Source organism: Sciurus carolinensis, chromosome 10 (assembly GCF_902686445.1).
Source record: "Sciurus carolinensis chromosome 10, mSciCar1.2, whole genome shotgun sequence".
Classification (NCBI taxonomy): Eukaryota; Metazoa; Chordata; class Mammalia; order Rodentia; family Sciuridae; genus Sciurus; species Sciurus carolinensis.
The window spans coordinates 136,006,398-136,289,548 of NC_062222.1; the positions used below are offsets into that span (position 1 = coordinate 136,006,398).

General features: G+C 53.2%; 2 protein-coding genes and 1 long non-coding RNA gene across 3 annotated transcripts; 1 reads left to right on the forward strand and 2 right to left on the reverse strand.

Annotated features, from left to right (window-relative positions):
* Positions 1-11,473: 11,473 nt before the first annotated feature.
* LOC124994546 (uncharacterized) lies at positions 11,474-12,952 on the forward strand. The gene is made up of 3 exons (XR_007110519.1): positions 11,474-11,605; positions 12,206-12,424; positions 12,550-12,952. It is a non-coding gene; the product is annotated as an uncharacterized LOC124994546 (long non-coding RNA).
* A 39,025-nt stretch (positions 12,953-51,977) lies between these two features.
* Positions 51,978-96,686, reverse strand: C10H4orf50 (chromosome 10 C4orf50 homolog). The gene is made up of 13 exons (XM_047566602.1): positions 96,453-96,686; positions 92,250-92,643; positions 87,967-88,105; positions 84,965-85,531; positions 76,465-76,579; positions 75,474-75,580; positions 70,937-73,300; positions 66,904-67,077; positions 64,847-64,903; positions 63,421-63,603; positions 57,312-57,360; positions 55,725-55,840; positions 51,978-52,826 (listed from the first exon to the last, which is right to left on the reverse strand). Exons 2-13 carry the CDS (start codon positions 92,531-92,533, stop codon positions 52,611-52,613), a joined length of 4,371 nt encoding a protein of 1,456 aa, XP_047422558.1. The 5' UTR covers positions 92,534-92,643; positions 96,453-96,686; the 3' UTR covers positions 51,978-52,610.
* A 1,722-nt stretch (positions 96,687-98,408) lies between these two features.
* On the reverse strand, positions 98,409-228,149 carry Jakmip1 (janus kinase and microtubule interacting protein 1). Its single transcript, XM_047566598.1, is given in 23 exon segments — positions 98,409-98,730; positions 99,846-99,890; positions 102,845-102,910; positions 107,872-108,075; positions 110,727-110,804; positions 111,944-112,012; positions 117,706-117,771; positions 118,342-118,395; positions 119,074-119,175; positions 121,847-121,945; positions 123,638-123,700; positions 126,487-126,570; positions 128,100-128,228; positions 130,082-130,210; positions 141,468-141,527; positions 143,037-143,177; positions 143,922-144,068; positions 146,758-146,877; positions 147,642-147,724; positions 147,727-147,850; positions 168,852-169,346; positions 175,489-175,754; positions 227,994-228,149. Coding segments are annotated over 22 exon segments (2,517 nt in total). The 5' UTR covers positions 175,618-175,754; positions 227,994-228,149; the 3' UTR covers positions 98,409-98,700.
* Positions 228,150-283,151: the final 55,002 nt, after the last annotated feature.

Sequence of the window (283,151 nt, forward strand, 5' to 3'; positions counted from 1 at the left end):
ATTATCCTCAGCTTGAAAGGCCCTCTAACACCGTCACAAAGCCGGCTCACAGACAGAAATACTCCCAAGATGAGAAACTTCCTCCTGTCAACTCTGAGAGCACATTTTTTTCCCACTGAGGAGTAAAAGTGAATATGAGTCGAACACCGGAGAAACCCGCAGTGGCATCTTGGAATTTAATTAGCAGAGGGGATGGGAGATTTTGCAAGGGGCTGTGGGGCCATAGTCTGAAGGTTCTCTCCCTGGTGCCTGTCAGAACCACCGGGGAGCTCTGTGAAGGAGCCCTGCCTGGCCCCGGCAAGGCGACCTGATGCAGGTGTCCTGGGTGGAGGCCTGGGCCTTTTAGAAAGCTTGCAGTGCAGTCCACAGTGCAATCGTGGTCAAGAACCACCAGCACAGGTCTTCACGGCCTACCAGTGGCCTGGAAGGCGGGTGGCAGATCTCTTGGGACACTCCCTCCTCCCCGCCCCTGAACAGCATGATCTCAACACAGAAGGAAAGGTCGATGGTCTGAAAGACGTCAGAATTGTCTGGCACCCTATTCTCAGAAGTCGACTGAGTTCTCAAAAAGTTCCACTTTCCAGTCCTGGAATCTCAGCCTGGAGTCAAATGGGAGCTGTGATCTCTTAAAAGAAACTCAGCAGCCCAAGGGAGAAAAGACCCCCTCAAGTTGATAAAGTCTGTTCAATAAATTGCTGAGTAAAACAACAAAAAAATGGAACTATTCTTTGAGAGGATTTGGGTTCCCCACACTCTGCAGTGATGGGTAACTAGACTCCAAAATAGAATCATTCATGAAATTTCCATCAACTCTGCTGTGTTTTCATACTGAGGAACTAGGTAGGGGAGGTTGTGGAGGGTGGATCCAAACCTCAGTCACAAAAGTCTAGCCAAGAACAGGTGAGTTTCCAAGGTACCTTGGGGTTCAGGGCTTCCCCAGGGAGAAACAAGCTCATGGATTTGACCCACAAGGAGAGAATTCCTGGCATTAATGTGTTGCTAGGTGGAGCCACACAGACTGTGACCTGCTAAAAAATGAATTGCATTGTGGCATTCCAACCCAGAGGAGCTCGCCTTGTGGCACAGCTGGGAATCCTTCATAAAGACTTCAGAGCCAGGTTTGCCCTCTGAATCAAGACGGGTTCAGGGGAACCCCACTGGCTTCTGTTTCCTCCCTGGTAGAAAGAGGAAAGGCGGGCATTGATCCTAAAGTCTAAGGCCCTCTCCAGTCCCAATGGAGGGCATTTCTGGATCTGTTATCTCAATTCCTGCTCTGCGGGGGAAGGGCAAGGGAGTGACCACCCAAGCACATGACCTGGCATCGTCCACAGAGTGATCTGCCCACACTGCCTCGGCTCCCGGCTGCCATCGCACCTTCAGCATACCTATTTTAAGCATACTGCCTAGTGGTTCATAGGGAAATGTTACCATGCCAACTGGCTGGCTGTTGCTAATCATAATCTATGAATGTGCAGTACAACCATCTGACAAGCGAGTCTTTTCTTCCTGAGCCTGGGGACATTTTCCAAATTGTCCTAAGACAGATCATCACCATGCTCATAATGGCAGAGAGTAGGTGCATAATAAGTTTGCGCTGAGTTGATGACCTGAACAAAATATAACACTTAGGTCTGACCAGTGCCTTCCCCCCAGTGTATCCACTGTTTCCACAGCAAGTGCAGAAGCAGCTATTTTGTTACCCCTATTTGCCAGATGAGGAAACCGAGGAGGGGAACTTACTTTCCCTGGTCTCCAAGTTAGTAAGTTGCAGAACTCAGATGGAGCCTAGTTCCTCTGATTTAAACCCCAATCCTCTTCTCCTAGACCAGGTGGTGTCTGTCACCTCTGGAGCATGTGGAAAGTCAATAGCACCTCTCCTGTATGATGAAATGCTTTTCCATCTACCTTTCCATTTCATTCAAAGCTGAGAGGTGGGGTTCTGCCAGGGTCCCCCTTGTGCAGTGGGATGGACCATTCACTTCATGGAAGCCTCTCTGGAGGACTTCTGGAAAGGACAGAGGTAACGGTGACAACATGAATGGGCAGGAAGACCAGTGGTAGGGGATGGCTGGGGACTCCGGACGAGCATGCCATCTGGGGCTGGAGAAGAAGCAGGCAGGGCCGGGAACGGAGGATACCCCATCCTCCAGCAACAAGCCCCGAGGGCAAGCTGCGCCCTGCAGAAAGCCAGCTCGGGGGCGCTTACCAAGTGCTTAGCGACTGGCTGACCAGGTGACCAATGTGAATTCTCACTGCAGTAGGTGGGGACTTGGAGCAATCTGCCTTCACTTATTAGTCCAGAGTCTACTGCTGGGCCTGGCAGCCGGTGCTGGTTGATTGAATGAAGGAATGAACCTGATAAGGGACAACCCATAACCCCAAGAACCTGTGAGTCCTGGAGGGAGCCGGGCGGAGTGGGGGGCACTAGAAGACAGAGTTTTCCTAATTTCTTTTTTAATATTTGGAAAACATGACATTCTTTTAACCTAGGGGGCAGATTTCTGCTTGGGAAGGGAAGAAAAGGAAACTTTATTCCCTTTATTGAGCATATACTAAGCGCTCTTATTTCTTCTGGTGCTGGTGAGGACAGTAATATGGCCCCCATTTACCAAGAGAGGACTTTGCAGATCAGACAGCAGGCTAACCTGCCCAGGGTGGGCTTTGAAATCAGGCTTACAAATTCTGAAGCCAGGTTGTTTCCATGATGTCATGCATCTTGCCAGGAAAGAGATCTGAAGCCCTTGGACAGGGTCCCACTGTTAGAAAGTAGCATTTGTGAAGCACCTGCTGGGTGCCAGCCTCCACCACTAAGTCACCCGACTTGACCTGCAATCTTGTTAATGCCACTTGATCTCTCCCCCCCTCCTCCCCCTCCTCCGCTCTCCCTGTACTAGGGGTCATACCCAGAGCCTCCTGCACGCTAGGCAGGTGCGCCACATCCCAGCCCGACTCAGGCTCAGTGGACATGTGCCCCGCTTCATCTTCACCATAAGGCTGAAGAGGAGGCTGCATTTCTCTTCTGTCCTCCACAGTGGAAACCAAGGCTCAGAATGGTTAGGGGCTTTGCCCCAGGTCACTGGACCAGTGGCAGCAGAGCTGAGGGTCCAGCCCCAGCAGGGCGTAGCTGGTCCAGGACCACTCCTGGAGAGTGCAATTTTGGGACTGCTCACCTGGGGGACAGGCCAGGCCACTGTCCCTCTCTGTGCCTCTGGATCCTCACCCACAATATGAAGGTGACAAAAGACCCAGTGTCACCAAGTGACAGCAGTGGAGACCTGCAGCTCATGGTGACTTGAGAAATCAGTGGGTCCCTGAGGCCCACTGGGTCAGGTGCCTGCCAGAGGGGGGTTGCTGACCTCAAGCAACTGTGACCGTGACCAGGAAGGAGGGTCCAAAGTTATAGGGCCACCAATGAGCCAAGATAGTCAGACACCAGATTACATAAGGACTTTCCTGGTCTTTAAGTCACTTGCCAATCATTGGAAACGCGGCAGAGGTATCTGTAAACCAAGCCAGCAGCAGTCTTCTCGACAGCCTCCAGGCAGAGGCCAGCCAGCTGTCCCTTGATGGTGAGCGTGGACAGAGGGTGGTGCGTCCCTAGGGCAGGACGCCACTCAGCCTTGAGCAGGAAGGCTTCGCCATGCGCCGACCCAGACACGTCCTGCACGCACAGTAGCCAGTCACCAAAGAACACATTCTGTGGGATCCCAGTTGCGGGAGGTCCCTGGAGACAGAGGTGACAGTGGTGTTGCTGGGGCCCGGGGAGGGGACGGGGAGCTAGTGTTAATGGAGACAGCGCTTCAGCTTGGGAAGCTCCAGAGATGGTGGGGGTGACGGGGCACAGTGAGTGTGCTCAGTGCCCGACCCAGATGGTTCACCAAGATGGCGATCTCATGCCACCTTCATCTCACCCAACCAATCAACCAACCGGCAAAGCAAAAGGTGCAAACCAAGTAAGATGCACTGTGTACCTGCTGTGCCGAGAAGCTGCAGGGTCAGTCACTCGCCCCTCACTGACCACCGCCCCCACGACACCACACTGACCCCGACCCCCAGGCCGCCTCCTGACTTGGACTCCTGCCTCACAGCAGCAGGGCCAGGAAATAAGTGGCTTGGGCTTCACCAGGCAGCTTCTGGGTGGTGCTTAGAGTTCACCTGTCCCCATCACCACTCCTGCTTCCCAGCATCCAGGTAAGCTGGCCCCACAGTCCTGAAGCTCACTGGAGAGAGAGGACAGCCTCGGTCGAGCTGCACTACTGGGCCAGGATGCCCTTCAACTGCTGGGCGGAGGTGCTGGATCCAGGATGCTGTGCTTGGGGTCCTTTGGGTGCGGTGGTTATTTGGGGGTGACAGGTAAGCATAAGTTGCTTAGAGTGACACATGTAGAGAGAAAGAGCTCGCCCTTCTTCCTGGAGCAGGGAGACGGCTTGGGGCCTCCCCCCCAGTCAGCACCTGCTACACAGTGGGCACCAGCAAACAGGGCGGATGTGGACATGCTGCTGGGAAGAGCTGCAGGCCAGCATGTCAGAGCGGCAAGGGGACCTGGAAGGCCTGTGGCCACACCATTGTCCAGAGGAGGAGCTGAGGCCCCTGGAGGCCCAGGGATGGCCTGAAAGTCACCAGCGTTCGAAGCAGAGTCGGGTTTTGGGGCTCCCCAATAGATTTCTTTCTCTCCAGATGAGGGGCACCTGACCATTGGGCTCCAGTCTCCTTTGAGAATCTGTTGAGACCCAGGACCCTGTCCCTCCAAGTCTCCTGCACAGGTTAGGTCGTCCAGCTCAGCCAAGCCTCTGCAGGAGCATCACAGTGTCAAAGTGAGCACTGAGGTCACTTTGAAACCATCCCCTGCAGGTCCTCTCACCCACTCTGGGAGGAACCATGCAGAGCTACAGATGCACCAAGTCCTTAAGGCCAACAGGAGGAGATGGAGTCGCAGCTCACCAACGCAATGATGCCCCGGCACGGGGGAAGCTGCTGCGGTGTTTGGGCGCCTTTGAGCCACAGCTGTCTTGTAGGCAGGGGACCCTCAAACAGGTGAAGAAATGCTCTTTCCAGGAAAGTTAGTAGTCAGCACCAGGTGACACAGCTTAGGAGTGGCAGAGCCAGCAGGTCCTCGGGACTCCAGACCCCAGGTTCCCGCCGATGCTGACACAGCCTTCCTGTGGTCCATTGGGGCCTTTGGCTCCTGGCTGGTGTCAGGTAGAGATGTTCCCATCAGCGAGCTGAGCTAGGAAGATGGAGGTCTGGCTTGTAACGTGGCTTTCCGGGGGGGGTCATAGATCCATCGGTCACTTGGGAGGTAATATTCCCCGGGGTGATGTGGTGGCTCTGTGTGGTCTTCCTTCCTGCAACAACGAAAGCAGGGGTGAGTCCTCAGAGGGGCCAAACCTACCAGTGTGACTTCCACATGCTGCTGTCCACCTGCATCAGCCTTGGGGGTGCTGGGAGGCACCTCCGCTCTGCGCGGTGGGCACCTGTGACACAACCCACCTGCTGTACTCTAGGAAAGAATGTGTTTGCGATTCACAGGGGCAGCCTCTTCTCTGGGGCTTGTGAACCTTGATGTAATATGGACATTCTCTGTGGCCAGGCCTTTGTGCACCCCATGCAGATGGGGCTTCTAATTTTTTCTGAGCCTTTTAAAGAGGTCAGTGGCTATCAGAAGGTCAGAGCAACTGACCCAAAGGAAGAGAGAAATTGGGGTTCTCATGGATGTGTTCACTCCTCCATCCCCAGACCCTATTATATGCCAGGCTGGGTGCCTCTGGGGCTCAGTGTGTGCCCTCCCAAGGTGCCAGTGCACAGGAGAAGACAGGGCAGTATAGGAACCACAGGATGAGTGCAGGTCCTGCTGTAGCTATGAAGGACAGATTGAGATGGCCATGGGGGGCAGCAGGAAGGAACAGGGGAGGTGGGAGAGCCGGAAGAGATTTCCAGGCCCCTGCACTGAGGCCCTGCTGGGAGAGGGAGACGCCAGAGCCAGGAGGACAGAGGCACAAGGGGCTCTTCAGTTGTGTGGAGGAGCTGGAGGATGTTGGGAGTGTCCCAGGTCAGAGCCAGGACAGGGCGAGGACCCAGTCATGGCATGGAAGGATGAGAGGGAGGTAGAAAGGAAAGGTGTCAGGGGTGGGGAGTGCCTGGAGATAGTGACATCTGGGCAGGGTTGGGGACCAATAGGAGTTTCCTGGACAGAGAACAGAGCTTGGGTAGGAGTCAGCGGCATGAGATGGCTCGGGCCAGAGGGGCTCAGCAGAGGGAGTCAGGTGGGCAGAGAGGGGTCCAGTGAGCTCTGTGCCAGGAGGAACCTGCATGGACGCTGCCAGATTCCCAAGTGCATCTGGGCAAGGTGGCAGCTTACTGAGGGGTTCCAGGAAAGTTCAAACCTATCAGAGCACGGAATCCCTCCGTGGTTCTGCAGTCGCCCCGGCTGATTTCACTGGGGCAGGACTTGCTGGGGGTCTTCAGGGCTGGATAATCATGGTCACAGAGCTTGTGGCCGCGTCCACCACGGACACTGGTGAGGAGTTCCAATCTTGGAACGAAGTTGCTCTCGCTGCACGTTTATCTGTGCAGGTATTTTTGAGTCTGCTTTCCTAAATGTATTTATATCTGTCTGTGTACCATATCACATGCATTTTTGGGAGGGAATAAGCAACTTAAACAAAATCCTCAAACCTTATAGGGCCACTGATACCACACGTCCCCATGCATCCAAATCACTCAGGGACCTCTGTAAATGCTCAGATCCCTACGCTCAATTCCGGCCTTCGGGGTTCTATGTCCATGAGCGATTTTGAAGCCTGTGATTCCAGTGAGTACCATTCTCCTGCAGTCAGCCAGGGGCTTCCCATTCATTCCGCTCCTGCACTAAGTACCCGGCATCTGGGTATTGCTGCATTGAGTGATGCTGCAGTCTGAGGACTAAGCAGGAAAGTAATGTTGCTGTCACTAGAAGCAGCTGAGTGACACCAAACACAAAGCAATCATCATTCCTTGCCTGGGTCCCACACATGGTTCATACACAAATTCTTGCACTGACCAAGAAATTAATGCAACAACAGCTCCAGAATTAATGAACAGGGTCCCCTCCACAACCCAAGTGTCCCAAAGTATCCTTGTCAGAATAATTCCTGACAAAGTTATGCTTAGAAAAATTACAGTACACAAAAACATATCCTGAGAAATGGTCAGCAGAAAAAGAAAAAACAGAAAAATCACTTTAAGGGGTTACATGGAATAGGAATTCTATAAAGGACTTTAAAATAATGCTTACAACACCCACTTATATGTTCTGTAAGAAAAGAACAGAGTCACCAATATAAGATCTCTATAAGTAGGTTAAGCAGCAAACTAGACATGGGTGAAGAGAGACTTAGTGAACCCAAGGCAGTGATGAGGAAATCACCCAAAATTCAGCACAGACAGATAAAAAGGTTGGGGGAAGGGGTTGCTGAGATTGAGTGGATAGTAATGGGCTCTCTGAGGAGGTGACCTTAGAGTTAAGACCCAAAGACAAGGGAGATCGTCATGGAAAGAAGTGAGGCTGAGGGTCCTAGGCCTAAGAGGCAGACAAGCTCGGCAGGGCAGGTGGGCGTGTTTGAGGAACACAAAGCAGACCCTGTGTGGCTGTGGAGGTTCTGTGGAGAAGAGGAGCCAGGAGACCAGCCCAGAAGTGGGGCTAAGGGGAGCCATGCCCCAGCTGTGCAGAGCGGCCATTGCACACTCACTCCCTCACTCACGGGTTCCCTGGCAGTGCCACTGTGCCAGGCCCTGTGCTCAAGGCAATGGGGAGTGCTGAGATGGATAAAGCTCGGCACCTGGTCCTCAAGGGCCTCCCTGCGTGAGCCAATGGACCAGTAACCAGCTTTAACACAAGGGAACAGACTGCCAGCCAGGAAGAGACAGAGTGGGGTGTGGGGTCAGAGAAGGAGCCCCTGGGAGACCTGACGGAGGCATGGGAGGCACTTCTTGAGGGAGTCAGAGAGCTCTCTGCACTGTAGGGGGGTGGCAGAGAGGACACCAGGGCAGAAGGAGGCTCTAACCCAGGCGCTTCAAGGCCCCCACCAACCCCACGACGTGAGGTACGGCAGCTGGGCAACTGAGACCAGGCTGCAGCCTCACCTGGCAGTCCACTGGAGGAAGGAGCCAGTGAGCAGGCGGCGGGGACCCAAGCAGGGACGCGACCACATGACGGGGAGGGGAGAAGCCCTGGGGCATCAGAAAACGAGGCCAAAAATGGGGACAGAAGCCCATGCCCTACTTAGTTCCAGACCCTTGAAGAGGAGAGCTCCTCCAGGAGAGCAGCACAGACGTGCTGTCCTCGACACTGTGCTCGGGGCCAGGCAGCTCGGGGGACAGGGGAAGGTCGCCCTTGGGGACTGCTTCATCACCACCTTTCCTCCCCCTCCGATCTGTAGGTCCCAGTGGAGTGACTTGACCCAGGACAAGAGGGAGAACCCCTGCTCGTGCGGAGCTGGGGCTCCGGCCCTCTCTCCTGCACTGCCATCCCACCAGTGGCCAACCGCCATCTCTTCCCGGACCTCAGGGACAGCCTCCTAACCAGGCTCCCGACGGCTGGCCCCACCCCCGTGCACACAGCCACCAGTTACTAGAAGGAGGATGACATATTCCTCTGCCTCAAACCTCGTCTCTCTCCACTCTGAGGACGCACCCAGACGCCAGCAAGCCTGTGACATCTGCCCAGGCTGCCTCTCCCAGCTGCTCTCTGGAATTCAGGCCGGTCCACAAACTGCGGCAGACACAGGGGCTCTCGGAGACCCAGCACAGCCGCCAACCTGCCAGCATGATGCCAGGTGCCCGGGTGGATGGGCACGCATGCCGGCCACCAAGGGCAGCACTCCTGGCAAGGGCGGCAGTCTCCCGGGCTGTCTCCAGCGTCGTTCTCTTCTCGGCGTCCGGGATCTGGGAGCTTCCATTTCCATGACTCTGCACCAGGGGCAGTTCCGGGCCAGAAATAGCTGTGCTTTCCAAGTGGCCCGCATCCAGGTGTGAGATCCAGTTCATCAGTCAAGCCTGCAGCAGCTCCAAGTGGCTCGTAGACACTGCTGAGTGCTCAGGATCAAGGAGCAGGCTGTGCGTGTGCTCCCTGGAGCTCGCGGCCCTGAGGACCGAGGACAGCCAGGCTCCACAGGTGACCAGAACCGCCAGGGGAGCCTGGAGGTGCAGGCTGAGGAGGGTTCTGTGGGAGCCCCAGGAGGCACCTGCCCCAGGCGGACCCGAAGAGAGTGAGCCCAGCGCTCTAGGAGGGAGGACCGGCGGGGGCAAGCAGGACGGGCCACGAGTTACAGGATGAGGTACACGAGTGCCTGCCCCGTGTGGGCCACCGCCTCAGCCCTGGACAGGGGTAGCCACACGGAATCCTCGTGGCTCCCTAGGAAGCATATTTATCAAGTTCCCATGTACAGACAAGGATGCTGAGATGCACAGGGAAATGTCCCCAAGGTCCCACTGGAGGAGGTGGTGGCATGGGATTTTACAGAGACCTGCCAGACCCATGCCCAGAGGAAGAGGGTGAAAACAGCCCGTGCCGGCGGGAACTGCCCGTGAGAGCCCGAGAGCGGGACGCGTCCTGAGCAGGGACAGGCAGGACGCGGACCGACCTAGTGACTCATCGACTGCACCCTGCTCCAGCGTGCTCTCGGGGGTAGTCAGCACTTTCAGCAGGTAAAGGGAATCAAGTGTAACCTTCATGATTTTTTTTTTTCAAACAAAAGCTTTCAAAATTTAAGAATCCACTCCGTTTGCTCCATCTGGTCACTAATTTTTATGTTTCAAATGCTGTCTGTGCTTGTGATCCATGCTGTGCTCTAAACACGTTTGGTGTGAATCTCAGAGTTTTAATTAGCGTGCTGGCTGCTCCTACAGAGTCACGCAGAATACATCCACGTACTTAGATGAGGAAACAGACGCCCCCCGGAAAGCAAGCGACCCCACTGGGATTGCCCAGTGCAATCATGGCTGAGTGTGGAACAGCTTCCTGGTTCTCCCACCTTCAGCATGATAGTGTCCCTATTTTTCCAGATGTTTCCACAAAACCAGTGGGTTCTTCCCCTCTGTGTCTACCAAACATTTGAAGTTTTCTGGCCCTTCTCAAAGTGAGGTCTCTCCCCTCTGGAGGTTCCATGAAGATGGCTGCTGACCTGCCCTTGGATATCTCTGAGGGGCAGGGAGCACCCTGCCAGGGAGGCCTGTTCCATTGGCAGCTGTCATGGTTGGGAAATTGATCCATGAATTGAGACTTGTAGGAACGTGTGTGGCCCCCAGAACAAATGTTTCACATGCCAATTGGGGTTCATTTATGGAGAGGGTTTTTCTGCAGACATGCTGAGCTTGGTCCACATGATTCCCTGGCTGCCCTGTGACTCCCCAGGATTAGGAGAGAATGCACAGAAAGACCAGCTTTGCTATGTCCTCTACCCAAAGCAGCGTGACCTGCTTATCTGTCACGGGTTAAAATATAAAGAGGTGACTTGCTGCTTTCAGGCCCTGGCAGGACCCAGAAGAGGAAACTGCACAGACCACAGGTAAATGTGCAGCTGGCTCTCAGACAAAAGCAGACCTGAGTTTTCATATTTGCTGATTCCTATGGTGTAAACACTCTCACTATGGGTGAGTGCCAGCCACTGTCACAATGTCACGGAGAAGCTGGGGTCTTGCAAGCCAGGCGGGGCCAGCTCAGTGCGCCCGTGGGTGGGGCTTGGGTAAGAGTGTGCATGTGAGAGAGTGAAGGAGTTCATGAATGAGAGCTGGATACTAATTTTACAAAAGTGATATGAGAAAACCAGAATGAGCAAAAAAATATTTTTATAACTACAGTAGATACAATGTTATGAAGAAAACCATCTGGGATAGATACAAGAAGCATTTTTAGCTATGACTCCAAATTACCTTCAAGGGAATGCGTGTGTCCTTATGGTGGAGGCCTGACGGGCGGAGCAAGGCATTCGCAGGAGCACGGGCGCGTGCACGCGGGTGTGTGCGAGCGCCGCAGCAGTGTGCTCCCGGCACCCGGCTTTGTTTTAATCAGATGTGGAAACATCGCCGTCAAGGGACACCGCTGCCCTGGAAGGAGAGCTTACTTCTCGCGGCTGCCCGGGGAGAGGCAGCGAAGGCCCTGCGGGCAGGCGGCAGGCAGGGGCCAGCGGAGGCTGCCCAGGGCCTCCACAGCTTCTGCGGGAAGGGGTGGGAAGGGCGGGCCAGGTGAGCAAGGCTGGGTTGGACAGTCCGAGGGATGCCGGGCTCCAGGGCTGCCTCCCGCTGTCTGTGCCTGGTTCTGGGGTGACAGAAGTGCTGGTTTGGTGTGTCCGGCTCAGACAAGGGGTGGCCGGGTGCCGGCTCTGATGGTCTAGTTTGCACCTGACAGGAAGTGCTTCCCCTGTCTAGGGGTCAGACAGCCCGCCAAGGGTGGCTGTCCCTGGCCAATGGCCCAAGAAGGCAAAGCATCGTAAAATGCAGAAAATAAGTGATTCCTGCCGCCAGCTTCGGGCAAGTTACAAGACGCCTTCTTCCTGTTTTCCGTCAGCGGACGAGGATAACCCCCCACGGGTCTGGTGTGAAGAAGTGGATGCTCGGGCCGGAGCAGATGGTGAGCTGGCGCCTGAGGCCCCAGAGTTCCTTGGGCACAAGGTGGTCCCCCGTGGTGTGCACGATCCCTGGGAATCGAGCAGGTGCCGGCAGTGGGTGGCATGCCAGGTGGAGTGTGGGAAGAGTGCACGCGGGGCAGCTAGCCGGGTCCGCTTCCAGCGTCTGTCACATGGAAACGGAAACATGCGCCCTAATCTGTGCTTCAAGATTCCTGAGGCCGTCTGCACCCTCCTCCCAATGTCCTGGCCTAATTGATGGACCTGTTCTGAGTCGGGGGCCCTGGATCTCATTACACTGGGGCTCCTGGGAGCATCGATCTGATTCAGAAATAAGGCAATAAATCGTCCCCGCACGTCAGGAGCAGACCCACAAGTCGCCAAGGGAGGGGCCGGCCGCCGGGCTTTCTCAGCGCGCTGTTTCCAGTTTCATTTCCATCAAAAGCGAAAGTGTCTGAATCAGCAATAGGTATCGATGGCTCTGAAAATGTTTATTTCTTTAAAACAGCGATCCCATTCCCGAGACTCAATCTCCCAGAACTAGTCTTCCATTGGGGGAGGCAAAGATTTACGTCCAAAGATAATCAGCAAGTTATTTATTCTAGGGAAAAAAGGGGACGGAAGCCGCCCGGATGATCAACAGCAGGCATCAGGAAAGTTTCCTGTTGTGTGACCACAAAAATGAAGCTGATGGAGACTGTCCACTGGGAAGGCCACGCCAAGCAGCAGATGAAGAGGCAGGACCTGAAATAGTGTATCGATGATCACAAATGTCGTCAGGAAACTTACCCGTAGGAATAAACAGAAAAAGACACGGGCCAAGGGTAACAGTGCCTTTGTTTTTAAGGACTTGGATGCTTTCATATTAACTGCTTTTCTGCTTCCTGTTTTTTCTCTGCCAAGCACACAGCACGCAAACTCACTTTCCATAATGTGAATTTTCCTATAGCTGTAAGTGGACGGTGGCGCCCTCCTGGAAACGCAGAAGAGGGTGTAAGGATCGCATTCCCCTTTTCACCGTTAGACACGCCGGGTTCGGCCACCTCCTGTGCGGATCTCCCACCAAATCACTCACCAGCTATGGATGCCATCCGGGGTCCCTGTCCCCACGGGTAAATTCTCCTCCGTTTCCAGTTTCGGTTCAGCCTCAACTGTCCACCTGATCAACACCTTGATCCAATAGGCAGCTCAGAAGGAGCACCTGAGTTCTACACCGACAACGTCACCTCTAGTCACAGAACGGGCACCACCTGCTTCCCCCCAGCCTCTCCAGGTCACTACTGCAAGAGCCCGTCCTGAGACGTCCCTTTCCACCACTCACGGTCCCTCGGTCACCTCAGGCTCGCGTCCACCCTGTCCCCACACCCGAGGGTCCAGTCGTGTCCGGCCCTCACCATCTCCAACATGGTTCCTCATGCCATCATGGACACCTCTGCTTGGACATGACATCATGTCCACAGGTATTCCCAACCCACTTTTCCCTCATTGCCTCCTACTCCAGAAGTTGGAAAGGTGGTTATTGATTCTCAGTTGGGAATGGCCAGGGGACATGTTTATGGACAGATCCTGCCAACAAGATACAAGGCAATGCCTGCTAGAGTCATCTAGAAAAAAACACTGACTTCTCCTTTCCTCTTGGAAGATAAATGTGAAGCCTGGGGCTGCAGCAGTCACCTTGTGACCTTGAGGCAATAGCCCCTAAGAAGAAATGCCAACAAGTCAAAGACAGTAGACCTGAAGGGTGGAAAGCAGCTCAGTGGTTGATGGCATCACTGAGATGCTAGACCAGACCTAAGCCAAGTATCTCGGCTCCTTGACAGAGAGGTCATAAGCGTGTGTTTGTTCCAGTGTACGGTATCCTGCTTCTTGCAGCCAGCTGTCTCCTGCTTGACTCCCTCTTCCTCACACGGGGAAATGTGTGTGAAGTGGTGAGTTCAGTGCCCAGAACAATTGCCAAGCTCAGGCCATGATAGTTTCCTCTCCTCTTCTCTCTGCATCTTCTGTCGGGAATACACTGTACATAGAACTTGTATTTTACTTTGCATATAATTAGCTCCTGTGAAAGAAACCAAACTGAGTTCACCTGGGCCAAGCGGGACTTCCTGGCAGGACCATCTCCTGTACCTGAGCGGAAGGGCGAGCAGCCACCCAGGGTGAGCCGGCCTGGCCCATCTTCCTGCCCGTGGCCAGCCATGACGCTTCCCCCTCTCATTCTGCACTGGCCTCCTCTCTGCCGTGGGCGGACACACTAACAGGCCTGCAATCATTCTGGAGTCCTGAGCTTAGGATTTAAGGTTCTGAGAAGAGTTCCTATTGGCCTGACATGGACCGGTGTCTGACTGCCAACCAGTCACCTGTGGGGGCGGAGCTGTACCACCTGGCAACTCGGGGATCCACCCACTGCAAAGAAGGGGGAGCCAGGCCCACAGCAAGACCCTGTGTGGCTCCCTCAAGTCATCACCCTCTGCCTCCCGGCACAGAGGAGAACTAGGTCTCCTTCGGGCGGGGACCGGCGGCAGGGCAAGTCTGCAGCTCGTAAAAACTGAAGGTCTTCCCCAAATGCAGAACCTGAGATCAGGAGGTGGGTGCCGGTGAGGAAGCAGGAGAGCTGGGCAGTGAGCCCAGAAGCAGAAGCCAGGGTCCAGGGGGGTCCTGGGGTCCCTCCTGTACCCGTGGCTCATGACCCCAAGAGCACCGCGGAGAAGTGTGCAGAGGCTTGGTGGACTTCCTGCCTCGTGGACAGGAGCCGCGGCCTGGGGCGACCCAGGAGCCTGGGCCTGCTGGCAGGCAGCCGCGAGCCCAGATGCCCCGTCTCCTGGCAGGCTCAGGCTTCGAAGGCGTGGACTGCAGCTCAAGAAGTTCAGCTTTTCTTGGAAGATGGAAGGGCCCCTGTTAGTCCAACCCAAGTAAAGATTCTGCCTAACAGAAGTGGATCTGGCATTCCGGACCACCCGCATCCTGCCTATACCACCAAACCCCCACGTTCCCAGTGTGATTCTCTAATCCTGTGATGACCCCGTGTTACACGTAAAGAAACTGAGGCTCAGAGACACGGGATAACTTGCCCACAGTCATCCAGCTGGAAGCAACAGAATCACATTCGAATCCAGATCTGCCTTGCTCCTCAGCCGGGTGGCCACAAGGACACCAGGACTTCCCCAGAGACCCTCCCAGAGACCCTCAGCAGCGAGGGCCGGAGGAATGAAGTCCGGTCCCCGGGAGCCACGGAGAGGGGCCTCCTTCGCCCAGCCCTGCTCAGCCCGCCTGGGGCTGCAAAGCTTCTTGCCATCTAAAATAAACTTGTGTTTGGGACGCACAGCGTGCAGGAAGGCATAACTGAAAAATGAAGGGACCTTCCGATAACGACCTGGGCTCGGCAGTGCCGGGTGTGAGGGCTTCGCCCGTGTTTCCGCCGAAGCGAGCGCATTGCATTCCTGAGTCTTGAGAGCACCACCCAGAAGGCATCTGATTATCCAGCACTGCAGCGCTTCGGCTGCGCCCAGCCCAGGTCTTGGCTTGCTCAGGTCGCGGGGAGCTGCCCAGCCTGGGCTCCCATAAATCACCGCAGGCCCGAGGCCCAAGCGTCAGGCGGCTAGCGCCATCCGCCCGGCGCAGGGAGACACGGTGGCCATTCATCAGAGCAGGGCGGACCGTCACAAGTGAGGTCAAGAAAAACGACTCTGGGTTCCCAGCGGTGAGGTGTGGAGGGGAAGGGCCATGTTGGGAAGAAGAAGAAGAAAAAAAAACCCCACATTGTCACTTCTGTTGTCAGGATGAAGCCCAGAAACGAGACCCCAAAACAACCATGAGAGAGGAAGGAGGAGAGGTCCCCTGGCAGGACCGCCTCCACGGTCGCCCAGCGGAGCTCGGGCGGTGCCAGCTCTGGGCTCGCTGTGTGCTCTTCCCAGGGTGCTTTAGGGGAAGGAGATGTCCAAAGGCGGCTCAGCTGGCGCTTGCAGATCAGCTTTTCCCGATTGGTCCCCAGGGCACTTGGGAAGCACACGCCTCTCCCGGCCGGCTGCCTGCAATTGATCCCCTTTGCAAGCGGGTCCTGGGGGACGCTGGCCCCAGAATTGGGCTGATGCTTCTCAGCTGGAGACATGTCAAACCCCCAGTTTGAGGAGCTTCCAAAAGTGTCAGTCCTCGACCTCCAGAAGAAGCGAATGGAGTCTGGCTGGGCCGCAGGGCTGCCTCTCACGGCTCCCAGGGCTCCTGGGTGCAGCCAGGGTGAGACCCTCTCTGCGTGGAGGGAAACACCCTGCGAAGCTCAGGCCCTGCTCAGGGCTCGGTGCTTCTCGGAGAACTCCTGGCTCTCCTGCTGGGACGGCCATGCCTCCCTCCCGCTTTCCAGAGGAAGACTTGCATGAGTGGCGGGGGCGGGTGTCCCAGCACTCCTCTCTTGTTCCCTCCGCAGTGCCACTTCCAGAGCCAAATGTGCTGCCCTGACTCAGGGCCTGTCTGCAGTTCAGAGGAAGTGGAGGATGCGGGGTCAGTGGTCCCATGCCAGTTTCCATGGACACCAGGGTGCAGGAAGTTTCTGGAAATCTGGATGGACTGACTCGGGGTGAGTATCGCTTCTCCGGTGACACACGGAACTTCCAACACTGCTCAGAAGCAGTGGACTGAGCAGGCACAGGAGTGGGCACCCTTCTTAAAGGAGACACACCTGCCTCCAGCAGCTGCAGGTCCCTGTAGGAGGCCAGCTGGAGGCGAGTCCCAGGCACGGAGGCCAGGACAGCAAGGGCAGCCTCTGTCTGCAGGGCCTCCTGCTGAACCAAACCACCGTGACCTGAGGGTCATGTCATTAACCCTGGTTGGCACCTAACCGGCTCTGGAAGGACCACACCAGGTGCAATGCTGCTGGGTGGAGTGCACAGAGACAGAGACGCGCCTCACAGAGCAGCCTGACGGGTCAGCTCCAAGCAGGGAAAGTGTACCGCTATTACTCACTGCACAGCAGTTGGGAGCTCGGGTCTGGAGCCCACGTGCCAGGTACAGATTCCCCCACCCCACTCACTGGCTGTGTGATCTTGGGTAAATTAATAAACCCCTCTGTTTTCACTGTATGGCTAGAGTATGGTGACAAGACCTGCTTCACAGCGTGGGCTGCGATGATTGAATTGACGTGGGCAGAGTGCTCTCGGCATCCTGGGATCCTGGGGTATTCTGAGCACACGCTATGCATTAGCTGTGAATATGATTCCAGCTGAGGGAATATCTTCCATCCAAGATGGCAGAGCAACAGAGAACAACTTTGTCCTTATCAGCAATCACCGACTGCAAAGACCGCTCTCAGCCCCACCGTGACAAAATGCAGGCCCACGCAGAATGGCTGGGCCCCAGCCAGCCCTGCCTGGGGAAGAGCAGGAGTGGCTGACGGTCCTCCTGGGCCTGAGGACCGAGGTCACAGCAGGACCTCTGAGGGATGTGCCCTGCCCGTTTGGGTGACCTGAGACCTTGAGACCTGAGCAAGCAGCTGGGGCAGTTCGGAAAGAGCTGGGCCACACGCCAGGAGCAGCTCACTCCCTGTCAGTGCGGGGCCTTCCTCCCAGAGCGGGGATACAGGAGAGGAGAGATGTGCCGCAGGGATGCCCCTGGCCTGCTGTGGCACAGGTGGTGTCTCCCCTCCCGTCCCCAGGCGGACCCTAGGCCTTCCGTGTGACTTAGTGCTGCGTGTGAGTGAGCTCCTGCCAGGAACTCAGGGAGGAGCTGGCTGAGCCGGGGGAGCCTGCGGCCCTGGGCGGAGGCATCTGAGAGGCTCCAGTTGCTGTCCTCTGCCCAGCCACCGCGACCAGGGCAGGGGTTTAGGCGAGGGGGATCGGAGTGTCCAAGACCAGCCTCGGGTAGGTGGATGGCTGTGTGGAGCTGGGGCAGGAGGAGGGCACGGGGAAGGGGCGAGGCTTGGACTCTGCGCTGCAGAGAGCGGTGGGGAAAGCAGGAGAGGCGTCCCTGCACCCCGGAGTGTCGGGAAAGCGCTGCTTTCCTGAAGAAAGAGCCGCTGACAGGCAGGGCCTGGGTCCATTCTCCCCCAGGCCCCGACTGCCAGCCCTCGAGAACAAGGTGGACGGGCACAGGAGCATGGTTCTGAGGGTGCAGCAGGGGCTCAGTCCCCCGTAGACACCAGTGGCAGCCGTGGGTGTCTCTGGTCCCACTTGACCCCTCCTGGGAAGGTCCCCACCGGAACTGCACTGCTGAGCGACAGCAGCCAGCTCTACCCGCGTGCCAGCTCCTGGCAGCACAGGGAAGTGAGAAGAGGCCAGAGGAAACGCAAACCCGGACGACAGGGGGTGGCTACGCCCCCCAGAGCCACACACTCCCTGGCCCTCCAGGGCCACGGCTCCCCGGCTCCTTGCTCTGTGCCTCTGACAGACCTGGGAGGAGGAGCAGAGCCTCAGCTCCCCACGCCTCTCTCCCGGCTGCCCTAAATTTTAATTAGCAATAATTGTCATAAACATTTTTATGGCACTTCAGCAATTACAAACCACTTTCCACACATTATCTCCCTGGGAGCCACAGAACGGTGGAGGGACGCGCGACCCACTTTCCTGAAGGTGGACGGGATTTTCCTGCTTCAGAAGAAGGGAACCTGGTGTCCCCAGGTGCCCCGGGTGCTGGTCCTCGACACAGGCGCTACTTTTCCTTAGGGAAAGTCCCCAGCAGCACAGAGAAGCCTGAAGATCCTGCCTGGAGGGCCAAGGTGATGACCTCTGGGGGGCTCCCAGGGACTGTCCCCTTTACTGTGTGTACCTGTCTTTCTGCAGGGGTTAGATTTTTAGAAGGAGCACACATTAATTTGGTAGCTTAGATTTTCATAACTGCCAGGAAAGGGAAGCGTCGGGACCAATGGGATTCTGCTTACATGAGATGCCCAGAGCAGGCAGATCCACGCAGAAGGGAAGCGGGCGAGGTCGGGCGGGCCTTGAGGGCGCAGGGCTCCTGGGGGAGGAGTGTTCAGAAATGAACAGCGCCAGGCGCTCAGCACTGTGAACATACCAAAGGCCACCGCCGGGCACACTCAGAAGTGGCTGCACTGGTGGCCTCCGTTTTTAAAAGAGTAGATGACCCAGCAGGGCCCTTGCACCCTGGGCTTGTGCCACCCCATCTCCGAGCCAGATGGAAGCTAGTATGGCGGTTGGAACAGTTTATAAATGCAGAGGCTGCCCTGCCCGCTGCTCCCCGCGGCCCCAAGACACCCAGTCCCTGGTGGAGGAGGAGCCAAGTGCCCTGCAGCTCAGGCACGAGGGCACTCGCGCTCACACGTGCCTGCTTTCATCCCCCGGGCACTGCGGGACCACGCCAGGGGAGGGGCAGGCAGGTGGCAAGCAGTGGACACCAAGAACAACAGCAAAGCAGGCCAGGACTTGGCAGGGAGCACCTGGGAGCCCAGTCATGGCAGCCAGAGGTCATCAGAAGGCAGCCACACACCGGCACGCAGAAACAGGTCCTGTGGCAAGAGATCTGACTGCCACCCGTGCCCGGGGCCACCACTGGTATCCTCACACTCCAGGGCAGTATCCCCAGACCCTGCCCCTCCACCAGCCATCACTGCCCACTGCCCACTCCTTGTCGACCACGCTCAGCTCCTCCCGGTCTTTCTGTCCCTGCCCTTTGTCCACTCCACCTGTCTTCCCTGTTCAGCTGAGACCCAGCTTCCTCCAGGACACCGTCCTCAACTGCACGCCCCTCCCCATCCCAGCCTCCACCAGGCCAGGTGCCTCCCCAGGGCTCCCTGCTTGTGGACACTGCCATGCATCCCTGAGTGGACAGGAGACTTGGCCCACTCCTCTCTGGGCCTCAACTGCAACTCCCCAGAGGCATCTGCTACTATGGAGCTGAAATTACTGCGTGGAACTTGCAATATTAAGAAATTTAACGTTTATAGCTTCCTATAAACTGTAAGTGTTCATAATACACACGATGATTTAATTTAATTTAGGTAGAGCTCATTAGGTAAAAAATAAAAACCTTTCAGAGAATTCCCCCAAAACAACGTTCATCTTGTCTTTATTGAGTGCCCACCCCAGGCAGGGCCTGGGGTACACTCCGCGAGGTGCGTCCTGCTGCTGCATCCAGCAGAGTGGAGCGAAGGCCAGGGAGCTGGCCGGCTCCCCTCCCTCTCCCGGGCACAGGCCTCTGGCAGCGACTGAGTCCAGTCTCAGGCCAGCGCTGGGAGGCGGAGAAGCACCTTTGTTTGCTCCGGTGGCCTCTGGAAGGCAGCGCAGGTCGCATGTGGATGTGTCCAGGGCTCTCTGAGGGCTTGAGGAAGCAGCGTGGGCTCCAGCTCTTCTGACAGCACCCACAACCTGCCTGCTGCGTGGGGACAAGGCATCTCCTGGGCCAGCAGCCATCCTTCCCATGGAGGATGCCTGTGTCACTCAGTGTCACAAAACCTCGTAGAAGTGCCTCTAGCTGTATGGCAAATGCTTTTTTCTTTCTTTCTTTCTTTCTTTCTTTCTTTTTTTTTTTTCGGTACCTGGGATTGAACTCAGGGGCCCTAAACCTCTGAGTCACAGAGGTTTTATTTAGAGACAGGGTTTCACTGAGTCGCTTAGGGCTTCACTAAGGTGCTGAGGCTGGCTTTGAAGCTTTGAACTTGCCTTCCTCCTGCCTCAGCCTCCCAAGCTGCTGGGATTACAGGCATGCACCACCGTGCCTGGCTGGGAATTTTTTTTAAAACTTTCTTGTTTCCCCCCACTATACAAGTTTTATGTGCCTCTTAAAGATATTATGGAAATAGATAAAAACAAAAAATAAGTCGATCTTCCCAGTGTGTGTGTTTTCAACAGATTGCAAGGTTCCGCGGGCTTTCTGACTCAGCGTTGTTGGATTTTCCCTCAGCACTGTCTTCCCAGCAGCCTTGTAGAGAGGGCACAGCAAGCCACTCATCATTCAATAACCACCTCCTGATGTGGTCCTTGTCACACAGTAGGCGCTCAGTATAGATGTGCTGGATGCGTGCTAAATGGCCAGTCCTTCCCTGAGTGGGCATATCATTTACTTAAGGCAATTGAACATTTCCCTCTTCCTAATCACTTGCTATTATAAATCACACCATGATAAATTGTGCAATTTGTCATGTCTGTGTCAATGACCAACCGGAACCTCCACAGGAGTTATTTCCTACTTAGAGGGTGTGGACATTTTCTGGCTTCTGACTCATCCGCTAGCAGGTGTTTTTTTGAAAGCAGTATCTACACTACTTTGAGGGCTGGAAGTTATGAAAATACTCCTTTATCCTGAACTCAACACAAGCAGGCAGAATCTGCATTTTGCTTTGCTAAAGCGAGTGCAATCTCCTCCAGGTATAACATTATGTGTTTTTGACTTACACCCCGTGTGAAATGTGAGCTTTGAGAAACAGGAGAACCGGCTCTGTGGTGATTCCCATTTCAGATAAAGGAGACTTGTTTTGGAAGCAAAAGGACCAAAGGAGCCAGGGCACTGGCCTGGGGTCCCAGCTGCTCAGGAGGCTGAGGCAGGAGGATCACAAGATCAGCCTGGGCAACTTAGTGAGCCCCTGCCTCAAAACCAAATTCAAAGAAGGGGATGCAGTTCAGTGGTACTGTGCATGCCTAGCGGGCACAAGACCCTGGGTTCACTCCCCAGTATCATCAAAAATAGGTGATAGGATGGATAGATAGATGGATAGAGAGAGAGAGAGAGAGAGAGAGAGAGAGAGAGAGAGAGAGAGAGAGAGAGAGAAAGAGAGAGAAAGAAAGAAAGAAAGAAAGAAAGAAAGAAAGAAAGAAAGAAAGAAAGAAAGAAAGAAAAGGAAATCTACATCTCACTTCCGTCAGCAGAACATGCAAGTAGGACGTTCTGGGACCCGGCCCACAGGTGAAGGAAGCAAGCATGGAAGGAGTGAGTCCATGGCAACAAGCTGTGGGTGGCCCAGAAGCCCCCAGGAGCCCAGCCCAAAGGTGCTCCCAGAATCCTCCTGTATGCCCCACACAGATGGGAGAGGGTGAGCAGACGTGCGGGCACTCAACCCCGTTGCCTTACTCTGCTATTATCTAAGCAGGGAAACCGTGTGGAAGATGCTGCATCATTAAGAGCTGCGGTGACAGTGGCCAGCTGTAACTATGAGCCACCCCACCCTGGGCAATCTTCCCGGGCTCTCCCAGAGAGGGGCCAATACAATGGCTTTGACATAATAGGTTGACACCCTCATGAAGATTTACGGCCTTTAAATTTTGCTCCGGTGTCTGCAGGACTCTGGTGACACTTCAGCCACAATGACAACCAGATAGTGATTTGGAAAATGCTAGATCTTGGACAGAGTTGCCCTGGACACTGGGGGGCACAGAACTGAGAATCAGGGGACCAGAATGAGGTGTCATGTCACAACTGTACCACTGACGTGCCCCAGGACCTCATTCACAGCCTTGGCCAAAGGTCCCTCCTCTGCTCTTCAAGGACGGCACCTTTCATTTCTTTGGAAAGTAGTGACTGACCATAAGAGACATCACCACTGTTTTTAAATTTCAGCTGCTCATTAAAACTCTGGGGCTTGGGCTGGGGAGATAGCTCAGTTGGTAGAGTGCCCTGGGTTCAATCCCCAGCACGCAAAAAAGAAAAAAAAAGAAAAAAAGAGAAACCTCTGGGGCTCAGCCCTCACTCCTCGTTCTTTTCCTGTTACCATCTTTCTATGGCTCCAGATGGACTCTGGCTCCCAGTACTGGCTTGAATTGGTCCCCATTTTAACAATTTTAATCACGTGGTGCATCTGAGCAGCCTCTCCCCAGAGTTCCCTGATGGGAACCCCCTGACAGGAACAAGGCTGTAGCCACTTCTCCCCTGATTCCGCCCCCTCTGCACACACTTTTTCAATCTGAATTGTTAACTTCCTCATTAGTCATTGGTCCAATTAGTCCGTGGGCTTCCCCTGTTTAAGGGTGGTTCCCCTGCTATGAGCGCTCTTCTCTCTCTCGCCCTTAAGGGCGGACACTGTTCATCTCTTACTAAAATCTCTTGTGTGGGTTCCCGCGTCCGGGCGTGTTTCCGGGTGCTTCCATTGGCGCCGTGACTCGGATGGACTCTTCTACCACCACTTAGGCGAGCGGAATCCCATCTGTCTCCCCGGACCCCCGGACACTGCTCTTCCCTTCCATTCGCCCCACGCTCTCCTCCACACCCAGACACTGGGCTTCAGAGTGGTGAGTTTTCCCCTTGGCCGACTAAACACTCCTCTGCTGACCGTTGGTCATCCAGCGCCCTCGAGGCGGTTGAGTAGGGGTCCCCAGCCACCACTTTTACAGTTACGGCTGCCCCCTGAGCTGACCTTATCTGATGGGTGGGTCCCTGATCCTTATGGTGGAGATTCCCTCTCTGGGTTGAGGCTCCTCTTCACTTTCCCTCTCGAAAATTCTGCTGTCAGGTCCTCAACCCCCTCGGCTTTTGCCCGGCACACACTGACAGGGGTGACCACTCCCATCAGTGTGCTGCCTCCTTGTCTCCAGCCAACTAGTCTGTGACCTTGGGACGCCTTGGACACTGACTCGGCTGTTCATCAGCCTCCACCATGGGATCTGGGTCTTCCGTTCCGGCAGTTTCACCCTTGGGATGTCTGCTAGAAAGTCTTGAATCCCTTCACCTGATCCCTGACCCAGAGCCACCAAAACTTATTTGCTTGTGTAATGCTATTTGGCCACAGTATCCTTTGGATAATCAATCTAGATGGCCAATTAATGGCACTTTGGATACTAATGTTTTACCGGACTTGTACAACTTCTGTGAGAGAGGGGGCAAGTGGAAAGAAATTCTTTATCTTCAAGATTTTTCTTTCTTGTGCATTAAATCTGGTCTTTGCTCTTCCCGTAAGCCTGAGCACCTCCTTTTTCTCCCCCTCCTAATCCCTCCTCCTCCTCTGACTGTGACCTAGCTGGCGACCCACCCCCATACCCGTCTCCTGCGGCAGAGGCCCCTCTGGCCCCGGCTCCTCCATCTCCTTTGCCCCATTCTGTTTTTGCTTATGCCCCCCCTCAGCCCCACTCAGCCCAGTCCTCCTGTCACACGATCCTGGGCACATGCTCTAGCCCCCTTACAGGAGGTGGCTGGTGTGGAGGGAGTGATCAGAGTCCCTGTTCCTTTCTCACTGTCTGATCTTTCCCAGAGAAGCAGCTAGGCTCCTTCACCTCCAACTCCGCGAACTTTATCAAGGAATTTCAATATCTCACTCAGTCTTACGATCTTACTTGGCATGACATTTACATGACCATGTCCAACACCTTGACCCCTGAGGAGCATAGAAGAGGCTGGGAACGGGCATGCAATTATGTAGATGAGGGTCACCAGTCGACCCCGACCCACCCCACTGGGGCTGAAGCAGCACCAGATAGGGAGCCCCAGTGGGACTATAACACGGGGATGGGGCGTCCACAGCGGGACGAGTTCCAAACCTGCGTCCTTGCAGGTCTCCAAAAGGCTGCCATTAAGCCCATTAACTGATAAACTTTGCGAAGTAACACAGGACAAAACTGAAAACCCATCCGCATTTCTGAGTCGCCTCCCAGAGGCTCAAGTATACCAATCAGGACCCTGAAACTCCAGAGGGACAACAGCTACTCATGACTTTTTTCCTCAAAGTTATTCGGACATAAAGGCTAAATTGAGGCAGCTGGAGGGGGGCCCCTTACCCCACAGCCAGAGGTTCTAGTGGTGGCATTCAGGGTGTATAATGGAAGGGAAGCAAAAAAACAAACTAAAATACCTAATGCTGGTCAAAGCCTTTCAGCCAGCTAGACCTGCCCAGCCGGCCACTACTAGGGACACCCTTGCTCCCAGAAGCCCTCCAGGCCCGTGCCTCAAGTGCAGAAAGAGGGCCACTGGGCACAAGCCTGCCCCAACCCCCCGCAACCCCCAGGTCCTTGTCCAAAATGCCACCAACTGGAACACTGGGCAGTGAAATCCCTGGTGCTCACAGAAGTGCCAGGTCACCCTCGCCCCCTCCCCCAGTGACTTACTGGGATTGGGAATGGATGACTGAAGGGACTTCTATACTCAACGACCGTCTCCACTCAGGAGCCCTGGATGACCCTTACGGTGGCAGGCAGGCAGCTCCCTTTCCTATAGATACTGGAGCCACCTTCTCAGTGCTGCAGGGGTTTTGGGGACCCACTTCTCCTGCCAGATCCTCTATTGTCAGGGTAGAGGGAAACCATACCACCCCCTAAAACCCCTTCAATAAGTTACCATATTGGACAAATCTGCTCTACTCATTCCTTTTTAACAATTCTTATGTGTCCCATTTCCCTCCGGGGATGGGACTTCCTAACCAAATTGGGTGCCTCTATTTCCTTCTCACCCACCATGCACCTCCACCGAGACTCCTCTGCTGTTCCTGTCCTCATGACTTGCAGGAATATACAACCCAACCTGAGTCTTCATATCCCCTTCCTCCCTCCCTTGTGGACCCCAAGGTCTGGGACACCCACACCCCTCTGTAGCCACATGCTCACCTGTACTCATTCGTCTGAAGGATCCAACATCCTACCCAGCCCAGGACCAATATCGCCTTCCCCAAAGGAGCCTCTTAGGGCTTCACCCAGTCATCCAGGATTTAAGGCAGAAAGGCTCCCTGTGCCCCTCCAACTCACCTCCGACTCACCTTACAACACTCCTGTCCTGGCTGTTAGGAAGCCTAACGGATCTTACCACTTGGTGCCAGATCTCCACGTCATCAGCTCGGCGGCTGTTCCCATCTTGCCCATTGTGCCCCATCCCTACACCTTGCTTTCCTCCATCCCCTCCTCCACCATATGCTTTCTGTGTGGGAGTTGAAGGATGCCTTTTTCACTGTCCCGCTTCATCCTGACTCAAAGGATCTCTTTGCCTTCACCTGGACTTGACCCTCTCACTCAAGTTTCTTCTCAGCTGACCTGGTCAGTTCTCCCACAGGGATTTTTGGGATATTCCTCACCTCTTTGGCCAAACACCGTCTCATGATCTTGCCTCTTGTACTTCCGTTTCCTCCTCCCTTTTACAGTATGTTGATGAGCTTCTTCTATGTAGACCCTCTCTAGAGGACTCCCAAGGAGACACTGTTAAGCTTCTAAATTTTCTGGCTGACAGAGGGTACAGGGCCTCTTCAGCAAAGGCACGCTTTCCCATCCGCAGGTTATTTGCTTAGGAGTCAGCCTCTCAGCTGGATTTAAGGCCATCAATGTAGAGAGAAAAGCATCGCTGCAGGACATGCCCACTCCATCCACCAAGGAAGAAGTCCTTTCCTTTCTAGGGTTAGAATATGTATGATCCTGGTGGCCCCCTTGTATGAGGCTTCAAAGGGCGCTCCCACTGCACCTCTCCTCAACCTGGTGGAAGCCCCTTTCCAGACCCTAAGGAAAGCCCTTCTTCAAGCCCCAGCCCTACACCTCCCTGACATCACCAGACTATACTACCTGTTTTTCTCTGAGAAAAGCGGGCTCACTCTGGGGGTCTAAGGACACATGTTCAGTCCTATCTTTGTCCAGTGGCATATCTATCAAAAAGACTATGCCCCACCGTAAGAGGCTGGGCACCATGTCTTAGGGTATTGGCTGCAGCATTTGTCTTAACCTAGGAATCAAAAAAGCTTTCCTCTGGGGCTCCCACTGAAGTGCTCTCGCCTCATCATCTGTCCGAGCTTCTTACTTATAAGGTCTGCAAACTCTACCGCCCTGTCGGGTGTTAGCCTTGCAAACTGCTCTTATTGAGGACTCTTCCATTTGCTTTAAGACATGCACTCCTTTAAATCCAGCCACCCTCTTACCCCTGCCTTCCGACATACATGCTTCAGCAACCCACAGCTGCCTTGAGACCCTGGAGGAGTTACTCCCCTGCCCCTCCAATGTTCAGGAGGGGGCCTTACACAGCCCTACTTTCATATGGTTCACTGATGGGAGCTCTTTCCTCCATGAAGGGATTCAATGGGCTGGATATGCCATTGTCTCCCTGGAAAAGTTTATAGAGCTGGGACCACCACCTAACACCACCACCAACCAACCGGCAGAAATAGTCGCCCTCACCCGCACATTCACCCGCACAAAGGGAGAATCCCTCACCATCTACACTGACTCCAAATATGCTTTTCACATTATCTTCTCCCATGCTGCCATTTGGAAGGAGAGGGGCCTTCTTACCACAAAAGGGAACTCCATCACCAATTCTAGCTGCATCCTAGAATGAATAAACCAAACTCTTGAAAATATCTTAACCAAACTCTCTTTAGAACTTCACCTTGATTGAGTTAAACTCCTGCATCTTGCTCTTCTGCGTCTTTGCTCGCTCCCAAAGAAACCTGCCAATATCTCCCCTTTTGAGCTGATGCACAGTCACCCCGTCCTTCCCCCGGGGTGGCCCCTTCCATCCCCTCTTCCTTCTCACATATTCATTCCTCTTCTAAACCACATTCGGGCATTCCTGTGGGGCCACGCCGACTCCTCCTTGCCCAGGCCTTTGTCTGGCTTCCTGGCTCAACCCCTTCAAATAGGAGACCAAGTTCTCATCTCTCCTCCTCAGGAGGCCACAGCCCCTCTACCTCCCAAATGGCAGGGACCCCATACGGTGATCCTGGCTACGCCAACGGCTGTCAAGGTGCGAGGTTTACCAGGATGGCTACGCATTTCTCAGGTTAAGCTCTGCTCTCAATCCACAAACTCCTCTCCAACTTCTAAACCTCAGGTTTCTTCCAACCAGTACTCGGCACCCCAATGGGACCTCTCTGCCTCAGGCTGAAGGCCATCAAGTCCTCTGCCCTTCTTCCTGTTTGAGGCTGAGGACCAGAACACCAAGGCACCAGGCACCACACCTGGCCACGAGGACTGACTGCTAGCTATGCTCTTGCCTTTCCAGCCTTTCACCCTGTCTGCCATTTTCCTAACTATTGGAATTTTTCCCAAACAGATCTGTCCAGCTTGTGTTACAGGACCATCAGGACCTCATAAAGGATGAATCAGAGCCTGGCTATAAGTGCACCCCCTAAGGGAACTATCCAGTCCCCAACCCCTGCCTACTGCAATGACATCACCCTCCCCTGAATCAGTTCTATGCCCATGTCCAGCAGAAAGCAGTCACTGAAGATGGATCTTCGCCCATATGCCCAAAAGGGATCTTCTTAAAAAAACAAAAAGGGGGAATGAAAGGAACAAGACTGTAGCCATTTCTCCCCTGATTCTGCCCCAACACACACACACACACACACACACACACACACACACACACACACACACACACACACACACACACTATTTTTCAATCTGGATTTTTAACTTCCCCGTTTGTCATTGGTCCAATTATCCCATGGGTTTCCCCTACTTAAGGGTAGTTCCCCTGCTATTAGCACTCTTTCTCTTTCTCTCCCCCTTAAGGGCAGACACTCTGTTCGTCTGCCTATTAAATTCTCTTGTGTGAGTTCCCGCGTCCAGAGTGGTGTGTGGGGTGCTTTCACCCCTCACTTAGGCAGGTCTGACCGCCACCCACAGGCTCCCTCCAGGACCCGCCCCCCCAGAGCACATACCTGAGCAGTCTGTGGTGGCAATGCTCTGCAGGGTCCATCTCCCCAGGGAGCCAGTGGCCCCAGGTCAGATTCGTCCCTGCTGTCCCTGATGCCTGGGCACTAAGGCAGGAGAGAGGTGGGGAGGGCAGAGGACAGGAAAGAAAGAAGGGAGACATCCCCAGCCAGGGGCACATCAGTGCCTTGTGCACACCTGAGCAAGTGAGAAAACGCCCCAAGACTTGGACTAAGCCGAAGCCAGCCCTGGATGACGCCCTGCACTCCAGCTCCAGGACGCTTGGCCAACACGTTCCCACACCGCAGGGCAAAAGAAGAGAACCACAGGACGCACAACCACCATGCACAGTGCAGAGGACGCCACACAAGGTCCCCAGGGGATCCAGACCACGAGAAGACAAGGAGCTAGGGCTCCTCATCCTGTAAATATCTCCAGCTCCGAAGGTCCCTGGCTCTGGTTTGCAAGAACTTTCTCAGTCACTCTCTCTTTGCAGAAAATACAATCATTGATCGTCACACATGGTGCCCAACTCACGACAGTCTGACCTGCTCTTCTCTGAGCTTGTGATGGTGTGGAATTCATTGGAAACTGAGCTCACATCGTGGCTGTGGACCCTCACCTGGGCTAGTGACCGCCGTGCCATCCTTTCTCACAGTGCCGGGCAGCAGCCACGAGGCAGCTGTCAGTCAGTCCGGGACCAAGGGAAAACCCTGGGCCTGCAGTGTGCCCTCTGCTGAGCCAGGATGAGTGGTGGGGTGACAAGCCAATGCATTTCAACTTCCGACATTTTCTTCATCGGGATGGGACGCCCTAGTCAGATGAGAAGCATCTGTATTCTCATTTCACAGAAGAGAAAAACAGACAAAGGGCTCTTTCCCCCTGAAGAGAGACTGTTGTGAGAAAGATGAGAAACTGCTACTGTTGGAGGTTTCAACACATCTTCCTCAGATTTTACAGGTTAAGCATATAAAAATTACCAAAGACCATGAAATCTGAAGAACACAATTAACAAGTGTGATGTGACGGACATAAGTAGACGTCTCAATCCAGTCATAACCAAATGCACGCCATTTCCAAACACCCGAAGAACATGTGCCAAAAGTATCCAGTCTTGACAACAGAGCAAATGCCCACAGTAAAAAGGTTGAGGTCACATAGACCACACTCTCTGCTTACACTGCAATTAAAACACAACAGAATCCATGCATTAGGAATTTTAAGAATGTGCTTCCACATAACTCCTGCATGGACAGCGAGTCAGTAGGGCTGAGGGAGTCATGGAGCCTCTGCCTCCACCCACTCTGTTCAGGACCTGCTCCAACAAGAGAACAAATGACAAAGCGCCAAGTGTCCGCCGGTGGTAACAGGAGGGCCGTTCCAGTGGGGCAGGTGGCCCAGGGACTGGAAGGACAAGACTTCCCAGCGTGGGATAAGAAAGACAGCAGGGTGGTTCTGGAATCAGGTTACTGGGTCCCCCAAACAAGCCTTTTCTACGTTCTCCCTGAGCCTCGGTTTCCTCAAATCAGACAGCTGGGCTGATCCGCCTGGGTTCTGAAGATGTTGTGTTCTCCTCAGCCTACTCTGAATCCGCCCCCAGTTTCGATTCTGCTTAGCAGCACACTGATCGAGCAAGTTCCCCTCTCACTGCAAAGCCCGCCAGCCCTCCATCACATCACATCCTTTCCTTCAAGACGAGCCGGCCTGCCTTCCCCTCTGCTTCCCCCTCGTCTTCCCAGGCTGGCGGCTGAGCCAGATGGCTCCTTCGTCGAGTGGCACGCCTTCCTCTGTCTGCTGGCATTTATCTGCTTTGATTTATGAAAGAAGCGACAAATCAATCGCCACCCACCCCTCAGCCAGCGTCTCACTGTGCCCTCTTCACCAACTTCCCGCTCTCTCTGATCCTTTCCCCACCTGGTCCAAAAATGGTCTTCCTGAGCCCGGAGCAGGCGTCCTCCTGCTTGGGGCTCCCCTACAAGTTCACGATGGGCAGCAGCCAGGTGAGAACCTGCATGCCCACTGTGTCCCTTCCCTGGAAGTCTGAGGGCTGGCCTTTCCATCTGAGGGAGACTGGAGAACTCTACTCTGCTCTTTCATCTTCCTCCTCCCCTCCCTGCACAGCTGTAGAACTTGGCCAACATCTGGTGGTGAAACCAGCCAGGTGTGTGGAGTCCCTCCAGTCTCCAGCAGTGGCCATCTCTGCACCAGGTGAGTTAGTCTGCATTCCATTGCTATGACAAAATACCTGAGGCCAACTTAAAAAGAGGACAAGTCTATGGCTCACAGTGTTAGAGGTTTCCTCTGGTCACTTGGCCCCATTGCTTTGGGCCTGTGGCAGCACAGTATGCCATGGAGGGAGCGCATGGCATAGGAGGCCTGTTCAGCTCATGGTGGCATGGGAGCAACTGAACAGGAAAGGGCCAGGGTCCCAATGTCCACTTCAAGGGCATACCTCCGAGACCCAACTCCTTCTCACTAGGCCCTACCTCCTGAAGGTTCCACAGTCTCCTGATAGTGCCACCAGCTGGGGCCAAGCCTTCAACACATGGCCTGTGGAGAACATTCCAGATCCAAACCTATAGCACCTGACCTGGACTGTCAGCCTTGCAACTTGCCCCTGCCTGGCAGAAGACCCCAGGGGACAGGCCCTCCATGACGCTCCACTCCTGAAGCATCAGTCCTTGCCAGGGACTGGAAGGAAAGACTTCCCAGCATGGGATAAGAAAGGCAGCAGGTGGGTCAGTCCTTGCCACTCCCATCCTGCTCTGGATTCAACCGGATAATTTCTGTATTTCATATAAGGCAGCCTTTCCTGTCCTTAGCAGAAGAGGGCTTCTGCTGCTAGCAGTTCCATCTGACCCAGAACTGCATCCTACTTGCTAACCCAAACCCTCAAGCTTCAAAAGTTCAGAGGCAGGGGCAGGGAGTGTGTGGGTGAGAAGCCTGTGGCCAGGCCACATAATGGTGAGCACCTGAGGTCGTCGGCAGGACAGGACTGGCCAGCTGTTCCACTCCCCAGCACTGCAGGCTTCTCCGCACTCCCTCAGCTCTGCTCCTCCATCCGGGAGAACCTTGTCCGACAGACTTCTCGCGGGTGAACGTCAGCAGGCCGCAGTCCTGCACAGGTAGGGTTCTGCAGCTCATCAGCACATGGTTTACTGCTGCGTGTTTTCCGATTACTCTGCCATCTCACTGACGAAGCTCCCACGCGACCTTCTAGTCCTTGGAGGGCAGCCAGAATCCCACCATCTCCATCCCTTCCATGGCTTGACCTGAACATTCCTAGTGACAGTAAAGTCCTCGCTTCACCAGGTGCTAATTTTGCTGTGAGGCTAATGTTTCTGGGGGCTAAAGAACCTGGCAAGTAACTGGGGACTCAGTGTCAGTCCCTCCAGCGGAGGACTCTCTGCCAAGCTGGATGCCAGGACCCCTCCCACTTGTGTGTGCAAAAGATGGAGTCTGGTTCTCCATGCCTGGGGCTGGCCTTGTCACCTGCCTACACCAATAGAAAAAGGCAGAAGTCACAGTGGGACCTCTGCTGCACCTGGAGACCCAGGTGCTCCCGCGCTCTCCTGGATGCCCCCGTGGGGTTCACGTGCACTAGCCTCAGTGAGTCTCCCGGAGGCTGAGAGGCCAGGTGGAGAAGAGCACAACCTGGCTGAGCAGACCTGCCAACTGAGGGCTAGCAGACACCAGGCCCTCCTACCTCCCCAGCCCCCGCCAGACCATCTAACGAGCGACCCTGGTGAGACCAGCAGATAACCGTCCTGCAGAGTCGATCCACAAGGCTAGCCCATGTGTAGGCACACATAAAATGGTGGGGTGTAAGCAGTAGGATTTGGGGTGCTTTATCACCTAATGATATTTAACTAACCCACTCTCCTTCTTGCAACTGACACGATGTTTTGGTGGTGGCGGTAGAGGAGGAGAGTCACATTAACTGGGTGCTTGAAAGCCTGAACAAGTGAAATACTCTTACCATTCTTACAACAACGCTACAGGAGCTATTATTGTTCTTTTGCTACTGAGGAAAGATAGATATTTTGCCAAGAGATAGATAATTTGCCAAAGGTCACAGAGCTTGCAGGTGGCTGAGTCTAACTGGAACTTGGGTTCAGTTTGACATGGCTGCAGCCATCTTGAATGACCCCAGAGTTGCCCTGGTCAGGTTTCCCCGCATGGCTCCCCAGAAAACTAGAAATGGACAAACCAGAAGGGCGGTTCGTGAAGCTTTACCACTGGGGCCTGGCACCATGACTGTGCCTGCCTCTTGGATATTAGTTTAAGATAAACCAGGTGCTGGTTTGCATGAAGCCACCTTTGTCCTGACCAATATGTACTTCTGTCCCAAACAGTGGGGATCTACTGGATCTTGCTGCTGCCCAGAACCACAATTCTGTCAGCAGGTCCCCAGCAACCTGCACTCACTGCAGCCTGGGGCCGGAGGGCCTCTGCTCTGGGTCTCAGGAGGCCTCAGGGCAAGACTGGCACTGTTCCTGCACCCAGGCTGCTCTGCCCAACTCTCCTCTCCCACCGCACGGCCCTCCCCCTGCCCTGCCCCCATCGCCAGCCCTGGGCACCTGCAGGGAACGCGGGTGGGGAGCGCTGGCCCTATTGGTGCTCCTCTGTGCAGTCACCCTTCCTCACACCCGTCATGTGCCCAGTGTCCTTCTGGAAATGCAGGGTGCCCGTTTCCAGGGCACAGAGACCAGCCTCTGCCCTGGGTGTCTGGGTCACACTGGACACTGTGAGTCATCTCCCACAGCCTGGCTGGCCCCCAGCATCACCCCATGCTAGAGGTGAGGAGGACAGAAGCTCATTCAGGTCACCCAGGGGTCGGAACCAAGGTCAGCCTGACTTTCCCTGATTTCCCACAGGACCCCTCCCCACACTACCTACTCCCAGGGCGTGTGGCCCCTAAGTTCTCCAAACTAAGCTCCCATTTCCCTTCTTTGTCCTTCTTGGGTCTTGGGTCCAGTCCCAGGACCTCCTGGATGCTCGGTGTCGTCAGCCTTTCAGCCTGACTGTGGGTACATTGACAGGAGGCAGGCCATTTGCCAGGTCCTGGGGACAGGCCTGGCCCTTGGGAGCTTTAGGAGAGGTGGCAGCTGTTTGAGGTAATCGGGGGCAGGGATGGGTCAAGGGGACTGCAAGGGCCTTTCTGCACACAGAGCCCTGGGAGGCAGCAGCAATTGATGCCAGAGAAATCAATAGGTGCCAGTCTGGTTTCCGGAGAGCTGAGAGCAGAAGCAGGAGCAGAGTGGTCCTGGTTCAGGCTGGGAGCGCGGAGGTCAGACAGGGCTGGAGGGGCTGGGACGCTGGCTCTGCAAGGGACCCCGTGCTCCAGTCTCAGTCAGCTTCAGCCTTTGTGACATGGGAGACGGTACTGATTTTGTGGTGTCATTTAGAAGTTCCATGTGGCACCATGTGTGAAAGACCTTGGAAAATGCCCAGGGCAGTTAGATAGCCAGCCGGGCTTCAATGATGACAGTTTATGAATAGCCCGATAGCAACATCAAGTAGTGAGAGCGCACCGCACGCCAGGCCTGCTCCCAGCCTCTCCGCGGTGAGCTCGGCCATTCCCACAGCGCACAGGGAGGGGCTGCCCTCCCCGCTCACTTATGGGGAGATGCTGGCACAAGGGGCCGAAGCATCTTGCCCACCACTCAGAAGCAGCTTGAGCAACTGGCCCAGGGGTCCACTGTGGTGGCCAGCACACCATCCCGCCCCCCAGAGACCCTGCCAGCCGCACAGTTGGTGTGAAATACAGCTGGATGTCATTGGATCCCGTCTGGTCTCTACTTTTGTAAAACCTTGGTTATTTCAGGATGGGATCAAAATGTCTGAAATTAGCATCTCAGTGGTGGAATCCGTGTGTTTTTGCTACCTTATGGATTGTCTTTTCTAGATCTCTGTACATAGACATGGAGAGAGAGTGCGAGAGCGTCTTTGGACGTGTCTCTGTCTGCCAGGCATGGCCAGGCACCGGGCGTGGAGTAGACTTGTTTTCCAGGCAGATCTGGAAAGCCTCCAGCCCGACCCAGGGGTACACGACAAACGATCTGCTTCCTTCCTCCCAATACCAGCAGCGCTTTCTCCGCTGTGGAGTTTCCCCGGATGCAGGCTCAGCAGGGTTCCTACGCTGGTCACATCTGTTCCCAACTACTCTGAACACAGCAGAACCAAGTGAGAGCCAGGTGATGGCGTCTCCACATCCACCGTGACGGTGAATCTGTGGTTCTCCGAGGCGGCGTTTGGCATCCCCGTGTTTAGTCCTGGGATTCCTCTGGAGAGGGCCTCTCTGCGTGGGGTCCCAGCGCCAGCAGAAGAAACCTGGCACAGTTGGAGATGTCCTTTCCAGGCCATCCGATGGGGAGTAGGAGGGTCAGAGGAACACTGGCCTCTGCCACTTGCCCCGGCTGGGTGCACCTCTGAGCCTCAGTTCCCTGATCTGAGAAGCAGGAACCCTTTCCCTGACCCTCCTCCTCACACGGGCACACGTCAGGAGACGCCGGACAGACGGCAAAGTCCATCCAGAAACAAGTACGGAAAATGCCTTTGAGCATCTCAGCCCAGCAGCCTGGAAGACACGCACGACACGGGCCAGCAAAGGCCAGGAGACCAAACTGACCACACCTTCTCAACCTGGAAGTCACGGGGTTAGGAGCACTTCCCTGTGAGGTGCACGACGGGAGGTTCACCTTATGCCCTCACCTGGCGAGTGCCTTCTGAGAGGGAGGATAAACACCCACAGCTGTCCAAACATGGAGACAGAGTCCAACAGCACCAGGTCAGACCATGGGGGTCACGGCCCACCTACAATCAGGGAGGGCAACAGAACAGCTGGCCTCCAGCTGGCCTCCACAAGCCCTCTGCCAAATGTCTCTGACCTGTTGTGGTAGCCATTGGGACAAAGTCCTGGACAGAACGTCAGAAGAGCCAAGCTCGGGTCACCTGGAGCACAGCACTGACTTTCACATCTTCACCTGCCCTGGACAGTTGCAGTGGACACACTAAGTTCCCTTCTGCTCCCGAAGACTGGCTCTCGGCCTCTCCTGGGTTTCCCTGGAGCAATCCTCCCAACCCTCCACTGTGATCTGAGGCCCCTCTTTACCCACTGCGGGCAACAGCTGTTCCATGGCCATCTCTCTCCACCTGCCTCCAAGAGATCTGCCCCTGTCCTCCGTTCCCTGGCATCTCGGACACACTGGGCAAGGCAGACGTGTGCGGAACTAGGTGAGGCGGAAGGGCAGGAGCATCAGGATGGAAACCGTGACCCCGAGTCCCTGGGCACGTTCTCATGTGGATGGCGAGCCGGAGCACAACAGTCATACCTTGGAGAAGCTCACTCTCCCCGGTCAGAACTGGGACGGAGGTCAGAGATGAGCAAGACGCACCCCATTCTTGAAGGGCACTCAGCCTGGGGGGGAGGACAGGTGACAGGGACACAGAGCAAGTGGCTGGGACAGGGCTCACTGGCACCATGGGACATGGAAGCCAGTAGGTGCAGAGGCATGGGGTGGGGTCTAGGGAGACTCCGCGGTGTGGGGACGGAGGGGAGAGGACTAACACTGCCCACGAGCCTGCACTAGCACCCTCCTTACAGAAAGTACTCTCCAGGCAAGGAGCGGTGGCACGAGACACAGAGACACCTGCCCCGGTCTCGTGGCTGGTAAGAGGCGTGGCTGGTTTTCGCCCCAGACACGTCCAGCTCCATAGCTCCTGATTCCTAAAGTGAAATCCATGAGAGACCAGCAGCTGCAGCACCTGACGCTGCATGTGGAGGTGCCCTGGGCAATGAAGCCGGAGTCCCAGGGTCCTCGGAGTCCCCAGCCCCCACTGCACAAAGCAAGCAGAAGCAGGGAGTGGCGTTTCCCTTAGCAGGCAGCTCTCCAATTAGACAGCCCGCATGACGTGACAGCTCCATCAATCTTCTTCCAGGGGCTATTCGTGACGCAGCTTGGCACCGATCCTCAGGGACTGAGTGGCTGCTAGTACTCAGGTTCCAGCTGAGGCCAAATCTCAGGGGACTCGCTTCATTTTCTTCCAGGTCTTCTGCATTTGATGAGCGGGTCTAAGATCGGCTCCAGGAGGCAGGGATGGGGAGTAGGAGGGTCATGATGTGTGTGGGGAACATTCGTGGATTCAGGGACTCAGAGCGTGCCTAGTGAGCAACAGGAATCGTGGGGCATTCTGAATCAAGGAGGAGCCTGGGAGACTTGATCTGGTCCAATGCCTTCTGCTTGGAGAGGAGGAGACAAGCCCAGAGAGGGCTGCTGCCTGCCCAAGGACACACAGCTGGGGCACGTTCGGGTCTCCTCCTTCCTCATACCCACAGCCTCTTTGTTCTCATCTCAAGGGCTTCTCTTAATCCCTCAGGAGAGAGCTGATTTTTTTTGAGCTGGCCCTGGGCAGGGCCCTGAGGGACCCCAGCCAGTGTGTCTCCACCTGTACTTTCATCTACTCTTGGCCCTGTTTCCATCCACTCTTTGGGCCAGGAGGTTGACCTGTAAGGATGACCAGAAGTCTGGCCCTAAGGAGTCTGATTTTCCCGGGGTTCAGCCAGAGGGAAGACACACAATGGGGAGCCCAGGGGGGGATCCAGAAAGTTCCAGAGTTTATCCTCCACCCAGCAGGAGAAGGTGGGCATGGCCAAGCCCTCCACAGCAGGCCCAGTTCTCACCAGCATCCAGAGCGCTGCACCCCATGCACTTCGGTGAGAGCCGTCAGCGTCAACATGGAGTCACTATCGTCAAACCCGCAGCAACGACAACCATGAGCAAAGCAAGGGGGAGCTGGCGGATGGGCCCTGCCTGTGCCTGCTGGCAGAACCAGCCCGGAGGACTCTGCCAGAGAAGGCCCTTCACAAGGGACGTGGCTGGGGACGTGGCCCCTCCAGTGGCAGTTCAGCCTGGAGGCCACTGGGTTACCCTTGCCCTTCACCCTGAGGCCGAGAGCTGCTGTGCCAAAACAAGTCCCCGTCTGTGGGGAACGCGGGCTCGCCTCCGCCCTTGAGCACGCGGACAGCCAGGCCCCTGCTACTCCCCTTCCCGGTACAGCACAAATCTGTGGAGGAGGCCTCCAACTTGGGTGGCAGTGGCTTCCCGCTCTTGCCCCATGGCCCCCTTCTCCACCCTCCAGGAGCAAACACCTCTCCTGTGCCCTGGTGTCGCTCCCTCCTGCTGGGCTACGGTGGGTGACAGCAAGCGCAGCCTCCTCTGAGAACCGGACTTCGTCTTCCCTTGTCCTCTTGCAGATGTGGGCAGACTTCCTGCCCTGCCCTGCTCGCCCTGGAGTGGAGGTCTGTGGTCAGTGGGGGGCCAGGGACGGGGTCATTCACGGCAGGAAGAGACCCCAGCGACGGCGAGGTGTTGCGCTTCGAGGTGAAAGGACGCAGCCTCCACAGGCGGGTGAAGGCTGGTGGCAGCGTGTGCTGGGCAGGCAAGCGGCCTGGCTCCCTCCCAGCGCCACAAAGCAGAAAGCATGGGCGCCCACAGTGACCGAGCAGATCGAGCAGCTGGAAGCCGCCCAGGTAGAGCGCAAGCTCCAGGGAGAACAGAGGCCGTCAGGTTGGAAGCCCTGCAGCATCGCCCTAGTGCCAGGCAGGGCGTCCCACGGCCCGGGGCCTCCCACACAGCCACCGTGATCCCACCGTCCCTGTAGTGGAGCCCCGGCGCTTCCCTCCTGCCTGTCACTCCTGCGGAAGCCCCACCCCCGGCCTTGTCCAGGCTCTAACTGACCCCTCCTCAACCCCGGGGGCACAGCCTGGGCACAGCAGCTGGGCCTGCTCTCCGGGAGCCTGCGAATAGCAGGGCTGCTTTATTTGACTTCAGTTTTTAAAAGCTCAGCTTGGAGAGTGTGAGCTGTCAGCCCAGCACCAGGACCCGTGTCAGTCAGCTGGCCTTGGCTGTGTTCAACAGGAGGCAAGTCCCTGTGAAAGATCTCTTCCGGGCACCCCTCATTTCCTTAGAGGGCTCCCTGTGCACCCACGGGGCCTGTCCACACCTCTGCAGCCACCTTGCTCTGGATTCTCTAGCTCGCCTGTCTCCCTCTCCATGAGTCCGTGACAACCTGGGAGGCAGGGGTGCCCTTCAGCTCTGTGAGCCCCACAAGAAGCACGGAGCAAGTGGGCAGCAAGTCCTGAGGACTGAGGGGGTGTGCAGGTGCCACACAGCAGGCCAGCTTGGAAAGCTCAGGAAAATTAACTGAGTCGCTGAAGAGGAGCGGAGGGTGCTCTTTCCAGAAGCAGCACAGCTGGCAAATGAAGGAGAAGTGACAGAACAGAGTAGCCCAAGCCTGTAACCACCGATGGATCCCCCAACCCAGGTACCAGCAGCAAATGCCAGCCTCACAGAAGACACAGCCAGAGGCGCCTCTCCTGACCGAGGAAATTCACGCTCCTTTAAAATAGCCTTGAACAACACCACCCAGTCTGGATCTTGGCAAACCTCTGCAGTCAGTGGCTAATGCATTGGTAACAGACAATGCCACAGGGGCACAGCCAGCGAGGCCTGCCATGGAGGACAGAACCATAACCCGGGTTCTTCCAGGAACATGAAACAAGGGGAAACTTAGAGACCGAAACACATAAAATGCACGCCATAGATGATCATTGACAGGAGGAAGGAAGAAGGAAGGAAGCGTGGTGACTTGGTACAGCTGAAGAGCATCTGGCCTTGAGGAGCAAAGACACCCCTGCACCCGCGACCACACGGACCACCCAGGAAGAAGCAAGCTGAGGGCAAGGGTCCCCAGAGGACAGATCCCATAGGATCCACTCAGATGGGGTCCCTGCAGAGTCACACCATAGAGACAGAAAGAACGGAGGGTACCAGGGCTAGGGAGGGGACCAGGAGCGTTTTCGTGGGCCAGAGACTCAGTTTGGGAAGGTGACACATTCCCAAGACAGATGGGTGGTGTTGACAGACCCCAGCCCTGTGAGCGAGCTTGGTGGCTAACACGGTGGGTTCTACCCTACAGACACACCACCAACCACAGTGAGAAGGCCTTCCCTAGACCCTGAGTCAAACAGACTGCATTGCAAAATAATAATCGTGAAATCGATGAAGCATTTAGACATTTGAACAGATTGGCTATTTGATAAAATTAAAGAGTCATCATTTGACAAGTGACAATGGAATGATCTGGAATATTTATGAATTAAAAGACACAGTGTCTGGTTTCACTCCACCACCACGTGGGTGAAGGGGTGGCATGCAGGCAGAGACTGCTTCAGAGTCCCGGCTGGTGAAGATGCTCCAGCTGGGGTTCCTCCTGTAGCTCTGCAGCTGTGACCATGTCCCCAGTGCTTGGCATCTCCCAGGACAAAATGTGTTCCATGGGGAGGTTCAGCCCTCCAGCCCCTGGCTGGGGGAGTGTCCCACATCTCCCCTGACTTGGGCCCCTGGGGGCTTGGCTGCTTTCTGGAACTGCCTCCAGAGTTCTGGGCATTGTAAACTGAGATGCCAGCAGAACACTCAGCCCTAAGATCTACTTCAAGGTGTCTGCAGGACAGCTGGTCTCCCCATGGGAAAGGAGATGCCAGAGAGGCTGGTGGCCAAAGAGGCTCAGCACAGAGGGGTGGGAGGGATGGTCTGGCAAGAGGGGCTCACTCTGACAGCATGGAAAAGCCCTGAGGGTCTACCTAGGTGCAGGTGGGTGAGGGCTCCTCACCCAGAGGCTCAGACTCCTGGAACCACCAGGGGAGAGAGTGGGGAGGGGTCCCCAGGGGCTCTAGGGGAGGCGAGGAGCTGATAAAGAGAGAGGCCGGGTAGAGGCACCATGTGGGGAAAGTACAATTGAGTGCCAGGTGGAGGGACAGACCATCTTGCCCCTTTGTTCTTCAGAAACTTCTGGTTGCTTCTGCTTACACTTCCACCAGCACGCTGGTGCCTCGTTCTGTTCTGCTCTGCACTGTGTGCTGCCTTACCTCCTCAGGACCGGGCCTTACGAGCCTGTGACTGAACAGTGGACACTCCAGGAGCAGGGCTGCTGTCGCCACACCCAGATTCCTTCCCCTCTTTCATAGTAACAGGACAACACAGTAAAACCACCAGCAGGGACGGAGGGCAGGTGGTTACCAAGTCAGGGAACTGGAAGTGGAACCAAGGCTCAGAGAGCAGGCCACCTTAGCTGCTGGAGCTCACTAGAGACAGATCCAGGATGGGGCTTCCCGTCTGTCTCACTCCAAGTGTCAGAGACCCTGCAAACCAGCACAGGAATCACCTTCGTGGTCTGAGAAATGTGACTGAATTGGAGGAAAGGTGTCACAACCTGAGATGAACACGTGGTCCTCATGTCAGTGGCTCAGATGAAATGCCCGCATCCAAAGAAGACAGGTGGTATGCAGCCAACGCCTCCACCAACAGCAGAGGGACTTCCAAGACCACAGGGAGTCCCTTCTCCCTGCCCATGCCCCTTGCTTCCCCTACCCTCACTCACTCCCCACCTGCCTCTCCAACTGCCCCCACCCAGCAGTCCCTGGACCCTCTGCTCTTTCAGCAGCTGAAGGCTGGTGGCCAGGTGCCAAGTGGCAGGGGGCTGCTCTCCTCTGCTCTCCACACCATTTCCTTCCTTCCCTTCCATTCCCAAAGCAAAAATAAAAAGGAATGCTACTTTCTCACTCAGAGGAACTTGTGCTAGTGACAACCAGATATGATAAAAGATGTGCTTGGAAGCATCACTAAAATAAAATTAGCAACTAGTGCACACATTCATTGACTCCCTAGTGGGTACCAGGCACTGGGGATACAGCTGCCAATAAACCAGTGTTGGGGACAGAAAGACATGACCAGTCCCTGAAGGGAGAGGGGGACGGGACTGGCTGATGGAGTGGATCTGAAGATATGTATGGAGATGGAGGCAAGGTGGGAGGAGGCAACAGGTACCAAGCTCCTCCTCAGCTTTCTTTGCTGTACAGAATTCCTGCAGATGCCTGGGAAGCCAGTCAGGCTGCACCTGGGACTCCTGGGAAGGCTGGATGTGGGCTCTGCAGGAATGGTGGGCAGGGCCCCAGGGGTGGGGGACTGGCTGGAGCTACATGATATGCACTGGTTGGATGTGGCAGGGCCTCTTTAAAACTAAAAGCCCTAAATTGATTTTTTTCCCCTTTCAATTCCTGATAAAAGTTCATTTAAAAATCTTAGCTTCCATGATGAAATGGAAACTGAGGAACTGGCCCCAAAGCCTGGGCAGACTCCTAAAAGGGCAGGAAAACTGGACTTGGAACCCATTCTCCTCTAGCATCACCTGGAAGGTCTACACAGATCCCACTGTACATCTTTTCTCTTATAAAAGTCGTTCATCCTTCCAGAGCCCCCTGTTCTTAGAAATCAGGTGGTGTGTTCCTGGTGCCTTCAAGAATTCCCATACTGGAGCACCCAGATATCATCCCTCAAGTAAGATGAGTTGCTTCTGAGACCTCTCCTGAAGTATGGGGCAGGCAATGCCAGTGAGCCAGATGGTGGAATAGAGGAGACTGCTTTCCTAGCTTCTCTGTGCCATTAAGCCAAGAAAGCAGACAGGCAGCTTCTCTGCAAGTGAGGGACTGGAAACCTTCAGGGACACTATAAGTCCACAGGGTAGAAACTCTACTGCCTCAGGTCCACATTGTTGGATGGGTAGACAAATAGGCAACATGAAAAAGCAAGGAAACAAAGTGCCCCAAACAAACCAAGATACTCCAATAACAGAATCCTTAAACACCACAGTGGAAGAAAAGTCAGAGAAGGAGTTTAGAATGTACATAGTTAAACTGATCTATGAGATAAAGAACAACATAAGGAGTGAAATCCGAAAGAATATATAGGAAGTAAAAGATCATTTCAATAAAGAGAGATTCTGAAAAAAACAAGCAGAAATCCTTGAAATAAAAGAATCAATAAACCAAATTAAAAATTCAATGAAAAGCATCATCAACAGACTAGACCACTCGGAAGACAGAGTTTCAGGCAATGAAGACAAAATGCATAATCTTGAAAACAAAGATAACCATAAAGAAAAGATGTTAAGAGGCCATGAACAGAACTTGTAAGAAATATGGGATAACCTGAAAAGACCAAATTTAAAATTTATTGGGATAGATGAAGGCTCAGAGATATAAACCAAAGAAGAAATGCACAATCTTTTCAATGAAATCATATCAGAAAATTTCCCAAACATAAAGAATGAAATGGAAAATCACATACAGGAGGCTTTTGGGACCCCAAATATACAAAATTCCAACAGACCCACACCAAGGCACATTATTATGAAAATACCTAACATACAGATTAAGCATAGGAATTTAAAAACTGCCAGAGAAAAACAACAGGTAACATTTAGAGGGAAACCAATATGGATTTCAGTTGATCTCTCAATCCAGACCCTCAAAACTAGGAGGTCTTTGAATTCTATATACCAAGCTCTGAAAGAAAATGAATGCCAACCAAGAATACTACACATAGCAAAATTAAACTTCAGATATGAAGATGAAATGAAACCTTCCATGATAAACAAAAGTTAAAAGAATTCACAATTAGAAAGACTGCAGTACAGAACATATTCAATAAGATATTTCATGAAAAATAAAATTGAAACAGCAAAGGGAAGAACTACACTAAAGGAATACTTAATCAAAGAAGAAGCTAATTCAAATTAAAAACCAGAAATAAGTCAAAATGATAGGAAATAAAAATCATATCTCAATAATAACATTGAATGTAAATGGCCTAAATTCATCAATCAAAAGACATAAATGCATTGTACTGTCATGTACAACAAATTAGAACAAATTAAAAAATTTAAAAAAAAATAAGACCCAACAATATGCTGTCTCCAGGAGACTCACCTCATAGGGCAAAGACATCTATAGGTAAAAGGATGGGAAAAAATGTATCATTCACATGGATCACATAAACAAGAGGAGTTTCCATCCTCATATCAGATAAAGTGAACTTCAAGTCAAAGTAAATCATAAGGGACAAAGAAGGACATTTCATACTGCTTAAGGGAATCATACATCAATAATTCATAAAAATATTTATGCCCCAAACAACGGAGCATCTATATACATCAAACAAACTCTTCTTAATTTCAAGAATCAAACAGACCACAAAACAATAATACTGGGTGACTTTAACACATATCTCACTCACCGCTGGATAGATCCTTCAAACAAAAACTAAAAAAGAAGTTATAGAACTAAAAAATACAATTAATAATTTAGACTTAACAGACATATGTAGAATATTTCATTCATCAAATACTGAATACACTTTCTTCTCAGCAGAACATGGATCCTTCTTTAAAATAGACCATATCTTGGGCCACAAAGCAACTCTTAGCAAATACAAAAAACTACAGGTAATACCTAAATCCTATCAGATCATAATGGAATGAAATTAGAAATCAATGAAAAAATAAAAAATAGAAGAAACACTAACACCTGGAGCCTAAATAATATTGTGTGGTGAATGGATAGCAGAAGAAATCAGGGATGAAATAAAAAATACTTAGAGGTAAATAAGAATAGTGATACAACATATCAAAATCTCTGGGTCACTCTGAAGGCAGAGCTAAGAGGAAAATTCATTGCAATGAGCTCATTCATTAAAAGAATAGAAAGTCAACAAATAAATAACCTAACATTACACATATCATCTCAAAGCCCTAGAAAAAGAAGAACAAATCAACAGAAGACAGGAAATAATTAAAAACAGAGCAGAGATCAATAAAATTGAAACAAAAGAAATAATCCAAAAAAATCAATAAAACAAAAGGTTGGTTCTTTGAAAAAATCAACAAAATTGATAAACCCTGAGCCACATTAACAAAAAGAAAACTCAAATTACTAAAATTTGCAATGAAAAGGGAAATATCACAATGTACACTACTGAAATACAGATGATAATCAGAACCTATTTTGAAAACTTATACTCTAATAAAATAGAAAATCTTGAAAACATTGACAAATTTCTAGAGGCATATGACCTAACCAAATTGAATCAGGAGGATAAAGAATATTTTAATAGATCAATTTCAAGCAATAAAATAGAAGATGCCATCAAAAGCCTACCAACCAAGAAAAGTTCTAGATGGATTCTCAACTGAGTTCTGTCAGACCTTCTTTAAAGATGAACTAATACCATACTCCTCAAATTATTCCATGAAATAGAAAAGGAGGGAACCCTTCCAAACTCATTCTATGAGGCTAATCTCACTCTAATACCCAAACCAGGCAAAGACATGTCAAGGAAAGAAAACTTCAAACCCATATCCCTGATGAACATAGATGCAAAAATTCTTAATAAAATACTGGCAAATAATATACAAAATCAAATACCAAAACATATTTAAAAGTTAGTGCACCATGATCAAGTGTGGTTCATCCTAGGGATGCAAGGTAGGTTCAACATATGGAAATTAATAAACATAATTCACCACATCAATAGACTTAAACACACAATCGCATAATTATCTTAATAGATGCAGAAAAAGCATTTGACAAAATACAGCATCCATTCATGTTCAAAACACTAGAAAAACTAGGGATAGTAGGAATGTACCTCAACATTGTAAACCCAAGGCCAACATCATTCTAAATCGAGAAAAATTGAAAGCATCCCCTCTAAAAAATGGAACAAGACAGGGATGCCCTCTTTCACCACTTCAATTCAACATGGTCCTGGAAACCCTAGCCAGATGAAAGAATCTGACAGATGAAAGAAATTAAAGGGATAAAAATAGGAAAAGAAGAACTCAAACTATTCCTATTTGCTGATGACATGATTCTATATTTAGAAGACCAAAAAATCTCTACCAGAAAACTTCTAGGACTCAAAAATGAATTCAGCAAAGTAGCAGGATATAAAATTTACACCCATAAATCAATTGCATTCCTATACATCAGTGATAAATCAACTGAAAGAGAAATTAGGAAAACCGTCCCATTCATGATAGTCTCAAAAAAATATTTGGGAATCAATCTAACAAAAAAGGTGAAAGACCTCCATAATAAAACTACAGATCTGTAAAGAAAGAAAATGAAGACCTTAGGAGATGGAAAGATCTCCCATGCTCTTGGATAGACAGAATTAATCTTGTCAAAATGGCTACAGTACCAAAAACACTATACAGATTTAATGCAATTACTATTAAAGTTCTGATGAACTTTAATTGTTCATAGAAAAAGGAAAAGTGGTCATGAAATTCATTTGGAAAAATAAGAGGCCCAGAATAGCCAAAGCAATCCTCAGCAAGAAAACTGAAGCAGGAGGCATCACAATACCAGAGCTTAAACTATACTACAGAAGCTATAAGAACAAAAATGTCATGGTATTGGCACCAAAACAGACATGAAGGCCAATGGTACAGAATAGAAGACACAGAGACAAATCCACATACTAGACAAAGGTGCCAAAAACGTTTGTTGGAAAAAAGATAGCCTCTTCAACAAATGGTGCTGGGAAAACTGGAAATCCATATGTAATAAAATGAAATTAGACCCTTATTTCTCACCCTGCACAAAATTCAAAGTGGATCAAGGACCTAGGCATTAGACCAGAGACCCTGCACTTAATGGAAGAAAATGTAGCCCCAAATCTTCATCAGGTTGGCTTAGGACTTGACTTCCTTAACAAGAAATAACTCAAAAAACAATACCAAAACATAAATAACCTTAGTAAATGGGCTAAGGAACTGAGCAGACTCTTCAGAGAAGAAGATATATACATTTGATCAACAAATATATGAAAAGGTATTCAACATCTCTAGCAATTAGAGAAATGCAAATCAAAACTACTCTAATATTTCATCTTATGCCAATCAGAGTGGCAATTATCAAGAATACGAGCAAAAATAAGTTGTTGGTGAAGATATGGGGAAAAAAGCACACTCATACATTTCTGCTGGGACGGCAAATTGGGGCAGTCACTCGGGAAAGCAGTATGGAGATTCCTCAGAAAACTTGGAATGGACCCACCAATCCACCCAGCTATCCCACTCCTCAGTTTATATCCAAAGGACTTAAAATCAGAATACTACAGTGACGCAGCCACATTAATGTTTATAGAAGCTCAATTCACAATAGCTAAACTATGGAACTAATCTTGGTGCCCTTCAATAGATGAATGGGGAGGGATGGGGATATAGGGATGGGAAAGATGGTGGAATGAAATCGATTTTATCACCTTAGGTACATCTATGATTGCACAAATGCTGTGACTCTGCATCGTGTACAACCAGAGAAATAAAAAATTGTGCTCCGTTTGTGTACAGTGAGTTGAAATGCATTCTGCTGTCATGTGTAACTAATAGAATTTTAAAAAATTACTACCCTGAGATTTCTTCTCACTCCAGTCAGAATGGCAATTATCAATATTACAAGTAATGATAAATGTTGGTGAGGATGTGGGCAAAAAGGTACACTCATACGTTGCTGGTGGGACTGCAAATTGGTGCAAACTTTGTGGAAAGCAGTGTGGAGATTCCTCAGAAAACCTGGGATGGAAACTACCATTTGACCAGTTATCCCACTCCTTGGCATATACCCAAAGGACTTAAAATCAGTACACTACAGTGACACAGCCACATCAGTTTATAGCAGTTCAAAACACAATAGCTGAGCTATCAAACCAACCCAGGTGCCCTTCAACAGATGAATGGATAAAGAAAATGGAATATTGCTCAGCCATATAGAAGAATGAAATGATGGCATTTGCTAGTAAATGGATGGAACTGGAGACTATCATGCTAAGTAAAATAAGCCAATCCCCCAAAACCAAAGGCCAAATGTTCTCTCTGATATGCAGATTCTGAGTCACAATAGGTGGATGTAGGGGGGAGGAGTTGAGGTTCACTGGATTGGTGGGGGGCCAGTGGGGGAAGGTAGGGAGGATGGGAATGGGAAAGGTAGTAGAATGAATCAGACATAACTTTCCAATGTTCATATATGATACACGGTCAGTCACAAGAATGGAAAGCTAGACTCCACGTATGTATCATATGCCAAAATGCACTCTATTGTCATGTATAACTAAAAAGAACAAATTTTAAAAAGTAAAAAAAAAAAAAAAAGGCCAGTTGCGCCCCTGAGCCCAAGAAGATGATTTGAGACAGTAACTCTCCTCTGTCATCGTGGGGCCTGTTTTCTCCTGACTTCTGTCTCCCAGGGCTTCTTGGCTGCCCACTTCCACCCGGCTGCAGGTGCCTGGTCCTCAGCTTGGGGCCTCAGGACTCCCACACCACTCCCCTTCCATAAGGGAACTCTGGAGGAAAATACTTCAAACTTCCTACGAGATCAAAGACAGATGACTAGAAGATCCTCCTTTCTGGATGTCTCCATCCCAACCGTGGGAAACACAGGAGAGGGCAAGATGTCCAGGTGGCTAGACCACTGTTCTGGACTGGGCTCCTGCTCAGCCCAATGGACCAGCCTAAAACCAAAATGGAGTTGCCTGTGCTAAGTCTGCACATTAACAAACCAAGATTGAGCGGCTATGTGTCCTTCGGGGATACCAGGGAGTCAGAGACGGGTTTCCCACGGGTCAGTTTGTCCCCTCTGCTCCAAAGCCTACAAAGCCCAACCACCTGAGGTTGGCGGGTCGGTTGTTTTCTATGGCTCCAGTTCACCTTATGAGTAAGAAACCGGAGCCACAGATCAGCCTTTGCCTTTGCTTCTGTCGGTGAAGCCAGCCTCCCTGCTCGGCTCAGTGACGCGCTCGCTCGGTCTGTTCGACAACGTTACGCGCTGACTCTAGAAGTGCTAGCAAGGCTGGTAAGACCTTCAGCCTGATGCCATCTGCCTTCCGACAGCGTAAAGGAGAAAGTCCGGAGACAGTGTGTGGACGCTCCAGGCCTCCCACAGGGCTCCCAGGCCTTCTGGCTGTGCCCTCTTGCTGCGGGAAGGACTCTGCCTGAGTCTTGGTTCTGTGGGAAGTGCCGCGTCCTGTGGAGGCCTGCCAGGGAGAGCAAGGGGGACGTGAGGTGCCAGGGCCCCGAGAGCCCAGCTCCCCGCGGCTCCCTATCACCCCGCTGGCTTCCAGAGGCTAAGTGACTCTCATGACCTTGCAGCTGGGCCCTGGAGGGTGTGGGGAAGCACTTGGCTGAGGGAGGACCATGGAGCAGGGCGGGATAGCTCCAGGCAGCAAAGCAGGGAGCGGCCTCAGCTCCACTCCTCCTCCCCAGCCAGGGGCCGAGGTCGCGGGCTCTGGGAGCCCAGGCTGCCTGTGCTGGAGTTCCCAGGTTTAAAGGCCTCAGACACACAGCGCAGCAGCCCACCCCACAGAGCAGGAGCCTTCCTGACGCGCAGGGCCCCAGGAGGACGTGGACAGTCATCAGGGTCTGCCGCTGGGGGCGCCCCTCTGCCCAGCCCAGCCTCCCTCTGTGTCACCTGCTCGCTCCAGTGCGTCCTTCCCGCCCAGTCACAGGTCACGTGCACAGACATGCTGGCAGCCCTCCCGGGGCTCTTTTTAGTGGTCACAGGTAGCAGCCCCCTCCTCCCGGCCACGCCAGGAGGCAGGCAGCCATTCCACAGATTGGAACCCTGGACCCCAGGCGGGGCTGGAGGACGAGAGCTGGAGTCGAAAGTCAGGAGGGGTGTGCGTGGTCCCTGGGCCACCAGCCTCCCAGCTTAGAGGGGAGGAGAGGGAGACGGATCCTCACCTGAGCGCGGCACACACCAGGCTGCGGCTGAGATGTCGTGACGAGCAGCCTCCCTGTGCAGGAGTAGGCCAAGCCTCAAGGGGCTCGGGTGTGCCTGCAGGCTCTGTCTTCAGGCCGCACGCTGCCCCCACAGTCTCCAGGGCTGTCTGCCCATGTGCCCTCTGCCCAGGTCCTGCCTGGATTCCTTCCCCGAAAGGAAACGGGAGCCGAGGCTCCCACAGCTGAGAACCATGCCCCCCACAGAGGGGATGCTCAGAGCCAAGGCCCCCCCACTGGCCCTCAGCCCAGCTCTGTCACCATATCACCCTCATAGCGCAGCCCCAGGGCCACCTCCTCTGCTCTCAGGCCTCCCTTAGTGCTTTGTCCACCATTCCCGGTGACCAGGTCACAGCCCCCGACAGGCCTGCCTGCCCACACATTCCCTGCCTCCTAGGCTGGGAGCACCTGCAGGTGGACCCGGGCAGCCCTCCGTGGGGTCCGGGAGTCGAGCACCCACTTACTATGTGAGCATGGTCAGCGCACTGTGGGGTCAACAGAGCCCAAAGCAAGGACCGCGGCGGGGTGCTGAAGGAGGGGTGCCCCGCAAGAGCCATCTCAGCACAGAGCCGCAGCCTCGCACGCAGGCCCCCAGGCCCGCGCCAAGGCTGCGTGTGTGAGGACCTGTGCCGCACTCTCCGTCCACCCTGGCCCGGGCCCCTGGCTGCTGGTCCTCGTAGCCACTTTGCTGCGTCAGATAACTTGTGTGACCCCCCTGGTCTTGCCATTAAGAATGCCCTGGCCCCCGGCCCCCACGCGGGTCCTGTGTGCTGCTTTGCCAGTCCCAGAAACACTGTCCCGCCTGCGGCGACTGTGGAGACAGACAGCCAGCCTTTGCCTTCTCCACTCCTCCCGCGAGGGCGGCCTGGAGGCCCACTGGGTCCACGAGGCGCTGACAGCATGGAGGGCCACAAGCTCCCACGCTCGAGGGTCCCAGCTCACCCTGCATCTGCCTGGGCTGCCCTGCCCTCGAGGCGTCCCCCCACCCGGCAGATCCCTGCTGCTCTCCGGGCTCCACGCAGGGACACTTCCTTCAGGAAGCCCTCAGACTTCTCATGGATCAGCTGCCCACTCAGGGCCCTCGTCCCCTACACTCTGCCTGCTCATGCCACTTGGCCATGGTGTGACCAGAAGCCTGGAGGACAGGGATCTGGGGTTTGAGCCCTGAGACCAACTCCAACCTCACCTGCCCCAGTAGGTGCTCCTGGAAACATCCACTGAGCCTAAGGCTCTGCACCCCAGCACAGTGAGTTGGGTAGCAAAGAGCAGACCACGCGACAGGGCCAAAGCCTGGTCTGCAGCCAGCACCCCCATCCAATGGCCTGGGAACAGGCGGCCCCGTGTGGCGTGGGGGAGGCCACGCTTGCCTCGCTGGCTCCCGGGAAGTCCTCCATTGCTGCTTGCTGACGGCAGATGATAAAGTGTTTCGTGCTGCAGTGGCAGGGCTGGCCATCTGGCCGGACTTCAGAGGCCTCGGGGTCACTCGCAGTGGCATTCTGGCACGTGGGGTGACCTGAGATGCACTCCTGTGGCCCAGTTCCTATTTCTCTCTGTCGCCCAAGCAGCTCCTGCCCCAGCCCCGGGTCCCCTGACCACATCTGGCCCACTGAGGTGGTGGCCAACATGTGCCCTCCAAGGGTGGGTCTAGAGACCGCGAGGAGAAGGCAGGAGTCTGCCTCCTACCGTGGCAAACGTGCCTAGGAGCCAGAGCACAGTCAGGGCCCAGCTGGAGACGCCGGGTGCCGCCCAGGTGGACATTGGCAGCAGGGCGGTGGAGTTGCTAGCGTGGAATCATCGGGTCGGGCTGCAAAGGTGGTCATCCTCCCTGGGTGGACTTTCCTGGGTGGTCTCTCTGCCAAGGCCCAGAATGTGAGCAGGGGCAGGAGGAGCAGCAAGTGACATGACACCCTGACATCTGAGCCCAGGGGCGTGTCCCAGAGGCCAGAAATGGCCACACTGCATCTGCTGGCTCACAGGGGCCCCGCTGGCCTCCCTCACCCCAACAGCTCCAGGCTGCCCTCCCCAGCAGTCTGCATGCTCCAAGTTAGGGAGGCTCTGGGATAAAGGGGGACATAGGAGCAGAAGAGGGGTCACCAAGCAGTGGTACTGACCCTCTGACCTGCTCGCAGGGGCCACGCTGTTGGAAATGACTGACATGGCAAATGTGAGCACAGATGTATCAGCTAAAGGTAAATTTCAAAACTTTCTAAAAATGACCACAGCAGTGCTTTCTCATCTGGGGGCCCCATCAGAGGCTGCAAGGAGGTCCAGGGAGTCCCTGAAGACTGAGAGGAACAGCATCTTCTTTATCTCTTTTCCCAGCACCTAGGCCAGGACCAGCACTCGCTTTGCAGTTACCACGATGCTTAGTGGACAAACGGATGGCAGACCCGCTAGCAAATGCCAATGCGTGGATGGCCCCAGCGACCCAACCCCCCTTGCAGCAGATGCAACACTGTAGCAACCGGATGTGCACCTGTCAATCATGCCCCAACCTTCCTGGGAATGAAATCTGGTGGCCAGAGCTGCACCATGGCTAGTTGCACAAGCTGTAAAGGGCGGTGGGAACCCCCTGTGCTTTCCATTTTAGTAGTTTAAGTGGGTTTAAGCAGAGTCTGTGAGCCCTGCCTCTTCTGGGAGCCTCAGTTCCCGTCCTTGTCCTTCCTCGTCCTGACATGAAGGCACGTCCTCCAGGAGGGAACAGTTGGGCAGGGAGCTCTAGCCTTTCCCTCAAGCCCTCCCTGGCCCCTTCCCACCCTGGCCTCTGTCTGGGCAGCCTGCCCGCGGCATGCTGGTGCTCTTCCCCAGTTCTGGTCCCACCCGGTCCAGGGAGGGACACTGGGTGCTGGAGGGCACCCTGCAGCTGGGCGTGCTCGGGGCTGCTTGCACCCTCCTCCCACAGCTGTGCTTCATCAGGCGCCCTTCCTCTCTGCGCCTAGGTGTCACACACCCCATGAGGCCAGAGACGCTGCTCGGCCTTTGGCTGGTGTCCAGTTTGTCCTCGTCCAGCCAAGCAGCGCTGCCCTACCCTGGACCCATGGCTCCTGGCAGTGTAGCCGTGGACTACAGAGTGGCTGATGTGCCCGCGTGAGTCTCTGGTGGCCCTGCACGGACAGGGACCAACACAGTCTTTCACTCCCACCACACTGCCCAGCATGTGGTTGCTATCAACAAATTTGGAACGAATGGCTGACTAGAAATTTCTGATTGTCTTTAATGTTTTTAATGTAAAATATACAATTACTCAAATTAGGGTTTCGTCGAGTAGACAAAAATCTTTTAAAACACGGACGGCACAAAACACAGGGAGGATCCCTGGGGCAGAAAGACAGAGCTACTCTCCATGGCTGAAGCCCAGGAGCTCCCGGCCAGTGCTGGGCCTTGGCCTGGGCACCTCGGCCTTGGCACCTCGGCCTCTCAGCAGGCGACCCTCCTGGAGACCACTGTGCGCACTGGAGGACGCTCCGTAGCACCTACCCTTGTCCCCCTGGCTGCGGCCTACCAGCTGCCATTGCCAAGTGTCTCCAGACATGGCCACACTTTGCCATGAGGATAAAACTGCCGGCTGAGAAGCAGGGACTGGTGCGTGGTGGGTCGTGGGTGGAGGTGGCTGGGGCTTCTGCTGCCGCCTGGCACCTGCAAAGCCAGACTCCTCACGTTAGCGAGGCACCGTCCGGCTTTTCTCCCAAGGCTCATGGGGACACAAATCCCTACGCCAAAGGCAAAACCACTTGCCACTAAATGAGAGCTCTGATTGCCACCGATTTCTTAAAGCACTCTCGGAAGGTTCTGCTTCAAATATTCATGGAGTCCCTGGAATGGCCCCGGAGAATGAGTGGCTCTATGACATTCATAACTCCAGCGGTGATTTATTGAACTGGGAACTGCTGCAAATGCTTTGTCTGAGCTCTCGGTGGAAAGCCAGGATCCGCGCGGGGCTCAGGAGCTCGGAGGGCGGCAGGAGGCTGTGGGCTTGGGGGACGGGAGGGGGCTCTCCACCTGGTTCCATAGTGACCACTGCTGGCCCCCGTCCAGGATCCAGGATGGGCTCCAAGGGCAGGGGCAGCTGGAGGCAAGAGCACAGTGAAATGGTCTCTGCGCTTGGTGTTTATGACAGTCCCTCAGACCCTGCATTTCATCCAAGGAAGAGGTGACAGACGACAAGCCCTCACTGAGCACTTCTGCACCTGCTCGAGGTCCCTCCTCATCAGCTCACCTTCTATCATCCTCAGTCATAGGCTGTCACACATGCCATCCAGCAGGTACCCAGCAGTGCAACTGCTGGTGGCCCTCCTGAGTGGACATCCACTATAAGCTTCCTGTTCCCAGGGACGAGAGGAAACGGGCAGTCCACGTGCTGCAGGCAGCTCCTCCAGGGCCCCCAAACCTGCCACCACAGTTGCTCCCACGGAACGCTCCCAACAGGCTATCACCAGGCCCCGTGCCCCGTGGAAATGGGCCCAGTTTAGACCTGGAGCTCCCTGTCTTAGAGCGTGGGACTGAGTGCCTGCCTCCACCCAGGCCCTCTCAGGAGAACTCCCTCTGGCCTCCGCCAGCCGCTATGGCAGCTGGTGGCCTGGCCAGGCAGCAAGTGCCCCTGGCGCCTTCCCCTTCCGTCCAGGTGTGGGACGTGTCTGCACCTCCCCGGCCAGGCCCTAGGACGGAGCAAAGCCCTGGGCCGCAGCCAGCAGGGAGCAGGGCAGCTTGCTTGCTCGGCGCCACCTGCCTCATTGACAGCAGAGGAGGCCGGCAGCAGAGGAGCGGTGGGCTCTGCCTCGCCAGGTGCACCCACCGTGGGCACAAGCCTGCTGCAGCACCGGAGGGAAGGTGGCACACGGGCAAGACGGGGCACCCAGGAGGGCGGGGGCCGCGCCTGGGGGAGCCAGGAGGCTGAGCGAGCAGGAAGGAGGAGCAGGTCCACCCGCCCTTCGGCAGGAGCCGACCCAGCGATGCCCACAGGAGCCCACGCGCTCTAGGAGTCTGCGCTGCACCTGGTCGTGGTGACGGTGGCTTACATCACTGATACTGCCACCTTTGTAGGGAAGGAGGAGCACAGTGCTTCCTGCAGCTCCGTTGGCTGTGCCCGGGGCCGTGACCGAGCTCTTGGGGCTTGCCAGGCAGCACGGTCACTCACTACATGCTGCTTCGTTTGAGCTACACCAAAGATAAAGGTAAAAACACAAGGAAGGCTTATTACCCGACACGCAGAGGAAGAAGAGGCCCAGAGAGGCTAAGTGGTTTGCCCAAGGCTACACAGCTAAGGAAGCTGAGCCAAGACTCAAACCCAGACCACATGGCTCTGAAGCTGTGTTATTCCCCACTGCCGTCTGAAGCTGGATATGGCGACAGGTCCCGAGGGTGAAGGGACCAGGCTGTGTGGCCTACAGAGGAAGGCATGTCCTCACTGGCTGCTGGCCTTCCAGCCTGTGGCTGCATTTGCCTGTGTTCTTAGCTCTCCCACCTCTGCTTCTTTTCCCATAAGCTCAGCTACGTAATAACATGACTGTGACCTGTGACAAATTTAGCTGCTGCCCTTCAAAACTCCACGACCTGCTTTTCCTTGTAGGCCACCAATCCCCTGGGCCATCAGTAAGTCGTTTCTTCTCACCCGGGAGGCCCTTCCCCAGCCCAGCCCGACCTGTGGCCCACAGTCTGTTCCCAGCTGTGACAATTGAACACAGCCCAACACATGTCCCTGGGGACAGGCGAGGTGCCCAGGACCTTCCAGAGAAAGAGCCAGCCTGCACCTGCCAGGACTGCCCCTCATGGGTGACCGGAGGCCTCTGAGGACCAGGTGCCCTGCAAACTTGGGAAGGAAACCCTGAAAGTGGCCCTGTCATCTTACTCCCAAGAAACTGAGGTCCCCGTGCCCTGGACAGGGTTCCAGCACGCGGTGTCCATCCAGGGCTGTGGTGCTGAAGAGGGTCCCAGAACAGCGGAGGGGGCCCTGGAGGCCCGAGGCCGTGCCCGCTCCGGCGCGCTGTCCCTCCGCCTTGAGCGTCTAGCTGTGGGTTCTGCCCCGTGTCAGTGGGAATGAGCTCTTTCCCACCCTGAGCTCCAGGGTAGCCTTGAGCCAGGCACCTGGTGGCCGCTCACCTCCTCTGTGCCTCCCGGTCAGGGAATTTTGGACGGAGCCTGCCCTAAGTGGACTAGAAACCTAGACACGATGTAACAACTCATGGCTTCCAGATGAGCTGGGAGCCACCCAGGCTGTGAGGATGTGAGGCGCTGTTCAGAGCCAGCGGGGCTCAGGGCCACCCTCCCCTCGGGCTGCCGCAGAGCAGATGAGGCTGACTGAGGCTCCCAGCAGAACTCGGGGCCCTCCCGGCTTTCGTGCCCAGGAACGTGAGTGAAGGGGACGTGGGCCAGAGACCCGGGACTGGGGCGCATCTTGGAATCGGTCTGGTGTGAGGAGCTGAGTGCCGGGCGCGCCCGGTCAAGCGGAGGGAAGTCCCCGTGGGTGCGACACTGTCAGGTGGACCTGGGCGGGCTCCAGGCGCCCACGCGTGTGTCCAGCACACGTCAGGCAGTAACAAGGCCAGCCAGGAGCAGCGCACACCTGTGATCCCAGTGGCTCTGGAGCCTGAGGCAGGAGGACCCCAAGTTCTAGACCGGCCTCAGCAAGTCAGCGAGGCCGTCTCTAAATAAAATATAAAAAGGTGCTGGGGAGGTGGCTCAGTGGTCGAGTACCCCTGGTTCAATTCCCAGTACCCACCCTCCTCAAAGAAAAGCCTAAGGCGTAGAGCACATGATTTGATCCAAGCCAAACATTTGAACATAGACAATAGAAAGAGGCTGGGACGGGAAGCCAGGGGCCCTTGGGTGTGGCTTAGGTTCTATTTCCTGACCTGGCCGTGGCTTTATAGAACGTAACACTGGATGATTGATAATCGCACTTTGATAACTGCACGATACTTTCAACAAAAAACAAAATTACAACAGTAGGTGACCGTTGCCCTCTTACCTTTTGAGAATCCAGCGGAGTAGTCTGTGCTGGCCACTCGGGAACAGGCCAGGACTCTGAGCACAAGGAGCTTCGGAGGACACCGTCTATTTCAGAACTCAGCAGATGTTCCCGAACTGGAAGGGAATATTCTCGGTCAAGCCTCAGCCGAGGGATCTGCTCCAAAATCCACAGTCTCTTCCTTCCTTCTCTCCCTGACCCTGGCCATTCCAGGTCCCCACTGCCCTCAACAGAGGCCCCACAAAAGCCCTTGGACTCCAAGTGCCACGACCCCACGAGACTGCCCTGGTCGGGTGCCGCCTACCTCCCCTGCTGGCTGCAGCCTCCACTGCAGCGCCCACCTTGCCAACTACCCGCAGGCAGGCATGGCAGCCCTCCCGACACCGTGCATGGAAACGTATCCATCTGTCTAGAGCATTTCCTTCCTCGAGAGATGAGGAAGCTGAGCCCAGAGGATGGGGTGGGGGCGCAGGGAAAGTTCGAGTTAGAGGCTGAGCTGGGACCAGCAAGAACCAGTACCTCTCCAACTATGAACATGGGTACCAACCCAGGAGGCTGGGAAAGAAAGCCAAGGCACAGAGGGCAGCCCTCTGCCATTGACTTGGCCTGAGAAGGGGCCTTCCTCTTTTTAAATTTTTTCTTCCTCTTATGTGCCTACACTCTGCTATGTAGGGCACCAAAGGGGAAGATCGGAGTATCCTCCTTTTGAAGATAGGAGTCTGCAACTCAGAGAGGTTAATTAACTCAACCAAGATCACACAGCTGGCAAGAATGGAATCCAGTAATATGAACCACTACACGAACAGATCTCAAGTGAGTTTAGACTTCAAGGTAACAAACACCATCTGCACTCACCTGCTAGAACACAACCCTAAACAAATCTGTAAGCTCCACCTCGCTCCATACTACTGATGAGCCCTGCCCCATCCCCACGTTGTTAGCAAGCACCACTTAAGGCTCAGGGAAATTTTGTCTGTTCAGGAAACTTTTAATTTCTTTTAAATAGAAAAAAACAACAGAAAGTCACTCATGCTGAGCAGCCACTGTTGATACTGCAGTTGACCCGCCAGCCAGGCTGCCAATCACAAGCGGGCGTGTGCCGTACCCCTGTGATTACAGAAGGCTCTGGTTCCCCATCGCTTCGGTGTAGAATATCGAAGCCCCCACGCCCAGCCCCGCCCATCAGCACCTGTAGTGACGGAGGTGAGCTCACCGAGGATGTGGAGTTAAGCATGCTGGGGCACCTCCTTTTGTCCCCGCGGATGAACCCACGTGGGTTCACGGCTCCTCGAGCTTCTCACACACACAATTGTGCCCTTGGATGAATTCCCGGGGCCAAGGAGAGAAGCCACACTCAAGATGGAAGCCCAGGGTGAGGCTTTGAGCCTCTTCCAATGTTTCCTCTGTGTTCTTAAGTTGTGTGAAGAGGTGGGGCGACGCGTCCCAGGAAGAGGGAGAGCGTGGGCCTCACCCTTTTAACAGTGTGAACTTGACAGTGGACAGGCCCTCGCCCACTCGTCAGACGGTCCTGCCGGCTGGGATTTTTTCTGAACACACAGACTTTTTCTCACTGAAAAGTGCACTGACCTCTGGCAGCTGCCATCTCCTGGGAGCCAACATGCAGGCCGTGGCTTGTCTGGAAGAAAAGACACCCGAGTGGTGATTCTGGCACAGGACAGAAAGCCCTGCTCAGGAGCCCGAAGCCAGGACTCACAGGCGACTCCCCGACCCTACACAGCGTCCATGGTGGCATGAGCTCTGCCAGGGTGCTGGAGGAAGTGGTGGGGACCTCCCTCCCTGCCCCTAGGACGTGCTCACAAGGACACAATTCCATCTACTTCATTTTTTAAATCTCTAAATGGAGCTGGTAACAAATGCGTTTAAGAATCTGCTGTTAAAATAACTTTTTCAAACATGAGGAAGCCTCGGACTTCAATATCTCCACCTGCTCCACACAGCCACAGTGTCCCCGGGTCTGCAAGAGGCAGGAACCATGGTCACTCAGCGGGTCGGCCCAGTCAGTGCAAGGAAAGCAACTGCAGGATCCTCGGGGGTTCCGGACCAGCAGCCAGACCTGCTTCCGTCTCCGCTCCAACACCTCGAGAGCCCCTGCTGGAGCCCGCGCTCTCTGGTGAACTGTGTGAGCGTCAAGCCCTGATCTGCCACGGTCCCTCCAGAGAGCTCAGGCTGTGAGGGGTCCTCCATCGTCCCAGCCTCCACTCTCCTCTTCCAGATGAGGTTCCAGTTCTGAGGCCACGGGTAGGTCTCCCTGACTGTACCCAGAAGGAACAAGGTGTTTCCAGGAGGCGGAGGGAGCAGGGCCTGGTCGCCCGCACCTTGGCCGGGTCCAGGTGGTCCCATGGAGAGCACAGCCAGGGTCCCGGCCTCCCCAGGACAGCAAAACTTTGGTTTGGCTTGAAGGTCACTGGGTGCCTGTGACAGGTGCTGGGCTGGGCGTTTGACGTGGGTCTCACTCAAACCTCAGAAGCCCTGGTGAGGACAGTGACCTCTACCTGCCTAAGAGGACAGGGGCTCACAGAGCTGAGGGAAGCACAAGGTCCAGGGAGGGCAGTTCTGCAGGATCAGGGCGTGTTTGCTCTGCTGGAGGGAAGACAGCAAGCCACACACCCAGGAGCACCGGGGGCAGCTCGTCAGGGCCTCTGCTGGAGCCTTCTGTCTGTCCTGCCAGCTCCAAGCCGGAGTCTGGGCAAGGTCGTGTAGGCAGGAGAAGGGACAGCTGCCACGTCAGCCAGCGCCTCTCCCAGGTGAGCCCTGCAGCTCTTCTCACCTCCTTTGGCACCCAGGCTGCCACCTCCCAGGTCACCGAGGGGACAACACAAGCAGGGTGGCATATTTGGCATGTGAATGCCCACAACTTGAGTCTAAGTGAAAGCCAGGAAAATGGATTCCCTGGGGCTGGGCTGCGGGGAGGAGGGAGAGGAAAGGACCCGAGGAGCTGCCCCGAGTGCTGCCCACTCAGGGTGGATGTGGAGGATGGCCAGGGACGGAAGAGCAGAGGAAACCTGCTGTCCCCTTGCCCCGCCTCCAGCTGAAGCCAGGGAGGTGGCAAGACCCCAGTGTTCGCAGGCCAGGGCTTGGAGGGGGAGCTGGCCAGCCGACCTCTTGGAATCAACCCCAGAAGAGCCCGAGCTGGAGAGGAGCCACGGAGCTGGAGGAAGCAGGCTGGGTGACGAGCAGCCTGGGATGCTGCTGACCAGAGACGCAGAGGGACAGCCGTCAGCAGAGGCCAGCACAGGTGGGCGGCCGCCACCCTGCGGTCATGTCTGGAAGGAGGGGCACGGGTGCCGGACCAGCTGAGGCTTGGGTTCCACCCCGCCCAAACCAGGGCAGGAGAAGGAAGGGGAGAGAAAGACTGCAGCCGTGGAGGCGGCCGCGCTCCAGGCCACACATCTCCGACAGCCCACCACCCCGCCAGGTGCGCTTGACACCGGGTTATTGTGAGCCTCCATCCCAACGGCAGGGGCCAGAGAACATGAGCCACCCAGGACTCTGAACATCCCAGGGCTCAGCCCCTCCTGGGATGCTTCTGGAAGGCCCCACCTCAGAGGTCCACATGGCCTCCAGACTTGGACCTGGGGGCAAGAGACACCCCTCTGCTCTGCACACCCCACTCCAGGCCCATTAGTGCCTCCCCAGGGGCAGGCAGCCCTCCCGGGCTCTCAGCCGAGCCCAAAGGCCTCCGTCGGGAACCCCATCTGTGTTCTCTGAAACAACTGTTCTGGCCCATAAAACAAGGTGCTCTGGAACCACTTCCTGTGCCTCTGTCCAGCCTGGATCCCTGGTGGTTGGAGCCAGGCACTGCGCCTGCCGGCCTGCTCCCCTGAGGGCCGTCAGCCTCGCCACACCCTCTGCTAGGTCTTCCCAAAGCCACTCCCACCGCCAAAGCCTCGAGCAGCTCCCCCTTAACTGAAGAACCAAGAGCAGATGTCCCTGCGCTGGCCAGGGCCATGGCCTCCCTCCTGTACAACCTCCCTCCTGTGCAACCTCCTTGCTTCCGGCCTCCACTGCAGGCCTCCTCTGAGGACCCTTCTGCAGCCAACCCGCAGTCAGTTCTGGCTTCTTAAACACATCGCAGTCCTTTTCTTTTTTAACTGCCTTATACCTGGACAGATGCGGCACACTGAAGACTGACCTTCCAGCCCCAGAAGGACTGCCCTCCAGCCCCAGACCTGCTGCCCAACTCCCCCAGTCCCACCCAGCAGCATCACCCCGCCCGCCCCGGGCAGCCATGAGCCCTGCGGACTCCCGCGGCCACGTTGCAGCCCCGCTCCGCCGCTGACCACGCGAAGGCCGAGCTAGGCAGCTGCCTGGGGGGCACGTCTTTGAGCAAGGCCGGTGCCCACTTGAGCCTTTTGAGAGGAATGACAATAGTGATGTCCTGGTGTGGCCAGCATGACAGCTAAGTGTCCTCTGCCAGGGTCACAGAGCTAGAGGTTCACGAACCCCAGGCCCCGGCCTCAGGGCAGCCTCTGCCAGCTGCCCATACAAGGACCAGCTGTGCTCTGTGGAGACCCATGCAAGACTTCAGGACAGTCACAGCAAGCAGGCTAGATGATCCCATTTTACAGATGAGAAAGCGAAGGCTCAAAGAAGTCAAGGCACACTCGTGAGCGGGCGCCCATCTGAACCCTGGCGTGTTTCCTTCCCAACGCTCGTCATGAGGTGCTGTTGCTCCTGCCCCATCTGTGTAGGTGTTGGCCTGCCTGGTCCCCACTTCTCCCCAGTGCCCCAGCACCGGGCCTGGCTCAGAGCAGTAGGCGCTTCGTAAGTGTGTGGCATGACACCCCAGAGCCAGGCTTTGGGTTTCCAGACCACGTGGGGGTGTCCACTGAGGGACAAGTCAGGAGAGCACCTGATGGATCAGGAAGGACCAGAACCTCCTTAGGCGAGGGACTGAGGCCGAGCTCAGTCAAGACTAGACAGGAAGCTGTGGCCAGAGCACCGGCATCATGGACATTGACAGTGGCCCCTCGAAGTCCACGCCCAGGCTGAGAGAAGGTGTGTCCAGGCCCAGGAATGAGCACATCAGGCCAGTGACACCAGGAACTCTCCCTGTCCTCATTCCAGGCTCCCACGTGACCTTCTGACTGTCAACAGTTATTGACTAGCAAATGAATAAACTAATTAATATCTTTGACTTTCTAGATAACTGGGTAGAGGAAGAGAATACGCAGACGCTTTTCATCCATGCGTATCGCCTGCAAAATACTTCAGCCGGCAATGAATACTGGCACGTCACAAAGAAATACAATAACCAAAAAATACTCGCCCTTCTGCTACAGTGGTGCCTCTCCTAGATAACGCACTAATGTCCTGATTCACTCCTCAGGACCTGCCGCTCAGTCCTGTCAGTCGGCCTGTCCATCTCCAGTGAACAGGGCCAGCCAGACTGAGGAGCGGCTTGTGGGAACAGGGCCATTGCTGCTACCAGCCCGCCTGGGGTCAGTCAGCGGGCTCCCCGGTGGCACCTGCTGCCCTCCACGCTTCCTGGAACTGTGCTTCAGTCCTATCTCCCTCAACACGGTTACTAGGCACCTACCGAGAACCAGGGACCACATCAGGCACTCCAAGATGGCACGCTCTGTCCTCATGCCTACTCCAGCCCTGAAGAGCTTGAAGCCCTCAGGCAGAGAAGAGCACTAGACACGGAGTCCAGGGCTCTGCACTCAAGCTCTGGCTCGGAACCAAGTCACCGAGGCCCTGGGCAGGCCTCGTGGCCTCGGGGTCGCCCTCTCCTGGCGGTGCAGTGGTTTAGCCCGGGGGACATCTAAAGACTGAAGGCTGAGAGGGTGAGGGAGGGATGGAGGAGAGGGCGCTGCTGGGTCAGGCTGGAGCGCGGGAGGAGCCTCTGCCGGCCCAGCAGCCAGGAGGCCCCACCCGCAGGGCTGGGGCAGGAGCAGCCAGGAGGCAGCTCCCGCTGTTTACTCAGGAGCTGCGTCCGCCCTCGCACCATCCGGAGCAGAACCTGTCTGAGGGGGTGTAGCTGGCTTGTCCCCAGGAACGGGGCCGTGCGTGTGCGTGGGCAGACCTGGCAGAGCACCCCTGGGCACCCGAGAGGCTGCTGTTCAGAGCCAGGCAGAGCCCTGGAAGTGCCTCCTGGGGGCTGCGTCAGTGAGGACTGGCGCCCCAGCCCCGCCAGTGACCTGCAGTGACTCCTGAACTTCCGGCCTCAGGCTTCTCTTCTGCTGACCTTCAGGACAGGAGCCCCTCCTTCATTTACCTCAGTATCTCACCACTCAGAAAACCCCCTGGGCAGCTTCTCTGTGCCAGGCACTAGAGAGACAGAGTGCTACAGAGTGACTCTCCCCCAACAGGGAGGAGCCAAGGAACTCTTCAGACAGCATGGGGACAATCCCCTACAAGTGCCACGTCACGCAAGTCACATGCAAGCCCCTCTGGAGGGGCTGGACGTGGCTAACTGTGGTCCTGAAGATTCAGGGCCGCTGCCTGGGCAAGGACACACGGGCTGTCCTTGCGGGACAGACAGGAGGCTGCTGATGGCCACGTTCCCTGCTGGGGCCGCAGAGCAAAGGCCCAAAGTCACCAGCAAAGCAGCCGGGTGGCGTGACATCACGGTGCTGGTGCTGAGCTACCATCCCTGCTTGTGTCTGTCCCCTGCACAGTGTCCTGGGTACTTCAAGGGTAAAGGACTGCCAGACGCACCTGACCACCATCCTGGAGCCCAGGCACTGACCCGGAGGAACAGCCAGGCCCAGGGAGGAAGGCAGAGGACGGGGATGGACAGGACTGGATGGGGCTGGACAGGGCTGGACAGGGATGGACGGAGCTGGATAGGGATGGATGGGGATGGATGGAGCTGGATAGGGATGGATGGGGATGAACAGGGATAAACAGGGATGGACAGGGATGGACAGGGCTAGAGGGGGATGGACAGGGCAGGACAGGCTGGAGAGGGAGGGACAGGACTGGACGGGGCTGGACAGGGCTGGACAGGGATGGACAGGGCTGGATAGGGATGGATGGGGATGAACAGGGATAAATAGGGATGGACAGGGATGGACAGGGATGGACAGGGATGGGCAGGGATGGGCAGGGCTGGATGGGGAGGGACACGGATGGACAGGGATGGATGGGGATGGACAGGGATGGACAGGGCTGAATGACACTGAACAGGACTGGACAGGGATGGACAGGGCTGGACGGGGAGGACAGGCCAGGACAGAGCCAGACAGGGAGAGGGCTGGATGGGGAGGGACAGGGCAGGACAGGGCTGGACGGGGCTGGATAGGGATGGATGGGGATGGATGGGGATGAACAGGGATAAACAGGGATGGACAGGGATGGATGGGGAGGACAGGGCTGGGCGGGGAAAGACAGGGCTGGACGGGGATGGATGGGGCTGGACAGGGATGGACAGGGCTGGATGGGGATGGGCAGGGCTGGATGGGGAGGGACAGGGCAGGACAGGGTTGGACAGGGTAGGACAGGGCTGGACGGGGATGGACAGGGCTGGATGGGGATAGACAGGATGGACAGGATGGACAGGGATGGATGGGGATGGACGGAGCTGGACAGGGATGGACAGGGATGGACAGGGCTAGGCGGGGAGGACAGGGCAGGACAGAGCCAGACAGGGAGGGAGAGGGCTGGACGGGGAGGGACAGGGCAGGACAGGGCTGGACGGGGAAGGACAGGGCTGTCTGTGGGAATGTACCTCCGGAAGTCCAGGGGTCAGGAAGGCAGCGGCGTACTCGGACAGCGCCTCGTCATGGACCATGTTCTGGGCCATCTCGGAGAGCAGGAGGTCGGTGGGCCCGTGTCTGCCCAGCTCCCGCAGCAGCCGGGTGATGAGGCGGTTCCTCTCTCGGCACTTATGGACCAGGGAGGCCAGCTTGGCCTGGAAGGAGGGAAGTGTGGGCAGAGCTCCCGCAGGGCTGCATAGACAAGCAGGGGCCCAGGTGGGCAGCGACCTGCTTTCATGGCCAGCTCTGCCTGGGCCCAGGGCAGTACCCCCTGCCGCACTTCCTCCACCCAGAAGCCGGCCCCAGGGCTCCCTGCTGCCCTCTGGTGGGGCCCAGGCTCAGGGGTGAAGAGCACGGACCTGGGCCCTATCGCTGAGGCCAGGGTCCTCTCCACAGCTGGACGTGCCCATCTGTGCCACAGGGCTGCTCAGGGCCCCAGACCTGCAGACACGGCACCCACTGAGCACATGTTCCTTAAGCACAAGGACCGTGGAGCTCGTTAAATCAGTGGCGTGTGACAAATGATGAACCCGAGGAGGGTGTGGCGGACTTGGTGTGACCGTTGCAGAGTACTTTCCACAAGTTCTCAACAGAAATCCTTGAGATTTCCATCTCACAGATGTGCCCGTGAAGCTCAGGTGGGACCTGGACTTCTGGGAGGGACATGACTCAGGGACCGTGGGGACTGCATTTCTGATTTAACAGTTGAAGAAATGGATGCCCACAGGGCAGTGGGCAGCAGGGGTCCTGGTGTCACCATGTTGCCCTGACGCCCAGGGCTCCTCCCTGTCCACCTGCCCAGAGATCTGAAGGGAAGAACAGACCCTTCCACCCCTTCCCACACCCAGGCCCAGACCCGAGGTGCCACCTTAGCCAGCTTCCACACCCAGCTAGCAGAGAACAGCCTCCAGGCCACAGAGCCGATTTTAGGAATTTGTCTCAAACGTCAATGTCAGGATGGGTGGGGACCCGCCAAGGAAAATGCACGTCAGTTTCACGTGCGACAAGCAGAGAGGCAGGAGGAAGAGAGACGGGGAAGCCGAGCACCGGGCCAGGACTTGAACAGCGAAGCCACCAGCAGAGGCGATTTGAACTGAGGCCCATGGCGTGTTCTCCCCCACGCCACCGCCTCAGCCTGGAGGGCAGGTCACAGTGTGCGGCACCTTCTGGGTCATGCCACCAGGCGGGACTCAAGCACGTGGGTAACTTGAGGTCCCCCGAAGGTGGCATGTGAGGAAATAGACTGGAAAACACTTTGAAACGCTACTTCCAAATGGCGACGTGGGCGACTTTGTCTGCTTGGCCCTTCGTTCTAGCACTTTTGGCCATGGAGATGGACGGTGCTCGTGATAGGGAGGCACGAGACGCTGTGGGAAGAGACGGATCGCGAGCGCTTACCTTCAGGGGGGCCGCCGCCACCCGGGCTTCACGCTGCTTTCTCTGGAGTTCTTCAAGCTGCAACAGAAGCGCTCTCGGTAACTCCGTGCCCCACTCCTGGCCACCCCGGTCTCCCAGGTGAGTGGGCTTGGACTGGCCCTTTGCTACCCCACCTTCTCTCCCTGCATGGGGCCTTTTCCGTCCCCGCTCGGCAGGAGCAGGACGGGGGCTGTGGCACTGCAGAAGACGCCCTGCTGGGCTGTGGCCGGGGCACACAGCCTGAGGCTGCTTCCATGGGTGGACGCCTGCAGCCGCAGAGATTTCCAGCCTGGCGTGCTCGGCCCGGCTCCAAATCCCAGCTCGGCCACTCACAGCGACCCTGTGCAAGTCCCTTTGCCTCTGTTTTCTCACCAACTGGGGGATGTCACTGTCCACCCATAGTGAGGACTGCAGTGAGGCCCTGTGGACCTGGCATCCCATGGGCACTCAGTGGGTGTCAGCTCTCACTGCCATTTAGGGCCAGCAAGGATGGACACAGACCCTCTGATACTGCTCCTGGAGAGGGGGAGTCAGGGCCCTTTCCTGAAACCTGTGCTGGCCTGGGGTGCTTGGCTCACAGCACAGCAGAAGTGACACCGGCTGGCCTTCCAGAGGATCAGAGTGTCCACTTTCAACTCTTTTCAGGGAAAGGCACAAGGAAAGACCCAAAACAGAGGGGAGAGGGGACAGGTAGTGCTGCCCTCCAGTCACCCTGCAGAAGTGCCAGGCACATGCGTATGGCGCCACCTTGGAACTTCCAGCCCAGCCCAGTGTCCAGAAAGTGACCACCAAGTGACCTCCACTCATGCCCAGGCGAGTTCCATCTGAAACCCTGACCCATGCTACGTGAGGAAGTGGGTGTGCCTGAACTCTTTCCATCGTGAAGCCTGAAAAGCCATAAACACAAGCCCTCCTTCCTGGTCCCCACCTCTCCTGGCCTCTAAGAGTCCTTCAGCCCTCCACACCCGTGGACATCAGAATGTGTGTGCGTGTGTGTGCACGTGTGTGCCTACGGAGTCACTGCGCTTGTTTGTCATTTGATGGAAATCCTGGTGCAGTTTCCACAGGAGCACTACAAACCAGCCTCCTCCCTTTCCAGTCACGCGTATTCCTTCGTCGCTTCCTTGTTTATGGGAATTTATACTGCTTCCGTTTCTTTGCTTTATAAACAAACTTTCATGGATGTTTCTACAAACCTGTTTGGGGATACCTTTTGGAATATAATCAAAAAGCAGAATTCCAGCTTCAAGCAGTTTGTCTTATATTTAAAAGGCACGGAGTGATATTTGAAGGCTGCAATGGGACCTTCTCCCTGCCTTGGTTTAGGAGACAGATGAATCTGTTGCTTCGGAATGTGTGTGGGGGCGTTTGCAATTAAAAAGTGAGATGAAAGTAAGAGGAGCCATGGATATGGAGAAACTACTTTTCCAATCACATGTCCAATCACTCATCCATTCTAGTGGTTTTCTTAGGGACTCCTTAGGGTTTTCTATGTGAAAGATTATGCATAATTTTTATGTATCGATGCATATTAATTAAAATTTGAGATAATCAGAATTGCATACAATTGTAAGCAATGATAGAGATACCGGTACATTTTGTCCAGTTTCCTCTGCAGGGAACATCTTGGAGGACTATGGTATAACATCCATGAGGGACTGTGGTTGATGCCACCCCTGATCTTACTCAGATTCCTCCCATTCCACTTGGGTCTATGAAATTTCACCCCACAGAGGTCGCATGTGGCCACCCGCCCGCATCCCAGCAGCTGCGACAGTGTAGGAATCCTCTTGGTGCCTTTCAGAACACACCCACCCCATTCCTGCAGACCAAGGACTTGGCTTCATTTTATGTAGCCTTTTAAAACTGGTTAAAAACCATATTTGTGTGTGGTTTTAAATTTTATTTAACAGAGGCTGCTGGTTTTTCCTGGTGTTTCCTTCCTTCCACAATCTCTATTTAAATACCTAATAAATATCACCCAGCCCTGGGAGCAGAGCGTCCCCCACCGGCAGGGAAGGAGGAGCTGACCCACCTACCTTGCCCGTGAGCTCCTCCTGCAGGCGCAAGGCCTCCACCTGAGCCACCTGCAGCTCCCGGTGCGCCCACCCCTGGTCCCTGAGCTGGCACTGCAGGGTCTGCACCTGGTGATGGAGCCGCCGGACACACAGCCTGGGGTCCTCCTCGGATGCGTCGGCCTCTGTGTCCTGGAGCTGTGGAAACACAGATCTGGAGGACCGGCTTAGGTTCTCATCCAAGTCCCCATCCCCTTCCTTTTATTTGGTCTATGTATACTTTTCTCACAGTAAAAATAAATAAAATTCAGCAACTAAGGGGACAAAGATGACCCTGAATCCCACTATCCACAGAATGGTGGGCACCGATGCTGCCTTTTCCATGGCCTCTCCTGTTCCTCCCTGCAAGGCTCACACTGGGTGTCCTGAGGGTATCCGGAAGGTTCAGGGAATCCCAGAACAACAGCCTACAATATTATTCTCAAAAACATGCAAAATGCAATTTATTGAACCAGAGTCTGGTTTAATGGCTGTCCGTCACCATTATCCTCAGAGAGAGTACAGTGGATGAAATTCCACATCTAAGTCAAATGATCACTTTCTCCATGTCTTTATGTAAAGCAGAAAATGCTGGCTTTCCCATGAGCGCCGTCTTAGGTCATTACAAAATTGCTTCTCGCCCTTCTTGGAGAGAGCGCAAGGAGGGTGTTTCCCTCTGGCTGCCAAGGGAACCTCTGGAGGACGTGGCCCTGCAGGAAGTGGGCTAAATGAGGGACACTACTGCCCCCAAATGGTCCCGGAGTCTAAGTCCTGATTATTAGAATAACTCACACACACATGCAGACACATGAGCTTACATGTGTGCACACCACCCGCAGATTTTCCCTCCAGGAAAGCTAATAAGCAACACGCACCCTGACTCTCTCCTAATACCCGGCCACAAACACATGCTGCTGTCCACATGGGGTGGCATTCTGTGGCCATGCTGGGCACAGGATCATTCTAGCATTGAACAGGCCTCTGGATTCTTCCCTAGAATCATAGCGGGGAGCTTCCAGACCAAAGGGTGGGAGCATCACTAAGCTCAGGGTCCACTGCTCTAAGGCGGTTCAGGAAGGAGCAGCGTGGCTAACAGTAACCAGGAGCAAGAAACGCCCTCTCTTGGTTTAGAGCAGTCCACGGGATTCAGAGCAGCCACTTGGGAAGGTTAAGGCCCATGAAGCTCACGTCTTCCACCATCTCTGACCTGGTGGGAGCAGGTAGGAGGGTCCTGAGCTATTCTGTTAGTGAAAGGGAGAGGAGAGGGGTGGAGGGCCAGTGGGTAGGCTAATGGGGCCTCTCCTTGTGAACTAGGACCACCAGAGCAGAACGTGATGTTTTTTAATTAACGGAAATTCACGCTGCGTGGGCCTGAGATTCACAGGCTGGGCTCTGTCAAGAACAGATGGGTGCTTTGAATGCTTCCATCAAACTCAGCTCCAAGACTTCAAAACAACTTGGCCTTTTGGGAAGTGGGTGCTCCCTGTCGCCTCCCGTCTCTGGAAGTGACTTAGACAAAGTCTTTGTCCCTCCCGTCTCTGGAAGTGACTTAGACAAAGTCTTTGTCCCTCAGGTCCTGGGAAAGCATCCACAGCATCTTCTCAAGAGAACGAAGGTCAGGGCCCGCCTGCCTGTCACCAGCCTGCTCCACAGGGCAGACATGTGAGCTATGCTCTGACTGCACACTGCACTTGCCTTGGGGACAGTGGTGACATGTCCCTCAAGGAGCTCCAGCAGGGGGGGAAACTGACACAGACACAGGCGGCCAGAGGCTGCAGGAGCCTGCGGGGGGCTGAGCACCGAGCCCGTGGCTGGGGCAGTACCAGCCTGCAGCCTTTGCCCCCTTCCCACGGTGTCAAAGCTCCCACCATGACCTCCAAGAGGATGCGGTGAACACAGAGAGGGACAGGGGTGGGCACACGTCAGCTCCAGCACCCTCTGCCCTGAGCCCACCTGGGGGCTGCCAGGACATGAGCCCTCAGGATGCTAGGAGGGAGCTGCAGTGCAGAGGGGCAGGTGAGGGGTCAGAGAAGCTGGCCGTGGCGCTGGGCGTGTGGCAGGCGGGGCTGGCGCTCCGAGAGCCTGGGCCGGGCATTGCTCAGGGGAGCAGCTGACTTTTGCACCTGGTGTGAGAGGCAGCCACGGGAGGGTTCTAGGCCCCAGAGCGGCATGGCCGGGCTTGGGACTGAGGGAGAGAGAAAGGGGACTTTCTGCACCCCCTGCCTCTGTCCATCCCCAAGCCCTCGGCTTCTGCTCCCAGTTACCACCTTGGGTCATGGAGCCCACGCTCCTCCTCCACTGTCCCTGCACCCCGCCGACCCCTCCTCGCAGCAGGCAGCGGGCCTTTCTACAGCCTGCCCTGGGTCCTGTTGTTCTGCTCAAAATCCTGCTGTACTTAGAAAGGCTAGAAGGAGCCTAGGAGCCTCCTGTCTTCCCTCACAGCACAGTCTCTCCAACTTCGCCTCCTAGCGGCCTCTCCGGGTCACTGTGGCCCAGCGGCACCAGCTCCGTCCTGCTTAGCGAGCCTGGCTCCCCACTGCCACAGACCTGGCCACTTGCCTGGAATCTCCTCCTCACCCTTCCTCCCTAACTTTGGAAGTTCTAGCTCCACCGTCACCTCCTCAGTTTCCAGTTGGCCCCAGGTCAGAAGAGCTGGTATTGGAAAACTAAGATCGGGGGAGGGGGAGAATACCCAAAAACAGTTCTGTGCAGGTGACAGAAGGTGACCGAGCAGGGCTGCATCCTTGGGAGAAAGGAAGCACAACAGGGCAAGCTCCAAGGTCCCTGGGCTCTCTCTCTGAAATGTTTTCAAACTATGGTTACGGAAAATGATGCCCTAAGAGAGTGGTGGCATTGCTGGGTGGGGGACCAGGGTCTGAGCCCAGGCATGCTGAGACAGCTGGGGACTGTGGGACAAACGGAGAAGACGCCCTGAGAGAAGAAGCCCAGACACTCCAGGAACGCCTCTGGGCGCCTCGGCTGAGTCAGGCTGTGTGGTACCGTGCGGGACTGAACGGCTTGCCGAGGAGAGCCACCAGGAGGCTGCTGCCAGAGAGAGCTCTGAGGTCACAGGCCACCACCATGATGGCAGCACTCTGGCCAAAGCCAGGTGAGCAGCCGCAGCGAAGTCTGCACACTCGGCCGACGCCACTGAAAGGCCCTGCCCTAGAGAGACAGCCACACCGTGGGGGTCACAGCAAGCCCTGGGGCTGCACCAGGCCTGCCTGAGAATAAGATGTCCTGCCCTCAGGGGACAGCCTGCCAGTCCTTCGGTGGCCAGCCAAAACAGAACCCCTCACCCTCTCGAAAGGATGACGGCCATCAGCAACCTCCACAGCACCTCGCAAGTCCAGCAAAAAGTTCTTTTAGTTACTAGACAGGCAAAGAAGCAGGTAAATATGGTAAACTGTTCACCAAGAAGGCAAACCACCAATAAAAGGAGTTGAAAAAACGGTGATCTGAACTTTCAACACAAGAAGCAAGAAAAAGAGCAGCAAATTAAACAAAGAGAAAAGGAAGACCCAAGAAGTCAGGGAAATAAAATATAAGCCAATAATAAAGAAAATCTATAAAACCTAAAAGCTGATTCTCTGAAATGGGATAAAATGGCAAGTGGGGGACAAGGGAATCGGGGGGAGATGGGAGCAGAAGAAAGGGAGCCGGAGGGTGGAGAGAGGAGAGGCTGAGCGGACCTGGGCTCAGCACTGGCTGTCCCACAGGCATGGCCAGCACCGGTGGGGGTTCTTCCTGGGAGTCCTGAGGGCTGAGCTCCTCTGGGCCCACGTGGAGGGGCAGGCTGCACCGAGATCTGGAACCAGGCCTCCTGGGTGAGTCCCAGCTCCAGCCTCACCCGCTGTGTGGCTTTGGGCAAGCCCCTTCACTCTTCTGTGCCTACATTTAGTCACCTGGTAGTTGGGGCTGTGATGGCCCCTCCCATAGGGCTGATGGAGGAACACCTGGGTCTGCAGGGTGGGCCCTGGAGCCAGCCAGCACACAGGAGGCCAGCGGGTCCACTTACCTGGGGGCCACTGCGTGGGGACCTCGGAGCGTGCCCTTGGTGGGAACACCATGGCCTTTTCTCCTCTGTCTCCAGTTGTGCTGCTGCTCCTCCTGCTCCGCCCGTTCCTCGCAGGTCACTGGGGACTTGAGCATTTCTCCAGACCAGGGATGGAGTGGTGGAACCAGCGCCACATCTGGAATCCTGCAGGTCTAAGGCAGGTCCTGTCTGCCTCCCAGGGACGCCCACTGCCTCCACCGAGGGTGCCCCGCAGGCACTTGTGGCCAGCTGCCCAGAGAGTGGAGTCGCCTGCACCTCTTTGTCCATGGTACACACCTTGATTGCGGTCGCCATGGTGCTTTCCTGGGGTTGCTGACCCCCTCCCAGTGAACACCCCCTGTCCCCGCTGGTCTGCAAGGTAACTTCCTGCTCCAGGACTCGGACCCTGTGTAGAAGGTGCTCATTCTCCCCCTTTAACGCCCGGATCATGTCTTCTATCCCCAGAACCACATCCCTTATCAGCTCCTTATAGCTGATCGCAAGCTCCGAAATCAGCGCCTTGAGCTCCCTGTTTTCCAGAGTGACGTGCTCCATCATGCCTTGGGACTTCCTGGTGCTCTCAGACTTGGCCTTCTGAAGTCGCAGGTCCCTTTTCAGCTGTTCATTTTCTTCTTCGAGCTCTGAAATCTTGACATAACTCTCCCCATTGCACTCTTCCAGGTGGGAAATGGCCTGCAGGGACTGGTCCAGCTCCCTCCTGAGGCCGGCCAGGTCTCCCTCCAGGGTGCGGTTGGCCTGCTGGAGCTGGCTCACCTGGGTTGCTTGCTGCGCTCTCTCTGCCTCCAGATTGCATGCTTCATGATGGCGTCCCTCTTGGTCTTCCCGAGGAGCAGCCCTGTCACATAAGACCTGGTCTCTCTCTTTCTTCAGGGAGGAAAGGAGCTGATGGAACGTGGCCCTGGCCCTCTCCAGGGCACGCTGGGATGTGGAGAGCGGGTTCCCGAGTAGCACTGCAGGGTCCAGACTGGCTCCCTCACAATCAGGCGCCATCCCTGCAAGAGTTCTGCAGGTGTCTAGGGCCACAGTCTGTTCCTGGCAGGTGCCCTCTCTGCTCTCCTCACCTCCACTCTGCCTCCCTTGAGCAAAGTTCCAGTTCGCTCCTGCCAAGAGGGACACCTCCCGCGGGTGACCCCTGCTGCCAAGTGTCAGGGTGTTCAGTTGCAGGAAGCAAGCCTCCACATCCCGCTCAAATGCGTCTATTTGGAGAGAACATCTATCCTGTCCTTTGCCCGGAGCCGGAGGGGGCCCAGTGTCTTCAATGGATACAGCTCGTCCGGGAGGCTGCAGCGAACCATGCTCTCCCGCTAAGAAAAGTGTCCGCTTGCCCTGGCACTGCTTGGAGTCCAGCTCCTGGGGGACACCCCTGTTCCCCAGACCGGATGCCCCCTGATGCAGCCCCTCCTCCTTCTCCTCTTGGCCTCCGACCCCAGGACTTTCCTCTGGGAGAGGCAGAGCACCTCCACACCACGGTGGGCTGTCCTCCTTGCCTGGAACCCGCCTCTCGAGGGCTCTGCTCTGCCCTGCAGGAAGCTCGCTGCCAGCTGGCCGTGACTCGCTTGTCCCATGAGCCCTGGAGCTGGTGGCTGGGGGTGTGGCTCCCTCCTTTGATGACAGCCCCTCCGGGAGGCTCCCACCACATCCTTCTACACTCTGCCTCCTGCTCAGGGACTCAGGCTCCTCCATGGAGTCCTCCCCCTGCAAAAGAGGCTCGGGACACGCCTGCCAGAGCCAGGGGCAGTGGGTGGTGGCCTGTGTCTCCAGAGCCATGCTCTTGCCCTTCACACCCCCTGGAGATTGGACCCCGCTCCCCAGGCCCAGGTCCCCGCAGCTTTGCTGACCCAGCTGGCATTTGCCACCAAGCTCTCCCTCAATCCTGCCTGAAGTCCTCGGCTCCCTGTCCCCTGCTCCCCCAGCTGGGGCCCCTCCTTCCTTGTTCCAAGTGTCTTTTCCATGTTCGGACCCTTTCATGGGAAATGGGTGGTCTGAAGTGCGTGGAGACCCCTGGCAGGGGGAGGCGACCAGGCTCCTTGTCTGGGGACAGTGCCAGCCGGGACGTCCAGTGCCCAGCGTCTCCTGGAGCTCTTCTCGGGGAGCCTCCTGCAGCAGCAGTGGCAGCAGGGGCCCAGGGGCCCCAGCCAGCACCCGGAGCGGAAGCGTGCAGGTCTGCACCTGGAGAAAGGGCTCCTGGGCTCGGGGGACTGCGAGACCCTCTGAAATCCAGGCCAGGTCCAGGGGGACGAGTGACCCGTCCGTGTGCCGCGCTGGGGAGGAACCACACACCAGGAGAAGAGTCTGTCCACCCGAGCTGGGCTCGGCCAGAGGAGGCTGCGGATGGAAAGAGGGATCAGGACCAATACTAGGACACTGTCATGCTCTCTGTGCCACCTCCCTACCACCCGCTCTGGCTCTTCCCCACACAGCCTGCCGCCACCCCGGGGGCTCACACGAGCCCTGCCCACTGCCCGAATCTCCTCCTCACTGCCCCCCACAGCTCAACTGGAGTGTCCTTCCCCATCCAGCCCGAGTGCCGGCTGCTCTCCCTGAGCCCTGGCCTGCCTTCCTTCCCCCCTCTCGCCGCATCACGTCACATGCATGGGTTCGTATTATGTCACGCCCCTGGAGCCCTGAATGTCCAGCGTGGTAGCCTGAGTGCCACCAGCCAGCAGAGGCTCTCAGCAGGTTGGCACTCAGTTCTGCAGGGGCACCTGACACGCTCCACGCCTCAGGAGCCCTCCTGGCTGGCAGCTGGGTGGCACGGATGTGGCACAGCACCATGGAGGTCCCAGTGCCCAGCTCTCCTTGCCTCACCCCAGTGCTGGGCAGATCGGAGGGGTTTGCTGGGCAGCCTCGAATATCTTCACGTCCACTCCACAGGGCGCCACGCAGAGAGGACGGCCGAGCTCCCTGCACCCCTGAATGGGTGGGAGGGAGGCTGGGAGCCCAGGCTGAATGCCAGCCAGGCTGCTGGGAGTCCTGTGGGGGCTCCCGGTCCCCTGTACCCGTGGGGACCTGGCAGGCTGCCACAGTCTCCCAGTGGGGCCTCCAGGATTGCAGGGAGAGGCTGGCAGGTCTAAGGCCCAGGCGAGAAGGGCAGAGGGAGCGTCTGAGAGGACAGAGGAGAGAGGGGTCCAGCCCTGCGCCAGCTGGACAGCACCTTCACACAGGGGTCGTGAGGGCCAGCAGGCTGCCCTGCCACAGCCCTGCTCTCTGGTGCCACTGCTGACCTCTGGCTGCAGTCCATCCAACAGGATGCCAGGGCACTGGCTGCCCCAGGGAGAAAAGTCCTCTCCCCAGCACGTGCGGACCCAGTTCCGAATCCTGCCTAGATCTGGGGCAAATTTCTTAGCCCGAGGCTTCTCAGAGTTAATGGATATTGCCTGGGCTGTAAGGAAAGGGGCCAGGAGGAATCAGACAAGAGTCACGGAACGAGGGAGGTCAGAGGCGGCTCGTGGAAAGTTACTGCAAGATGAGCTGGGCCTACCCAATCCAGGGTCAGCAGAGGACATGGGGGGGGGGCAAAAGGGCACAGGGCAGAGTCCAGTGATCCTGCCCCTCTGCAGCAGGTGGTCTTGGAGCCTGTTTCCCACGGGTACTGTGGGGACCTGGGGCTGGGCCATCGCAGAGGGGCTTCTGGGAGCCAGTAAGTGCCAGGGCATCTCCTGGGCGGGGCAGAGTGGCAGCTGAAGTCAGCAAGGCTTCCCTGCACAAGCAGGCCAGAGTCCACGCGCCTGCCTGCCCCACAGCCTTGGCCGCAGCCCCGACTCTGTAAGGTGGAGTAAGAGTGCCTGCCTGTCGGGCCAGCCCCCTGCTGTCCATCCCCTGAGGGGCAGCTGAGGGGCTGGCGACACGGCCGGTCAGCTCACAGCTCTTCCCTCACTCAGGCTGTGAAGCTGCTTGTCACACAGAGGCTCAGAAAGGGGCGTGAATGAATGAGGATGCGAGCGAGGCTGGCCTCTGTTTGGAACTGGGGAGCCACGTCAGACTGGGCCACGGCCTGTCCCAGCTCGGCCTGGTTCTGTTCTGCTCTGTTCTTCTCTCCTTGCAGTGTCGGGATGGAATCCTAGGCAAGCTCTTTGCCACCAAGCCATCCCAGCCTGAAGGCTCAGCTCTCTAGTGACAGGCAGATGAGCTGAGGGGGCGGTGATGGGCCGCGGCCTCAGGGCAGGTGAGGTGTGGGCAAAGGGACTGGAGCTCTGGCTGGGCTCCAGGGCTGGTCGCCCTGGGCGGCAGAGCCTCCCCTCTAGGATGGGGCGGGAGGTTTTGACAAGGCACAGCTCGCTGTGTGGCCACCCAAGCCCAGGTACACAGGGGCTCCCCTTCCTCCCATTCCCTAGCCAGGTCCCAGGACGAAGCATTCCATCCCCTCAAGTCTCCCTCTCAACCATTTCCAGAATGTTCTTTCCTTTCACACCCAGAGCTTCCTCACCCACCTCCGCTGCTGAGGTGGCCACGCTACAGTGCCCGACTGCCCTGCGCACATCAAAGCCTCTGGCCTCACCTGTTCTCGCTCAGACCCTGTGTGGTCCTCTGAGAGCTCGCCCGTGCTCTCCGGGCCTGGTCCAGCTCCACTGCAGATGCGGGTGTGGGGTCCCTCCAAGAGCTGACCTGGGAGCAACATGACCAGGGCTAGAAAGACTCCCAGCAGCTTCCCCTGTGACCACACCACAGCACTCCTCCCGGAAGGCTTGAGCACAGGATGGCTCCCCTCCCCTCTGCAGGGGAGCAGGCTGAGGCCCAGAGAGGACAGCGGCCGCTTCAGGCCACCCCTCGGGCCACAGATGGTGCTCACACCCTTCCAACCCTGGTGTCCTCATCTATCAGGCGGGCAAGAGCTACCACCTCCCCAGCCCTGCACGGTGGGCACCAGGGGAAGGGTCAGGCAGGCCAGGTGTGACCTGGGTCCACTTGGCAGCTCTGTGCCCCAGCTAAAGGGGTGAGCAGCTGGGGTGATGCCATCCTGAGCCCACTTGGCCTTGAGGGGCTCTGACCGAACCACAAGCCAGGCCTCGCAGGGGGAGCCTGGAAGCCGCGCTGGGCCAGCATAAGACACGGCTTCTTGAGGGACAGCTTAGGGACAAGGGCTTCCAGACCTCGCAGCTCCCAGCCCCTCAGGCATGCCTCACTGCTTACACACAGGAGCTGCCCCGTGACGGAGGGGCACGGCTCCCCGTCACCACAGGGGCTCGTGTGAAGACAAGTCCCTGCGGCCACTCTGCTGACCTGGCAGAGCCTCTAGCTGCCGACCTTCCAGGGTTGAGAGCACGAGTCCAAATGTCTAGCTGAGGAGAAGTCGGAGGCGCCTCGCAGGAATTACCCTCTGGTCCAGCCTTCCCAGCTGGCCACACTGAGCAAGTGGCACTGCCTCTCTGAGCCTCAGCTTCCTGGCAGTAGAGGGGACCACCCCGCCCCTGCATCTGAGCATTAAGTGAGCTAACTGCACTGGGCGTCACACAGGCGCCCCGTCCTCCACACGGGCAGCACCCACAAACCTGCGGAGGCCCGTGGTCCACGGGCACTGTCGTGCTGGCCTTGGCTTCTGCAGGGATCCAGCGCCTCCTCCCTGGGCGGGGATGGCGAGTCCTCCTGAACCCTGCCCAGGCCATCCTGGAGGGAGGCAAAGCATGGAGGGCTCATAAGTGCCCTGGCTGAGGGTGCTCATGGGCCCCTCCAGTCCCGGGTGCCAGGCCCGCCGGCCACACTGCTCCAATCAGCACTTGGCTCCTTTCTGTAGATACGGAGGGACTGCATTCTGTCCTCAGAGGAGTCTGTCTGCCCAGGCAAGATGCCTCTGGGTTCCATGAAGGGACCCAAGGGTCTCACCCTCCTTCCTCCGCAATTCTGGCCATGTCCCACCAAGGGAGGTTAGAGATTCTGGACGATCCTGTTCTTCAACCATCAGGTCTAAGAGACCAAGCCATCACCGTGACCATCCAGGGCATCAGTCTGGACCGTCCCCGCAGCCTGGCACACAGCAAGTACATACAGAACTTGCAGAAAGGCAGGCACGTCAGACCTCTAGTGCATGTTTGAAGCCCATATTTGGAGGTTCTGACAGGTACCAGGTGCTGCTCAAGGCTGGGGGAACAGAAGGGAACAAATGTCCCGTCCCCTCCTCACCTGTCCCCAGATGGAACCCTGCAGGGTCCTCCCGCTGTACTTGGGCTTCCTTCCACGTCTCTCACAGCCACCAGGAGACCCTTCCATGCCCCCTCTGACCTGCAATCTTAGACTGCTCTATGCTGATAGACAGCACTGGAGGCCACCAGCAGGCTGTCCAGCTCCGTTGGTCACCCCGTGTCTCGTGGGTTCGCCTGACCTCTGCATCCTGGCCCCTTCTCAGAGCACCCTGGTCTGCCCCAGCCAGGCCTCACTTTCCCTGGCTCTGCCTCTCTGCCTGGCATGGCCGGCCTGCCGCCTCCCGGGCAACCTTCCCCTGCACCCAGCCGCAGCTCCTGCCTTCCCGCCCACTCGGCTTCCGAGCACTGGAACTGACATGGACCCTGGGTCCACTGCCCTCCAGCTTCCTCCCGGCACTGCGAGAGAAGCCCCTGCCTGGCCTCACCACCCTCTCCACCCCAACCTCCAGCAGAGGCTGAGGGTTGGAGGTCAGGGTTGGGCTGCGGCGGGACGGGGTGGGGCCGAGGGGCCGTGGCAAGTCCATCACTCTGGATCCTGCCCCTCATCTGCAAATTGGTTTGGGGACAGGTCTGCCTGGGCACACCCATGTCACATGAGATAGCAGTAATGAAAGGACACAGTGGAAAGAGGTGCCACATCTCCTAAACTGCTGGTCAGACCCGGAACAAGGCTTTCTCTAGCCTCCCTCTGGCCTCCCTCAGCCCTCCCCAAAATGAAGTCCCCGTGACCCTCCTCATGGCCTCCTCCTTGCCCCAGGTTTGTGACCTCTTATTCTCTGGGTCACGGGTTGTGTCAGGGCCATTTCTGCTCACAAACAAGGGACCTTAACCCTGGCTACATCGTGGAATGCCCCAAGAACTTGCAACAGGAACCAACCGGAACCTCGACCCCAACCCTGGACATCAGTGCTGGAAGCCCAACTCACGGGCACAGGCCTGTGTCCTAACAGGCTGGCCACCACTGTTCCTGTGCTCACATCCCGCCACCTGCCTCTGTTTCTATCCACTTGGCTTCCACTTGATCAGATTTGAATGCTCTTGTGCAGAGCTTAAAACCATCATTAAGAGAGAGCAGGAAAGAAAGTGGACAAGGAGCAGAAGAGAAAGGGAAGGGGGTGGAGAAAGAAGAGACAGAAATTCAAAGTGAGAAGGAGGAGAGAGGCTGGAGGAAGGAGGGAGTCAGGACAAGGAAGAGGCCGGGAGGCTGTCAGAGACCACAGGTCCATGTCAAGAAGGTGCACATGGTTACCACTGCGCTCATTGCCAATCCTGCTAGGCCTCCAGGCTGGTTTCAGTGCAGTTCAACAAATGCTCACTGATCACCAGTTACCTGGCAGGCCGTGTTCTGGAGCTGGGCACACAGACAAGGATAAATGCACACACATCCCTGCCTTGAGGGTCCATCCAGAGGGACATCCCAGAAGACACTGTTCTGAGGTGTGTGACCCACTGTCCAGCTTACGCCCTTAACTTCATGAATGATGAACTCAACACTCAGAGAGAGAGCGCAACTTGCCCAAGGTCACGCAGCAAGGCAGCGGGAGGAGGAAAGCCAGACTTGCCGCTGGACGCTCCTCTCCTGCGCTGTGCTGCTCAGGCTGTTGGTCCTCCTGCTTCCAACACTTGAGGAAACATTGCCTGTAACTTTCTCTGACTTTAGCCTGAATGTGAAAGTTTGAGATAAGCAAAAAGAAGAAACCAAGGAGCACAAAGATACCGGACACGAACGTTAGTATGTTAGAATGTACCTTTCCAGACGTCTATGTGGAGGTGTTTTCCTGTGCACAGACGACTTCAAATTCTATTTATTGAAAATGTAAATTTTGCTTTTTGCATTTTTCATCAAAAGTCCTGGAAGGATGGTGTTTTCCACGAATTCTGTGGTGTGGTTCTGGAGGGTTGCCTGAGAGTCTCTGCTGTCCGGCACGCCTGACATTACCAGCAGCTCCTTGTGGACCTTAGGTTGTTCCCACTTTTTGCCACCTATAAGCAGCGCTGGGATGGACATTGCTGTGGCCAGCTCCTCATGCCCTCTGCGCTTTTCAGACAGGTCTGCAGGTCAACAGTGCCAGCCTCGGGCACAGGCATCTGTGTGGTGTGGAGTGCTACTTGATGGACGGCCTTCCCAAAGGCTCTGCCCATCTGTGCCCCCAGTGGCTCAGCTCCTATGCAGCAGCAGGCACTTTTAACATTGGGCAAATATATAGAAGAAAATGGGATCTTGAGGTTTTGCTTATTTGCATTTATTTTAAAAGCTGTGAGAATTTTTATGTCCGCTGTCCATTAGATCTCCTTTTATATGACTTGTACACGGTGACTTTTGCTGTTTGTTCTGCAGAGCTGATGCTGTCTCTTGCTTGCTGCCTGAGTGAGTGGCAGGTTCCTCATGCTCAGTCCTGATCAGATGCCAGCAGCTGCCTGCCACTCCCCAAACCGTGAAAAGACGGTGTGGCTGCCACCAGGGGTCACTCTATACACAGCACAGAGGCAGAGAGACGAGACGGAGCACAGGAAAGTGCAATCTCAGCCCTGGGATGACAGCAGATGCCTGGTATTTTTAAGAGGCTGATTTTGCAGCTCTGCAGAGCCTCTCTGTGACCCTCAGGCCGGGTCACAGCCGTGCTGTCCTCAACTGCAGCAGCCTAGAAGCCTGAATGCTCATGCTGGCACCTGCATCTGTCTCCCCATAGTTTTGGAGAACAGGGTCCCTGCTTGGCTCAGCTCCCAGCTCTTGAGCCCACATTGTGCTGGGGACATGACAGTGTCACCAAGGAAAACCCTAAATAGACCCTCCAGCTCCACTTGCATTAGCTGACTTAAAAATTGCTAATGTGGGAGGTCATACAGCTGGGCAATTCATTGTCTCCCACTGGCTTGCGGTAGAGGACACCTCAGCCACCTCGGCCACCTTGGCCAGCTCTGCTATCTGAAGGAGAAATGTAGGCCTGAAATGCTGATAAAAGGAACCCAAGTTACCCTCAGGGGGACTTCTGTGCCCCTTATGCAGACCTGATCCCAGAACTCAGGGAGTTAAGGACGATTCCCCCAACCATAAACCTGTGAGAACAGGCTCCAGTTAGAACCAGTCATCATGGGCCAAAGAGAGGTCACGGCAGTGGGGACTTGAAAGTCTGGTGTCATGCTGCTGTCAGTCAAGAGGCAAGAGGAGGACCTCAGCAGGACTCTCCGGAAACTTCCCTGGGACCCCCATAAAGCTGGAGTGTGGAGGGGTGTGCCGTCCCTCTCCTCTCTGAGAGGACCCACCCTCTCCCTTGAGAGCGCCCCTTTCCCCTTCCATCCCTTCCAATAAGCCCCTGCCTGCTACTCTGACTGACATGTCTGAGATCTTTCTGGCATGACCACGAGAACTGTGGGAAAGGACTGCTGGGACATCTCAGCTCCGTGGCCAGCCCTGGTGACAGTGGTGAGGGATGCAGTGCCGTGGGCGTGGGCAGCTCGGCACGGCAAACCAGAACCACCAGGTGGGTCGTGCCACTGTGGGCGCTGGAGGAGGGTGCGCTCTGACGTGGGGTCGGGGGTCTTCCTGGAGGAGGGGACATGCAGGGGAGAGAGGAGTAGCAGTGGCTGAGCTGCTGAGGCGGGCGGGCCTCTGGCTCAGGTGGCCCCATTGCTCTTGGGCCTGTGGCAAGACCGTGTGCCACAGCAGAGGGACATGGTGAAAGAAGCCACCCACTTCCTGGTGGTCAGGAAGGAGAGAGAGAAGGGAGAGGTGAGGCCAGGCTTCAGTGTGCCCCTCAAGGCAGGCCCAGCGACCCACTTCCCCCAAAGCCCCACCACCTCCCAACAGCACCACAGCTACCAGGTCTTCAACACACTGCCTTCAGGGACACTATCCAAGCCGCCATGGCCCTCACCAGACACCAACCCTGCAGGCCCTTGATCTGGGATGTCCCCACCTACAGAGCTGGGACAGCAAGTGTCTGCTGTGGGTGTCGCTCTGTCCATGGCCACCTATTGCACCTGATGGACTGAGCCACACCACGTGGCTCTGGGTGGTCAGGGACGGCTTATGCCCCACCTCCTCGTCAGTATAGTGGGAAAGGCTGACCACAGGGTCAGCTCTGAAACACTCTCGTCTTGTGAGGGCCGCTCCCATCTGCCCGTGTGAGCCCCAGAAGCCTCTGCTCCCACCAGCAGGAGCAGCAGCACACAAGCTTCTCCACCTGGCTGGGCCTCAGGATGGTTCATCCAGAGGGGGCACGCTGTGGGCTGAACCGTGTCCCCAAGTCTAACCTCCGGAACTTCAGAATGTGGCCTTATCTAGCAACAGGGTCCTTAAGATGTCACCACGGGGATGGCATCCTGTTGGAGTAGGGTGGCCCTGATCCGATGAGGGGAAATGTGGACACAGATAGACGTAGAAGGACGGCATGAAGATGCAGGGCAGCCCATGAGCCAAGGAGAGGGCCCAGAGCACATTCTCCTCACACCGCAGAGGAACCAACCGGAGGACACCCTGGCCTTGCACTTGCCCCTCCAGAGCTGGGGAGCATGTGTCCCTGGGAAAGGCTCCCAGTGAGCAGGACATTGTGACATAACACAGGGATCCAGCCCTGAAGTCCAGTCTGACCATGAAGAGGGCATCAGGAACACCTGCCTGGCAGGGCACTGGGGATGAAGTGAGGGCAGCAGGCGCCCTCCCTGTCCAACATCCCGACACAGGCCTTCTGCCGCTGAGGGCCCCGTCCCAGCCCTGCACACCGACCCTGGCAGTCAGGCTCTCAGTCCCTCAGTGACCCTTCCCGGACAGCCACAGAGGCTTCTCTGTCCCCTCCGTCCATGCACGGGCTGCTGTAATGTGGGTGCTACTGACCGCAGGCCTGTGCTCCCCAGGGCCTTGTCACCTGCACCTCCAGCATCTTCCAGCAGATCCACAGGCAGATCATTCACATCTACTCTCCCATCCAGGGGCCGCCCTGGGGAAGGCAGGCGAGAAGCCAAGAACCAACCACAAGGTGAGCTGTCAGGTGATCCCACCAACGCTCGCAGGTGAGCGCCGGCCGGGAGGAGGCTGGCTGAGCGTGGGGTGGATGGTGGATGCCGACAGGCCGGGCTTGCTGGGCATGGGCTAAGAGCTTTCCCTGGCCCTCCTCAGTGCATCCTGAGAACACGCCAGGGAGCGATGTCAGTCTTCACAGCATCAGACACATTTCACTAGGGAACTCAGGCCAGGAAGCTGGAAACCAGCCCAAGGAATCACGGTTGCGCTAAAATCCCCCACTGCCCCTGCCCCTCCTCCTGGGTTCCCACCTGCAGCTCACCCTCAGGGGCATCTCGCCCGCAGCAGTGCGGGGCTCCTGTGCGAGGGTTCACAGGCTCCTACCCAGCAGCCGCCCCTCTGCTGCCCGGCTGGCGAGAGGCAGGCTTCTGCAACGCAGGCACAGGCCTGGCGGGGTGCACCTCAGGGCAGCTTGGGGGATCTTCAGGACACTTGGGACCTCGCACCCTAGACTCCAGCACAGCCTTGAGAGTGTGAGCCCCACGTGAAATGCAGCCCCTCGGGGCATCAGGACCTTCCAAAGAGAAAGCGTGAAACTTCGAGAAGATCACGTCGGCAAGGGGCTCATGAGCCGATGGCACAGTTCTGAATCAGCCTAGCCACTGAAGCTCTCCAAACTCTTTGAGGACAAGCTCTGGCAGAGGCTGGGGTCACGCTCTGGGCTGGCCCTGCCCCCTGCGGACCCTGAGGCTTAGTTGCTGGAGCCTGCAACCACATCACTTACCCGGCCTGGGTCTATTTCTCCATCTCTGTAGAGCAGTACAGTCCCTGGTCCACGCTCTGTTCTCAGGATTAAAGGAAAGATCCCCAAATGGACAAAGCGTGAACAAGTACCTGCTAAATATTCAGGTACCCACTCTGTCTCCACATGAACTATTGTGAAGACATAGCAAGTCACAGGGTGCACGACGGATGCCGAGGTGGGGGAGTAAGGACGTGTGCCAATACCTAAGTTAACGTCTCATGTTTGGGAAAATTACAGGATTCTAAACGACAATTTCCATCTCGGCATGATTTATTTTGCAAACAGCAAGGTCCAACGTTAAAGGCACACTGTTTCCTTCCATCCAGTGAGCCTCCCAGGAAGAATGAGCAGGACAGATGTGCACGCAGGACAAGAGGAAGATGAAGTGCTGCCGAGGCGGAGTCAACCGCAGACAAAGCCACGAGGAAGCCAACTAGGCGAGGAACATGCCACCACCCAGAAGAAAACACAGGGCTCTTCGGGTTCCGTGAAAAGACACATTCGGTTTTTAAATGAGCAACGCTCCTAGAGCTAAGGTCACGCACAGATTTTTTCCTTAAGTGCCCACTGACTCACCAGAGAAGGGGGCCAGACTCGGGAGGGTGCAGAGCCAACTTCCTGTCCAGGGAGGTGGGCTGGTACAGGAGAAGCCGAGCACTGTGAACTCGGTCCACTTTGGGTCAAGTTCCAGTTCTATCCCTTAAGCTCACGGCAACAGGCGCTATAGATGTGCTTCTCTGGGCCTCGGCTTCCTCAGTCATGGAACAAGGGTGCCAAGAGTCCCTGTCCCAGTCCTCATGAGCAGGAAGGAGTCAAGGCCTGGGGAGTGCCCAGTGGGGTGCCACGCAGCCAACAGAAAGACACCAGAGGTATGCGTTCGTTCTCCTGTCGTCACTCACAGGAATAAACGTGTCCAGCCTGCCCTCCTGAGCCTAAGAAGCTTGCCCAAGGTCACAGTTAGTCATCAGGAGAACAGTAAAGGGACCCTCCTTCACGGTCCCGAGGCCTCCCGTGTGCTGCTGCTGGGGCCTGAGGACAGAGACCAGCAAACTGGACCCTGCCCTCGAGGAGCTCACAGTCTAGGAAGGGGAGAGGAAGACATGCAGAGCTGCCACCAGGAGCCATTGTGGCCGTGAGGCTGGAACAAAGGGGAAGAAGGGCAGATTGACTTGGGGGCAGGACTGGATCAGGAAAGCCTGAGAGCACACTGGGTGACAGAGCTGCACAGAGCTCCTCGAGCTCAGGGCCCCACACAGCAGGGACCCCTTGAATGTTGGAGTAAGTGGATGGACAGGGGGACCAGGAGGGGAGCAGCGTGGCAGGCTGACTGCCTGGCGAGGAGCTGGATGAGGGGCAGACGGACAGGAAGGCGGCCAGGAGAACGTGGAAATGACGGCGCACAGGTGCACATGCAGGTGGATGCTGCTGTGGCCCGAGTTGGTTCCAGAAGTCGGGTGTTGAGACCTGGTTACCATGTCGATGGTGTTGGGAGGTGACTGGGTCATGGAGGCCCCAGAGAGCCCCCCACGTGAGGATATGTGAGAACATGTCATCCATGAACTGGGAACCTGACGCTGAACCTGCGGCACCTTGCCCTTGCACCCCCCGGCCTCCGGGACCGAGCAGCAGCTGTTCTGTGTAGCATCGACCAGCCACCCACCCCCGGGGCCCTGTCACAGGAGCTGAATGGGCTGACAACGCGTAAACAGCGGACGGGCTGGGAGCGGGTGGGTGGCTGTGTGGCTAGGTGGATGGACAGACAGGCGGCAGACAGGACAGTTGGAAGACCATGAGGGATGAAAGGCCCAGGGGTAGGGTGGGCGGACGGCGGATAGATGGACAAGTGGGCACCTAGGTGGGTGGCTGGCAGGTGGGGAGTGAGCAAGCGTGCTGAGGGATGGTGGGTGAGGTCCTGTGGGCGGAGGCCGGTGAGCACATTGGTAGAGTGAAGGCTGGATGGACGGACTCACAGGGTCCTTTGGACAGGTGTGTACGGAGGGTACTGTGAATGAATGGGTCAATGCTGGACTGGATGGGAAAGTGAGAAAATGGAACAATCAGTCCAGCCCTGGATTGTGCCCACTTACCAGGCTACAGCCACCAGCTCCCAGCTCCTCTCGCAGGCTCTGATTCTGCTGGGCCAGCTCCTCCAGCTGGCCTTGCAGGCCAATCTCAGACAGCTGCAGCCCGTAGATGCAGCAGCGAAGCTCCTCCAGCTGCCGGCGGAGCCAGCGCTCCCTGGACCGCTGCTCGCGCAGCCGGCGCTCCGCCTCCTCCCGCTCCCGCTCGCTGCGCTCGGCCCTTTCCTGCAGGGCGCGCAGCTCCGCAGCTGCCTTCCGGGCTTTGAGTGGATCTATGGGGACCTGCAGCCCGGGTTTGTCTGGGACCAGCGCAGGGGCTGCAGTGCCCCGCTGAGCCAGTAGGAGGCCCGAGGCGCGACAGAGGCGCTGCACGTCCCGCTCCAGCCGCTGCACCTGGGCCCGCAGGGTGCGCTCCTGATCGCGCACCAGACCCAGCTGGCACTGCTGGATCCGCCGGCAGCGCTCCAGGGCCTCCGCCTGCAGTCCCAGCGCCTCATCCCTGCGCCGCAGCTGCCCCCTCAGTCGTTGCAGCTGCTGCCGCTGCCGCCAGACCACGCTCTCCTCTTGCCGGACCTACAAGTTGGCGGTGGTGAGGCGTCAGGACGCCCCAAGAACGCCATGTCTCACCCTGATCCTATCTTACCTAACGTTTCCATATTTTGTGCATGATGAAAGGTTTATTTTTTTTGCATCAAAATATTATCTCGATTACTGGATTTTTTGACCACCCGCACACCACCCTAGTTTGGGTCCTGCACCCCAGTGAGCTCCTCAAATCTTTCCAAGGGAATCACAGTGGGCTGGAGGAGCAGGTGTCTGGGGAGGGAGGCTATACCTGTCCACCTGGAGCTGGTCCAGGCCTGACACCACACAGCATCTGGCAAACAGCTGCTGCCAGAGTCCCTGGCTGTCCGCACTTCCACCACAGAGCCACCCAGAGCTCCCCATCTCCCAGCACCCAAACTGTCAGTGCCTGGCCCAGCCAGGGTCAGCTGGCCCTGAACCACCAGGCCACAGCAACTTCCTTATTGCAAACGCTCTCCTGGTGGTAGGGACTGTCACTAGCCCCTGAGACACTCAGAGTGACTTGCTTAGTATCACACACCACCAAAGCCTCCCCCCGACTCAAGGTCTGCTCCCTCTCCTTTCCACCCCCTGCCTGTTCTGGCACCTTGCTGGGCCCCCAGCACTACGAGTTGGACTGGGGTACAGCTGCCCCCCACACTGCAAGTCTTCCCCTGGTTTCAAGAATGAATACAAGCAAACAGGTGGAAAAGCCGCAGGCTAAGCTGAGGGACACACCGGGAAGAGAATCCCTGTGGGCAGCTCGGGTGCTTTGCCTGATGGCTTATCTGGCAGGGGTGAGAGGCTAGATAAGAACGAGTCCCTGAGGTTGGGTTGCCTGGTGCTGGTGGACTGGGCTCCACGGCCTGAGTGGGTGAGCCTCTGAAGCTTCAGAATGACCACAGGTCACTACAGAAATGAGGCCTCTTTCTATGCAAATGGTTCCTGGGAATTGCCCTGAACTTCTGTCTCTCATCTGGACATGTGGTTTCATGACAGGCCTGTCCTGGGCACATGCATATCACATAAGACAACAGTAAATAGGGGACACTGTGGTAAAGGGCTTAGTGTCCTCCCAAAAAACCACAGGTTCCGGGGCTGGGGAGATAGCTCAGTCGGTAGAGTGCTTGCCTTGCAAGCACAAGGCCCTGGGTTCGATCCCCAGCACCCAAAAAAAAAAAAAAAAACCCACAAGTTCCTCCAGTGCCTCTAAGGCCTGCCCTCCCTAAAGCACACGGCCTGTTTACCTTGCAGCCTCTGTCCCCCATCACACCATGGACATTCTGACTGCAGGGCTGTGCCTGAGTTCCTAGTGTCCCGGGGCTACAGCTCCAAGAACCTATCCCAGTACTTTCCAGAGAAAGATCACACCCCCTAAGGTCTGTATGAACCCAAACTATGCAAAACGACACCCCCTCTTACTCACGTGCCCACCCATATTCCTAGTCTAGCCCTTTGAAAATGCTGGCTGTGTCTGCAGGGTGGCTTTGCTGTTCCACGAATGGGTTGCAGCCTGTGATTTGAAAATCCCTGGGCTGCATTCTAAACCACAGTTGACTGAAGCCGGATGCCTGGGGACCTTGGGGACACAGGCAGTGCCGCCAGTCCTGCTGCTTCCGCCTCCCTAGAGGTCAGAAAAGGCAGAGCTGTAAGTGCAGGTAGTGAGGTGAGAGCCCAGTGCTGTTGACAGGTACACCGAGCCCACACGACAACCTCAGGGGGCTGGTGCTCCCTTACTCCCACTTTGGAGGAGGGGAGCTGAGGCCAGAGCAGCTGCTTGTCCACGGTCACACAGCGAGGCCAGTGGTAGAGCTGCGTTGGCTCTGGCATCTGCCAGCAGAGCCCACCCTCTCTGCCACTGCTGCCCCTCCAGGGAGCTCTCTGTGTCCCCCACCCTGCCTCTCACTCATGCTGTCAGAATGACGTTCCCTGCCTCTGCCCTCCCAACCCAGGGCCCCGACAGCCTGCCCCCACACTGCCACGCTGCAGCGGCCCTCTGTCTGTCTGCGGCTCCTCTCCCTGACACACCTCTGCCTCCGGTGTCGAGGGCTCCTTCCACACCTGTCGCCCTGCCCCGCGAGGCCCAGGGCGCGAGGCCCAGGGCACGAGGCCGGTTCTCCATCGCTCCCCTGGCCTCACCCCACCCCCGCTTCTGCCGGCTCCCAGCGGCCAGTCCTGGGGTTACTGGTCTTCCTCACCACTGCGAGGAAGCTCCCTGGGGCCAGGGCCTGCCGCAGCTGCAGCCATCTCCTGTCCCAGGATGAGCCAGCCCATGCAGCAGGCAGGCGGGCCAGCCAGGGGTCCCACTCCATAGATGGGAAGCTGGGTGACCCCCTGATCTCGCCAGGCCTGCCCCCGACGTGTTCCTCAGCTGCAGCGGCCCCAGCATTCCCTGGGCTTTGCTGGGACAAGGACAAGCACCAGGAAGTGGAAGGGGAACTCACCTGGGGGGCCAGCTCCCCCTGCGGCGCCCGCAGCTGCCCCCAGGCCCACAGTGAGGCGCTTCTTTCCTGGACCACGCGGGCACGCAGCCGGTCCACCTCCCGGAGCAGTGTCCTCTCCGACAGCTCCAGCTCCCGGATCCTGCAGCACCGGAAGCAGGAGGCCGGCGCTCAGGGTGGGCAACTCTGCCTAAGGGCTCCACAGACACCCGGGCCACCGCTGTTTTCTTGTCATTTGGTCTATTTGATGTTCCGACAAAAGTACACATTTAAAACTTTCATACATACCTTGCTAAAGAGTAGCTGGATCCTTGAAAGACATCATCTGAATGGTAGAATACCATGCATTAGGAATCGTACCCCCGACTCCAGGAACCCCGTATTGGGGTGACACCAAAAGGGACTGGCAGGAGTCATTTATGCTAAAAGCTTTATCTGGGTGGCTTCAATTAGTCCTCCAACATTAACCACCTGAAGGTGATAGTTACCCTGACTTCACACATGAGGAAACTGAGGCTCAGAGAGATCAGGTAACTTGTCCAAGGTCACACAGCGTTGTAGAGTCTCGGCTGTCTACTGAATCCATGCTTTCAGCTACATTCTTAGGAGTCTTTCTAGGGAAATGATTGACATTCATAAAAAGCTTCTGGAATAAAAGAAAATTCACTCTGTATAATGTACACTTCTAAGTGAGAAGTGGGACGCAGCTTAACGACGGGAGCAGCGGAGCCCCACAGAGGCTTTGTGTCACCAGCCAGCAGTGGCTGGCAAGGGCACCATGACCCCAGGTCTGTAGAGATGCGCGCAAGATGGAATCCGAAGAGAAAGCGGAGGGCCTGCTCCTGTTGAAGGCGCTGCAGAGACTGGGGGTCTCCAAGGTGCCAGCCTTGCCTCTATGATGGCAAGTTCCACGTACATGAGGAGGGGGCACTTGCCTCTGCCAACAAGCCCTGTGCATCCTGGCTCCGTTCCCAAGTCCAGACTGCCGACCTCAGCCAGGAAAGACTCTGTTCCCCTGGGGGAAGATCGGCCCTGCCTCCTGGTTCTGTCATTTAGCAGCCCCGAACTGAGCTTGTTCACTATGGCCCTAAGATCTTCATCTGTAAAATAGGGGTGAGTATATCTTGCTCACATGGTTGTTGTGAAGGTTTAATACAATGATGCATTATTAATAATAAGTCCCCTCTCCTATTCCAGTACTTGGGCCTCAAAGAGGACCTCAAAAGTGACAAAAGGAAGTGTTCCCCATGGCCTCTGAGGAGAGCAGGACCCTGCTGATCCCTTAGCTTCACAACCAGCTTCTCACCTCCAGAACTGGAAGACGATCAAGGTGTGCTCTTTTAAGCCACCAAGTTTATGGGCATCAGTTACAGCAGCCACCGGACACTCATGAGGAAATGAACAATAGCATGTTTTCGCTGGTTAAACTGACAAGTTTTTGAAAGCATTAGCAGACAGTGCTGTAAAAAACTAGAAGGTTCCATCACACAGCAGCCGTGGGTACCATCCTGACGGGCTCCCCATCTGGGCATGGGAACAATGGAGGGCCTCATTCCCAGGGCCATCCTGAGGACTGACCAGGCTCATCCTGCTGGATAGGCACAGGCCGTGGCCGACATCAAGCCAGAGTTCAGTAAGGTCCTCGCTATCCTTCATCCTGGGTCACCTCTGCCACAATGCTCATGCTGGGACGACAGGAGGGGGATTTCCTTCTCAAAATTCCAACCACGCTGCCGCATTACTATGAACACTTTAAGATCTGGACTATTCCATGGAAATGAACCCACTGCATGCTGCCCGCCATTTGCCGTACCCTAGTGAGACCACACCCCTAAGGAGTTTGGCCTGCAACCTGCGTTCAGAGTTGTGCTTCAGGATCCGGGTGACTGGGTGACAAGCGCCTCCCATCAGCCCCGGCTTTCCCATCTGGGAAGGAGAGGGCACCTCCATGCATCTGGGGCCAAGGAACTGAGAGGGGCCTGGAAGGAGAGCGAGGGCCATGGGCTCCCGGTCCTCCTCGCCCCTGTCGCAGTCCTGGCCTCTGCACCTGCTGCCCCTCTCTGGCAAGGTGGGCACCCTGTCATCAGAGACCAGAGACCCCAAGCCCCCTCCCCTGTGGGCCGGTCAGGGACACCCCTTCCAGATGGCCTCACCCAGGCCCAGCTGCGAGGTCCCTCCTCTCCTGCTCCACAGTGTCTCCAGGCTGCCACGCTCTTCCCCTCACGTGGAGGGGCCACGTCCATCCTCCTCAGGCCACTCACCTCCGAGACGTGAATGTGGCACATGGGGGCTACACTGCTAGGGCCTCGCCCAGCACCCTGACTCCCGAGGGCTCAGCCCAGGACCAGGGTTACGAGTGATGTTATGGCCTCCCCAAAATCCATCTGCCGAAGCCCTAACCCCAGGACCTCAGAACACCACAGCACTTGGGGACAGGGCCTGGACCACCATGAGAGAGTTAAAAGGAAGCTGTTCCAGTGAAGGCTTCTGATCCCACCCAATCCTACCTGTCCTTGTAACATGAGACACAGACACGAAGGAGACGCCCACGGGGGAGGACGGACACCTGCAAGCCCAGGAGAGAGGCTGCAGGAGGAACCAGCCCTTGACCTTGCACTGCAGGCTTCCAGGAATGTGAGGGAATCATTTTCTGAGCTGCCATCCTGCAGGGCTTTGTTACAGCAGCCCAAACAAAGCAACCCCACCCAGCGCCTGCCTGGCTCCTTCAGGCACATGTGTACTTTCATGAAATTCTTTGTGTGAAGATGTTTTTGTTTTGTTTGTTTGTTGAAGCTCTGGGAATTGAGCCTAGGGGTGCTCTACCATTGAGCTATACGCCCAGATGTTTCTTATTGTTTATTTTGAGATGGAGTTTTGATAAGTTGCTGAGGCTAGCCTCAAACTTGCAATCCTCCTGCCTCAGCCTCCCCAGTAGCTGGGATTACAGTTTACATGAAAGGTTTTATCCAGAAGAAAAACAGTAAATTACATGTAAATATGCAATTCATGACTTGAAACAAAGGCAAATAACAACATAACTAGGCTGCTGGAATGTCAGGGACCCAGCCACAACCGCACTGCATTGCCAATCTGGACTGCCCTCAGAGAAAGCGTGGCCTCTTTCTGCTGGCCAGGGCGTCAAGAGGTCCTCTGGAGGGCTTGGTGCGGCTCAGCACAGAGCACCGGCCTAGCATGTGAGTCTTGGCTTCCATCCCCAGCATGGAAGGGAGGGAGGAGAGAGGGAGAGGAGGGGAGTGAGACTGGAATTACTGAGTCTCCAAGGAGGCGTCCGTGACCCACTGAGATGCAGACGGTGCTGGGGAGCAGTCGTAACTGCAGAGCGACGTGCCCTTGGTCTGCACCCTGGTAAAATGAGGGAAATGCACATGTGCAGGGAAAAGTGGCACAAAATCCCTGCTCCCGCCACCTGGCCCACTCCAGTCGGGCCCCTAACTATGGCCCCTCCATAAATATGGGGGTTGTAGCCCAAGACGGGACTTCTCACTCTCCAGACAGCCCACATTCTCCTTGAATGTGTGTCTGCTTCCTAAATAAACCTCCACCCATGCCTTTGGCTGGTGCCTGCTGAAATTCATCACATATGCCAAGAGCACTCTGGTCCTGAGCTGAATTCCCCCTCTCCTGGGAACTCCTGGGACTCTTCTTCAGAGACGGTCTTTTCCCATGACAGAAGGAAGGAATGAATGATCCAAAGCATGGGGTCTGGAGAAAGACCTGGCTTCAAATGTCCATACTCAGGGCCATGGAAGACCCTTTAAGGAAACGGCCCCCACCAAGGAGCTCAGCAAGAGAAAAATCCACACGGAGCTCCTGGGGCAGAGAGGGAGAGCCAGAAGGCCAGACACAGGCCAGGCAGCCCAGGTTAGCAGCTCGGAGCCACGTCTGCCCGGGCTGGGAGCCATGACCAGCACCCAGGAGTGAGTCAGGCTGCCAGCAGCCGTAGGGGCCACAGAGGGAGCAAGGAACCTGAGAAGGCGCAGAGAACCTGAGTTACGGCCACAGCTGGAGCAGAAGAGAGGAAAAGGTCCCCTGGCCTCTCCCTTCCTCACTCCCTCATGGAGCCTCCCATTGGCTAGATTGGGATGAAGCATGGAGGTGGGGAGCTCCGAGAATGCAGAGCAGAGGACAAGACAGTGGGTGCCCACACAGGCAGGGCGTCACCCGGGAAGCCCGTTCCTCGGGTGGAGAGATGATGTGATGCACCACGGTAACACAATCATGAGGCCGGGGACTTGTCACACACACAGCTCACAACACACACCCACCTGCTCCTCAGCCTGGACTCCGACATCGTGTGTACGTCCATGGCTGCCAAGAGCTTCTGCTCTGAGGATTCCAGCTGCTTCCTGAGCACCTCTGTGTCCACCTCTGGACCCTCGGCCGCGTCTTCTGGAAGGCACCCCCGTGCCTCGTCACTCTCCAGGTCTCGGCATATCCAGCACGTGTCAATCCTCACATCGACGTGCGTTACATCCAACCCATCGTCGCTGGGAGCTCTGATGACATAGCTGAAGCTTTTTTCAGTCCGTCCCTGAGCCGTGGGCTCCATCCCATAAACACTTCATGGGTCAAGATTTAATAATATTGAGTTTGCAACGTGGACTTTCTGGAGAGTTCAAGGTGGCTCAGTGACTTTGGAAACATCCTTAGGGAACTGTCCTTTGAGGAGGGCAAGAACAGGTGGATTATTCATGAGTGAGTGACGGGCCTCCCTCGGCCAGCTCATCCAACATGCATGAACCTCTCGCTTTACAAGTCCCCAGCCAGACTCACCAAAGCAACCAAGAGCCTCGGAAAAAACACCTGGGATGAACTGCTTAACAACCAGCACAAAGAAGGAAAATAAGATGTCCTCGTGGGGCCGTCAGAATGTCCCAGATCTCAAAAGGAAGCGAGGACCGAGTCTTCACCCCAGCATGGAGGAAGCCCCACCTCCCGTGGAGCCCTACTTAGGGAGGGCCTGGAACCTGCTAGGCAGAAGGGACAGGCATTGACGCTGCCGTGGGAGTCCTCCCATGCCCCACCCCGGTGGCCTGTGAGGTGGCCATCAACGTGACCCTTTTCCAGGTGGTAGAAGAGGAGGGTGGAGGAGTTTGTCCAGGCCCCACAGAGGCAGGAACATGGCAGAATCAGGATTCAGATCCAGGTCTGACTCCCAAGCTGCAGAGTGTACATTCTGACCCGGGAGCTACAGCAGGTGTGGGTGCAACGGGACCCCAGGGCAGAAGAGAGGGCCCTGGGGAGCCCAGAGGTGGGAGAGGGAGCGAGGCTGAGAGATGCAGGAGGAACGCTGAGCTGCCACGGGTGGAAAGGGTGGAAGAGCCCCCAGGGAACCATCCTCAGGCCACGGCCTCTCAGAAATGGAGTGGCTGGTGTGACTGGCCAAGGGGCCCTCAAGGGTAGCTTGGGGTCATATGAAGGTAGGCGCTCAGGGACTCTGGCGTCTCTGAGGCACTGGCAGGTGACCGAGGTAGGTGAAACTAGGGAGGTGGCCTGCCTCGCCTTACAGTGAGGACCCAGCCCTCGGGTTTGCAGAGGGCAAGAATCGGGGCAGCCAGTCCTTCGGGAGAACACCAGGAGGCCGAGCCATACAAGGACAGTGAGACCTTAATTCTCCTAGTAAAGGTAGGGAGGGCCCGCTCCCCGCTTTCCTTGAGCATTTACTTTAGAAAACGCGCAGGGTTTTTCTTCATCTCTTGGCAACACAGCCGACCCTCACTGTCTTCAGGGCTTGGAGGGGCTCCCTGGCACCCACCGGGAAATCCCAGTTTTCCTTTGTGCACACTGTTAGGCTTTTAATGCCAGGTGACCTTTCTGTGATTCTTTTTGGCCTTGGGTAAGTTCTGGCATCCCACAATGCCCACAAATACCAAGGCCCTGGATGCTCAAGGCCCTTTACGCAACAGCGTGGGATTCCCATAGAACCCACGCACGTCCCACAGATGGGTGCAACTCCCCCAGAAGACAGAACTGGGATCCAGCTGTTCCGCTGCGTGGCCAGGGAGTGCTGGCAACAGCAAGGCCTGCTCCTGCAGCAGAGGCGGCATTCTTCCAAGTGACTTTCATCTGCCATTGGTTGAATTCACAGAGGAAGAGCCCCCGGATCCTGAGGGCTGCATGCCTCTGTGAACCCTTCTGGAAGCCATGCAGAAGGGAAGCCATGCAACTTCATGGCCCAAGAATGTCTTTCTTGAGGACCCAGAGCCACCTACGTGGAACTGAACACCAAGAAGAGCACCCCTCTGGTCCTTGGAAGGTAGGTGCTTACCTGGGGCCTGGCTCCCAGTCACCAAACCACTCCCCTCATGAGACAGAGGTTTGATTTGTTCCTTTTGTATGAAGTAGACCAGTGAGCACAGAGGGTCACCCTGGTTACCAGGGGAACGTGGGAAAAGTCCCCTGCAGCAGGGTGCCGTCAGCCTGACTCGAGGACTAGTGACAGGTCATCGTGGGGCCCTGCGACAGGGCGCGCTTCCTGCCTCCTGCCCCTAGGGCCGCCTGGGATCACATGGCCCCCGGCTTCAGGCTCATTCACCCATGGAGTCGTTTTCTTTCCCTCCCTGGCAGCATCTGAGCTGCGAGGAGCTTTTTTCTTTATTTTATTTCCTCAGAAGAGACCACGTGTGGGTGGCCATGAGGGATTGCACAGGCGTGAAGCAGGCAGAAGGGGTGGGTGGGTGCCAACCTGGAGGGCAGAGGGAGCCCGAGAGCCTGGTGCTGGGCCAGCCTACTTGGCCTAGAGCCGGGCACCACCCTGGACAAATTACTTAATGTCTCCTAAAAAGGGGGATGAATACTACCTACGTAGGTAGTAGGTGGTAGTGTGGCCTCTGTGTCCAGGGGAAGAACGGGCCAGCCCCTGGTGAGGCACGTTCGGCAGTGCCCTGCACACCCCGGAGGCCATGCTGGCTGGGCACTAGCAGGGATACCCTGTCCTGGCTTGCCATACCATGCAGCCTCGCCACCTCTCAGCACAGGATCCTGGCACCTGACTCAGTCCCTTGGAACCAGAAATTGACCTTAGTCCCCCTTGCTCCTGGGACTGGCCCCAGGGACCCTGGCTGTGAGGAGCCCCTGCAGCAGGAGCATCGCAGAGGCTGAAGGCAACCCAAGCAGCTGAAAGACGGGAGGCCTGCAGCAGCCCCTCCAGAGGACGGGGAAGGGCAGCTGGAGCCCCAGACCTCTGCCCGAGAGAGCACTCTGGGCTCTGATCTTGGATGACTAACCAAGACTTTTGGGGGAGAAAAAGTGGGCTGGGGGAGAGAAATGAAATGTGGCTTACACCCCACACCCCCAGGGCTGCTGGGGTGCAGGCCTGAGCCCACTGCTCCTGTCTTCTCTGAGGGCAGGTCCTGGAGGGTGGGGGCGGGGAGCAGATGGACTTGGAGCAGCTGTAAGGAAGGGGTCCTCACCCTTGGGAGCCTTGGTGAGGGTCCCCACAGCTGAGAATGATCCCAGGGAGGGCGGAGGCTGTGGCTGAGACCTAACACGGCAGCCCTGGAGAGGTAGGGAGGGAAGAAGGCTCCACCCTCCACAGAGCAGGCCACTGGGGCATGGGTTAGGGTCTGCAGAGAGTCCCCAAGAATTCTTAGATATCCTGAAGGAAGAAGTCCCCAAACTGGTTGGTTTGGGGTTTCCCATCCAATGTGCCAGATGCCTAGCAAGTTCCAGTTAAATGTGAGAAATAAGCAAAAATCAGGGGCTGTTTGTACTGGGAGTGTCAGGTGGGACTTCTCCTGGGGACAAGCTGGTTAGGGAAGCTTCAGGAAAAGCAGGAGCCATGTGCCTTGGCACTGGGGAGGGAGGAGTGTGGGGAGCAGGGGTGCAACTCCCCAGGGTACCAACCCTGCCTTGCACTGGTTCCCCCAACCCCAGTCTGAGGCCTCACAAGAACTTGGGGTGCGCTGGCTCATGGGTGGGGTGGGAATTGCCCAGAGCTCCCCACCTCCTGTACCTCACCCAGCCACTCAGCATCTGCACTGTAGCAAACCGATGTGGACCAGCTGGAACCCAGAGCGAAGGGGCAACCAGAGACACGTGCAGCCTCGGGATGTTTCCCACCTTAGAACCAGAGGCCCTGGGTCCCGCACACTGGCCCAGCATGTCAATCTCACAGCCAATCTCCTGGCCTGAGGCTGGGCCTCACTCCCGGCCTCCACAGGCTGCCAGAAGCCAGAATGCAGCTCTGACCACTGCGGTGTCTCTGTCCCAGGTCCCCAGTGTGGCCTGGCCAACAGAGGTTGGAGGTATGAGGGTGGGAGGCGGAAACCCGCTCTCTGCCTGCAGTGGATCTAGGGCAGGGTGGAGGGAAAGGGAGGGCCCGCCTTTCTGCCTCCTGGAGGAGGAGGTGACCTGGGCTTGACTGTGGCTCTGCTCCAGGGAAACCTGTCAGTGTTACTAGGCAACAGCAGCCGCCCCCAGGCCGCAGCCCAGAACCCCAGGGCTGTGGAGCAGGCAGAAGTGCGCACCTGGTGGCCAGCTGTGCGAGGCTCCTGGAGTACTGTGGCTCCTGTTCCCAGGCTGGACCTGTCCCGGGCAGGGACCTGGGAAGTTATGCCTGGGACTGTGACAAGAAATGCTGGTTTCTTCTAGGGACGTTGGACTCCCAAGCAGGGCAGCCCCCACCCTGCCTGTGTGAACCTCATTCTCTGTCCTGAGCTGGCTCCCTGGAGAATGGGCCCTGGCCCCTGTGGCTGTAGACTCCCTGGAGTGCCAGTCCAGCCAAATGTCCAGGATCCGAGGGGTCCATCGAGTCTCGCAGGTTTGTCTGTCTAGATGTGGCTACAGATGACCTTGTGAGGCATGGCATGGGGACTGCCACCCTGCTCTTCAGAGCTGTGAGGACATGGCAACGTCCGCAGCAAGGAAGTGGGGGTCGGGAGTGACCAGATGGCTCAGACTTCAAAGCTACATCCACTCTGCCTCCTGCTGTCTGAGTGGGACAGCTGAGCAGGCACAGACACTGCTCAGGGACAGGAGGACACAAGGACCACCCAGCACAGTCCTGCAGGGGTGCTGGTCAGACACTGGACTGCAGGAACAGAGAGCCTGGGCACCTACAGGACCACTGGCACCACCTTCAGCTGGTCCCCAGCAGTCAGCGCAGGGACCTTCCTGTGCCTGCTCACTGGAGAAGGGAGGCCTCTGGTTCTCACTCATGCAGACCCCACGTTCCCATCCTGGCCTCCGTGGCACAGATGGCCATTTTCAAGCCAACACACCAGTGCCTTGGCACCTGGTTTCCCAGCGAAGGTGAGTCACACAGATGCTCCGAGGTTCAGTCTTCAACAGAGAGTGGGTGCTTCTCTTCTGGGGTGCTTGCCTCCAGCCCCTGAACCCTTGGATTTGGTGTGAAGGGGCTCCCCTTCCCTGTCTGGCTGGGCCCCCTTAGGTGCGGAGCACGGGTCCTTCCTTCTCCATCCTCAGATCTGGGCTCCTAAGAGCTCCCGAGAACTTCAGCACTTCCGTAGGTCCCCCTGCCAGGGGCACTGCAGGTGCTGAAACTTGTCATTTCCATTTTCTCCAAAGGTTCTTCTCTCTGGAATTCACGGGATGCTGCCGTTGGAGCGTAGCCGGCATCCGGCCTGCCTGCAGAGGAGACATCCTCTTTCCACCCACACGCCTCTCACGACCTCATCTAAATGCAGGTGTCTTGCCTCCGCAAGTTTGGGGAGGACAGCCATGTGAGCAGGCGCGTTCTGAGGTGCCCCCCCCGCCTAAGACAGCACTCAAGGCACTTCTCCGGCGTGACTTCCACCAGTAGGCTCGACAAGGCTGCTGCGGTCCACTCTGCAGGGAGGCAGCACCAGCCGACACGACACCTCTCCCCGCTCAGTTCAGGTTTCAGAGGCTCAGGAGCAGGGGGGCTCGGGTCCCCGTTGGGGTGAAGAGAGTGCCCTGGCCCCAGACCTGGGAAGGAGCCTTGTTTCCTCAGGGTGGCTGAAGCGACTCCATCTGCCAGCATTTCTTCCTCCACTGTCCCATGGCCTGGTGGGTGGCTGTGTCCACTCCCAGTCCTCACTCCACTGGTCCTGGCGAGAGCCGTTCTTTGGAACTTTTGCCAAGCTACACGGCGAGAGTGCCAAAGCCTGCAGCTCTCCTTGGAAATCTGCAGTCCCTGAGGTCCACTTCTCCGTGGTGGGCGAGGCTCCGTTCTCTCTTGCTGCCAGCTGCTACATCCAGTTGTGTACAGAACCAGAGGGCTCTCCTGGCCAGGCCGGGCCTATTGTTGCAATTAAGAGACATTTTCAAGCTGCTCCAGGAGACAGACTCTGTGAGGAACACAGCACAATTCATGGAGATTTATGTACACTGGGCAGAGGGGGCATCTGGTTCCAGCTGGGCACCTTCACCACAGCTGGGGGAGGCATACAGTGTGGGGACAGGGACTCAAGTTGGTCCCCAGACAATGCAGTGGCTCTCCAGCCCCTCAGTTTCTGCTAATTGCACTTGGTTTCCTGGCTTCCAGGTCTCTGCCTCTCAGGCTCCTGAAGGTGCCATGGTTGGGACCCAGCTGTGACTCTGAGCTTGACATGGTCCCCCTTGTCCCACAGAGTCCTTACAGCCTAGGCTAACTGGGACCCAGCCACATGTTGAGAGGCCTCGCCTTAAAGCTGTTTTCAAGCACATGTGAATTCTGTTTTCAGTCTCTGGGCTTTTAATAGCTTGTCTGCTATTGAATTTTGGTTTGAGTGGGGTTGGGGCTATCGTAGGGACTCAGTTTATTCCACAAACTCTTTTTATATCCTGTAAGATAAAAAAATAATTTGAAGTGACACAAGAATGTAGGATTCAAATGGATGATGGTCCCTGGCTCACCTGCCCTCCCCCACCCCACTGTCCTGAGTCCCCCAGGGACATTCCCTGATAATCCAGGGGTGGAGGAAGCAGGATTTGGATCACCTGTCCTCCAACCCCCATCCCCACCTGTGCCCCCTTGTCAGGGACGTAGGCAAGCTGTCTCAACCGGAGAGCATTCCTTTGATCACTCACATTGAATGAAGGGCCAGCGTGGGTCACCCCTGTCACAGCCCCTGGGGTACCAGGTACCACACCTAAGCCCCTGTGGACAGTGGTCAGCATCAGGGATGTCCCTGAGGATGGCAGGCAGGGCCAGCCATCAGAGCTCAGCCCAGGTGTCCAGGCCTGAGTGGGCCTGGAGCTTGGGGCCCTGGAGCTTGGGGCCCTTAGCCTGGGCTGAATTTAGGACAGTACCAGGAGCCCTGGCAGACCCCAGGGCCAAAATGGACACTCAGCATAGGAGATGTAGAAGGGGCCAGATATTAAAGGAGGGAGTCAGGGTGACAGCCAGGTGCCCAAGGATCAGGGCAGGACTAGTTGCTGGGATGGCTTCTTGTTTGTGGTTCTTGTGCACAGACAGACATCAATACCAGGCATAAGGGGCAAGGGGCTGCAGGAGGAAGAAGCAGGGCTCCCTGGGCACTGGGCAGGTAGGTACAGTCTGGCCTCTTGTATATCAACAGCCTGCACCTGCAGATGCCTGGCCCTGCAAGCCCACTGGCTCTGCACTCTATGGAAGAACTACAGGTCCACAAGGCAACAGAGAGCACCAGAACCTGAGGCCAGACTGGAAAGGGCCTCGGAGTAAAACAAAGACCCCTCTGCAGATGAAACTCCACCCCAGGTTTTCCTGGTCCCAGCACACTTTCCTAATCTCCCTCCATGGCCAGACTGCAGGAACCCTGGGATCACCGGGACCCCAGGAGCCCAGTGGCTGAGGAACCCAGCATGAGGCCCCTTCCAGGAGCTTCCTCTCTCCAGCACTGTTCCAGCCAGAGTTGGGAGGATCCTTCTCTGTCAGAAAATCATCACTTTATGAGTGGAAAGGAAAGCATACCAACCCGAGTTCCTGGCTCACTGAAGTCATCAAGGCCACAGAATGAATGCTAGTGAGAAAAACAAAAACAGGAACAAAAACTATAACATAAGACCAAAAGAAAATGAGGAAAAGAAAAGAAGAGAAAAGAGATGTAAGATATGTGGCATGGATTGCAATGACAGCATCTTACAAGATCTGTGACAGAAGGCTTGGGTTCAGAGGCAGGAGCTGGAGGTAATCAGCCTCAGGAGCGATTTCACCTGGGATGCCCAGCCTCCAGGTGCCCTGCCGGGGGCTTTACCCTGCACACTCCCTGAATGTTCTGCCAACCCAGGGGAGAGCCACAACACGGTCCAGGGCTTTTTGGTGCTGAAACTGGCTGGGTAGGACAGTTTAACCCTCCAGAGGTCATGGTTGGTGACTCCCACAAGCAGATGGGGCCTTATTGAGCAGGGATGAGGTCACACCCTGGGTCATCCAGTCCATACTGCAGACAAGCAAACCCCCCACACCATCCCTGCCAGGGTTATTTCTTCCAAGTGATACACTGTTTAAAATTCTTTGTACCCTTTGATCAGTTGACTTTAAAAATAAAAATAAATAGCAGAAGGTGGCCATATAGGAACAAAAAAATGATACAATTTTCAAGTCAGACTGAAAAAAATTTCTGAATCTCTTCATGACTTGTTTTGCTCAAATGGGATCATTAATCATTAGAAGAGGTCTACCTGAACGTCACCACCAGGGGTTTTTGAAAATGGTTGTTTCCCCCTAAAATCAAGGTAATAGTTCCCTTTTTTATTTACTAAAAACGGTAAAAATCCAAACAGTCACCAACTTCTTTAGAATCCCTGGAAGTGAGAGCTGAGGGGCCATCAGACCACCCAGTCCTCTTGTCCTACATAGGGAAACTGAGGCTTAGGGCAGGAAAGGGCCACCTAGTGGGATGTGGCAGAGAGTCTCTGGCCACTGAAGATGGTGGCTGGAGCTTCCTCCACCAGGACAGCCAGGTAGTGCCCATGAGGAGACGCTGGTGACCAGCAGACACCCTGGAATGCTCCTGGTCCCAGGCCTGACCAGAAGTCCTTCCTGGCTGACCCCTCCTGCCCCTTGCACCAGCCTCTGCAAGTCCCTTCTGGGACAAAAGGGGACAGACCAGTGCACAAACATCTGCTCTGAGGAAAGAGTAAACAGGAACGGGAAGGTGATTCAAGTGTTCCCCTGTGTTCTCCCCACGGGGGTGCAGCTGATGACATGTCAGTCACCAAGCAAATGTGGTTGTGTTTCAAGTCTCTTCTCTATTCTCTATGGCTCTGCAACTATTTGACCAAAGTCCTCCAGTCCCCGAGAGATGGGAAGGCAGGTGGGGGTGCTGGTCCCTGCCTGGCTGGGCCCCGGGGCTCAGAGCTCTCACTTCTTCTGTCTAATGTCATCCTCGCTACCACCATGGGAGACAGGGTAGCCTTCCCGGCAGCAGATCAGACTCTGGGCCTGGAGCAGAGGACGCATTCCCCCGGATCTCACCTGCGCCAAGCCAGAGCAGAGCCCAGATGCACGGCCTGCAAAGCCAGCCCACCCCAAGAAATCTTCAGTGGCCCTGAAGAGATCCTCTTGGGAGGTTGGACAGGAGCGGGCACCTGGTGATGGGGGCTCTAGGAATCAGCAGTGTCAGGATTCCCAGAAGGGCTGCAGGGCACGGGGCAGGGAGCCCAGCCCCATCCCTGCTCGACTCCCTGCCACCCCCTTGAGGACTCTGCTGGCTGTGCTTCTGGCAGCAGGGCGTCTGACTCAGATGGAGTCTTGAGCAGTCCTATCTTCCTTGTGCACTGTGCTAGGGAGGGTTGCCATCCCTCTTCTGGACAGCCCTGACATCTGCCATCCAGTGACCGCTAGTTACTAGGTCCTGGTTTGTTCCTGGGGGGGCTCACAAGACAGGCCCTGGCACTTAGGCCCAGAAATGCCCTTTTTCCTCTTCCTTCCTGGACTATCTCCACATCACCCTTTAAGAGTGGGATGCCTCCTCAGACACCAGCCTCACTGACTCCCCTGCCCCTGGCCAGACTGAGCCGAAGCTCCGCGCCTTGTCCCGGCACCCTGTCACGGTAGGCACGCCATCAAGGCCTTCCTCTGCTCTCATGCATGGCTTTTCCTTTACTTGTCCCCCAGCAAGGGAAGGGGCCCTACTCCCTGTCTTGGTACGTGTCCTCAAGTGATCCGTGGTCACCAGATGGGAACATGGGAAGTGGTGAATGGTCCCACAGAGCAGCTTTGCCTGTGTGGTCCTGCACAAGTCCTGTGTGTCCATCAGGATCAATGGTGTGAGTTGGGAGCAGGTGGGGTGGTCACAACATCTGGGAAGACCCCAGCTGCTCCATCTTAGCTAGAACCAAAGACCAATCTACTTCAACCTTGGTTTCCTTACCCATAAGACAGCCCCAAGGACACAGGGGCCAATGGGGCTGAGTGGGAAATACCCACCAGGTCAGCAAAAGACCAGTCTCTTCCTTTCTGGAGGGAAGAGGCTATGTCTTCTAGGAACCCATGCCTGGGTTTTGGTCTATGGAAGTTGTTTAACATGAGTGACTCCAGGAAGATGGCCCATGTCTGTGGTGGGGGACAGGACAGCCTTGTCACAGTCTAACCTGGTTTATCCCAGACAAAAGAGGGATGTTTGCTAGTGCTCCTGCATACTTCCCAGTGAGTGACAGCAGAGGGATTTTATGGAACATGGGCATGCGCGCACGTACACACACACACACACACACACACACACACACACACACACACCAGCTGCAGGGATTTTGACAGCACTGGGAAGAGAGTCTTTTCCTCTTTGCCTCTTTTCCAGAGGGCCCTTGAGGGAGACGTGGATTTTCTCTGGAAGCATTGCTTTGGGCGGAGTGGAGAAGGGAATGCTGGAGGCCACACCCATTCTTTGGACATTATGAAACCACAGGAAAACCAAAGGTTCCCAGTAGCATCTTGGGCAGAGCCCAGGATGCATGAGCTCTGGGCACCTACCTTTTCTTCAAGCTCCTTCAAGTGCCGCTTCTGAAGCTCAAGTTTGTCCTCCAAGTCCCGGATTCTCTGAAACACATCGATCAGGATAAGTGTCATAAAATGTAGGTTTTCCCAGTTCAAAACCTTACCCTTCACATTTCATGGCAGCCCAGCGTAGAGGATGAAGAGGCAGCAGGCACCTGTGGCTACGCATCAGCACCCTGCCACCCTGCTGGGAGATCACCCAGCACCTCATGAGGCCCTGCCCCCCTCTACTCAGTCCCCCCAAAGGAATGCTGCCGACTTCAGTCACTAAAGATGGATGTGTGAAATAGAGTTACATAGTGTGCACTCTCAAGACAGATCTTTTAAATTTAAAAAATACAAATGTCAAGATTGAACCAAACCAGGCAGGGACCCCAGGCAGGCTAATAAAGATCATGGATTGGCTGTAACTCCAAATCACAGATCTATCCAACATTTGCTCAGCAGGAGCCTGGTGAGGGAGGAGGACTATGGAGAGAGCACCCCTGGGCACCTGCCAACCCCTCGGAACCCCACTTGGTACTAGGTACCAGGATGACCACCGTCCAGTCTGCTGGAACTTTCTCACTTCAGCACTGAGTTGCAGGAAGTCGTCCATCCCAGGCAGCCGTGACAGGGGTTACTCCACTCAGTCCTGCACCTGCTGAGCCCCTGCAGGCTGTCTAACCTCCCAGGTGGCATGTCAATCATCCCCTACCCTGGGGTCTGGTGAACACAACCTTCTCCAGTTTGTCGAGTGTTCAGGGAGTTTCACCATCTCAAGTGGACACCCCCACCAGCGGCCCAGCTGGCTGCAGCCCTCATCAGCCCTGGATGTAGACAGAGACCTCATTCACTGAGAGAGGCCTGTGGCGGGGGGCAATCTAGGTCAGCAAGGAATGTGGCCTCCAGAGACCCAGAGAAGTCCTCTGCAGGAGAGCTCCTGTTCCCCACCTGTGTCAGCGTCAGTGGGAAGGTCTGCTAGTGCAGGTTGCTGGGCCCCAGGGGTGCGTTTGCATCAAATGCCAGGTGACACGGACCCTGCCAGGTCAGGGACCTACTTGGAGAACACAGCTATGGGCACGTTCACTGCTCTGCAAGTGTGGCTCACTATGTGCCAGAAGGCAGAGACCCCAGCTTTGAAGAGCTCAGAGACCAGCTAGGGCTCAGAAAGCAGCAGCTCATGAACAGAGACTGTTCAGCAGAAAAGCACCCACGTCCTGAGGGTGGAGGCAGGCAGGTGCTCTCTTACTTGAGTGCCAGGGGAAGCCCTTGCTGCTCAGGTCACGCTTGAGAGATGGAGGAGGGTGAAGGATGGAGCTGAGGGCCGAGAACTCAGAGGAGGCATCAAACCTAGCTGGGCTGCAACAGGCGACTGCCAGTTGTACAAGAGGAGATGGGAAGTCCAGGTGGAGGAGATAGCTTGTACTGGGAGGCCAGGGGCCTGGGTGAGGGGTGTGGGTATCCTAGGATGTCCCAGTGAGGTGCCGTGGAGGTGAGAGTGTCATGAGGAGCCAGGTGGGGTGTAGACAGGGAAATGCTGCCATTTTTATTTCAGAAAGATCACTGGGGCAGCCAAGCAGAGTGGGCTGGCCTGGAGGAGACTGAAATCTTCTCCCAGATGCAGGAGCTGGGAAGCGGTGCTCGATTATCTGTGCACAGAGGGCAGCAGCGTTGCCTGTGTCCATGATTGGGAGCAGAGCCTGGTGCTGCGAAGTACTCGGTTCCTGATTAAGAATGGCACTCTTCTGATTCTTTAACCCAAAAGATGGTGTGTGACCTCAGTCTGGTGACAAGAGTCCCCTGACAAGTCTCACACAGTGTGGCAGGGTCAGAAGAGCATCTTGGAAGCAAGCAGGGAGTTCAGCTCAACCTGGTTTGGGTTCTGGGTTCTGACTTACAGGCTGAGGGACTCTGGTGAGTTCCCCAACTCCCCCGAGCCTGGGCCCCTTTTCTGTAACATCTGCAGTGATCTCCTGACCCTAGGGTGAAGTGAGGCCTGTGCAAAGTGCTAGCAGCCTAGAGCGTTTACTGAGCCCTTCACCACCTGGGCAGACCTCTCCAGGCCCTGGAGTAGGACTGTGGTGGGGCAGACTGCCCACCGCTGAGTCCAGCACCTGAAACTGCACTGGGCACGTGGGCACTGGAAAAGTCAAAACCAAACAGCAAGATAGCAAGCAGGGGAATCCCAGAGCAAGGCAGAGGTGCTGCTGCAGAGTCAGGCCCGGGGCCCCGAGCGCCAAGTTAAGCGGCCCAGACTTCTGAGGGTCTTTGGGGAGGATGGTGATGAGGTGGTCCTGGTGTTAGGGGAGCCTCTGGGACAGAGGCAAGGGGAGGGTGCTGCAATTGGGTACGGTCCCAGCAGGTGGCTCTGCCTGCCAACAGGGGCTAAGAGAGTTGCAGAAGACCCCAGAGGGGCAGGGCAAAGTGAGGTCACTGCGGATTCACCTCATCCTTGTTCAGGAAGAACAAGGTGGAGTGCAGACTCCTCCCCTTCAGGAAAGCAGCATCTGCTAAGGGGGTGCCTTTTGCTTCCTCTTTTCCCCTAGTTAACCGGGCTTGGAAATGCAAGTATCGGCAGGGGCCAGGCAGGTGACAGCACTATACTCTGTGGGCCAGGTGTGAAGTCCCTGGCCAGTTGTGAAGGGCCTGTCCTGTCCAGAGCAGGTAGCCAGACCTGGGTCCATGCCAGAAGTGGCCAGTGCTGGCCCAGCCCTGACTGTGTGGTGCCGGGCGCCTGTGCTGTGCTGCTGCCCGTGTGTCACACCCTGGGGAGTGGCGCTGAACCACGTGTGGTGCCTATGATGTCACGTCTGCCCCCAGCCCTGTGCCAGGCACTGAGTGGCATCAACACGGACTCCACGAGGGAGTGGATGTTCCAGTGGGGACACAGTGAACAGAGCAGGCAGTGAGCAGTGACGGGGGAGTGAGCGGGGCAGCTGGCTGCACACAGGAGGCAGCCTCCGGAGGAGAGGCAACCAAGCCACTGTCTCAGGCCACGCTGCCAGGGGACACAAGAACCCAAGCCTGCCTGTCTGCCCCAGGCACCATGCCCTAGACCACAGTCCCACAGGTGACCCTAAGCCACCATTTTTCACACTCTGGAGGAAAAATTGAAAATCACCATATGTCAGATCTGAAATTCTTGCCCCTAGTCCCCTTTTCCCTTCAAACAAAATAAATGGATTTTGCAATACTATTTGTTGAAAAGTTCAGATTTTTTGAAACTCTAGCAAATTACAGCAGAACAGACACTTGCAAGAACGAATAATAAGCCCTGAGGGGTGGAGACCAGGGCACTGGACCCACACTGGTCAGGAGGGGAAGCCACTGCTTCCTGCTGTTTTGACTAGCTAAGGGCCAAGGGCACTGCACACCGTGGTTTTAATGATGCTATGGCCACTGTCATCTCAGGCTGGTGGTTCCTCTTAAAGCTCTGTCCACACAGGGTGTGTTGCTCTGGACACTTGTAGCTGTCAGCACCCAGGAAGTATTCACCAGGCACAGCGAGCCTCCCTCACCCCTGAGCCTGTGCACACGCTGCTCCCTCTGCCAGGCGCCTGACCAGCCTGCCTCCTCCCTGCATCTCAGACTTCAGGCTGCCCAGCACCCTCCAGATCTATTCATGGCTTGCTCCCTCCCCCTTGCTGGAATCTCAGCTTCCCCTCAGGAAGGCAGAGACTGCTCACCTTCCATGCCCACTGACCAGAACAGAGCCTGGCAAGTGGAGGGTGCATCATACACTTTCACCAGTGTCTTGTGTCCCTGGCTGCTGTAAGGAGAACCCCCTCTGCTCAGGAACCCTACCTGGATGGTCCAAATCCAGGGACTCCTGGAAGGGAAGTGCCCAGCACACAGTACCAGCACACAGGTGCACACCAAATTCCACGCACCTTTGAGGAAGGCATTAAGATGCTCACTAGGGACTCTGTGTCCTGCTCCTGGTACACATGATGACTGGGGTGGTGGTGGCTGCTGAGCATCACAGCAACACCAGTCACCTGAAGGCTGCCCTGGGGGAGCCTGGCCAAGCATCTCTAACTCAGTGGACAGCACGTCTCATCCGGAGTCAAGCTGCTGAGAGCCACCCCTAGTGCAGCTGGGGAGCTCCGTCCAAGTCCAGAGGCCTCTGCTGGCAGAATTCCCTCTTCCTTGGTGTCCAGCTTTCCTGCCACCCTGCAGACTTTGACTTCCCAGCCTCCAAGATGACCTGAGCCAATTCCTTAAAATAAATCAATCCTTCATCTCTTTCTCCTCTCCTCTCCCCTCCTTCTTCTCCCTCTCCCTCTCTCCTTCTCCTTCTCTCTCTCCCCTCCTCTCTTCTTCCTTCTCCTCCTCCTCCCTCTCCTCTCCTGTGACATCTGTCCCCATGGGTAATCTAGATATTTCCTTATTGGTAGGATCCCTGACTAGTTATGTGACCTTCAGTCACATGAGACTCGCCCGAGCCTGCTTTCTTATCTGGAAAATGGGCATTCTGTTGCCCCTCCTCCAGGGACACCATGAGGGAAAGGACCCATAGTGCAGGATCCAGGTGCCACTTGTCATTCAGGATTGCTGCCACCTGCTCCCTCCATCCGGCAGCAGGTGAAACCCAGAGAGCACGGCAAAGCCTCAGAGTATGTGAGGTCTTCAGGGCTACAACTGACTCTCAGCCTCCAGGTCCAACTCTCAAATCAGCCATCCTCACAAAATACAGCAGAAAGACACACGGGCTGGTCAGCACCTCCTGGGGATGGGCACCCAACTCTGCCGCAGAGTGCAGACGCTGCAGAGTCGGGGAGGAGAACCGGCTGTGGCGTGCATGCGTGTTTACCACGCACAATCCCATGCATGCCATTTTCCTGGTCACCAGGGAGGGTCACACCTGCCAGGCTGTGGGGGTGGCCATGAGAACACAGGCCTCACGTCACAGAACCCTGCCTTACAGCCGGTTCTCGGGTGAGGTGCCGGGGAGGCTGGACGCCCCTCAGGGTGCCGGTGTGGTGAGGGAGATGGGCGTGCAGGGGGTGGGGCATCCCTACCTGCTGGGCTTGCCGCAGGAGCTCCGTGCGCTCCCGCAGGACCTGGCTGTCAAACTCGCGGCTCTGCCTCAGGATCTGCCGGCGCACCTTCTCCACTGCGGCCTGCAGGTCCTCGCGCTGGCCGGCGCTCAGTGCCTCGCTGGCCCTCCGCCCAGGCTCCTGCTGCAGGGCGTTGTACAGTGTGGCCTCTAGGTCCTGGATTTTCTGCATGGCCCAAATCACACAGAGAACTGAAGGTCACAGAGTGGGGGACCATGATGGCCAGGGGCTGCTTCTGATGGAGGCCGAGTGGGGAGGGGGCCTGGGCAGGGAAGGGCATGCAGGGCCGGGGAGCAGCAAGCCTTCAGCCAGGCAGTTGGTCCCCTGGCCCACATACACCACTGAGTTACTCTGCACTCAAGCTGCTGCTCCTCTGTACACAAGGGGACAAGGGCAAGAAGAAACAACCAAAGAAATAACCCTGCAAGTGTGTGATTCGGAGGGAGTGTGATTCAGCGGGCTTTGATTTCTTCCTTGGCTTCCAACAGACTCTCCTCACCTTGGGGACACACCTCCCCTTTCTAACGGGTGCAGTGGGACAAGGGGTCTTCATCGCAGCCATCTGGTTTTCAACTGTGTTAGGAATGCAACTCTAACCCAAAGAGACAATGAAGATGTCCTCAGACCCCACCCCAGGAGAGTGAGAGGCCATTCATTGGCAAAGCGAATGGGACACTAGCAGTCGGCTGAGGACCCTCAGGGCTGAGGAAAGCCCAGGTTCTAACCCATAGGGGAAGCCTTACATTATCAGCTTCACAGCTGGACACCTAGACAGTTGCCTTGCCAGGACATTTAGGGACAGAAAGAAAAATGCCTCTTTTGGGTCTCCCTAAAGCCCCAACCCACTCCACCAAGGACCAGCAGCTTCTCATCCAAAGACACTGCAGGTGGTACAGATACATCATCTGTCACCATGGAGACCGCCATGGCAAGGCCAACCTGTGGCCCCAAAGGCCTGCCACCAGCTACCACTCTGCAAGTACCCACCCCAGATGCAGCCGGCTAACTTCCTGGGGGTCTCAGACCCTTGGGCAGTGACTGATTTTAACCACAGGCCTTATCCTTTTCCTCAGAAATCAGAAAGACAATGGCAGAGCTGAGTGGTCCCACGTGGGCTCCATGGCGTGGGTTCTTGCCTGTGTCTGCGGCTGAGTCCTCCCCAAGAGACCACTATGCTGTCAGCCTCTCTAAAACAGAGGCCCTGCCACCGGCCTGCCCCACCTCATTCCACCCTCAAAGGCAGGAAGGCCATGGAAGACAGGGGTGCATCTGCCTCCTGCGGTCCTCGCTCCAGCCCAAGTGCACGGAGTCCCACTTCCCTGACTGTTAGAGCGCATCAGGCCACATCAGGTTTGGGCGCACCTTGCCCGCTTCAGGCTTCAGGATAACTTCAGGCATGAATTTAGTATCTGCAGGACAGTAGGGTCAGCATATGGAGGGGAGTTCTCTGCACAACAGTGCCCCAGCGTCCCCAGAGCCTTCCTGCAAGTGGCACTTAGACAAAGGAAGAGTGGACACCAAGGTGTTCTGAAGCCTGTTTTGGGAAATATCAGTTCTGCATTCTGCATGAGCCTTCTTGAAAATCAAGTCCTTGGCAAGCTGCTTGCTTCTCTTCCTTCCTCTTGGAGTCTGGATCCATCTTCAGCATATGAAGGCTGGAGAAGTCCTTCATAGTGTCCAGGCTGGTTCTCCTGCCCAGCTTTAGGGCAGTCCGCGTTCCCACGCCATCTCCTGGGCAGCTCCTCAAGGCTGTTGGAGGTTTGGGGGTGGGGCAGTGCAGCAGGACAGAAATGGCATGTCCTCCCAGGGTGCTTATGATAGGACCAAGACAGGACAGAGTCAAGGAAGGTCAAAACAATTGAAGAGAGAGGCCAAGGGGCAGCCTACAGCCAGGAACGTTTCCTTTGCTCATAGCTGTCCCTGCCTTTACATCACTGGCTCCGAAACAGGAACAGAGAGGCTGAATCCATCCAGGCTGCAGAGCTCCTACTGGGGTCCTGGGGAGTCATGCCTCAGCCTCCAGAGGAAGGGCCAGGGTCACAGTGAGATGGACACGTTCACTGTCAGAGTTGTCCATCCACCTCCACTAAGCCCAGTCTGCCTGGAGCCGCTCACCGGAACGAGGCTGGCAAGCTGTTTTCTGGTGTGCATGTCCCCACTTTGTAAAACGATGCTAACTACAAATGGTCTGGGCAGAGATTTGCTTGTGTACAACACAGTGCTCCCTGAAGCAGTCTGATGCCACTCCTCTCCACTGTGGGGACATCCTGGAGAGGTCCACTCAGCACCCCCATCCCCACAGAAGATTCCCTCAGTGCCAGGGACATGTGTGTGGCTTTGGCAGTGAGGATATAGGAACTGGAACTTGATCACCAGGAAGCCCAGAACCCACTGGCCACCTCTGTTATGCTGTCATCTGGCCTCCATTCATTGCTCTGCCCCCACTTCCTTTGGGACCTTCTATTTTTCCTATTTACAGGAAAACTCACTTTGGGATTGTAAGCATAAATAAATATTTAATTATAAACAAACACATAAAAACATTTCTTCTTGTTTATATCAAATGATTACTAGAATTTAATAAGCTTGTCTAAAGAAACCATGAGCTAACTGAATATTTTTTGAAAATTGTGATGGATTTGGAAAATCAACCATCTGCAGGTCCTTCTAGTCACAATGTGAAGATGGTGATATTGCCCCTTCCCATGGCCCCAGCAAGGGCCCTAACTGTGGAAATAGCTCCAGCCCCCCAGGAGTAAGCAGCCTCTAATGTGGAGTCCAAAAGGCCAAAGTGTCAAACCCACTTCCGGTCCTACCAGGTAAGCCTGGTCGAGGGCTTGCTTCCTGTAGTCCAGTTCCTCCTCCAGGTAGCCCTTCTGCCTGCTGAACAGGTCCTAAAAAGAAGGAGGTGCCTGTCAGGAGGAGATCAGAGCCAGAGTCCATGATGGTGCAGCTCTGCAGAGCTGTCTCTCCCCTTCCTGGAAAGCAGCAGTCATGGAACTGGCTCCCTTCTTGGGTGCCTGGCTTCAACGGAGGGACACTACCTCCCACCTGGTACCCATGCCTGGATTTCAGGAGACTTTCCAGACTCCTCTCCCCATGGCCCAGTGGCTCCTGAAGACTGACCAGCAGCTCCTCCTTCCCTTCCGGGCTGCATCCTCATCTCCTGGAGAGTCTCACTGCCCTGCACTTGTCCCCCACCCTCTGGGTTCCTTCTACTCCCCACAGGAGGGACCTGTCCAGAATGGAGAGCTCTCTCTATTACTGAGTTGAGGGTCTCCAGGCTGGAGGTCATCAACTGCAGCCACTTCATTTTATAGGTGAGGAAACAGGGCCAGAGAGTTGTCACAGTTCATTGGTGGCAGGAGTTGGACTAAAAATCCAGGCCTCTGGCACATGCCCAGGGTTCTTCCTTACCACGTGCTGCTTCCAGTATGATTCAGGCTATGTCCCTCCTTCAACTCCCATTTCTTCTTGGAAAAATAAAATTGGTCTTGGACAACTCAAGGTCCATGTCTCCTGAGAAACCTTCTCTGATCTCCCCATCTGGGGTAGTCATTCCCCCATTCACCACTGCCCCTTGGAAGACCCTGTCCCTGTCACTTGTCAGCTACCCCAGGTGTCAAGCACTGTGCAAAGCTGGCTATGTACCTGGTGTCCCTCATCATTCAACTCAGCCAGCTGCGGAGTGGAACCATGAGAAAACCAAGTCCAGGTCCCCAAGCTCTCAAGGTCAGCAAAGATTCAAGTCACCTGTCTCCACTGCCACTGGGCCAAGTACCTGGGGTCAGAGCTGTCTCCAAGTCCCTTAGGTTGCTCATGTGAGCTTGTGAGCATAGGACCCCATGGGCCTATGAGCTCAGGACTTAGCAGAGGTGCCAAAATAACGTTTCAAGTAGACAGTCATGAATGAGAGAGGAAATGGGTGGACATGACTCAGGTCTGCCATAGGGTGGAAGCCACATTTAGAAATGCATGCAGAGCCCTCCTGAGAACAGCTCATCGACCCTCCCCCAGCTGGTCGGACCTTTACCTTCTCCTTCTCCAGGTCCAGCATCTTCTGGGTCAGGGCTGCCTCTGTTCCCTCTATCTGCTTCAGCCACTAGAAAACAGCAGGGACAGGAGGGGCACAGCCCAGTGAGAACCGGAACCCCTTGGGGGTCTGGGGTTTTGCGGTCCGTACGGATGTTTCTGCACCATAGAAAGGTGTTTGCTCAGGGATGCATCTGGTCAGGGGTACCCACGCACGCCTGTATGTGTGGAAGGGATGCTGTGTGCACATGACCAGGCCCACGTGTAAGGTGGCAGTAGGTGTGCAGGTGACCTGCATGTGGCATGGCAGCGTGGACTCAACACATGGGTGGGCAGGCGCATGGAAGGCTGTGAGTGTGTATTCAGACCTGCAGATGAGCAAGTAAGCTTCATGCAGCTGTGTCACAGAAGCAGAATATGACCTCTCCTAACCTCTCATGACTGCCCCTGAGGTAGGCAGCATTACCCGTCTTGCAAGTCAAGATGTGGAAGCTGTTAAGTACCTTGTCCAAGGTCACACAGGTAGGAAACCTGGATTGTTAACTCACCCTGCAGAACTCTTAGGCCACTGCTCTCCTCCCTCAGCACCAAGCACTGTGGCATGTGGGCTGGGTGGAGGGGGAGCGTGCACACAGGGGCTGTGCAAGGGCAGGAAAGCGGGCAAGTTCTAGGTTGAGTCTCTGACATGCCTGGGAATGTGGGTTGGGCACCTAAATGGCAGGTAAGGGGTGGGAGATCTGTCTAGCTTCCCTCTCAGGTCTAGGCTAAAGGTGAGCTTGCAGCAGGTATAGGTATGGGTGTGTCTCTCTGGGGAACCCACCTAGGAGGGAGAAGTCACTGTCACCAGGTGACTGACTTGTGAGCAGGACTGTGGGATGTCCCAGGCATAGAGGGGTATCCAAGGCTGGTGGCAGGTATGAAGGAGTGCCTTTGAGCCTGTGGGTCCTGGTGACTGTGTCCCTTTCCTGACTCTGAGGGTTCCCTTAGCTTCCTTGGGAAATTTCTCCAGTTGCTCGTCAGCAGACCCCTGGCCCTGAACTCTTGCCACCCTGGCAGAAGCCCTGCCCTTGGCTTTCCTGGCTCTGCAGTCTCCTGCACTTGCTCACTCTGAAGAGTCTCCATCCAGCTCTGAGCCACTGCCCGTGCCCCAACTACTGGCTCTCCTCCCCGTGGCTCCCAGCCTGGCCTCACAGGGCCCTGGAGGGGAGCCCCAGGGCACCTCTCTTCTGTGTCTTGGACCCATCCGTTGCTCTCCTTGCCCAGGGCCCCCTCCTGGCATGAGGCTCATGTTCCACCACCCTCACACACCTAAACCCTTCCTGAGCTCTGGCCAGCATGTCCGAACCTCCCTGGGCCTGCATGGGGCCCTCCCAGATGTTCCCTTGCTCCTGAAAACCCTGACAGGACCCAGCACGGTGGGTCCCCACAGGGCTCACGCCTTTACTGAGCAGTCTCCTCCCCCACTCAAAGCCCCCTAGTCACCCCAAACTGCACTTAGCTCTTGAAGAAGCCAAGCCTTCCCTCCCGCCAGAGCCTTTCACGTGGCCCCACTGTGTAACTCCCCTCTCTCCCAGGGCCGGCCTCAGCCTGAGGCCTTTGCCAAGCTAACATCTACCTAGCCTTCTGCCCCAGGTTGGTTTCACCCCCTGCAGGAAGCCCCCGTTTCCTAAGTCTTGCAGAGGGTCATCTTGTGCATGCTTTATCTGAGCTCACCTGAAAGACACTGTGGTCAGCTTCCCTGCCCCATGGACCCCCATCTGACCCCCGTTGCATTTCCTTGCCCAGCATAGGGCCTGGCATGCAGCAGGTGCCTAATGAACATCTACTGAGTGAAGGAGGGGGTGGGCGGGCCGCGCAGAGGGAAGGAAATGGGAAAGCCACAATAGGATCTCCCCTAACAACGCCAGTGCTGGTCCCCGAGCAGTCCCCCAGTCAGCAGCAGCAGGGGCCAACAAAGCAGTTCCTTAAGCCCTGCCGAGAGCAGCAGCTTCCTGGGAATAGGTGGGCTTACTTAAAATCCTAACGCACGTGATCGGAAATGACTACCACCGAAAGGGGAACATCCCCGGTTTGCGGCATTACCGCGAGCAGCTCACACACTACTTTGTAGAGCCTAGTGTCGGGCAGTGGTTATGTCAGATATAGAGGTATTGGGGCCTATTTTGCATATAAAGGAAAACCTTTACATGGTCATTTTCAGTCACCAGGACAGTACCGGGAGGCAGAGAAAGCTGGCCATGAATTCTTGGCCCGTGGAGGTTCGGAATACATCAGAGATCCGTCAGGCATTGTCAGGCATCGCTGGCACCTCAGAGACTCCAGGCCATGGCCCTCTGCTCCAACCCAGGGGAGCTCTCTCAAGGAGGGGAGGTGCTGCAAGAAGCTCAGTGTCCTCCTCCAGCAGTCACAGGTCCAAAGGCAGCCCCTGGGGCTCCTCAGGTGCAAGGCCAGGCCCCACTGCAGCTGGTAGGCTGGTCTCCTCCCGTCTACACTTCATTCTCTAGCCCTTACGTTAGGGAGGAAACAGGTTTTTCATTATTTCCATCTTTCTGAGTCCTGTGTCTACTTCTTGATTAGTTTTGAACTTGAGGGAGAAGAGGTAGACCTGGGGATGACCCACAAGCCCGCAAATGTCTTATGCCTGAGCCTCTCTGTGGGGCACATGCCACAGGCCGAGGTGAGCGAGCTATGGTCGGGGGCCACGTACCTGGCCGGCCAGAGCGGGATCTGATGGGGCCAGGATCAGTGGCTCGCTGGCCTGCATCCTAAAGCCTGAGCCTGGTTGGAGGAGGGCACACACCCAGGGAGGATACTGCCTGCTGTGACAGCATCACGGCAACATCCCATGAGGCTCCTGACCAATTTGGGCTGCCCTGCACTTACTCGCTAAGAGATGGGCTCTGTGCCTCCGAGAGAAAACTGGAATGGACTTTGGTTTGTTCAGGTCCCAGCACTGCACTGGGTAACATTTTTTTTAAAAAACAAGGTGTATCGGAGGGAAGGGGCTTGCCTGGCACTTGTGACCAGGTCTTGTCTGGCAGTGATGTTGCAGAGACCTACCTCCTCTATGACCTTCTCTGCAGTTTTAGCTCTAGGGTGACCAACTTGTCCCCGTTTGCCCCAGCTGTCCCTGTTTTAACACTGAAATTCCCAGGTCCAGTACACACCTCAGTCCCAAGCAACATGGACTGCTGGTCACCCAGCTGTCTTGTTGGTCTTCTCAGGGGTTCTGTGGACCCAGATCCCACCCTGTCCACGGTCTCTTTATCTCCTTGAACATTCCCCCAAGCAGAGAGAAAATACACAGTAACTCCCAAACCAATTTGACCTTTAGTAACAGAAAAATGGGTAGGCTATTGTCCGCAGGATCCTGAACTGACAGTGAAGTTTGGTCTCTAAGGACTATCCCGAATGGGAGCTGGACAGCTCTGAAATAGACTCCGAGTTGGGGGTCCCATAAACATCAGCCACAGGCCTGCATTTTGCCACACCTCAAGGGGTCTGTGAGGAGCTGGCAAGTCAGGGCAGCCAGCACCACTGTGGCATTTAGGGCACCAAACATGGCACTAGGGTGACTAGCTTGGAGAGTTTCTGGTGGCCAGGACAGCAGCTAGCTAGGGGCAGGAGGAGGCAGGCAGGGTGCAAGCTGGGAGTTGGTAAGGGATGGTCAGGGTCAAAGCCAGATGCCAGAAGGTCCACAACCTCAGCTGTAAACAGGAGATGCTAATGTGGGAACAAGAGATGAGGACACCAAAATCTAGGTTGAGGCCTAGAATGCCTGATGCCTCAGAGTATGGGTGGGGCCTTTGGAAAGACTCAGGTGGGGGACACAGCGCCCCAGAAGGCCCTGAACCTCTGCAGCCTTGGGCCTCAGGGAGCTGCGGGTTAGAGAGACAGCAGCCCACCAATGCCCGCCACCCCTGCCCCATCATGAACCAGCCACCCTGAGTCACAGAGGTTCCCTACCCTGTCCACCAGTCCACTGGTACTGCTCAGGTGCCTCCAGGAACCAAGCTCGGTGCCAGGGTTAGCCACACTGGGTTCTTAAGTAGTGGTGTCCTGGATCCTGACATGAACTTGCAGGGCACCAGGACTCTCATGCTGTCTCCAGGAGATTGCAGCTGGCAAGCAGCAGGACCAGGATCCAAGCCAGGCCTTACAGAGGCAGATCTGGCAGAGGGCACCTCCACCCCGTCAGGGCCATCACGACACTCGGGCCTGGAAGGGCCTTCTCAGTAAATCTGCCATGTGCTTCACCAGCACTTTACATGACACTTTATGTAGCCCTGCTACAGAAAGCTAGACAACCACATTTGGTTTTGCCTGCAAGGGTGTGTACTGAATGTGCCCAACTCAGTACCAGGAACCTGCCTCTCGTCAGCTTACCCAGTTAGCCATGAACCATCCCCAACCCTGTACCCTGAAGGGAGCAAGCTCAGCCAAGTGGACAGATCAGAGCCAAAGAAAGCCTGGTTCCATGCCTGCACCACCCTTCCCAACCATGTGACCATGGGCAAGGTACTGCCATTAGTCTGTCACCAACATTTAGTCCCCTTTACTTGTGTGTGTGTGTATGTTGTGGGGCGGGGGATGGAAAGACACCTGGGGAAGAAAACCATATTTTAAATGCTCTTCCAAAGATTCTGGAAGGAGTATGGATTAAGATCAGTTAGACCTCATCAAAAATGCTACTCAAAAGTAGCTTTTTAAAGCTTAACTTGTGTGCTTTGGAAGGAAAAGATCTACAGACAGGACTACATAAAGAGTAGTGTACACTGAAAACACTCTAAACCAGTGTAGAAGGTGAACAAATCAGGAATGCATTTTTTAAAATAAACGGTCAAAAAGTTAATATCTTTAATATGTAAAGCACACAGGAAAGTCAGTAAGAGAAACAATTACAACAAATACTTGTTTGTTGAATGAATGAATGAATGAATGAATGAATGAATGGACGAATGAGCGAACAAACCCAGTGGAAAATCTTCAAACAAAATGAAATTACAATTCACAAGGAAGAACAAAATAGATAATACACATCAAAAAATTCACTATCACTAGCACCCAAATAAATGACAAGGAAATGATGATGTCGTAACGTTTCTACCCACGAAATTGAGATTTCTTTTCTACGGTAAAATGCCAAGCTGAGCATGAAATTGACCAGAGGGTAATTGGTACCTCTCTCTGGAAGCCACCCAGATATTGTCAGAGTCCTTCCATTGGCCTTGGGATTTCACTTCTAGAGTCTGTCCTGGGGACAGTTCTCAAATGCACAGAAGTCAATGTGTAAAGGTGTCCACCAGTGCATGATGGCAAGTAGGGGCAAAGTGGACGACCCAGCACCTGACGGCGGAGGATGGTCGAGGACTCTGCCGAGTGACCATACCACAGAATGAGGCAGAGCCATGGAAATGCATGTTCGTGAGCCATCTGGAATGGCCTGAAAGCAGGATGAAGAGCTGGGTGTTAAGTAAGACCTCAACAAAGCTAAGAAAACGGAAGTGGGAAAAAGCCAGGAGGGAACATATGCATCACCCACCGCTTCCTTGACAGGGTGTCAGTCTCTCCTGCGGTCTGACCTGTTCTACCATGAGCATGTGATGTATGACTTTCCATCAGAACGTGAAGAGGCATGCATGTGCACATGCAGAGCAGACTGACCGACACGCATGCTCCCAACAAGCGAGACACCAATGTACAGTTTCTTGTATGGTGCTGGTGCTGGGACAGGTGTGAGCACAGAAATGCCGCTGGGTCTACCTTTTCACACAGGGCAAGCACAGTTCCAGCCTGGATTATTGCAACCTGTTCTTCATTTCTCAAATTCTAAAACAGAAAAATGGGCAAGGGCATTTTACACTGGATCCCAATCCACGGGTGGACAGTCAACACCAGGCTCCACTCTGAGCCGTACCCCGAGGGTCAACCCCACTCACTAACGGGGCCAGCAATTCAAGGCAGATGGCTCCAGTCCCTCTGGATTTCACAGTGAACGGTCCCCACACAGATGGACAAGAGTCCTCTGCCTTGGGCTGCCTCTGAGATTTAAGACTTTGAGAATCAGGGCCTCATTCAAGCCAATCATTAGGGAGGTAAAGTATCCCTTTCTGACTTCAGCAACCTCTAATGAGCCCAGCCCACCTTCTCTCTGGATACTGGTCCTTAGGCTTTGTGTCCCCTTGTTACTCACAGGCTGTATGGGTGACCTCGTTTGACATTCCACTTCTGACAGATTGAGACCCAACCACCCACACAGGAACATGGCCATACAAAAGCCTTACATTGTACTTATAAGATCTCTTAAATTAGAGAGAAATTAAAACAAAACAAAAGCCACACAGAATACGCCCAGATCAAAACAAGAACATGAACCGGAAATGGATCGCTCATAGTTACCCCATTATCGCCAAGGATATCTAGTTTCTTCATAAGTTCAGAAACATTCACATCCTGGAAAAGATTTCCAACGTTCATTTTTTTGGTGAGCTACAGAGACCATCCACACCAATTCCCAGAGCCATGCCCTGCATCTGGATGGACCGCGCCCGTCCTCTCCTGGTGCCTACAGCAGGGCAAGTCGTGCCCCTAGTTATTCCTTTGGGGAGAGAGGAGAGACAGTACAGCTGCTGCTTACTGGCTGAGTTTTACACCAGTGTAAACAACACTTTCTAAAAGGAGTGTGTGGGTCAGAAGGCCGCTGCCCACGGGCAGGCCATCATAACCACCACGGCGGCCACCTGCAAGGCACCTCCTCCATGTCAGGCACTGTGCTGAGTTAGTTCCTTATCTAACTTCATGATCACTCTGGCTTGATGTATGAGCACTGCCATTTGGATTTCATGGCCCAGGGACTGAGGCTCAGAGAGGTTCCAGGCTAGAGCCAGGCAGTGGCAGGCTAGGGTTTGCAGGAAGCCCACATCCTAAGGCTCTGCTCCTTTCATTGTGGAGGAACAGGGTAACACCTAGTGACCCTTTTAAAATGACTTCACTGTGCCTTTCAACACAAGGTGGATGCCAAGGGCTATCTCGTTACACTCAATTCTGCCCTTGGCCCGAGAACACAATCCCCCTTCGCCAGTCTGGCACTCAGCGAGCCAGCTCGCTGGAGGACCCCCCCCAACACGCTACCTTAACTCCTTCCTGGTGACAGAACAGCTGGAGGGCGCTGCTGTTGTTCTCGGGGAAGGTGGTGATTTGGAGGTTAAAGGCTGGCGACCTCCGCTCTCTCTCCTGGGGAAAAGATTTGGTTTAAAGACAGAACTCAATTGGATTATTTACCACTTGCTATTTTCCCATGTTATCAGCAAAAACCAGCGTGCTCCAGTTGGCAAAGGTGTGACTACGCAGCGCACACTCAGACCGCCTGGTCCTCGTCCCTGAGTGCGACATCTTCGCCTTCCTAGGCGGGAGACCGGCTCTGCACACTGGCTTACCTCTTACCGACTCAGCTAGGAAAAAATGGTTAGCAGGGTCTCAAGTCTTCCAGTTGCAAGACTGAAACCCAGTAAGTCACAGTTACAAAATTTGATAAAAGCAACTGCACCAAATTTCAATGGACAACAAAAGCCACCAGCTGTGGTGTGTCACTCTGTGCCAGGCACCTCAGTGTGCTGACTGATCCCCATGCAACCTCGAGAGGCAGGCACCAGTGTTCTCATTTTGCAGACAGAGATGGAGGCTCGGGGCTGTCGAGTCCCAGGTCCCTTGCTAGTGCACAACAGAGTCAGGCCCAGCCCTGCCTTCACTTTCTTTCCAGTGTAATCTGTTGGCTCTGCTCACAATCCTTTTTGACCCACACTGACACAACCAATGATCTTCATTCTGCCTAGCCTTAGATTTACCGTCAAATCTCAATTATGAAGGAAGCATTTACCCAGAAGAGGGCTTTATACACCAAGTGATAAGTTTTCACAAAGGCCAGGACAAGCCCAGCTGCTTATAGAGACAAAGCACACCAGCAGGACAGGACCCTGGTCTCGACTGTGTTTCCTACACAGAGCTGGCTTTAGACCTCCAGCACTGGCCAATTCATCATGAGAAGGTTGAAAAGACCCCTTCGAATTATACCTGAAGTCAAACTGCTTTTGTTTGACTGGAATTACAGAACAATAATCATAACTTGCTTTGGAGCAATTCAGCAGAATCTAGCTACAGAACCAATGGACCCCTTTAAAAATTCAACTTGCACTAAATTTCAATGGAGAACAAAAGCCACCAGCTGTGGTGTGTCCCTCTGTGCCAGGCACCTCATTGTGCCCTCTGATCCCAGTGTAACCTTGTAAGGCAGGCATTGTCTAAATAACCAAGCACAAGTTCAGACAGCAGGTGTCTGCATGCTGGAGGTGGCTATTAATTCAGTGAATTTCCAGGAAGCTCAACCCAGCTAGCCTAAGTCTGGAACAGTCTTAGGAGCCAAGAACAAAATTTGCCACAGTCTATTTCCTCAGACACTGTTCTACCAGCAATGCTTATTTAAATGGAGTCTCCATGGGAAAGTGATACAAGATCACATTTGATATGATGAACTCAAGTCAGAAAGCGATTCCCAGTGGCTCTGAACTCTGGCAGAGACACTGAAAATTCTAGTAAACCAAGCAGTGCTTATGGGATTCTTTTAAGAAAGGCTCCTAACAAGGACTTGTGCAGTTTTCTAACAGTGGCAGAGGCATTAATGATGACCTCACATAACTTCCAGTTTCTGTCACTTGAATAAAATACTCAGGTCTAGAGAGAGTTGAGTAGCAGTAGCACTTGGTGCTGAGGGACACTCACTCCGGGCCTTGCCAACACAAGGTCCGGCTGGTCAGTTCTAAGGTGAACAGAATTTGACTCAAGCAGGAGGATAAAACAAAACCAGAGAAGCCACAGACACCGCGAGGCACTCAGTTCCACCGAGGTTTCACACATGCAAGGGTCAGCTGAGGGAGCAGAGCCGCATCACCACGAGAGCTCAGAGAAACTGTCACAAACTTAAGTGATGTTTAAGATGCCGATGACTTTTAAACAGAAACAAAAAGGAGTTATGAAGTACCGTGAGAGCAAGGCAATACAGTAACACACCCGAGGCAAGAGTTCTCTTGGAAGCAATGAAACCATCGATATTCTGTTACTGAGTCCCACTCGGTGCACTGGGGCGTTCCTGGAGGAACACAACTTCTACACGTGAGCAGCATTCAATCTCCCTCCAGTAGTTCTGAGTTGCGTTTGGAGTTACGAATAATAATTTCTTTAGTCCAAATTTCTGTGGTGCCTGGGTCTGTATTTACTGAATAAAAATTTGAGCAACGTAACTCCTTTCTTAACCGCCTCTGCAGACACATCCTTCTACACTGCCTCTACTTACCTTGTGTTTAGCTTGCAAATAGAAAATGGGCCCAAACTGGCTTTAAACACACTAGAGAGTCAACAGCTGGCTGGGTCAGACTCTGCTATTTCAAAAGGTGAGATTTGCTGCATGCAAGATCATTTAAAAAGGTGTGTTATTAATTGCAACAGTGCTTCTGTCCAGGTTTGCACAATGCAGACCCAGTGACTATGCATGCAGGAGAGAAGTAGTTATGGAAATGAAACACAAATAAAAAAGGCAAAATATTGCAAAAACAAATTATTTTATTAAGTGCAAAACAAGCCGTAGGCAATAAATATATTAGCTCTGTACAGGTCCACAGACTTCGGCGAGCACCCTCTCCAGAACACGTTAAGGCAGTGAAATTATTCTGAACATACAGATTGAAAAAAAAAAAAAAGAAAGAAAGAAAGAAAGAAGGAAAGAAGGAGAAAAACGCTAACACGTCCCTCCACACATGCTTGGGAACGGCAGGGAGCTTTACATGAATTTCAGTTTGGGTTCAAAGAGAATGTCTGCTCCGTTTGAGAGCTTACAACAGAGAGAGTCTCTTACTTCGAGCTCTAGCACTCTGAACTCTAACAGCTCGTTCTGGTCCTTCGCGTCTTGCATTTCACTCTTCAGCTGGTTCTCCTCCATTTCCAGCCTGTAAATCTAGAGCAAAGACACCTGTGCATTAACGGGCGGCACCAGGTCCCCTGATTGTGGGCCGCCTCAATGGTGGTCTGAGGGAGACAGGGAACCAGCCACAGGGCGGCTTTGCAGCAAGTGAAAGTGCTGCAGCCCTCTGCTGAGGAGGCTGGGATGAGGAAGACGCACTGGGCTGGGTGCGCCCGCCAGCACCGAGCTTGGCCCAGCCGACTAGAAGCTGCTTACGTAATTGCTGGACAAATGAAGGATGAGGAAGCTGAGGCAAAGATCCTCCCCAGAGGTCAAGGTGCAGGAAGCAAGAGTGCCACACCTGGGTTCCTGCTCCAGGTCTTTCCAACCCAAGCCCCAGGATCAGCCCACCTGGACAGCCCTGCAGACTGCAGCAGGGCAACTCCTGTCTCTTTCCCTGCCAAGCCTTTCTAAGAAGCCTGCATGGCAGTAGTCAACCCCAGAGCACAGCAGTCTGGAAAGCGAGACAGCCAGAGGCTGTGCACCCCTGATTGCCATTTCCTCCCTCCTCTCTGTATGAGGGAAGGCTCTCTTCTGGGGCAGTCCCACCCCCAGGGGACAAGTGGAACCCATGTGAGTTCTCTGCAGCTCCCAGAACTTAGTAAGCAAAATCAAGGATTCTGAACTTTCCTGACACATGGGATTGCCTCCCATGACAAAGACAGTCCCATCCCAAAAGCCTTCAGAAATTGAGGTGGTGAGCTAGCAAATGCTACACAGCAGGTGGGCATTAGGGCGCGACTGTCCTGGCCTCCCATGGGCAAGGCCGGCTCACCCCATCCTGTACTCAGATGTCAGGGCAAAGCCCACCTAGGGCCTGATGGCACTCAAGTGGAGCATCCAGGAGAGGAAATCTATCGACACACAGAGAAGACCAGTGGGTACAGGGGCTGGAGGGCTGCAACGGCAGTGACCGCAAGTGGGCAGGAGTCCTCATGGGGACAACGCTGTTCTAAACTGTACTGGGAAAATGTAGCCCAACTCATAATTTACTTTTTAAAATGAAGGGGGAAAAAGCCAGGCCCAGTGGCTGCGCCTGCCATCTCCATGATTCAGGAGGCTGAGGTAGGAGGATTCCAAGTTCAAGGCCACTCTCAGCAACTTAGCAAGGCCCTAAGCAACTTAGTGAGAACCTGTCTCAAAATAAAAAATAAATGGCTGCAAATGTGACTTGGGCTCAAGTGCCCCTGGGCTCAATCCCTGGTGCCTAAATATTAGATTAAATTATGTTAAATAAAGGGAAAGCTATAGTCTTAATCCCAAAGCATTTGGTCTGCTTCCCATGCAGACTCCCTTGGAGCTCTGGGAAGGCCTATGGTCAGAGAGGGCAGGTCAGAGGCTCAGTTCCCAGTATGGGTCAGCCTAGCTGGGCTCAGGTGGTCTGAGGGCCTGCTCACTGACCAGTGCCTAAGATGCCCTTCAGGCAGGATGGGGCAGGTCTCTGGAATCCCAGAGCAATGACAGAGGTAGCCTGGGTGTCCAATGTTGGGAACTCAGGCCAGCCCTTCCCACTTCTGCACAGGACCCTGTGAGTGGCATCTCTGACAGCTCTGTAGGCCCACACCAAAAGACAGAGCAGAGGCCTCTCCTCATGAGAGGTACCCTGGTTCCTTGAATATACTGAGGGCATGGGATGGGCCTCATGCAGGCTGGCCTCAGCCTGTGAGTCTGAAGCAGGTCACATACCTTTTCCAGCAAGTCTTGGTTTGTTCTGATGAGCAGCTGCTTCTCCTCCACCCACGTGGAATCCTGCAGGAAAGCAATGAACGAGTCACTGCCACGGGTGCGATGGTGGCTAATAAAACTCACAGTGAGAAAGGTCACCTTCTAAGAAAACCACACCTTCGTGACCACATCCTCCTAACTCTTAGACCCAAGAAAGAGAAGCGGCAGGGAGTGAGCCCTGCCCTCCCCACATTCGGCTCCCCATAGGCACGTGTCCACCCTGCCAGGTAGAGACGCTGCTCCACCCCTGGAGGCCAGCCCCTGCCCACGGACTTGCCACTCACATGGTCCTTCCATCACTAGCCCAGTCGGTGCCCACATGGGTGGGCCATGAGCACACAGCATGGAGTCAGGCCTGACTTACGGAATCCCCAGTCAGGCACAGAGCTGGTACTTAGCAGCATCGGGGGGCCAGAGGAGTGAGTAAGGGAAGGTGAGGGAAGCCTTCCCCAGTGCCGCTTGGCAGCCAGTGGTGGGGGTTGGACTGGCAAGATCCCTCCCAGCAGCCAGGCCCACCAGTTTTAGTATTCTAGGAAGCTAAGAAGCCAAGGCCCAACCCAGGGTCTGATCCCACGCACAAGGAATGTCCAGAAGAGGTCCTGGCTCCTCCTGGCTTCCTTGTACCTGACGTTCATCACCCTGCACCACCACTGGCCCTCAGGTAGGCGCAGGGTTGTGAGCTGTTCCCTTTGCCTTCTTATCCACGGCAGATGGTGGATAAAGATGGTGGAAGCTTCCCCTCCCATCTCTCTGCATACATTCTTTTGCAATGTGACTTGCAGCTCCTCCCAACGAGAGGAGGGCCTATTTCTCCAATCTTGAAGTTGGGCTTGGCTGTGACATGCCATGGCTGCTGGGATATTAGCAGATGTGTTGTAAGCAGAGACATGGAAAGTGCTTGTGTAGGAGGTCAAAAAACCAGGTTTCCTCCTTGAGGCCACAGCTGGTACAATGGCAAGAAGAGAATGAGGCCATCTCAGGCCTTCTAGCCCCAGGCAATCCACCTGACAACTGCAGCATCAAGACTGAACCTAGGCAAGAACAACAGAACCAACAGCCAGCTCAGTCCAGCCCAAATTATCAATCCACAGAACTGAAGTGAAAAAATCACACTTGCTGTCTTAAGTAAGTTTTGGGGTGGTTTATTCCACAGCAGTAGTGAACTGATACATTCTCCCATTCATCAAGTGCAGGGCGTGGTGTAGCGCAAGAGCTCTGATGAACACTTGCTGCTTGAATGATGGTTTGTTTTCCCTCCAGACTGCCCTTTCCCTCAGCAGGCACTGACACACAGAACTGACCACAAACACAGGATCCAACACCACGGGGTGGGAGGCCAAGTCAACCAGAACTTGTTACCATCTGGGCACTGGGTTCATTGCCTTGCTCAGCAAAGAACTGAAGAACAGACACAGAGATAGCAAGCAAGCAGCAGGCTCACTGCAAAGCCACGGAGACAGGCTTCTCCAGAGAGGACGGGCCCCAGAGCCAGGAGTCCAGTGCGGGAGTTTTGACCTGTCCTTTTAAGGTTCTGGAATTTCCTCCTCTCCTTACCTCCTCCCTGCCCACGCTCCTCACCATTACTGATTGGTGCCCCTCTGTCCACACGTCTGCTTTAGTTTTCTATTGGATCCCCACTTAGGGGCACAAGGAGGGGAGGGTCTGTCTGACTGGGTCCCTGCTGTGTCCACGGGCACGTTCATCAGGCAGAAGTTGGCCTCATAGGAGACCTCTCCACGCTCCTCTGTTCTGGCCCTGCCCTTCCTCCTCCCTCGCCACCTTGCCTGGCTGCCTCCGCCTTCCACACCTCCCTCATTGTGATCAGGCAAGTTACACCACATGAGCTCAGACTGGTGGAGGGAAACTGGAGTCCATGGAAAGTCAGAGAGGAATTTGAGAACACCTCATTCCCTCCAACCTGGTTCCCTACTCTGGCTACTTCTGAATCTCCCTACTTCCTCTTACCCAGTGTGCTAAGTAGTCTCTCCTTGCCAAGTGGAAGGGAGTTCTTCAAAGAGCAGTCACAAGATGGTGGCCTCTATTACCAAATCCCTGAGGAGCCATGTGAAGCAGATGACTCTGTACATCGTGGGGCAAGGTTGCAGCGGGGTGGGCAGGGGCAGGATGCCAGCAGGAAGTCAGTCTGTTCACATTAAGCCACCCAGAAGCTCTGGTTGTCTACAAGCATGACAGTACCTCCTGACAGCATGGCCACCACACTGGGCTCTGGACCTGTGGCAGCTGACTCAGAGAGGCAGGGTTTCCGTGCTGAGCCTTTCAGGGTCTCCCTGCCCCAGGCCCAGGCACTGCCTTTCTGTGTCCTGCTGTCGACCAGGACATGCCTAACCCGCCTCATCCTAATGGAATGCGAGAACGGGCTCTGAGAGGTGACTCTGATCTGAGCAGCACCAGTGCCAGGGTCTTCTGTGATGCCTCACAGCAGGGACTCGTTGCTGGGAGACCTGTGGGGGGTGGGGTCGCAATAGATCAGTGGGTCTCAGGGCAGGCGCTGCACTTCACTCTCACCATCAAATCTTTGGATCCCCACTCTGGTTTCAGAATTAACTCCTATTTTTGCAAATTTGGCAAATAAACAAAGGGAAGGCCAAGCCAGACTTTCATAAAAGGTGCTTTCATTTCTTTTTCCTTTTTTTGATTCGGCAGTACACTCTGGTTGGCTTCTGCTGGTGATTTCTGTCTCATCTTACAGGAGCCCTACAGACACTGCCTCCGCACACAGGCAGCCTCAAGGACACCACCACAGGGACAGAAACACCAAGAGTCACAGGCACATGACCAAGTCCGCTCACCTGTCCCTTCTCAACCAGTAACTTCTCCAAGTCTTCAATTTTGGCCTGACACCTCAGCAGATCAGCCTGCAGCTGCTCCCGAGTCTGGAACAAAAGAGACTAGGAAGTGAGCAGGTCTCCTCACATGGGTGACAGAGGAGCTGCAATCCAGACAGAGCTCTGGGGACAGGCTTGGTTCCACGGTGCATACTCAAACATGGCCTGGAGGCACTGGGCTTGGCTGCCAATTGCCAACATACCACAGTGAGGAACTGAAGGTCCTGAGATCTGCCAGTTCTACATTCTCTTGGCTCACAGACAAGGAGATGGAAGCCAGGCACACCAGGGCCCAGTCCCAGCTCTCTGCCCAAGGCCAGCATATGCCCTTCCAGCAGCCACCAGCCACCCAGGGCTTTCCTTCTTGCTCAGTTGCCTACTTGGGTCCTTCACCACCGACAGAAAGGGCTAGAAACCAAAATGCTTGCAGGGCCAGGCAGGCACATAAATACAGGAAGCTGACTGGGGCACTGAGGAATGATGGGACTGTGGCAAACTGGAGGCAGGTGACCTTCCCCTACCCCAGAGACTGCCACTCAGCTGCAGTCAATGCCACCTGTGGACTGGGAGCCTGGTCTTTCAAGAGATGTTGGGAATCTGGAGTTCTCTGTGACATCTTCACACTTTCAAATGTGGGGAAGTAGAGACATTAAAAAAGAAAACACGAACAATTCGGCCCAAATAAAGTCCAGCAGTCCCCTGCTCTGACCAAGGGGAGGAAGACTGAGCCTCACTGTGGCACAAGAGGCTCCCCTCCTCGGCGGCCTCACTGCTCCCATCCCTCCCTGCAGGGTCACTGCTCCCTCCCCAGAGGCCCTGGCCCCACTCTGAGGTGGCTGCTCCTACCACAGCTGCCATCCAACAAGAGGCCTGCCAGATCACACCCAATTTCAGCAGGTCCCCACGACACCCCACATGTACCTGCCTGGACTCCCAGCAGGTGCTCAGAGCGCGCTGAGCCTGAGAGGTTTGCTGGCGACCATCTGGGCACCTCTGCATTTTTGGAGCCTCAGCCTCCTCATTCAGAAGGTGGGATAGATTCCTCCCACCTCATGGGCCACTGAGGGAACAAAGGTCCTGGTATGGGCTCTCCAGGTGTTCCCCTTATTCAAAAGGGCAAACAAATCTTGATCTATGGGACTCCAAGGTGGGAGAAGGACCAAGGGGAAGAAGTTTCTGGAAGGTGAGTTCAGTCCAGCACAAGGGACTTGCCCCCTGGATGGAGGTGGAGGATGGGCCCTTGTGCCTGTGTGTTAGGGAGCTCTCCACAGTGCTCCTCAGGGGTGTGCTGGGGTCCTTGGTCTGCAGGGAGAAGAGTCTGAAGCCTACAGGACTGGTCAAGGCTGTGGCCTCATCTCTGGTCTTAAAAAGCACTCTACTGTGAATGGAAGAGTTGACTTGCAGACAGGAGCGTGTCTGGCCACTCAAGGCTCCTGAGCTTGTGCTGCCTCGCTGAGGAACACTGCCGCTATGAGACCTTGCCATGAATTCCCCATCGTCCCCAGAATCTCCTCCATGGAAGGGATATGCAGGACCCAGCCCTGCCCAGCCTGACCGCCTGAGGCCACCACACTTACCCGGGCTTCCCGCTCAGCGTCCAGCGTGCCTCCCACCTGCTCCTGAAGCAGGGCGTAGGCCCGCTGCAGGGCCTGGTACTCCCGGGTCAGCTGGCAGAACCGTAGGTCAGCTTCTTCTCTGGTCGTGGTCTTAACACAATGGAGAAGAAAAATTACTCAACACGTGACATCGTGTAGCTTTGAGCACCATAGTTGACTCATGAAATCCCACTCCAGATCTCACAGCTTCTGCCCAGGGGTGCTCGGAGCTGGTCACTGCCAGGAAGCAATGAGGGCCCCATTGTGGAAGGTCGCTGCTTCACCATCAGCCTCTCCAAGAGCTCCCTGGCCCTGGGAACCCCTGAGCGGTGTGCAAGCAGGTCAGAAGGGTGCCACACACAGAGCTGGCCACTCATTCCTGGAGGGTGCCTCCTCTGCTCCACCCCTCCTGGGATCCCTCCTAGGGAGACAGCCATGAGCACACAAACGTGCAGACAACCAGGCAGCATCGGAGTGCCCTTCACAGTTGTGCAGAACTGGAAAACACACCGGGCCACAATCAGGGTGCGCTAAACACAAAGCATGCATCTACATGCAAAGCCCCGCAGGGCCACAGAGAGGGTGACATATTTCAATGCTGAAAGAGGTCTGTCGCTATCACTGACCGGACAGAGCCAGTCATAAAGCCCTGGTCTGGTGGCTTCTATTTAAGTTAATGGGACAGGATGTAGAAAGGAAACTCATGTTGGGACAAAGGCACATGACCTAAACAAAGTCACCCAGACACCCACGCAGGACACACCCACGAACCACAGTGTCTCTGGCACAGTCAGCCCCACCCCCAAAACGCAGCTGGCACTTGCGGCTAAGGATGATGAGCGAATGGGGAGGACCATGTCTTCCTCCCAGCAAGAGAAAGGGCATCACTTGGAGAAGTGACAAGTATCTTCTGAAGTTTTGGTTCGAAGTGGCAGCGCAAAGAGGAGGGTTCCCTGAAAACAGATGTGCCAGTACACACAGCTCACAGCAAGTTCTCCTGTGGTCAAATGGACCCATGGCAGAAGTGAGCCTGGAAGTCCTAATAGAAGGGACTTCACAGGAAAGGCCACCAGGAGGAGCAAGGAGCCCGTGGGAGACAGCTGCCCGGAGTCTGCGTTTGGGTGCCAGGAGGGGCAGTGGGCAGCCCCAGTGGGAGCAACTTTGAAAACCCAGGGAAGCCACTACGAGACAGGTGGCAGCCACCTGCCCCAGTTGAGGGCATCGCTCCAGTGACAAGCTGCCCAGGGGTGTCTGCTCAGACCCTTCTCCCCAGGCCCCTGCCTGGGCTTGGGACAAAAGCCAACAGAAGTTGTAGGGAAGAGAGATGGAAGGGAGAGGGAGGGAGTGCAGCCAGGCTGGCACAGCCCGACAGAGGAGGGAAGCCCACGCTGAAGGGAGTCTGGGGTAAAAGAGCCATTGGATGCCACTACTCTTGCCACTGAAGACCCAGGAAGCCATGGGGTCTGCCAAGACCGCGCAGTCTCCTGAGGGGCTCAGCTGGAGGGGAGGGAAGGCTCTGCATGGAGGCTGTGGACCTGTGTGTGCACAGGTGGGGGACACTGCGGCTCCACTTCCCCTTTATGCCCTGGGTTTCTCCCACCATGATGCTTTCTCTTTTGTCCCAAAGGCTAGTCATTACTTCCCGAGGTGGGTGTGGGTGCGTGTGTGGTGGGGGGACAGGACCTGACAGCACTTCTCACTGCAAGGGGGAACACGACAGGGCGACACAGTCGGGCATAGCTGGGCCCTGGCAGCTGGAGTCCTTGGTGAGATCAGCGCTGGGGAAATGAAGGGCTGCCCCACGGCCACTCATGGCGGTATCCTCCTGGGGGGCAGAGGGACCTCCTTCCCTTGGTCCCGTGGCTTTGATAATGCACAGTGAACGGTAGCCTGGGGCTTAAGCTCCAGGCGAGTGAGCAGTGAGCATCAAGGTGGGAAGTCTGCACGTGCTGCTGCCTGCTTACGTCTTCCAAGTCCTCCTCGGGTGTGGCTGGGGTCCTGTCCGTCCTGTCTGTGTTGTAGGAGGTCTCTGACAATGTTTCTGAGTCCACGGACTCCTCATCAAATCCAAAAAATGTCTCCACAACATGCTTCTGCAAGAGGCAATTTGCAAAAAGTTAGCAGGAACAGAAGGAGGGTCACCCCCAATCCCACTCTCATGCCGTGCATCTGGCCACTAGGGTACCCCTAGGTGTGGCTGATGGGCTTCATAACTGATAAGGTGGGAAAGAGGGTTGCCAGGCTGTTGCAGTGCTGACCAAAACCTCTCCGAGCCCCAGTCCCTTCTCTATTGCGTGGAAGAGAACCCACTCCCTGGGTCCCATGGGTGCCTGGCTCCAGGACACTTGACAGCACCATGCAACACCGTGCTGTGGTGCTCGGCTGGGTGTGGGCCAAGGGAGAGTCTGGTCCAAGAGTCAAGCATCTGAGCAGGAATGACAACACCACAGCAGCAGGCACGGTGGGGGAGCAGGGCCTGGCCAGCTCTCCCCAGGCTGTGCTGAGAGACCATTCCCTTAACTGTTCGTTACAGACAACTCAGAAGGTTTACAGTCAGGACAGCGTGATGGCCCTCACGCACTGTCACGCAGACTCAGGCGGCGCCAAGGCTCTGTGTGCCACCTCTGGTTTACCCTGCCCACTCCCCCTTCCCTGCTCCCAAGAGCACAGGACACGGAGCCTGGTTCACCCATTCAGCAGGATGAGCAGCTGCCATGGGTCAGACATGTCAGGCCAGGGGGATTCCTGTCCATAATCAGGCAGGGTCCCTGCCTCCAGGAGCTTCCGTCCAGAGATATCAACCAGTCATCCCCTGATCCATGCCTTGTAAGGGACACTGCTTTCTACTCCCAAATAGCCTGGGAAGGACTTCCATTTGTTTTTGTGATCAACAAATGTTTTTCAAGAAACTAAAAAAGGAACTGTAACTGTGTCCCGGAGACCGACATCCCCGGAGCCAGGGTGCTCCCGCCTGCAGGCTTTGGCCAACGCTGCAGCACATCTGCACACTGGGGAAGCGGCCGAAGCTCCACAACTGAGGCCCTGGGGACTGGTTCAGACGGCAGGGCAGGAGACAGGAGGGCTGCCCCGCCACCGGCATGGCAGGGTGTCTGAAACAGCTCCGCAGGAGGGTCCAGCACACACACCCAGAACACCCCACCCTTGGTATGGGTCCTTCTGCCCACTGCCTCCACCTCACACCCACTTCCTGGTTTGCTCTGCGGCGTATGCCTGCCCTGGACTCCAGACCTGGAGAGGGTGCAGGCCGTGTAGGTGACCCTCGTGGCTCCCCACGCCTGCTCCCCATACCTTTACCTGTGTCCAGCAGCGGCAGCAGCATCTTCTGGCTGCTCAGGCTCCAAGCTCAGAGGGCCTCAGCTCTCCCCACACCCCCACATCCATCTGCTCTTGGGGAGAAGCCCGTGGCCTGCCTTCCACTGGCATCCCGCCTCTCGCTCCCTCTACCAGCCAGCACCTCCATCTTGGCCCAAGCCTCTGCCAGCTCCCATGGAAACATTAAAACCCCTCCGGTGGTCTCCCTGCTCCTTTCTGCCCCTGTCCCTCAACCTAGCAGGCAGAGTGACTATCATGAAACAAAGGTGTCACATGGGTCTTGTGCTTAGAAACCCCTTTTGGTGCTCCATCATTCCTGAATGAGGTCAGGGTTCCTGTTATGGTACAGGTGGCCTGCATGATTGGTCTTGTCCTCTCTCCTCCATTGTTCTACCCAACCATACTCCCAGCACTCTCCTGCACCTTACATAGGCCTACCACAGGGCCTTTGCATGGCCAAGGCAGTCTTTCCCCAGAATCCGTATGCTTCTCTCTCTCCCTCTCTCCTGTTGGCTCTTTGGCACAAGTACAACTATATCAAAAAGGCCTTCCTGGGTTGGGGCTGTGGCTCAGTGGTAGAGCACTCACCTCGCATGTGTGAGGCACCGGGTTCGATTCTCAGCACCTCATATAACTAAATAAAGGTTCATTAACAACAAAACAAAATTTTTTAAAAAAAGGCCTCCCTGACCACCAGGTCCACATCCCTACCAACCACCGCACCCCAGCCTCCTACCTCCTGCCTCTATTTCCCCTACGTCTGTTACCGCCTGCCATAAGATTTATTTTGCCTACCTGTACATTTCTTTGCTTCCCCTCTGGCATGGAGGCTGCATGAAGCAGGGATTAGGGCCCTTTCGTCCCCTCGACAGCCAGGGCCCCTCACAGGGAACAGTGCTTGTTCAGTGAGTATGCTCAGCCCGTCTCTGTTAATGCACTCAAAGCCAAATGGTTTGTGTATCCTCAAATGGTTCTCGGTTTGCACGTGACACTCTCCCCACTCTTCAGGCAGCCAGCACCAGCCGGGCAGCCACCGGTGCCGCATCCCAAGTGACCAGACAGGTAGAAAGGAAGCCTGTCAGGCTCCACCAACTCCAACTGGCATTCCTCTCCAAGGAAGGTGCAGACCACCACGTATTCAAACCTCCCCTCCAGATACAAACCCCCGCCCGACTGCAGCATCGGAAGCTCCCCGGACCTTCTAGACAGAGGCGGCAGTGATGTCCAGTGGGGCAAGGGCACCTACGCAGCACTCGAAGCTCCTCTGCACACACAGCAGCCCCAAGCTCCTGGTTCCATGCTTCTCCTGGGGCCACTGGCTGACTCATTTCTTGTAAACAAGGCTAACTGCCAGGCCTCCGGGGACCGGGCTGTTCGTTGGGCTGACAGGTGGCAGTTGTGCAGGGAGGGACCCAGGCAGCATGAAGCCACACACCTCCACGGGACTAGGACACAGTGCCAGCTGTGACCATCCACTGTGGCACTGTGGCCAGCTGTGGGCTCTCCCCAGGATGATCTGCTTTTATAAACCTGTGGGCTGCTAGTTAAGTACTCCCTTACCAAGGCCCATTAATGGTATTAACCACCAAGACCCTGTGCCGACCTGGGCTCAGGTAGAGCTGCCCTAGCCAATGGCCCAAGTGGGGATCCCTAGATAACTATGCCCCAGAGATCAAGTCTCAACGAACTGCCACCCTGAGGGAAACAGGCAGCCATCCACGGAAAGGAAACCCAGCGCTCATGGCCAGTCCCTGTGGCCCTGTGACAGTGGAGATGAGCCTGGGACACTGCAGTCCACATGGTTTCCATAGCAATGAGAAGCAAGGCTGGGGCATGCCAGGCTGGGGTGGTCTGTCTTCCTCCCTACGTGATCAGGTGGTGGGTAGCCTGGAAGCACCAAGTCTATTTGTGCCATTCTCAACACAGAGAAAAAGACCCTCGTGTGCAAGTGAACCCAGTGGCCATCATCTCTGAAGACCGTGCAACTCATTTTACGATGGTTTTTCCAAATATACAGGAAATAATGCAATGCCTGCTTCCTGAGAGGCCCAGGAGACCCCCCAAAACACGGCCTCCTCACATGCCTGGTAGAGTGAGCTTTTAAAAAAGGCCAAAGCAGGGAGTGGTGGTCACCCCTATAATCACAGCAATTCAGTAGGCTGAGGCAGGAGGATCGCAAGTTCAAAGCTGGCCTTAGCAACTCAGTGTGATCCTAAGCAACTCAGTGAGACCCTGTCTCTAAATAAAATATAAAAAGAACTGGGGATGTGGCTCAGCAGTTAAGCACCCTGCATTTGATCCCTGGTACCAAATAAACAAACAAATATTTTAAAGGCCAAGAGTGAAAGAGATTGTCACGTTTTCTGCATCTGGATTATTCTAAAAGCCCCTGAGCACTCCTCAGATCCTTCAGGGACAGACCCCACTGCTTGCTCACTCTGAAGGTACATGCCATATCCAAAGGGCTCACCCTTACCCTTCCCTTCTCCTTACAACCAACGGCACGCCTGGCTGACTTCTTTCCACAAACTAATTCAGGCTTTAAGTGTAGCTATGGCCAAAGCAAACCCTTCTTCTCCCTGGACACCTAACACCCAGGTGCTCACACTCAGCAGGTGGAATGGGACAGGGATGAAGTGAGATGCCCACAACGGACAGCCCCTCCACAGGATCCGGCCCCTCCCAGCCCCTCTCCCTGTCTCCTCTTAGATCTCTCACAGAACCGCCTGGAACCCCTGGGGGTTTGGGTCATAGCTGGGGACTGTCACGGAAGCTCCCCTCTCTGCCTGCAGCCAGCTGCTTACCTTCATGCTTATAGGTCATCTCCTGGCAGCCAGAGAAGTACAGGCACACCAGGGCACAGAGGCAGAGGAAGAAGGAGAAGTACAGCACAAACAGGACGTACTCCATGGTGGCCAGAGGCTGCAGGGCACGCCGTGGGATTGGCTCAGCCAAAGGCCACACTGTCAGCATCCGCCTGCAGGCCCTTCAGCCCAAGGAAAGGCGTGATCCTCCCCAGAGCCCTCTCCTCTCCTCACATGCCTGTCATGTTTCTCCAAGGCTTCTGCAGAATCCGAGGACAAGAACGCCCAGAAGGAGCGCCCTGGGTAAAAAGGATGTCTGAGCTGGTGCAGGGCCCAGAGCCCTTGGGGGACTTGCCTCACAGAGCCCTGAGCTGTCATCAGGAGCACTGCACAGTCCCCAGGTACAGCAGCAATGGCAACACACCTCCACAGGGCGAGGACACAGTGCCAGAGAGCCTTCTCCCTCAGACTAGAGCCCCACACGCAGCGGTGCCTCTTCCTTGCGTGCTTGGGAGAGAAGTCTGAGCAGCCACCATCCCACATGTACCCCAGATGTGCACCTATCCCCCCGCTTCCCTGCAGTCACCTCCACGGCATTCATTTTTCCATCTGGATAGACTAAAGCAAACCACTGTCAGGGAAACTGGACCCTTGAACCAGAAAGAAGTCCTCGGGCGCCCTGTCCAGGGACGCCCAGAACTGTCCTGCACTTCTTGGAGAAGAAAGCCTCACTGGACATGATGTCAAAGGCAAAGACACTCATGTTGGAAAAGTGGAGAGCATTATATAAGAAAGTCAAACTCCTACACTGACAGACACCAAAGCGCAGGAAGGCAACGCTGAATTCACAAGGGACACACGGCTGAGTTCGCAGAGCTACCTCAACCCCGGTATTACACGATGCTCCGCTCCTTTTAAAACATGCCTACGGATCACGTTCCTCATCAGCGCTGACCAGCCCTGTGCCTCACCTTCCCAGGGAGGTGCCCTCCAGCCAGGGTTGGGCCTGGGTCAGTGACGGGCCTGTGACCAATGCCAGCCCTGGGACCTCTGCTGGAACCGGGAGAGACACCCTCCTACTGCAGGGGTTGCCCGGCAGGTATGAGGCAAGCCTGATGCTACTGGAGCCATTTGGGTCTCTACATGGACACAGCCTTTGAGGAAGAAGCCAGTCCAGAGAAAAGCAGAGGTGACAGAGAGGTGGGGCACATGGACTCAGCCAAGCCTGAAGCAGCCCCACCCAGATGTATCAGCAACCTCAGTTTCTTTCTTTAAGTGACTTCATTTTTAACACTAGAAACAACAACAAATAAACACACTGGCTATTGGGAAAGAGAGACTTAATCCTAGCAAGCAAGTCTTCTAAAAAACTGTCATGTAGTTCTGGGGCAAACTTAAAGGCTAATTTTCACACCTGGATCCTCAAGAGAAGTCAAGGACAGTCTTTGTCCTGCACGCTCACTGGCTGCCTGAGCCTCAGGGATTCTTAGTCTGCAGAAACCATGAGGTACATAGAGTTGATCTGGTTCCTGAACCTACTCAGGCTCCCTACTTAGGCTGCTAAAAGGCTCCATGCCTGTCACCTGACGGTTCTACAGTACCCAAGTCAGAGAGTCCCCAGAGAATGGCTAGAGAGACAGGGGACAGGAGGATTGAGAACCACCCTTCGGCCTCACTGCTTAGCCAGCTAGGTGTAGCCTCAGGCCCTGAGTCCACTCAGAGGAGGTAGGAAGTCCAAGGACACCCTCTGCTTTTTCCCAGTACGAGTTCCCCTGGAGACCCAGACATCAGAGGGTGCTGGCTCCAGTCCTGCTCCTACAGCTGCTAGGCAGACCATGTGGGCCCCCACCACTCCCTCCCTCAGCCCCAGCATCCTCAGAGCCCCAGGGAAGCAGACACAGAGAGGGACAGTGACAAGATGTGGCAGCATACACGGGGCAGAAGGAGCAGAGAGCTGAGAAAGCTCAGAGCAGCGGCAGCTAGCCCAGCTGGACACGGGACTGTGAGGCCCAGTCTCGAAGGAGCCAGGGACAGCGAGCAGGGGAGGTGAACAGCACCGGCCTGTGCAGAGGTAGAGATGAGGTGGTATGGAGAGGGCAGGAACTGGCCCAGGTATGCAGGGGGCCTGCGGCCCAGGGAAAAGGAGAGGGAGCCTGCAGGGTCTGACTGGCGCCTGTCCCTTATTCTCACAGCTCTGGAGGTGGTGGGGAGATTCTGGGAGCAGGGTTGCCACCAGGGAGCTCTTGCAGTGGTCACAGAAAGGGGACATAGTCTGAACCAGGCCCTGAGAAAGCAAGTGACCTGGACAGATATGACTGCAATCTGGAGCCTTTGCTCCAATCTTCTCCCCACAGGGCCTGGGGTCCCCTCCTGACACCAGGCAGAGGACAGAAGCCTGCAGGCCCAGCTTCCACCACAGCTCCTTGCAGAAGTTGAGACTCACCACCCTGCTCTCCCCAGCCCTGGGCTTCCTGCCCTGTTTCAGTGAATGACCTAGAACCAGCAGAATCTCCCATCTTCCAGAGTCTTCAGATGGGGTCTGAAGGACACATAGTCTTTGGCTACTCTAGACAAGGTGCCTTTGGCAGCTCTGTGGCCAGGTCAGGCTTCTGAGCTCTGCTCCCCCGAGGCTGGCTCTACTCTTCTCTTGCTGCCTAGTAACCTACAAGCTTCCACGGGGACCAGAACAGTGCAGACCATGTGGGCACTGGTGCTAAGTACTGGGTGTGGCATAGGACACAGCCCCTGCTCCTCACAGGTGTCCTAATGTCCTGTCTCCAGGACCCACTCAGGCCCACCTTGCCCCCCGGGCTTTACCAAAGGGCCTCCCAGCAGGGAGGACACAGAACAGTCCCAGAGAGGCTTCACACTTCTGATGGGAGTTCAGACACCCGCCTGGTGGGTTGGCAGGAAGTCTTGCCATCCGCTTCCTCTCTTTGCTAAGAAATGCATGGGCTGAGACCTGATGATTGTTGTGAAGCAGGGACCCCATGTCAAGGATGCAACTGAGCCACAAGAACAAGCCCTTCCAGCTGAGGGTCACAGTGTGGACAGGGGGATGTAGAACACCTGAGAGTCACCACTCTGACCCTCAGGAACACAGTGCTGTGCTGGCAGCTGCAAGTACCTGGATACACAGGTGTGACAAGCCCCCATGAGCTCATCAGCTGCCCACAGAGCGGGGAGGGACCATCAGGAATAAGGCCAGTTGCAAACACTTTCACATGGGGAAGAAAGATACATGCCCACTATGGCCAACGCCAGGCACCCTGCACAGGCAGAGGTGCCCGCAGCCTGCTTCCATCCTCCCATCTGCAAGGCAGCAGACTGGCCTCAGGCATCACTGGACCTCATGGACATGGCTATTTCAGGGACACAGGTTCTGAGAGTCTGAACACCTAACCAATGCCACATTGCCCATGGCTGCAACTGCCCTGCCCCCCGCTGCTCAGAGCCATCTGAGACCCCAACCTGGCTTTCGCCTGAGGCCTGTGAGCCACCAGCACCCCTGTTAAGCACCTGTCAGATGCTGGGGGCTCAACTAAGCTGTGGCTTCTGTGCCTGTGGCATAGCTCACTGTCTGGGTGGGGACCCTGCTGTCAGGCCTCCTGTAGAGCAAGCCCCTCCCCACACCTAGGACCTCCTCCCACAACCCTGACTGGGGCTAATGTGAGCTGCATTCAAGCAGCAAGCTCCTGGGCAGACAGTCATAGTCCTGACCTGGGGGACTTCCAAGCCTGGTGAGACTCTGAGAGAGTCAGGGTCCTCAGGGATGCAAAGGCCTCCAGGAAGATGAGGGCTGGCATCCAGGACTCTCCTTTGGCCCCATCACCCCCAAACCAGGGCACGGGCATGACACTGGAGGAGGTCTGTGCAGGGGTTAGTTGCAGAGTCCAGGGAGGTTCACAAAGCTTCTTCTGAAAGAGCCTCAGAGGGCAGGAATGGTACTCTCAGCCCTCTGGAAATCTCTGTAGTAGTCTGAAGTGAAATCCCTGGCAAAGGGGGAAAGTACTTGGCAGCATAAAGGACAGAAAGCAAGGGAGCCACTGACAAGGGAAACCTACTGAATGCCTGCAGCCTGTAGGAGAAGGAGGGCAGCCCGGGGGGATTACTAAGCGTGCTCAGGACCCGAGAGATGGGAAGGTCCATTCCATCAGCCCCTCCCAGGCTAGGAGTGAGCAGGAGCACAGGGAATGCCCTGCACTGAATCTTGAAGAGAAGCAACGGTGTTGGTAGGCCCAGGCGCAAGCAAGACCCTGAGCCAGCTTGGAAAACTTTCCATGCAGATTCCCAAATGCAGCCTTCTAGGAACATGATACTCTCCATTAACATGGCCGCATATTCCCATCCTTCTGGACACCCCAGCATCCAAAGACAAATGCCTTTTCCAGTAAAGGCAATGCACTTATTCAGCCAACAACTACTTAGGGCCACCTGCTCTATGTCATACAGTGAACAAGACATGGAGGGCAGGAAAGGCAGCCCCTGCCCCTGCCTGCCGGGCACATGGGTGTAGCAAAGCACGCTTCGCTTCTAACCCTCTGTAAATTTATCTTCCCATCAGAGCATTCTGAAATCAGGAAAAGGGGGAAAAGAAACCTTTTATATTCCAGGCATTCTGATTTAGGTTGAGTACCCCTCATCTGAAATGCTAGGAACCAAAAGTGTTTCAAATTTCAGTTTTTGAGATTTTAGAATATTTGTATATTCCAGAAATCTACACTGGGCACTGTGCGCAGCAGGGGGCGCACTGCCCCACTCAAAGTTGCGTTTCTCACCATCAAACCTACATTCCACCCACGAGGAATCTATCCAAGAGAACAATTCAGACTACAAATGACAGCTTTCTGCACAAAAGGGCTTTGCTTTGGTGACATATATAGAATCAGAAAGTCTAACACTAGGGTAAAGGGTAGCTAAATAATTTGCATAGTCCCTTAGTAAAATGTTCAGCAGTCAGAGAATACAACACAACAGGCCCAGAGGCTGGCTGTGGGCACAACAGCTACCGCAGCTATCCTAACCCAAGGTCCTGGACTCAAGCATACCCCAGCAGCTGATGGAGACAAATGCTCGGCTCATCTACTCAAAGGATCACGTAGCCATAGAAGTTCATGTGCACGATGGCCATGAGTAATGTGGATAAGTACTTATAGGACAATGTTATAACTCAAAATCCAGGGAATGAAAGAGTGTTCCATGCCAGGTGTGGTGGCACACACCTGTAATCCCAGCAGCTCAGGAGGCTGAGGCAGGACGATCACGAGTTCAAAGCTAGCCTCAGCAACTTAGCGAGGCCCTAAACAACTCAGTGAGACCCTGTGTCTAAATAAAATATAAAAAAGGGCTGGGGATGTGGCTCAGTGGTTAAGTGTCCCTTGGTTCAATCCACGGTACCAAAAAAAGAAAAAAAGAAAGAGCATTCCACAGCCACAGCTGGGGGAACACACTGAATGACAACGGCCTACAAGGGGCATGTCACTGTTCACCTCCCAGGGTTCTGTAGCACACTTAAGTTATTTCCACTGTAAAATACACATTTGAAGATAACAAGTTCTACCCAAAGCACTACCCACTGCTGAGCGTCTAAGGCCAGCATGTAGAGACTGCACCTTGGCCAGCTTGGTTTGGTGGTGGACGTTTAGACCTTGGAGTCCCAGACTTGCATTTGAATCCAGCCTTCTCAACCTACCATTTCTCTTTGAGTTGTTTCCACATTTAATATCTGTATGTCTCCTGAAACTATGAAATGGGAATACCACACCAGCCTCACACAGCAAGCCTTCAACAAACTCTGCCTACCTTCTGCCTGCAGCACTAATCTTCATGCACCTTATTGGCAGCCAGGGGGCAGCAGTGGGTCAGACTGGGCTCAGATATTTTATTTGGCCTATAGCACAGTAGACTTATACCAACATTTAAAATCCTGAGATTTTACATAAAGCAAAGGGTTATGGATTGTGTCCCTCCTAAAAAGGATATTTTGAGGGACTAGCCCTGGCACTGCAGAATGGAAACAGGGTCACTGCAGTTGTAATTATGAAATTAACATCAGACCACGTTGATTTAATAGGAAGGTGGGCTCCTAATCCACTGACATCCTCATAACCGCTGCCACGTGAAGACATGGAGACCCATATGGAGACAGTCACATGGGGACAAGGGCAGAGTTAGGGTGGCACAGCTGCCGGCCAAGGGAGCCAAAGGCTGCCAGGAAACCACCAGCAAGTTGGGAGAGGCACTGAATGGGAAGGACTCCTGTGGACTTTAGAGGGAGGAAGTGTGGTCCTCCTCACACCTGGATGAGACCTCTGCCCTCTAGGACAAAACATTTCTGTCATTCTGAGACATCCATTTTGTGACAGTTTGTTAAGACAGCCCCAGGATACTAACGTATAACACTTCTCTTCAAAGACTGGAAGGCCCGACCTGCCTGGCCCATCTTCTTATAGCAACCAGTATTCTGGGCCCAGTTAGGCACAGTCCCTACCACCTGGACTCCAAGGCCTCAGGTTCTTGCCATCACTGTCACATCTGCACAGCTGTTGGCCTAACAGACGAGAGAATGTCTCTACAACCATATCTCTATCAAAGACAAAGCAGGCAGTGCTCCTGGTTCAGTGAAAGGGAGAGGAGGCCCATGTTTTTGTGGTGACAGGTTCACAGGTTCAAGTGTAATTGATGCTTTTTTATTTATTATTATTATTATTATTATTTTTTGGACTCACTCCAGACTCACAACCCAGCTTGGCCTGTTGGCCTTTGAAGTTTCACAAGCCTTGCTCAGTGCTCCCTTTACCAGGGCACTTGGACACTATCACTATGAGAAGGCAGAACCATATTTTGAAAGTAAAATACTTCATTGTTCCAAACCCCACAAAGCTCCTGCTCTCTGATCACTGAGAAGGGAGTAGTTGGTGTGAACCCAGTCTGAGAGTCCTTTAAATCCTTCAAAAGGTATTTATGCTTTTAATTTTGGGTGAATATATCCTGCGGCCTAAATGCAGAATTGCATCAGTAAGTTTTCCATGAATAAATTATCATAACTGGGTCACAGTACACAACCATAATTTATGCTGCTTTGAAAAGTGGTGATAACGAACTTCCCATCGCCCAACACACAGGCCCCTCTAGGAATGTCTGGCATCCCTCCCTTTCCACGGCCCGCCTGCACTGCGGGTCTGCAAAGGGCAGTGGAAGCCTCGAGGCTCACCTTGGGTGGCTTCAGGCTTTTCCCTCGGTGCCTCTTGGAACGCAGCAGCCGTTCTCTTTCCTGGAAGAAAACACTACTGTCAGCTTTTCCAGTCAGCCCCACATTGTCACACCCAGCAATGCCACCAGCTCTCCAGGGGTGGGAGGGACACTGCCACGCCTACTATCTCCCCAAGTCAGGATGTTCCATGTTCTAAGCACCTAAGTCATAGCTGCTTCTTGGAAATGAGCTATGGGGATAAGTTGTTCACTCAGGTCCTTATGTGGAAAATGCCCGGATTTGCTAGCCCTGTCCTACCATGCCTCTTCTTCTTTGGGGTCTGCAGCTATAAAGTGTAAAGCAGTGTGCTGCCCAGGGGTGCGCTGGCCTTGGCAAGATCTACCTGCAACAGCAGCAGGCATAAGAAACCTATGAACTTGGACAGAAGTGGGGTCAAATTCCCCAGAGCCTGCTCCTGGCCAGGAGACAGCTTGATTTCCCTCTTCTGTGTTTCTTCTCTGCTACCCAGGCTAGACCCTGCCCTGTGGCATTGCTCTAGAAAAGAACAAAAGACTGGGGTTATCTGGTGGCTGCTGTCAGTAGGAATGGTTCCCATGAGGCGGGAGTGGCAGTAGCACTGTGCCCCACATAAAACCCGGATTCTCTCCTAATCACATCTTCCTTCTCCCTCCAACGGAACAAATCTGGTGCTTAGTTTCAGCTTTATGGTCCACACTTCTGATCTGGCATTATTTTTATTTTCCCTAGTTTTGATTTGGTTTCTTTCTTTTTTTTTCTGTTGAGTGCTTTCTCGTCCTAAGCTGTATCAACTCTTTTGTGTAACGAAGGGAAGATGGCTGGATACTTGGATAGGGTGTATGGAATGAAGAAAAAACTGAAAGAAGCAGGAAGAGGGGTGGACACAGAGAGTGTGACATTGGCCAAAGCCTTCTCTAGAATTCTGATGACCTTCTATCCTGTAAGTGGACCCATCGCACCTCCTGGGCAAGCAGTATATACTGCTCGGATCCAGCTAACACTCACTGCAGGTGGGCCCCAAGGAATGCCGTGCAGAATTCTCTGGATAGAACACCCCACCTACCTAAGGCAGTCCCACTCCTGACCCCTTTCACAGATCTGCACCCCAACCGTCATGAAACACATAGCCTTAACAAGCCCTTCAAATTCTGATCTGATCACAAGGTTCAGGTTTGCAGGCTCAAACTCACAGTCTGCTAAGCTAAAACAATAAAAATTTTAAAAATTAATAATAATTAGACTTCTCAAGGATGGATCATGCGCACTCTGTAAAGGCCAGAAGACTCATTCCTAAAACTGATGCTGCTTCTTAACAACAGCAAACCAGGGAGACTGTTGAAGAATGAGAGTAGCCATGGAAACCACTCCCAGGTAGCAGCAATCTCATTTCATGGAGACCAGCGCTGTTTCCTGGCAGAACACAGCAGGAATGTGCACATCACAGGGAATACAGTGGGTGCCCAAAGCTGTACTGCCTTATGGGCCCTGATTCCCCAATGCCCACCCCCAATGCTTGTGTCACATGGTGCCACTCACACAGAGGGAGCTTACCAGTGAGAGGTCGTCAATGACATGCTGCTGCTCTAGCACCTGCAGCCTCAGGAACTCGATCTCCTGCTCGTCCCTGGTCAGGCTGAGGTCGTTCAGGGACGTGTGGCGCTTCAGGGAGGCCTGGGCCGACAGCTTTTCTCTCTGTGGTCAGTGAAGAGAGCACTGCAGGGTCACCACACAGAACTGAAGTGTGGGCGCAGGGCACAGGGACAGAAGGACAAATGGGAGGACAGGGGATGAGAGCCACAGGCCCAACCAAGCCTGCAACATGGCCGATAAAGCTCATAGGTGGGAGGCGGGGCAGCGGGGCAGGCAGGGCACTCGGGCAGGGGTGCAGAGGATGGTCTGAAGGGGCTTTGAAAGCTAGAAGGGCAGGTGGGGCAGAGGCAGCCTCCACGCACGCTCACACCTGTCCTCTACCACACAGCAATACAGGCGCTGGTTCTTGGGCCTCATGCTCAGCTGTGACGTTCAGACTATTTGTACAAACCTTAGAGCATCTTATAACTTGCCTTGACCACAAAGACCTGCCATCCCATGAACAGGGTGCCACTCTGAGCCCCCTGTTCTATGGGCCCTTTGTGTGCTGTCATGCACCCTATGGGTGATCCTGCAATGTGAACTTTTTCCTTCCCGTTTTACGGATAAAGAAACTGAGGCTCAGAGAAAACTGAGATGTCTCTTAAGGACACAGTTGTCTGACCCCTCGAGGCACAGATGTCCCAGCAGTGCCCATTCTAGAGACGTGGAGAGAACAGGCTGACACTGTCCATGAGGCCTCCTGGGAGCAGGGCAGGGGTAGCCCTGGAGAACGTGGACCATGAAGCCCAGGGTTGGACAACCCAGGTCAGAATCCCAGGATGGTCCCGCATGGCTTGGACTTACCATTTCCACGTTTTCCCTTGTGAGGTTCTTGATCTTCTCCTCCATCCTCTGGATGCTCTGCAGCAGGTCTTCATTCTTCTTGTTCATCCGCTTGTTCTTCTCCACCAGCGGCTTCAGCTGCACCTCGGTCTCACGGGAGCGTTTCAGCTATGGTGGGGACAGACACAGAGATCAGGCAGCTTGAAGGCTCAGTGGGTCACCAAACTCCCACCACAGAGGTGAGCGGAGATTCAACAGCACCCTGGGAGCTTCCACCATGAGGACCTGGACAGAGCAAACACCAGAAAGAGGCTCCAAATGCAGCATCTCATCTTGGTGACCTGGGGTGAGGCAAGAGGAGAGGACGAAGCCTGACAGGGTGGCCCACAGATAGGGCTCAGGGTGCCCACTGGCAGGGGTCCGGGTTGTGTCCTCCCTTCCATAGTTCTTCCCCGGGCATGACTCCCAGAGGTCAGAGGTTGCATGTAGAAAGTACCATACAGCTACCTAGCTGCTCCTGGCTACCCTTCCCCAGGCACAAAGCTAACTACAGTTCAGCACCCTTCTGCCAACAGATACACCCTGGGACCTAGCGTGCCAGGTTCAGTGCTGGGGTTTGGAGATCGGCACAGCCATCTAGCCCTGGAGGGGCTCCACAGACCTCTGGGCAGATAATCCCTGTGACAAATAGACTCTCCTTTGACCTCGGGGAGCCCCTCAGGGGCCCATTTTGGCCATTTGTTCTCCATCCCAGTAGCTTTGAAGCAGGAGAGTTCTATGATCAGGTTTATTGTCTGGAACAATCCAAGGCTCTGACGGTAGTGTGCAGGGTGGGCCAGTGAGACAATGTGGTCGGGGGACAGGGAGGAGGAGCCAGGACATGGGCTGCTGCACAGTTAGAAGCACCGCCCCTTTGTCCCTGCTAACACATGCATGTTCTTAGCCTCAGTTCCTCATCTATAACACGGGAATAATGGCAGTCACCTGCCTCAGATTTGAAGTGAGACTCAAACATACAGTGAAAGTCAGAACAAGTTAAATGCTGTCAGGATCACACTCGGAGGCAGCCAGCGTGTTACCAAGTCCTCGCCACGCGCCTGAAACACCAGGGACCTTCCCACTCTCCCTCCTTGAACCCTTGGGACCCAGGAGCTGCTAACCCACCCCACACTATGGATGAGAGCCTGACAATGGACAGAAGGGCGACATGGTCACAGAAGGTGCTAGAACTGAGGCTCAAGCATGAGGGACTGACTCGAGACACCTGCTGACAGTCACCGGCTGTAGGAGGTAAAGCAACCCATCTATTCAGAGGCTATCTGTTCAGAGGCTCTGGACAGTGCATCTTTCACATGGCACTGGCTGTAACAGCAAAGAGTGGAAACAGACTCAGGAGCCCAAGGGGGACAGCTAGGAGCCTAGCACATCCCACCCAGACATGCGGGCAGCTGCAGGACAGGCAGATGCTGGATGATAGAATTCTGTGAGGAGCAAGCTGCAGAGCAGCACTGGGCACCCACAGAACCAAGCGGGAGTGGCTTGGTGGGGGTGAAGTGCTTGAGAAAGCATGAAAACCACACCAGAGCCACCAGCAATGGAGCTCTCCCCAGCTCAAGGCCAAAGTGCTAGAGGACGGTCAATTCCCACAGCAAACACCTCCGCGCCAGCTGCTGGAGCCCACGACATTTCCTAAGCCACTCAGCCAGCACAAGCGCCTCAGTAGTTTTTCACCTTATGAATAGTTAAGTGAAAAGCAGAAACAAATTATACATGCAGTCTGATTAAAGCCATATAAAACATGCCTTTAAAAATACTAAGGGAAAATTAATTGATTTTGATACTGTTAAAACTGTGAAGTGATACTTAATAGGTTTTATGTTTTTTTCAAATATTCTGGACACACTTCCCTTCATAAAAATTAAACATAAAACTTATGAGGTGTTTGTCAAAAAGCGTATGTACTGACACTTCACATAAAAATTCGTTCAGCAGTTTATCCAGTGAATGTAAAGATTTATGAAATTGCTGTTATTATTGGAAATTTTCTCTTCAACCAGAAGTCCACATTATTTTTTAAAATAGAAGTATATAAACGTTTATGCAAAAGAAAGTAAAAAGATAAAAATAAAATTTTCTATGATCACATCACCCCTACCCCCAAAAAAAAACTTTCTATAGCAGGATGGTAACGACTTACTTTTGTTTTGTAAAATGCTTTTAACATTTAATTGACTGGGAACAAATTTCCCTGTCAGTTAAATATGGTCTACCTCCTCAGTCTTGATGACTACAGAGAAGTCACGGGATAACACTCCAAAGTGGCCAGGCATGGTGGTGCATGCCTATAATCCCAGTGGGCAGGAGGATCGCAAGTTCAAAGCCAGCCTCAGCAAAGCAAGGTGCTAAGAAACTCAGTGAGACCCTGTCTCTAAATAAAATACAAAAAGGGCTGAGGATGTGACTCAGTGATTAAGCAACCCTGGTTTCAATTCCTGGTACCAAAAAAAAAAAAAAAAAAAGCCCTGCAGTCCCCCTGTCCAGTGCCTCAGTGTTGAACAGCTGTGCCCGTGCTGTGGCTGTTTCGTTGCTACTGTAACAGGGCTGCAAGGAACACCCTCTCTACTTGCCTCTCTGAATTTCTCCAACTGTTTTTTAGGGGTAAATTCCTTCAGAAACAACAGGTAGTAACAGATTTCTTCAATGAGTGTGTGTTAGATAGATTTTTAATCAAAAAGAAATGAGAAGGAAAGTAAAGAAAACCAAGAGGTCTCTGCATTAACTTTCTGTTTAAGGCGGGTTTCATGGCCTTGGGGCCCCTTCCTCGCAAGACACCATCTGTCTCTGCGCAGCAGATTACCAGTTCATTCCTCTCATCTGCCAAGAGGGTATTTCTGTCTTCCAGCTTCCGTATGACTGAATTCAGTTCAGCAATTTTTAGTTGAAATCGCCTCACATCTCGCTCATCCATATGTTGATCCTAAAAAAGTGAAGACACAAGCGGACTCTGAGGAGGCTTACAGGGAGCCAAGTGCTGCCCAGGGCGCTCGGCAGTGAGGTCCTTGTTGGACCAGCTGAGGGCCATGCAGCAGGATGGTGACGCCCCACCTGCCACACACCTGGGGAAGACTTCACCTCCAAGGTGACAGAGATTTTAATCCTTCAGTGACCCCAGGGATCCCTCAAAGCCCTGTCTCCCTGCAACTCTCACAAAGGCCTGTCCCATGCCACCTGTGGTTTCCAGAACAGGCCGTACAGTCCAGTACAGTCCTCGAGGGCAGAGGCTGAAATGCCAGTCCGCTGTAGTGCTGAGTATGCAGCACTCCTAGCAGAGCCCCGTGAATGAAGCATTTGTTACTTTCACTGGCTCGCAGGACTCTGACTTTGCCATTCCATGTGCTATCTGGGTCCCTTCCTGGCCCCACAGCAGATCCTGCTGTGAGGTCTCCGTGTTTTTCTCTGCAACTGAGCCCTGAGGCCACAGTGGGCCAAGGTATCCAGCCTTCACCTGGACCTCCTAAATGCCCAGCACTGGCCTGGCACATGGTACAGGTCAGTGAGCATGGGAAGGAAGAAGCTCCAGCAGGAGGAAAGAGTGTGCACATGGGCAGAGGGCAGAAAGAAGGGAGGATGGGAGGGTGGGCAGCCCAAGGAAGACAGGCAAGCCGATGGGTCGCCGGGCAGCAGAGGAAGGGGTGGTGCTGCTCGGTCATTAGGTTCAGGGTTTGCAGGGGCGCACCTCACCTGGCCCCCCATGAGTTCCGCCATGTCCCCGATGCCAGGAGGGAGCTCCCTCTTTGGACTGCTGTGGTGGCGCTCAGCCTCTTGACCTGGACCAGCTGCTCATCCAAAGCCTCTTTCTGCAGAAGCAACCTCTGCGCCTGCCCAGCCTGCACACCCAGCTCCTTCTCCAGGGCCAGAATCACCCGGTCTTTGCCTTTGATCTCATCCATCTGGAAGAGAAAGCGAGGGCAGTTAGGCACGGATGGGGCTCTTCGCCAGGGAACCCACTCCTGTGCTGCTGCCTGAGGCCTAGGGAGGTAAAGCAGTGCTGTGGGCAGGGTCGACTGAACTGGGCACACTCAGGACCAGAGAGGCCCACGTCTGTGGCCTGGGTCCAGCTCCCCTTATTCCCGAGGACAGAGCAGACAGAGCTGAGTCCCAGGACCATGCAGTCACCTGGCACTTGCCACTGGAGCTCAGCTGTGCACACACATCTCCCCCACTTCAGCCCACAAAACACGTAAACTCTGCCCAGCAGATCCGGCCCCACCACGTCCTCTGCAGCAAGCTGCTGTGCAGGGCAGGTGCTCTGGCTCGGGCCAGTCTCCAGTCCAGTCTCCACCCTCTAACCCCCAACCCACCACCAAAATAGCTCCAGCCAAGGTGGCCAAGGTGGCCAAGGCATTCCTGGCCCTCAGCCCACTACAAGTTTCATCCTCCTAGCCTCAACTTGAGCAGCACTTGCTTGACAGGGTCACCCTCTCCCTGCTTCATGAACTTCTCCTTCCTCTCCCCCCCTCCACCACAGCTCCTTAGTTTCCTCACAGACACGTCTTGCTCTGGCTGCCCCTGACCTAGAGCTCTTGAGTGGCGGGCTGCTTCTCCCCAAGTTCCTCTTGTGGACAGCCACATCCTCTCCAGTGGCACCAACTCCTGCCATATGCAGCTGACACTTACATGGACACCTGCTCCTGACTCGCCCCTAAGCCCCAACATCACAAAACCTCTGGGTGGCATGGCCTCTCTGCTTGGTCCTTCAGAAGAGGCAGGAAGGAGCATACTCTCTGGCCTTTGTGGGTGCGTGGTCCTGCCAGAACGTTGGTATTGGACTTCTAGGGCTCCAGAACTATCAGAGAATACATATGTTGTAAAGTCATCTGGTTTATGGTAATTTGTTATAGTGGCCCCAGGAAACCAAGACAGGCATTAAAAGGGACAATTTTCCAAGCACTGGAGTTTCCTTAATTGACAAAAATCACAATGGCCTGAGCTGAGTAATTATTCTGTTGTCACGGCATTTAGGAATCAGCTCTGTGTAGATGCATACACAAAGAAGCTCTGAAAGAACGGGGATGGCTTAGCAAGGAGAGTATCAACCACACCCCTGGGAAAGTTCCTGTGCCATGTCTGAGGCACTGTCCATCCAACTTACCTTGGTGACTGCCAGGTGAGGGAGCCAGTGGGTAACAATGTGACATGGACACTGCCCTGCTGTTGACAAACACTGAAAGTCACTGGACACAAACCCAGTCGGTCTGGTGAGAAGAGCACTGTGCTCCTGGTCCTCCCAGCCGCTGTATCAGATACTGAATAGGTGAGTGACCCACGCTACTGTGGGCTGATTATGATCCCCAAGCACAGTCTACATCCTAACCTGGGACCTGTGAACAGGACCTTTGGAAAGGTCCATATAGATGGGATTCGGTTAGGGATTTTGAGATAAGGAGATGCTTCCGCATAAGCCAGTTGGGCCCTAAATCCAATGGCCAGGGTCTTAATAACAAGAGAAGATAGATGAAGGCAACACGTGAAGACGGAGGCAGAGATTGGAGTGGTGCAGCCCACACTGGGACACCTGGAGCCACCAGAAGCTGAGGGAGGCAGAAGGACCCTCCCTAGAGCTTCAGGAGGAAGCACAGTCCCACCAACACTTGATTTAGGACCTTCAGCCTTCCGAAGGGTAAGAACATGCGTTTCTATTGTTTTAAGGCTCTAAACATGTGCTTATTTGTTGAGGCAGCAGCAGAAGCTAAGACCAATGCTGCACTTCCTCAGCACTTCCAATGCGTGAAAGAAGGCAACGAGCCTGCCACGTTTCCTTCCAAACCTCACACCTCCATTCAGCTGCAGACCACCACAGCAAGAGCACTGCGTAAGAGGTGAGCTCACAGCTCACCCCAGTAACTGGGTGCCTGGAGGCAGGCTGGCCACCTCTCACTCCATCAGTCCCTAGAAAGACTGGGAGTCTGGTGGAAGGAGGACTGTAGACATCACCCTGTTGGACTGCTGGGGAGCTTTAGGTCAACCGTGGAAAGGACGACACACAGTGACAACATACTGGAATACAAGCTTGCCAACAACATCAACCTGACATTGACTCATTGACCTCTTTTAGCTCTACTTCAGAAACGAATCTCTCATTTAAAAAGGAAGCCACTAAAAACTGAAAAAAACACACTTGCGATGATAACAGGAGGGAAGCGGTGCCCCGGTCCTAGACTGGAAGGCTGTCCAGCCAAGAGCTGCAGTCCTGCCAGCCCCTGGCAGCCTTCGCTGGAAAACCTCAGGCTGCCTCCATCTGCCCGGGCAGACCCCTGCAGGGCTCAGCAGCAGGTGCTGGTCGGGTTCTCCTCGAGCAGCAAGGAACATGCTGCTGCTCCCCTGGCCATGGACCATCAGCACCCACCTGCTCTGCCCACATCCAACTCCCGAGCAGGAGGGCACTGCCTCCCTGCCAGGAGCCCCCAAAGACACTACAGACCAGAAGCCAACCCGGCGCAATCGGAATTTAGTGGAAGGAGTTCATTAATTTAAACCACTCACAAGTGTTTTCTTTAATTCAATGATATCCAGCTAAGCATTTTTAATGGGCACTGGGAAGCCCTCAGTGACAAACAGACCCGATCCCATGCCCTGGGCTTCTACTCTGCAGTAGGAAGAGGAAACATAAGAAGTAAATGCTGTAGTAGAATGAGTGCCAAGAGAAAAATTAAAGTGAGGGGAACCAGTAGTGGCAGTGGGGGGTGACCCAAGCTAACAGCCTGACCAGCAGGACTCCAGTCTGGTCCCTCAGTATGGGCTTCCCAGATGACACGGCTTTGCCTGGGGCCCAGGCGTTCAGCCCACCACCGCCTCACGCGGGCTCCCCTCAAAATGCAGCACCACTGCAAGCAGGGCATCTCCAGGACCCCAAAGCTCTGGCCTTGGAGAGCACCACTTTCCCCATAATCCGGCGGTGACAGCAGAGGGCCATCCCAAGCACAATGAAAAGGATTCAAGGAAATATTCTCAACCAGTGGAGCTGGCATCCAAGAACAGACGGGTTTTGCAGAGGACATTCTGAAGCCAACGTGTTCTAGACTATGTATTTCCACGGTCCGAGTCTGAGGGAGGTCCCAGAGACTGGCCAACCTCACACGAAGAGCCCGGAGCTCTACCCTGCCTCCCCTGTGTGCTCTTCAGTGCTGCCCGCCTCAGGGCCTGCAGAAGTGCTGACCCTGGCTCCGGAGCCCTCCTCGGCATGCAGGACACTCCTCTGGGTCCTTGCACACATGGTTTCTCCTTTCCCTGTCCTAGTCTCATCCTGCGGGTTAGAAGACAGGTGGGCCTGGAACACTCCAAGTTCCCAGGGCAGTCCACCCATGTGGCCCACCCCCTGCCAGACATCGGGTTGGGAGAGATACCTGACCCAGTGAGAGACAACATCCTAGCACCTTCCTGCACGTTCTTACAAGTGAAGAACTAAGCTTAAAGTGGTAGTCTTTCCCCAGCACAACACGAGAGCCCCTGGCCTAGAGGTGGCACCACGTGAGACAGCAGAGCCCCAACACCCGGATCTCGGGTGACGGCACGCATGTCCCTGTAGCTGCAGTTGAAGCCAATCCTACAACTTCACAGTAGCAGAAGCAACAGACTCTCAAGGCTGAAGCTGGTTTGTGGTAGAATTTCTGTCCCCTGAACAAAAGAGCCCTCAGTGCCAGAGAATGGCACTGAGGACAAACTTGCCGCCACTTCTCTCTCACAGGCGAGTGTGAGTGAAGTACTACGCATGTACTTCCGAGACATTTGCAGTCCTCAGGACCCTGAAAGCAGACACCAGTTACCCCACTGGACACACAAAACAGAGCAGAAAGGGGGAATGTGCTCAAGTCCAAGCTGTCAGCAGAACCAGGACTCAAATCCAAGTGCCTCTCCAACCCTCCCTTCCCTCTGCCCTTCAAAACAGGATTTGGTCACTCTGGGCAGCTGGGCCCACCAGGACGTGCATCTCAGTGGAAACTGCAGACTGGCCAGTTGCCAATGAGCCATGACCATAAGTGATTTTTTGACTCCTGTTCACAGCAAAGCTGGGGGCGTCAAAGAGTGGGGAAGAGGCTGCCACCCCAACATCCATTTTTGCTCTCCTCCCTGGCACTATAGTGAGGTAAGCAGTGTCCCCCAAAGCCATGCCTACCTGGAAAGTCAGGATATGACTTCACTGGAAGCAGGGTATTTGCTGATGTAATGAAGATGCACATTAAGGTGAGATTGTGCCAAATTAGGGCCCTCTGCACACTGGCGTCTGCATAGGAGAGGACAAGATGGGGCTCTCAGGAGGAGGCCACGTGAGACAGACCGGAGAGACGCAGCCACATCCAAGGAACACCAAGTATGGCCAGTCTCCACCAGGAGCTGGGAGAGGCAGGGAGGAGCCTTTCCAGAGCTGCTGGGGGGAACAGAGCTCTGCGGATGCCTGGGTTTCGGACCTGCAGCTTCTGTCATCATACACCAGCAAGTCTGTGTGGTACTGTGACAGCAGCCTGCACAAAACTAACAGAGCACCACACCAGGCTTACTAGATGTTGGGCACTTAGTGAAGGCCACTGCTGGTTCCCTGTGGCCAGGTGGAGCTGAGAGGAAGTGCGGGCCAAAGAGGTCAAAGTATGTGCAACCTCTAAAGCGAAAGTGTCCTCAAAGGAAGACCACAACGTCTTCACCTGCCCTCCTACCACCAGCCTGGAACGAAGAGGTGATGGCCAGCACTCCATGGGGATGAAGGTCCATGAGGATCGGGCCATACTCCAGGGTTTCTTCTAAGGAAACCCTGAAACTCGTGTGTCCCTCACAACTCTCTGGAGCCCCAGAGAACCCTTTGCCTGCAGATCTCCAGACACTGTAAATGAGAGGGAAAAAAACCCTCCACCCTTCAAGCTCCTGTGACCTGAGGGAGTCTCCCTTAAAGCAGCCCGAGTGCTTCCAGCTGGGCTGAGGACCAGGTGCCAGGCCATCACTGCGCCCTGCAGTCCAGGAACAGCTTCCCTCCTGCCCCTTCCTATGGGGCATGCTCAGTGTGCAGGTGGAAGTCAGGGCCTCACCTATCTATAGGAGGCGGGTGGCAAGTGACCTTCCCAACATGCTGTCATGGCAACAGACCTGCCTGAGTGACACTGACCAGATGCAGGACAACAGGTGAACGGACAGTGTTCCTGCTGCTCCTTCTATGCAGACCAGGCCCTAAGTTAGTTGTGTGGCCCTAAAATAGAAATAGCCTTTACGACACTGACTCCTTGGTACTTTGTAAATTCAGTTCGAGCAGTCGCTTGTGTAAACACAGGCAGTTCTTTCCCACTTTCTTTCTTTTAAATATACACTGACCCTGTGGTGAAGGAATATATTTTCATGTCTCCTACTACAGAAACTTGCTGCTAGCTGCTTTAGCTAACACCTGTGGTCTTTCTCCTAACTCTGTGACAGATGTGTGATTATCCCCATTTTATAGATAGGGCATCAGAAGCTCAGAGATGGTAAGCAACTTCCTTGGGATCACACAGCAACAAGAGGGGAGTCTGGATAATCACATCCAGGACGGAATTCTACACCACTCCTTGTCTGTTCAGCCAGGGCTCCAGGGTCCCACCACCCAGGTGGGGGTTCTACCCTCCCCCACTTCTGCTGCCCTCGCTGACCTGGGCAGCCCCAGACCTCCTCATCTTCACCCCACACTGAGGCCTTTACTCAGGATGTGTGACATTCATTCGCCTTCTGGACCTTGAGTTCCCTGAGTTCACCCCTCCTCCCATCAAAGTTGGTCCAGCAGGCACTTGGCAGTGTATGGCAGGCACTTTCCATTTACAAGTTAAGAAACCAACCACTATGGTTTCAACAAAAGCACACAGTGGAATCCCAAGAACCCCTGCAGCCCCAGGTCTTGCTCACAGTGGCTCACCAGAGGGAACGCCTGGAAAACTAAAATGACAACCTCTTTCCTGTCCTTTCGGAGAACCTGAGACTTTCCTCTGCCCTGGTTCCTCGCGCTGGAACTAGGCACGGCAAGGAGCAGAAAGGAGCCAGCCCTCCTCCAGCTGTGGCTCATGAGGAACCCCGGGAAACAGCCCCACCCTGCAGGAGGGCCCACAGGCCACCAGCCCCTCCTCCCTGAGACCTTGATGCCCAGGGCCCAGTGGGCTCTCTGCCTGTCACACCATTCCCCAACAGCAGCACCTTTTAACAAAGCTTCACCCCCCTATTATGAACAATGATGCCCATTTTTAGAAAATGAAAAGTACATCAGAGAAGAGAGGGGAGGAGGAAAAGGCCCACGCCCCCAGCAGCCCGCGGGGCCTTCTCCCTCCAGCCCGCTGCTCTGAAAGGCAGTCCTGAGAACTTGACAGGCTACTGTTCCACTTCTGACCTGATTACATGCTCACCTCCCCAAGCCTATGGTTGTCACAATACCAGTGCTGACGCAGGAAGCAGAGGCCACGAGGGTGCATTCTGCACCACGTGATCTCTGCACGCCTCCTCGGCAGGGTCCTGATGAGGAAAGAGCATCACGGGCAGGAGCGTGCCTGCTGCGGGTCCCAGCCCCAGCAGCTAGTGCGCCACACTGCCAGGCTCTGAGTTCTTGGAGGACGAGACGGACCAGTCTCTGCCCTCATGGAACTTAAATCCTAAGAGAAACAAGAGGGGCAGATAAACATTTCAGATGAGAAGAGCTGCGCCGGCTTGGTGGCTGGCAGGGTCGGATGGGACACCAGGCAGAGCTCCCAGCAGAGGGGCCCCTGGGTGCTTGGGCAGACCTTCTTGCAGAAGGGACACTGGCATGGGGGCTTCTCAGCAAGGAAGGGCCAGCCATGTCACATGTGAGGGAAGAGCTCTCTGATGGGAGCGCAGGGAGGCGCCCCGGGAAGGCCTCCGTCTTACCCTTGGGAATCCTCCTGCCCTGCTGTTCTCTTCGTGGCTGCCTGTGCAGATGAGTGCCCTGCTGCGTACGTGCGAGGTGGCTTCACAGCTGACAGGCACTGCTCTTCCTTTCCCGGGAGCTAGGTACTCCCATTGTGTGACTAGTGACAAAATGAGCTGTTTTCTGATAAACCTGGAGGGAACTGTGGCGTTGTTTTGGGAAGCTTCCACTTACACCTGCCTCCGTGTTTCCTGTCCCGTGGCCTCTGGTGGAGAGAGGGCAGGAGCGCTGAGCTCACCGCTACAACCCCAGGCTCTCCTAGAGCTCACTCCGTACCGTCTGCAATGAGTTTCTAAAGGTGACAGCGCCTGAGACAGCACAGAATCCTCAAACTCTAACCCAGAAAGTGAGCCCAGAACACCTTCACCCTCGAAAACCCCAGAAGGACGCAGGCAGCCGCACACAGCACTGCCCCATTTCCACCTACAGGCGCAGTGGGTGCTCGTTTCCATCGCTGGGCAAGGGCACTGGGGCAGTCTGAGTTTGCACTGCAAAGCCAGACTGCCCCTTGGGAAGCTGGAGGGAAGCACACGAGTTCCTTTGATCAAGGTTGCTTGAGAGCAGGAAGGCGAGCATTTGTCTTCTGAATATTTCATGGCTTGTGAAAGCTCTCTGTGGAGCCAGAGAAATAATCAAATGCAATGCGCTTCACAGCTGCCTGCAACTGGCAGCACAGAAAAGCAGAGACTAGGACTGGATCAGAGATGGCTCAAGTGCTAGGAGTTGGGTTGTGACTATAATTTGGTGCCCACACAGGGTGGGCTCTGACCTGCCAGTGCAGATGGATGCCTGGTGCTCAATGCCCTTGCTCCTGTGCGCTGTCCCCATACTCAGCTTGGGAGGTTTGGGCAGGCCCGCCTTTCCCATGTTCCTTATCAGGGTCAGTTGGCACAGTTTCCTTGGCACCCTTGGCACACTCTGCCTAGAAACTGACATCACTAGGTTTTGAGCTAGATAAAGTTCTGTCCCCACAGCGCCCCTCGTTCCCACTGTCTGGCAGTGATGCCAACTCAGAGGAGGGCAGGGTTGGGCAGTGGAGAAAAGGACCAGGCCCCATGCTTCCTTTGAGTCCCTCCATGCAGCAGTGTCCACAGCAAGACACCTGTGGTCTTTCATTTGCCAATCAATTCCGATATTTGCTTCCTTCAATGGCTCCACTCAAGCAAAAGGACAGAGTGAGGACAGTCTGTCCATCCTGCTTATTAGGGAATGCCACCCCTGGGTTCTACAAGGAGCCCTGGGTTCCCCTGCCTGCTCCTGGCCTTCTGCTCCACCCCATCCTCCTCAACATGGCTCAGTTCCCTGGTGCTCAGCCACCCAGCGCCTGAATTTGAGGGCCTCGTGTCCCCACCCTCCTTCTTCTCCTGGACCAGGAGGAGGCAGGACTCAGGGACCTGTGTCCGTTCTGATGTTCAGATGTTCCATCAAATAAGGTGCCATCATGGTTAGAAGTCACAAAGTCATTCTGGCTTCTTTCAGACAGTGGTATTTTCTAGCCTTGTCTGTCAGCAATAAAGGTGACCATTTGCATCTCCCTCTGCTCCCACTTCAATGGGTTGAAAATCAGCACATAAGATAACAAACAGGGTGCTTGGTACTAGGTCCTCAAGAATCCTAATGACGTTGGTAAATAGCATCTTATGCTTGGTCGAGGAGTTGACAGAAATGCAAGCGTAGAAGACGATGGATCTTGGCGTGTACAGGCAGCCCTCCCTCTGCAGAGCACCACTGTGACTGACAGTCACACATAGCGGAACAAAGTCCTCACACTACATGGCTCTGCTGTGACAGATCTGATGTGTTCACACAGGAACACGCAAAACGAGGGCACAGTACTGACACACGTAAGTCCCACTTCACAGGGTGCCATTTCAAGCCAGGACCGCCTGTGTCTACACAGAAAATATAGAACGTTCCCAACACCCAAGAAGGCCCCTGCCTTCCCTGTCCACCCATCCCCAGCTCGTCCACACCCTGCTTCCAGCACCAGGGCTGGTTTGACCACACAAATGGAATCTGTTGTGGTTTAGAAATGAGGTGTCCCCCAAGGCTCATGTGTGAGACAGTGCAAAGAAAGTTTAGGGGTGAAAAGATTTATGAGAGTTTTAGCCTAATGAGGGCATTAATCCCCTGATAGGGATAACTGCTTATGCAACTGCTTATACGACTGGGCAAACTTACTAAAAGTGGATTTGTAGGTGTATAATCAAGTTGCATAACCACTGGGTGGTGACTGTATTGGGGAGGGTGTGGCTGGAGGAGGTGGGTCACTGGGTCATGCCTTTTGGGGTATATATTTTGTCCTGGTTGAAAGAAATCTCTGCTTCCTGGTTTTCCTGTCTTGATCTGCCTTCCTCCTCCATGCCCTTCCATGCCCTTCCACCATGTTCTGCCTCACCTGGGGCCCAGAGCAAGAGTCAACTCTATGGACTGAGACCTCTGAAAATGTGAGATGCAAATACACTCTCTCCTCCAAAATTTGTTCTGGGGTCTTTTGGTTTTGGCGGCAGAAAACCTGACTAAAACAGAATCATATAGTGGTAGTTTTTAAGGCTGATTTTTTTCTGGCGTCATGTCCAGGAGATTCATTCATTCTCTTACGTACCAGAAATTCCTTCCTTCATGTTGCTGTCCGGCATTCCAGGGACGAACACACATCACTCATCCTATTGCTAAGCTTACTGTTCCACAGCGCATGGTCCATCCTTGTGCTTCAGGGAAAGTGGGTCTCTAGAGTTACAGTGTGCCGTCGTATCCAGTCAGACACGTGGAAGCATATGGATGAGCAGCAGGACACATCCACATTTAGCTGGTTTAGTCCATTATGTTTAATGTGACAACTGAGAGGATTCAATTCTACCATTCTACCATCTCGTTCCACTTCCAAGTTTCTTTTACTATAAACAAATGGTCTTGCGTGCCTGATTTTATTCCCCTATGAGCTTTGCACAGTGCCTCTTTGCATAGTCTTTCAGCCCTCGACTTGTCACAGTCTCCCTGAAGCGGTGGCACACCCCTCAGGTAAGATGCAAGGACCTCCCAAGAGTGCACCTGCCACTACCCGCCAACACCATTTCCGTCCTGTGTGCTACTGTTCTACACATTTTACTTCTGCATTGCCATACACTCCAAAGTACAAGGTTATAGTTTTGCTTTTGACAGCCACTTATGTTTGAAAGACATTAAGAAAAATAGGTTGTTATGTACAACTCATTTACTCATTGCTGATGCTCTTCACTCCTCTCCTGCAGAACTAAACTCTATTTGGTACTGTTCTCCTTTTCCTTAAGAACTTCATTAATATTTTTGGTGATTTGGGCTCTGGTGACAAATCAACTTAACTAATTGAAAATGTGCTATTTACTCTTATTTTTCAGACACTGTTGTGGCTGGAAGTGGAATTTGAGTTGATGGACTTCTTTGTTCAGCATTTTAATACATGAGAAATGACATAAGAGAGTCTAATTGACTGCCCATATGTTACAGTTTGGATCTGGAGGTTCCCTGAAGCCATGTGCTGAACGGCCTGGTCACCAGAGCCTGTGGCACTGCTGGGAAATGGTGGAACCTTCAGGAGGCAGGGTCTACTGGGAGGGAAGTCAGGTCACTGGGGTGTGCCCTGAGGGGGATTACTGGACCTCACCCTTCACCTCTCTCTCCCTCTGCTTCCTGGCCACCAGGAGGTAAACAGGCCTCTTCCACCATGTGCTCCTCTGTGATGTACTATGACACCACAGGCCCAAAACAGCAGGGCCAAATGACCACAGGTTGAAAAACTTTTCCTCCTTGTAAGTTTATTTATCCTGGGTATTTTGTCACTGTGAAAGAAATCTGACTACTACAACACCCTTCTTGTTTCTGGGTCCCATCAACCTTTCTAACTTAGCAGACCTGGGAGCTGTGGAGAGGTATCTCCTGTGCTTTTTTCCTCCCAAAAATATGGGTGATCTTTTAATACAAACACAGAATTTGCAATTAAACCTTCGTCAATGTGATTTAAATTTCCCAGATTACTAATTTTGTTATTTTAAACACCTAAAGTACAATTTATATATCATAAAATCCAAACACAAATCCACTTTTAATAAGTTGCCAATGGTATAACCTTTCATTAGAATCTGTTTTAGGGTGTTCCCATGACTCCAGTAAGATCCTTCATTCCCATTTCAAAACCTGGCCCACCACCCATCTCTCTACCTCTGCGAACTTGACTATTCTGGACATTTCATACAAATAGACCAGCAACACATGGTCCCGGGCATCCAGTCTCTCTTGTTTAGCATGATGCTTCCAAGATTCTTCCATGCTGTAGCATGTACTAATGTTTCACCCCTTTTTATTGCTGAGTAGCATTCCACTATGTATATACACCACGTCTCATCAATTTGGCAACTGATGGACATTGGCTTGTTTCCATTTTTTGACTTCTATGAATAATACTGCTCTGAACACTTACATACAGGCCTTTAAACAGGCATATGTTTTCATTCTCTTGGTAGACACCTAGGAGTGGGTCTGTTGAGTCAGTAGGGGAATTTATTTTTAAGAAACTGCCATTTCCAAAGGGCTACTCCATTTAACCATCAGCAGCGGATCCCACTGATCCCCATGCTAGTCAATATCTGCTGTGATCTGGTTTTTTAAAAATTATTATAGTCATTTGGTTGATATGAAAGCATACTTAGTTATAACTTTTCTTTGAGCTTCCCTGACATTCAATGAGTTTGAGAATCTTTTCATTGTTTTATTAGTTATTTAAATATCTTTTTGCAGCACCCATTCAAGTTTTTGTCTATTTTTCTACCAAGTTACTTTTCATGTTGTTTTACAGTAGATGTATAATCTGAACAAATGTCTTTGTGGTATCGTTTGAAAAATATCTTCTTCCAGTCTGTAGTTTGTCTTGCCTCTAACTAGTATCCTCTGATGAGCAGAAATTCATTCATGTCCAAGATGCAGTTTTCTGCGCAAAGACTACTACTGTGAGCGGTGTATGTGTATGATCAGCACATCTACATCTGCTTAGGGAACACGCGCCTTCCCAAACCATGAAATAGTCTCCTGGCTGCTTCCCTGTGGTTTCACTTTCTTCTTTATGTCTATGGCCACTTTGAATTAATCTTTGAGGCTGGAATGACATGAGCATCAATATCCTGAATTTATTTCTTCTCTCCTTACAGATCATTTCGTTTCAACAATATTTACTAGAAAATCATCCTTTCCTTACTGCACTAGTAACCAAGTGACTGCTTATGAGCAGATCTGTTTCTGGACCCTTCTGTTCCTTTGGCCTGTCCATCCTTCTGTCTCTGTTGATTGCTACAGGTTTTGGAGCAAGCTTTGAGTAGGTCTTAATGAGACCTCAAATTTGTCCCTCTTCCAGACTGTGATTCCAAGATGGAAGATGGCGGACGAAAGGGAGGCTGCATTCTGTGCTGCTCCATAACTCGGGATTCAAGCAGAGGAAATACGTTTCTCTGAGAGGCAGTCGTCACTGCCCACCGATCCCCTGCTGTTTACCACATTCGTCCACCGCAATCACCAGCCGTCTGCCAGCATGCCGCCAGCCTGTAGAGTGCAGATCACTCACTGACTGCTGCCTATCATCTGCCGTTTGCCCATATGCCTGGCTCTTGCCTGCCCATCACCTGGCTTTCACTACCATCACCTAATGTCCTACCTGCCAATGGTACACCGTTAGCTTGCAGACCACCCACAGACCACCAGCGTATCGCCTGCTGCCACTGTTGCTTGGAAGTCCATTGTCACAGTACCAAGGTTTGGTTACTGTGGCTGCCCCCACTTGGGGACAACAACCAGCACCTGCGGGTTGCCACCACAATCTCAGGGCATGGCCACCTCAGTCTGGGGACTCAGGCCAGCGCCTGGAGATATATCAGGGTACCTGCAGGTCTGATTGCACCTAAGGTCTTTCTGCTCCATGTGGTAGTGGCTTGCATGTGGCTGCCTCTTTGAAGGGTTGCTCCTTCGTGTGAGTGCACCCCTGGTGGACTCTCTGCAAGTTGAACGGGCACTGAGGTCTTGGGACTGCAGCAAGCTGGATCTGGAGAAGCTGAAGCGCAGGTCCATCAGATTTCAGCTGGGTTTGCATGGCCAGTCTGGGTTTGGCAAGCCTGTGGAAGCCAGAGACTAGGGACAGTTCCCTGGGGGGAGCAGAGGTTAAAGAAACTGGAGAAAACTGGGCTCTCTGCAGCTCAGTGAGTCCTGAAGTGCATGGAGACAAAGGGACCAGCTACAACGGGTGGGGAGACTTTAAGAGGGTGTGAGGGCATCTTGCTATCTGCTCATTACCCAACCAGTCCAGCACCAGATAGACTAGAGCTATCATCAAACTTCAGACAGCCCCACCTATCGGTGGAGAAGGGAAGCCAACAGAAGCAATCATTCAATTTTCTATTGAGACGCTCCTTTTTTCCTTTTTTTTTTTTTTTTTTGCCTTTTCTCACACCTCTACCATTTTTAAATCCAAATATTTTTCATGCATCAATTTGTTGAGGAATGGGATGTCTGAATAATATGACAGTTTTGTTGCATATTCTTATATTTTTACTTTTTAAAAAAAATTATACATATTTTTTCTCTCACTTATCTGTCTCCTGGATTCTCTTTCTCATTTCTCTCATGCTAACAGCCAACCTCTATTAACTCCTCCCTCATTCTTAATATAAAGTTTTACCTCTATCTTTTCTCCTCCTCCCTCATAAACACCACATCTTATACTACTTCTGTTCCCTCATTGTCCATCATTTGAAAAGGTAAACCCTTTTAGCAAACTTACTATTTATATGGTAGACAATAATTGAACACTTCATTTCTGTCTATTGTGACAAAACTGTAAAGGCCTTAATAGGAGCAATTTAGTTAAAGGTGGTATATCGTTTGCCTTGAGGGCTGTCAATATTGGTCTCCCCCTTAAAGGTGAGGAACAGGAAGACTTCAGGGACACTAAAAGACTACAGGGTAGAATCTGTATTGCCTCAGCTCCATACCACTAGATGAGAAGACACACAAACAGCATGAGAAAACAAGGGAACAGAGTTTCTCAAACAAACCAAGATGTTCCAACAATAGAATCTACAGAAAACATAGTAGAAGAAATGTTAGAGAAGGAGTATAGAAAATACATGGCTAGACTGATCTTCAAAATGAAGGATGGTATTAGAGAGAAGATATAGGAAGCAAAAGATCACTTCAATAAAGAGGCAGATATTATAAAAAGGAATCAAGCAGAAATCCTTGAAATGAAGAAAACAATAAACCAAATTAAAAATTCAATGGAAAGTATTACTAACAAACTAGAACATTTAGAAGACAGAACTTCAGACAATGAAGACAAAACATATACTTTTGAAAATAAAGGTGACCACCCAGAGAACATGGTAAGAAAGCATAAAGAGAACTTCCAAGAAATATGGGATAACATAAAAAGACCAAATTTAAGATTTGTCGGAATAGACAAAGGCGTGGAGACACGAACCAAAGGAATGCACAACTTTTTCAATGAAATAATAACAGAAAACTTCCCAAATCTAAAGAATGAAATGGAAAATCAACTACAAGAAGCTTACAGGACCCCAAATGTACAAAATTACAGCAGACCCACACCAAGGCACATTATAAAGAAAATGACTAACATACAGAATAAGGATAGAATTTTAAAGGCTGCGAGAGAAAAAAAAAAAATCAAATTACATATGGGGGAAACCAATTCGGATCTCAGCTGATATCTCAACCCAGACCCTCAATGCCAGGAAGTCCTGGAATAACATATATCAAGCTCTGAAAGAAAATGGATGCCAACTGAGAATTTTAAGTCCAGAAAAATTAAGCTTCAGATTTGAAGATGAAACAAAAACCTTCCATGATAAACAAAAGTTTAAAAAAATTCACAACTAGAAACTCTGCACTACAGAATATTCTCAGCAAAATATTCCATGAAAAGGAAGTGAAAATCAGCAAAGGGAGGAAATACACTAAAGAAAAGGTAAATCAAAGGAGAAACCAAGTCAAGTTAAAAACCAAAAATAAACCAAAATGACTAGGAATACAAATCATAAATCAATAATAACTCTGAATGTTACTGGCCTAAACTCAGCAATGAAAATACATAGACTGGCAGATGGGATTTAAAAAAAACAACCAGCAATATGCTGTCTTCAAGTGACTCACCTCCAAGGAAAAGACATCCACAGACTGAAGGTGAAAGAGTGGGAAAAACATATCACTCACATGAACTGCGTAAACAAACAGGGGTTTCTATCCTCATATCAAGGTGGACTTCAAATCAAAGTTAGTCAGAAGGGACAAAGAAAGACATTTTATACTGCTTAAATGAATCATACACCAACAAGACATAACAATCGTAAATATCTATGCCCCAAACAATGAAGCATCTAGGTACATCAAACAAACCCTCCTCAATTTCAAGAATCAGATAGACCACAACACAATACTGGGTGACTTTAACACACTTCTCTCACCACTGGCTAGATCTTCCAAACAAAAACTCAACAAAGAAACTATAGAATTAAATAATACAATCAATGATTTAGACTTAATGGGCATATATAGAGTATTTCATCCATCAAGCAAATACACTTCCTTCTCAGCAGCATGTGAATCCTTCTCTAAAATAGACCATGTTATGCCACAAAGCAACTCTCAGCAAATACAAAAAACCCAGAAATACTACCATGCATTCTATCAGATCATAACCAAATGAAACTAGAAATCAAAAATAAAATATAGAAGCTACTCTAACACCTAACCCAAGAAATAAATGGGTTAAGGAACTGAATAGACACTTCACAGAAGAAATACAATCAACAAAAATATGAAAAAATATTCATCATCTCTTGCAATCAAAGAAATGCAAATCAAAACTGCTCTAAGATTTCATCTCACTCCAGTCAGATGGCAATTATCAAGAATATAAGTAATAACAAGTGTTGGTGACGATGTGGAGAGAAAGGTACACTCGTACCTTGCTGGTGGGACTGCAGATTGGTGTAACCACTGTGGAAAGCAGTATGGAAATTCCTCAGAAAACTTGGAATGGACCCACCATTTGACTCAGCTATCCCACTGCTCAGTTTATACCCAAAGGACTTAAAATTAGCATACCACAGTGATGCAGCCACATCAATGTTTATAGCAGCTCACTTCACAAAAGCAAAACTATGGGACCAACCTAGATGCCCTTCAACAGATGAATGGATAAAGAAAATGTGGTACATACACACAATGGAATATTACTCAGGCTTAAAGAAGAATGAAATTATGGCATTTGCAGGTAAATGAATGGAATTGGAGAATATCATGCTAAGTAAAATAATCCAATTCCAAAAACCAAAAGCCAAAGGTATTCTCTGATAAGCAGATGCTGATCCATAGTGGGAAGCTGTGTAGGAAAGAATGAAGGAACTTTGGATTGTACAGAGGGGAGTGAAGGGGGAGGTGGGGTGGTGGGGGTGGGAAGGACAGTATAATGAGACAGACATTATTATCCCATATACATGTATGAAAAAAATTTTTTAAATATTTTCACTGTCACAAAAAAGATAATGAAAAAAGTTTTCAATACCACATATTACTTTACTAAGATTGTGCTGAAATGTTCACATTTTTCCTGTTCCCAAATGAAACTGATGTGTACTTACTAAAAAAATTAAAAAATAAATAAAAAACTGTGATTCCAGATCCTTTAAATGTCATATTTAGAATGTGTCTGTCAATGTCTTCCAAAAAAAGTCTTCTGGAATTTTGGTACCCACTGGATTGAACCTACAAATCAACTGTGGAGAACTGATGTCTATACTAAGTACTTTAATCAATGAAATTGGCATATCCATTTATTTTGGTTTCCTTTAATTTTTCTCATCAATATTTTGTATTTTTTTAAAAGACCAGATTTTTATTGAATTTATGCAATTACCCCTATTGCCATAGTCATAAAAATACTCAGGAATAGTTTTAAAATTATGGAGGAGTAGGAAGAAAACATAAATGTGTCTATTTTTGTTTACAAAATAGACTTTACCAAGTTGGTATAAACTATAGATAGCTTTTTAAATTTTTTTATTTTTAATTTTGTTCTAATTAGTTGTACATAACAGAATGTACAGAATGCATTCATACATTCTGATAGATCATACATAAATAGAGTGTGATTTCTCATTTTTCTGATTGTATATATTGTAGGATCACATCAGTCATGCAGTCATATATGTACATGAGGTAATAATGTCTGTTTCACTCTACTATCTTTCCTTTCCCCATACCCCTACCCCTCCTATCACTCCCCTCTTCCTAATATAAAGTAACTCTATTCTTTCCTATCCCTGCCCCCTTATTGTGAATTAGCTTCCATATATCAGAGAAAACATTCAGCCTTTGGTTTTGGGGTTTGGCTTATTTCACTTAGCAAGATATTCTCTAATTCCATCCATTTACTCATGCCAGAATTTCATTCTTTAAAGCTGAATATTTAGTATTTTCAGGGAAGAAATCTCATACAACTCTCATTAGATTAATTCCTAGGTATTTAATTTTTTGGTGCTCTATATTAAATGCTGCATTTTAATTTTCATTTTCCACTTGTTCATTGCTGGTATATAGAAATGAAATTTATTTTGGTGCATTGTCCCTGTATCTGGGGACTCTGATAAAGTCACTTATCAATACTAGTAGTTTGTATTTTCCTATCATGGTCTAAATGTGTCCCACCAAGATTCATATGTTGAAACGTCATTGCCTGTGTGATGGTACTAAGAGGAGGGGCTTTCGGAAGGGATGAGGTTGACGACTTTACACAGAGGTGTAGGGGAGCTGTCTGCCTCTTTTGCCCTGCAGTCCCTTCTGCTGTGTGAGGACACAGCATCCAGGGCACCATCATGGGAGCAGGGATTGGACCCTCATCAGACACAGGACCTGCTGATGTCTTGATCTGGGACGTCCCAATCTCTAGAACTGTGAGAAATACAGGACTGTTATTCATTAATTACCCAGTCTCTGGATTTTGTTATAGCAGTAGAACCAGACTAAGATGGGCCTCCTGGTTTTCTATAGCACAAAACATCAGAAACTCAAATAATGAATTTTCCCTTTTTTCAATCTTTAAAACTTTTATTTTTTTTATGGTCTTTGCATTTGACATCCTAGCTGATACAATGTTGAACAGAACACTGATGATAATGATCATTCTGTTTTGGTCTTGAACATGGGTGGGCAACGTTAATATTTCATAATTATGTATGTGACTGGTAGGTTTTCGGTAGAACAATTCATCAGGATAGAGAAATTCCATTGTACTCCTGATTTGCTGAGTTTTATACCATGAACCTGAATTTTGTCACATGCTTTTTCTCATCTATTAAAATGCTTACTTATATGCGTCTTTCCATTCTTAATTGCATTACTATGTGAATCATATTCATTGATTTTAGAATATTAAGTCAATTTTTATATTCCTAGAATAAATCAAACTTGGTCATGATTTACTAGTCTTTCTAATATTGCTGGACTTAATTTAACATATTATTATTATATCTATGTTCATAAGAGATAACCCCAAATTTTTTCTTTTGCTGTACTGTCATTGGTTTTGAAATCAGAGTCCTGCTAACCTCTTAGGAGAGGTGGAGCCTGTTAATGTCTATTTTCAGGAAGACTCTATCCTATGATTAGCTGGAATTCTTTTACTTCTTCTTTAAATACTTGGAAAATTTTGCCTGTGAGGTCACCTGGGTCTGGGCTTTCTTTGTATGAAAAGACTATGAGTCAGCAATTTAATTTCCTTACCAGGTCTAGGACCACTCAGATGATCTGCCTTCCATGTCCTGGGTGTCAGGGAAGCTGTGTGTGCTCAATGATGGGCCATTCCATCTGCAGTCCACCGAGAGACGTTGGGGTGTGCTCTCCTGGTGTTTCAGGGACTGTAGGAGCTGTGGTGTTCACCTTCACCTTTTTATACTAGTGAATTATAGTCACTCTTTCCTTTCACTGGTATTGCAAAGGGTTTATCAATTTATACATTTTAATTAACTTATGAGTTTTATATTGATTCTATTTCAGTGATTCTTGCTTTCTGATTTCCTTCATCCTGCTTTCTGGGAGTTTCATTGGCTGTTCTTTCAATTCCTTCTTGAGACAGAAGCTTAGATGCTTGATTTTCAGCATTCCTTCTTTTTATCTAAAATGTGTTCATCTCTCTGGGCTGATTTAAAGTCAACCTACAAATATTGAAATGCAGACCATTTTGATTAAAGTGGGCCATGTTCCCTTGAAAAGAACCGTGCTCAACAGTTGGCTGGAATGTGGTTTTATGTCAGCTTGGTTAATCGTACTGCTTAACTTCCACATATCATTATCCATTTTCTTGTCTGCATGTTCCATGGCTCACTGACAGAAATCTGTTAATCTCTAGCTAAACTGTGGATTTGTCCATTTTGCCTTTGAGTTTTGACAACATTTTTCTTTTCTACTTTTTGAAGTTTTCTTAACTGACCGTTTTTTAAAATGTATTTTTTAGTTGTAGGTGGACATAATACCTTAATTTTTTAATTTTTATGTGGTGCTGAGAATCAAACCCAGGGCTTCACACGTGCTAGGCAAGCACCTTACCACTGAGTCACACCCCAGCCCCCTTTCATTGACCCTTAATGACTAAGAACTGTCCCTGGTAGCAGCCTTGGAAGAGCAGTAGCTGTGGCTCTGCACCATCCATCCCATGGCCATGGTCTCAACAGGGCCACAGGGTGAGCAAGAACATGAGCAAGCTGAGGCACTGCCACCACCACAGGAGCCTCAGTTTTGCACAGGACACTATCTGAGGTGTGTGGCTCTGCTAGATCTCCAGAACAAATGGACCCTCAAGTTCACCAAGAAAAGGGAGGCAGCACATTCACGCCAAGGTGAGAGGAAATGGGCAACATCCTGCCCCCTGGAAGAAAGCATGATTACCCTCTGTGCACAACTACCCTTGCCAAAAGAGAGGGGGAGGACTGTCCCTACTTATCTTTAGGATCACCTTTTGCCCTGAAGTCTCTGGCATCAACACAGTCCGAATGACTCTATCCTGGTCAGTGTTGCCGTGGTGCATGGGTCCCCTCCTGCTCAGTGTAGCCCTGGGTCCTCCTGAAGATGCAACCCTGTAAATGTGGTCCTTTGCCCAGTCTAAGAACCCCCTGACTTAGCAACTCAGGCTCGTGCACCCCACAGGGTCAGTGAGGTGTGCTGAGGGGCAGGCTGGCCATGCCTGCCTCAGGCCCTAAGGCATGCTGCCTTCCACCATGCTGTCTTCCATGTTAACACAGCTTACCTACAGCCAGGCTCACTGGCCTCTCACATCACCTCAGAGCTCTGAGAATATTCTATGGAGCAAACTGGCCTGGGCAGGGGGCTCCTCTGGTTTCCACTTTCATGCCAACCCTGAGAGGTGGAAAAAGTCCTGCTCATCTCAGTCCCCAGTGGAACTTTGGCCTGGAGAAAAGACCCTCCCTCTTCCAGAAAGACTGCCCTGAGGAAAGGGACTTTCAGCTCACCCAGGAAGGGCTCCATCCCCACCCCTTGTGGATTTTCCTTCTTCTAGACATCATAGCTTCACCGTTCTCTGATTTCTTTAAAAACCGGATAGTTTGCGATGTGTTCTTCCCTGTTGCTGCAACAGCTAGCTGGCCGACAGACTTACCTCGGAGACCCGCAGGTGTGGACCCGCTGGAGTTCATTAAAGAAACTGAACAAATCCCCGCACCTTGACCCACTCACAACCCTTTCTTACCACAACTCTACACTGATGAGAAAACCGGCACTGGGGCTTGGTGACCTTCCAAGGACCGCGCACCAAGTGAGAGGTGGACGCTCCAAAGCCTCCTTATTGGCCCGGGACCCCAGAGCCTTAACAAAGTCCGAGGGCCGTGGGTCCTCCAAACCCCACGGCAACTGCGCACCAGCAGGAAGCTGCGGGTGGGCGTGGGTGCGGCGCCACGTACCAGCCTGCGGATGTCGCGCTCACACTCGCGCTTGATGCGGTGCACCTCGTCCTGGTGCGCCTGGTAGGCGGCGCGCAGGTCTGCCGCCTTGGTCTTGTCTGCCTGCATGCAGTTGCTGAGCGCCTCCTCTGCCTGCTTGCGCGCGGCCTTGAGCTCCAGGATCTCCTGCTGTAGGCGCTGGCGCTCGCCGTCGAAGGTCCTGCGCGCCTCCTCACGAGCCTCAGCCAGCAGCGCCGTCTTGACCTTGTCAGCCGCACCATCACGCAGCACATTCAGTGTGGCCTGCAGCCGCTGCAGCTCGCCCTCCTTGATCTTGGCGGTGCGGGCCGCCTCCTGCTCGTGCTGCCGGATGAGCACCTCGCGCAGGGCCTGCAGCTCCTTGGTCTTCTCCTCGTGCAGCTTGGCCTTGAGCTCAGAGATGTAAGCCGTGTGCCGCCGCTGCTCCTGCTCACGCTCCAGCTTGGCCTCCTGCAGCCGCTCGCGCAGCTTGCCCACCTGCAGCCAGAACAGAGATTCGGCAGGGGCAGGGGCAGGGGCAGGCCACAGCCTCCCTCGCCCTGGAGACCCTCCCAAGGGCCGCCTCCAGTGCCCCCTGGGCCACCTTAACCGGCCCGACCCTCCCTCTCAGCCCCACCAGGATCTTTCCTACTAGGTGACTTTGGAGATTTTCCTTGGAGAGAGGAAAACACCTGAGGGTGTTGGAAGGGAGGACCAAGAGGGGAACCCCCTTCATTCCAGTATGTATGAGGAAGGACACAGACAGCTCTCCTCAAGGCTGAGCAGACTCCAAACCAAAACACCATTTCCAGCGCCCCTGTCAGGGACTCTGAGTCAAAGAAGACAGGGCAGAGGTGGTGGGGAGGGAAGGGCAACGCCAAGCTCCTCGGGTGGAGTGCTCTGGCTCAGGCCTCTCCAGGGGACACCTGGCTTGGGAGCCTGGACTCTGGATTGCTGACCACCAGCCCCACCTGAATCTCTCCATCCACTTAACAATTTGAAACACTGGCAAAATGTGCCCAGGGAGTGTTTTAAGCAAATGCATCACTGGAGCTTTTCATTTGAAATATCACCCAAGACCCCCATTCCACAGGAGCCCTTCAGTAAAATCAGTTCATGTCCCAGGTAAGGGCAGGCTCCCAGAACTGTACCCAGCTGCCTCTGGTGAACTGGCCATTCCAGAGAAAGGGGCAACATTTCCCCCAGACCACACCTCATTTACAGCAGCAGGTGGCAAAATTAATTGTAAGTTTTGGGTATCAATAAACCCTTTCTTGTAACAGCAGGAAAAGCAGCACATAAAAACATTCAGGAAAACATGAGCCCTTTATGTCTCCTTCCATCAAACACTCCAGGCAACCAGTGGCCCCCTGACCCAGCTCACTCAAGAGCTGGAATCAACCTTCCTGATGGACTCAATGTCAGGGGCCAAGACTTGAAATATTTACACGATCTCCCCAAGTCAGGAACAAAATGCTTCTGTCATTTTTCCTTCTAGGAGGCCACATAGTCTCCTCATCTCCCTGGTTAGTGTTGACAGTGCTTTGGGGTCAGAAGGATGAGACCCCATTAGATCTGGATCTGCTTTGATGGCAGATTACTTAACCTCTGTGATGTTTAACTTTCTATGTCAACCAGACTGGGCACAGCACCAGTCATTTGGTCAATTATCAGTCTAGCTGTTGTTGTGAAAGTATTTTTTAAATGAGATTAACATCTACACTAGTAGGTTCTGAGTAAAGCAGATAGCCCTCCATAATCTTGGTGGGCCACATCCAACCAGTTGAAGATTTTTGGGAGAAAAGTCTGATGATTCCTCTGGAAGAAGGAATTCTGCCTCCAGACCATTTCAGACTCTCAAGACTGCAAGATCAGTCCTTGCTGGAGATTCCAGCCTGCTGGCCTGCCCTACACACTTCAAATTTGCCAGTTCCCACCACTGCAAAAAACAATTCCTTTAAAAACATCTCTCGTTCTATATATTATGTGTTTATGCATGTATATACACATATACTTCTTTATTTAAAATAACAGAACACATGTGTGTATGTGTGTTCTGTTTCTCTGAAGAACCTCCCAGAGCTTTGGCTCTGTGAAGAGCAACGTCAGCAGCTGCCTCAGAGGATGCTGACAGCAGGAAGGTGGAGAGTTGCTGGGTGGATAAATGAACGTTGTTATTGTGGTCCAGAGTTTGCACATCAGGTGTGAGCAAGCCCCAGGGTGAGTCACAGGTAGAAAGGGTGAGGGAAGTGAACTGAGTAAGCACAGGTGTGGGCAGGGCAGCCTGGGAGGGTTGCTTCCTGGGCAGGAGCAGGAAGTGGCAGCTAGGATGAGCCAGGTGTTCAGGTGCACAGAGCAAGATGGAATCACACAGCCTCATTACTGAAAGCCTTCCAGATCCCACAGGGTGCAGGTTAACTCTGCTGGAACTCTGTGTGTGGCATGCTGAACAACTAAGAGATGGATAGCGAATGGGGAAAGCTGGGCTTCTCACTATTGGAGTGAGGGGCTCCAGACAAGAAAGGAGCTGGTGTGATACATGTGGCCATGGGCTAGTGTTGGGACATCAGTAAGAACTCAGGTTTAAGGTCATGTAGTCATCGGTGCCACATGGAGATGTATTTATAGATAATGTGTACGTCCACATAACACACACCTCTCCTAGCTCTCAGATGAGAGGGTCTAGAAGAGGGGTGCCCCCATGGCTGCGAGCACACCAATGCCCAGATCCTGTTGTCTAACACCATTCTCCCATAAGAAGAGCCAGGGCTCCTGGGAGAAATGGCAGATTCAGGATGGAGGCAGAAGTAGGTAAGATGAACACCAGAAAAGAAGAACTAAAAACATAAACAAAAATAACAACCCTCCACAACAGAGGGGGCATCACAGGCACCAACTACACAGCTCCCTGTGGCCAAAGCTAGAACAGCCTGAGCCACAGAACAAAGATGCTGTTGGGTTACATCCAAATACAGCCTAAGTCTCCATGAGTGCAGGCTGACATACTAAAATAACTAACCACAAAAGAAAAATATGAAATGGAATAAACAAAAAAAGAAATCTTCAGGAGTTCCAAAGTACTTAAAACTCAAGTGCAAATCCTCCCTAGCCCATAGGACTAACCCTTGTGCTCCTCTGATTCACCCCCTATCCTTGGCCCTAACCACTCAGCTCTGACCACACCACTGCCCACTGCAGCCCGGACATGCAGACACCTTAGGATACACCTGACCGCATCACTGCTTCTTCTGCCAGCCCCCTACTCAGCAGCCCCTCTCCTGAGCCCTTCGCTGACGACCTTCCAGCAGACCACTCCAGGGCCCCCTGTGTAGCCCTGCTCCTGCTGCTGCTTCTCATGGGCACTTTCCACCACTGAGTTAACATTTCACGAATCTCCTGGTGTTTCTTCCTGCACAAGCCTCAGGAGAGGGACCTGGACAACTGACAGTTGCTTCTCAGACAAAGACAGGTACATAGCAGGTGCCTGATAACTGGTTGGGGACTAAGCTAAGGAAAGAATGGAAGTTTGAACCACTGGCAGAGGTCACAAAGAGGCTGTTATTACAGCCTCCCTCACAGCCTCCACATCAGCCAGAAGTCATGGGCCCCTGCCCCAGGTGTGTCCCAGTTTATTCACAAGCTGTTCCCTCAACTGGGGACCCTCTCCCTTCACCTTCCCTCCAAACTCAGCAGGGCAGGAAAGCTTCTTCAGTCCCAGGGCCAGCGCCTTCCTGGACTCCAGAGCCCAACACAATCTACCCTGTCACCATTCAGGATGCACCCAAATGCCAAGACTCCTCCCCACCACTGAGGCCAGCAGCCTTTGAGGACAGGATGAGGTCCAACTCACTTCTTCTCGCTTTAGATCAGTGCCTGGCCCAGCACAAATCCAGACCAATGTGGGCCAGTCACTGTGAGAATGAAGCAATGCCCAGCTGGTGAGGAGCTGTGGTCCTGCACACTGGTCCTCTCTTCATGCCACCCCAGATAGTGGGCATCTCTATGTCAGGAACGCTGCCCCACTGACCTGGTCCCCAACTGGCACTCATGAGGCTCACTCAGGACTGTGTGAACACCTTTTGTTCCTGCCTCCAAAATGGCCACTGTGAAGCCTCCCAGGCCTTTCACCCCACAGGTTTTCTAAGAACTCTGGTGCAGTGTGCCCATGCTGTCCTGCACTAGCTCCCCAGCATCCTGCACCACCCTGCTTGAGGGCCCGGGCTGTTCTACAGTCCCTGCCAAAGGCATGTCACCCAGCCCAGGCACACAGCATGCACATGGGGCCACAGATGAACAGATACACTTACCACACTCCCTTGCCCAGTGGTGTTTAATGAGTCCTTTGTTAAAACGACACTATACATGTGATGCTGTTTTATTATTAGATCATATGAAAATAACACTTAAATGCAATTGTAAAATTTACACTTATGCTTTTGGAAACAGCCAGGGAGTGCATTGCCAAATTCTTCAAGAACAGAAATTCTCCAACTGACCGGATTGGTAAAGCCCTACAGAGGAGCCACAAAGGGGACTGAATAGAGAACATGGGCAGGCAGTGTGTGTTCATGTGGGAATTTCCATGCGTCCCAGAGATAGGAGGCAGCCTGGTCATGGGGGGACTCCCACAGGCCTGGCCTCTACCCACCAGCACCACCTACAGCTGTGCTGATCTGGCATAGAGGCTGAATTGAACCACCACCCCCTAAATTCCCAAGCTGAAGTCCTGACACCCAGGACTTCAGGTGACTATTTGAAATAGAGCCTTTAAAGATGTAATCAAGTTAAAATGAGGCCATCAGAAAGGGTTCTAATCCAATCTAACTTGTGTTCTCATATGAAAAGGAGATAAGGATACTAGCACACAGAGGAAAACCACGTGAGCACACAAGAGGATGACATCACGGCCAAGAAGGAAGGACTGGGAGGGGCCAGCCCCAGGACACCGACCTCAGACTTCCAGCCTCCTGCAGTGATATCGTAAGTCCCTGTTTATTAAGTGCCCACTGTGGTACCTTGTCCCAGCTGGCTAGCAAGGTAGGCTCAGGCAGTACACCTGAGCATGTCACCTCTCCTTTTGAGCCCCAGCTTTCTCACCTACAGTAGGGAAGTCACACCTCACCGTGAGGCCAGGACATCTCCCAGGTACGGGATGCCATCTACATGGCAGGCACACACGTTAGAACCTGGCTGCCAAGTGAGAGCAGGTGGCAGACAACCTCAGGTCCTGTATTGACTATCACATTCTTCCTCAAATGACCTAGGGAGGAAGACACATTAAGGCCCCCCATTTAGCAGATAGGAAAACTGAGGCAGGGGCAGTTATGTGGCTTCACAGTTAGATGGCAGAGGTGGCGTGGAGCATCTGACTTGGGTTGCAGCTTCCCTCTTAACCACAGTTTCTGCTGCTGCTTCTAGACCACACATGCCAGCCCCTGCAGCCTGGGCACTCAGCTCTCAGTCCTGGAGGAACCAGCAAGTGAACTCCTCCTGACTGGCAGGGTGTGCACAGGTCGGCATCACCAGCAAACATAGCTGGCAGAGGCTGCTGCCAGAACTTCTGCGACCAGGAACAGGAGGAGTCGCATCTGTCCCTACGCCCTAGAAGCCCGGCCTTCCTTACTTCCTCCCGAGGTTGACCCAAGTTTCTGCTCTCTGTCAGTCATTCTGACTTGGGGTTGAAACCAGGGCCAAGGCCAGGAATGGACCCCACTCCACACTCGGCAGCTGCCTGATCCTCAGCGCTCCTTAAGACAGGCACCAACTGCAGTTCCCCAGGCAGCCAACTGCTGTGCTCCAGGAACTTTGGCAGGGATTTGGTTTAACCTTCCACAACTCAAGCCACCTAGGCACAGGCCCAGGTCTCCACCCTTTCCTGTGCTCACAGAGCCCCTGGCTGGCTCTGCCCTCAGACCCACCCACGTCAGAGCCATGCCAACAAAAAGGACCAGAACAGTGCCTGGACACCAGACACTAAGGGGGCTTTTTACTGCTTCTGGGACCTTTATGACAACCTTAAACTGGACAGTAATTATCATGCTGTATGCAAGCTGAGGATGCAGAGATTTGGAAACCTTAAGTCACTTGCCCAAGACTCTGAAGCCAGCAGGGGCCTTGCTGAGGGTGGAGCCCAGGTCTGGGAGGTTAGAGAGCTGGGCCCTTGCCTCATGGGATGTGGCAGGCTGCACGTATGGCTGTGTTCTAACTGTCCTCTGCGGTCTGCCATCACCTAGCCAGGCACTGTCCTGAGTGGCTCCAAGGCTCGGACCTGCCCCAGGAGTACAAAACAACTCGTGGTCCAGAGCAGGCCCCTTCCAAGCTCTTCACGTAGTACTAAGTCCTGACAGCAACCCATCAGGGACTGTTATCACCCCTGTCTTACATGCGGGGAAAACCAAAACACGGGGTCCACAGAGCCTGACTGGTCCAGCCAGCACATGGGGGACCAGAACGTGCACCTGGCACTCTCCTTGTCTCTGCTGGTATTATTCTGCAGAGGGGCAAGATGAGGCCTGGAGAGGAGAAGCGCCCACTTTGCTCCAGTCTGGGAACATGCCCTCCCCACATGTCCCTGGCAATACTGTCCTTTCAGTGTCCATGCCCATCCTTCCATGGAGACCAAAAGCCCCGTGCCTCTCACCTTGCTCTTTTCTTGCTGGAACTCGATCTGAATGTTGGTCAGCTTGGCCCGCAGCTCCTCGTTGGCCATCTGCACTGCATCCGTCTCCATCTCGGGCTTCTCGCCCTTGCTCCGGCCTTTTTTGGACATGCTTCCTCTTGGGTTGAAACTCTGAGAACCTAAGCTTCACGCCCGCCCACCTGCAGGCACAGCGACCAGTGCCCCCGTGCTAGCCAGTTGTGCAGGGTTCAGCTCATCCTCCACGTAAACCACCATCACTTGAGATCCTAGGGGCAAGGTGGGGGAAGCAAGTTAGCATATGGGGTGGGGCTGGTATGCGACATGTACCACCCGTGGGCCCAGCACCTGCCCCAGCTGGAGGATGTCCTCCATTCATGGGTCTGACCCAGTGCTCCTCACATGGACTGTGCCAGAATCACCTGGAAGCTGTTAAGGGCAGAATGAGAATCCAACTTGCATCTCCAGCAAGCCCCCACATGACATTGCCAGGTGCCCACATCTTGCATAAGTCCACTCCAGCATTGCCCTCATAGGACAAAAGGACTCCATCTTCACAACCCGTAGACCATGGTCTGCAGACCTCAGTAAGCATGCATCACCAGGGGATTCATTTTCAAAGGTAGGTCCCGGGCTGCACCCCAGAACGTGAAGCACAGGGAGTGGGAGGGCCCGGGGAATCTGCATTACCCAGCCACACTCTAAATAATCGTTGAGCAGGGTCAGAGGACCAAACTTTGAGAAATGGGTTTAGACCTCATAAGGTTAGTGGTTTTTCCCCTACCAGACAGAGGGTATCACCAGTAGCACAGACGAGGAAACTGGGGCACACACAGGCTGAGGGCTGGCCGTGTCACACAGCTAATAAGAGAGGAAACGGTGGTATGCTGATCTAGGCCCGCAGCTGGAAGTAGGGAAGCAAGGGCTAGACCCTGACTCCCCGGCCCCAAGTCTGCACTAATGCGCAACCACACTGAGGTTCAGCAGGGCGTGGCAGCTCCACCTCCCCTCACCGTGCCCTCCTGCTGCTTTCCACAACAAAACAGTGTTTACTTATTTCCTTTTCCCCTAGGATGTAAGCTCCTAGTACACAAGACCTGGTTTGTTTTGTTCCTTGCTGAATCTTATGTGCTGGAAGAGTCCAGCATGTAAGAGGCCCTCCATAAAGACTTGTGGAATGAGCGAATAAATGGCTGAGCAACAGCAGGGAACAATAACGAGGCAATGATTGTATGCCAGATCCAGGACAGGATCCTGTCCTAAAGTCCTTGGAACACCTGATGAGGCAGGTTCGTTATTAGGCACTTAGAGATGAGGACATTAAAGCTGAGAAGTAAAGTCAGCTGTGTGCAGACACACAGCTAGTGAGCAGTGGCGCTGGGAGTAGATGGCTGGGGAAAGAAAGGATGCAGAGCGAGAACAAGGGAGCACTCCAGGAAGAAATCCCAATCTTGGGGGCTAAGGAGAGATAACCACAAGGAAGGCAGGCAAGGAGGATCACAAACAAGTAGACTGTAGACAGAGAAAAAGAGCCGGGGAAGCTAATAGGCAGCTCCTGAGAGGTTAAGATGAAGACCAGAAACTGGTCATTGCATTCAGCAACAATGGAGTCAGTGACCTCAGTTTGTGGGTGGGAGTGGGGGACAAAAAGCACAGGACAGGGATTCCAGAAGGAGGTGGGCTGGGGCCCAATCAATGCCAGTACATTGGGCAAGCTACAGATACCCAGCACTGGAAGAAGCAGCCCCTGCTTAAGCAGAGCCTGAGCTAGCAGCCCTGGGCACCAGGGTGCCATGCAGAAAAGAAAGCCTGAAAGGCCATGAAGGAGGCCACCTGAGTCAAGGAGGCTCCTCTGGAAAGGGGAATGCACTTCTCAGTGCACCAGGAGGACTACCCAGGAGTAATCAGCATCCCCATTGATCATTCCAGAAGGATGCATTCTGTCCTCAAAAAGCATGACCTCCATCAACTTTGAGCGCAATTGGAGCTTACTACATAGCTCATTCCTTGGCCCCCTGACCCACCTGCCTTCATAACCACAGTGGTTCTAGAAACCAGCTTCTGTTGCTCAAGTGCACCACCTGCCCTTGCCTTGATGAGCAGGAAGCACTCAACAGAGGAAACAGGCACCTTTTTATTCCATCCTGGAATGTGCCAAAGGAACTGACCAGGGACAGTCTCTGCCATGACACCTGGCTGTCCATCCCAACAGCACAAGGCTCAGTCCTGAGGAGTCAGTAAGTTACATCAAAGTCCTGAGAGCAGACTCCAGACATTAACCTAGGGTTAATGTCACAAGAGTAAGAAGGGCAGGATACAAAGCAGAATATGATTTATGATTCCAATTTTCTGTAATACATATATTTTTTTTCATTCTTTTTACATGGTTTCATTTTTTTTTACTGAGTACCTGTAAGGTGTCAGGCCCTACCCCCTAGGGAAACAGTGGTGGCTACTACCCTGCAAAAGATTAAGAGGTGATTACATGTGATGTTTGTTTTCTTCTTTATGCTCTTCTAGATAAATCCAAATTTCTATTTCTACTACTTCTTTCAAAAGAAAGCAATGTAAGTTTTTTGTTGTTTTTTTTTTTTAAGGAAGGTATTATGATTTGGATATGAAGTGTCCCCCAAAAGTCCCTATGTTAATGCAGGAATGTCCAAAAGGGAAATGATTAGATTGTGAGATCTGTAATCTAGTCAGTGGATTAATCTATTTGACCAATTAATAATTGGAATGACTGGGTGGTAAGTGTAGGTAGGTGGGGTGTAGCTGGAGGAAGTAGATGACTAGGGGCATGCCCTTGGGGCCTATATCTTGTCCCTGGCTCCTCCTTTGCTCTCTCTGCTTCCCACCTGCCATGAGCTGAGCAGTTTTTTACCATCACACCCTTCCACCATGATGATCTGCTTCACTTTGGGCCCAGAGCAATGGAATCAGCTAATCAGACTGAACCTCTGAAACCATGAGCCAAAATAAATCCTTCCTCCCCCAAGTTGTTCTTGTCAGGTATTTTGGTCACAGCAATGAAAAGCTAGCACAGAAGGCAAGCAAGTTTCAGGAAAACACCTGCACTTAGCTGGGAAGGACACAAGAAGAACACTGGGGACAAAGCAAGTGGGCTGCGTGCCCATGGCAGTGCAGCTGACAGCCCTGTGTGGGGCTGCTGGCTTCATGGGCCCCACCAGGCGTGGCTCCAAGTCCCAGAGCCCGACTCTCTCAGGGTGGCCTGGAAGGAAGAGGGGGAACAGCAGCAGACAGGCCACTCTGTGCCTGTTGCCCTGCTGGCCCCACACAACGGTCAGCCATGGGAGGGCAGGACCTCGACTTCTACCTTGGTCCACCAAGGCCTAAAGTTCCAGCTCAACAGGACTTGGGCCACCCTTGCCCAGCTCAAAGTCCCAGTTCAATGTTCCCAAGACAAATAAACTAGGAGCTGCCACCAAGCCTAGAGCTCTCAACAGCATGTCCTCCACGTGTACCAGCACAGGCTCCAGGGAGTGTTGAAATGAAAGGGGGCCGGAGGGGAGGTTGCCCAGAATTGGGGGCCATCCTGGGCCCCAGGCCACCAGCCCAAGCCAGAGGCACACCATGGCACAACCAGTACCACTGAGCATCCCTATCATCAGGCCCACAAATGCTGGCCACGCAAAGGCCTCACCTGCAGGAGAACACAGGCCACTCTTCTTCCAAGGGTACACACTGTACCACCGCCTTCCATTTGAGAGCTCATGGCCCACTGTCGGCAACAAGCTCATTGGAGGCTCAGAAAAGCAAAGTGGAGATGAACTGCTCAAGGGCATACAGGAGGAAGAGTCGCAGCCAAGGAGGATTCACCCCAGAGGCGACCCCGAGCACCTAGCCTCTTGCTGGCCTGGGGAACGCCACAGAACACTGGAGTAGGTCCCAGGTACCACAGAACTCACAATCAGGCCACACAGGCCAACCCTCCCCTCTCTCCCCATGCATCCTCCATGCTCACCTGAGGTCATCCAGCCCCTATCCAAAGTGACTCTGGAGCCCCCTTCGCACTCCCCTCAGGCAGCCCCACTTCAGAAAGCTTCCCTATCTCAAGCCAAAAGGGAAACCAGCAAGAAAGAGCCTCCTCAGAACTTTTGCCCTGAGCTCCTTCAGACACTCAGAAGCCCCCAGAATGAGTCCCCTCCTTCCCACCCAGAGGATTCCAGCCACACCTATCCCCTGCCACACCCCCTCTTCTCTGGGTATCATGGCATAAACAGAAAACGTCTAATGAGCACGCGGTATGTACCAGGCATATGATAACCCCTTCAGAGGACAATCTCATTCAATCCTCGAGACATTCTCCTCTGAGGTGACAAGCAAGTCCTCTACCGTGCAGGTGAACAAACTGAGGTTCCCAGTGTCTTTACCGTGACCATGCAGAAAAGAGCCAGGCTTTGGAGTCAGGAAGATATGGTCACCTGTGACCTCTGTAAGTGCTCTGAGTTCTCTGGGCCTCGGTCGGCTCACCTGAGGAACAGGCATCTTTCACTATTGCACAGTGCCCAGACCATCAGTGTTCCATAAGCAGTAGCTCTCCAGGGTGACAGGGCAAGCAAAGTTTTGCTGCAAATGTGTTTTTCCAAGTGTGTAGATGTAAAGCATGTTGTTTCCCAAAGCTGGGGCACCAAGCCTATGTGCAGCCATGGAGCTCAGAGGGGACAAGGAAGACAGAGGGAGGCAAAGGAGATCTTCACTGGTGCTGGTCCAAGCTGTGGCCTGGAGAATCTGCCTTCCCAACGGGAACCTAGCAGGTTGTAAACATGCTTCTTCAAGTGAATGGACACATGCCAGACAAAACCCAGCTCAGGTGAGCTAACACAGGAGCTGCGTGCCTTCCTGTGCTTCTTGCCAGTACTCACTCCCCACATGCACCCCCCCCCCAAGCTCACCTTCTACCTGTCAAATCCTCTCTGGAGTCCTTCCTATCCTCCCTCAGACTTACCACCTCAAGGTAGATGGTCCCCTTTTCCTCCTTCCCCCAGCCACCCACTCAGGCCATAAGAGGATGCCTCCCAAGGCAAAAGTCAGCCACATCCCACCCCTGCAAAGAAAATAATAACAATATAAACAACCATGGCAATAGCAAACCACATGCTATGTGGCCCCAGTGCCCAAGGATAATGCCAGACCCTACAGGGGGGATGCCTTGAAAATCCCCAAGCCCCTTGCCCTGGTGCCTACTCAACTGTCTGCTCACTCTGCAGAGCTCTTTTCTGCCATCTTGTCCACTGGAGTCTCCAGTAACAACCAGAGGGCCCAGCCCAGAGCAGGCACTCAGTCACATCCAGAGCCCTCTAGGATGTCTAGGAACTAAGAAAACATGATATATCCCACTTCCACATGCACCCCAATGGGCAAAATCCTTCAAGGGACACAGGTTTCCTTAGCCCTTGGTACACAAACCAGTACCCCACCCACTGCACAAAGCCAAGTACAACTAGATAAGAGCTGGCCTGTGTGTGGACAGATGACCACACCTGGTGGTGGGCTTGGTTCAATGCCCATGCCAGCTGGACACCCTTAATATTTCAATATGGCCTCAGCAAAATGGTAATACTGAGCATCAAAGGCCTTGGCCTTACTCTTGGATATACAAAGCTGTCCAAAGGCCACCCTGAGGTGGTAAGTCTGAGGGAGGACAGGAAGGACTCCAGAGAGGATTTGACAGGTAGAAGGTGAGCTTGGGGGGGTGCATGTGGGGAGTGAGTACTGGCAAGAAGCACAGGAAGGCACGCAGCTCCTGTGTTAGCTCACCTGAGCTGGGTTTTGTCTGGCATGTGTCCATTCACTTGAAGAAGCATGTTTACAACCTGCTGGGTTCCCGTTGGGAAGGCAGATTCCCCAGGCCACTCGGGGACCAGGGACAACTTGCCCGGCTGTAGATATCCTTCCATCATTTGTTTCGCTCAAGCCTGCTACAGCCTCCCACATGACAGGCACCATGCTGGGCACAGGGACTAGGATATGGAGCAGACTCTGCCTGCCTGATGCTGGTGGCCTCTCTTGCTTAATGCTCCTTCCGGGAGACTCCTGTCATCTGCTCTTTCAGTATTGCCACATATAAATCAGGATGGAATCATTTCTGTGGCAACTTAAATATGGCCACACAGGCTCCAATGAATTTTCAATGGCCACCACTTTTGTCCCTAGGAAGGTATATGAGGTCAATGCACTTTATCCTTTTGCTGGCAGCCATCACCTGCCATCCTCACCTAGCATTGTCACCCCAGCCACAGAATCAGCACGTTCATCTCTAAAGCTCAGGAACACGTAGAGGGACACAGGTGACACAGCAGCAGAAATAACAACAACAAAAATACAAGGTGAAAGTACAGTGTGAAGAGACAGGAGACATCAGACTCAGGTTCAAACACAAAGACAGTGGAACTATCAGACTGGGGCTTTAAAACAGCTGTGACTGACACGCCAAGGGCCCCAGTTGAGGAAACAGACAACATGTAAGAGCAGGCAGTCAACATGAGGAAAGATGGAAATTCTAAGAAGGAATAAAGACATGCTAGAAATCAAAAACACCGTCACAGAAATGAAGATGCCCTTGACAGGCCCACTAGTAGACTGAACACAGATGAAGAGAGTGAGCTTAAAGGCATGTGAACAGAGTATTTCCACTGAAAAGCAAAGGGAAAAATGACTGGAAAAAATAGGGGACAGAATATTCCAGGACTGCAGGATGACTACAAAAGACGTGGCCTATATACAATGAGAATACCAGGAGGAGAAGAAAGAAGCAGGGAAGTATCTGAAGCAATGATATCTGAGAATTTCCCCAAGTTAATGCCAGACTCCAAACCACAGAGCCACAAGGTAGAGAGCCCCAAGCAGGATAAATTAAAACAACAACAAAATAACACCAAACCATACTACATATCATATTTCTGCATTTTACAGAAAACTAAAGATAAAGAAAAAAATTCCCAAAGAAACCAAAGAGGAAAAAACACGTTACCCATAGAGAAGTAGAGAAGCAAGAATAAGAATTTCATCAGATTTCTCAAAGACTCCATGCAAGCAAGAAAGAGAGTGAGATATTTAAAGTATTTAGAGGAAAAGAAAAAAAAAAAAAAAAAAAAGTATCAATGTAGAATTCTGTACCCTGTGAAATTATCCTTCAAAAGTGAGGAAAAAATAAAAACTTTCTCAGACAGCAAAAATTGAAAGAGTTTGTTACACAGACCTGCCCTGAAAAAAGTTTTTAAAAGTTTTTCAAAAAGAAAAATGGCATAGGTCAAAGCTCAGATCTAAGTAGAAGAAAAAAACAAAAACTATAAAACTTCAAAAGACTCAGATCTGCATAAAGGAAGGAAGAACTTTAGAGAAGGGATAACTGAAGGTAAAATGAATTTTTTTTATTTTTCTTACTGTTAATTAATTTCACAGATAACAGTTTGTTGAAAGCAATAGTGTGTCTGATGATCACAGGATGGATAAGGGAAACAGACACACAACAAAAAGGAGGCCAGGCAGGACACTTTGTTCACATGAAGTGTTATGTTAATATCTGAAAGTGGACTTGGACTAGTTGTAAATGCAAACTGCAAACTGTAGGGTAACCACTAAAAAATTTAGACATTCAACTAACATCTTCGAAAGGAGAGAAAATTGAAATATATTAAAACCACAGGAAGCAGGAAGAGTGGAAGACAAACACCATGACAAAGAACAGGGCAACCAATAGAAAACAGTAACCAGCACAGCAGTGCTTAATCCAACCACAGAGATTACCACTTTAAATGTGGATGATCTACACGCAGAGACTGTCAGAGTGAATCAAAAGATAAGACCCAACTATTTGTTGCCTACAGAAAGCACTGAATTTTAAGACTGTCATGCACAAAGCCAGCCAAGTTCTGCACATTCATAGTTAATTAAGGGAAATGAAAACATGAATTAATTCCCAGCCACTGCTAATCTCTCAGTGTTGACACAATCTCTACACTACAACCAAAAAAGCAAACCGTACCACCTTTTGAATTAAAGAAAGATCATTGTAATAAATTCAATGAGTTATAAAAATTATGCTCAAGGAGCACATTCTGAAATAATGCAGCCCAAGAGAACACAAAGAAATTATAATAATGTATCTAAATGAAAATCACAAAGACAAAGCCCTAGCGGGGAGAATTCTGCAGTTAGCTAAGCAGAAGGTCTCTTCCCCGTGCCTCTGCATGTTTCATGAGCGGCCGCCACTCCTGCTCACTGGCATTGCCACACCTCCCTCCATCATGAGGACAGTGAACCACTCTCTGCCACAATTCTCTGTGAGGCTTAAAGGACACAGGAACATAAACATTCCATCTCCATATGAAAAGCTGTTATGGTTTAGATATGAGGCATCGCAGGAAAGCTTAGAGGTGAGATGATGGGGTATGGGAGCCTGAAGCCAATCCGTGCGTGAGTGCTCTCCCAGGGATCAAATGGGCGGTGACAGCGGGCAGGCAGGGTGTGGCTGCAGGAGGTGAACCACTGCGGGTGTGACTCTGGGGTATCTATTTTGTGAGCTGCTTCCTGGCGCTATGTCCCCAGCTGCTTTCCTCTGGCCATACCCTTCTGCTGTGATGCTTGCCTCACTCAGGCACAGAGCAAAGGAGCTGGCCATCTATGGACTGAGAACTCCAAAACTGTGAGCCTTACCTGACTCTTTCTGTCACAGCGATGAAAGCGCTCACAAAAACAAAAGCTTACAGCGAATACCTGTACTCTGAGGGGGAGGGCAGGAGGGAAGGAAGGGAGGAAATAAGACCAATGTTAAACCCAATTCCTTAAAAAACAAAAGGATCTCAAAAAAACCAATCCTTCCCTGCGTGATGGAAGCAGATTCGTTGCCCTCTGAAACTCTGTTCCTTCCCTGGGTTGATTTTCCAGACACAATTTCCAATGCCCATTAGTAAGTGGTATGTGCTGGGCAGAGGGAATCTACTTTACCAAGTTTCTTGCAGAGATCAAAGCTGTGGGACCATTATTTCCCATCAATACTGCATTCTTTAGCCCCTGCACCTCTACAAGTGTGTTCCCTGAGGGGTGTGCTCCCCAAATCTCCTGTAAGTTTCCCTATATTTCTCAGATTCCCTTGCAGAGGATGGGGTCATGTGACTCAACCTGACCAATGATATACGTGAGCAGTTGTGACTTGTGTCACTTCTGGGTCGCTCACATGACTTCTCTTCCCTGCTGCAGACTCTTTAAAAGCCATGTGTTGAGGTGGGGACAGGGCCAGATCCCTGGACAGGGCTAGGCCCTAAAAAACCCACCACAGGAGAGGCCCAGTAGTCCTGTGCCAGAGTACATGTGAACTAGAACTGACTTCTTGGTTCCTTTGTTACTGCAGCTCAGCTGCATGAAACCTGACTGATATTCTTCCTAGACTGCTCTTCCTCCTCTTTTCCACCTACCCATCTTCTTCACAATTCTACTTCGGCACTACCTCCTTAAGGACACTTAGACCGATGTCACTCCCCTACCCCAGAAGTGGCTAGAGCTTCCCCTGCACACCGACAGTCAAGCTTTCCTTTTTCACAGCCTTAATCACGCAGTGTTGGTACTGGTGTTGTATGCCTCTCCTGACTGTCTCCCCCTCAGACTGGCTGCTCTGTCATGGCCAGGACTGTTTGCCTCAACGACCAAGACCCTGGTTCTGTCCCTGCCCCAGAGTTAAGATGGCTGGTAAATGGTTGAGTGTGGTGTGTGTGCCATAGCAGTGCCCTTCTTCACCCACACAAGCACCCACCAGGCCCAGGGCAAGATGGATAAGCCACCCTGAGTCATGCCCTCCCCTCTTCCTCCATCAGAGCTGCAAGCCCAACGGGGTGGGGTGACAGGTCCATAGACAACCACAGCCCAGCTGAAGATGGTAACAGGGATAAACTGGTAGGTAAGAGAGGTGCCTACCAGCTAGGGGCCCCACGCAGAGGACAGCATCTGAGCTGGCCCTGGTAGGAACAGCAGGCCCTTGACAGGAAGAATGGTGGAGGCAGGGCCGATTTGTTTAGGTATAGGGTGGCCAGGGCAGGGCTGTTCAGTCTTCTTGGGGACCACTCCTCCCATTTGCAAGCCAGGGTCTCAGAGGCTGAATTGTGAAACCCTAGTCCCAGAACCTCAGAATGTGACTGCATTTGGAGATGGAGCCTTTATGGAGGCAGTTAAGGTAAAATGGGGTGACCAGGATGGGCCCCCATCCCACGTGACTGGGCTCTTTATAAGAAGAAGAGATGAAAACAGAGAGGGGGGGGGTGGGGGAGACACCACTCAAGGACAGAGGGAGAAGACGCGCATCTGCAAACTAAGGCGGAAGAAAGCAGCCCTGTTGACACCCTAATCTCTGACTTCTAGTCTCAGAATTGGTGGGTAAACCCCTTCCTGCTGTAGAGGCCCCAGCCTGTGAGACTTTGTTAACCCTAGCAGACAACACAAATGGGATGCAAGCTGAGTGCACTCACCCCACCCCAGGAATGGACACTTGCCAGGCCTAGCCACACCGCCTTAGAAAAAAAGTCACCATATACAAAGTACTCTGCAGATTAAAATAATCTTGTCTCTTGCATGGTATGGCATCAATCATCACTGCCGGGAAGCTGTCTGCTGCCCCACTTTTCATTTGAGAATACAACACTAGGACCACACTTAGGCTGGAGTTGAATCCGACCTTCAAGTCTGTTGCAGGGTCCCTCCCAAACCCCACACCCAAAAGAATAGCAGTTCTCACTAACATCCTCAAATTGTCACCTAACACCTGGCAGACTGGAGTGGTGGGGAATGTGTAGTGCAGGACAGTCTGCAGCCTCACGAAGCGCTCTCAAGGCTCTGCACAGCCCTGCGACTAGACCTCAAACACCAACACCCAGGAGGACACTGAAGCTCTTCAAAACCCTCTGGGAGCAGGAATGAGGGAACGAAGCCTCGATCATAGGTCTATTAGATGTGCTAAGTGTCAGCAAAGCACAGTCTGTTTGGCCCTCCTCGGGCCCCAAGAGGGAGGCCTGTCTTCCACAATGTACATGTGAGACAATAAGGCACTGCCCATGTTCAGGTGGCCCAGACCAGCTCCTGCCAGGGCCCCTCACTCAGTGGTGCTTTTCTTTCCTGCTTCTCTTATGTTTGATGGCGATTAGCACTAATCAAGACCCAACCAAGGTGAAGAATTAGAACTCTAAGAAATGGTCTACCCAGAATAAATAAGGAAATAAATAAGATCCTCTCCAACTGCAGTTGACTGACCACAACCCACAAGGCAACAGATTCTAACAGTGCACAGAAAGCTCTGGAAGACGGCATGCAGAAGTCAAGACAACAGCCTACTGGGGAATGCATTTAAACAGAGGTTCGGATTGAATCTTCCACGAGGAACTCACAGAATTTGAATGACAACCCCACTTCACAGATACGGAAACTGAGGCCCCAGGAGAACTGGGAAGCCATGACTCCAGCTGCAGCCTTCCCCTTCCAGTCCAGTCCTCCTCTGCTCCCATCCTGCAGGCCCCTCTGGCTTCCCTCTGGAGTGGAGGGCAGGTGGCTGTTCTCCCCGTCCTATTGTCAGAGTAAGGAGCTGCCTATTTCTTTGCCTCACGGTGCCTGCCACTTGGAGCCTGGAACAGAGTCACATGTGGCTGCCTCCTCCACCTGACGATGCACTGTAATGGCAGCAGGCTCAGCAGGTTGCAGCACCATGGCATCCAGGGGACACCACAGCAGCAGGCAGTTTCCACACCAGGGCCAGATCAGTTTGGCTCTGTCTGCTCCAGGGGGTCAGGAAATTCACACAGCTTGGCCTGGGAACCTTCATTACAGCACCAGACAGTTCCTGAACAGCCACTCACTCTGGAGGCAGCCAGAGTGCAGGTAGGAACCCAGGCCCTTGCTCCCGCAGGGCAGGAAGTGTGCCTGTGACTAGCTCAGGCCTTCCAGAGGGCAGCACAGCAGGGGAGTACACTCTCTCTCCCTGGCCACATTCCATGGCCCGAGGAAGTGACCATGAAGGGGGACAAAACGTGTTCCCTCAACTGCAGGGTCTGGAGAGCTAAAAACCACATTTCCCAGATCCCCTTAGGACTGGGGTTCTGCACACGACTTAGGTTCCATCACTCATTCTTACAGGGCTGGAACCCAAGATAAAGGGGAGCCGGGTTGGGGCAGGCACCATTTGCCCAAGCCAGCAAATGGCACAGTGGGGGACTCTGGTGCTTCTCATTCCTAGCTTGCAGTTGAGGCTAGGGTCAACCGTGAGACAGGACCTCCTAATCCCAGTTCCCCAGGGCGGCAGAGATGGCAGCTCCTGGGAGGCCAGCCCTAGGATTTTGCTCTGGAGGTCATTCCTGGATCCAGCAGAGACCTTGCGCCTTCACTTTCCAACCACACTGGATTACATCCCTCTGTTTAAAGTAGCTCAAGAGTGGCTTCTGTTATCGGCATCTGAACACAGGTAGAAGCTGGGGTGCCCCAGAACCTGAGTAGAGTTAGATTTAAATTTTAATGAAGGAGCAGAAAACAACTATGTTGTTCAAGCTATCTACAAGTAGACCTTCTACACACCTACATGCCACTGGTGGAAGTTCACATGCAGAACCTCGGAGCCACTGTGGAGTGGAGTGCTCGCAAGAGCCAGCTCTGGTCTCAGGCTGGTAAGTCAGAATCTTGACTCTACCACTTATTAGTTGTGTATCCCGGGGGCATGTAACCTGTCCTCCCCCTGGAAAACAATGAGGAAATAATAACTGTTCTCTCTCAGGGCTGCTGCAAGCACAGCATGAGTCAAGGCACAGGGGTCCCTAAAGATGTGGTCTCTATGGCCTTCTCCCCCAGGCCTACTGTGCTCCCTGGTGCTTTCTTCTGTCCAGAATATGCCTCCTCACCCACCCCTCCTATTTGTCCTCCAGGGAAGGCAGTACAACCACACTTACACACGTGTGTGCACACACACACACATGTACACACAACAGTAAAGGCCAGTTCTGCTTTCCTCAGGGCTTCTTTGAAGTCTGGGTACACTTGCCTGAACTTTAACCTGCTTTTTGGGGTTTCACATGGGTTCGATGATAAGACTCCATTATCAAAAGGCTCCCACCCCAGCTAAACAATACTGAAAATCTCAGACTCAGAAGGACATTCCAATGACACTGAAAACCATTCTTGGTATACATTACAAATTAAGCTGTGCCCCCAACGAACTCACATGTTGAACTCCTAATATAATCTGATTGGAAGTAGCACTTTTAAGATGTAATTAAGGTAAAATGAGTTCAAAAGAGTGGGCCATAGTGGGGGGAGAATAACAGAATGAATCAAACACCATTACCCTATGTAAATGTATGATTACACAAATGGTTTGCCTCTACTTCATGTACAAACAGAGAAACAAGTTGTATCCCATTTGTTTACAATAAAATAATTAATTAATTAAACCTTACCATAAAAAAAGAAATATGTATGCTTAGTTAAACTAAATTAAACATTAAAATTAAAAAAAAAAAAAAGAGTGGGCCATAACCCAATATGACTAGTGTCCTTAGGTGAAGAGTTAGGACACAAAGACAGAGAGGATGTCATACAGAGAACCAGGCAGAGGCTGGGGTGCTGCCTGTACAAGCCAAGGAGTCCAAAGCCTGCACAAAGCACCAAGGGCTGGGGGCCTGGAGAAGCTTCCCCACCACCTCAGAGGGAACCAGCCCTCCACTCTGATCCTGGACCTCTGGCCTCCTGTCACTTTCTGGTGTTTAAACCACTCAGTCTGTGGTGCTATTAGACAGCAGCCGGAGGAAACTAGGACATTTATTAAATAATGAGAACACGTAAGAAATATTGTCCCACTTTTCTTTGAGACCCATTTCATACATAAAAAGAAGGGGAAACCCTGATGGAGTAGAACGAACACTGACCACCATCTCCATCTCACAGCTAGGCTGTCCCCTGGCTGACTTTTCTTTTTTGGGGGTGCTGTAATCAGCCACACACATCCTTCCTATGTGCCTAGGCACAGGTGATGACGGGCTCCAGCAGAGCAGCTGGCTCAGGGAATTCGTGCCCCCTAAGTGACTGGGTGACTGCCAACGAGCCCTGGGAAGTCCGCACCAGCAGCCTTCTCCAGAAGAGCGGCCAGTCCGCTTCCTCCACAGCCGGCGTCAGAGGCTCTCAAACTTCCTTCGCCAGCGCGCGGCCCCTTCCAGTGGTGTGGACTGGGGGCCTCTGCGGGGGCAGGGTAAGTCCACCTTCAGGGTAACAGCAGAGACCAATATCAGGGCCTCTCCATGGACCCCCGTCACCACCGTGTGAGCGGCAATCTCCTTTTCATCTGTCTTCTCCAAGACACTTTCCACAATGAAAATGGAGCGTTTTAAATGCTTTTACACAGAAAAGGGATTAGACAATCCCCAGACAACTTGGTAGAGGAGTATCTCTCCCACCTGGTGGAATTCTTTGGTTATCAAGAAAAACACAAATAAGTGATGGCAATAAAGATAATTAATTTCCCAAAGTGAACTGCAGTCTGGCATACAGCAGACACTCAAAAACAGTGGCCCTCCCCACTCTTTACAGAATCAGAAACTGAGGTTCAAAGAGAGTCTTGCCCAAGACCCCCAACCTGAGGGATGTAGAGCCAGGTGCACACAGCAGGCCTGTGCCTGGCCTCACGGCAATGGGAGCACACGTGAGGGTGCGGACCACACTCACGGAGAACGACAAGCAGCCACCAATGTGGAAGGCAGTACTGAACCCTTCCTGCATTGCTGCTTTGAAAACAAACACTGATGACATTTCTTATAACTCCTTCAGGAAATGAGGACACAGCACATCCCTCCTGATGCCTCTGAATGCCCCTTCTCTATCCCCCACCCAGGAGACACTCCTTCCTCTGAACCACTAACAGCTTCCACACCCTGGTCCACAGAAGTCAGGAGGGAAAAGCAAGAGCTATTTCTGCACTGAGTAGAAAGCTTGCCTAGGGGCCAGGGCCCTCCTCACCACTGGCACCCACAGCAACCTCATGGACAAGTATTAATAGGGAGACCCTCATCATTTCCACCTTCAGGCTCCAAGAAGAGAACACTCAGCACTCAAGGCAATGGTAAGGTCACTCTTTATATGGGTATCAGCCATTTTTTTTCTCATTATAAAGGTCAAGTATGCTCCATGAAAGAAATCTGAGAGAACACAAAAGAGGAAAAGAAAATGCTCCCACCCGGCCCCAACCTGACCCCACCCTGAACATGCTAACTGGGATGTGATGACTTCCTCCCAGGCTGCTGTTCTAGGGGTAGTTTTTACTTGTCTTTTAAACTCAGGCCTATTGATCACTGTCCAGCCCACCTTCCCCACTTCATGTCATAAAATAAGCACTTCGCAAGCTACACTGACGAGTGGTGGCAGCATGCCCTCTTGTCTGTTCCCTGATTCAGTCTGGGTCTCTCGCACCCTCTCCATTCAGCAGGGGATAACAGATGCTTGTGGGGGCCAGCAAGCCCTGATCCCTCCACTTCTCAGCTATGGTTCTAGCCTGTGCCTCCCCTCCTCCTCCAGGGGTGAGACTGGAGGGGACAGGTGGCCAGGCTTCCCACACCTAGTGGCAGGAGAGGCTCAGGAAGAAGCTGCATCACCATGCCAGCCACAGTCTGCTTTGGACCAAGCACCAGCCCCTCCTGCCTGCACTTAGAGGGTAGCAAAGCTAGTGTAAACTGGCCCTAAAAGCCCTTGCCTGTCAGTCATTCCTTTCCAATTCAGGTGAAACAATAATGCGACAACAAAGAGCTGAGCACGGTCGTCTATTAAACATATGCCACACCAGACACCAAGAAAAAGCCAGGCCTAGGTGGCTACCTGGGTGGATTCTACCAAGGTTTAAAGAAGAATAAATACCAGCCTCTTCCGAAAAGGAAAGCACCTTTCCCAACTCGCTGAGGCCGGTACTGGGGATGCCAAAACAAGCAGATACCGCGAGAACAGAAAAACAGACTAACAGATCCGATGAATACAGATGCATAAATCCTCACGAAAACACTAGAACGCCAAACTCTGCAACATGTAAAAATAAATACATACCATGACCAAGTGGGATTTGCTCCAGGAATGCAAAGTTGGTTTAAGATTGAAACACAAATCCAGGTGTTATACCATGTGAATAGAGTAAGGGACAAAAACCTCACAATCATGTCAACAGGGGCAGAAAAGACATGTGGCAAAATCCAAGAGCCTTTCATGATAGCACCCAACCCACCAGGAAAGAAGAGAAGGGCTTCCTCAAGCTAGCCAAGGGCCCATGTGAATTAGCCACAGCTAACACCATCCCCAGAGACAAGGATGTCCCTCTCCCCACTGCTATTCAATACTGAACTGGAGTGTTTTAGCAGGGCAATTAGGCAAGAAAGAAAATTTTAAAAAACCAGATTGGAAATGGAGAAGTAAAACTATCTCTATCTCCAGTTGATATGATCTCGTATGTAGAAAACACCAAGAAAGCTACTAAAATAAAATACCAGAACCAGTGAACATGTTCACTAAAGTAGCAAGATACGGGCTTAGTATGACTCAATTTCTACACACCAGTCACAAACAACAGGGAAAATAAAAATAAGAAAACACCCAAAAGTATCCAGGCACTATTTTGCATGCCCACTGGATTGGCATGATCATTCAAAACCAATTGTGAAATCTACCACAGCATGCCCTTCGGCATCTCCTTCAACACAACAGAACCCTGCAAAAGCTGTTCCCTTGACAGATGAGAAGCCCAAGGGTCACAGAGGTGAGGTAACTTAAGGAGGCAACAGAATTTGCAAACAGGTAGTTTGACTCCAACAGCCATGTCATGTCCCTGCACCGTACCCCAGCCCTCCTGCCCTGGTGGTTCTCTGCTTGGCTGCACAGCAGAATCTCCTAGGGTGCTCTAATAAATACCACACCTAGAACATAATTACAACATGGGTCAATAAATTTGCTTCTGGGTATATTCCAGAAAACTCTGAAAGCAGGGTCTCAGTGGACACTTCTCCAGCTGCTACCCAATCCTGCTGCTGGAAGTGGTGGAACTTGTCCCAGAACCTGGCCCCTTCTCTAGCTAGCACCTGTAATGGCCCAATAAACCCTGTTCTTCAGAGATCTGTGGGCTCAAGAGTTTAACACACACACCTGCTAAGTGGACTCCAGCATACTCCAAGTTGAATACCAGCTACAGAGTAATGACCTGAAGGCTTCAGTGCACCTATCGCGGACTGAGAGCAGGGACACTGCATCTCCCAGTGACAAGGCCCAGGAAAAAGAATGATTTACAGTTCTGAATGCTGGCTGGTGCCCAGTAGATTTCCTGGTGCAGGGGAGAGGCACCATTTTGCATTTGTTTTTTCTTAAGCAAATGAGGATTTCCAGTCTTGGCGTCAGGCTCCATGAAATGCACGCCAACATTACTTTCTCCAGCCTTTTGCTACACATGGGACACCACTCAGAAGCCAAATGCTCTCTTTGGGCACAGACTGTGCATAGGGAAAGTTCACCTTTTCATGATGGCAGCAGCCAATTTCCACATTTTTTCAACAGATCAGTCCACAAGCATTTCCTGGGGTACCAACCATGCATGGAGAACCAGGAGCAGAGGGAGGGATGTGCAGCCAGGGCCTGGAGAGCTGCCCTGCAGGCTGTGGGTCTGGTTTCTTCTCCACCTGCTTCTCACTGTCCCTCCCACTCATGCCCTCACACACACTAGCCAAAGGTTCAGGAGGCAGGGCTTTGTCTGCAGACGTGACCACGGCATTCCAGGCCTGGCCTAAAGCATATGTTTGACTTATGAATAGATGTCCATGACAGGCATGTAGAAAGGAGATGGGTTCTCCACAGGGCCTGGTGGTTGGGTCGGGTGAGAAGAGGGCAGGATGGTGCCAGAAGCCTGCACAGGTGGTGGTGGTGCTGGAGATACTTCAGGTCTCCTGGGGTGGGGGAGGAATCCAAGAGGCCATGTAGCTGCTCATGAACACCCAGGAAGCAGAAGTATGGATCTGTCCTCTGCTCTGATGGACCATGGCCTTACAGAGGAAAAAGTGAGGTTGGAGGGCTGCTGGGACTGACAGGTTGAGGCATACATTAACGGGGGGAAATGCTTGGCCCAGAGTACTTGGATCCACGTGTCCCACTGCCTTCTGCAGGTTCAACACTTGGGAGCAGTGTGTGACACCAACTGACCCACCATGGACATGGGCCTCCCAATTTCCCACACCTGTCACCAGTAGACACTAGGCCAGTCTGCTGAGGCAGAGACTCAAACAAGGGACTGCTTTATTGTTTTTTTTTTTTTAATGGAATATTCTTAATTGTAAAAGTAAAATTGGGAGCAAGGGGTTTAGCTTGCCTAGCAGATGTGAAGCCCTGGATTTGATCCCAGCACTACAAAAACAAGCAAACAAAACAAACAAAAAAATCCTGTTATGACTTGCATATGAGGTGTCTACCAAAAGCTCCTGTTAATTCAGGAATATTCAGAAGTGAAATGATTGGATTATGATAGCTGTAACCTAGATCAGTCCATCCAAGTTTCAATGGCTGGGTGGTAACTGTAGGCAGGTGTGGGATGGCTGGAGAAGGCGAGTCACTGGGAGTGTGCCCTGAGAGGGTACATCTTTCCTGTAGCCCCTTTTCTCTCTCTCTCTCTCTGTTTCCTAACCCCATCATGAGCTGAGCAGCTTTCCTACACTGGGTCCTTCCAATATGATACACTGCCTCATCTTGGGCCTAGAGCAATGGAGTTTGCTGTCTATGGACTGAACCTCAGAAACCACGAGCCCCAAATAAACTTTTCCTACTCTAAATTGTTCTTGTATTTTGGTCACAGTGATACAAAACTAATTAAAACACCTCCAAAAGAAACAAAAATGTAAAAATAAAAATAAAATCAGGTATCAAAGAAAATAATTTGGAGAAGTTCAGAAAAGAAGACAAATGAATTTACAGCTCACCCCCCCCCACCTGCACACACAGTCATGCCTCGGGGGCCTGTATGTGTCTTTGGAGACTCCTCCCCAAAGAACATGGCCAAAAGGGCAAAAGGGAGTGAGCACCGTGCCTAGGCTCCACTCTGCAGACACTCACAGTCCCGTGGCAAGAGAGTGACTCATAATTTACAGGAGGGAACACAGACCTTCGGTGAAATGAAGTGACAAGGCCTGAAGCCACCCAGGTAAGAAAGAATGAATTTAGGGGCTGGGGATGTGGAAGGCCCCGAGTTCAATCTCTAGTACCCTCCACTCAAAAAAGTAATGTCCATTTCATTTCTCCTCTAAATATCAAAACAATAGGGCTATAAATGACCTAATTTAAAATTCAATATTTACATCACAAAGTCCAAGTTATATCGAGTTCCCTTTCTAACTGTAGGGTCTTTTCATCCGATCTAGCCAGGGACCTGCTCCTCTACTGCCCACCTCAGCTCCCGTAGAGATCAGGGCCCCTTTACAACAGGCTGGGGAAGATGAAGCCAGGCACTTCCACGCTGGGCTCAAAAGTTACCACCTCAGCAACAGCACGCACAGCTGGCGAGCGAGCTGGTCCCGCCCCACGGGACCTCCCAGCCAGGTCCCCACTCTCCCTGCACCCACCTCTCCCAGAAGACCACTCTCCTTAGTCCCTCCTTGACTCCTCCACTGCCCTACTTGTCAGAATGTCGCAGCCTTCTTCCCCTTCTCCACTCCTAAACCCCAAATCCTCCAAGGTCTCTTGTTGCTACAACATGCCACCAAGTTTTTGGAGCACCTGCCAGGCCCTGGGGAGACAGGTAGCACTGCCCACCACTGCTTCCCTAAGCACCACATGCCACCATGTCAGAGAGAGAATAAGCCACTGCCAAGGCAGGCAGTGCTGCATGCTGGATATTAGCTCCAGAATCTCCCTCATTCCTCCAGCCAGAGGTTGTCACTCTCCCCCCCTCCCCCATTATAGAGAAACTGTGCTTCAGAGAAATTAAGTGGGCTGCCCAAGAGCAGGGACTGGGAAGTGGAAATGTTACAGAGCTGTCTGTCTAAAATGCCTTTGCACAGTGGGCTTCTCAAGGGCTGCATCCAAGGCCCACTGGTCTCTGCATCCGCAGGGTCATGGCCTGACACAGCAGGTTCACAGCCCTGTTTGCTGAACTGAGTGGTTTCTGCATCCAGGAATAGTACCTGCTCCTGACGCTGCGCTGTACAGTGCTCAGACAGCTCCGACCTTGATGAACACAGCTGGCACCATGGGCAGTGCCCACATCAGCATCTGCTGGCTTCCTCCCTGTAACCCAACGGATTCCCTCTGGGCCTTCAAACTGCCCCTAATGTTACAGCTAGGAAGATGAATCCTTAAAAGCACCTTTACAAACACAGGCCTCTAAAACCAACTTCCAAGGCCATCAGAGAAAGAAAAGTACGTGTGGAAGACAGTCATCCACCAGCCTTTAGCAAAATGGTACGTCTCCAAAGAGAAGACGCCCACTTCCACACCTGCAGCATCACCCTCAGGGTGCTCAGGGGGCACACAGCTCCGCGGGCAGCTCCCTGCCATCCACCAAGAGCACAGTCTCAGCTTCCACCAGTCCAGCCCCATCTGATCCCCTTCCTATGCCCCACTGCCTCCAGGCTATGTCCAGGTGCTTTGGCCCAGCATCCAAGGTCCTCTGCCATCTGGCCTGGGCTTATCGCCTCTCCCATCACATGCCAAGAATAAAACCAGTGTCCACCACGTACTGTACCTGTCCCCCACCACCTCACTCAACCCTCACAACAACCCTGAAGAAGAAATCCCACTACTACCTCTATTTTCCATGTGGGAAAACTGAGGTTCAAAGAGTTCAGCTTTCTCAAGATCTTAGCCTTCTAATGGCAGAGCCAAGACTGAAGACCACTATTCCTGCTTCGCCTCCTCCTGCACCATCCACGACTACCTGCCTGTCCCCAAAGGCAAGGCCCCTGATCAAGCCCCAAGTCTTCCAGTCCTCCTGGCTGGAGTTGTCTGTCCTCCTGTCCGCCTGTCCCTCACACTCACACTCCTCTGAAGGTCAGAAGTCAAAAGCAACGGAGGCTGGAAAGCAAAGTGGTTTGGAGGGTGGAGTGGGACCTTAGGCAAATCCATTTCTGTCCAGATCTGTTTCCTCATCTGTAAAATGGGATTAGACAACCACACCTGGCTCACATTGCTGGGAGGAGGATCGGATGGCACAGGGTAAGCAAGGGCAGCTGGCGCCGCAGGCACATGACATCACCTTGTTCTTCCTGTAACTCCTGGCCTGCAGTGATCTCCACTAGGTCTGCTCCACTGTAACCACTTAATAAACGTCTCACGACTGGAAAGACAAAGTACAAGGAAGAGAGAACAAGGGGGGAAGGGAGCTCTGAGAACACAGGAATAAACCCAGCTCTCTCACCGTGCTCTCAACACAACCTCTGACTTGATGGGAGTTACCCCACACACAAAGAAAGCAAATAATTCTGTAGTGGACACCAACTGAATGTCCTCTAATTCAATTCAATTCGGACACTGTCTATCTGGAGATGGTGGTCAGATCCACATGTTAAGGGCTCAGTCCCATGTGACCACATGACTACTGGTGCTTCTGGCCGACAGTTATAAATCACCGTTCCCATGGTCCCCCTCCTTGGGCTCAACTGCCTTGCTGGGCAGCTCCTGGTGCTTAGGGAAACATTTCACTTGCATTTATAAGGGATACAGATGACATGCACAGGTGAGGTACAAGCCAGGTACCATGCCAGGTGCCTCTGTGGGTTCAGCTATCCAGAAGCTCCCCAAACCTGCTCCTTTGGATTTTATGCAGGTTTCATTAGTGGGCATGGCTGATTATGTCACTGGCACTGGTGATCAGCTCCCAATTCCCTCCTAGAGGCAGGGGTGGGGCCCTCCTATCTTGGGGGTTCCAGAACCAGACCCCATCCTAAAGCTACCTGGGAATGACCAGTCATCCATCTGTCATCATATACAAGCTACTCATCACTGTGGACATTGTGAGGACTTCTGGAGTTGTGTGCCAGTGAAGCCAGAACTGGGGACAGGCAGTTAGTGTAGCAATAGGGAATCAGGTCAAATTGAGGAAATGGAGGCCATGAAAGCCATCTTCCTCTGGAAGTTGGAGACTACCCCTGGGAGAATGGAATGTCAAGGATCTCCAGAGCCCACTGATTACCAAACTTACCTGCCCTTATCAAGGACTGCAGGGAAGGAGCTGCTATTGAATGCCCCATGGGCCCTTGCCTAGCTGAATCACTTTGGCCCTCCCCCTGCCCATTCGCTCCTCACTTTATGCATCTCACCTGCAAAACCAGGCCAGCACATAGGCAGGAAGGGGAGATAAGGGGAGAGAGAACTGGAAAACAAAAGAGACCTCAGCCTATAAAAGATGTAGGGCATGCTCACTTCTTGGGATTCTAGAACATCAGCCATAGCCCCCTTCTCCCCCCTCAGGAGAAGTCTGTATTATTACTACTTTTAAATAAAACCTGCTTAATATGCTTGCCTTGGCATGCTTCTTGTGTTCAAACTTCAACATTAGAGGGAGCAGAACTCATCACCGGTAAACAGCCATGTCACCAGGGGGTAGGGTTGAAGACCAAATGCATACTTTCCAGGGTCACAGGAGTCAGGGAATCAGCCTGGAACTGGGAAGGTACCAGCTGGCACACCCTGCTTTAAAGGACATGTTTCTTCTAATGCAGCCAGGACATGACATTCCACCATGATGCATGAACAGTCCTAACTTACCCAAGCCTCACTTCCTCCTCTCTGGGGGAAGCTGTATGGCGTAGGCCTGAGCACACCCCTCCACTCCTGGCACCCTACTGCCCTGTATACTGTGACCTGAGGGCAAGGTCCAGCAGGACAGCGGGTGTCAGCACATCCAATCACAAGCAGCCTCTAGAGGAAAAAATGCAGCAGGGGATCCTGACCCCAGGACCCCCCACTTTCAACTCTAGTTCTTCCATCAAGACTCTTATAAAATTTCACTCTTGCAGTAGGTCTTTGCAATCCCCCAAGTGCTCCCCATGGCAGTTCTAACAGCCCACGCCAGTTACCCACAGCAAACCTGAGGAGTCTGTTTTTCTCTGACAGGCCAACCCATGTACCCATCCATGTGCACACCCTCTCCCACCTGCCTGAGGATCACGCAGGCAAATCCACCCTCACCCAGTCAACCCAGCTCTACCTAGACTCTTCTGGCACCTGGTTCAGCAGAGGCTCAGACATCTGCTCCACATCCCACAGTGCCTGATTCCTGCTCAGAGCCCAGGCCACCACTGACCACTGGCCTCGGGCCCTGCCTCAACTGAGGGCTTGGGCACAGGGCAGACCTGAAGTAGGAAAGGGAGCCCCAAGCTTCACAACAGGAGCCCTGGGCTTTGAAGCCTATTCCTCTCTCAGCTTGTTGTGTGACCCTGGCCTTTTCTAGACTTCATGTTCATCCTTTGAAAATGGGACTTCAGACTGGACAGAGCTGGACCAGAGCATCCAGGTGCTACTGTGGCTTCTGCATATGAGGCATACAACACACATTTACTTTTTAAACCAACTTTTCTGAAGTTGCAGTTCACACTTAAGGGTACAGCTCAGAGTTTTGACAATGGGGACATAGTATACAGTCAGGAAACCCTAAAAGTTCCCACAGGTCCCTTTGCAACTCATCTTATTTCCTTTAAAATATTCCTTAAAATTACTGAATTTTGAAATACATACATACATATATACATATAGATATGTATATATGAATCTAGCCCAAAATATTTCATGAAATCGAAGACTACTGTGCTAGTTATAGTTGCCTTAACACACACATTAACATAAAACATTGTCACACAAGAACCAAAACCCTCTCACACAGTCTCACTAAGTAACGCCTAATGAAGTAATGGCTCGAGGCCCCTTACAGCTCTGAAAGTCCAGATTCCACGTTACTCACCAGAGTCTAGCCCACAGCCTGTATACAGCAGATGCATACTAAATCTGACTGCCAAACCAGCTCAATTGCAAGGCCCATCCTTGCAGCCCCAAACATTCTCTGGCCGATGCAGTCCAGCTCCAGGTGAGACGTCACCAGCCTGTGCCCTGCAGAGCTAAGGGGATGGCATTTAGGGGGACGCCAGCTCCAGGTGAAGAAAAGCTCTGGAGCAAAGCGGGAAGCAGGTGGGGGCAGAAACGAGCAGCAAATCCATGAAAGTACAAAGAGGAAATGTCTGACAGAGCAACTCCCAGTTCTCAGTCTTCTACCTGCATTTTAGTATATTAAATTATTTTAATAATTCAGTCATTTTCACATCAAAACCACTGCAAGAAAAATTCACTAGGATGAGGAGTCTGCACGTCCAGATGGGGTTTACAGAGAGCTGAACAGACTGGCCCCCTACCAAGTTCCTGTTTCACAACAAGCCAGATAACTGAAGGGAAGCCTTCTGTGCCCTGAGCAACTGGGCAAGGCCTTTTTTAGATATCCATAGTCCTTTAAAAATAGAGAAATAGAAAGTGAGGTGGGGAGGGGTGCATTTCAACCTGAGGAGGCAGACACACAGACACCTGGAGGGACTCCCAGGGTCCCATGACGCATGCTCCACTGCGTGCAGGAGTCATCCAAATATGCAGCCCTGGCTAACAGAGTTCCTGTGGACCCAGTCCCTGACATCCCTCTACCAGTCTGTTTATTGTCCAGGCCCATGCCCAGCTCCCCACCCCAACCATAAGGAACCAAGAACACTGCCCTAAACATGCCACTGTGCCTTTACATGCGCCAGTTCACCAACAGACAGGTCTCCCTTCTTTCTCACTTGGGAAACTCCCACTCAGTCCTCAAAGGGCCATCCACCGACACCTCCCATAGGAAGCCTTCCCCGGAATTTCTCACTCCACGAACCAGAGTAACCGGGAAGGGCGACACCATCTGGGGTGGAGCCAGTTCCAAGGGCCCTTCCTTCTTTGTCCAGTGTGAAAAGGGATCTGTTGCTCATCCCAGGCAGTGAGGAGTCAGCCAGAGATGTGAGCAGAGAAACAATGCAGCCAGACCCGTGTGCTGGGAAGATATCTCTGCTGACAGTGTGGGGACGGGCTGAATTGGATCTGAAACAACAAAATTCATTCTCTGGCAACAAAAAATTGTAGGTTTTTGGCTGTTTCCTGTCCAGAGCACTCCTCCACGGTGACCCCAGCTTCCCAAGGAGGAAGTGCACTCACCCCTGCAGAGGAACAGTACTCCCTCACCCGCCTGCCTGGCCCTCAGTGCCAGCCACCACACCAGCCAGCTAACACTCACCTGGTCTTGCCCGGCATCAGCTCTGAGCTAATCCCTTTATATCCCATCTTTACAATAACCTAAAAAGTAGGGACTATTCTCAACCCATTTTTGGACTTAAAAATTACAGAAAGGTAAAGGAACTTTCCCAGAAGTGCAGTTACTACATGGGGTGTGAGTGCAGGCAGTCTGGCTCCAGGCCCCAGTGGTGGACAGAACAAAGGCCACCTCTCAACTCACTCTTAAAACCTACCTGCAGCCCCACTGTCTGATGAACCTAAGAAGTCATGGGGTGTCCACCCAAATACAGGGCTGCTGGGAATATAGAGACATGTTGTTTTCATTAGGGAGAATAAGAAAACCAATTAGATATTTGCTAAATATCCACCAACTGAATGCACTGGAGAACACTGATAAGTATCTCAAATTTTGGTCTACAGTCCTGCATTTCAATCCCCTGGTGTACCTGTCAAAATGCAGCTTCCTGGGTTCCCCTGGACCCAATCAATGGCCATGTCTGGAGGCAGGACCTGGCAATCTAAAATTCTGCGTGATTTTGTTTTTGGTACCAGAGATTGAACCCAGGGATGCTTAACCACTAAGCCACATCCCCAGCCCTTTTAATTGTTTATTTAGACAGGGTCTTGCTGAGTTAGGGCATCACTAAGTTGCTGAGGCTGGCTCTGAACTTGCAATCCTCCGGCCTCAGCCTCCTTAGCCACTGGGATTACAGGTGTGTGCCACCATGCAAGTTTTTCTGCACAGTAACATCCGACACCATTCCTGGGGATGAATTTTCACTGCCATGGAAAAAGACCTCTGAGTCTCCTGTCCACAGGACACACAAACAGGCCCACAGAAGTGGTCCACCAAGAAAAACACAGAAGAAGGCTCCCACACTGCAGCCACCCTACGTCCACCCTACCAAGAGCACTTCCCACTTCTTGACCTTTCTGCAAAGAGGATGCCCTGTCATCACTTACCTGGCACTCAATGCCCTGTTGTCATGGAATTGGAAGCACTTTCCCCCCTTTAGGGGCACAAAAGTACTGCTGCATCTTTCTATTAAAGGCATCTCAATTTAGCAAAAGATGGACCTAGCAGAATTTATAATTCTGATTAAAATTTAAGTCAGATGCCAACACAGCTAACAGACTGTTAGATACACCCTTCTTGCAATTTGCAAAATAAATCCAATGCTATCTGCTCTGGGCTTTCGGCTTTAGCCCTGGTCATTCCTGGTGACCCCACAGTTCAGCTGCAGAGATGCAAATCCAAGAGCTGAGGCAAAGAAGGCTTTTACCTGACTCACCCAGGGGACTCTGGACAGCACAGCTGTGGGATTCCACACTACTTCCTTCTTCAAAAGCTGAAGTCAACTCTGGGCTACACCCAGGTGACATCTCAACGCCACTGTCTCCAGATGTCTGACCTCGTGAATGTCATGGCCATGCCCGGCACATAGATGTTGGTCTTCTGTGACAGCTGTTGGTTCTGCTGGGACTGTTCTGGGACTACACCCATTAGCCAATGACCATAGCTCTCATTTTCTATAATTAGTCCCAAGGCTTGTAGGAATCGAATTCTCTTTGGGATGGGAATGGAACAAAATCTGGGATGGGGATCTGGCCCATGACCCAAATCAGAATAGGTAATTTGATGATTCTCTGAAAAGCAACAACACCTATATGAATATAAGGGGTTGTGATATTCAGAAAATAACGAACATGGAGATACGAGGATGCTCACACTTTCAAATAAACTTCAGCATATACTTTCTATATTGCTTTCCTTTTTTGACTAAAACTCTTCTAATTCTCCTAATCTTTCATGAGCCAGTGGTACACCCCAGCAATTCTGAGTCAGGATCCCGAGGCTAGAATGCCAGCTTCCCCAGGAGCTCTGACACTCCAGCCTTAGCTGCCTCGTGTGCAAACCAGCCACTGCCCAGGTCAGACACACCTCTACACACAGCACAAGCATCAGACATGGCGCTGAGTGAGGAGAGAGCATCCCACATGGCTGTGTTGATCAGCAGTGCTGGATCATGCTCCAACTGCTTTCTGTGGATCACTTTAACAAAGCCAAGACAGCTACACAACTTTAGAAGACAGCTGGGCCACATTTCCAGGGCTCCAGCAATAGAGGGTGGTGCTGTGAGGCAGGGTTCCAGCTGTGGGCTGCTGCTGCCTCTTCCCCACGTGAAACCCTGGGCATGTTCCTCCTGCTCTCCCTGCCTCCTTCCCCTGCCTGGAAGGTGACAGTGTGGAGAAAGTCAGTGCCATCATGTCCCATACACCCAAGTTTTACCCTGTGGATGCCCCAGGCTTTCTACCCATGGTCATTGCTACAATGGAAGCCATGGAAAGCCAAGAACCTTCCCTCACAGGGACAGGAGTGGGCTTCCATAGGCAAGTGCGTTAGCCACCCTCATCTGGTCACCAAAGAAGAGCAGGTGTTTGGAAGCTAGACAAAGGGTTGGGTTTGGAGCCACAGGCAGAACACGGGTGGGAAAAGGGTGAAGATATCCTGGAAGGGTTGGAGTGGAAGGAAGTGATGACCGTTTAGGGCTATTTGGACCCCTCAGGTCATCATCCTCAGACAGGAAGTCCATTTTTTTAGATTAGGAAAGAAATCTATCCTGAAAACCTCAAGTTGGAAGTGTGCCTCTCTCCTTAGACAGAAACAAGATAGCTCAACAGGTCAATGAGAGAGCAGAAAGTCCCAAAGTGGACCAAGGACCAACATGAGAACTTTGCACATAAGATGGGATCTAACAGCTGATCTGTCAACACTGTATTGGGATAAGGGACCAGCAATTTGGGAACAAATAAAACTGCATGCCCACCTGGATCCTTACAGCAAGACAGATTTCAGGTAGACTACAAATTTAAATGAAAAGGGAGAAGACAAGTCTCCTGAAAACAAACACTTAAAGATTCTCTGGAAGGAGGGAAAGGGTAAGCGTGGGTTGTTTTGTTCACTAGCTTCGCTTCTAGAATTCACTCTAAGGGAACAATCCGCAGAGACAGGCTCAGCAAGGAACTGGTTAAAACAATGGCAGACCCTGCCATGGTGGTGGAGGCCTGGGAAGATGCTCTCCACACCTGCTGAGTGTGGGCCACAATGGTGTGATCCCATCTTGCAGGGAAAGCCTGCATCAAACACTCACTGGCATCACAGCCCTGACGCTGAAGGTTAAACCAAGAAGCAATTCCATTTGGGGCTAGGGAACCCAGGCTGTGTGAAAAAGAACACAGTGGAAAGCTCATGACAAGGGCAGGGAAAGAAAGAGGAACTGAGGAAGCAGGAGAATATCAGGCTAAGAGGGCAGAGAAGAAATGCGAACAGAGAAACACAGCCAGCAGCCAGGAGGTGAGAGTCAAATGCCAGAGCTACGTTGGAACTCATGGGATTTCAGAGCCCCGGGAGTGCTGGGTGGGAGGTTCAGCACCAAAGAGCAAGAACCTTGTTTCCTACAGGCCAGCAACAACCAGTAGGTGGATAAAACAGGAAAGAATCCCTCTGAGTGGCAAGGTCAAAGTCATGAGAGCCTGGGCTCAACACTGACTCAGCCACTCAGGGCAGGGAGGTATGATTTGGGACAGCAATTCTCAGACTTTAACATGTGTGAGAAGCACCTGGCGAGCTCACTGAACCCCCTTTCCTGCTGCCCCTCCCCAGTGATGCTGGTCCATAGGTCAGATGCATGAACTTGCATTTCCACCCACCCCTGGCGATGCAATGCAGTTCTTCTGAGGATCAGACCTTGGTTACCCTGATTTAGTGTGGACTCTGAGCCAGTCTACCAGGGTTTGAATCCCAATTCTATATGCACCAACTGTGTGGCATTGTGCCTTAGGGTCTCACCTGGAAAACAGGGCAAGAGGTGGTATCTACTTCACAGGCTGTTATAAGCACTCAACAGATCAACACAGGTAAAATGTCCACAGAGGGCCCACAATGCACCCTGGAATTTTATGCATTTCACCACCACCACCACCATCACTGATACCACTACTACTGCCTCCACCACACCATCACCACCTCCAGCCCTCATCACCACCATCAGCACCTCCACAATCACCATGACCACCATACCACTGCCAGCCCAGCACTGCCATTACCATCTTCACCAGTACCATCACCATCCTTTCAGCCCGCCACCACCCTCTTTACCACCATCCTCACCAACACTAACACTATCCCACAACTTCCACATCAGCACCATCACCACCACCATCCTCAACACCACCATCAGCACCTTCACCTAAATCACACACCACTACCACATCAAGTCAGTACACCACCACCAACCCCACCATCTTCACCTGTGCAAACACCCACCATCACTATCACCAACGACCACCTCAACCAGTATCATTACCACTACCACCATCCTTGACACTCTGACAACCACCACCACTACCAGTGAGTGTCTAGTCATCAAAGAACATCCACTTGAGTGTCAGCAGACAAGGAACACTGAGAGAGAGCAAGGGGCAGAGTCTGCTGAACACAAACCCCCACGATTCTCCTCCGTATTTATTCAGTACAGAATGCCCAGACCATAGGGGGAACAGTGATGGGAGTGGGAGGACTGGAACCTTAAATGTTGGTGATTCAACCTCATAAACCAACTAGACCAGGACGGTCCTGAGGGCAGGGCTGTGCTTCTCCTGTCTCAGGACTCCACACCCCAACCCTAGGAGCCAGGATTCATTGTTGACTGAGTCAACAAAAGTCCTGACTTAAAAAATCCCTGTGCCACTCAGTCTGTGCCTCTTAATTAAGTGGGAATGGCGCTTGTCTGGAATCTGGTGATAGGTATGCTCTTGCAAGTCATGCAGACAGTTAGTAGCCAAGCATTACTGATATGGAAAAGCAGAATTCCTCACTGCTCCTCCCTGCTTCCTACATGACACTGATTGCTCCTCCCCAGTGCATCGTACATGGCACACCGGAATTCCAGGCCCACTCTCCTCCATTAAGGTAAATCCTTCTGAAACACTGGCCCAATGCTTCTGATCTCCAGGATCCCACAATCAGACCAATCACCCTTATGATCTGACCCAGCCAGAGAGCTCAGGAAAGTTGCTCAGAGCAAAGGATGTTGTCCAAGTGCTATGACCAAGAAGCCAGCCTCAGCTGTGCATCCTGCAAACTCTCCACTTCCTCAAGTATAATGACCTGGCCCTTTGGCACTCATGAGATGATCTGCAGATAACATTAATAAATTCCAACTGCGTAAAACAGCGTCTCCAATGAGAAAGGAACAGGGCTCATGAAAGACAGAAATCAGATCAGGCCCACATCCAAGTCCTGTGCTGCTCTGCCCTGGCCTGTGCTCCTTCCTGGCTCCCCCAAGACTCCCAGCTGGCCTGTCCTGGATCAGGAGAGAGGACCCAACCCTGGCCCATTTGTAGGTAGCTCAAGGCCATCCCATCAGCTTAGCCCACACAGGGCATTAATGCTAGGGCAGAGTCAGCCAGGACATGGGCATCCAGGATGGCAGTGACCATATTTCCTAAAGTAACCTACTGCCCCTGGATTATGGGGCCCTGGAACTTGTTCCCAAGGGTTAAGAGAGGTATGTGGACAAGCTTCTCTTGCCTGCAAGGCTCTGCTCATGTGGCTGTCTCTCCAGGACACTTCCCCTGCCCCTCTGTTCACTCCACAAGTCAACTATACATCTCCTGGGCTCCCTACTCCAGGGCAGACAGGGAAATGGGAACAGCTGCTGTCCTCACCTTACCCAAGACCTGGCAGGAGGGGCAGCTCATAATCTGAGGATGGCACTAGGCGAGGTCAGTGCTCAGAGCCCAGAGGCTTTGTGGAGAAGGTGAGCCCCTAGCTGAGTCTTCTGGAGTCTGACCAGGTTAACAAAGGATATACAATGAGAGGAGGAAACAAGCCCCACACCCCAGAAGATGAATGCATGTCTGTATGTGATCCCACAAGCAGCGAAAAGGCCGGAGGTCCACAGAGCACTGGCCATCCATGGGAATGGGATCTGGAGGGGTGGAAGGAAAGAATGCCTGCTGATTTCTTCTCTTCTCAATCTGAACAGCAAATACTACTTCAGCAATTTTAAAAGGCAATAAAACTTTACAGAAAGTACAAAAGGAAAAAAATGGTCTAATCACAAACATTCTAAATATATGACAATTTCTCTAAAGAAAGAGGAATGAACTCTGTCAAAAGCCTTTATTTAAAACTGGTCCCCAAGATGGGGCACAAAGCACCTCTTGGGGTAAGGCTGGCTTCTTGGTCATAGCACCCTTGGCTCTGAGCAGCTTTCCTGAGCTCTCTAACCACGTCAGACTGCAGGGGTGTAGACTGGTCTGACTGGGGATCCTGGAGATCAGAAGCATTGGGCTGATGTTTCAGAAGGACTCAGCTGAAGGGAAGAGAGTGGCACGGAGCACCTGCTCACTGCAGGCCAGCAGCTCCCTCCATCTTCAGATGGCCATCACACAGAGGTACTGAGGACATGGAACGCACAGGCAGACACAGGGACCACTTCCCCAAGATGCCTCTGCCATAAAGAACACGTTTATAAAACTTTTTATTTTTCAAAAATTCAAAGCCCACAGAAAAGAACCAAGAATAGCACAGTACAGTCAACTCTCCCAGGCCTGCTCCTGGGCTCCCACTACCAGGGCTCCACATCTGCTTTGTACAGACATGACGGTTTTTACAGATCACTTGAAAATGACAGGCACCATGACATCTCACCCTAAATGCTATGACTCTGATCTCTTAAGACCAAGGACGTTACAGAATCACAGAACAGTCAGTCCTCCATTCCATGGGCCCACACCTGTGGACTCAACCAACTGTCTCAAAGGGAATTTGATTTCCTTCAGGTGAATCTATGCTGAACAAATGCAGACTCTTTCTCTCGTCATTATCCCCTGCACAGTACAGTACAGCTCCTCACACAGCATTCACACCACATTAGGTGTTGTGAGAGATCTAGAGATGCTTTAAAGCACCCGGACGGCATGTACAGGTTATATGCAGACACTGCATGTTATAAGGGACCTAATGTCCTCAGCTTGGTATCTGGGAGGGTCCTAGAACCAACCCCTGTGGACACAAAAAGATGGCTACAAGTATCAAAAGCAAAAGTTTTATCATTGCTACATTTTTTACCAAAACTTACCATTCGAAGCCACCATTATTTCCCACATAGTAAAATGATTGTTTTTCTTGACCCAGGCCTCAGATCACTTGTCAAGGAGCAGTTGTACAAAGGACCTGGCCAGATTTCTGTCAAGGTTATCTGACCCACAAACTTCCCCAAAATAACTGAGTGGAAGTGTAAACTAATGACCACCGTCATCAGGTCAAGCAAGGCAAGTGGAAGCATCCCAGGCACAGTGACAGAGGACTATGAACCTCTGCCTAGGACAATCCTGGTCTTTGGCTTTTGTTTAGGAATCAAAAGCCACATACCCTCAGGCCCTATGGCCCCCTCTGTCCTCAAGAGCTGGACCAAAGCAGGACATGGTACCAAAGAGCCAGGAACCCAGGCTCCCACCTCTGAACTTTCTGGATCACTGTGGAGAGGTTATACTGCTGCCAGGCCTCAGTCTCCCCAACATGAAGCCCCAGCTCTTTCTCGAAACCCCTTAGAGTGGCTAAACTCACTCCCAGTTTACCTCAGGCTCCCTGGAAGGCTCCTCCTAGACCGTCCCCTCATCTTTCATTCTGGTCCCCCCTAGCATGCCCAAACTAGAGAGAACGCTCAGCTCCCAGGTGGCCCCAGTCTGTGAAAGACAAGTCCCTTCTGCCCCACTCCACTGTACCCCTGGCCACTTCCTCCCCTTCTGCCCCGCCCTGGGGCCCTCTCTGCCCCTTAGTTGTGACCACTTAGAGCCACATAGAGTTCTATCCGAGTGACGCTTAAACTTGGCAATCACCGCTACTTTCTGAGCATCAGAAGACAGTAAAGTATATTCACAGGCTGTCCTTGGCTCCCCCCACCACCCTGAGGACAAAAACCAAACACCCTGGCCTGAATAAGGCCCTTCCTGGTCTGTGCCCACTTCCCCTTACAACAGACCCTCTTAAACTTTCCTCCCCTGACAACAGACCAAGGTTAGAGGCAACAACACAAAGAGGTAGGTGGCATTCTGCAGGAGACTGAGGCCACGAAGTCTCAGAGAGGTTGAAGAACTTGTCCAGTCATACAGGTCATGACTGATAGAACCAGGGCCCAAGTAAGTAAGCTCCAGAGAGGCTCCTTTACTGTTCGTAAAAAGAAAAAAAAAAAAAAATGTATGTCAGCACCAACCATCTCTACATGCACACAGCCTCCGGACAGGCCCAGAAAGAGCACTTAAAATGGTAGACTGAAGACTGGTGGGAGTACAGGTAGATGCCATTCTTTTTCCCTTAGCAATAATTTCATTAATTTTGGACAGTTTTAAACATTCACAGCGGCAATAATGACAAGAAATCAGTGTGTTCCAAGTGATGGAGAGTCCCCCAAACATTTCACTCACCACTGGTACACTCTGTGCAGCTGATAAAATGGGTGGCCTGACCCCAGCTGGGAATCTGCCCAGTATGGCTGGAGCAGGCAGATGACACGGTCCTGGAACACCACCTTCCTGCCCACCTTCACAGCACACCTACCACTCCTTGGTGTGCTCTCTCTCTGCACCAAGCAAAGTCTTAAGATTCAGAGCTCAGATTCTTTCCAACCAAAATAACAGATGCCTCAGGACTTCCCTGAAGGAGGCCAACCATTAAACATGTACTCAACAATCATCCTATCCAGCTGGGCCCTTGTCTTCTCTGAACCTCAGTTTTATCGTCTGTAAAACAGAGATAATAATTCTAACCACTCAGTCCACTATGCTGTACCTGGACTTTCTAGCAGCAAGAGTAACTGGAAAGAAAATGTCAGTCACCCAGGTCTTCAGAGCAGTTGCTCCAGGATAAACATGGAGGGCTGCCTGGAGGGGACCCCTGGAGGCAGAAAGTACAGAGGCTGTGTCTTTGGTCAGAGAAGAAGAGGCCTAAGATGAGGTGCAGACATGTACATTTCAGGAGACAAAACCCAACTGAATGGGAACAGAGAGAACACATGAAGCTCTAGGTCAGCTGTGGGTATATTTTAACCTTTTAGCCAAGCTCGTTACCACTCCTTTCTGCAGAAAAGGGAAGTGACTCAGTGATTCACTTCAGATGGGGCTGTGGGGTCAGAGATTAAGGTCTGGGAGATCGAATCTCCAAGTTTACCAATAGAGAAATTGAGGCTCATAGCAGAACTTCTGGAACCCAGCATTTCAATACAGATCTCCCAGGCAGCAGGACTCCCTTCATGACGCTCCCCAATGGGTGAACATCAAAGCAGCAGGAGGAGGCTGGAAAGGACTGGGGTTTGTTTTAAAATAAGCAGCAGGACTCAGACTTTTGTTCATGACTGCATGCCCACTGGCATCCTGAAACCACAAAGGGGCTTGGGGTGGGAGATGGCATCAGTAGACAGGTATAGGTCTCACCAAGGGGAAAACTGTTCAGCAAACACCAATGCAGAGGAAAGGGCATCTGGTCAGCCCCACCCGCTACGCATACACACTGTAGCGCTGGGACACGGGTTCGGGGTGAATCCAAAGTACACAGGGAGGCAGGGATCAGACCCAGCCTCCTCACCCCAATCCTGAGCTCTTCTTACCTGGATCTCATTCATACTTGGCCTAGCAAAGGCCTGTAAGCCACCTCATCACCTGCTCAAGGACACCCTCTACAACAGCCAAGGCGCCTGCACCTCAACACCCTGGGCCTCCCGCCAAAGCCATAGAACCCAGGAGAGAGCCTGGACTTCACTGAGAGACCTAGAGTCAAATCCTAGCTCTAGCCCTCAGCTGCTGTGTGTCCTTATTCGAACTGCATCACCTCTCTGAGTCCGGAGGCAGTGGTATGGGCCACAAGAATGAAGGCATCCTGCGGGGTCTGAGGCAAGGCAGTCCCTGCACGGTTGACACAGGCAACTAATCAGTACTAATTGGTACGCTGGTACTAATAATGGCCGCACCCCGACATCAGCAAGGCCCCGCGCTCCTCCTCCGGGCCACTACCTACGTCAGGGCCGCCACCTCCACAGCACCTGGGCGCCCCTCTCCTCCTGCGTCCGAGCGCTGCACAGAGCAGACCCTCTACCCGTGACTCTCCTCCCAGGCCCGGGAGGCCTCCTCCAGGCAGAGCGCAGAACTCCACGAACCCTGACAGCACCGGCGCTTCCGGTGCACCTGGCGCACTTCCGGCCCACGACTTTTAAAGGTGTCGTGGCCCCTCCCCTTCCGCTTCCTGTCTCCAAGACCACGCCCATCTTCCTGGGCTTGCCCCACCCCCTGGAGCAGAGGAACCTCAGGAACTGGAAGCGTGACCTTTGGCGCAGGCAGCTAAGCAGCTTTGCCTACCACATCCTCTGGTCACTTCCCAGGGAGGCTCTACGGACCTCACTCCCACCCAGACCCAGCTCAAGGGCCCCATCCCCTGCCAGCAGAGCCCCTGGAACTTGACCCAAGTCCCTTCTCTACTACAGGGCTGTGAGCAGCTGCCCCCAATCCCCACGTCACTCATTTGATAGCAGTTGTTTCTCTAGGATAGAGAAGCTGCTCCAAGGCCAGCAAGTAATGGGAAGCTTCAGAAGCCTTGCTACACCTAAGATCAGCTTCCAAAGCTGGCACAGTGTGTTCCAGGGGGAAAATTAGCATGTATCCTCAGCGAGAAAAGAAACACTAGAAAGTTCTTTTCCAACATTTTTGGCTCTTTTTCATAAATGAAATCTTGTCCAGCAGAAAGACTGGTGCCCATACCTGCCTCCCACCTGTCTTTGCTGGAACCACGTGGAGAAGCCAGCATATGTGGAAAGAGGGGCAACTTTCAACCCAGCCCAGACCCACCTACTCACCCTTGATAAGTATTTCACCTCTACCGGCTTAGCTTCCTCCTGCCCTGCATGGTGTTGGGAGAGAGGGAAGAGTGTACAGCACCCAGCACCAGGCAGCATCAGTAAATTCAACAGCCCAAGGCATAGCGGATGGAAGCAGGCAGAAAGGCTGAGCCCAGGTGGGGAGACCCTGCCCCATCCACCACCACCCCCTCCTGGGCTTTTCTGAAACCCCATAGGCACTGTCAACAACTCTACAAAGCCACAAAACCACAGGAAACAAAGCTTCTCACTCCCCCCCACACACACACACACACCCAGCTCCTCTGCAGGTGACCCTGCCCATTGTGTCAGAGAAGGAGGGTAAGGAAGTGGCCCAGCGATGACCCAAATCAGGCTGCACACATCTCTCAGCAGCTAAACCAAAAACTGCCACTTTAAGGGTCTGCTTTGTGTCAGGCAGGGTGCCGTGCATGCCTCATCTCAATGCAATCTTCAAACCTACTTGTAAAATAGGTAACAGTATTGTCCCCACTACAGAAAGGGAAACACCAAATACACAAAGCTTGTCAACATCCAGAGCTTTCAAAGGCATACCAAGGCCTGGCTGAGTCTAAGGCCACTTTCTGTTACATTTGCTGTCCCTAGAACAGAACTGTGCCTAGCATGTCACAGAAGACACCCAAGAACTTTGCTAGGGATGAACGGCCAAGCTCTTCCTGCCAGCAAGCCATGGTGCTCCAAGAAGCAAGCACACTGGCAGAAAATTCAATGCCACTGAGTTGGCCCCAACATTTCCAAATATTTCAGTTCATGAAAGCCACCCACTTTAATTCTCCACCACAAACACAAACAATTTGGATAAAACTGCTAATCATCACATATTCAGATCCCACATAAAATTCTCATCAAATAGAGGAGCGAGAGTTGTTTATCAACATTCAGGAGGACATGGAGAAGCTTCCTTCAGAACATTCTGTGTGGGTGGAGTTTTTGTTTTTTGGGGGGGTTGGTGGTTTTGTTGTTGTTGTTGTTGTTTTGTGTGTGTGTGTGTGTGTGTGTGTGTTTGTGAGTAAGTTTTTCACTATGAACAGGAGGGACACTTTGAGGTAGGGAAGAGCAAGACACATGCAGCAAGAATTAAATACAGTGACAGCACTGTTATCCTTCTGCCTCAGACAGAATCCAGTACGATTCAACAAGCATGCACCAAGTGCTAACAGTCACCACACACATAGCTCAGTATGTACCGGGAACGTTCTACACTTTCCAGATTACCCACTGTTCTGCAGTCCTATGACAGGACCTGACCCACACTAAGAAGTGTCCATCTTAGTGTCCCAGTAGGAAGGAATAAAATGCCCTGGGCACTATGATACAGTTAGCAAGTGGCAGTGGAAGGCAGCCTGGCTCTAATGGCTATGTTCTTACCTGCTCTGCTCTGTAGCTTCCGGGTACCAGGTGTTATGCTAGGACCTAAGGTCAGAGCCACAAGGTGGCCCAGACACTGCTCCCTAGAGAGAAGGTCAAAGTAACTACATTTATAGGGCAATGAGCTCAGCTAGCCATTCCACACTCCTGGGCTGTCTGCACATGTGATCTTAGTACCCATACATTTCTGAAGCACCTATTTTCTCATTTTATAGGAAAGAAACTTCAGATTAAAGTGGAGTAAGGACTTGCTCAAGTCCCACCAGCATACAGGCTCTTTCAACTGCTACTTGCAGGCTCCTGGTAACCCCTACATCATTTAGGAATCTTCCCTCTATTAATGTGCATGAGCCCCTTAAGAAGTCCTAGAAAAGCCCCCAGCCATCAGGTCATTTCTGCCCCATCTCTGCTGAAATGAGCCATGAGGCTGACAAGGCTCAGAATGAGCAGGGAAGGTTGGTGATTTCCCAGCAAAGAGCATCTTCTTTTTGTGGGTTCCACATCCTTTGACACCAGCCCCTCAACGTGGCTTGATATGCCAAGGGCGCCTCAACAGATGCCCACCAAGACCTGCTGAGTGCACAAAACCCTGAGAAGTGGGGTTCTGTCTGGGGAGGTTGGGGGTCCAGAGTTCATGAGGTCCTATCTTCTCTCAAGAAAGCAGCTCTGGAGAGGGGAGGGCAGAAGGCAAGGATGCTGAGAAAGGTAGGGAGCCAGGGGTCTCAAAGTGACAGGAATTACAGGGCTAGGTGCTCAGCCCCGACGAGCTCACGGTGTTACTCACCAGGTGACAGCCAGGTGACTGCCAGCTTGGTAGGGAGGAAAGGAGCAAGAACAACCTATCAGGTGCTGACTTCCACAGACTCCCCCAAGATACTGGGGCTCAGGGTCCCAGTGGCTCCCTACACCCTGAGATGCTCTGACGGAATTGGGAGGACACTGCAACCAGCCCAGGTAAACTGGGAGACTGGGGGCTCTGGGGACCAGTGTGAAGGGAGGGGACATCCAGAGTGTGGCCCTGGCAGTGGTGAGACCAGAACACACAGGTAGAGGAGCTGGGTCCAGAAGTTGAGTGGGCACTTAGGCAGGAGAGCAGGAGCAGCCGCAGAAGCTTCATTCATCCCTTCCTTCACTGACTGGCGTCCCTGTGCCTGCGAACCAGAGAGGGCGCTGCCCGCCCCAGGCAGACGGTGGCACCGTAACCTCAGCCTTCAGCCCCTGGAGCCATGAGAAACTAAATCCCTGCTGCTGAGCCCCCAGCCAGGGGAGCCAGAACTGACCACGACAGTCAGGAAAGTGGAGCATCAAGCGGTAAGGCCACACGTGTCACAAGGAATTTGTTCTTTGGTCCTGAGCTGGCAGGACAGTGCAGTGACACAGGCAGGCCTGAGCTTCCAGAAGCTATCACCCTGGCCCAGCACAACTATTCCTCTTCCCAGGTCCTCCCTGCAACTCCAGAGTCACTCCACGTGGGGGTGGACAGGACCCCCCGGATGCTCCTGGGGTCACAGGATCTCACGGTCTGTCCAGACTTGAAGGGACGCCAATGGCAGCTCTCTCCTCGCTCAGCTACAGTCAGTGGCAGTCCCACAGACTCAGGTCTCCCAGGTCCCAGCCTTAGTAACCAGAGGACAACAGGGAGGCTGGGGCAGAACAAAGGGCCAGACGTGACACTGACAGTAGATGACAACACACAGACACACGTGCCCTGTGGAGGGATGGTGGCCGGGGCCTGAATGGAGCAGAGGCATGGGCACACAGGGTGCTGGACCTGTTTCCACATGTTCCGTGGAGCCTGGCCTTGCTCCCTGAAGATGCCTGGGGGTCGGGGTCAGGGGTCGGAGCAATGATGCTTCTCCCTGCCCAGGTGCAGTAATTATAACCACAAATCAGTCATTCAAATGAGCTGCACACTGAATGCTAACTCTCTGTAGCCCCCCTGCAGGGACCTGGGCTGCCAGGGGACACAGTGGTGCTTGGACTCAGGGAATGGCCTCCCCAGTCATCCCCAGTGACGTGTACCCAAGCCTGCCAGGCAGCTGCCCACGAGGCATTTCCAGCTGCAGGGGTGCTAAGTGAATGTCACTACACAGAAACCTCCCCACCCCCCACCAAGCGTATCAACACCCAGGATGCCTTCAAAGTTCCAACTATGGTGGTCCTCCCCACGTTTTCTTCTGAAAGTTAAATTCATCGGAGCAAAAGGGACTTTAAAACAAAACAAAATCATTACTTACAGATAAAGAGCTGACCTTATCATAGTAAGTGCTGTAAGTTTAAAGACATAAGATAAATGATAATAAAACCATCACTTCCCATTCTGAATACGGGGCAGGACAGTTTAGCTTTAAAAAAAAAAAAAAAAAACACTTTATTTTCAGAGAGGCAAGGATAAACTCATGTTCTGTGACTGTGGTCCCTGCTCAGTGGGCCGAAGCCAGGTGCCCAGAAAGCAGCAACAGACCCACCCCAAGGCTTCCCAGGGGGACGGTGAGCAGGACTCCCACCAGGCCCCACCTCCTGACCCTGCTGCCTCACACCCACCGTCACAAGGAGGGAGAGAGAATGGGAGAGCACAGTGCAAGAGCTAGGAGGCTTCACTCTTCACAAGAAAATGCTAGAAGTCAAGCGTGGCCTTCCCTCCAAGCACATTCCGCACACCCCAGAAAGCTGGAGCCCCACACCCGCTACACTCAGGGAGAGGAGAGTGCTTCCCAACATGGAGGGGACCGCAGCAGATGGCACAACTCCAGGATAAGAGGGAACCAGCCGTTTGCCCAGTGCTCAGACGGCAGCGGTGTCGAATGTTCCCAGAGGCTTGTTAAGAAACAGCCTGCTGGGCCCCTCTCCAGAGTCTCCAACCCAGCAGATCTGGATGGGCCCAGAGGATGTGTGGGTCTAAAATGCCCCTGCACTGGCCAAGACCCCACTGTGAGAACCACGCCTCTGAGCTGCCCACCACACACCGAGACCATACCAGCAGGTGTTCTAGGCAAGACCCTGAACAGCCCAGAGCCAGCTTCTCTGCCTAAAGTACCAAAACTACACTGAAATGACATGTATAGACTAGGATTAAATATGACTCTAGTGCAGACCGGCCAACTCTCACATCACCTCAATGCGAGCTCATGCCTCAGCAGTGCTGGGCAACAAGAGCAGCCATCAGACACCGCTGGCCCCAGCCATTCCTTCAGTAACGGAGATAAGCAGGGACCTAGTCAACCACGCTGCCGGTGGCTGAGCCCTGGCTGGAGGCCATGGGAAGGACAGCAAGTAAGGAGTGGTGTGGGGCTCCCGGCTGAGGAGCAGGGAGGGAAGCAAGATGGCCAGGCAGGGGCGGGAAGGCAGAGGAATGGTATTCCAGAGCCGGCAGCGCCAGCAAAGGCCAGAAGCTGGAAAAGCCAGTGGTGGATTTGGCCAGGAAGAAAGGTGGTAAGGAGGAGTGATGGAGGACGAGATGGGAGGAAGATGGCAGGGACAGGTGAGTCAGCTGCGAGCCTGGCACTGCGTGGGGCGCTCCTGGCTGCTGGCCTCATTGCACGGTGGCCAGAAAGCATACCGTGTTTTTCTCCTTTAATTTTTCTGAGATTGTATTTCGGCCTAGCGTCTGGTCTCTGGCACTTGAGGATGTACGTCCCGAGGTCCTCGGTGGATGTTCTATAGGCACCTGTTACACCTGGCGAGCTTACAGCGTTGTTCAAGCTCCCTGCTTCCTGTCCGACCTTCCTTCCGCCATCAGGAATGGGATACTGAAGTTTGCAACTACTTGCGTGCTCTATCCCTCCCTTGTTCCTTCACATATTTTGGTGTTCTGCCACTAGGTGCAAATGTTGATACGTTCCTGACGGATTGACCCTTTATTGTTGCTTTCTCTCTAGTAGCCTTCTAGTTTTAAAGTCCCCTGTGTCTGATATCACAGCCACTCTGTTCCTGTGCTATTATTTGCATGACGTCTTCTTCCACTCTTTCCTTTCCATCTGCAGCTCTGAATCTAAAGTGTGCCTCCTATGGCAGTTCGTTGTCTGAATGCTTGTGTCCCCACCCCTTCCCCCCGCTCCCCAATTCACCTTGGAAACCTGATCACCCATGTGATGGCATCAGGAGCGAGGCCTTTGAGAGGTGATTCTTGAGGCTCTGCCCTCATGGCTGGGATGAGGGCCCTTATAAGCCACCCCCGAGCTAGCCTGCCCCTCCTGCCACACGGAGCGCACTGCAGACCCTCAGCAGACACTGAATCTGCTAGCACCTTGAGCTTGGACTTCCCAGCCTCCAGAACTGTGAGAAATGTTTCCGTTCTCGTGAGCTACCCAGTCTGAGACACCTTGTTACACGAGTCCACAGGGCTGCACGACACACTTTATCCAGTCTGGCAGTACCTGTGCCTCTTTTTTTTTTTTTTTTTTTGGCTTCCTTAATCCATTCTCACTAGTGTTATTGATAGAGTTGGATTTACATCTTCCATTTCACTTTTCATTTTCTGCCTCACATCACTTCTCTTCCTCTGTTCCTTTTTTATTGCTTTCTTTTGCATTAAATGAATTGGGCACTATGTTTGGCATATACGTCAGGGATAAGGATTTCAAAGAGCTTTTTCTTTTTAATTTAGATAAAGGATTACCTCTCTGACAATTTTAAGTTTCTTAAATGGCTCATTTTCAAATGAATCAAGACTTTTTTCCCTCTGGTTCAAGTAAAAGGGAATAAATTGATTATTCATCTAATAGTCGAAGGATACCATTTATATAAACACCATTACCAGCTTCCTGGGTTGTAAGTTCTGAGGTCTACAAGTTGGTGTCCCCACAAGGTGGGATGGGACCATTGTTTTGGGGATCCCCTTCATGACCTGTGGCAACAGTTCAGTGCTTCAGACCAAGGTGGTGAGGGAAGGTAGGACTCACGACCAAGTCCCCAAGGCAGGTAGTTTCAAATGCTGTGGCACTGCTCTCAAAGTGACTTGGCACAGTGCCAAGGGAGTTCTGGTGGGCAAGTCCCTTCTGCACCTGCTGCAATGAAAGGTAAGACAGCAGCCCAGCACTGCAGCCACACGCCTGCAGACAGCGACAGAACGCCCGCAAGCCTCCTGCCACCTGACCTAGGAAGCCCCCGCTCTGGGTTCATCAACAAAAATGAACCGAAGCTGTAACCCAGGATCCCAGGAATTGCGGAATACAAATTTACAACTTGAGCTGTTAGTTTTGGGCACCTGAAGTTTGGGGTATCCAGCATTCCCCCATTTTCAGGGGAAACACCCCAATTTTTCATTATGTATCTTCAGTACAAAGCATCTTACATTCGTCTTGCGCTATCCGTGCAGATAACCTTGACGCGTCCTGTGTGACTGGGATGCTTCCGGGGGTGGGGGGTCACAGTGGGTCACAGCAGGAGAGCGCTGTTTGCCCAGTGGCTGAAACAGATTACACACAGTGTGCAGGCCCAGGTCCTCTCTCAAAAGAAGATGTCTGGGTGACAAAAAGGAAGCTCCAGAGCTGGAGCCTGCAAAGCTCCAAGCTCGCTGCAGAAATCCAATTACCAGCAGGCGTAATGAGCTCGCTCGCCCAGCTGCCTGGGCAGCAGAAGCCCAGCCAGCTTCCAGGGAGCTGCGTCTTCAGAGCGCACTGAGGGTGCAGTGGGGAGCAGGAGAAAACCAGGCCAATTTAATAAGAAGTATGACCTTCCCTGAACACAGATGCATGGTTGAATTCTGCAGAACAGCTTTCTAACATTTTTCTAAACTGAAAACAAGCTGTGCCAAGAGGGCGTGAAAGTCCAGCCCAGAGAGGGAGGGACGCTTTGATTTCACAGACGCACCCCACGTGTCATCCCTGGGCTGGCCCACAATCGGTGTTTCAACCCCAAGCACGGTGGTGTCTGAGGCTCAGATGGCTGGCTGTCCCTAGAGGTGGCTGCCACAGAGAACACGGTGACACCTGCTCCGTGCAGGAGAGGGAGGGCACACACTGTGTTCCCGGAGAGCACCCCCCAGCACTGGCATCTGGGACCCCGACTGAAGGCCAGAGTCTGCCGACAACCTGCTGCACCCCACCCAGCCCCCAGCCCTGGGAGTCCACCTGGGATTTGGAGAGCGTCTCTACCAGGTAGGCCCCAGCACCAGACAGAGCATCCCTGGCAGCTCTAGTGCAGGGTCCAGGGCACAGAGGGATGCTCGGGGCAGTGGGAGCCCTGGACATACCTGTGGGATGGGGGTGGTGCAGTCAGGGAAGATGATGGGGGATCTTAAGTCCAAGGGCAGGATGTTTGCCAAGTGGACAGGGAATGTGGACAGGCAGACCCAGCAGAGGGAACAGGGCGTGAAGGCCTGGCTCAGTCAGGAGCTGCCGGGGACACAGGAGCTACTCCAGGCAAGGCAGGATGGGGAGCCAGGAACATGCTGTGCCATGCCAGGCCACGCTATGCCACACCACGCCACGACATGCAATGCCATGCCACATCATGCCACACAGACAAAATCAGCCGAGGGCAGAGGAAGTTAGTCCACTCCCCTGCCACGGGGCTGTTCCCTAACAACCCAGGCCCCTGACTGCATCTGACCCACACGTGCGGACTAAGCAGCGAGTGGTCTCTCCTAGGGCCAGAAGGAAGAGGAAGTGCGTCCAGGCAGGCCCAGGGCCGCAGTGTTCACGGTGGGGAGGGCAGGGAGCAGGCACCAGAGTGGGGAAGGGCAGTGTGGGGGGACGGCGTGCCACTGAGGGAGAACAGCCCAAGTAGGCAGCAGGACATGGGGACCTGAATGCCACACTAAGGTGACTGTGCTCTGGTTTTTACAATATGTGCATATTGAATTTATGGTAACATGATGCTCCAGTATGACAATACTGTGTAGCAAAGCCGCCCGACGCATCTGTCACCTCCTGTACTACGTGCATGTGTGGCCAGCGCCTCTAACACCTACTTACTTAACGGAAATCCCAAGTGGGATGCAGCCGTGTGTGCCACGGTCCTGGTGTCCGACGTCAGGCGTCCAGACTGGCTCATCCCACGCCCTTGTCCTAAGAGGCCAGCACCCTGAGGACGGCCCAAGCGGGGTGAGGACCCACCACTGCCACCGGCACCTGGTTACCGCAGAGCTGTCCCTCCTCCAGCAGTGAGGTGGTGCAGGTCCCATCAGGGGGACAAGGTCACCAGCCTGTCCTCCATGGGCCCTCCCAGGGCTGGGCCTGGCCTACTCGCAGCCCCACCTGCCACGCCAACCCCGCCGGCGCACAAGCCAGACACCGGGGCACATGAGCACAGGGAGGGGGCTGGCGTTTGGATCTGGAACAGCCCAGGAGCTCATGTGCTGAAAGCTCGGTCCCCAGTGAGGTTCAGTGGGGGGCTTCCAGGCAATGATCAGGTCACAAGGGCTGTGACCTCGTCGGTGGGTCAATCCATTTGTGGATTAAACCATCTGACAGCTGACGGCCGGCCGGGGGCGGGCCGGCTGGCAGAGGTGAGTCCGGTGTGCCGGGAGCTCATCTTCTCCCGGCCAGGAGCGGACAGCCCTCCTCTGGCGGCCCTTCCCCGCGGTGGCAGTCCGCCCTGAGCCCAGCAGGCCTCCCTCCCGTAGTCGTTCTTGTCAGATCTCCGCCACAGCGACACAAACAACACGGAGAACAGGATGTCGATGACCTTGACCGTGCAGGACTCAGGCCAGGCCCCCGGCACCTCCTCTCCTGAAGCCCACACAGCGCACAGTCCCACGGACACCCGAGGCCCCGGGGGGAGAGGTCTGCCTCCCTCGTGGCTCCGCTGCCCTCATCCACCAGTCCTGGGCTGGGGACGAGCAGCAGCCACGCCACCTTGGGGGTGACAGAAGAGGTCTCCTGTGTTGTGGGCAGGGCTGCCACTCTGAAGTCCTGGTGCAAGCAGCCCTGGGCCCCGCCAAGTTGGTCACCTGGGAGGCTGGGTGGCACAGCCAGAAGCCAGACAGTCACCCAGCAGGACCGTCCACACAGCTCCCTACGGCACCCTTCAGAGAACCAGGCGGGGCTCCAGTGACCAGGACTGTTTGTTTAGTTGTGTGGACGGCAGGCCTCCCCGCGGCTCATCCCCACGGACCCCGGTCCCTAGCAGGACTCAAGGAGGTGAGCTAGGGACAAATGTGCCTTATCCTTGCTGTCACAGACTGGGCTCCTTGTTGACAGAAGAGGAAACTGAAGTACACAAAAGATTGTAACTCCGGTGCCTGAAGTCACATGCCAAAAAGGCAGAGAGGGAGTGGCCAGGCCAGCCGCCCTGAGCCGGGAACCGCCTTGGGCAGTGCTACCCAGGGGTGCGCAGGAGCCCTGGCGGAACTTTAAACGTCCCAGTGGTCACGTTTAAAATCACATTTCCCCAAAATCCAAGTATCGTCCCAACCCGTAACCAACATCGAAACTTTCACAGTCTCCTTTTCTTTTGGCACTCAGCCACTGAGCCTCCTCCCCAGCCCTATTTTGTATTTTATTTAGAGACAGGGTCTCACTGAGTTGCTTAGCGCCTCGCCGTGGCTGAGGCTGGCTCTGACCTCACCGTCCTCCTGCCTCAGCCTCCCAGCCGCAGGGATTACAGGCATGCGCCACCAGGCCCGGCCTCACAGTCTCCTTTTTTCACAGAAACGTCTTCAAAATCGAGGGCGTATCTTTTACTACAGTCCACGGCCGCTGACAGGCCAGGGTTCAGTGCGAGTGCTCAGGAGCCCCACTGGTGAGAGCCTACGGTAGCGGGCAGTGCAGCTCCAATGGTCCCGGGGCCACCCTGGGACGGTGTATGTCACCAGGCATCAGGAGACTCAGTCACAATGACCAGAACTTCCACAGCCATCAGCACCAGCACCCGCCACTCCAGACCCCACCTGGCCCAATGTGGCCCCGCTCTCACCTGTTAGCTCACATTGCTGACACCGCCCGAGGCAGGGACGCCCCCTCCGGATTCCACAAAAGGAAGGAAGCACAGAAGGGTTAGGTAGCGGCCTCGAGGCACAGCTCACAAGGTGGAGCTGCGAAGTGGCGAAGTGGCATCCCCTCTGCCCCCAAGGAACAGCAACCTTGTTGCCGGCACGGCTGGGCGCCAGGCTGCCACAGGGAGAGAGGAAACCCAGGAGCCGTTCCGGCCTCCCGTGAGCTAGTCCGGCTCTTGGCGGGGGGAGGTCATGAGGATTCTAGAAGGAGACAGGATGGCAAGGGTGAGGGGAAGCAGAGCCCCTACCTGGGAGGGTCAGGGAAGATGTCTCCAGCGAGGGGAAATGGAAGCTGAGACGTGAAGGATGACAGCCAGCCGGGCCAGGACAGGGAAGCACATTCAGCAAACGCAAATGCTCAGAGCCAGAAGAGAGTCCAGCATGTTCCGGGAACTGGCAGAAAGGCAGCCAGGGCTCCCTGCACTGTGCCAGCTGCCTCTCTTGGCCATTCCCTTGGCCCCCACCCTGTGCCTCCTGCCTCGGGGCGCTCCCACGCTCTTGCTGGGAAAATGAGGCCAGCGAACCAGTCTCCAGAACAAGCCAAGGCTGGGAGCACCCAGCACAGCGCCTGGCATGGAGGGCACGTTGACCACTGCTCAGCAAGTGGCTGAGCTGATGAATTAACCAGCAAGTGGAGAAGAAATTTTTAACACTCTATGTATTGTTTCAAACACTAGTCACAACAGCCGAAGGTGGAAACAACCCACACATCCACCAACAGACAAATGGACGCACAATGGAATATTATGCAGCCAGGAAAAGGAATGAAGCCTTGACACCTGGCACGGCATGATGAACCTTGAAAACACGATGCTCAGTGAAAGAAGTCGGTCATGAAAAACCATACCCCACAGGGTTCTGGTCATATGAAAGGTCCAGAGACAGGACGCAGATCACCGACATCAGGGGCTGTGTAGGGGCGATAGCAGCCGGCGGCACAGGTCTTCTTTGGAATGATGAAAATGTTTTGGAACTAGACAGAGGGGATGGTCACACAGACTGTGAAGGCACTAAGTGCATTGAACTGCACACTTGGAAACGGTTAGTGTTATTAGGTGGATTTCGTCTCCATCTCTCAAAAGGGGGAAAGAAGGAAAAACAAAGAATTGCTTTAACAGGCAACTCGGACTGAGACAGAATCAAAGAAGGTTCCGCCAGACAAGCAGAGAGGAGCCCGGACCTCCAGAAGCACCAGGATGGAGTGGATGAAGACTGCGGGGCCAGGGTGGGGAGACGGGGAAGCTGCTGACCAGCACGCACACACGGCCCTCCCGGGAAGCGGGTCACCCAAGTGCTGCGCCCCACCCCCTTCCACCCACGAAGGGACCGGCCAGTCCCAGGCTCCCGACTCCAAGTACAGCAGGCCGGGCCAGCATGTCCCTCTGACCTGGTACACACAAGAGCATTATGGCCACAATGGGCAGCACCGGGCACCCACAGAGCGCCTTTCATTCCCAGAGGGCCCTTCAGCCAAGCCCCGGCTCAGGGAGAGGAGGGCAGCCCTCCCCACAGCCTCAGGGTCTCCAAGGCCAGGCCGGGAGCTCCGGACACCTGCTAGGTCCTGAGGAGGCTTCCACGCCCTGCTAAGGACAAAGGTGACACTCCAAGCCACACGAGAGGTGCAGGCTGACCCAACAGCCACAGCGCTGCCTGCGGCACCCCACATGGCACCGCACTCCCTGGCACGCTGCTGCCCTAGCCCCGTCCCTGTTCCTTTATCTCATCCTCCAACACGGAACTTGCAGGGAAGGAGGCTGAGGCTGTCCCCACTGCCGGAATGAGGAAACGGTCGACGGTCCCAGGGCACAGACGCTGTACGGATCAGCAGGGAGCTGGCACCGCCAGCACCAAGCCCAAGGCTGACCGCAGGGCCCTCTCTGCCAGACCCCAGCTGCCGGGGTTTGCCTTCCCCTACAAGCCCCCCAGGCAGCAGGGGCCACCCGCCCAGGAGGAGGGAAACATCCTGGAGATGGCCGGTGGTGATGGGCACGCGGCAATGCCGCTGGACTATGCACTTAAAAAGCAATCGCTATGTTAGTGATCACTAAACACATCAACATAAAAACATTTTAATAATTGATGAGACAGAAGGCCATAAAGAAATTGTCAGCGATTTTTTAAAATAAATATAATTCTATGAACATAGGAAAATTCAATTAGAAGTTAATAAAAAGTACAAATCTCCTGATGGAGGAGAGAACATGGGTTTCTTGGCTCCAAATCCCTGCTGTGGAACTTACTACCTGTGTGACCCTGGACAGGTGTCAGACCCTCTCTGAGCTCATCTGTTAAATGAGAAATGCCTACCCGGGGACTGAATGAACTCAGATCAGGGGCAGCACAGAGCAGGGACAGCAAAGCCCTCCTGTAAGGGGCCAGGTAGGAAGTGACTTTGTCACACAGTGTCTGTGCAGAGCAGCCACAGCCATCCGTACGCAGAGAGGTGTGGATGTGCTCCAGTAGGACTTAATTTATAAAAACAGTAAGCACTGGCTTATCAACCCAGGCGCAGACCTTGGCTCTCGCTAGGTGCTTCGCCAGTGTTACCTGTCATAACAGAAAGACGCCTGTCAGTCCACGTCACTTAGAGGGATGACACTCCTGTGGCAGTTCAGGAAATCAGAAACGCGGACACGCGGCCAGCGCAGACCCAGGTACCCGCACCTCCCCTCACCTGTGCCACGCCTCCCTCCTCTGCTTTCAGGCCTGGATCCTCGCCCGGCACAGTGGTGACCTCGCAGGCCCCCCTGCCCTCCTGCGGGCCACCTGCTCCAGGTGCAGCTCAGGGTGCAGGCCCAGAGCTGCCTGCCAGGCCTTGGAGAGGCAGGACAGGGAACGCTTTCCGGAGGCATCCCAGGCCAGAGCCAGGCCGCGGAGGTCCCACTGCTGGCCAGGGTCCTTCCCAAGCCTCTGATGGCAGCAGCACCCCCACCCCGGGGCAGCACCCCCACCAGGGCCCGAGAGGCTCCCAGCGCACTTCTCCAGGGACGCGGTGGCCCTGAGACCCCCTCCGCCTCCCCAGGTGCGCACATGCTCTTTACCTGAGCGGCACTGTGAGTCAGAACAGAGCCATGGGGAGTGTAGGAGCTCAGCTATGACAGCCACCGACCTTATGTAACCTCACTCCTGCTCTCCAGGAAAGGGCTCCCGCACAGAGAGGCCGAGCGACGTGCCAGAGATCACACAGCCACAGGGTCCAAGCTCAACAGCTCCCCCACCCGCCCTGCTCCCCAGCCCCACGGCTGCTGCTCATGACCATTAGTTCCACTGTCAGAAAAGGACAGAAGAGGGCCTCGACTTGGGAATCCTCTGTGTGGCAAACCTAAAGGAGTCATCTTTTCCACAGTCCATCGCACACTTTCTCATCATCAGGACCCCTGATTAAGTGTCACCTGTACCCAAGGACCACACCTCTGATCCCCACACTAATCCAGCCAAAGAGAGATCCCTGCCCCCACCTGCACAGGAAATGAAGGCTCAGAGTTAACCCTCTTCGCAAGACCACACATCAGTAAGAAATAGGGCACAGTGAGGCCAGGGGCAGGCACCCTGCAGACTGACCCCACCGCCCGTCCAAGGTGTCCCGTGGGAGAGGAGGCCAGTCCAGGAGACCTGGAGACACACTGCAGTCATCCCCGCTCCATGGGAGGACCTCATTTAGTTAGAAGGCCCAGATGGGAGGCCCCTGTCAATCCCAGCTAAGTGACGGGCAGGGTCTGAAAGGGAACCTCCAAGCAGGTAGAGGCTCAACAGCCACACATGTCCCCTCGTCCCCAGGCCTCAACCCACCCGACAAAGGAAGAGAGCAGGGCCTGGATCCTGCCAGCTCCTCCTGAAGCCGTTCTGATCAGGCAGAGGAGAGCCCGCCAAGCTCTCTCTCTCTCTCCCTCTCTCTGGCATGTGTCCCTCCTACAGGGCAGGTGACAACTCCCCAGGAAGACAGACATGAAGGGCGACAAGTTCAGACCTCAGCACCCCCAGTCTCTAGTGGGTGAGATCTAAGGAAAAATCACACACCAAGTGTCACGCTGTGTGCAGGCTCTGGGAAGCACAGCAGGGAAGCAGCCTCTGGAGAACCAGGGAAAGCCACAGCTGTCTCACCAGGTCAAGAGGAGTTCTCCAGACCCAGGAGAGGGGAAACTTCTGGAGAAAAAGCAGCCTAAATGGAAAAACCCTGTGTTGAGGCAGCATGAAGGTGGCCCGTGTGGTTGTGGAGGGTGGCAGGCAGGGGACAGGTGGGCCAAGGAACCCAGCATGTGGAACTGTGAGCTCATGGGGGCAGTGGGAGCCATGGATGGTGTGAGGAGGAGGAAAACGGAGATCAGTTCACCTGTGGGGTTCACACTGTGACCTCAGGTGAGAGGGACCCCCACCTCTGGGGCAGAGATGTCCAGCCTGCAGACCTGGAACAGGTCTTAAGGACAAACACTTTGCACACCCACACACCTCCTGGGGTGGTAGCCAGCCTGCTCCAGGCCTGAACCACCAAGGGCCTCCACGGAGTTGACAACGCCCTGCAAAGCAAGGAGTTTGAAGGGCAGGGAGGGCCTGAACAGGGCACACCATCCCCGGACCTGCCCCTCCCCCTGTCCATCCCAGTGAACGGAGCTGGACCCCCCACCTCCCCAGTTCCTGGAGAAGGAGCCAGGCCCTCCTACGGCCTCGCCCCCACAACAGTGGGTCACCCTGAGTTAGGGGTGATGACATCCACCGCTCCGGCCCTTCTCACCTCCCCTTCTGGTCTGGGTGGCACAGTCGATCCGTTGGTGACTGGGCAGTGTCCTGCTCTGCCGTCCAGGGAATCCCAGGAGGGGCAAGGGTCTCTCCCTGACCTTGGTCTACAAGGAGCTGGTCAGATGAAGGGAGGGCGTTCCCCAGAGGGAATGTTTGGAGCAAAGAAAGGCCAAGGACAGTGTGGCCTGTGAGTGAGCGCGGTGGGGGCGGGGGGAGAGCTAGCGATCGGATACTGTATCCTGGAGCTTCAGCCTGGCGGAGGCTGGCGGAGGGCCGAGGCTGGCCAAGCCTCAGGAGAAGAACCGCTAGGGTGTGGAGGGGGGGGTTCTAAGGCAAAAGCCTCCAGCATGGCAAGGGGCCTCTACGGGTGACGCGGCCAATCTCAGAAGCCCAGAGCAGGGTGGCCAGAGTGATGGAGCAAGGGACCAGGAAGGTGAGGCCGGCTCACTAACACAGACCAGTGAGGTCCCTGGCCCGAATGCAGCGCGCCCGGCAAGGTGCCGGGCACCGCGGGAGCCAATTCTTGTGCGCCATCCCGGAGGCCCAGTGCGCCCAGGGCGCGCCTGCTGGGCAGGAGGGTGGGTACCAGTCTTTCTTCCCCGCTCTCCAGCCTCCTCCCCGCGCCCACGTGGGCGGAGCAGCGCGAGGGTGTGCGTGGCAGGGGCCGCGGTGGCGTGTGCGGTGCGTGGGGTGGGGTGAGGTGGGGTGGGTGGGGTGCGGCTGGGCTGCCTTGCGTCCCGGCCCCCAGTCGCCGCGGAGCGGCCCTGCGTCTTTTCCTCTGTGCCACCTCGGCGGGGTCCGGGGGAGTATGACCTACCGGGAGGACGCGCAGGAGACCGGCCAACCACGCCCCCCCGCCTCTCCCGGGAGCACCCGGTGGGTCCCCGCTTCCAGCCCTTGTCTCGGGCACGGAATGGGGAGAGGAGTGGAAAGACCGGTGGCGAGAGAGCGAGGGGGGCTGGGGCGTGTGGGAAGCGACGCAGCTACCGGGAGATGTTGCGGGGGCTTCTGGAAAGGAGGGGGGATGGAACGGAAGGGCGGGGGGCCGAGGGGTGGATGCACAAGTAGAAGGGGGTCGGGAGGGGGCGGCGGTGGCTGGAGGAGGAGAACGTGGGCGATGGGGCGGGGCGGCACCGGTCCCGGGTCCCTGGCCGCCAGGTCCGCCCATCCGCCCTGGTGTCTGCGGGACCCTCTGTCAGCGCTCGCCTCCCGCCTCCCGGCGCACCTGGACCCACCTGTTCGGCGCTCCGGCCGGAGCCGGGCAGCAGCAGCGGGCGTGGTGAGCGCAGTCCCGCGCCGCATCCTCCGGCCGCCCCCTCCCCGCCCCGAGCGTACGCCGCTGTCGCCGCCGCCGCCTTAGAAAGGACTAAATGGAACAGAAAATGAATGCATGCAAAAAAAAAAAAAAAAAAATCCTCAAAAGCAGCTAAGGAGGAAGGGCAGGCGCGCGCGCGGCTCGGCCGGCGGGGGTCGAGGGCCAGCTTCACCGGACCCGGGTCGGGGCAGGCGGCAGGCGCGTGCCGCACGCTCGCGGCTGCAGCCCCCGCGGCGGCCGGGCGCCGGCTCGTAGCACGGCCCCGCCCCTCCCCGCGGCGCCACTCCGATTGGCCGGGCCTCCCGCCCGTCAGGGAGGAGGGCGTGGCTCCCGCCCGCCAGCCCCGGGCCTACGCCCGAAGCGGTTTTGCCACGGCTCTGAGAGGCTCGGCTCCCGAGCGTGCGCACTGGCCCGCGGACCCGCAGGGAGGGCCGGGGTCCCAGAACCAGCGCCTCGCGGGGACCGAGAGACGCCCAGAAGGTGCTTTCCAATCAAAGCTGAAGATCCCAGGAAACTCGTCCCTGCCCGCAGGGGTCACAACTGGGAGGGGGCGTGCATATTTAACGTATTTAACAGGGCCATCCTGGACCACCGGTGGTCAGGGAAGATGCAGCGATCGCGAGTACTGTTTCCCCCTTTGTACAGGGAGGAGATCTGAAGGTCAGAGATTAAAGGGAAATGTTCAAGATGACAAATAGCAGGTGGCAGAACCCAGATCCCAACGGAAGGAGTCCCACTCCGGAGTCATTGGGCAAAACCACCTCGCATAGCAACAGTTGAATGAACAATGTGTTTTGCAGCTTAGACTTGGAGTGGGGAGGATTTGGTTAGGCGAAGGTTTCATTCATTCACTATGAGTCCACGAATATTTATTGAGCATCTACTATGTACCAGGTAGTGCCTAAGATCTAGGAATGCCATAGGGAAAGACAGGAAGACATTGCTCGTGTGAAGCTTCCATTCTAGCAAGAAGGACACAAGGAAGAGCATCCACACCAAGGGAACGGCATGACTAAGCACCTTGACTACCTTGACTGAAGAAAATGGGGCAGTGCAGATCTCCATGACCCTGTCATATCTGCACAGAGGTCCAAGAGTGTCTTTAATGAATGCTCTGGCTGCCTGGAGAGCCCGGACTGAGGGTCACAGTGTAGGCGCAGGGGACAGTGGGGGATGCTTTGTGGGGAAGGAAGGCTGAGGGTCAGAGAGGTCCATGTGGTGAACTGGAGGGACTCACTCATGGCCCAGGCATGGACAGGAGGAAGAGGCATCCAGGATGAGACCCAGGTGTTCCCCAAAACTTATGTAATGGAGTCCTAACTCCTGAACCTCAGAATTTGACGTTACTTAAAAATAGGTTCATTGCAAAGGTCATTAGTTAAGATGTGACCATACTGGAATAGGTTGGTCCGCATCCTTACAGAACAGGGAACTTGGGCAGACACACAAAGGGAAAACCTGTGTGAACACAAAGACAGAGGTCAGTGGCCAAGGAGCTGAAGATTGGCAGTAAGCCATGAGAGGAGAGCGTAGAGGCCCAGAACAGACCTCCCAACCACCTTCTGAGGAAGCCACCCTGTTGGGCCCTGGAGACTTCAGAACTGAGACAGTAAGTTCCCTCTAAGCACTCAGTTTGTGGTACTTTGATACATGTGTATCAGTTAAGGATTATGTACAATCACAGCTGTACAGTGGCTTAAATAAATTATTTTTTCTCACTTAAGAAACTCAAAGACCTGCCATCCCTCCCAGTATCTCTCTTTCACTCCTTCATATTTAGCATGTAATTTTCTTTCTCATAGGATCCTTGAAGTGGCAAGATGGCTGCCTTGCATCCAGCATCACATCTGTATTCCAGTCAAGAAGGGGAAGAGCAAAAGCCACACCCCTGCAATAGCTCCCTTTAATGCTTTCCTGGAAGCTCAGCCAGAGGCCTCATCTATCCCATTGGCCAGAACAGTATCACAGGGCCAGCCCTGGCTTCCAAGGAGGCTGGGAAATAAATAATAAATAAATAAGGAGGGCACATTGCTGTCTGAAAACACTGTCCACTGCCCTCTGCTATAGGAGCTAGGCTGCCTGGATTCAGTGCTGGCTCTGCCCCATACTAGCCAGTGACCTTAGGCAAATTACTGGCCTCTTCTTTCCTCGGTTTCCTCATCTGAAAAATGGAGTTCATGGTACTGAACTCAGTAGATGCCAGTGGCATCCTCCCTGAGGTGTGACAACTAAACACAGCTCCAGACGGTGCTAAACGTCCCCCGAGGACAGTATCACCCCTGGTTGAGAACCACTGTTACTAGAGCATATGTCCTAAGAGAGAGATTGCCAGGTCATGGGGCACGAATGCTTCAACTTGGCCAGAGATCACAAAACAGTTTTCCAAAACAGTCATGTCAATTCCCGTTCAGTCGCCGTGGAATCAACGCTTGCGTCTTCCTAAATCCGTATGTTGAGGGCAATGGTATTTGGAGACGAGGTCCTTGATAAGTCACGAAAGTGGAGCCTTCACAAATGGAATCAGTGCCCTTACCAGGAGGGGCACAAGAGATGCCCCTCCACCCTGTGAGGTGGCTGTCTACAAGCCAGGAGGAGCGCTGGCAGCCCACCCTGCCGGCACCCCGCATGGCCTCCCAGCCTCCAGAACTATGGCCCTGAATGCCTGTTGCTCCAGGCACCCGTCTGTGGTATTTCTTGTAGGATTCACAACTGAGTAGCTACCAGCCCACTGTCCGTAGGAAACCCAGGGTCTCCACATCTTGGCTCAAATGCAGTGTTACCAAAATTACATTTGCCACTTTGGCAAAAGGAGAGTGACAGCCCAGGACAATTCAGTTGTGCCTTTCTCTGCCAACCACGGGGCTGAACGGTTACGTGGGGGTCTTCACACTTCCATTCCCACCCGCATGGCTTCTCCTTGCCTCTGTTCCTCCCGGGCTGCTTTTCGTACTGGTTTCAGGAATTCTTTACCCCTTCTGGACCCTGGTGCTTCGCCAGGCATCTGCTTTGCCTGTATCTTCTTTTCAGCTACGGGCTCGTCATTTCATATTATTATGGTTTCCCATGGGTGAACAGAAATACGACTTTTAATATATTTTTTTTCTGTGTTTTCCATTATGATTTGTGCCTTTTGTGTTTTGTCTTGAGGCAATAAAAATATGCTCCCATGTCTCCTTAAGAATGTTTCCAGTTTTATTTTTTTCTTTTAAGAATGAATGTCCCTGGAATGGGATGGAGTTTTAGGGGTGGCTGGGACTAGGGATCCTGTTTCCTTTCTTCCTTTGGGAATACCCAGTTGCCCCAGCATCACTGATTTAAAACTACATCCCTTCTCCCTGGGAACGGCAGTCTGGCCTGGGACCTGTCTCAGGTTTGCAACATGCCTGGTCTGTTCCTCTCGCCCCCCTGGTCTGTCTGTCTGTCTCTGCACTAACATCACACTGTCTTACTTCCCTCAGCTTCTGCATGAGTCTTGACACCCATCTCCGCACGCTCCTGGCTTGCTCATCTTCTTCAGAGCATTGGAGCTATTCTTAGCCCCTTTCTCTTCCATACAAATTACGGAATTAGCTTGGCAACTTTTGCAAAGAACCCTGTTGGGATTGTGATAGAGACTGCACTGGGTCTATCACAGAATGCAGAGAGAACGGACATCTGGGAAGTTTGAGCCTCCCCAGTTGGGAACCCCTCTATCTCTTCAGATCTTTTAAATGACTTTCAGGATACAATTCTAGTTTCTTTGTTTGCTTATCTGTCAAATGATTTATTATTCAGTAAATTTGTTATGATGTGGTAAATGGCATCTTTCTTAAAATTATAAATGTAATTTAGATGAGAGGTGGAGGATTCTGTGTGTTCGTTAAGTCAAGACCAACAGTTGCAATAGTCAAATCTTTTCTATCATCCTTTTTATTTTTCTCCTTGGTCTAACAATGTAGAGACTTCACTCCCATTAGGATGGCTGCTATGGTTTGAACGTTTGTGTTCCTGAAATTCATATGTTGAGGCCTAATGCCCAGCATGACAGTATTAAGTGGTCATGAGGGAGGAGTCCTTATAAGTGGGATTAGTGACCTTATAAATAAAGCCCCTGGGTGCTTGGTTGCCCCTTTCCATGCAAATACACAAAAAGAAGGCAGAGATGGGCCTTCAGTACACACCTAATCTGCTAGCACCTTGATTTTGAACTTCCCAGCCTCCAGAACTATAGGCAATAGATTTTTATTGCTTATAAATTATTCAGACTACAATATTTTGTTATAACAGGTTAATTTTTTTTTCAAAATGGAAAGTATACCAGCTTCAGCAACTTAGCAAGGCCCTAAGCAACTTAGTGAGATTGTCTCAAATAAAAAGTAAAAAAGGATTGGTGATGTGACTGAGTAGTTAAACACCCCTGGGTTCAAGTTCAGCACCAATGGGGTGAGGGGGAGGAAAGTTAAAAATGTTGGCAAAGATATGAAGAAATTGGAACCTTCGTGTCCTGTTGGTGGGGTGGGAAGGTGGTATGGCCACTCTGGAAAACAGTATGGAAGTTCCTTTAAAAAAAAATCAAACATGAGCTGGGGATGTAGCTCAGTTGGTAGAGTGCTTGCCTCGTATGCACACGGCAGTGGATTCAATCCCCAGCACCACAAAAAAAAAAAAAAAAAAAAAGACTCGGGTTGTGGCTCAGTGGGAGAGCGCTTGCCTAGCATGTGAGAGGCACTGAGTTCAATCCTCAGCACCACTATAAATAAATAAAAAGGTCCACCAACAACTAAAAAAAAATTTTTTTTAATTAAACATAGAATTAACATATGATCCAGCAATTCCACTTCTGGGTGCACCCAAAGAAATGATAGCAGGGACTGGAACAGATGTGTGCCCACCCATGTTCATAGCACAGTAGTCTAAAAATGGAAGCAGCCATACATACAAGCATGCATGTACATATGAGTAAATAAATACATGGTAGATACACACAGTGAGGTATTCTTCACCCTTAAAAAGGAAGGACATTTTAACAAATGCTGCAGCATGGACACCATTATGCAAGTGAGATAAGCCAATCTTGAATACAGACATTTTATGATTCCATGTATATGAGGTCCCTAGAGGAGTCAGCTTCACAGGGGGAGAACAGGGTGCCAGGGGTTGGGGAGAAGGCTGAGAAGTGAGTGTTCAGTGGGTTAGAGTTTCATTCTGGGAAGATGGAACAGTGAACGGATGGTGGTCATGGCCGTCCACCATGTGTAAATGCTCACCACCAGGAACCATATATTTAAAATAGTTACAAAGGCAAATTCCAGGTTGTGTGTATTTTGAAAGTATGTTGCTTCATTGTCTAATTTTGTTGGCATCTAACTTAATACTACTGCCATCAAAGAACACACTGTATACGTTTAGTTCTTTTAGATGTATTGAGACACATTCTGTGGTCCAGCATCTGGCCTACTTTGGCTAATTTTCCATATGCATTTGAAAAGATGTGATTTCTGTTGCTGATGGGTGGAAGATACTATAAATAATGATTAGGTCAATTTTGTGATAGAGTTGTACAGATAAACATATCTAATGTTGTCAGGTCTCCTTGATGAATTCACCCTTTAATGTAAGGAAACTGGTACTATTTCCTTGCTGTAAAGTTTTCATTGGATATTTATAAAGTTTAGGAAGGTCTTTGTGGTTTCTGCGTAGTCTAATTTTTCCACCCTTTTACTCTTAGTCCATGCTCACATTGAAAGTGGGTTTCCTGGAGACAGCACACCATTGGACCTCCCTGCCTATGCAGTCCGACAGTCTTGTAGGCTGTGCTGTTACTCCATTTATCTTTAAGGCAGTTGTTGATACGGCCTGGTTGAAGCCGACCAACTTAGTATTTACTTCTTATTTTCCCACCTGTTCTTAATTCCTTTTTCCTCTTTCCCTTCCTTTTTTTAAAATGAAGTGTTTTTAGTATCCCACTTTATAATTCTCTTGACTTATTAGCTATTCTTACTTTTTTTTTTTTTTTACTGATTGGTCTAGGATTTATAATATGCACACTTAACTACTAAAGTAGAATTCAAATAAAATAAAACATTCCCTGTGTGCAATGTTAGGCTTCATTTTTTCCCATTCTTCCCTTTGTGCTCTTGTGAGCTATTTTACTTCTAAATTTCTTTTAAATTCAAAACATACATTATAATCATTTTTGCCGAAAACTCTCAATTTTTTTTTTTTTGTAGTACTTCGTTGAGGTGAAGTTGGTGTAGAATAAATTGCACATGCATAAAGTACAGACACTTTTTGAAACACGGATGTGCTTGTGTGATCACTTGGAACACACCCATTACCCCAACACCTTACATTACCCTTGCTTCCTCCTTCCCCTCCTCCAAGCCTGGCCCACTTCCCAGTGGTCTCCTTTGGCTCTGTTTCCCTAGGTGCCATTATTCTGAGATCCACTGAGGGCTCTGTATATGTCAGTTGCTCCTTTTCCTTGTGTGAGACTGTCCCATTGTATGGATAGACCACAACATGTCTATCTGTGTACCTAGGAATGCCACGGACCATTGTGTATGAATCTTTGTTTGAGCATAAGTCCTTATTTTTTTGGATAAGTGCTGAGGAGTGTCCAAGCCATGTGGTACATGTACATTTAGCTTTTTTAAAACTTATTTATTTATATGGTGCTGAGGATCGAACCCAGTGCCTCACATGTATGCGCTCTACCACTGAGTCACAACCCCAGCCCGTTTTTGTTTTTTTTAAGTAATGGAGGTAATGTTTTACTCAAACACTCAAATGAAATTCTCAGCATTCATACCTTTAAAAAAATCTTACATAATTAGCCTGTTTTAGAAAAGACCAGCAGCATTTCTTCATATAAAAAAGGCGTTTAAAAAATTCTTCCAGGCATGCAGAACAGCTCAGTAAATACTGATTACACCTGCAGCTGCCAGGCCTCCTCACTCCTGGCACTTCAGTGGCTTCCGGATGCTGGGAGCATATAATCTACATTTAACTTAAAAAAAAAAATGTAGTTGTAGATGGATGGAATGCCTTTATTTTATTTGTTTACTTTTACGCAGTGCTAAGGATCTAGCCCAGTGCCTCACTCGTGCTAGGCACGTGCTCTGCCACTGAGCTTCAGCCCCAGCCCTGTAAGCTTGGCTGTTAGAGTGGATGGAACGTTCTCTGAAGTGCTGTTCTTTCCCTGGTACTCCGTGTGGCTCATTCCCCAGCAGTGCAGAGGGCCTCCTGTTCCCAACATCTTCACCTGAGCCCGGCCTGGTCAGTCTTCTGAATCTGTGAATGTCATTGGATTTTTAATTTGTATCTTAATTTTCAAGATTGATGATGGGCTCATCTTTTCAGGTTCTCATTCGTTACTTTTACATCTTCTTAGTGAAGTGTCTGAGTCTTGGACCATTTCTTAACCTGGGTTGCTTGTTTTCTTCTTATTGAACTGTGGACATTTTGAATTTATATATGTATTTATATTACATTTACACTTACATATGTGCATGCATGCGTGTGTGATGTAATTTCTCCCAGTCTCTTTTTTGCATTTTCATTGTTCAACAATGTCTTAGACTTTGGGTTTCATTTCTAAAGTATCTTTCCCTAACTCCAGGCCACATAATTTTCTTCTCTTTCTTTTTCTTTTTTTATTTTTTTCCTGGCAGTTTCGTAGTTTATGTGTAGGTTTATCATCCATTTTGTGGTAATTTTCATAATACGGTTCAAGGTATGGACTGAAATTCATTTTTGGATATCCAATTGCCTCAATATCATTTGTTGAAAAGTCTGTCTTTTCTCTACTGAATTGTCTTTGCATCTCTGTCAAAAATCAATTGACATGTACATGTGGATCTATTTCTGGACTCTCCCTGTTCCCCTGCTTTGTTGGCCTAGCCGTGTCACCAACACCCCCTGAGCTATGAGACCTGCTGATGCACTATCTTCTCTGGCCACCTTTCACATCATCCTCTTTATTATTTCCAACTGGTCCATGGCAGTGGGCACCAGGGAAGGACGTGGGGCAGGCTGTGCACGGGTGCGTGCTCATGCGCGCTGCCTGATGTTCCTTAAGCTGTTTGGATCTTTGTATTCAGAGTTTTCATTACATCCTGAACGTGTTGGCCATGATTTCTTCAAGTATTCTTTTCAGCTGTGGCTCCTCCAAGGCCAATTACACATATTCTCCACTGCTACCCCCAAGTCCCCGAGGTTTATTCATTTCTTTGTCTTTTCCCCTCTATTTCAGTTTGGATAGTTTGTGTGGCTCTATTTTTATATTCACTGTAGCTTTATTTTTCATCTTCTCATCTTCTGCGAAGCCTGTCTGATGAATTTTTCGTTTCTGAGATCGCATCCTTCGGTTCTACAAGTTCCAATTGTTCTTTGTTTTATCTTGCTTCATCTTTCCATTAGTTTCTTATCTTTCTCTAGCGCCTTCAGCATGTCTGATAGCTTGTCTAAGTCCTTGAACGCCAATTCCATCACCTCTCTCATATCTGAGTAGCTTTCTATTAACTTGTTTTTCCCTGGTCATGGTTACATTTTCATGTTTCTCTATTTGTCTAGTAAGTGTTTTGTTTTGTTTTGTTTTTAAACAGTGCTGGGAATTCAACCCAGAGCCTTGTGCTTAAGAGGTAAGCATCGACCAACTGAGCTATCTCCTGGCCCGTAAGTTTTTAATAGATTCAGGACATTGTGAATTTTGTGTTGATATTTAGTTTTTGTTTTCTTCCTTTACAGGATATTTGACTTCCATCAGATAGTTGATTATTATGTAATTGCATCTGTGTGATGCTTTTTTTTTTTTTCTGGAACCAGGGATTGAACCCAGGTGTGCTTAACCCCTGAGCCATGCATCCCCAGCCAGTTTTATATTTTGTTTAGAGACAGGGTCTTCTTGAGTTGTGTAGACCCTTGCTAAATTTTTGAGACTGGTGTTGAATTCACAATCCTCCTACCTCAACCTCCCGGCCACTAGGATTTACACCATGTGTCCGGCACTTTGATGCTTTTGATGTTTGGTTTTAGTCTCTGGTAGTGTGGGTCCTAGAGTTGCTTTTATCTGAGAGCTGGGTCAGCCCTACTCCTAAGGCATGGCCATGCTGCAGTTTCTGCTAAGTGCTGTGCAGACTCAACAAGGTCTTCCCACTGTACTGACTGGAATCCAAATGTTCCTCAGTCTTTCAGAGATCCCACGGTTACTCATGTATTAGCTTCCATGTGACTTTTCTTTGCCTGGAACCAAGGACTGCCACCAAATATATGCTTGGCTTATTTGGGCAGAGACTCAAGAGGACCCCAGGGCAGAGTTCTAGAGCTGTCTGTGCACAGCTGCCTCCTCTGGGCTCTACTTCTCAAACCCACTGCAAGGGTCTCCCTTCCCTTCCACCCCTTCTCAGCTCAGCAAAACCACCTCTTCCTGCTTCATATTCAAGACAGTGGCTCCAGGGAGGAAGCAGGTGATCAGAGATGTGGCCTGATTTGCTTTTCTTCTTTCAGATATCACTGATCTGCTCTGTTTCCAATATCTAAAAACAATTTTTAAAAATAGTATGTCTTGTTTTCCTCGTGGACAGAAAATCTCTCTCTCTCTCTCTCTTTTTTTTTTTCTTACACCTGGAGCATATTAGTTCTCTCTCTCTGGGTTTCTGTCATTGCTGTTGACAAGTCTGTGGCCAGTCGTTTCATCCTAATACATGACCCAAAATTAGTTGACTTCCACCAAGGAACAAGGACTCTCCAGTTACAAGACTCTATCAGCAGTAAGGTTGGTCCAACTTCAGACATGTTAAATGGTGGGAAAAGGTGTAGCTTGGAATTGTTGAAATATGATCATTTTTATTCTTTTATAGAATGTTTGTCTTCTTTTTTGTTACCATTTCTGATTCCTCTTCCATACTTCTTATTTCATCTGACATATATGTAGATTATTTCTATTTATGCTGCTTGGTATATATTTTCTCCTAGATCTGAAATTTGGTATCTTTGAACAGTTATGCACAATTCTTAGCCACTACCTCATCAAATATTTCCTCTCCTCAGTTTCGACCTTTTGGTATTAATTAGACAAATGTGAGACTCCCCTATCTATCCAACCCTCTTTCCTATTTCTCCTTTCCTTCCCACTTTGAATTGCATTCTGGGTAATGTCTTCCAGTCTGTCCTCCAGTTAACTAATTGTCTCTTTAGCCAAGACGGACTGCCAAGTAACCCATTGATCCAGAATTTTATTTCATTTTTTTTGTAAATTCTTATTACACAATATTTGGTTATTTTTCAGATCTTTCTGACTATTTTATTTGACTTTTGCTCTTTGAACTTTTCTTTGTTCCATTTAAATTTTTAAAAAATCTTTTGTGTTTATACTTGTTTGTTTTTACTCTGTGAAGTATGTGCCTACTAGCAGAAATGTTTAAGGATCTAACCCTGTTGTTTATGTTTCTGCCGACTCTCACATACATTGAGTTATTTCTTTGTGTGTTGGGTAATTTTTATTCTGAGCTCAGGTATGGCCTACAGTGACACACCTGGATAGAAAAGTGTCCTCCATCCAGGAAGAGAGCATTATCATTTGCTTCTTCAGGGCTTTCGTGGCTCTACCACCTTGTAGCTATTTTAACTTGGTGTCATAAGTGAGCTTTCTTAACCGTGGGAGGGTATAAATTTGAATCTCAGACACATATTGGAGAGATCCTGTGCTCCAGTTCTCAAGACTATGTCCATTATTTTTTACGTTTTTGCACCAGAGATAGATAGATTTTGTCCTTAGTCCTCATCAGGACGAGTCCCTCCAACCTGAGTTTCATGTAGCTGGTTGATTAGCAAAGTCATATTTTCATGTTCATAACCACTCTGTGCTGCGTTTCCTCTTTTGGGGGAGAGGTTTGATTTGGACTTCCCTGTGAGTTTAGCCACACATTTTAAGATCACTGTAAATAATCCCCATTTCCATGTTTTAATCAGTTGAGCAAATCTATGTGACACACTGTTGGGATTCCAAGCGTCCTTATCCTTACAAGGTGTTTATTACTGCATTTGGGTCTTCACCCAGAATCTACTTGTGTATTTGGAGTACAGTTGGAGTTCATTTTTCCCTTTTCAGATGGTCAGCCCATAACCAGCATATGTATTATTAATTCATTCTTTTTTTGTTGAACAGATGATTATGTTTGTCACAAATGAACCTAACATACGTTTCAGATTTAGCTCTGGGTCCATCTTCTGTCCACCTCATCTCTTTGTCCATCTACATGTCTTACCATGATGATTCACTCCCAGTGGCTTTGTGTGTGGACTGATAGAGGAGACAGGAGTCTCACTTGAAGGTTCTTTTATTTTGGAACTTTCTTAACTGTTCTCAAGGATTTATTTTCAGGGAATTTTTTTACTCATTTTTGTGAGTAGGTGGATCTCAGTGTGTATTTGCCACACTCAGCCGTACAGAATTGAGAAGCTGTGTGTGCAGGTACAAGGCCCTTCATGTGGCAAGTGTCAGGACCTCTCCTGGGCCTTTTGCTTCCCTAAAGAAAGGGTTTGGTGCACTAGCCCTCTGGGCTCCTTTCCTGCACTGGAGGCCCTGCCCAGGTTGGCTTAGCCCTGGGACACCCCTTGAGCGATCGCTGACACCTAGTGATAAGAGCAGCTGTTTCTGTCCTTACTGACCAGGTAGTAGGCATCATATTGACCTGTTATACTCATTCACCCCTTGCAGCATCTCATTTAACTCAGACATCCCTGGGAGGCTTTAAATACTATCTCCCTTCTATTGAGGAAGAAACTTGAGGAACAGAAAGCTTTAGTAACTCATTTGCTGAAGGTGTTGGTTAGTTTAAAAAGTAAACAAGGGCTGGTCACAGTGCATATACTTGTAATCCCAAGAGGCTAGGCAAGAGGATCACGAGTTCAAAGCCAGCCTCAGCAACAAGGCAAGACCCTAAGTAACTCAGTGAAACCCTGTCTCAGAATCTAAAAGAATAAATAAATAAAAAGGACTGGGGAATGTGGCTCAGTGGTTAAGCACCACTGAGTTCAATCCCTGGTACAAAAAAAAAAAAAAAAAAAAAAAGCTAACAAGGGATTGAAGTGGAGAGCTTTGGGGGAATCTGAAATGGCCAAATTACGCTACAACATAATTACTGTGGTGGGAGATCTCAGTAATAACAGCTAAGGAAATTGGAAAGTGCTTCCTATGTGCTTTAGGCGTATAAACTCATTAATCCCAGAATCCTCTTATCTAACAGGAGGATTACTAGCCCCACTTAACAACGTTAAGTGAGACCCAGAGTGAAATAACCAACCCAAGGCCACCCTGGAGAGATAGACGGTCTGACTCCAGGGAGCATGCCGTCGTGTAGGCAATCCCAAACATGACCCCTGGCAAGGAGCGTGTGAACCCCAGGATGGCCTTCAGGTCGCCTTCACAGACCTGAAGTTAATATACCAACAGGGAAGCATTGCCCAGGTAGAGTCTGCAGTTTTTTCTAAATGTTCGTACTATGGTCTAAATTATATTTATGAAGGTAGTGGTTGGCTCTTAAAAGGATTCCCCAGAGAGGGATGCTCTGAATTTTCTAATTTCGTCACATCGATCGTGCGTCGTGTATTTTCGTGTGATCCGAATCTACTCAAACACGTGTAAAGAATTTAGAAGACATCGCTCCTCGCTCCCTCTTGTCTGGGAGTAATCTAAGGGCACCACAGGGCTAAAAAGGCCTGGGGAGCACCGTCGGGGGCGGGGCTTCCGACCCTCGCCCCGCCCACAGCCTGCCCCGCCCTCAATCTACCCGCCCATCAGGTCCCGCCCCTGACTGCTTGCAAAGCCGGGAGCCCAAGACACTCGGCACTACCCGCACCCTGCCGCAGCTGCGCGGGCCGTGGTCCGGACCTCTGGAGGGCTCCGCTCACCCGGTGCGGGACCGCGGCCCGGGCGGGCGGGCGACGTGCAGCGGGAGAGCGGCCAGGTTGTGGGTCAGTGGATGGACTTTCGTCCTCGTCCCCTCTGTTGCGCGCGCCCGGCTCCCCAGCTATGCGGGGTGGTCCCTAGGAGCGCTCGGGTGCCCGGTGCCCCCAGCCCAGAGGCGCGGTGCGGATGCCTGGGACGACTCTAGGCCCTGGCACTGACGCGGGCCTGCGCCCCGGCCCGGTGGGGCTCGCGCGTCGCTGGCGCAGGTGCCTGGTGCACGCCTTGGCGCCGCGCCCCTCTTTGCAGCTGACCCAGAGCCGTCCGCAGCCGCCGGTGCTGAAGGAGGCGCGGCAAGCCGAGCAGGTGAGGGCGGCCGGCACGCCCAGGCAGCGCTGTGGTCACCGCCGCTGCTCTGAGCGGGTGGCGAAGCGCATCTAGGCGACTCTGTCGCGAGACCAGTGCTTGATCAGGCGCTATGGGACCGCCCTCAGCACAGCTGCTCTCCTCTCCCATGTGACGTCAACAGCCACTGGAGGAGGGGACATCCCAAATCCCGGTGAGAACCTGAAGTAGTGTTCAGTGACCTGAGCCTGGCCCCACGGCTCTTTAAGGGCCCAGTTAAGATTCAAACCCAGGTGGATGGGGTCAACGCTTGGGCCCTAACCATGGAGATGTTGAAACTGACCCTGGAAAGGTTCGGGTTCCTGTCCAGAACTCTCCATTATGCAGAAAACCCCATTCTCAGTTCCTGCCTTTGCAGGGTATTTAAGGGGAAATCAAATCGTGTGCCCCTGGCTGGTGGGCTTCTGTTCTGGGAGGGCAGCTGGCACTGCAGCCCAAAGTTGAATTCAAAGACAGTTTTCTCAGGGTCCAGGTGGACTGTGAAGTTAGAGTCAGAGCAGTTCTTGGTTATTCCCTTGCCTCCTGGGTGCCAGTAATCCCATCACTCCCTCCCCTTAATAATTCCATCTCAGGTGGCAGAGCTGGCTCCAAAGTCTGTCTGAGTCCTAGGTGTGACCACTATGCTGTCCAGTGGTCCAGAGGCCTGGGCTCCAGGCCACCGCTCTCTGAACTGGCGATCTTGGCCAATCATGGAGCTCTCCTAAGCTCTGATAATGAAGAGTCTGGGTCAGAACCATCACCATGGTCCTGCATTTGTGGAACTGAGCCTTGGCCTTGCTACTGTAGCCCCTGCCTGGGGCCTGGCAGCCCATACTTATGACTAGCCACTGAATGAGTGAACCAGCCAGGGGCATTCTACCAATGGATCCTTCAAGGTAGGGAGATCTGAGGCTGGTCCCCGTGCCGTGTGAACTTTGGGCTGCCCTTGACCAGAGAGGATTTCTGCTTGTTGGTGTGTTGAAAAGAGCAGGCCAAGGTGGAGGGCTTCATCTGCCCCTGCCCTGCTGTGGGCACTTGGGAAATCACTGACCTCTGTGGACTTGTTCTTCCATCTATAAAATGAATGTTTTCACAGTAATAAGGGTCAAGGTTGAGATTAAATGGGACAAGATATATAAAGGGCCTGATGATCTCCCTTTTGATCACCACCTTTCAGACTTGTTGATATGGCTGGATGAGTGTGAGGCTGGAGAATCGAGGCCTCCCAGAGTCTTGAATGCCAGACTGGGGTGCCTGGACTTCATGCCCCAGGCATGAAGAGAGCCATAAATGATGTGATCAGAGAGGGAATTGGTGGCACTCTCACCTGTGAACCCCACACTTCTGGTGGGGATGACATGACCCAGCCCTGGAGAAAGGTCCATCTGGGTCACAAACAGGAGCTATTTGACCTGGAAAGTTCATTTCTAGAGAGCTCCACACACAAATGAAGCTGTGCGAGACGAGGAGCGACCTCTGCCTCCGTCCCTGGGGATGCTAACACACTGTAGCCTGTGCACACAGTGAAGATGGCACAGCCTTCACCTGATGCTGGCAGCTTAGGGTGTGTGGGCACAGAGGGCTCCAGGACTCAGCAAAAGACGCACCTGAATGGCAGTGGGGCTAGTGTGCCATTGTGCACGGGACAGAAGTGCTTGCAAATTCACAGACTAGCTCTGGAATACACAGGAAGAGCGTCCAGGCAAAGGCTGCCTCCAGAAGGGCTCTGGGTTCTGGGCTCTGGGCAGCTCTACCTTTCCACTGCCATCTCTGGGGACCGGTGAAGTTCTGAGCTGCATTCATGAGTTATGACTCAAAGCAAAAACTCCATTGAAAAACAAGCACAGGTTAGCGATGGGTCCTGAGGTCTGGACCAAGCTTGGCTGCATGGATACGGAGAAGGGGACAGGCCAGGACAGTCCCAGAACTCTGGGTTTGGTCCTCACTGTTGGCCTCATTTCCTCTTCCTAGGTGGCCCCAGGGAAAGTCACTGGGTTCTTTCCCGTCTTTCCTTACTGTTGGGATGGTTTGACCAGGGCGTGTTTTTTACACTGTGGCTTGTTAAGTAGGGGTATATGTGGGTGACAGATCGTATCTGAAGAGGCAACCTTGAGAATTTTTACTTCCTGCTTAGCATGAAGGGCACACTGTAGTAGGTGGTGCAGGGGACAAGCCTGGGGCTAGCAGTCAGGAGACCTGAGTTCAAGACTTTACCTGGCCTCTTCCCACCTGCGTGGTTCTGGATCATCAACAGTCTGCTTCCCTGTGTCTCAGTTTCCCCATCTATACGTGTGACTCTGTGTGTGTGTGTGTGTGTGTATGTGTGTGTGTGTGGTGTAGGGTAAACTGTGGTCACATGTGCACCTAATGGGCTTGAGCTACATGAGCCTGCCATTGCTACCTCCTCCTTCCCGATGTACAAGGAGGTTACGATCCCTGCCCTGCCTCCCTCTTGGATGGGGGTGGGGGCAGAAAGTTGATGGCAGTCAACTCTTGACATTTCGAATGATAGACAGCTACAAACGTGCCAATTTAGAGTGCCCCTGAAATAACAGCTAACATTTGCTGAGCCCAGGCACTGCCCTGAGAACTTCACATTTTCACTGCCTCCTTCCTGCTCCCAGAATGTCAACTCCAGTGGCCTGGGATGTTTGTTCTGCATGCTGATGTCCAGCATGTGCGGCACTCGGCAGGTGCTCTGCCGGGAGGAGTGGGATGAACAGACCTTGCAGTGGCCCCACACAGTGAGCCTGGAATCCCCCCTAGTTTACCAAAGAGGAAATAGGTCCTCAGGTGATGTGTGTGGTTAATGATGTGCAGCCAGTTCGTGGGGTTGGTGTTTGATTCCACACACTTGGGGTCCAGAACCCAAACTTTTTAACCATGATGCTTCCCTGGGAGAAAGGTGACGGTCAAGTCTGACAGGCGGGGCTTATTCTTCCACACCAGCCTCCCTGACAGCTCTCCATTTGTGTCCCAGCAAAGTGACCCTTGGTTTCAGGCATTCACTGTAACTCATGAGTGTTTGACATGCAGAGGTCATGCCATCAGGTGTCTGAGCCTTACAGACCCCAGGGCACAGAAAAATGTGTAACCTACTTCACAGGTGGAGGCAAACCCTGAAAGGTTTAGTGACCTTCCCCGGGTAACACATGGAGCAGGAATAGAGTGTAAGAGGGCCAACTTCGCCGGGCCCAGTGGCACATGCCTGTAATCCCAGGGTCTTGGGAGGTTGAGGAAGGAGGATCTCGAGTTCAAAGCCAGCCTCAGCAAAAGCAAGGTGCTAAGCAACTCAGTCAGACCTTGTCTCTAAATAAAATGCAAAATAGGGCTGGGGATGTGGCTCAGTGGTTGAGTGCCCCTGAGTTTAATCCCTGGTACCACCCCCCAAAAGAGGGTTGACTTCAGTTATATAAGAGACAACCTGAGGGCTCCTGGTGCCCAGCACCTGTCCTGGAGCTGCCTCCCTGAATCCAGCACCAGCAACAGAAGAACTGGCATCTGCATTGCAGGGGAGGACACCTGGCACAGGGAGCTTAGATGAGGTGCCCAGGGCTTCACAGCTAGGATGTGGAGAGAGGGGACTTGGCTGCAGCCAGCCTGCTCCAGAGTCCCTACTCTAACCACCCACCTCCACTGCCACTCAGTATTTCAAATCATCCCTTTGCATTGTGCCTGCAAACCTGGTGAAACTGAGGTGAGAGTTTGGGTGAGGGCTGCCACTGGCATCCCCTACTATCTGCTGAAAATACTCAAGCCCTTCCCTCGCATCATCTTCCTGTGCTCAGACTGCTGCCACGCAATGCCACAGACCAGGCAACTGAGCCAATGGACTTATTTTCTCACAACTCTGGAGACTTGAAGTCCAAGATCAGGGTGCCAGCACAGTGGGCCCTGAAGAGGGCTCCCCTCTGGGCTTGTGGTGGCTACCTTCTTGGTCTGTCTTCACGTGGTGGGTGGATACCGAGGGAATGAGTGAGGGGGAGATGTCTTCTTATGAGGCCACTATCCTCCATTTAGGATTAGGGTCCCACCCTTAAGACCTCATTGACCCTAATTGACCCTATTTCCAGATACAGTGCTTGGGGTCAGGGCTTCAGTGTGAATTTGTAGGAGACACAGTTCAATCCACAGCCCAGTGTTAGTTTGGCTCATAAATGAATGAACTTGAATCCTAACTGAAGTTGGGACCATGATAGCTAAAGCCAGGACCCAGACTTTGGCAGTTTAACCTTCTCTTGGTGTCTGGAATTGTGTGATACGGATGCTACCTCCTAATAAACCTCCTCACAGTTTGGTTCTTGGAATTCTGTGTGTCCTCCAGAAAGTCATTCCACGTGGAAATAGCCAGGACCTGAACCTGCCGTGAGCCCTTTTCTAACTGTGGTCATAATCTTCATTTGAGCTGGTGTCTGGGTCCCAAATGAATGATATGTCGAGTTGCCTAAACTAAATGTTTTTCCTTTTGTCTTGTTCGACCCTGCCAGTTGGTTTCCTTCCTGAAAAAGGAAGGGAAGGACAGGCCTAGAGTCCCCACTCTGCGGTGGCCCGCTGTGAACCCCGGCTCACGCACCCACACGGCTGCCTTTGGTTGTCCCACAGTCAGGAGCGGCAGAGGTTCAGGGGCTCACGTGGCGGGACTGGGCTGAGCACTGACACCCAAGGAAGTTTTCTTTATGAAACAAAATCCTATTTGTAAGGCCCAGGGTCTAGAAGTTACTGTCTGCTCTGATTTGAGCATAGAAAGTCTGCTGTTGGAGAGCTTACTGGAATGGGTTTTTTTTCTCTTCAGCTTTTGTCCATTGCCTGATTTTCAGCAGTGCTGTTAGCCCCCTTATTAAAAAATATATAAGTAAACAAAAAACCAGCGGCCTTTCTGGCTCTGTCACTTTCCTTTTCCTTTTAACTGAGGTCCTCACTCTGGCAGTGCTGTCCGCGTGGTGGCGCCCTGTGCTGATGCGGAGCCCTCTGCGTGACTCTATTTAGGGCAGCGGCAATTTAGCACAGATCCTGCAGGAGAAATTCAACAAGAACAAAAAGCTTCTGAGAAAAATATCCCTGCAGCCTGCCCAAGTCCCTTTGTCTTAGTAACTATGGTTTCTGGGCAAACTAAGAAACCACTCAGAAGGATTTTATTTTAATAAGGAAGCTAAAATAAAGGGCTAAGGATGACCTTAAATTGATAAGCACATTATTTCTGATTTTTTTTTACTTAAAATACTGTAATATGGAGAATTAACATAAAATATATTAAAATATTCCCTCTGATTACACAAAATAAAACGCTTCTCTGGTGCTACATCAGAGAAACTGAGTAGGAAGAGAGGACATGGTGACAGTGTAATAGGGGCTAAGGTGACCTGGCCTGTGTCCTGCCTGACCCCCAGCAGTTTTAGGGTCTCCTTTGGAGATGCCATCTCCAACAGAAGCCCTGAGTGTGCGCCCAGGCTTGGCAGTGCCACTCAGTGGCCATGTCAAGTCATCTTTTGTCCCTTCCTGTGGCATGGGACAGTGATCTGCTTCAAGTGGGGAATGTGAGGCTCAGCTTTGGGGTCATGTGCATGTGAAAGCCCCTGGTGACAGCAGACAGTAGAGATGGCCATCGCCCTTAGTGGTGAGCGGAAATGAGATTGGACCTGGGAGCTGGAGAGCTCTCCAAGGTTCTGAAAGTGTCCTGCTCCACCGCAAACACCCGGGAGCTGCATGGTCTTGACACAGGAGAGCCAGTGAGAGCGTCATTCAGGTAGCATTACTTTGTGCCTACTGCCTGGCTCCCTCTGCACCATTATCTCGTTAACACACATCGCCACTGCCTGGGCTTTGCCACCTGCACTGGCACTGCCTGACCTACATGTGGTCAGACCACCTCTGTCCTGTGGCCCCCAACACACGTGGCCTGGCAGTAGCAACACCACTCCCCTAACTGGCTGGACCTCTGACCTGCTGTGTCTCCTGCCCTGGGAAGGCCGAAGTGGGCATGTTGGTGAGGGAACTTGGAAACCCAGAAGCTGAAATGGAGGTTTTAAGGCCACATTTTGATTCTTCTCCACCATTTTTGGTGCATGCATGTTTGGTGTGGGAGAATGTGAAACTGAGCCCTGAAAACAGGGACATCTGGGCTGTTGTTCCGTAATCCCCCAAGCCTATAATGAATTGTTGGCATTATTAATATGTGGTCCTCCTTCTCCATCAGATTGTGAGTCACTGGAGGGCAGGGCCTGTGTCTAGCCTCCAGCCATCCATGGGGACTCGACCATAGTGAAGGCTCTGAAACTAGATAAGTCAAAATGGAATCGCATCTTGGATTCCCTCCTGAGTCCTGGCTTGGTCGGGGCTGTACCGGTCATAACAACCCACACTAACTGAGCACGTCCTGTGGCCTGTCTCTGTTCTCAGGACTTGCACAACACAGTCAATGCTCACTGCAACCCATGAGGTAGTGACAACTACACTCCTCATTTATAAGTGGGGAAACTGAGGCACAGGGCTACTAACAATTTGCCAATTGCCACATCACAGGTGAGAGGCAGGGACCCAGGGTTAGTGTCTGTCAAGCTCAGATGTCAGCCCTCTGCCCACTGCACCCCAGCACCACGGCCAGGTCCCGTCCACTGTAAACCTAGCAACCTTGGTCTGCTCTTTGGAGTGTGCCCAATAACCATCCTGCAGCTTAGATGGGGGAAGGACCCAGGGCTCCACACCTGCAGGTGACTGGGAGGCAGCTGTTGCATCTCTCCATGGCTCAGTCTCCCTTCAGTGGACGGTCAGTTGTGCTTGCCGAGTTGCTAGGAGGTGAGAGGCCTGTGTGGTGCAGAGAGAGGCCCCTGCTGGTGTATCGCCGTCATTGTGTGCTGTGATTCAAATATGCCAAGTCATTATCAGCAATCTCCAGGTCTTCCGCTGTGGATTTCTGCTTCAGAAAAGGAAAAGGGGCTGGCCTGAAGGCAAGGCAGGGAAATGCCCAGGGGTCCATTCCCTGAGCACCTACCACCGGGAAAGATGCAGGGAGATGACGCTGACCCAAAGTGAAAGTCACATTCAGGTCTTCCCATGTGGATGGGGTCACGATGCCATCTCAGCTTTCCTCTCTTGGTTTCGGGCCCTTGATCACGAAGGGGCCCACGCTACAGGGGGTGCAGGTTGGGTTGTCTTTTCTTTAAGCTGCAGTAGGTTCTGATGTTGAATAAACTGGGCATGGGAGGTGGACAGGAACAGGGGAGGTTTGGGGATAGCAAGTCTGGTTCCCATTCTGGGCTTGAAGGCACAGGTGCACTGTGGCCCTGGCAAGCTGGTTGACCTCAGTCGAGGCTCGATACCATTTCCCCTGCCCTGCAACCTTGCTTCTGTCCTCTGCATCATGTGCTGCAGAAGAGAGGACCCATATCAGCCACTGGCCATGGTCCCAAGGGTCTCCCCGCCCCTCTGGAAGTTGGTATGGGTTTCTATCCACAGGACGCGCACAATTCTAAAGCCGAGGTCTTTTCCTCACTTCCCTGTAACTCAGGTGAGTGGGTTCTCCAATCTGAAGACTGGTGTGGCCACAACCGTTCTCACTCTCCCTCAGACTAAGGCCTTTCTGATCAGGAGGGTGGGTTGGGCACTGGTCTGTGAGCAGGTGGCATCACAGCCACGACACAGGGAACTGACTCAGCACAGGGGAACTGACTTGGGCAGGTTAACTGACTTGCCCACTGAGGGCAGCACAGAGATTGGAACGTGGGCCCTGTCCGACACAGCCACCCTGTCTCTGAGGCGCCCTCTTCTAGACTGTGGCCTTTCCTGGGACTCTGGGTGAACCCACCACAGCAGTATTTTCTGTCCTTAAATTAACCTCCATTTTGCTGGTCAAATTGAAAAATATGGGCAAAACCATGACTTATTTCTATGAAAACATACAGTGGAAATAACCGGCCCAGGCTGGCAACCCTTTCCAGGTGCCACTCTCAGGGCAGCAGGTGCCTCTGTGCACAGGTACGTGATGTTCCTAAACTTGAGGCTGAGGAGCCAACTGTGGGCCCGGTACCCCAGCCTACCTTTTACAGAAATAATGAAGATGTCGGCCGCTCAGTGGGCACAGTTGTCTCAGGAGGAAGAGCCAGTAAGTCTCGTTCTGCTGGGAGTGTGGAGAGTCCCTGTGTGCAAAGCAGCCCCAGCAGTCTGCAGCCTTGAGCAGGGATCCCGTCCTAGGCTCTCTTCACACTGGAGCCAGAGGGAGCTTTCTGGAATGCAGACATGTGGTCCTTCTCACCCCACCCCTGCAATCAATGACCAGTTCCTGTCTTTTGCAGTATTTCCTAAACTGGGTTAGGCAGAATGACCAATCCATGAAACAGCTCAGTTGTCACATAAGTGCAGGAGATTCTGGAACAGATTAAAATAAATAAATTTTTCCCTGCAGCACTTTCAGGTACATCAGATATAGTTTGGTTCACTTAAAGAAAATATTCTGGGGGCATCTGCACAGTTTCAGGTGCTGGGGATACAACTGAGAGCAAGAGAGGCAAGGTGCCCACTGTCTTGGGTTGGGGACAACAGGGAGAGACAAGGGACTATTGGACACAAGAGTCCCTGAGTGTGAGTGCTAGCCTGCAGCATCTCTGTGACAAGGGATCCTTGTCACAGAGCACCTGCTCACCTGCTGCAGCTGGGGCCAAGGGCTCAGAGGTCCACTTAGGAGGTCACTCAAAGTCCTTTTAGCATTAAACACATGTCACTGTCCAATGTCATTCCCAACACCCCCCACCCTTCCACCTTCTGCTCAAACCCTGCCTGTTCTAGTGTCACCTCCTCCAAGCAGCCCTCCCATGCCCTATCTAAGCATGTCCCACCCCAAAGTCATCCTTTTTCCAGTACAGTGTCCTGCCTCCAGATTGTCCTTCCTTTGGGTCAAATGCAGTGAGCCTTAGATGAACTTTTAACTTCTGCAACTTTAACTTGTTTGGTCGTGGGAACTCTTCTTGACACTACCTTCCTCCCAACCCTGTTTGCAACCAACTGGAAACTATCTGGAAGCCAGTCAGATGAGATTGAAATGCCAGCTTTATTCTCAAAAACCCAGGTGGAGGATGGCTTTGGATCAGGCACCAGCTGCTGGCAGGGTGCTGGGTTGGACAACTCAGCTGTCCTGAGCAGGGCAGGCCCCGGCTCTCTGCCCGTCAGGAGGTCACAGGGTAGAGAAGGAAGGGAGGGACTTCACTGAGGATCTCTAGTTGTCATTCCCAGGTTTATCACTCAGATGGGCTCTTTCTCCAGGGTGGAGGGGAGGGCGGCACGTGAGGCCAGGAGGGAAAGCTGAGGGTTCCCCTTCCGTCTGGAAGGAAACAGGGAGCAGGGAAGTGGTGCCCAGCACACATGTGCAAACATGTGAAGCATCAACGCCAGGCCGCTGTGCTACCTCTGGGAGAGGGCGGCTCGTCTCCACCCGCCACAGCAGCCCCAGCCCCTGGGGTTGCAGTCTGCCGGACAGACACCAGATTTACCTGGCTTTGCAGATGAGCAGGGTGATCTCAAAGCAATAGGCAGCACTCATGAAATGAGACCGAAACCTCCAATCCAGGGCCTAGGGAGCGACTGCTTTTACTTTCCAGAAGCCCTCCCTCCAGCCCAAGTGCCTGGGGCTCCTCTGAAGTCACCCTAAAAGCTCTGCCCTGCACCATCATCTGCTGGCCACTTGGCTAGATACGAGTCTCTGCAGGAAGCAGGCAGAGGCCAGTGGGAAAGGGTCCAGGAGTGTAAGGAGAGGTGTTCTGAGGAACTGTAAGCACCACAGCTTACCAGGACTGGCCAACCCGGGGAGGGGGGGGTTTAAACAAATTGTACTCAATAGTATGATTATTTATATCTAAATACCAATTGCATGAAGTGATTACTGTGAATTTTAATTACCCGACAAGCACCCTTAAAGAGACCTCCCCCACCCCAGGGTGACTCTGGGTTTGCCAAGAGCCATTCAGCAGTGTCTCAGCACCACAGCTAGAAGCACGTCACAGCCCTGCCCTCAAGGAGCTTTTGCAGTCTAGGGGTCGAGACCCCTATGTGGACACAAGCAATCCACGGTGGGGGACAAGATCTGCACCGGGAGCCTGGGGAATCCAGGAAGCTCGGACCCATCTGAGGATGGAGAGGATCTGCGGTGGGTCTGGAGGAGAAGCAGGATTTGCCCAGGGAGGAAGTGAGACCACTGTCGCTGTAGAGGGAGACAGAGAAGATGGGGCAGCTGTGAGCATCCCTGGCCTGGGGGGGTCTGATTTGTCTCTAGGTCACTATGCCCACTCCAGGACCCTGCACTGATGGGGTGGCCAGGACCCCGACAGAGTGGGTTCCTGCTCAGGAGGTGTGAGCCGCCTGGGAAAATAAGAAGTCTGAAAGGATCAGTAAGAAATAGGACAAAGCCAAAGGTTAGATTTAAAAAGCGGAGTGCCTGATGGCTCTTCCAGTCCTGATAGGAACTGGCACTGAACAACTGAAAAAGGCCCCAATTCTTTATTTAAAGGAGATGACATCAAAGGCAGGGTGAGGGTTCAGTGGGCGGAGTCTTGTTTCAGTGCTTGTTTCTCCGTGTGGCAGGGTCTTGCAGGAAACAGGTTGATTGGCACTTGGCAGGTGACACCCATCTCCAGGAGGCTGTGCTTGAACTTGAGTGGTGAGCTAGGACAGGGTGCCACACGGATCAGGCATTCTCCAACCGGTGGATTCCAACTGGAAGTTCCCCAAACTTAAGCTTCCCTGCTTAATAGCTCAAATGTCACTCAGTTCCCACACACGGTTCAGGGATGGCCCCCAGCACTGCACAGGTGAAGTGCTCATGTTTGCATGCAAGATAATCAAAGTCTACTGTCCCTCCAGAGGGTGTGGATGGTGCCACCTTCCCTGCATCCCTCGGACCACACCTGGCAGGATGGAAGGGAAGCCTGTAGTTTCAGATCATTCAAACAAGGAATGAACTTGCTATGAGGTAGTGAGGTCCCTGTCCCTGGAGGTATGTGAGCAGAAGCTTCTTGGGACCATCCTAAAGAGCCCAGGGAGACTGGACAAGAGAACCCTCACCAGGTCAGGAGAGCCTCAGAATCTCTGTCCCTGTCTTCCAGAAGTCTGTTTACTAGGCCGAGGAGGACAAGCAGTGCTACATCAGGGAGCTGCAGGCCACCAGAGCTCTGAGGCCTACTGGCCTTCCTGCGGAGGCGAGCAACCCACCAGACACTGTGTGGAGAGTGGGGCTGGCGGGTGGATGGGGAGAGTGCTCCCTCCCAGGCCTGGGGCTGCGAGGTGCTGGCACAGTAGAGAGCCATCTGGAACCTGGGTGGTGAGAGTCCACCTCCTAGTGTCCACACAGTCAGGTGGCCTTCGATTGAAAAGATTGAAAATCCTCATCCTCCCTGCTCCAAAGAGCTGGCTTCCAGCGTTCCTTCTCCACCAAGATCAGGACCCATCCTGAACCTGTTAAAGACAGACGGCACCTGTTCCCTCCCACTCAGCAAGGTCAGAGAACAGTTGGTGGGTTTGGGGCTGTGATTACTTTTTGGATCAGGAAAAGGAACCTGAAGTTATGGGACAGCCCCTGCTCCAACAATGACATGGGGGCTTGTTAACAGTCAGGTCCCTAAGTGGCAGGTCCAGGGAGGGCCGGGCATCTGCCTGTGTGATGGCCTGTAGGCCGCTCATGATGCTGGGCCAGGGGCCCCCAGGCACCAACATCCTGCTGGGGCCCCAGAGCTCTGCGCTGGGAAGCTCCCTCTGAGCACCGGGTTGGAGGAGCCACAGCCTAGGTCCCTCTCCACATCACTGAGGTTGCCCACAGCCTGTCTCACCTCCCCACTGCCCCCAAGTGCTTCCTGGGATCAGTGCTCAAACCAACCATTTACACCAAAATCCTGGTTTCAGGGTCTGGCTTTGGGGAGCCCCAGTCTCAAGAAGAGAGGAGAAAATGTTTATTGGGCATCTTCACCACTTGTTTTTCTTTGCTTCCTTTTGGAAGTCTTACCAATTGCAACACCTGCCTGGGCACCTTTTACATTTAGGCTCACAGCTGCCACCAGCCGCCCTGGCTCAAGTGCCCTCTGGGGGGCACATGCTGGCAGGGTAGCGTCCAGCAGGTTCAGGAACCAGTCTCTGGTCCCAGTTGACCGCTCTTGAATGTCTGGTTTTGAATAGTGACTCTGCCATGTACTGACACTGTGGCCTTGCACAAATCCCTAAAGTGTTCTCTGCCTTGGTTTCCTCATCTGAAAATTAGGGCTGTCACAGACCTTCTCTTTGGATTTGGTGTGGATTAATGAGTGACACCATAGCGAGGATGTCACTGGGGCCTGGCCTGAGGCACATGTTCATGCTTGGCACCTCCCTTTACTCTGGGGCACGGCTCTTATGTTACGTCATCCAAAGAGGGGTGAGCAAACCTTTCCTGTAAGGGATGGATGGCAGATAGCTTAGGTTCTATGAACCATGGGGCCTCTGTCACAACCACTCAGAGCTGTGACTATAGCAGGAAAGGGCCACAGACAATGTACAAAGGGGGTGTGGCTGTGTGCCAATAAAGCTTTATTTACAAGAACATGCAGAGGGCCAAGTTGGTCCAGAGGCAGCTCCATTGTAGAAACTTAGTGGGTTTCTCTCAACATCTGCTTTCCCTCAGGTGCCTGGAGATAAATCCATTGGAAGCCACTGGTCCAGCCTATCAGAATCAGCAGACATGCTCAAACCAACAAGCACGGCTGGTCTCTGCTGGTCCTGGGGAGCAGTGAGGCCTCTGTCCTCATCACAGATGCCAGATCTGTGAGTGCCAGGGCTGAGCAGAGCCCTGACCACACTCCCGGGTGGTCAGGGTGTGAGCTCTGCAGCCCAAGAGCAGCTTACTCCCAGTGCCCTGGGATCAGCTGTCAGGCCCTGTCTTATTTCTCTCCCTTGAAGTGCCATTGGTCAGAGCCTCATCTGGTTTAATTCTTCGTTCATTCCGAGGCCCTGTGGCCATCTCCTAATTTTGTGATTGTAAATTATTGTGCAAAAACCTGGAGTGTTGCAAGGAAAGGCCACTCCGACTCAGCTTGTTTTTTTTTTTTTTTTTTTTTTTAACAAACAAATAAAATGTGTTGATTCTGTATTTAAAACATCATAATTTTTTAAAGTTTGCTCTATACAAATATAAAGGTGATAATCATAATATGCATTTTTAAGAATTTATCACTCATAATCCACCAAACTGAAAAATGACTTGCTTTTGTGTTTCTTGTTTCTCTCTTTTCTTCCTGCCGTACCTGGCCAGGTGCTGAAGGGTGGTGTTGAGGCACCTGTGTTTCCTGTGGGTTTATGGGGATTTGCAGACCTTGGCTGACATGGGGCCTCTGGAGTTGGGCGCTGAGCCTCCAGCAGGCAGCATGGAGCCTCCTGAGAGTGTGCTTGTGACCAGTGGAGGTCGGCAACCCTCTTAGGGAGGCCCCCCAAATCAGGCTAAGCCCTTTTCTGAGACAAAGTTCTTTAAACCAACTTCCTTTGCTTCTCCCTCAGGACCAGGGACTCCAGGAAGTGAACCTGAGGGCCAGGCCTGACTTCACAGCCGTCCACAGAGTGTTTGGGAAGGAAGGAGGGTGCCATGTGGAGTGCTGGGTGCCTGCTTGATGCCTGGCATGGGGTTGCCCCTTATTTGGCAGGGGAGGGGTCTTTGGGGATGTAAAGTAAGGATCTTGAACTGGATTGAGGCTTACACTGTCACAGGTGTCCTTACAGGAGGGAGGCAGGGGAGATTGGACACAGAATAGGAGCTGGCATGTGACTGGATGTGCCCAGGCACTCCAGCAGGGACCAGAAGAGGCAGGGAGGGGAGGGAACAGAGGGAGCAGGGCCCCACCGACACTGGCTTCTTGGCCCAGGCAGACAGGTTTTAGACTTCTGGTGCCCAGGATTGTGAGAGAATGAATTTCTATTATTTGTGCCACCCAAGTTGGTGGCAGTTGGTCACAGAAGCCCTAGGACACAAACGCACCTGGGCTGGGAGCCTGCCTTGCTGGACTGTGGCCCAAACACCTCTCAGGGTGACCTTCCTCTCCATGGTCCCTGGACACATTTCCATTGAGCTCAGCTCTGTGAGGCACAAGACTAAGTGTTGGGGACACACAGGTGGGCTTGGTGGACCCAGTCTCCTTGGAGGGAGGGTCAGGACAGTGCTTTAGGAATCTGCTAAAATTAGGGATGACACTGGTGTGGACCCCTGAGACTCTTGGGCAAGTCCAAAGAGACTCAGGGGGCAGTGATTCTGAGATGGCTCTTAGGGAGGCATCAAGGGAAGTTCCCAGAGGAAGCTGTCGGTTGGTTGGGGGTGGAGGGGCGTGAGGCAGGCAGAGGGTCCAGGCAACGCAACAGGACCTGCAGAGGCCCAGAGATAGGGAGCAGTGACAGCATATGAGGCACTGTGAGTCGTTCAGGATGCCTGGAAGGCACTGTGTGACCTGTGGGGACAAGGACAGGGAAGGAGGGGACTGGAGTTGTCAGATGCTAGGACAAGTTTGATATAACTCTGTTTCCCCTTTGAGTTTTTTGTTTTGTTTTGTTTGGTACCAGGGATTGAATTCAGGGTGCTGTACCACTGAGCCACATCCCCAGCCCTTTTATTTTTTTATTTTGATACAGGGTCTCATTAGGCTGCTTAGGGCCTCGCTCAGTTGCTGAGGCTGATGTTGAACTTGTGATCCTCCTGCCTCAGCCTCCCAAGCTGCTAGAATTACAGGCAAGCACCACTGTGCCCGGCTTCCTCTTTGAGATTTAATTGACAATGAATACATGTTTAATTAATGAAGGAATAACTGAAAGTGAATTTTAAGGGCAGAGAGATGTGTTTATGGTGAAATTTTCTGGAATGCTACAAAGAAACCTCTGTCCCCAGGGAGTGCAAGTGGGACGTTGGGGACCTTTCTCTTGAACTTTATCCCCCTACTGTTCACTTTCACCTTGCACACCTGTAAGGGCAGACGTTGTTCTAGCACTTCACTTTTATCGTTAGGAAATGCTTTGAGGACTTAGAGGGCGAGGGACCTCCGAGTCCACCGTCTGCTGCTTAAGTAGCAGCCCAGCCTGCGCCCTTCCCTCTGGAGGCCTCCCTCTGCCTGCCCGCTAAGGCCTCCCACGCAGGCCTCCATCTCCCCGTCCGCCCTTGCCCGCCCTCCGTGCCCGTGTGCCAAGGGGACTGCCAGCGTGCCCGCATGCTGTTCTGTGGCCTTTCCTCCTGCCCTCCCTGACCCTATGCAAGCACCGCAAGGCCTGTGCCTGGCGTCCCCATCCCTCGCCCCTCCAGTGGACGTGAGCACTGGCTTCCAGGATCTCTTGTGTTGTGTCTGGCACCCTGTCCACCAGGAGGGGCAGCACGGCCTCACAGCCCCACGTGGCTGCCCTGAAAGCAGCTGGCACGAAAGGGCAGGCGGCCAGTGCCTGGCGTGCACAGAGCCGCTCCTGCGTGGATTTCAGGAAAACTCCGTCAGTGCCGGCAGCCAAGGCCCTCCGAGCGACCAGGACAGGCGACGCGCCCTTCGGCGCTTCTTGGGCACCTGCACTTCACTTTCTCTGGATAACAGTTCCTCATCTCTGCAGGGGTTTCCCAGAGTGAGAGTCCCAGTGATTGACTGAAGTTAGGTCCCGCCCACAAATGGGTGAAAGGCCACCAAAGCGGAAAGGCTTACCTTCCAGCCCAGATTGCCACTACGGGCTTGACAATGACCATGGTGTGTTTCTACCAGCAAAGGGGGGGCTCTGGGGACTTGGGGTCAAGGTGCGTGTACCGAGGGAGGTGTCTGATCTGGGCACCGGCCCCCGTGGGTGTGTGGGCCCTTTCTTGGGGTCGTTGGTATCGCTGAGGTCCTCCTCCATAGCCTTCCCTGCCGGCAGGGCTTCCCAGCCTCCTCCCGCTCTCTGCCCAGCCCCTCTGTCTTCCTTCAGGCGCCTCCTGTCCCTTTTGTCCCTGGGGTTGGGCCTGAACGCCCTCCTCTCTAGCACCTGTGTGATTGGTGTCCTGACCTGGCTCCTGCACGTGTTCATCAGACTCAGGTCCCCCCCCCGCCCAGGGGTGCCCTTTGCTTGTAGTCCCCATTGCTCCTGAGCCGTTGGATGGGAGGACCTCGCGCTCAGACTCAGAGTCCCCCATGGCAGTTGGCTTCTCTGTCAGTCACACCTCCAACCTCCATCCCGCCTCCCAGCTGCGGTCTGGCCAGCCCGCCTGTGTCCCGCAGGGCCACTTACCCTCTCCAGCTCCCCGACCACTGCTCCTCCTCACCCCCCACCTGCAGGGGCTGCCACCTGGCAAGGTCCCCTCCTTTCTTGGCTGCTGCCCACCAGCACCGTTCCCTGCTCAGAGGCCGGCAGCTGTGCAGCTCCTCAGCACAGGGCCCTCATAGGTGCCCTGCTTGCTCATGAGAAAATGACCCAGTTGTCACCCAGGTGCGTGGGGCCCCTCCAGGCTCATCTCAGGCCCCCTCTTCCCAGGCTCCAACTCCTGGCACTGACCAGGCTGCCCCCACAGGGCCCCACACATGCTGCCCCCTCTTCCTGGAAGCCTGTCTGACTCCCCTTCACCTCTCCAGTCCCTCTCGTCCTTCAGGCCACAGGTCAAAGGTGCCGTCCTCAGGGGAGCCCTGCCCCGCCCAGGCACATGGTGCCTGCCCTCTTATGCTGCGCCATTTCCTGTCCACCCCTGGACCTCCCAGCACATAAATCCCCATGAGAATCAAGGTCGCTTTCTTAAATTGTGGTGAAACACACATACACCGCTCGTGGCGGTGAACACAGTGAGGCTGACAGGAACCCTCACTTCTCAGGGGCCAGAGAGTCACATCTCTGAACTGAAGAATTGGCAAAATTGACAACAGAGTCTCCAGAGATAAGTAAGTTTATTGGGGAATGAGCATGACAGGGGACAGATGTGCCGTAGGAAGCCATGGGTGTGTTCAGGGAGGTGGAGGCCAGAGGAAGCTGTTCAAAGCAAATTGAAGGGGTCACGCGAGTTGTTTTGAAACAATGATCCCTGGTTACAAAGATCAATAACCAGGGTGGCACAGTCCAGGAATGAGTAGTTATTGACTATTGGACAGACGTCCTTACAGAAAGTATTCTTTGCATAAGGCGCAGAGGCCTTTGAGCAAGGTTGTGTGGCTCTGGCAGCGACTTCGGTGATGGTCCCTGGTATTAAGCACGCACGCATGAGATCCCCTCCCTCAGGGTCTCCCTGTTTCACTCACTTATTTTCAGTTATAGCTTGACAATCGTTCCTCCATTTTGACTCCAACAACTTTCACTAAATGTTACCAAAGACACGCAGTTACATGTTTTTAAAGCTGTTTTTCACTTTTAAGTGACATATGTGCATGGTATCAAAAAAATGAAGGTCGCTGGTCAGAGTCCCCTCCTGCAGATCTGCCCACTCCCCCACACCCCAAGGTGTCCACTTTTGTCAGTTTCTAGAACACCCAGCAGAAACATCCCCCGGGTACACCAGCCCCTACGAGGTAGAACATGTAGGTTTTGGTCAGAGGACAGACACCATCTTGACACTCACTGTGGAGTGTATTTTGGCTCCAATTCCTGAGCAAACCCTTTAAGAGTAAGCAGGAGCCAGAACGGCTGTACACCCCCCGGACGCCCAGTCCTCAGGGCCACCTGCACTGCCTCCCTGCCACGAATCCCACAGTCTCCTACCCAGTGGCGGGTCCTGGAAACAAGGTGACATTCTCAGCTGTGCTCAGAGGCACCTCTGCTGGCCAAGGGGGCTCACAGGGGAAGTGGGGTGGTCAACGATGTCCACCCGAGGCCCACACCTCACCATTTCATTCAGAGAAGGCCTAAGCCCTGAGCCTTCTCCCTGCTCAGCAGAAACGCTTCTGCCCTCAGGAGAATAAAGGCAGCAGCCTGCACTGTGGCACCTGCAGGCAGCTCCTCAGCTTGCGGCAAACAGGAAGGCACCCGAGGGGGTACAGCACCTGAGAACCTCAGGGGGGCCTGGATCTTGGGGACCAACTCAGAAGACATGCTTCATAGGGGCCTCCTCATAAGGGACATGTCTCCCAGGGGACCCAGATTCAGACAAGACCCCACTCTCAGGTGACTCAGCCTCACAGAGGACCCACATGAGAGAGGACGCTTGTCACAGAGACACACCTCACAGGGACCTACCTGACAGGGAACCTAATTCACAGAGACCCTTCTCACAGAGATAGATTTCACAGGGACCCAACTGAAAGGGACGTGCATCACAGGGACCCACATCCCCGAGGACATACTTCACAGGGACACAACTCACCAGGACACGCCCCACAGGAACCCTCTTCACAGAAACAGACCTCACAGGGACACAACTCACAGGTCCTACCTCGCAGGGGACCTACCTCACAGTGGTCACTCCTCGCAGTGGTCACGGTGCTCTCCCGTGCAAAGGGCTCGTCCCCAGGTGGCCTGCAGGTGACTGCCGAGGTGTGCTCAGGACAGGGTCTGGGGTGCGTGTTGGGAGGCTCTGCCTGGAGCGCCGTATGGTTGGGTGCTGGTGGCGGGGGCTCTGGTGCTGACCGCATGGTGACCAGGCCAGGGCGCAGCGCTCTCTGCCCTGAAGCCTCCGATGCTCTGCAGTGAGCACCACTGCCCCCTCCTGGGAAGGTTGGGGTTTGCAGGACGTTGGTGGCCAGGTTCCTCTGTGCAGGGGCATGCAGGGTGCGTGCCCCATGGGACTGAGCTGCCTCCCAGCCTCAGGTGGCCCCCACGCCACTCTCAACCTCCCTGTGGGCAGCCGCCTCCCAGTCAGCAAGGCAGTTGCCCAGTGTCCCTCAGGCCCTTTCGGCCACGCTCCTCAGCTGCTCCTAGCGCCTGGCGGTGGCTCTGGGAGGCCGAGTGCCACAGGCTGTCCCTAGGCAATCATGGCAACACAGCGCACACACACTGCACACACAGCATCACACATGATGCAGCATAACACACAGCAAAATAGGCAACACACAAGCACCGAACACAACACAGATACGCATGCACACACACGCGACATACAACACACACTATACATTACACATGTGTGCATGCACACAACACACATGTGCTTTGTGTTACACACATGCATGCACACGTGACATGTGACACAACACACTACACACGCCCCACACCACATGTACACACACACTAAATACACATACAGCAGACACAAGCACAAGCACAGGGCTACACATGATACACACATTCCACAGCACACACACTTATACACACTCAAGTGCCCAGGCACGCATGCACTGCTCACACATACACTGTACACAGCACACACATGCGGGTCTGCAGAGTAGGAGCCTGTGTGATCCATGTGCATGCCTGACCTGTGGGAGAAAATTAATATCTGGTAAAGAACATGCAGAGGCTCACTTGGTGGCTGGTGTCTGACAGGAAACGGATTGTTCTGGGTGATGTCTTGTCCAGGGTCAGCGCAGGCAGCAGAGGGACCAATGCATCTCCCTCCTGCCGTGGGGTGTAGCGAGTGCTTGGATGCATGGTTGTTCCACGTGGAAGACCCACTGCAAAGTCATGGCTTGTTTCAAAGTCTGCCAAATCATGTGCTGGAACACGAGGTTGTGACCAGGGGTCACTCTCCCAGGGCCTCTGCAGTTATGGAAAGGGGACCCGTGGGCAAACCTCGTGTGGTCCTCCTTCCATGTGCCTGAGACTGTATGGATGCGGTCAGGCTCTCAAGAGCTCTTGTTCCGTGTTGGTCCAGGGCTGCTGCAGGCAGGCCCTGGTGGCTGGCATCTTTGAGGCTTGGTGACTGGAGAGCGGGTCTCAAGTTCGCATTGCTCCAGGGCCCAGGGCTCAAATGGCTCTTGTCACCTGGGGTCTTCGGAGGCAGGCATGAGCCCACAACCTGGCCTCCCAACCAGGAAGGGCCTCCGTTCTTCTTGTGGTCTAGAAATGAGGTGTCCCCCCAGAGCTCATGTGTGGGACAGTACAAGAAGGTCCAGAGGTGAAGTGACTGAGTTGTGGGAGCCTTAACACCATCAGTGAATAAGTCCTCCGATGGGCATTGACTGGGGGTGATGGTAGGCAGGCGGAGTACGGTCCCAGGACGTGGCTCCCTGGAGACATGCCTTTGGGGCTTAGATTTTTCTTGTTGAGGAGACTGTGTTTCCTGGTGCCATGTCCTGAGCTGCTTCCGTCCACGCTCTTCCGCCATGATGTTCAGCCTCAACTTGATCGCCAAGGAATGGAGACTGCTGTCTATGGACTGAGACTTCTGAAACTGTTACCCCCCAAATAATTTTTCCTCTAAAATTGTTCTCGTCAGGTCTTTTGGTCACAGCAGCAAAAAAGCTAAAGCAGAGCTCGTCACCCGACCCTGGCTTCCTCATCAGGGTGCTGAGCAGGTGGCAGGTGAGGTCTGCACTCTTTCTGTACCAGTGTTGCTGGGACGCAGTTCACAGCCACGAATCCTCCCACCCAGAGTGGGTTTCAGTGCAGTCCAGACAGGTGCCACCGTCCCTGCGTTTTTATTACCTGACAAGAAGCCTGTCCCCAATGGCAGTCACTCCCCACGCCCTTGCCCAGCCCAGGCAGCCTCTGGGGTGCATTTCCACTGAAGGGCCACACTTTTAACTCCTGGTGGCTCCTGTGCAGGGTCCAGCCAGCATCTCAGTCCTGGTGACGTCTTTAGGGGAAGATGTGTGAAGTCACTATTGAGGGTTGGAGTTTGAACCCTGCACTGGTGCTTTCTGCCTCTGGTCCAAGGGGCAGAGTCCTGGTCTGGCCTCAGTTTCCTCAGGTACAGAAACAGGGTCATAATAGCACTGACCCCGGGACCTGCAGGGGTAAAGAGCTAAGAGCATCATGGACTCGGACCATCAGCCCTCTTCAGGCATCCACGATGACGATGACCAATAACTTGGGGCCACGGGTATCCACAGCTCCCTGCTGGCCATCTCTCTCCCTAGGAATGTCGAATACTGATGGCCCCATGGCACCTGCTGTGTCATTCCCTCATGCCTCTCCCTGGGCTGCCATCTCCTGGGAAGTCCTACTCCTGTTCAGGCTTCCAAACCCTGCCAAGGAGACAGGTCACAAGTGCTGGCGGGCACGTGGGGAAATCGCACCCCAGACACTGGTGCTGGGAAGTGAAATGGTGCAATCACTTTGGAAAACAGTCTGGCAGGTTCTCAAAAGGTAAAAGAGTCACCCTGGGATCCAGCAGTGTGTTCCTGGGTGGACACCCAAGCGAATTGGAAATGTCCATAGAGGCATCGGTCATAACAGCCAAAAGGTAGAAACAACCCCAAAGTCCACACAGCGGAACAGATAAGCAAAGCTGGCCTCTTTGTACTGTGGGGACATCCTGGGCCACAAGAAGGGATAAGTGTGACACTCGTGACAACACTGATGAAACCTGGAAGCACGGTAAGCAAAAGAAGTCAGACACCAAAGGCAGGTTCCATCGCGGAAGTGTCCAGACAGGAAGCTCCTCAGAGACTGACCGTCAGCTTTCCACACTGTGACAAAATACCGGAGATAACCTTCTCTGAAGGAGGACAGTTTTATTTGGGCTCATGGCTTCTGGGGTTTAACCCAGGGTCATTTGCTCTGGGTCAACGGTGTCACAGTACGTGATGGCGGGAACATGCGGTGGAGGCCTGTTCACTTCATGATGGCCAGGAAGCAGAGAGGGAGAGAGAGGAAGGGGCAAAGTCCCAAGGTCCCTTTCAAGGACAAGCCCCAATGACCCAACTTCCTCCCACTAGGCCCCGCCTCCTAAGGGTTCCTCCACCTCCCAGGAGCACCGCAGGCTGGTGGCCAAGCCTATAGCACATGGCATTTGGAGGACACTCCAGACCCAAACCACAGCAGACAGAAAGGAGGTCGCTGGCGGTCTAGGGCCAGGATGCAGGAGGAGGAGGAGGGCACACTGGGGGCTATAGGTTCTTCTAGAGCTGGTGAGACTTCCAAAGTGGACCGTGTGCAGGGTGCCCATGGCTGGAGGACACAGGCGCCACCACAATGCATGCTACGTGTCAGGGGTCGTGGCATGTGAATCAGACCTCAGCGGAGCTGTCAGGAAAAACGCCATCTCGGAAAAGGCCCTCCTCCAGGAGCCTCCCCTGGACCCTCCGCCCTGCCGGTCTCTGTGGCTTGCACACCCACCTGTCTGCAGGGGCCAAGGCGGCGCTGGGCTGAGCTTCGCATGGATGTATTATGGTTTGGATCTAAAAATGTCACCTGAAAAGCTCACGTTTGGGAAGCAAAGTTCCCAGAAGAGCAAGGCTCAGAGTTGAGCTTGTAGGCAGTGATGAGAGCTGCAGCCTGCTCAGTGGGGGACCCACTTGGTGGACTACAGATTTGAAAGGACTACTCTACCGCGTGGTAACCGCAGGCAGGTGGGACATGGCTGGAGGAAGTAGGTCACAGGTGGTGCTCTTGTGGACTCTATCTTGTCCCTGGATTCTCCCTCTCTCTCTGCTTCCTGGTCTCCATGAGTGGAGTAGCTCCCCTCCACCAAGTCCTTCTGCCATGATTTTCTGCCTCATCTCAGGCCAACCATGGACTGAAGCTCTGAGACCATGAGCCAAATAAACTCTTCCTTCTCTAAGTTTTTATTGTCAGGTATTTTGGCCACAGCAAAGAAAAGCTGACTATCACAGGATGTTTTTGCTTTTTAGGGAAATTTGAAGATGATTCCACTGAATACTTGAGGCATCTGCAAATTCTGAAGGAAGAAGGTCAGAATTTGAAAAAAGTGGAGTCTGAGAAGGAAGCTGAGGGCCCTGAGTCCCTTGGGCTGGGAGCTGTGCTTCCTGAGAAGGGTTTTGTTTCTCTCAACTAGTGCTCCTTGCAAGAGTTTATGTCTAAGCTGCTAAAACATGAGTGGTCAGGTTCAGCAGCTCCCCGGCCACTTCAGTGACCTAGGGTTCTAGTATTCTAGTCAGGGTAACCTGCTTCGTGGGTTAGCATATTATGTGGAAACAAAAGGAAAGGCAAGAAGGCGAGGGGAATAATAGGAAGGAAGATAACCTGATGAGGGTTTTCCACCAACCCTGCAAGTCCCACCCTTTATGCAAAGGACCTCTTTTAATGACCTAATTCTCATGGCATTGGCCACTCTGGGAAGCAAGTGGAGGGTTCCAGGAGGGGCGGGCTCCTTCACGTAAGGTATGTTTGCCTAAATGCCCTTCCCAGTGCTGGACCTAGCTCCTGTGATGGGGAAGGACTGGCTCTCAAAAGCATCTACTGACCACAGAAGCATTTGGTGTGACATCCGGGAGCAGCCCTGTTGGCCCAGCTCCTTCTGGGTTCCAGCCACTCTGCTTCTTCAGTTCCCCTCCCCATTCCGTTCACCCCATCCAGAGGACACCTCGGAGCACTTCCTGAATGTCAAGGGCTAGGAGTGAGAGCAGAGCTCCTCTCAGCGCTCCCAGGATGGCCCCGGGTGGTGCGGGGACTGCTGGTGTGATGGCGCCATCCTGGGTGATGCACCTGTGTGGCCTGACCACCGGGCCAAGGCAGGGAGCAGAGGCTCCATCCTCCAAGACCCGGTCATGGGCAGAGTGGGCCTCTGAGCTCTGTGGCCCAGGCCCGGCACACGGTAGGTCTCAGGAGCAGTGGGGACAGCAGTGGGTGAAGAGTGAATTCACTGTGCTCGGCAGTGAGCTCCCTTGCTCTCCCTGCCAACTCTGCAGCACCCACCCCAGGCCATCGCCCAGGTGGAAGGTTGGAAAGTCCCAAGACCTTGTACAGGGACAGTCAGACAGCTGTACTGACCAAAAAGAGAATATACCATGTGTGCACATGTTCCTGTGTGTGTGAGACTCCACCTGTGTCTGGTGTCCCCCTGGGCAGAATGTCTCTCCAAGAAGTAGTCCCCCTGTGACCACACGGGGGCAGCTCTGACTGGGAAGATTCGAGTCCTGCGCTCTTTTTGTCCACACTGGGCCTCCCTAAGAGAGTACAGCCTACGCCTATTCTGAGTTCCCAGGCACCAGTCACCAGGGAACCAGAGTCACCTCTGGCCTTGCCTCTGGGGCCCTGAGTTTGAACCCACTCCTTCTTCTTGTGGTCTGACTTGGGCTTGCTTCGCTTTTCTCCACTGAATCATAAGAACAGTGGTGAATTCTCCTCAGCCTCAAAGGGTGGGGTGAAGATCCATGAAGATGATCAGCTTGTCCAGGTTGGGGTCCCCAGAAGCCAACCTTGAGATGAGGGTTCATGGGCAAGGGGTTATTTGGAAAGCAATCCCAGGTGACAGATGGGGAAGAGACACAGGGGAGGGAAGACAGGTGTGAAGGGTGGGTTACCCAAGCAGCTGGAGCCAGACACTGGGGAGGGTGGGAGGAGTGCAGGGTGCACGTCTGAGGGGCCCACTCGATAGCAGGGGGCGGGGGCCTGAAGCCACCAACTCCCTCCAGGCTTTGCTGGGAAGGAACTTCTGGGAGGGCTAATTCCTTGGACTTCCAGGTTGCTGTGCAGGTGCCCAGGAGAGCTCTTGGACAGGGACTTGCAGTGAGTGCCATAGTTGGTAGGCTGGCCAGGGTGCTCTTAGGGCAGGAGGGTGAGGACAGGGGTGCCAGCCATGTTCCCTGATACTGCAAGGGTGCACTTGGTCTGCAATGGGTGCACAGCCACACATGGGGCAGGAGGGACGCCCTGGTGGCTCCTGCACAGCAGGAGTGTGGACCCCAGGGTCTGGGCTGCTGCCTGCCTGCAGCCAAGGCCTGAAAGCTGTGGCCTCATCACACAGGGAGAAGTCCAACAGTGAGTGACGAGGGCTGGGCAGACCTGGCACCTGCTGTCTTTCCAGGCAGTTCCTCTATTACGTGGCACTGTGCCGACATCCATTGCCCCCAACAAGGCTGCTCAACCTCCAGTACCACCTCAGGGGGCAAAAGGGGCAAAAGGGTGTAGGCAAAGGATAGGTGCCAGCTGTTCTGCCTCCTTGAAAAGAGGTTTTAGAAGGCGCCAAGCTGCACCCTCCATTGCCTCTCAAGAACCAAGAGGGTGGCACTTGGCTGCTCCAGCTGCAAGGGAGGTTGGGAGATGTAGTTTTAGCTGAAACTACAAACTAGGGTTGGGCTAGGAAGAAGAAGGGAACCAAAAGTTTGGGGAGGGCGGAGGGCAAGTCTGCCTGGTGCACTGTTTCTGTAGGAGGGAGCCAGTCTGCTCGGGTCTCATCAGGCCGGAGGGCAGTCTGCCAGGGTCAGTCCCTTGTGGAGGAACACTGGCATCGTCCTCTACCCAGCCAGGGGACAACGGCTACAGCAGCGGTGGAAGGCCAGCCTGTTGGGGTTCTGCTGCTCCTGGAGCCAATTGCAGACAGGCAGGTTCCTTGCTGGAGGGCCGTGGGAGGGCCAGGCTCCTTTTCCATCATGACCGGGCCTGATGGAAATCCTGGCTCTGTGCTCTACGGTGGGCCTGGTGGCTGTCAGCCCGTTTGCTGGAGGAGGGCATCTTTCTCTTTCCAAACCTGCCCAACCTCTCCTTCCCTGCAGGTGCCCTGCACGCCACCTGCCCACCCTTCCTCCTCCCCTCCCTGTCTGCTCTGGTGTCAGTCATTGTCCCACGCCTCCTCTAGACTGGGCTTCCCGTCCTGCAGAGGCCAGCCCTCGGGCATGCCCAGTAAACCTTGATGAATAATCACGAACAAATTGTCCAAGTGAGACCATGAATAGGATTGCCAGGTGAAGCAAGTGAAAACAGGGACACCAGCTAAATCTGAATTTCAGAGAAATGATGGATAACTTCTAGTATAAGTATCTCCCATGCCATATTTGAGATATACTTACCTTTAAAATTGTCCATTGTTTGTTCGAAATTCAAATATATTGGGGCATCCTGTATTTTATCTGGCAATCCTATTCAAAGACCTGGCTGACCCGGGGGCTCCTGTAGCTCAAGTCCTTCATTTCAACACAGGGACAATAAATTCCCAGAGGGAAAAGGGGCACTCTCAGGACACACAGCAAGTTAGTAGCAGCTACGTTCAGGTACCTGGGACTGAGACCAGGGCTTTTCTGAAAAAATAACCGAGAGAAGCAGAGAATGGCAGATTCCTACTGAGGTGGGGGCCTGAAAGTAAGCGGGGGGCTTCAGGCAGCAGGGGTGAGGATCCACCTGTGAATGGAGGCCAGGGCTGACTCGGGACCCACAGGCCTGCAGGACCTCCAGCCCATCCCTTCACCTGCTTTTCTCCACTGACCACACGGGAGTCAGACTAGCTGGGTCTGATACCTCCAGTCTGGATGTCAAAAAGACACCAATATGTACAATCAGAAAAATGAAATTATGCTTCATTTATGTATGATTTATCAAAATGTATAAATGCATTCTACCATCACATACAACTAATTAGAGCAAATAAAAAATAATTTAAAAAAGAACATAAAAAAGACACACCAAGGCCCAGGCTCCAGTATTATCTCCATGTAGCTCAGGTGGGGCACTGACCAAAGCACTTCCTTCCTAAGCCTCAGTTTTCTGATCTGTAAAATGGGGATCTTAACTCCCGGCAGGGGTGCTCAGGGACTGAAGCAGAGGCATTTGATGCAGCAGCCTGCACACCACACAGGCTCTAGATGCGGTTATTCATGTTGTACCTGACGGTTGCTCTACAGGATCAGTCCTGGGGGACACAGTGACCAGAGTGTCTTCCCAAGCCCCTGACGTCACAGGCCCTTGCTGATTGTCTCTGGAACCCGGGTGAGCCTCTGCTGAAGTGACTCCCTTCACGGTGAACCTTGCTGTTGGCATGTGGATTTGGGTTTCCCATCTGGCCTGCAAGCCCCCAGCCCAAGGCATAACATGCCCCACTCTGTGAGCTGGCATTTCCAGGACCCTAAGCCTCTCCTCTGTCCTGAGTCAAATCCCAGCAGCTGGTAGGATGAGGCTGGGACACACCAGGGGGCTGAGGGGATGCAGGCTTCAGTGCTTGCCTCTTCCCTGAAATGTACTCCCAGTCAATACGGTAGTTCGCCTGGTGGCCTCCTGGCCAGATAAGTCCGTGCCCAGACCTCAGGGGAACGTGACTCCAGGAAACAAAGTCATTGGGTGATGGGGCCCAGAACGGTACCAGAGTGCCCTCAACAAAAAGGGTATGCTCTGTGCGGAGGCTGCCCTGCCACCTGGAGGAAAGATGACGCCTCGGGCGGGGTCCACCAGCGCCCCCTAGTGAGGCGAGCTGAGACGCGTGGTCTGGCTCAGGCTGCCTCCACCCAGAGGCCAGTGAGAAAGGCCTTTTACCTGCGAACAGGCACAGGGACGTAACTAAGACCACAACCCTTGCTGAACAGTGTGCACCCCACTTCAGGGATGCCCTCAGACAGGTTGTTTTTTCTATTTCACGTTTAAAACTGTTGGGCTCGCCCCCCTAGGTTGATTTCCTCATGGGTCATGAGCCAGAGTTAAAAATCTCAGGAATCCCCCCAGCAACCCTGAGTTGGGTCGCCCACATTCATGACTCGACGGATCAGAGTCCCAGGCCTGAATTCCTTCCTCTCTTTGCTCTGAGAGGCAAGAAACCTGGACCTGGCATCTACCTCTGCCTCCTGCAGGGCTGGGCCTGGCTAAGACCCTGATGGCCTGAGAGTCAGAGGGGCAGGTGACCATACTCTCAACCGTGCAGAACTGCTCCTGAGTAGCAGGTGACCTCAGGTAAATGACCTGACCTCTGGAGTGCTAAGTTCCCCACTCTAAACCAGGGAGGACCATGCTGGATGGTCGACAGGTTCACAGGCTCGAGGAGAGCATGCAGCAGGTCTTGGCTCCCATGGTGACCATGACCGACCTCTAACCCATGTGATCTCAGACGTTACCCAGGTCCACTCTCCACAGGGTCTTGCTCTGGGCTTAACACCATGCTGTCACCACTTCAGATTCTTAGTTTGACCTTTGAGTTTGTGTTTGTGTTTCACACGTGACAACGGACAAGAGGGCAGGAACACGTGTGTGGGGGGCGCGTCTAACGGGAGGAACCGGCAGCAAGGCCTCAATGCTGGCAGAGAGAGTGGGAGGCCTGGGAGAGAGGAGGGGCTCCTCATGGGGCCAGTTCTCAGACCACAGAGAGAAACTGACCCTCCCACTCCTGACCCTGTCGCAGGCACCTGGGTAAGTACAGACTCTCCAGCCAGAGAGCCCGGCAGGAACTGGGGAGATAAACCTCGTCAGTGAATCACTGCAGGATGGACTGTCCACAGAGACATATGAGCCATCTGTTATTGGAAGGCAGCAACTAGTTGAGAATCTCTGGATTCGAAACCCACCACAACATTGTATAGCAAATTTCCAAAGCCTCAGAAATAGAAATTAAGTGGAAAGATGGAAACATTGACCCCAAAGAACACCACTTTCCTATGGAGTTTTGAGGAAACAAGCATTAATGAGGAAGAGTATTTTAAAATTAATCCCCCTTGGAATTGAAGATTCAGTGATCGAATGCATAAACAGGAGGTTGAAATGTATACAGATTGTGAAACTGCAGTTGGCTTTGTGTGACCTCCACAGGGTACAGGAAATGCAGACAGTAAACATTAAAATACTGCTGTATACATTCCAAAGTAAACACAGACTTACAGCAAACTGATTTGTATAAAAAGTTAAATCTTTTTTGAAAAATTATTCTGTATGAGTCACCAATTCTCAATGTCCTAAAATTTTTATTTCAAAATTATTCATCAGATGGGGCTGATGGGGTTGTAGCTTAGTGGTGGAGCACTTGCCTAGCACGTATGAGGCACTGGGTTTGATCCTCAGCACCACATAAAAATAAATAAATAAAGATATTGTGCCCATCTACAACTAAAAATAATATTTAAAAAACATTATTCATCAGAAATTTATCCTGTTCGCAGCCTGTGAGATGCTCTTAACAGTTTCAACGATGGTTGCAGTCACAGAAAGATCCTTCTCAAAATGAAAAATGATCCAAAATGATGTTTGGTCTTGCATTTGCCAAGAGCAACTGATGTCACTTTCATCATATTGATTGAAAATGAAGTTGCTGAAAGTATAAATTTTGATGACCGAAATGAATTTGCAGAAAAGTGAGCCAGAAAAATTATAAGACTACCACAGTAATAGTGTTGTTATGTTATATAAATTGCGATTCTCCCAATGTTATTTTTATGCTTTTTACATTTCTGTTGTTGCTTATGCATCACTGTTATCCCTATCACATTGCATAAGTAGCAAATTTTTTAAAGGGAAAAGCCTTTGCTTAATTTCTTTACCTAAACTCTTCCCCTGCTTTTTGATCGAGGGACCAGAATTATAATTTTAATTTTGAACTGGACCCCTCAAATTTTGAAGCCAGGAGAGAACCATGCAGGTAGAAATCAGTAACCTGCAGGTGCCGCTGTGATATTCTCCAACGTGGACTTTCTTCCCACGAGAATGGGTAGTGTGTGTCCTTGGGGGAGTCACAGCTGTGCCCTCCCTGTGGCCTCAGGAGGTGGGGTGACTCCCTCGGGTCCTGCTCAGAGGGGTGCAGGTGAACCTGTGCTCTCCCTCCTCCCACTCAGAGTGTGCTTGCTCCAAGCGCCAGCAGCAACCACATCGCCTTGAACTTGACCCAGACCTGCTTAACCAGCTTCTGCACTTAATGATATTCCAGCATGATGAGTAGGTCCATGAGACTCTGGGAAGGGCAATCTCAGGCGGGTGAACTGCTGGCGCCACACACCCTAGTCCTTTCTCTGTAAAATTTAGTCTCAGTTGTTGCTACTTAAAGTTTGGACACCTGGGGGCAGCAGAGCCAGGTCATTTCTTACTCCATTCACCAATCAGGAGCTTGGAGAAAATGTCAGAACAGACCTGCTTCCTCCACTCCCCCTACCCGATCCAGGGCAGAAGTTTGTGCCAACCTCTTCAAAGACATGTTTAATTGGAATTCTGCATTTGGAAAGGGTCTGCTGATCTGAGGTCAGAGAGCCGCTTTCCCCTGTGAGACCCCTGTAGTTGGGGCCAGCATGCTGGAATGGGGCCTAGGCCTGGGGCTATAGGTGCTTGTGCTTCTCTACTGCTGCTGGGTGACCTTGAGCAAGTCACTTCTCCTCTCTCACTCCAAGTATCTCCATCCATAAAGTGCAGGCGGTTGGGCCAGAAGGCTCCTGAGAGCCCTCTCAGTCCCCAAGGCTAAGCCTAGCACTGAAGTGATTCCTGATGCAGCCCTTCCCTGGGCCCCAGAGCCTGCCAAAGATCCAGGACCAAGCTCCGAGCTCCCGTCTCCACAGGCAAGACAAGCTCCTTGCCCTGTTCAAGGCCGGGGAGACCTGTAGTCCCCTGGAACTGGGTGGATTCTAAGGTGCTCAGCATTCTAGAGATAAGGGGACTCCCACCTTAAGTGGGTGTGAGCATGGTTGGAAAGGCGGATGACAGAGGACACGCACCCACCAGTTTCACAGACGGGGAAACTGAGAACCGGCAAAGGACGTGGCCATGACACAGATCCTAGGGCCAGAGTCGGTGCTGGAGCTGGGACCAGAACCCACGTGTCTGGAGCCAGGGGCAGCAGCCCACATGCCAAAGGCTCCATTCTAAGGGCCTGGGGCCCAGAACTGGCTGGTTTATCCCCGCCTGGCATTCTGCGGGAGTCAGCACTCACCGACGTCCTCCCAGGAGCAGAGGTCCAGGCCCTGGCCAGCAGCTCCTAGTGCTCTGGGGTTTCTGCCAGGATAGCAAGATCAGAGATCCTCGTCCAGGCCTCACTCGGCTCCCAGCACATAACCGAGACCCACCAGGCTGCTGGCCACAGTAGGCCAGCTATGTCCTCTCAGAGCACTATTCTTACCAGGCCACCCCTTTTCTCAAAACCCCCCAATGGCTCCCTAGACAATAAAGCAGGTAACATCCACACTTCTCAATGTCCTCTGCACTGAGGAGGTTCACTGTCCATCAGACTTGGCACCCCTAGCCACCCTGCCATTGAGCCCACTACCCAGCACCCCTGTGCCTGCCACTGCCTCCTTTCACCTTTATTCAGAGGCCCTACATGTGCCAGGCACTGCAGTAGGCACTGGGGGCAGCAGTGAGCAGCTAAGCCGCTCCCCCTTGAGGCTCCTGTTCTTATGAGACAGGCAAACAATAGCCCACCTGTGACCCATGGCAATCAGCAGGGAAGGAGGAAAGGGTCCTGCACTGTCCCCTGGGGTGTTCAGGGAATGCCTCAGCGAGACGGTGTCAGATATCCAGAACACGAGGTATGGGAGCGGCTGTGTGGGTATCAGGAACAGCACTGAGCGGGGAGCCACAACTGCAAAGGCCCTGGGGCAGGAGTGAGTTTAAGCATGTATAAGGAAAGTGAGCAAAAGAAATGGGTCCAGGTGGCAAGGCCAGGGCTTTGTCCAAGGAGTGACAGTGAGCCTAGAGGGGCAAGAGCAGAAGTGGGGTACCGATAGAGGCAGCCTCCTTGCCCCGCCTCCAGACCTCTCTGGGAGCTGTCCCACCTACCTGAAACTCCCTCCTCAACCTGTGGCCAAATAAGCCTGACCACTTGTTTGAGCTAAACACCACTACCATGTCCCCTGCAGACCACCCAACTTCTCCTCTCTGCACCCCCAGAAAGAAACGCCCCTTTTCCTCAGGATGCCCACTTTCTTTAAAGCCCTTTCTTGTGGATCCCCCCAAAGCCTCTCACTTGTGAAATCTTCTGCTTCGATGCTGAATGCTGAGTCCTTGGAGAGCATGCTTCTGTCTGGTTTTACCACATGAAGTCCAGGACATGGTCAAATGCTCCAGCCAGTGCCTGGGAGTGCCAAGTCCCCAAGGTATCCAGCAGGGTCCCCTGGGCAACCTCCCCTGGAGCATGCCGCACCATCTGTGAGAGGGGCAGGGCAGGGCGGGCCCTGAGCGTCTGTGTTCAAAAAGTCCCTCAAGACAGTTCACCATGTTACCGGCAGTTGAGGGCTCCTTGCTGGGTGTCAGGTGCTGTCCAGGGCATTGCGTATGTTGTCTCCCAAACAGCCTGGGCAGGCACAGCCAGATGGTCCTGAATTCAGATCCCAGCAGCCAGTATTAGCTGCCAGTGTGGAACTCAATGTCCCTGAGTCCCGGTTCCTCTTCTGCAACCCTCGGTGTCCACAGGCCCCTGGGGGCTGGATCCACCCTTCCCACACCTCCAAAATGGGCTGAGAGAGGAAGACTACCTCGGTAGAGGACTATTGGGCAGAATGAGGCCTCTAGCAGGCAGTGGGTGTGAGTGGAGTGCCGTGTGTGACAGAGAGCGCGGCCACCTTGTGTGGGTCAGTGCAAGCACCTGCTCTCAGGAGAGCCCCGTCTCAGAGTTGGGAAAGCCTCCGTCATATCACGCAGTCTGAACTCCGCAGCCGCAGAGTGGACATCTCCAGGGTTACAGCTCTGCAGAGCAGCATCCAGGGAGCAGGTCCAGGGGGGCCTGCAGCTGCACTTCTGCAGAGATGCTGATGTTGCTGGCCCTGCAGATGGCACTTGGGGGTGAGACTGGACCTGCCCCAGCCCTACTGCTCCAGGGTCTGCGTTGTCATAGGACACCCACAGGAATGGCGGAGAACTTCCAGTGCCAGGAATTGGAAGAACGCTTATTTGGGAACCCAGCTCAGCATGGAGAGGGGCCAGCAGATGCTTGTCTTTCTAGTCGCCTTTCGCCACCTGTTGGCTTATTTTAGACATCCAGTTATTCAAATAATATCCTAGTCCGCTCAGCAACCCCCCTCTGTAAGCCTGTGCGGTCTTGCCATAGTGACGAAGTTGGTTAGAGGACAGGGAAAGGTGTGGGCTGGGCAGGGGGAGGAGCTCTGTTCAGGCCACTTCAGTGCTAGTTACCTCACACGGCCCGTTAGCCGATGCCCCATCTCAGCAACCTCCTGAGGTGGATAGTGCGCCATGTTGCAGAGGGGGAAACCGAGGCTGGGGCAGAAGTGTTGCCTGGGGGTAGGTGGGTGTCAGAGGGTAGCACTGAGATTGAACTCAGGTTTCTTCATAGTGTGCTGGGTTGAACAACATTCCCCCAAATTCACACCTGCATGGGCGAGAATGTGACCGTTTGAAGCAGGGTTTTTGGAGACAAATTTAAGATGAGATGAGCCATTGCTCAAATGCTAGCAGGAAAGGAGAGGGAAATTTGGACACAGGGAATAGGAGGCCACATGAGGAAGGGTGTCCAGGAGAGCTGCTACCTGTGTGACCATCTACTCGGTTTGCCAAACAGAGCAGCGAGGGGATTGGAAAAAAGGCAGACACAAAGTAGAAAACAGCCGGGACTCGGTGGTTCAGCTGCCTCTGGTGCAGGAAGACTGGCCACGAGCAGGCTTAGCATGTTCCTTATGTAGGTTTAAACATCAAAAGGATTTATTGTAAGAAAACTTCCTCAGGGTAACAAGACCAAAATTGTGGGCAAACTGACCCATTAGGGCTTATCAGCTTCTGCCCTTAGCTCTCTGCCTCTGGGCAGCCGGTGTGGGAACTCAAGGCCCTGGACTGATAAATCCCGTGGCTCACACAGAATCCCCCTGGAACAGGGGTCGCCATCAACTGCTTTGATGGGCGCCTTCCCACCAAGAAATTCCCAAGAGAGGGGTCACCTCTGTCTTTGGCAGTTCAGAGGACCCACGATTCATTTGCCACTCCCAACACAGAAGCTCTCATGTCACAGTGGGATGGGGACTGGAGCAATGGTGCCCCTAGACAAGGACAGCCGAGAGCACATCCCCCGACTGAGCCCCGAGAGGGAGCGGCCCTGCCAACCTGGACTCCCGGCCCAGCCTGTGGTTCCCACCGGGACACATTTCTGTGGTTCCCAGTTCCTGGTTTGCGGTGCTTTGTTTTGTCAGTTCCAGAACACCAGCATGACAAGGGGACCAAAACAGGTACATCTCAAGTGAGGGAGAAGACCAAACACCTGGACAGCAAGCACACACACCCATGCCAGGGAAATCCCAGGAGCCCACGGCGAGGCCAGCGGCCAGGAGGGCCGTGGGTGCAGCTGGTGGGGAGGGACGACCCAGGACAAGCCAGCAGTGTGATGAGGGAATTCTGGGCAGAGGGAAGAGCCTCTGCCAGGCCCCAAGCTGGGAAGAGCCTTGAATCCCCAAGGAAGGGCCAGTAGGCCAGCAGGACAGGCCAGTGTGGGAAGGTGCAGAGAGGGTGTGAGCCCAGAGGCCCAGGGCTGGGAGCGGAGGCCCAGAAGGAACCGTGCTTTCTTCCAGGACTGGCAGTGAATGCAGTGTGTCCCCATGAAACTCATGTTGAAAGTCAAGCCCCATTATGAGATAGCAAGAGGCAGGAGCAGTTTAAGATTTAAGAGCATTTAAGAAGTGAGTCAGGCTCTGCCCTAGTGAATGGATTCAGCCATTCCCACAGTCAGTGGATGCGTGGGTCAGTGGTTATCTCTGGAGTGGGCTGCTACCAAAGCCAGTTTGGCCAGGTCTCTGCCATGTGATGCCCTGCTCCACTTCTAGACTCTACCAGCAAGGCCATTGAGGTTGACTTTGGGACAGAACCACGAGCCACAGTGGACCTCTTTTGTGTACATTTCTCCTAGTCTGGTATGATGCTTTTGGCAACAGGGAAGGGGCTGATAGCATCAGGAGGTCTGGGGAGGTGGCACATGCTCGGCTTTGGGTCGTTCTGACTACTATCAGGTGGAGGGTTTGAAAACATTCGTTCATTCGTTCGTTCATTCATTCATTCATTCATTCATTCATTCATTCAGCAAGTGATAATACAAACACTCCAGGACCACGGCCAGGCCTGTGAATGAGAAGAAATGGTCGAGGGGGTGGGCTGCTGGTCTGGGCCTGTAGGGAGCCACGGTAAGAGCACCTTGGGGCGAAGGCCTGCGTGAGCCTGGGCAGGGCTGGGAGGGAGGTCCAGGCTTGGGCACGGTGAGGACAGAGGCCCTGTGGCTCGCTCCATGGGCCACCTCTCCCCCAGGTTACAGTGCTTCTCTTAGTGACCTCTTCATTTTGTGATGAATTCCTGATAATGATGCTATCAGTCTCCTATCAAAGAGCTCAGTTGTTCCTTTTCCTTACCTACGTTACTCTATGCACATCCTCCCTTGGCCTCAGGTGCGGGAGAAGGCAGAGGCGCAGACAGATCTTATTTCACCCCAGAGAGCTCTAATTCCATCCAGTCGTGCAAGGGCAAGCTGCAGAGAGGTGTAAATGAAGACACAGTAGGTGCACTGACAGCAAGTGTTCAGTTGCTGCCATTTGGCGATCACACCAGAGGGACCAGGGAGGCAGAGGTCTAAAAATCCCACTTGCTGATCGACAGCTGCCTGTCAGTGTGTGGCCTTGGGCCAGAACCCCTGCCAGGAAGTAGAAAACAAAATTTGGGCCCTGGTTCTGTGGACTTGAGCAAGTGTCTTAACTTTTCTGAGCCTTAACTACAAAATAGGGATGTCTTTTGATTCTCACAGGAGGTCCAAGAGGAGAGAGGCTCTGAGCCAGCACGCATGGCTCGGGTTGCTGGGTCTGAGTTCTGCTTCTGCCCCCAGGAGCGTGACCCTGGACAAGTCACCTCACGGCTTTCCCTGGCCATGAAAGGAGACCAACAGTGCTGCTGCTCCTTCTTTGAGACCTAGATTAAAGGGCGCCCTTTCCCAGCTCCTGCAGGCCTCCTCTGGACCCTATGGCCCTCCGTGCTCACAACTGCTATGCACACGCCACCAAAGCTGATTCTGAAAACAGCTGTGTGTGCTGTTTTCATGTTTTGGGTCGTGGGCTGCTGCAGGTGGGACCTCTGTGCCAACACCAGGTGAGACTGCCCGCCCCCACCTTGCTCAGGGAGGAAGGGCGGGTGCACTCTGGGATGGCCACTTGTGGTCCCTGCATCTGAGAAGGACAAAGGCAGGCAGGATTGAGAGTCACCACCAAGACTATTTTCTCCAGGAAAACTTTAAATTCAGCTGTGAGCATTTCTGGTCCCACCCAGGAACAGCCCACAGTAAGTTCCAAGCTGATTCCTGCTCCTGCCTTTCTCCTTCCTCTTCCCAGATGCTCTGTCACTTCGCAAAGCACCTTGCACCTAGGGTGTGGCAGCTGCTTGTTTGAAATGTAAGGGAACAGTGATCTGGGATCAGAGGAAGCTTTTGGGTAATTTCTATTTCTAAAGATTGTCAAAAAAACAATATCTCCCCTGCTAAATTGCCCAAATTGCTCCCACGAGCATCAAAAATGTTTCCTCCCTGCCACGCCCCCACCACCACCTGTCTCCTGTCCTCCAAAGGCTGCTGCTGAGCTCTGGGAGTGTCCAGAACATCTTGGGGAGGATTTTGAATTGGGTAATTTTTGACTCCTCCAATTTCCTAAGTTCTATGATGCCTAAGATTTTGTTCTATTGTTTCCTGCTAAATTGATCAATAAGTTCCCTCTCCCACCAGCTCTGGGCTTCGTAGGATGACAGTAGGGGCTGGGGCCGAAAGTGCTTCACGTGGGGAATGAGGGAGGAGACATGTGAACCGCCCCCGACCCACCCTCTGGGGCGCATGCTTAACAGACTGTGGGAGACATGTGAGCTCTAGAGCCACTGGAAATCAGTCCGGTGCACTTTCTGGGTTTCAGTCCGGAGTGTGTGTGGCACAGCATTACAGCTGGCATTAGGGACAATCAGAACAACAAGGTGTCCTAGGGTGACCCAGGTTATGAAGCACACAGCATTCCGAGTCCTTCCCTGTGCCGTGTCCCACTGGACACTTCCCTCAGGCCAGCCCCTGGTCTTCCCCACAGCCCTGGGGTGCAGGGTCTGCTGAGGGCCACTCAGAGAGGTCTGTGAATTGCCACAGGTCCTAAAACCTGCCCATGCTCAGCCCTCTGATGAAAGCTGGCAGTTTTTGGAAGCTGAGCTGGAGAAGAAAGACCCTGTGGTGCATCCAGAGAGTGGGGTATTACTTCCCACTGGACAGAAAAGAGCTACCAACCCATAAAACAGCACAGAGGAAACTTAACTGCATGTTGTTAAAGGAAAGAAAACCTGCAAAGGCTGGTGTCTGATGCCAGCTTGGTGACACCCTGGAAAAGCACTGCAGACAGAGACAGTCAAAGCATCCATGGGCGCCAGGGCTGAGGGATGAGGGGATGAAGAGGTGGAGCACACAGGGTTTGCGGGGCTGCGACTCTATTCTGTGTGATACTATAGTGGTGGACACGTGTCGTTATACATCTGTCCAAACCCAGAAGATGCACAGAACCAAGAGTGGCCCCGAGCCTGGAGCACAGATTGGAGTGATAATGACAGATGAACAGGGTTCACTTGGCGCAGGAGGTTGACGTGTGATGGGGGAGGGGGCTGTGGGGAGCTTGATACTTCTGCTGAAGTTTTGCTGTGATCCTAAAACTGCTTTAAGAAATAAAGATGGTTATTTAAAAAAAAAAATAAGGTAGAGCAGAGTAAAGTCAGCGCCACCTCCAGGAAGACCTCCTGACTATGGCCCCCTGCTGTGGCCTCCTGCTGTGGCCCCCTGCCTGGACTCTGCAGTCAACCTTGCTTCTCCCCTGGGTCAGCTCCTTCCTGGACTAAAGGATGACGGGGGTTTCCAGATTCTGACCAACGAGCCCGTAAGCACCCCTGGGGTATGTGACTTATAACTTCTGTCCCTTGCTGTGGAGCTTGCTGTAGGTGCCAAGGAACACCCACCGCACCCTGCTGATGGTTAGGTGGGCTTGCATGGGATGGTGGATGCCTGGTACCAGGCACGTTGACATGCTCAGCTGTGGTGCTGCTGCTGCTGCTGTTCCCAACCCTGGTGACACAGCCTTGGGACCTGAGTTGCCATCAGGACATGAGACCAGGTCCCATGCTGTGTGCTTACATGCCCCCTTGTCAGGCAGAGCCCCCTACATGGCAGGCTGAGTCCCCTTCACGGGTGAGAACCGGGGCTGCACAGCCCTCACCTGGCCCTGCCTGGGGGTCTCCTGGACAGCCAGGAGGTCTCTGAACAGCAGTCCTCCCTACACGGGGCATTCTTCCTTCTCAGAGTTGTCTCTGTCTCCTGGAGTCTTCCTTTTCCCATGTGAAACTTCCCCGTGTACTTGGTGACTCATCCGCAAGGCATTAAGTGGCAGTCGCTCTCTGCTTTCAGACGTGGGTAAATCACGACTCAGACACGCAGGCGAGCGCAGAGCTCCCCAAGACAATGCCACGTGTGCGCAGGGGGTGTGTGGAGGTGTTGGCAGGCGTGGGCCTGATGTAGCACCCAGCCCTGGTGACACAGAGCAGTGTGACCAGCACCAAACTCCCCAGCACCACCCAAACTCTTTCCACTTGCACTGTGATTCCCGGAGACGGCAGAGTGGGCGCAGTCAGAGTTTATAAAGGAAAGATGGAGAGGAGGAAGGAGGGGCCGCTGCCCAGGGCGTGGCATGGGCAGAACGGTGGAGGGAGGTGGATGGAGGGGACTTGGGAGCCCCGAGGCTCTGCCACCAAGCAGTTGTGGGATGTGTGACCCTGAGAAGTCTCCATCTAAGACATGGAGGGAGACCAGTGGGTCACACGGTGGGAGGAAGATCCACCAAGCTGAATCAGCAAAAACAGCTTCCTACCTAGGTGTGGGCAAGACAGGTGGGGCAGCCTCAACAGGGGACCCAGCAAGGGTGGGCCTAGGTGGGAGCAGAGCCCGAGTGAGCCCAGAGCTTGCTCAGCCCCCAAGGTGCCATGCAACTGCTTCACCCCACGTGACTCCCCTGGAATCCAGGCTTCTGGTTCAGTGGCCCCCACAGGGCAGCTCTGAGGGTGACTGTGTGTGTGGCCTGGGTGAGAGCCCCCAGCCTAGCAGAGTTGCCCCCACCAAGCCTCTGAGACCCAGGGCCTGTCTTAGAGTGCAGTTCTGACTCAGGAGGGCTGGGGTGGCACATGGGCTCAGCATTTCGAGCACAAACTTGGCCAGGGCCATGACCCATCGCACTGTAGACCACCAGCTTTCCAGTCATACGCCCAAGTGTCACTAAGGATCAGAGGCCCCAGAGGGAGAGGCTGTTAAATGCAGATTCCTGGGCCTGGCTCCTGGGGTGGCCGATGTGGGTGGTCTTAGGAGTCCAGGGTGTGCTTGACAGGCCTCCACACGTTGTTCTTATCTCATTAATCAAGTGGGCTAAACACCCGGGCTCGGGTCACAGGAGTGTTGCAGTGCTCTGAGAGCCACAGAATCTCTGGAACATTCAGCCTGGTCACTGGGGGCCGCTTCCCCAATCCTCAATAATGGTCCTTTATCCTTCTGCAACTGTGAGAGGTGAACTGGCACCTGATTCCTGTTTAAATGCCAAGGGGCTGACGTTTTCCCCAAGGCTGCCCTGGCCAAGGGTTGGGGTTTCCATGCCCCACCCAAGCGCATCTGAAGGACCTTGGTTAGACACCAGACCACAGCAAGATCACAGTCCCATCGTGATGTTATGATGATGTAAGTTTCCTGTGGCTGCATGTGACACAGTGCCACAACTCAGTAGCTTAAAACAACAGAAATTTGTTCTGACACAGTTCCGGAGGCCAGGAATATAAAATCGGTATCACTGGGCCAAAGTCAAGGAGAATTCGTTCCTCGCCTCTTCCAGCTTCCTGTGCTTGCACGTCACTCCAAGACCAGCATTCTCAGCTCTCCCTTTGGTCGGTCTTCACATGGCCGTCTCCCCTGCCTCTTTCCTATAAGGACACTTGTGACTACTTTCAGGGCCCACCTGGAGAGCAGGATGACTTCCCCTTCCCAAGATCCTCAGCTTAATCACATCTGTAAAAATCCTTTTTCCAAATAAAGTCACATTTGCAGGTTCCCAGAGCTAGGACCTGACATCTCTGGGGACATTATTTGTCCTAGTTCATCAATGATCCCATAAGGCCCCAGTTCGGCTCTCTTCAGAAGGCAACTCATTGGGCCTGTCTCCATTTTTCTGTGTAAGCTTGGTGTAGGCCAATGCCTGAACTGGCAAGAGGTCAAGAAATGCTGAGTAAGTGGAAGTGGGTTTTAAATAGAAGTTGACGAGGAAGTGGGACGAGATCATGAACGTAGATTCAGAGAGTTGTGGGAAGAAATCAGAATGAGGTTAGGAGAGGCACATTTGGAGGTCACATTTCTTATAAGTCAGAAAGAACTTGCACGGGGTTTGCGCACAGGTGATGCATCCATACATTTGATGCTCAACCGAAGAATACGGGGCTGGGCTGTCGGGGAGGGAGGGCAGGCCTGGAGAGATGGCACTCAACAGCCAGTCTTTCTCCCACCAGAGCTGAGCCCCAGTAAGTCCTCCTGTACTTCCAGCAGCCACTGCTTTAATTATTTGGCTGCTAGAGTTTCCAGTACTTTGAGATTTACGACGATTAAATCTTTGTGGTCTGTGCCTTGTCCTATTACCTAAAACCTTTTGTTCCCGTGAACTTGCTCTGCCTCCAGGTCTTTCTTACCCAAAATGCTTTTGCCATTCTTGTTGCTTATTTTTTTTTAATCCCACTTTTCCAAAGTTCACTTGGAACCTCTACTTGCCAACATTTTTGGTGTGTTTTGTGTAAACAGTACCTAGCTGGATTTGAGTGTTTTACCCTGTCTTATGGCTTTTGCTGGGAAATTCAGCCCATACCCATTTATTATGAAAGCTGAGCTCTACAGTTATTTATTTCTTCTTACTTTGTCTCCTTTTATTAAACTGTGTTGTTATGGCTGCTATTTCCTCTCTTTCCCCCTTCCTCGATTTTGATTCTGTAAGCTGAAGTTCTCCATCAAAGTGACATTTGTATTTGGAAACTTCCAGGTGTCTGAATTTTGCAGATTGGGTCATGGAGACCTGGAGGAGAGATGAAGTGCTATAAATTAGGAAGCTTAAGTTGTGTTGGGCTATTTTGGGCCCCTTCAATAGCCATCTGTCATGGGCTGTCTGACCTAGCCCTTTTGTGACTGCTGGATAAACACAAGCTAAGCTGCACAGATCTCTGGGCTCTGTTCAGTTTCCGGGCTGAATTCCTGCTTTATTGATAAAATAATAATTTTGGATCCTGTGGAAGATTTCCCCACCTTTTGGTAGCTCACCTATGTGATGACCCCACCTACTTTAGGGGACTCTGGATGGCCTGCATAACTCACAGGAGAACCGTGTCCTTCGGAGCACATGTGGCTAACTTGAGTTTGTTTCTGGGGCATGCTCACTCACGTGGGCTTGAAATCAAGCACTTTCTTATTTCAGAGTGATTTTTCTATCAACACTCCCTTACTTGTACTTGCCAGCTCTCCCCCAGCCTCCACCCCTTAGCTCAGAAATCCTCTGTTTCTTTTCCACTAGTTGCTGCTTTCCAGTCCCTGAAAGTCATAGTCCAACTGATACTCCCTTTCAATGTATGAATAGTAAATGGCAACTTTCCTGCCACGAGTCTCTTCATCCTGGCTTGTCGTCCTTCCCCACTCTCCCTCCCCACGCACCAAATCAGACTTTCCTACTTCCTCCTTCTCCCTGACCCAGATGTGACCTTAGAATGCTCTGATTCGCCACCCTAAGATGGATTCCATGTTTCAGTTTCAGGCAAACATTCACTGCCCCTTGGCCTGTGGCTTGTACCTTGGGAATCCTAGCAACTGCAGTCGCTTTTAGATTAAATCATGTATTTTGCAAGGGTCATTGCTTGCCACCACTTCCTGTTCTGCAAGCCTGCTCTATTTATCAATCTTGGCCAGCTGTGATTGAGCCCTCTCAGCAGGAGGGGAACGTCAGGACTCCTCTCCCCAGACCAGCGGCACAGGGGCAGACTGGGCCTTCTCTCTGCAGTGCCATGTGGCATGTGTTCTCTTTCTCCCTGTGGATGACTCCCACCATTGCCCAAGACAGGGACCTTGATCACATGACCAGTGTCTGGATACTTCCCAAGTCCTGCAGGAATCCAGGGCCACTCAGA

Bases quoted from the DNA above. Each gene is read 5' to 3' on its own strand.
- C10H4orf50 (XM_047566602.1), bottom strand. From the start codon at position 92,533: ATGGAGCCCACGGCTCAGGGACGGACTGAAAAAAGCTTCAGCTATGTC. The intron at 76,580-84,964 runs GTAAGTGGGCAC...GCCTCCCTCCAG, and splicing joins GAGCTGGTGGCTGTAGCCTG to GATGGCCTGGGCAGGGTTCA. The intron at 55,841-57,311 runs GTCAGTGCACTT...ATTCCCTTCCAG, and splicing joins GGAGATGGCAGCTGCCAGAG to TTCGGGAACATCTGCTGAGT.